Source organism: Passer domesticus, chromosome 2, assembly GCF_036417665.1.
Source record: "Passer domesticus isolate bPasDom1 chromosome 2, bPasDom1.hap1, whole genome shotgun sequence".
In the NCBI taxonomy this organism is placed as follows: Eukaryota; Metazoa; Chordata; class Aves; order Passeriformes; family Passeridae; genus Passer; species Passer domesticus.
The window spans coordinates 21,943,612-22,231,969 of record NC_087475.1 but is presented as its reverse complement, the minus strand read 5'-3'; the positions used below and the strand labels follow the sequence as shown (position 1 = coordinate 22,231,969).

General features: G+C 35.8%; 1 protein-coding gene and 7 long non-coding RNA genes across 13 annotated transcripts; 1 reads left to right on the top strand and 7 right to left on the bottom strand.

The window, feature by feature from the left end:
* Nucleotides 1–20,168: 20,168 nt before the first annotated feature.
* On the bottom strand, nucleotides 20,169–21,302 carry LOC135295245 (uncharacterized). Its single transcript, XR_010357279.1, has 3 exons — nucleotides 21,202–21,302; nucleotides 20,726–20,920; nucleotides 20,169–20,597 (listed from the first exon to the last, which is right to left on the bottom strand). It is a non-coding gene; the product is annotated as an uncharacterized LOC135295245 (long non-coding RNA).
* A 50,648-nt stretch (nucleotides 21,303–71,950) lies between these two features.
* On the bottom strand, nucleotides 71,951–91,400 carry PNPLA4 (patatin like phospholipase domain containing 4). Of its 5 annotated transcripts, none has more exons than XM_064407748.1 (9): nucleotides 91,156–91,400; nucleotides 90,009–90,295; nucleotides 89,199–89,325; nucleotides 83,532–83,716; nucleotides 79,549–79,643; nucleotides 79,257–79,392; nucleotides 75,996–76,061; nucleotides 74,652–74,804; nucleotides 71,951–72,806 (listed from the first exon to the last, which is right to left on the bottom strand). In XM_064407748.1, exons 2-9 carry the CDS (start codon nucleotides 90,237–90,239, stop codon nucleotides 72,657–72,659), a joined length of 1,143 nt encoding a protein of 380 aa, XP_064263818.1. In that variant the 5' UTR covers nucleotides 90,240–90,295; nucleotides 91,156–91,400; the 3' UTR covers nucleotides 71,951–72,656. The 5 variants fall into 5 exon arrangements, with proteins under 5 accessions (XP_064263818.1, XP_064263817.1, XP_064263820.1 ...); XM_064407747.1 differs by having other exon boundaries at nucleotides 91,169–91,400; XM_064407750.1 differs by having other exon boundaries at nucleotides 71,951–72,788; nucleotides 91,169–91,387.
* Nucleotides 91,401–103,765: 12,365 nt separating this feature from the next.
* On the top strand, nucleotides 103,766–161,913 carry LOC135295243 (uncharacterized). The gene is made up of 4 exons (XR_010357277.1): nucleotides 103,766–103,959; nucleotides 106,430–106,536; nucleotides 108,371–108,434; nucleotides 161,713–161,913. It is a non-coding gene; the product is annotated as an uncharacterized LOC135295243 (long non-coding RNA).
* LOC135295242 (uncharacterized) lies at nucleotides 110,060–133,573 on the bottom strand. The gene is made up of 3 exons (XR_010357276.1): nucleotides 133,461–133,573; nucleotides 113,356–113,423; nucleotides 110,060–110,339 (listed from the first exon to the last, which is right to left on the bottom strand). It is a non-coding gene; the product is annotated as an uncharacterized LOC135295242 (long non-coding RNA).
* LOC135295241 (uncharacterized) lies at nucleotides 123,546–124,677 on the bottom strand. Its single transcript, XR_010357275.1, has 3 exons — nucleotides 124,495–124,677; nucleotides 123,808–123,944; nucleotides 123,546–123,727 (listed from the first exon to the last, which is right to left on the bottom strand). It is a non-coding gene; the product is annotated as an uncharacterized LOC135295241 (long non-coding RNA).
* On the bottom strand, nucleotides 152,360–204,280 carry LOC135295244 (uncharacterized). The gene is made up of 3 exons (XR_010357278.1): nucleotides 204,038–204,280; nucleotides 167,595–167,645; nucleotides 152,360–154,829 (listed from the first exon to the last, which is right to left on the bottom strand). It is a non-coding gene; the product is annotated as an uncharacterized LOC135295244 (long non-coding RNA).
* LOC135295240 (uncharacterized) lies at nucleotides 184,317–186,225 on the bottom strand. Its single transcript, XR_010357274.1, has 3 exons — nucleotides 186,171–186,225; nucleotides 185,835–185,896; nucleotides 184,317–185,014 (listed from the first exon to the last, which is right to left on the bottom strand). It is a non-coding gene; the product is annotated as an uncharacterized LOC135295240 (long non-coding RNA).
* A 62,950-nt stretch (nucleotides 204,281–267,230) lies between the features above and the next one.
* LOC135295238 (uncharacterized) lies at nucleotides 267,231–271,009 on the bottom strand. Of its 2 annotated transcripts, none has more exons than XR_010357273.1 (3): nucleotides 270,959–271,009; nucleotides 269,735–269,838; nucleotides 267,231–268,630 (listed from the first exon to the last, which is right to left on the bottom strand). It is a non-coding gene; the product is annotated as an uncharacterized LOC135295238 (long non-coding RNA). The 2 variants fall into 2 exon arrangements; XR_010357272.1 differs by lacking the exon at nucleotides 270,959–271,009 and adding an exon at nucleotides 270,361–270,887.
* Between the last annotated feature and the right edge of the window lie 17,349 nt (nucleotides 271,010–288,358).

The following is a 288,358-nucleotide window of genomic DNA, read 5'->3' as shown; positions in this document are numbered from 1 at the left end:
GTCACACGACTACTGAGCTGCTGCATTTGGAATTGTTACATGATTTTTTAAATGTGCATTGCAGCAATATACAGTCTTAGTACACATTATTTTTCTTGCATTAGGCAGAAGAAAGGATACTGTAGTCTTAAAATAGATCTCTTTTGATGTTGTTCCCTACAAACAGCAACCATAAAAACAGAGAGAAAGTCTTACATGTAAGTCATCATTAAGAAAACGTAGGGCACCTTAGTGTGAATTCCACCCCCACTGATTTGCTTCCTATGAGGAATATTGTGCATGTCCACACGTTTTATACAGTTTTTTAAATGCTTTTGCTCAGTAATTCTGGTTTTATATGACTACGTGAAGCAGAGTTGTTTACTTACTGCTTAATTAATTATTTAATTCTTATACTTGCAGGTTAGTTTCAGAGGTATGATTATCACAGTATGATAGGCAGGTCCCTAACAGTCTCAGAGAGGATGGCAAAGAAGATCCAGCTACCCAGGTTACCTAGTAAAGAAACCTTCCTGCATTCAGTTATTTTCCCCTGACACACCCAGTTTCTTCCACCACAAAACATGACCACAGGCATACCACTGTACTTTCTGTAACATTTCCGAAACTGTGGCCAGTAAGAACCAAAATACCTCCTAAATGTCACCGCTTTTATATCACCAAAGTCAAGCAGAGGTCATGCCCTAAATAACGTTTCTCTCTCCAAGTGGTTTGACTTCTACTTCTGTCATCCTTTGATTTCCTGCTCATCCTTGCATGTTGTTTTATCCTTCTGTACATTTCCTGCATTCAAATTTTAACAGTCTTGAAGAGATTTGTGGCACTGTATGTCCACCTCACTCAATAGTCTCCAGACATTACAGCTTTACAGGTGAAACTCAGCTGTTTTGTGGGGTTTTTTGTGGGTTTTTTTGGTGGTTTTTTTTTTTTTGGTTTGTTTTTGTTTTTTATTTTTTGGGTTTTTTTTTTTCCCATGGACAAATACAAACCACAAAATGCTTTTGGTGGTGATCACTCATTTATAAAAAAATATGTTACTCTTAAAGTCAAAGGATTAATATGCTTCAATAAATCTGTTCAGGAGAAGTCAAATCACATGGGCAAAAAGGAAAAATAATTTATTTTTTTCTTAGAAAGACCAGGAGGACTGAGTTTGCATAGCATGCTTGTAGAGTGTAGAATTTTCCTGAAATCACAAATGGTTACTCCAGCCTGGGCACCCCCACAGTGCCACTGATCTACAAAATCACAAATACTTCTCACGGTGTGGAGCTTCTTTACATTCCAAGATGAGCTCCTGTGTAACATCCACTGAAAGGCTGCTACTTGTATCTAAGTCAGATTTGGCAAATATGAAATTTTATTGGCTCAGGACCTCTAAGTTAAAAAGCTGAAGTGTAGTAACAGCAAGGTTTAAAAATGAAGCAGCACTCTTTATCCACAGAAAATTAATAAAACAGAAAATAATTATGCAGAAAGAAAAGTGGTAATAATATTTTAGAGATGGAAGAAAAGTTGGAGTGGGCAACCCATAAAACTGATATAAATGAAGAGACACTTAATTTGTCAGTGCTCTTCATATATCCTAATCTACAAAGTGCAACACAGCAGCCACAAACTCTGATAAAGAGTTAACCCATTGTAAATTTGATCTGAAGTAAAACTGGCTGAGGTCTACAACTTTGGAAGAGTATAGCAATGCTTCATCTGAGCTGAGCAAAGATATTTTTGTATTTCCACAGCAAGTGTCATGTACAAACATAGACATGAAGGTACAAAGTGCACTCAGCACTTCAGGATGAAATATGTCACCATGCAAGATCATAAGTGGGTATTGTACTTCCTTGTTTTCATGCTGGGCTTTAGAAAGTCATTTAAAATAGGCTTTTGGATCTTCACTTGGATCCTTCCAAGATGGCTTATAGATGCATAGATAATGATTATTAAAGTTATTATTCTTCTGTCTTAACCGTATGTACATATGTGGTACACCACTATTTACCCCACCAAAAAAACCCCAAAAACTCTAAGTGCAAGATTCAGCAGTTATATGTAGTGACCTTGTGTTTTGATGTCACTTGAGCTCTGGTATCATCAACTGAAGGAGTGATTACAACCTGTAGGGCTTCTGAACTCAGGAGTGCTGCTACGTGTAGTTTGGTGCTGGATTTTTTTATGAAAGGGAGCAGGCTTTTGTTCATGGGGAAACACTCCTGTCACGTACACTGTGACTGTCGCAGTGGTAGCAATCTTCCTGTGGGCAGGCAGATTGCTCAGGTCAGCAGGGTGTACTTGCAAACTGCATCTTTTGACTGCAATGCAGAGGAGAGAGCAGGTACTGTTAGAATGCTTATTTCTGTTTCTAAGTAAGGGGCCTTAAGCATTATTTATGATTTTCATCTAGTTGCTGTTCAAAATAAAATGCATCTTCTATTTTTCCTCATATCTGTGTTCTCCAACTTCAGACTAAATAATATGACCAATCGGCTACAGAAGCATTCTCAACTCTCTGTGAGCTTAATACTCCCAGCAGCATAAGAGCTCAGCTGTAACAGCAGCTGTGGAGAGCATTTATCCCTCCTTACATCTGTAAATCTTATGTCAAGGATACTCCACTGAGGCAGGAAAACTGTGGTTGAATTCTCTCACATAGAACTGGGGACAGGACAAAGGATTGATTCTGGTCAGTGGGTTTGAAAGGCACATAATATTACATTTACAGTCATATTCTTAAAGAAAACAATAAATTAGTCTTATTAATGACATTCAGAGCAAATTTGCAGAAGATGACCTTCAAGAAAGTTTCTGAACTATAATTCCAAGTGCTGTGAAGGGCAGTTCCCCTGCAGTCCTGAGTCAGTCACCAAAGACAAGGAGATACCAATACAGCCTGGACTAACTCTGTGCAGCTCCTATTACTTAGTATGCAAGGCTAGGTAAATTATTCATCTGAGAAACAGAATTTTCATGACATGACATGTACCATGTCCTTGTTTGAGACCGGGTGCTGAATTCCAGCCCAGGCCCTTCTGACTTCTGTTTTAAAGGTAAGTCATACATGATCTCACAGTGAGAATCCATATCATGTCTTCTTTCCAATCCCCAAGTGCCTACAAAGCATTTCCTTGCTTTGTAATACACTGTTCTTCTAATTTACATTTCATGTCAGAATATCCAATTTTTTTAATTGAGAAACTTTTGGCACTCAGTTTCTTTTCCTGAGAAAATTAATATAGAAGACTCATCCCCTAAGGAAAAAAAAAAAAAAGCAACAATGAAAAAATCATAGCACAATGTCTTGGAGGCAATTCCATTTGTGACAATCACCAGAACTCCAAAAAACTTCATCTATCGCTATACTCTCCAGGTATTGTAAGTGTGTTGACATCTTCTTAGCACATTACATCATCAGCTTAATTTAAGGCTTCTGGTTATCTTATAAAAAGCAATGATATATATCTAAATTTTTGTTCTGCTTAAACTGAAATTCTTTATGTATATCTTTCTGCATATTTCATAATGAAGTATAGAGGTCTGTTAGGGAGGTTTATTGTCCTAAAACACACATTTGTTGATGAGTAATTACATGAGCTGGAATCCACAGCTCCCTGTTTCCAGTCAAGAACATTTTACAGTGGGTGCTTATTGCTCTGTTTCATTATCTATGCTCTCTCTGGTTCTCAGACAGAGCTTCACCACCACAAAGAGTAAGGAGTGGGCCTCCTTCACTGCATCTCATTCTTTACCTTGCTACTTGACATACAAGGTCTCCTTACTTTGTCAAACAAAAAGCAAGCTTGTGATTATTTCGTATTTCCCCCAAATACACAAAAAATGCTATTTTATAGTATTTTGTATTTGTAGGTATTGAATACAGCTTGAGGCTGAATAGTTAGTCGATCTTACTGCTGTGCATACAAATTAACACATCCCTTATATTTCCCCACAGAAAAAAAAAAAATAGAGGGTTAATTATGGAACCAACTAGACTGAATTTTGAACTATCTATATTCTTGTTTGCAGTCAATCACCAGCAGCTTGCCCTTGTTACTGATATTACAGCTGTGCTCCCAGAAAGATCAAAGATCATTACAGGACCTGTGCCCCTCTCACTCAGGCAGGCAGGATTCTGATCACCAGAAAACACACCCAGCACAGTGTGCCCAAACCTGCCCATCTTCAGCAGCTTCCACTGATTCACAATGACTCTAAGGAAACTGTATTCAGAACATTTACTATCCTTTTTCCTTGTTATTTTCATTCAATGACAATTTGCTTATTATTGGACAAATGCTACGTGAAAGGAAATCTTACACAGTAGATGAGCTGGGGTTATTGTTTGCATAGTAAGAGCTTGTGATTGATATTCACACTGTGCAATTAATCTCCTAAATCACATGTTCCTTTTCCCCATCAGACAATTACTAAACCTATACAGAGATTTCAAAATAGCTTTGCAGCACCTCCCTGTGTGAATGCATGTCTGAGTGAATATTTGTATGTAGGTTATTCAGATCACAAATATTCACATCTGTTTTCTTACACAGAAGGATCATCTCAGAGATTTTGAATTAATATTTTGGAATAATTTTTATCAGTGTTTTCCCACCTTCTATTCAGATGGACACTGGGACTGATGAGATGACTGATACGGGACAATTGTTTCTATATTTTCCTCCTGCAAAGATTTTCATGGACTAACACACATACTAACATGTACATAACTACTCAGAGTAATTGATTGCAAAATCTTCCTTGACATTCCCTTCCTCCTCTTCCTTATCTTCTTACAAGCCTTCTATATGATGTCTGTTGTTTTATTAAAGCAATTTTAATATTGATTGAAAGAAAAATTTACCAGTAAACAGGAAACTATAGACATATTGCTGTAAAATAAGAATTGTTCATTGATAAATTAAAGCATTATGCATCTGACCATGTGCAAAGAGAACCACTGAAGCAAGATGTCTCAGCTAATTCAGTGAACTAGTGGTGTTTACTGGTTTGAAAAAAACATTAAAAACCAGAAACCTCAGCATTTCTTTTTCTCTCTCTTTTTTTTGTTTTGTTTTTGTTTTTGTTTTTGTTTTTGTTTTTGTTTTTGTTGTTTGGTTTGGTTTGGTTTGGTTTTTGTTTTTTGGTTGTTTATAGCTTTTTGTTTGTTTGTGCAGTTTGTTTTTTGGGAGCTTCCTTTGTGTGTTTTTTCAGTATTTTGTTTTGGTTTGTTTATCTTTCCCTGGTTCACCATATTTTAAATTGAACACAGAGATAATTCCTTTTCATATTTCATATTCCATTCCTCTCTTTTGTTTCTTTATTTGCACGACTAGAGATATAATCTATACATTACTAGAGATTCTATCTGGACTCCCTTTTAGGATCAAATGCATTCTGCCTCATTTTCCGAATTCCCAAGTTTAGATGTTCAGTCTCAGGGGAGACTGAACTGAAATGTAACCTCTGAGAAGCTGAAATGCAGCCTCTGAGACACCAATATTTACTTTAATTAGGTACCTTTCAAGACCAATAGAGAGCGATACAGCTCTCTTTATTAAGTCCTATTTCAGTGGTTTCCTGTAACATTTATTTCTCCCCATTCCTCTCAAGGATACATTTTAGTGCCTCTGAGCTTCAAATGGAGTAAAAAGTCCAGTATTGCTCACTTGGCTCTTGCCCAGTTGGCTCTGAATTTTATGTGGGCAGAATAAGACACTCTCCCACACCTAGAAGAGGACCTTGACTTACAGCCAGCAGCTGAAGCCATAAATTTAACACCGTCATGGTTGCTGCTTCCTCTGAGGACATTCCTTTTTGCCTCCTAGCATGAGTACTGAGTATTGACAGAAGAAAGGTGGTCAGGGTGATGTGAGAATAAAGGGGAAGGACTTTAACAAAGTCAGGATCCTATAAGGTTAGAGATCCAAAGTAACTATTCTGGGATCTACATTCCATTGCTGAGCCCGTTTGATCTTGGCTCATTAAGCAGGCAGAAAAAATACCAGCAAAACAACCTTTTAATATTAATGCCTATTATTGTGTGATTAAATACTTCAATCCCACACCGGATGCTACTACCATAAGGTCTCCTATGGAAATATTGTGAGATGTAAAAAAATAAAATGTGTGCCTATGGAAGAGTAACTAAAATAACTAAACATATGAGAATTAACTTGGTACCTGGGCATGCTACTCTCAGTACTCCTGTCCTGCAGGGGATGTAAAAAAAAATGTTGGTTGCTCAGCACTCCTGTCTTTCCGTACCTCTTCTGCTGGTAGTGGAAATAAGGTTCATCACTCATATAAGGGCTTTATCATTGTTACTACCTGTTCTGAAAGTTGAAAACATTTCTTACTTTGTTTGCACAGAGTTTGTTGGGTTTTGTGCTTGTCAGTGTATTTCTGCTGCTATTAGCTTTGTTTAAACTGGGCTGAGAGTACGGCTCAGTAAAGAGGAACGAGAGACTATAATTTCATCATAAACACTTACATACTCTTTAGATGGGATGAGAGCCTTTAGCTGGGGTCCAAGGAAGGGAACAAAGCCTCAAAGTTGGTTGGGTAGTTCCTGAAGCAGCACATGTGGTCCTCTAAGCAGCATGGTTGAAAGATTGAGTGACACCTATAGCTATAGGTCCTGACACTCAGCTATGGAGCAGGCTGAAGGCTGCCAAAGAGCCAGCCTAATTTCTCTATGAAACTTTTCCCTCTCCTTCCGTCTCTCTCTTCTCTTGCTCTCCTTAAGAGCTATTATCTTGTTTGAAGTACTTAGCTCACTGCATTGGCTACAAGCTTTGTCACACACTCAGCACTTCAAAATGCTTCTGCAATAGCAATGAAAATGCTCAATTAAGTTCAGATGGGAAGAAGAGGAAAAGAGGAAAGAGGAGTTTATAAAGAATTGATTGTATTTAACATTATATAGGCATCTAATGCTGGACAGAGGAAGGGTTTTTCTTTATGAAGGCAGTACAAAGAAAATAAACAGACCAATTTTAGTTCAGAATTACTTGATCAGGACTAGCTCTCAGACGTGATCAAGATTCTTATTTCTTCCCTTTCTCTCATGGACAGTTAGCTTCCAAAATGAGAATAAAAGGCCCATTATTGCCCACTGGTGGTGGTATTCAGACATGCCAGCAAACAGCAGAAAAGCTATTTTCTAGGTTGCTGTTACTGAAATATCTGGATGAAATGAAGAAAGAATGCTGCTATTAAGTCACTTGTGCTCAGGCTAATGTCACAGAATTTATGGCTATAATTTTTTAATAATGAATCAGTTGCCTTAATGTGTTTGCAGAGCCATGAATGGAAGGAATACTATCTTCAGAGACCACAAGGCTTATTAATCTAATAGGAACAAGCAGAAAAGAATACAGGTATTAAATCTAGATATAACATCTGAGAAAAAAAAAAAACAAAAAAAACCCAACTGCATTTGACTATTCTTCAGCTCCTGAAACAGCACTTATTAATATAATCTTAGGAAAAAAATACACCTATATGCAGATTTTCCTTCTGCAAATTCTGGAGAGGTTACAGGGATCTATCTTCTTCACAAATTCCTGGAAGTTATCTATATTTTTAAAGCTTCACAATCTTTATTTGCAGAGTTACAGCTTACAATCAAGTACAGATTACACCTTTGCAGAACTCCATTTATTACAGCTACGTTCAGAAACTAGTTCCTTTTCTGTAAGCACAGTCGTACCAAAAATAAATTAAGATATTAAGAGATTAGAAGATTAAATGGTCAAAAAAACGAAACTGTCTTAAATTTATCGTTATAGGATTTATATATTTTAATATAAAATCAATTTCATTGTTTTGTTGTGCGCATTTTAGTACAATCACTTACCAGAGGATTTTACAAGTCTTATTTCAGTAAGATTCAACCTACTATGTGATTTAAGAGATTTTAAAAACATTAAATCATGATAACACCTGAAACCTTGGGTTTCTACATTGGTACTGAAACGCTTGAAATCTGGACTTTCAGCTTGACAGTTGTTTGCTGAAGAGCTGCCGCAGAAACGGACCGGGGGGTCCTGGTCAGTGGCAAACTGACCATGAGTCAGCAGTGCCCTGGCAGCCAGGAGGGCCAACCCTGTCCTGGGAGCATCAGGGACAGCATGGCCAGCTGGGCAAGGGAGGGGATTGTCCTGCTCTGCTCTGAGCTGGGGTCACCTCGAGTGCTGGGGGCAGTTTTGGGTGCCACAATATGAGAAAGCTATTGAACTGTTAAAGATGTCTGAAGAAGGGTAACAAAGATGCTGAAGGGCCTTGAGGAGAAGCTGTATGAGGAGCAGCTGAGGGCACTTGGTCTGTTCAGCCTGGAGAACAGTGAGGGGAGACTTCACTGCAGTTACAGCTTCCTTGTGAGGGTAAGAGGAAGAGCAGATACTGATCTCTTCTCTCTGGTGATCAGTGACAGAACCTGACAGAACCTGCCAGAATACCTGAACTTGTATCAGGGGATGTTTAGTTTGGACATTAGAAAAAGGTTCTTCACCCAGGGGGTGGGTGGGCACTGGAACAGGCTCCCCATGGAAGTGGTCACAGCGCCAAGCCTGGCAAAGTTCAAGAAGCGTTTGGACAATACTCTTGGGCAAATGGTGGGAGTGGTCCTGTGCAGGGCCAGAAGTTGGACTCAATGATCCTTTTGGGCTCTTTTTTTTTTGGCTGTTTCCAAGTCAGCTGATTGTGTTATTCTATGATTCCATGATAGACGAACAAAAATGCACATATACAAGATGAAGTTCTAGGTAATTACTAAGTCTAAATTAATTAATTAATTCATATATTAATCTTCTTTTTCATTATTTTTTTGTTTTAAAAATCTGTAGTTAGCAAGTAGAAATCATCCTCTTTAGTAATCACCTTATTGAATTCTGATCAGGTTTTAGTATTAGTTTTTCCCTGAGCATTTAATGTTTTCAGTTTCTGAGAGAAAATAATGAACTGTGGTTTATCATCCCTTCACATTCCAGGGAAGGGTTCTGTGTCACTGCAGTAGGGGCACCATTTCACTTTTAACATATTTTTACAAGCAAGCACTTTAATCTGAAAATGTAACCTTCCCATTTAATACATTGGATCTGTCCAAATTTTAATTAATACAAATACATTCTCTGAAAAATTATGAAACACAATTTTCATAGACTGGAATTACAAGGTTTATGAGCAAAGTTCTGCTCAGGAAGGACTTTCAGAAACAGTCCTCAAGGAGAGGCATTTCAGTACCGAGTTGCACTACTGAGAAAAGCCCTTTGCGACCAACTAAAATTGCAATTCTTTTCTTGTAAGACTTAACAACGGTGTTATGTTCCAAGAGACAATCATTCAAGTACAGACAATTTAAACAGAGAGCTTTAAAGTGAAAAGGCTATGGAAGAATATGGCCTGTAAAATGAAGGTGAAAGAGCTAAGTAGGGAACTTGATATTTCCAGGACCAGCAATAAAGTATTTTATTTTCCTTTTGGCCCTTGTCCACTTCATGATATTTGTGGCCAAGCAGAGTTGCCATCACACGGCCCTTTGCTTTTATTCTCTTGGAGTGAGCCAGAGAGGCATACCTGATGAAAGTGTATCCATGTCAGAAAAAAACCCCAAAACATGACTCTTTTTTGGTCTCAACAGAAGAAAGCAAAATATAACAACGCAAACAAAGACTAAAGCCGGGCAGAACATTTTGCATGAGTTTGTCTATCAAATCCAGACAAAGAGCTGAGTTCAAGAAATTGCAACATTGGGGCACCCAGGATTAACTATTTTTTTATTTTGTATAAAGGGGCTTGGGGAGTCAGGCAAAACAAATGGCAGTTCAGAAAAACCTAAATTAGCAAGTGCTTTTTGAATTACCTTCCCCAAGATACCAGTCAGCGTCCAATGGTCTTCCCAACACTATCATAAGCTAGCTCCTTAATTACCCCTCTTGCTCCACTGTCAATATCATGGTGTCTCCATTCAAGTCCTTGTCATTACAATGATCCTGCTATAAGGAAGATCCCTCCCCTAAACCTTTATAGTAATAGGAAACCACTGCTGGTCAGTGTGCCTCTCCGCTTCCTCTTCCTATGTCCTCTGCAACATCCTCACCTTCAGCTGCTGCTGGGTCAGCCTGGCCAAGGAGAATGACAGAGCACATCAACAGAGCCCACCAAGCGTGAGCAGGAACACTGTTTTACATTTAGGAAGACCAAAACAGTGTATGAAATAAGTGACCTGGACTGTCACAAATGTGATCTATAAACTGAACCCTGCAAACTGATTACCACTATCCTGTACAACTTTTCAGCAAAGGGATTTTATCCAGACTTCCACTAAAGCTTTGCACACCTGGAGTTTTCTATAAGTCTACGCTTTTCTTTACTCGGCAAGAATTGTAAGTAGTGAACCCCCAGATATAAAATTACTTTAGGAGTTCTCTAATTATCAGCTTTCTTTGAATTCTATATGATTAAAAAGAATGTTGCACCATCCCATTATCATTTACCTTAGTGACACTCCATGAGTGTACAACAATTAGAAATTTTCTCTGATAATGAAAGAAATTTTCAGCGTTTGATGCTAAAATTCAGCATACATTATCTCCCATAGTGCTTTAAACTCACCTGCCTTAGAGTCTGTACTACAGGTTGCTCTGTCTGTGTGTGTGATTTATAATACAAATACTATCCATAATTAGAACTGATAAACAAGAAGTGGCAATTAGAGGAACCCTAAAAAATTTTTCACCCCATCTGAACAGAATGACTAAACTGCATGTGACAAGCTTGTAAATTAAAAATCTGAAAATAAAAAAAAATATGACAAGTATGTCATATGTGAGTCGAGTGGCATGTAATTAGATATGCAGTCATTTTATTATGGTTTGTTGCTATCTCATACAGCCTTTTTATCTTGAAAAAATTTCTGACTTTGACATTTTCTGTAGAGCAGCCATGAAAGGAAGTGTTGAAAGTTTGGCACTAAAGACTTGTAAAACTACTTGACAGAAATTACATAAACAAACTACCCTAGAAGATGCTTACAGGAGTTACATTTGGAAGTGGTAAAACCAATTAATTTCTGAAAAAAACCCCAAAAAACAAAAACAAAACAAAAAACCCAAACAAAAACCAAAAAAAACCCCAAAAACCCAAATAAACAAACAAACATAAAAAAACCCCCAAAAAACAACAAAAAAACCCCCCCAAAACAGCAAAAACAAAACAAAACAAAAAAAAAAAAAAAAAAACAAAAAAAAACAAACCAACAAACCAGAAACTTTTCTTTCATTGGACAGGAAGTCTTGCTTTAATTCTTTTTGTTTCAGTTTATTACACAAGTCATTTGCCTTTTCCTTGGAAATGAAAAGAACTCAGCTTAGGCAGTGAACTAATCATAAATATTATTGGGTTTACATGGCAAGGTTTTGTTAGTAGGGGAGCTGCAGGGGTGGCTCCTGGAAGAAGAGACAAGGAGATTCCCCTGTATTGGATGTAATCATTCCTGAATGGAGTCATTCTTGGTCAAAGCTGAGCCCACCAGTAATGTTGGTGACAACTCTGTGATAACACGTTCAGAAAGAGTAAAACCACCACATTGCAACTGTGAGGAAGAAGAAGGCAAAAAAGCGAAAAAGTGAACCCAGGTCTGTGAAGGAGTGGGAGTAGGTGCTTCAGGTGCTGGAGCAGAGATTCCCCTGCAGGCCAGGATAGGATTGTGAAAAAAATCATTCACCTGCAGTTCATGGAGGACCATGATGGAACAGACATCCACACTGTAGCCCACAGAAAACCACATGCCTGAGCAGCTGGATGAGCCATGAAGGAAGATGCAGCCCGTGGAGAGGAGCCCACACGGGAACAGCATCCTGGCAGGAGCTGCTGCCCAAGGCGAAGCTCATATGCTGTAGCAGTATATTCCCAAAGAACTGTACCCCATGGGAGGAACCACATGCTAGAGCAGGGGAAAGAGATGCAGTGGCAACATGTTATGAGCTGACCACAATCTTTATTCCCCATTCCTTAAGTGCTGCTTTCAGGGTAAGAGGTAGAAAAGCTGGGAATTAAGGAATTAGAGCCCATGAAGTTGGGAGGGGACTGTTTTTGTTCCTTACTACCCTACTCTATTTTTGATTGTCAGTACAATAAATTAGTCTTCCCCAAGTCTAGTGTTTTTCCTGTGATGATAAGTGGTGAGTAATCTCCCTCTCGTTATCTTGTTTCACAAGCTTTTTCATTGTATTTTTTCTCCCCACCCTGCTGGGGAGGAGTGAGCAAACAGCTTGGTGGTCACCTGCCAGACAGCCAAGGTCAGGCCATTACAGCAATAGAAAGTTGAGGCTTATTAATCTCTAGTTTGAGACTGGGGAGTGATCTCACCTATCTCTTCTGTTCTTTTCTCAGTTCAGTATGCTTAAATATACAGAATGAAATTGTCACTACCTAAGACAAAGAACATTTCTCTTAAGCAGACAGAAGAAATCCAGGCAGAAGAGTAGGTGTAGAAAATATGCAGATCCGAATTTTAGCAGTTCTTTCCATCTTTCCTCCTTTCCTCTTCATCTGTCCTCTCTGACACATTTCTCTACAATTCCTGTTTTCCAGCCCCTCTCTAGAATAGAAGCTCTCCTTTTCCCATGTCTGTCCCTGCCACCTTGTTTGTCCCTCCACGTGCAGAAGGAGCTCTTGGTCATACAGGCACAAGAAGAAAGAATAGGCAGCAGGACAAAACTCCTGAGGGCCAAGCTCAAAAATAAGCCTTGGTAAATGACTCTTCTTGAGCTTCCTTCCAGATCTGTTTGTGACAGACAAAAGCAGAAGCCTTGAAGAAATCTCAGTAAGTCCCCATACTGTGTAGATATACTGAACTACAACCTCAAGATATAATATTATTGCTAAAGCCATTAATATAAAACAGCATAATATCATCTCAGGTTAGATCAGCAGTACCTCACAGACACACCTGCACCCAGTCTGTCTCAAAATTTTCTTGACCAAAAGATATGCCTTTTAACGCCTCAGTGCAAAATGTTATGCCCAAGTTTTTGTTTCTATCTAACCAGTGCAATTGACTCACTCTGAATACTCAAGAAATAAATTTGAATTGCATTTATAACTCTTCTCAAATAAACTATGCATTTAAATATGTACGAATTTTCTATGTAAACCAGTCCCAGATTTTATTGTTTCACAGGAAAATGTTTACCAACTTCTGGTTCTCTTAATCCCCTTTCCAGTCTTCTTGCAGCTCTGGAACCACAGTATGATCCCACCAAGCTCTGTTTCCAGCATTGGCCACTGACACTGTTCTAAAGAATTGTACATTACAGCCATCACTCTACAGAATTGCACAGCCATTAGTGTGCCCTTAGTTAAACCAGTTTTCACACTGAATAGAATATAATGTTGTGCATGATCATCTTTGATCACTGCAGCCTGTTCCAACTCCTCTGTGCTCATGATTGTATAGCAAAATCCTACTTTAGTCACCATTCCCATCCAATAAATCCATACCACAGCTCCACTCTCCACCTGAGTGTATGTGTATTTCATAGAAGCCCTGATGAACCCTAACATTTAAATTTTGCCACTTAGTAGAAGAAACTGCTGGAAAGCATTAATGAGTGATGGTGCAAGTTGTCAATATCTGCAATGCCACCAATCTGAGCAGTAAAACTGGGAATGTTTTCCACAGTCTTGTCATAACTGTGATTAGGTGACAAAAGCTCTCAGATGTATAAAATGAAAGCAAAATACACTTTAATATAAAACATACATGATATGAGAAACAGTGAAGAACTGTATCACCTACTGACAGAATTATATGTATACAGAAACATTTTACTTCTTTTTCTTTTATCAAAAATGCAGTTGCCATGCTAATGGGTATGTGAGTCATGCTATGAACTCAAGGAAATGATGGGGCAAAAAAATGACACATACACTGGTTCCTACCACTGAAGAAATAATAAGTTTAGGTTATCAAAATTCTTATGATGCCTCTACCAGAAACTTCAGCCTTGACTGATCAAAATCATTAGGGCTATTCTTTCACAAATCACACACATAGAAAAAGCAAACCTTTCTAACTAATTTCACTATCTTCATGTCTCTCCTGGTGTCTACATTTTTCTTGCATTATTTCAACGACATATTACAGTTGTAGCAATTTGCTTTTTCATAGATAATATGCTTTCAATCTTCTCCAAGAGTTTTTTGGGATGGTTTGGCTTTCGAGTTTGTTTTAATTATTTTTATTTTCCGGGATGTAGGGTTGGGGTTTTTTTTTAAATAATCCTGTGCTTTGGAACAGAAGAATGGCATGTATGTGTTTTTTCAAAGTACACAGCAGCATTAGCCTCTATCACTGTCTGGGTTTTTATAAACTTTATGTAACTGCAGTGTTCTATCACCATTTATGATTTGAAATTAGCAACAGTTATTATATTAAAGTATAAGTTTGGTTCCATTTATGTGTCCAGAATGAAAATAAAATTGGATTGAAATGTGATCCTAGATTCTTTATATTGCCTTCAACCTGAATAATTTTTGTGTGTGTTTTTTGGTGATATTCTTAATCTAATTTTAGTATCACTGAAAAACTTAGTTAATTTTCAAAGTGAGATATTAAATATAGTATATTACCACTGCCACTGAAGTCTTACAGTGCTGAAAATAAATGGAAGGTTAATAACAGTTTTAAAAATTAAAAAAAAAGCAGTAAGAAGCAGAGAGTACTGAATTGGAAATGGATGTGATTGATCCTCATCCCAGAATCCTGTCTATGGGACTTGAATTAGCCCTTTCAGAAATGAAAAACAGGTCACTTTTCCCTTTCCTTTTAGTATTATCATGGTAGTTTGGTGTATGCTAATGTATAAAAATACAGAGAAGTTACTTTAAAAGAGTGACATTTGTAATCTTTCACCCCTCACATTTGTGGGTTTGGAACTTACTTCTTCCAACTCCCAGAAGAGATTTTATCCAATGAACCGTGTGTGCATATGACCCTCTTGTTCTGCAAGGAAAGAGGGGAAGTGCTAGTTTAAGCTCAATGCTTATCGTAAATCCTACATTCTGCTCCCAGAAACCTTTGTGCATTTTATTCAGGTGATTTCAGGTAGCACACAAGAGAAGGACCCTTTAAAAAGTATGTAAAAAAAAGAAAAAAAGAAAAAAAAAAGAAAAGAAAAATCTACAGAAAGCACGTCAGTTATGATGATTGTGCAAGCTAGACCCAGCTACTAAGACTGATTATTTCTGAGAGCAAAAGCTCTAACCTCTTCTATCCTCCAACTAGTGGTCCAGACAAAGAGGATTGTAGACACTGTGGTCTGCTAAAAAGTCAGTGTTAAGTATGTTTATAAAAAGAGGAGAAAATGGAGGGTGCCACAGTCCTTCCAGCCAAAGGTACTTCTGGCCTTGTGGTCCTATGATTTTCAGGCACTTAAAACTTGACCATGCAGTCTTGGCATGTGCATACAGCTGAGGATTTGCACAGGGGATTAGGAGGAAAGAGTCTGAGGTGTGAAACCTGTTTCCACTGTAATACTTAGAAAGTTTTTAAGGAACTTTATAGAACTAAGTCTTGTTCAGAAACCTCAGGAGCCAAAAGTCATGGTGAACATTGTCTTAGAAAGATTAAAAAAAAAAAAAAAAAGAAAAATTCTGAATCTTTGGGAGTGTTTTTTAAATTTAAAATTATTATTTTTTAGTATTATATTAAATAGAGCTGCCATGAGGAAGAAAAATTGTTTTCCCATAATCAAAGATTAGCACAAAGATTTATTTTCTTCTGTTCTCTAGAGCCTTCAAGAATCAGATAAGTTTAAGTCTTCTAGCTAGTTAGCTCTATTTCCTCTAGGTTTCTTCCTCCGGTGTTGTGAAACTTGCTGTACAAGCACTTTCTCATAAAGTTCAACTTTGCTGCAGTACCTTAAGATTCTAGGTTCGAACCGTGTCTTTACCAGTAATGAAATTGTTGGATGAATCACAGATTCAGAGATAGCTAAAAGCTGAGAGATCTCTCAACATCACTGCCAGGTGATGCCCTGATGTGCATCTTAAGCAAGGCATTTTCCCTTCCAATAAGAGCCTCTGTTCTACATTAAAATCCACTTATAGTCCAATGTTCAGAGAGAAAAGTAGTCTTTAATCCACATTTTCTAACCTCTATATATATATATATATACACTGGAAAGATGTTCAGCACTGGGATAATTAGGAAAAGAAAATAGTCTGTGTTTTATTCTCTGACATGTAATAAGGACAAAAGAATGGTGCAAAGCACCCCTCCTCCCCTAATGTAAAAGATCTTCATAGAGATTCTCCGTGTGCAAATGGAAGTCTTCAAAACCTGTGTTACCTTCTTTCCAAAGAAAGAGTAATTGCAGAGAGCAGCTTGCTCAGTCATAGAGTGATACAATCTCAGTGCATAAGCATTCATGCATTGTTTCATCCACATTGCTTTTATTACTTTTTTCTGTCCTTTTTGTTTCACCTATACCTTCTCTGCTAAAAATGCAAGACACGAATAATGTCTATGGTAAACATTGTACATGTCTTTCACATGCTCCTCTCCCTCTCTTTCTAACATATATTTATTTGTCATTTCTTTCAAGAGGACCTGCATTATTCAACTTAAGGCTGTTTCAGAATGGCATCATGAGAGAGTATATGCACTTCTTGCTTGAATTATTATAAACAAACAAAGAAGCAAACCTGGGCTATATTCTGCCAACAGTTTTAGTCGTTAAGCCACGCTCAAGTAATAAAGAAGAAGATATTAAAAGAAAAAAAAAAAGATGTTGCATTATGGATATTTTTTGCTGTACTCTACTCCTCATCATTCATAGCAGGAAGACATTTTATATATACAAAGATAATATTTGATTGTTTGGTGTAGATGTTCTAATATCTATAAAGATTAATTTGTATTTAAGTAAAATATCCATAGCTATGTCACACAGCTAAGTTTACAGTAATTTTGATTCATTTTTTTTCCTTTGAGAGTGTAGGTGTATCATCTAGGAACAACAGACATAAAGAAACTTTACAAGCACCATTAGCTTTTGGGTTTTTTTTAAAGTTATTGCTCTAAGTGTCTATCATTGAGATAGACATAAACCAGAACATAAGTCAAGCATTTCTTTCATCTCAAGCTTCTAACCCTTTGTCATAAATTAGTGGTTTAGGGCACTAAAAGAATCACTGTCAAATGTATTAACAAAACCAGTTTTCATATAAATTTATGAAGGTATTACTTAATAAAGTTCAATGTCAAAGTTCATTCTATTGCTCACTACATAAATGAAACATACAAAGGAAAATTGAGTTGGAATCAAGCTAGAATGGTTTACAGAGAGACAAGAGATGCAAAAGAGTGAGGGAGAGCCTCACATTGGAGTAATGAGTTTTAGAGTAGAAACCCTTGTTTTCTAAACTTGTGATGGAGCTTAGGTATGGACAAATCCAATCTTAGTCTCAGACTTTTTCAATAGTTTATAACCAAAGGATTTAGCAGCTCTTAATAATTGACTAATTTAACAGAGTGAGTCAATGTGTATCACTACAATTATAGATCCAAGATGGCAATATTTATACTAAACTAGATATAGGGTATTTCAATCAATTTACACATACAGGCACATAAACACAAAGAGATATATATCTGTATATGAATAATACAAAGGTACCTGTCAAACAATTGCTCTTGAGTACTGTGAAATACTCATTTCAAATTTCTTGACATTTCTCAACAAGTGGGTATTGATTTTTGAGGAGCAGGGGTATCAGCCAGTCCCAATTTTTGGTTTTTGGTGGTGGTCCTGTGAGTATTGTGAACCTGCCAGTTCCAGAGGTCTGAAAATTGTCCCACTCTGAGGGAGACACTGGCACAACCTGCTGTGGTTCAGGAGAACTCAAAGGGCCTCGCTTGAGGCCATTGTTTATGGGGTTGCAAAGTGATTTGTTTTAGTCACAGAATTAGCTGAGTGGGAAGGGACCCACAAGGATCATTGAGTTCGACTCCAGACTTGCACAGCACCATCCACCTGTCAGTTTCTGTCCTGGCTGCAACCTAGGTTGGTGAGTGGTAGAAGTTTTAAGAAATCCAGTAATAATGTCACTATTCCACTTGGAATACAACAAGGTAAGTAATGTTCAAAGGTGGATGGGGATTACAGATCTACCTGTTCCCCACCTTTGTCAGGCAACAAAAGCCCCTGCAGCCCCTGCAGTACTGCCCCCAGCCCTGTGGCCATGAAAGAGTTCCTGGTATGGTCAAGGAACACTTTACTGCCCAAATCACTATGCAAAGGCCAAGGCCTGATGGCAATTCCTGAGATCATAGAAGGTCCCAAGGAAGCAGGGGGAGAATACACCGCCACACCATTCTAAGCTTACAAAAAATGCTTTGCACTTCAGATGAAAATCTCTATGGACTTCTCTTTCACCAAGTATCACTTACTCTTCAACCAATTACTAATTGAGAGAAACAGCTTCCAGATTCCTAGGCAAAAGTCTTGTGTCAGATTTTTGACAAAAAAAGAAGAAATTGAAGAGATAAGGGGTCTGGAATCAAGACATGACTCAATACGAGGTATGCATCTTGTTCAGTTTATTGGAAATTGATAGGCTATTATGTAGTATTGTTATCTGTCCATGCAGCTTAAGTGTACATGTTATTGGTTACAAGTAACTGTCCACGCCCCCTAACTAATGCTATGATTTGTGCCAGCAAACTCTTCATGCTTTTCTTGGTTCTACACTATTTTTGCCCTGCAGTCTGCTGATATCTTGTGTAATTACTGCCTTGCGGTTTTACTGGTATCTTGTGGTGTCTGGCTGGCTTAGCCTGCTGCCATTGTGTAACTGTCCAGCTTCCTCTTAGCTCTCATCCAAGGACACTTCAAGGACTGTCTGTTGGCTTTAGGCCTGGGTTATGCTCTCCTTGTAAAAGTCCGTGCCCTCTCTTTACTAACCAAGCAATAGAAATACTTTCTGTACTGATACTTTCTGCAAGAAATTACTATATTATTAAAGTTATGGGAAGCAATTATTTATTGAAAGTAGTTGAATGTAACAATATAAATTTCTGTACACGTTATGTTTACAATTATGATTTCCCTTTGAATAGATAATAATTAAAAAGACACAAACTGTGGGTAAGACTTGATGACCTTTAGAGGTCCCTTACAATCCAAACTATTCTATGAAATCTGTTATCTGATGTTCACAATGGATCAGTCCCTACACAGTGGAATGGCTGTACCAGGAGGTTTCATTAATCATTTTAATCTTCATTTTGTAAAGAAAAATACTTAGCTTTATGCCTATTAAAAGATAAATCACTTCCAACAAATGACAGAAGCTAAGTGATGGTATCCAAAGCACTTGCATGTAAAGGCAAATTTCAAAGCTATAATGATTTTCATATTTTGTGATCTCCACATATAGTTACACTGTGATGCACACAGTCACACTTGGTTTCTCCTCTTCATCAGATTCTGTCTTCATTTTCTTTAACAAGAACAGCAATCAACTGACAGGGTAATTTTTTTTTCATTAAAACTAAGCAGCTTTTTTAACCCCTTTATTCAGATGAATTAGCAATCTCTTTGTCATTTTTAATCTATATTACAAGTAGATTGACTATCCAAATTATGTTGCTTAGTTCAAATGTTGCATAACATATTATTTGTCCTAGTCTAGAAAAAAGCCTGGTAAATAACTTTAAAATTGTATGAGTTTAAATCAGTTTGATGCTTCAGGCTACCATACATTTTATTATATTTCACTATTATATACTGTCCACTTATGCATAATATGCCTTGTAATTCTGTTAAGGAAAGTAGTGCTTAACACTAAACTGTATTTTGCTAAACATATTGTAGTTGATTTTTGCTAGTTTCACAGACTGTAATGCAGTACAGCATATGGAAATAAATATTGCCTGTTATATTTTTGATCTGAACTATCAATATAGTCTTTCATTCCTGCTGAAACTTATGGGTCAGTAATAACAGTACAATATTTTTCTTCCATACTTGATAAATATTTATTAATTGCTAATAAAATTAATAAATGATTGCTACAGAGAAAAAATAAGAGTGTTTTGGCTGTTTTATTGTTATCTCAGAGGCAAATTAAATATTTTTGATGATTTTCTGTGATCTATTTTGTAATCTTTCCAGTAAAATAAACTGGAGAAAAACTTCAAGCATTGCATGGTATCCGGTTTTTCATTTCAGAAGAACACATGCCTCAAGTAGGTTTCATGTCATGTCAGCCTCCTAAAATAGCCTAGATTCCTTCACAGAATCAGAGAATGTTTGAGGTTGGAAAGGTCTTCCATAGCTCATTTTGTCTAAACAGCCTGCAAGGCCACCCAGAACCTATTGCCTGTCTCGGCACCACTAAGAGCCTGGCTCTGTGTTCTTTCAAACCCCTCTTCAGGTACATGTACACACATCCCTGTGAGCCTTCTTTTCTCCAGGTTAAGCAGTCACACATCTCTTCTCATAGGAGAGGTGCCCTCGCCCCTTCATCCCTTTACTTGACCCTTTGCAGGAGTTCCTCCAGTAGCTCCATGTGCCTCTTGTGCTGTGGAGCTGAGAGATCAACACAAGTACTTAGTACCAGCCTCACCACTGCTGGGTAGAAGGGAATAACCTTGTTCTGATGGTAACATATCTCCTAATGCAGCCCAGAATACCACTGGCCTTTGTTATTGCCTCACATTCAAGTGGTGTCCATGAGGACCCTTTGATCAGATCCTTTTCTGCAAAGGTGCTTTCCCTCTGGTTGCCTTTCCTGTTCTTGTGCCTGGAGATTTGCTGTTCCAAATGTAGGACACTGCATTCCTTGTTGAGTACAAGTTGAATGAAATCCCTGTCAGCCCCTTTCCCTAGCTTGTTGAGGTTCTTCTGGACAGCTGTACAACAATGTGGCATATCAGACACCCCTCTTATTTTAGTCATTTGCAGAATTGCTGAGGGCACAAGTCTGCCCCATCATTTAGATAATTTGACCCAGTATTGACCCCTGGTGTATAATGCCAGTTCATGTACCAACAACATTTTGCACTACCAATCACCCCTCTTTGTGCCCATCCAGTCAGTCAGGTTTCAGTCCACCCCACTGTCTGCTCATTCAGTCCATATCTCATCAGATTCTTCATAAAGAACAAATGGACCACAGTACTGAAAGCCTTACTGAATTCTGGGTAGACATATCTTGTGCTTTCCCCTCATCCAGCAAGACAGACATTTCTTCATAGATAACCTGCCTGCTCACTCATGGTTTCCCCTTTGTTGACCCATGCTAACTATTCCTTACTGCCTTCATGCCTTCCATTAGCTTAGAAATGGTTTCCAAGGCTAGTCATTCCATCATTTTTATGCAGGGAATGTAAACAGGAGCATTACGAGCACTAGCTTAAGAACAGCATAACTGTAACGCAGTAATTTGCATTTCTGAGAAAATGTGACACTGACTTAATTGGATCTAAGTAATTTTTACCAGTTTGAAGGTTTCAATTCTGAGATTACTATTGAGTGAACCCATTAGTTCCTCTTCTGCCCATATATTAAAATAGATAAATATTTCATATTCTCATGAAGATAAAAATGTATCAGATGTTCTGATAATGAAGCCTCTATCAGATACTTATAAAAGTATAGTGAAAGGTAGTACCAAACACCATAAAAATCAATTACTTATATTCCATTTCTATAAGACTGTTATTTTCTTGATATACAGAGAAATACCTGATAAGACATTTATGTTCCTGCATTACCAATCTTGTTTCACAAAGTATTCTAGAACATTCTAATTAAAAACTGCTTAAAATTTTAATGAAATATTTCTATACTTATAAAGTTACAGGATTTCACTAAATTCTAATTTATTTTTTTTTCTCTTGGTACTTTTGTAATATTTAATAACATTTAGTAATACTTAGGAGTATTTTGTCTATCAAAATGAATGATAGTAAGAAAACCTGCATGTCAGGATCACATGATGTTGAACAAAACACAAAAAACCCCATTTCACATATATAAAAATATTAAAATTTATTTATACATTTGTTTATAAAAATTACATATATATTTCCACAATTTTTTAGAATTTATACTTTTTTTTTTTACCTTGGAATATTTTCCAGTTCAAACTGGAGTGATACACAAAGTAAAAGCATAATTTTTGTCTAAATTGGTTGCACAAAGATTAATGATAACCTTATACACATCAGAGGCTTATTAATACATTTCTTACCACTCTAGTATTTCTACACTAGAAATTAATGAAACTGCCTCCTGCACAAATTCCACTTAAGCACTGACAAGATTCTACTAAAGAATTGAACCAGAAAAAAGCAAAGCCTATATCTGGCACAATATAACATTCTTCTAATCTTGAGGCTGGTAGAATTCAAGAATTAGGTACCTGCACATGCTTTGTTTTAAAACTCAATGCCCATTATTTAGGGAATTCCTAAGTATTTCTTATAAACCAGCAATTTTTAAAATTAATGATAAATAGCCATAAAACTGTGAAATAAATCCTTCCTGGTCCAATTTATCAGTTCAGAAAATATTCAGATCTTAAGGAAGTTATATTACATTGATCCAGCCTCAGCTTCTGATAAAGAACTACCTTCCGGATGATTGCATTTTTTCTCTACAGTATTTTTTCATTCAATGGCAGTTTCACCTGCAAAATGCTATACATTTTTTTTCTTCTAAAAGTTAGAAGACATCAGTTTACAGAGAGAGAGAAAAAAAAAACCAAAAAACAAATAAAACAAACAAAAAAAAAAAACCCCAACCAAAAACAAAACAAAAAAATCCCACCAAGGTAAAAAGGAATCTTTTCCTGGAAAAAGGCACTTCAGTGTTCAAGAACAAGTTTTGCAAGTTGGATGGGTGTCTTAGGGGTGCATTACAGCTTGGCCTCGTCTACCTCCCTGGCTTTCTTAGTATTAAAAAAATTAATCTTAAATCATGATTACCCAGTAGAGATTCAGACCTCAAGGCATAAAACAAAGGAATATCATTCAGCAAAAGCTCTACTGAACATCAATGGAAAAGGCATTGCTTTAGGTGTTACTGCCAGAGAGGTCCACGGCATTAACTGCAGTATCAGCAAATAGAATGTTAGAGCCAGCTTATATCAGGCCATTATCATTTGGTTTCATGTCAATCCAGCTACACTATAATCCCATATTTTGGAAAAACAACTGAATTCTTCTTTCTTAAGTAATGTACAATAAATTGTTTCCACATTCACACCACTGAGTATTTTTTTCGTCTTCTCTAAGAGAAGATGAAAACTTCATCTTACTAACTACAGTTGGACCATGGTATTCAGCCCATTTGCAGCAGCTAATATTTTGGTACTAAATTTGTTTCTTACTTTTATATTCACCACTATGGAAAAATATTTCAGATATACTTGTAACAATTCCACAAATATTGCAGCCATTTCATCTCCTTTGGGGTTGTGTGCTGTATCTACCAGAAAAGCTGATACTGTAATTTACCCTCTGAAGTACACATTTCTAGTGCTCAGTATCCATGGCAGTGTAACTATCAGACCAGGAGATTTAACACAACTTATTTCAAGCAGCTCACCAATAAATGTGCAACCACTAATGATATTCCTATCCCAACCACCTGTTTAGAAGACGGTGGAAACCTTAGGTGGTTCTTATTTCATTTGTAACCACTCTCTGGGGTGAGTAAGAGACATTAGCAACAGTCACACTATTGAGAATGCAAAATCAAGCTTCAAGCTTTAGATAACTTTTCAAGCTTTCACAGGGAAAGAGAAAATATTAGTAAAAAAAATCTGCAACAGAGTGCTACCCTTATCATTTGCTTTGGGAAAAGTTTATTTGGACAAACAGAAATAAGTATTCAAAAAGATGATGTTCCATAATTTTGGATCAAGGATAAGGAATGTATATTTATTAATCTATTTTAGAATAATTAGACACAATATTGTCTGATCTTTGGCAGACTGGCAGGGGATTATAAAAACTATTTTTTTATCAACATATTCTGATAATTTGGACAATTTCTTATCCAGTTCTTTGACATGTTCTTTATGAGGTTTCCTTTACCACTTTCTGCATTACCTGGCCTATTTCCTGTAAGTTTCTAAGAAAGCACAATTAACAATGAAGCCAGGCAAATTCTTAGAATCCCCTTTCTTTATCAGAGTTTGTTTTCCCTACTCTTGTGAAGGCTGCAGTGAGATTTTCCATCAGGAAGCATGTTCATGTAAGCTTATTGTGCAAATCCAAGAGAAAATTGACTGTTAGCTTTGAGGGGTGCAAAAATAATTGAAACAGAATAGAAAAATTTCAAGAAATAAATCATACCTCACTGAGTTAATCTTGGGTAGTTGTATTTTTTGATGTCTAGAAGACTCTAAAGCTTTATGAATTTTTATATGAACCACATGACCTTTTTCTGACTACTTCTACTACTATTTTTCAGAGTAATTAATTGTTTATTAAGATTTTTTTAATATTTATTCCTGTTTTAAATTTATGTTTCCCAAGTTCAAGGTTTGTAGGCTGTACCTATTTAGCTTATGTTGCTTTATTGGGCCCTGCATATTGCACTTTGCAGCAGTAGGACTCAAGAAATGAAATAAAATTTTGCAACGTGTTCTCATTTCGTATATTTACCTGGTTGATATCTGGATATTTTAGGTATTGGAATCCTTTGGATTCAGGTATAATCTGAGTCAAATTCTTCAAAGACCATCTTCAAAGACCAGTACTTTTGAATTTTCAGTTTTACTCTTGACAAGTCTGGCGGAAATGTGGAGAATATACAATTAATTCTGTATCTAGATAAGGCATTATGTCTTTTTGATTGACTGCACAATTTGAAAATTATTATATTCCACAACTGTGAATCAGGTTCTTTACTTTTCCTATACATTTAGAATATTGACTTAAACCAGTTAAATGCATTCAAATTATCTGTGTAGGCTAAATTATATAGGGATTCTGCGATAGCTCAAAATTACAGTAATCAATTCTGAATATATGTACTTAAGACTGAAGTGAAAAATGTTCTGTGGTTCAAAAAGGCATCCATACATCCCTAACTCTGACCTGAATCAACATTTTGAAAGAACATAACCATTGTTATTCATGAATTACTGCTCTCAATAAAAATTATATCTGAATATGTAATTAATTACTAACTGCCTTTTGAATATACCAAAGACTATTAATTTTCCTATTTTTTCCCATCCCTTATTGTCCATAATTTACAGGAAAAAAAAATATATGCAATTTCCTTTTTGGTTTTGTTTTAGTAAATACATGTTCCTGGAAATAGAGCAATTATTCTATTTAATACTTAACTAAATACAAATGCATTTCCAAAACAATTATTTTATCTTCAGTATGGTTCAGTAAGAAACTAATTCTCTGTCATTTAAATATTCAGCTACCACAACAACTATATCTACTGTAATGACTAATTCATTACAAAGTATATTATTATTATTATAGCTTATTCTAAGAGCATTTAAGTTTCCTGCTTTTCTAAGCTGTTTGCCTGGCAATGGAATAGTTTGAAGCACTCTCTGCCTGCCAAGGCTCCTTCTCATCTGCACATTGGGATTCATCTGAGTATGCCCTCCCTCACTCCACACAGGCTTTGTAGCCATGGGAGGAAAGATGTCTCATGCTGGGGGAAAAAAAATGCACAAGTGTAAGAAACCTTCAAAGCAACACAGTCTAAAAAGTATCTAAGAAAATCTTAATGATTACTACAAGTAATAAAGTATTGTAATCCTTACAGAAATACAACAATTTTTATGGGGAATGCAGATCATAAAGAGATGGTCAGATAAAGACAGATGACTTTATCAATACTTCACCCTAAAAGTTATCATGAGCATTAAATTACATATTCATTTTAAGCACAGTAAGATTTTAGAAATCATTTGTCAGTCTCTGATGTGGTGCATAACTAATATTAGACTATGTCAGCAGAACAATCACTTCTACTATGAAAGCTTTATGCGAAGATACAGGTTGTACAATTAAAGTAAACTTACACTTATTGACACTATATTTTTTGGGAAGTTTCAAGGAAAGAAGTTTAGTACACAGGTTCTGGTGATAATGAGACTATTCCACCACTAAAAAGCCTGCTGTCCTTTGTGTGTGAAATATTTCCCTTTAAATATTTTTTTACAATAAAAGTAATAGCTAAAATTTGTTACTTACGCATTTCTAAACTTGGATATTTATACAGTTAAATATTCAAGGCCAGGTGGATGGGGCTATGAGCAACCTGGTTTAGTGGAAGGTGTCCCTGCCCATGGCAGGCAGGTTATAACTAGATGATCTTTAAGATCCCTTCCAACCCAAGTTCCATGGTTCTATAGTATCTGCTGTAATTATTCTGTTGTACTATAATATCCCTCTTACATAAAATTTATGAAAATTTAGATACTTCACTATCCAATTTTTTCACATATTTAGAAGGCCAAATTAAAAATTCCAAGTACATATGTTAAAATAAAGCTAAATTTTCATTAATGGTGGCAAATTATTTCCTTTTGAAATGAAAAAAGTTGTTTGGCTTTTTTTAAGAGTGGGCATGTAAATATAAAAATTATCTTTAACCAAAAGTAATTCTTCTAATTCAGGTAACAACTTTATTCCATTGTTGTCAATGACAAAAAGCAATCATTAACTTTGAAAATGAAGCAGCTCCATTCTATTGTATACAGTTATTTTATTAAATTTATATGTGACAGTAGTGGTTGAGAAACTTTGCTTCACTTCACTTCTGGTGTCTCCCTTTTCATTTTTTTTTCAAATTTAAAAGTGTCTTTATTTGCTTATAAAGCAAATATTCACTACATAGTAGCAAGGCAAATGAAGCATTGAACATAATGCAATTTGGTATTACCCAGAAAATATACGGTAATTGATAGATATGTACTTTTTTCTGTACACAGAAACATTAACAGATGCAGTCATTATGTCTAATGTTCTTGGCATCTGCATGTGTCTGTTAGGGAAGCTAAACACGGCTTAAAAATGTACAGTATCTTTGCAGCTGTGGCATACTGAGAGAAGAAACAAAAAAGCACGAATGTAAGACAAACAAGGGCTAAGAATGAGTTGGGAAAAATGCAGCACTGATCATTTATCAAACTATTTATACTACGAAAAAAAGGATACTAGGCTCCAATTTCCTACCAAATTCTAACCCCCTCAATGTGTAAAATGTGCAATTTCATTGTATTGAATGAAACATGGACAAAACAACTATTTAATGACCACAAGTGATGTAAGAACCAAAGCAAATCAAATTGAAATCAAGGTTATTTGTCCATCACTTTTGACAGATAACATTTACAACTAGAAACTTTAAAAAGCCATTTAATTAATATGTTAAAAACTCTTCTTTGTTTTTAAATGACATGTCAATGAGTTAGTTTTGACTCAAATACTCTTGCATTTCCAAAATCACTCAGATTTTTTCCCTCAGTCAGTGAATGCCACTGGCATTCACCAAGCAGAAAAGAGAGAAAACAAATCTTTTGTTCATGATCATTCAGTTTGCGTGTTTAAATGGAGACGAATGACCTTGAGATACAAGCCTGTGTGCAAGTACCTTGTATCATTCAGAGCTCAGAAGTGATCTCCTCTCCCTGCAGTAATTTTGAAACAAGTGTGCTTCAGCTTAAATGCTTATGCCCTCCAGCCAGCCTTGAGCAGAAACCTTCAATGAAGGTTTCATTTGAACCAAGAGGAAGAAATCTGAGTGCTAGAATACATAAATGTGGCTCTTATCATTTTTCCTTGGCTACTTTGTAAGAAATACACTGGGGTGGCAATTTTCCCTTTGCCTCTTCTAGAAAAAAAAAAAGAGAGTAAAATACTGTCCTGATCATTTTCTCTACGATACTTTGACAGATTTCTTTCATCATCACTTTGTGGCAGGTTGTATGTGTCTGCTTTCAGAGATACTGAATTAGTTTGCACATGAAGATGAGTCTACTTCTGGTGGACTTTTTTTAGCCATCGTTATGTGTGCAGAGGTACCAGCTTCATGATGCTATCTATTCTGACTAGAATAATTAAATTTTTCATTAATCCTTTTCTTCCACAAACCCCATGAGATACCTGCCCCATGAAAGGGAAGTCTGCAGAGATTGTTTTGGTGCACAGAAGTGCTGAGGAAGTGAAATTATGCAACACATAAGGGAGTGTAACTTTGATAGGACCTGGTTACAGACATTATTTCACTGAGGCAGAGGACATGGTCATCTTCAGAGTTTAATTCTGTTCTCATTTATAGTTGTATAAATCCAAAGAAATTAGTGAAAATTGAATTAAAATATAGTTATTTTACAGAGGGTCCTGTCTACAATTAATATATGTATCACTCAAGAATATATGTGGTTATCTTCATTCTGAAAACATTCAGTTAAAAAATATTCTGAGGTCTGAAAATTTTATCATTGTGATAAATGGTAAATCTTGGCCACGGAGTTACAGGAATAAATCTATGTATTAAAGACAAACCATTAATAATATCTGAAGTATAATTGATGGTCTTGGAGCTGAATTGTTCTTTCAGTACCTGATCACCAAAGCAAACACCAAGGTAATCTGAAGATGTACAGTCAGATACTGCACTCATGATATTGCATTTAAATGTTGATGCTTTTTTACCTGCAGTGAGTTGGTTTTAACACAAACACTGCAGATAGGTTATATGCATCACATGCCATTTTGCACTCAATTTTCTTCCACTGACTAAAACTCAGGTCTGGGGTTTGTTCTCTTATTTGTATTGCTGTGAAGAAGTTATAACTTTGGTAAAGTCCAAAGTCACACTTCTCAAAGGAAAGAAAATTAAACGTGACCTTTGTTGAAGCTGTAAAGCAGTAACACAAGGAAAAGAAACTAATACAAAGTTTTGTTTTGCTCTTCCTTGTAGTAACCTATAGTTATCTTTTTTTTCAAAGCAATTTCTGTATGCCGGAGTTCAAACCCAAGATCAGTTTCAAGCTGTACATTCTATTGCAATTCCCATACTGCTGGCACTTCTGGGAAGCAGGTGGGTTTAAGCACAGTATACTGTAAAAAAAGTAATTTTCCTGGCACACCATAAAAGATCAGGTATTGCTGGCCTTTAAAAAATTATAATAGAATTTATTTATATTTCCAATTTTTATTATGTAGAGATACATAAGTACAAATCCTTCATGAAGACAGAACTTACCTTCTGATGCACAGATGAAAGAATACGTTTGTAGACACTTAAATTAAATTATTCTCTTTCCACTGTAAGAGATGAAGTTCCTCTCCATTTGAATGAATTTATTCTGTTATATACTGTATTGCTTTGAAACACAGTTTTTTTACAAGCATACTCATTTGTGCCCAGTGGTTCAAGGAATCATGCTGTTCCCCAGTTTCTGTGAGAAACAATGCTTTCCATTTCAACAACTACAAACCCAAGACAAGCTATTACTGTCTGTCTACATTAGCATGTCTTTTGTGCTTTGCAGCATATTTAACATATGCTGCATAACATATGGTTTAAAAAGAGAAAATATTATATTCTAACACTTCAGATACTCTATCTTAATGAGATAATCAGATTATCATCTGATGATGGTATAGCATCCTTAAGTGTCACTAGCAATCTGTGTGCATTTTGCAATGACAGTATGTGAATATGTACTTCAGTGCATTTCCAACCCAAAGCATTTCTGCATATCAAGAAAGTATGACTTTTTTTCCTAGAGAAAAGCTCTCAATAGAAGGGGTAAATTTACCAGATTTTCTTTGTTCTTTGGTCCATCTCAATAACTGAATCTGTACCTTTCAGTCAAAGCAATAGTCTACAAAGCCAAAGTGTGTGAAACATGAATATTTTTCACTTTCTTTCTACTTCCACAGTTTGAAAGCTATCTCAAAACTGGTTTAGTTGATGAAAATTGATAACTATTCCTTAGGAAAACCAATTCTGAGTAGGCTGCAGTCTGCAGGAAAAAATGCATTGTAAGGATACGGGGTCTTTAAACACAATTGTGAAAATATCCTACTTGCTGTTCCTAGTATTCAGAATCAACACCCCAGGAAAAAAAGCAAACCAAACCTGAGGTGGAGGCAGGAAGATGGAAAGAGATTGTGCAGATTGGTTGACATGTTTGAATTACCTGCTGGCATACTTATGAATGGATAAGTGTTAGTAGAAGTAGTTCTGGAGAAACAAGAATGACCTACTAATTCCTTCTTTTAGGGTAAGTAAGGGAAAGATACAACTGACAGATAAACAGGAGACAGAGGCCACAGTTCAGTTCCCTAAGAATAGGGAATGTGTGCCAAGTAATTTTTCCCAAAAGTCTCCTTATTTTAGAATTCCATACACTTGACTGTCAAGAAGCATTGGATTGTAAACTTGTATGAAACAGAAGAAAAATTACTGTAATTTTTTCTGTGTAATTATTTTATGTTCCAGCAGCCCCTCCCAGATCCTGAAACTTCTGCTTGTCTTTATTTCTTGCCAATGTAAAGATACTGCCATTACTCCCAGGGAAGTTTTTATGATCTTATGATAAAAACAACCATTGTGCATAAAGCATAAATACGGAAAGAACTGCAAACTGTGCACAGATGAAAACTGATTCAGAAAGGGTTGTTTTGTACATGATTTTGCATGAAATATTGATTCACTTCATTTTTTTCATTTGTTATTGTCGCAGTGCAAAGTGTGTGTAAGAAAATCTCCAATGTGATTAAAACTGACAAATCTGTTACAGATACTGTAACTGTATGAGAGGACTGACAATACACACAATGAAACAGAAACATATGCTCATTTCTGTCTGACAGAAAGTAGAGTAAAATTTAAGATAACATGATAGCAGGCAATACAACAGAAGACAAAAAGCCAATACACTACAATTTAAAGGATTTTGTGAGAAATCAAATATTGCTCCATCTTAATTAGGATAAACCTTTCTATGTACTTTTTTTTTTACTTTACTTTCATCTTTGTAGATCTCTCAGTGTATTCAGAAACAAATTTTAAGAGGACCAATATTAAAATGCATGCATAGGAGACTTCTTGACAAAAATAAAAAATAATTTCATGAATAAATTAGATTCTTTATGAACTGAAAACAAACCCTCTACAACCAGTGCAGGAGAAGTGTGCTTTTGATACAACTTTTTAGAAAATTATTCATTTCTAAAAGTGTGTTACAAGTTGACTTATCTGTACTATACACTTTGGATTGCAATACATTTTTTATTATATTCTGCTTAATGTTCTAGTGTGCTTAGCTTAGGATTGAAAGCTCATTAGTGACAATGAGGAAGAAAAAAACAATCAGATGAGCTCAGCTGAGATTGCCATAAACACATCAGTCAGTGTTTATCAGGTAATTCAGCCTCAGCAGTTGCAGTCTCTGAGCTGTTCTGCTGGGATTGCTCACGGTTCTTGTGCTCTTTCTATTCACTCTGTTTAGGGAATATAATCTGAAATATGCTTTTTCTATTTAAAGAGGCTGTATGAAAAGATCCACATCATGATTTCCCATTACTACGGAAAATGAGGCATGTGTGTATAAAAAGTGGATTGCAAGCCAACAAAATATTTTAGCTCTCTGCAGTTGACCTTGTAAGTTGTTATAGTGCTCTCCCTACATGGCAGTCCAGGAACTCCACCGCTGAGCACAGTCACAACCATGTGGACAGTTTTGACTAAGGGACTAAAAAACATTGCATGTCGCATTGACTTTGGCACTTGAGTTGCTGGCAATGGAACAAGACAAAGCAATCGTAGATGTTCAGCAATAGCCAAGTCCAGCAGAGTGATGACTGCTGCAAGAGTGACATCGGAGAGATTGCTCTGTAATGCTGGTCAGGCTATGAGCGTTTGTGCCCTTAAACCACCACGGCTTGTCAGGAAGGATCAGCTTACAATTTTCAGCATTATACTTCCAAATATCTTTAAAAGAAAGAATGGCAACAGCAAGAATATTGCAACCTTGAAGAATATGACATAAAGAGTCTGGTTTGCAATTTTGGTTTTGTCTTTTTTTTTTTTTCAATTGCATCCACTGTCCCATGTTGCAAATCAGCATGTTTCATTTAATTAAATAAACACTGTAAATAGCAGATTTGACAGAGTAATGTCTGAAGAATATGAAGAATACATCTATGTCTGCTAGAAGAATATGAACACAGCACAAAGCACATCCTCAGCAAAAATTGATTAATTGCATAATATTGGAACAAAGAGGGGAGATTCTGCCTTTAGTGAGAAACTTGATGATACAAGGGAGAGAACCACCAATTAATGAGTATGTTTATAGCATGTTAATTGCCAGTTCTGGGACCAACACACTTTAAGAACATTTAGAAGGCTTCTGATAACCCTCTGTGCCTAAAGCTCTTTTTAGCACATGCCATGCTTACAATTCATCTGCTTCTCATAAAACCAGTGTTGCCAAGTAAGGTGAAAAATATATCAAGTGGTAATAAAAGCTAATACCCTCTTAGGTATGACTTATTCTGCACATTTATAGATGCTATAAACCCTCACTGAAGATAAACTCACAAAGACTATGTTTTCCACAGTTCAAAGGTCTTCAAATGTGGGTGGGCTGAGACCTCCTTACCCCAAAAGACATCATCTGTGAATTGTGTATGAAATTTTTAGTAAGAATAACACAATGTAACCATCACAACTGTCATAAATTCCACAGTTTCTGCACAATCAAAAGTCACAAACACCTTTGGCTGGGCCCGGAGCTTTCACAGCATCAAAATAAACTGCTCATCCAGTTGGTTGAGTACTTGGAGACTCCAAGGGGTAGCATAACTAGCATTTTGCATAATCTGTGTACAAATAAATGTTATTAATTTCACCTGGTTTGGAGTCAGAATCATGCCTTCCTGTATTGTTTTGATCCATTGGACAATGAAAACAACACAGCCTGGTTCAAGGTGCATACAGAACTCCAGCTTACAGCCATTCCATCAGCTGCAGTATCAACTCTGCCTCATAAACAAGGTTTATTTCTCCATGCCTAGAAAATTGGTTATTCCAGCCATTAGCTATCCAAGACAGATTTCACAGACAGCAGTACATAAGCTTGCTACTCACACAGCACAAAAAGACATTATTTCTGTTTCTTGCAATGTTCTCTGTCATTCCCCTTGGAAATGTTATTTTCTTATAATATATACAGGAGAGGAGGCTGGAATTGAGGTAATATTTTTCAAATTTTTTTTATCAGTCCTTTTCCTAACAAAGAACTGAGGGTGGGATGGGATGGAAAGATATTTTTCTCTTCTCCAAACCCCAAAATCTTCAAAAAAAAAAAAAAGACATTGGTTGTCATACACTTTTTTCATCATCTGTTCCCTTCCATTTTAACTCAGTACATTTGCTCCCACTCTCAGAAAGCTATCTGCAGAGAACAAGGGGTAGATGCAGGCCAAAAGAAGGTTCTGTTAAACCTAACAGACAAACTTCTGTAAGGATAAGGCAGTAGTTTTCTTCATATACTTTGCACTCTGGCATAAATTATTCTTATTTTTCTATGCCACTCTTCTTCCAAGGGACAGCCCATCTGCCCCCAAAACTGTAGCTTATGTGGGAATAAGACTTTGAATAACCCTCTTTGTCCACATCAAGGGAAAAACCATGCAAGAGCTGACAGAGCAAGGCAAGAGGTATCCACCACAAAATCACACACAGGTAAAAGAAAGTGAACAAACCAACCATATAACTGTAAATAAACTCATATGACTGTGACAAACCAAACATAGAAAAAACCAAACTGGATTTCGCACTACTCCTTCAAAAGATGAACTAATACTCAGCTAAAAATGTGTAAATTCAAGAATAACACATGACAAATCAGTTCAGAAACAGAGACAAATGTGACAGGTGAGGGCAAAAGAAAACCAAGGAAAATACATGAGGTCTCTACATAAGAAATCATTTGGCTGTGGTTATGTGGAGACCTGCAAAAGCTCTGCTCATCCTCTTTCTCTTTCCTGCATTGTCACACCATCTGTTCTTACACATCCTCTCTGCTGTACTGGTACAATTCCTCCAGGAATCAAGGGTATGTATCTTAATTTTGTGGTGTGTTTAAGAGAGGCTTTAAGAGAGGAATCTCTCACCTCAAAACCATGGTCACCCCAAAGTGGTTAATGTCATTAACATTTGGCCTTAGTCAATACTCAATATTCAGCAACATGCATTTCAGAAGCTTGTTCAAGGTACACATTTAATGATCAGATGGATGTAGTCCTTAAAAGCAATATTTGCACGTTCCTTGCATTGTGATTATGGAGCACCTGTTTTAAGACCCTCAGGTTTTACAATGCTGGTCTTAAAGGTACATTTTGTGATAAGAGATTTACAAATCCCATGACAGAAAAGTTAAGAAAAAATAAAGGGCACATTAAAATGAGCACCAAAATAAATATATAGACCACAAACCTCGTTAAATGAAGTTTTGTTTTATCTACATTTTTTTCTTCACTGCTAAAAATCAAAAAACCTCTGAATTAACAGGATGTACTGGGGCCCCCATACAAAAAAAAAAATAGACAAGGGGGAATAGTCTTAAGCTGGGGAGGACAGGTTTTGATTAGCTATTAAGAATAAATTCTTTACTGTGAGGGTGGTGAGGCACTGGAACAGCTTGTCAACAGAGAGTGTGGACTCTCCACCCCTGCACATATCCAAGACAAGGCTGGATGGGGCTCTGAGTAACCTGTTCTGGTGGAATCTAGTGGATGCTCAAGACTTCTCAGGTTTTCTGATAAAATATTTCTGCAAATAATTAAAGTCAAAGAGCTTTATTTATATATCACCAGTGTATCACCAATTTTATTTATATATCACTATTTTTATATATAAATTTTAAATTCAAAGTTTTTATTTATATATCACCAGTGTATTTTTTATGTATGTATAAAATGGGATTGAATCCTATGTTTGAACATGTGCTCATGATTAAGCTACATTTCAATAGGCCAGCACAGAGTAGTCATAATCATTTAGGACTATATGTTTACAAACACAAACATAATTTATGCAGACAAGAAGCAGAACAGTGAATGTAAAAGAGCCCCAGCAAACCAAAACATTATAAAGATGACAATGTGAGAAATTATGAATTATGGTAATTTGAAAATTGCACAAAGAAACTGTATTCTTTTTACTAAATTGATACCCATCGTTTTGCATGCAGCTGTATATGTCAAATGAGAGGACTATTGAACATGCTTTTGTGTAAAAGTCTCAATATGAAGATGGATTCTGTAAAAATAATATATGGCACTGGGAAGGACTGATGGGTTGTAGGCAGTAAATTATAAAACAATGATAAAATAGATACAGTTATGTGTTTGAAAACCTTCAGTGAGTATAATCCAAAACATAAATGTCATAGACACTCTACAAATGGTAAATATATGTGATAAGATGGCAAAATAACCCCCTGAGCATGGCCAGTAACTTTTCAGAGTGATTTTTAAGTTCTTATTCTAGCAGGTAGGCCGTGTCAATGACTGTGTGAACACATTCTGTAAGTATCTATGCATATCAGACTAGCAGAGCACTCTGTTGGCAAATGATTTGCAGCTGGAAACTGTTACACATACCACTTTTATTCTAGTTTCTATCTTATAATTTAGGAGGCTTATTTCAGGTTTGGGACATTTTTAATTACTCTGTATTCTTATTTCTAGGTGGGGGGGAAAGGCATGGTTTTATACAAGATTTGAACTGCAGATATTGCAGCATACATGTACTAAAACCTGAAATTTGTTATTGGCAAAAAACCCCCATCTTTTATTAGATCCTAACCAAACTAGGAAATCCAAGTCATCTAGAACCTTTGGGTGAAGCCAAGACAGGCCAGAACATGGAAATATGCAGACTAACTTTAGTGAGGCACACTTCCTGGTTTAGCCCAAGAATGGCTTTTTATTGTCTATTTTCTGCTCTGCAGAGGATAAAGAGGACAAAGGCTTTCTGGTCCTTTCTGAATGACAACCTGTTTCCTTGCTTTTATCTTCTACTGTGCATAAAGCCAGATTTTTTTTATTTGATTTTTATTAAATACTAAATGTTATTTTTTAATAAGCTACAAAAAAATTAAAGTAATGCTTCAGTAAGTTTCAGTAGTAACTTAGTGTACAGTAGCAAATTATTAAATAGAGGTACAAGAACTTGGATTAATTTGTAATGTAAGATTATAGCACTATTAATAACATCTATATTTCTCATAATATTGTAAGCATGTTTTATCTTTTGAACAGAAGGAAACTTTAAATCTGAAAACAATTGCAGTATTGACATAAGTATTCAGGTTCATTAAGACGATAAGAGAAACAAAAACTATCGCTGTATTAAGAAACGAATTACCTCAGGACTACTAGATAAGATGAACCATAAAGTTCTTGTCTTTGGTGTTTTCTACTAATTAACTAACTATATATTCATTATTATCAGAATGCTATTCATCTTTTCTTTAGAAAGAAATATCTCCTCCCTTGTTTTCACAGGAGGTATGCAATGAGCTTTTCCTACTTTTTTTTTTTTCGTCAAATTACCCATACAAAGGCAGATATCTATCACAGTGTATCTTCACTCCCATAGTTCCTCTTTCTCTGGAACTCTTTCCTAACTGACTCTATCTAATCTTGGGTTTGTGTTTCACAGTAATGCTTTCTAGCTTTTAAATCTCTGATGGAAAGGGAAGTGAAATTGAAAGAGATTGATCTGCTGGAAGACTACACCCGTTTATCAGATTCCTGCCTCACATTACCTCAGATTTACTCATTTTGCAGGCTACAGGTAATTCAGCGGGAAAACAAAAATCAACCTCACTTCCCCCTGTCATTACCTCAACACCTTCTTTGTTTTTTCTTTTTCTGTGTTTGTTCTGTGCCTTGAGCACAAATATTTGTAAATCCATCCCTGACGGGGCTGGACAAATGGAAAAGCAATGCTCTGGCAGTGGTCCGTCAAGGACCTTCCTGCTACCCTTCCAGCACAAAGATGGAAATTTTTAACCACCACAGCTCCTGTTGGAAATAGTTTTTCAAAAATGACGCTCAAAGTAACAGTTGTGATATATTTCATATATTGACCAAAGAGAATAGATTATTTGATAGATTTTCTGCCTGGAACATAATTACCCAATGCTAAAATGAGTCTCCAAAGCAGAATAATTAGTGAATCATCTGGCAGAATCTTACCACCGTGACCTACAGATATGAAGAATTCAGTGAAATAGAAAGAAGCATTTTAATTCCCTTTGAAATTATACAAAAGGGACTGGAATTGGTCACTGAGATGCTGTATACATCTAGACAATACTTGCCTCTCTGTAGATGCTGGTATGATGAAAACCAACTTGAAAGTGTCCTTAGACTTCTCCCTGTTCAATGAGTCTTCAAAAAATATGGTCTGTCTTAGAGTATAAAGTGATAAAAAACTTATCAGGAGAAATTCAATTTAAAAAATGCTTTAAGATTTTGTTGGGCACCTTGGGTCTGCCCATGGTGGGAGATGGCATATCCTGACAGCCAGGGCCCATCCTCTCCCAGCCAAAAACAGGGCAGGCATGGGGCACTGGGGTAGCCCTAGCCCCGGCCATTGGGGAAAGGGATGGGATGTGTGCCAGGGGTGTGCCTGGCATGGCAGGACTGTGGGGAGCTGTGCCCGGCTCAGTGGGGCCGTGTCCAGGCAGGGCTGTGGGGAGCTGGAGACCGGCCCTGCTGCGGCACGTCCAGGCTGGAGCTGACTGGGGGTCAAGGGACCTGGGCAGGGCAGGGAGAGCCTTGGAGGACTGCTGGTGCCATCAGGAACTCAGGTGTTTTAAAATTTCTGGGTACTATAGGAAGTTTCAGAATAAAAATAAAATAACAGCAACTTCAGCTACCTTATTTCTTGGGTATGATGTAATTTTCCAGAAGTAATTTTGCATAAGTCGGTCTGTAAAACACAGACATAAAAAATAATAGTAATAGTAATAGTAATAGTAATAGTAATAGTAATAGTAATAGTAATAGTAATAGTAATATTTACTTCTGTACTACTTTCAGGCACCTGGCATGGTTCTTGGGCTTGTCTTGTGCAGTGCCAGAGATGGAATTCAATGATCTTTTTGGATCCCTTCCAACTCAGGATATTCGATGATGACTAAAAAGGCCAAGTAGAAGTAAATTAGATGCTGCTGTGTTTCTGTTTCATCAGCAGTACCATCAATAAAATCTGAACTTCAAAATCTGCTTATTTTATTTTTTTTCATCTTTGACTTACAGATATTTCTCCCATCCATGGTTGTTTGTCATTGAAGTAATACATGAAGGAAAGAAATGGTGAGCAGTCCCTCACATACAAGTATTTAATGCTTAGTGCTTCTGTACTCCAACACTCCAAAAAGAGATGTCATGTTCAAGGCAACTTTCAAGAGACAGAGAAGAGCAGGAAATTGTGGTTGTGGTTGGACAGCTGGCTAAACAAAATGGCTGTCTATGCACTTGCTGTCTCCATGCTGAACGTATTCCAACATGTCTCAGACCTGTTTGTTCAAAAAATTGTTTTTCCCAATAGGAAAACATATTGGCACAGCTTTCTTTGCATGCCCCACTTGCTATCTAATTATTTCCAGAGTAGGAAAGACAGGTTAATGGTAGCTTCTGAATTTTCAGTGCAGTCTGCATCCTAAAAGACCAGAAAGAGAGCATATACTGAGACTAGAAAGTTTTCTGAGACACCCGTGAGTTTTGCTGAGAAAATGAAGTCCAGTTCTAACCCATTTTCCAGAAATGCTTCTGGGTAATTTTCCTCAGGAAACAATTCTGTCTGTGGATGGAGGAGCAATTCTGAGAAAGGTAATCACAAAGAGCTATGGCTTCCAGTGCAGAATCATAAGTTTCCATATTGACCAGATGATTCTAAACCCATCATTTTCAGTGTGCTGCTTTCTAGGACAATTAGTTCCCCCCTTACTGTGTAGAGAGAAATTAACTATTAATTTCATGTAATGTACTCCACTGGTTGAATGCCAAATCAATATTTAAATATGGTATCATACAAGCAACAACACAGCATAAATATCCTCTTATTTTCTTTTTCAAGTTCTAATTCCTCTTAAGGAACTTTTATTTAAATGGAAATTGCATTCTCTATTTGATACAAGAGTGTTGACTGTGCGCATAATGTGCATTTAAATTTTAGGAGCAGAGATAAGTATTTTACTCTTTATTTGAACACGAAAGGAATGTAAATCTTAATATTATATCCATAATGAGCACATGCTAGCAACTGGGACAAAAAGAACTCGATAAAATGTACCAATGGAGAAAACACCCAAGTGAAATGAGATGGAGTAAGAATCAGTTCTTGCATGTAGTTAATGGATAGTAATGTGCAAAATCTGTGATCCCACCGCCAGAAGCAATGTTTATCAGCTAGCAAAACCAGACAAACACAAAGCTGTTTACTTAAAAATGAAATAAAATAAAATAAAATAAAATAAAATAAAATAAAATAAAATAAAATAAAATTAAATTAAATTAAATTAAATTAAATTAAATTAAATGAAGTTAAATTAAATTACATTTCTTAGCAAAGTATACAGATATTCTGTAAGAAAGTACAGATATTCTGGAACATTTCTGTATTATGCCTTTAGAGGACTGTTAAATAAGTCACAGACATATTATTTGACAAATAACTTGTTCATTATATTTTCAAGTAAAATTTTCTCGAAAGATTTTGTTTTCACCAATGCTTAACACCATTTATGAATTTTCTGACAAAAACAAAAGCACTTCTGAATTCAAAACTAGTATTTATCACATAGTATTTATCAGCTATTGGCATGAATGTTCCAGAGTATTATGTGGAAAAAAGGTAACAAACAAACCACCTGTTTGGCGCTCAACTCACATAGTCAAGGGTGCAGTCAAGGATATCCTCATCCCACTAATGGCAACGTGGATGTCTCCAGGGAGTGTACATGGATAGTGCAGCCTTGGATGACTGCTGCACCAAGAGCAAGTAAATCTTCGAGACAATATTGGGAACACAAAACCAGATTCCTTAATCTTTGTCTTCAACTATGGCTAAAGTTATTGCATTAAAAAACCATCAAAAAATTGGTTTTTTTCATTGCCAGTATTGCCCAGCACACTACACAACAGCTGGGAATCACTGAGATTCAGTATGCTCCTTATCCCTCACCTGTTTCCTGGACTCCTTTCCCAAAACATGACATAAGAAAGGCTCTTTATCAAAATATTTCCTGTCATGTAATGCTGAAGATACTTCAGATCTTTGTGGTTGGGAAAGGGGGGATCAAAAAATCCACAACAGTGCAAAGTTAGGAGTTTCCAGTTTGACCTAAATAAGTGGGAAAGTTCTTTAAATATTAAGAGCCACAGATGTTTTCCAAACTAATTTCCTTCTGGTCACATTTCTTCTGTCAAAAAAAAATGTTTCCTGCAGACTCTCAGGAATTCAGAGTACTTAGATGCTGTGTGTGAGCTGAATTGCCTGTTCCTGGGAGACATTTTTTTCTTTGCAAGCAAGGGGAAATATAATCAAACCCTTTTAAAGTCAAAGGGCTACTGCAGTGAAATGAAAAACAGAGGGATTAATTAATTGTAGCTTTGCCAATTTATCTTTTTGTTTTGTTTTGTTTCCTAAACCATTTATTACATAACATTTAAAAGAATAAGCCTGTTCAGAGCATACAGAATATCACTTTCTTGTAATTTATAGGATTAATGTTTTGTATTTGCACAGACCTACACTGAATTACCTATCTCCCCTGTAAAATATAAAGGTATATTGTCTTCATTCTCTGAGATTTCTTATTTTCATCTGTTGTTTCTGTATATAAATTCCAGAATGTAGTTCAGAATGGAAGATTATTAAAATAATTTGTATATATTTGAGACATTCATTCCTGCATGTAAAAATGCAAGAGAAAATCTATCTTCCAGTTATATTGCAGAAAAACTATATATATAAGAGTGCAATAGTGAAACCAAGGGTAAGAATATGTTTGAAAAAGACAAAAAAAAGAGAAAGAATGACACAATATTCAGGGAAGAGAAGTGGCTAAGTAGAAAAAGTCTTTTGACAGGTGTTACATAATTAGCAGAATATCTCTTTAATGGTGATACTGGAAATATATCTAATAACTGCAGTCTGTTCTACCTTTTCCTATGAAGCCTTCATTAAGTGGGTTCCTGGAAGATAAGGCTGAGATAAAAGAGTTCCTGAAAATATAAAATTAGACATTTCAAAACTAGCAGCCTAAAGTACTTTGGATATTTGTACCAAAGCAAAGGTTCGATCTTTTCACATAGCAGGTACACTGGGATGGATTTTGTGACCTCCACAGGAACAAGGAAAGTTTTGAAAACCTACTTCATTTCATCACCTGCTTCTCTCTTGATTAAGAAAGAATGTGTAAAGGAACATTTTTTCTTTACCTGTTAATTTCCTTTGTCTTTTCCAGTTTTAGGCCCAAACTGGCATAATTCTTCCAGTATTTTTTCATTTTCTGCACAAAAGCAGTCTCGATTTTAAAATTAACATAGGGAGACTTATTTATTACAATTGTTCATATTTCTCTGACTTTTATAATCAGAAATAATAAAGTTGCTTCTTATATTCTGATATCTACCAATCCAGGCAAGCCTATGGCATAACTATCCTTATTGTATTGTAAATCAAAAGGGACTCAGACGTTGGAGAGAGAAAATGATGCATCTGATTCCATCATCAGAAGGCTAAACACTTATTATTCTATACTATATGCATTGCATCTAAACTGAATCTGCCTCGCACTCTTGCTCACAACTGCACAGAACTGCAACTCATCTTTGATTCTCTCTTGACTGTCTCATGATAGTTCCAACACACACAGTCTCCTGGCCCTGATAGGCCAAGGGAACAAAACGTCCTCACTCTGGGTAAACAACCTCCATATTGCATTCCACTTTAGCACAACACAGGCACAGCAAGAGAGATAAGAAATGTTTCCTTCTTCTCTGCTTGTCTCACAGCTCCTCTCTGTTCAGAGGGCATGTGAATACCACATTGGAGACCACATCTGATGGGGTTCTAATCTAACTCACATCTTTCTGCATCATATTAAAAGCTTTGATCTCAGCTCACTGCAAAATTTAAACAATGAAACCCAAACAGACTGCTACTGTAATAGTAACTGCAATGTATTTTCCACAGTACTACTTAAATGCTTTTTGCTAAATTAAAAAGATTTTGCACCAGCTGAAGTAAACAAGGATTTAAAGATATTTTTTCTGGTCCATGTCTTACCCAACTTTTCACATTGATAATAAAATACTGGTATCCTTCTTCCCTCTAGAACATGGAAATGTAGGTACCACTATAAATGAATCCTGTCAAGGGGGAAAGATAAGCAAACACCTTGAAATTCACAAGTCCATGAGTTCATGGGTCATCAAATCTTAATTTAAACAAATTTAAAACCAAATGCCCAAAATTTAGAAAACTTTCTGCAATGTATGTTTTTTTTAACCCTGCAGCTCCTGTTTTTATACTGAACAAAATATACTCCAAGGGGGACAATTCACTTTAAAAAAAATTTATCCCATACCTGTGCTATAAGGGAATCAACACTTCTAGACTCATTTCCTTATTAATGTCATTGAGAACTGTCTCCTTGATGAATCAACATTTGTGTCACAAACTGATATTCTGGATGGGTAGAAAATAATTGTTATTTACTGGTTTCCCTAGATGCAAGAATGTGAACAGGAAGACCTGTGGGTGTGGCAGTAAAAGATAACATAGCTGGTATGAAGCTTATGTTTTGATGTGGCATTTCGGAGCACCTTTTCCTGCAAACCCCCTGCAAACACACATGGTGTCTTTACCATCCTTGGGCCCAAGGTGTGTTCACTACAACTGGTGAAGAAAAAAATTGATTAACACATTTTTTTTAAAAGGTGATAATTCCTAGTGGTATTTACAGTTAAGACAGACTTGAGTTCAGTGTGTAAGTCACAGCACTACCCAGAGCTTTCCTTAGGAGGCAGATCTCCTTTTAAGTCACTATTAGTTCTCTCCTCCGCTTTTCAGCATCATGATCTCATCAGATAAACACAAACACACACACAGAATAAAGTTTCAATGAACACACAGGAAATATGAATAGAAAAACTAAATGAAGGATTATATTATTATTTTAAATTAAAATAATTATTTTTAAAAAATTTTCTAAACAAATGAGAGTATACAATGTAATACAGAGAAATTCTTGACTGTATCATTTCAGTCGCAAGGCATACTATCATACTCAAAACTGAGGTAATGGACAGAGAAGAGAAAATTAGATATCCAAGTTTCCCTTAATAGGTAAAAATTAATGTAGACCTTTAGTAACTTTGAGAAAAGACAAAGAACTATTTCATGTTATATCTGTAAATTGTGTCTGACTCAGGAGTAAAGTTTGTTTCCTAAAATATTTCTGTGTGTCAAATAGTTTTCTTTTGTTTTGTTCTATTTGTATTTTTTGTTGTTGTTTCTTTTAATCTTGTGTTACTTTTCTTTTTTACTCCTTATATTTTGCATTTCAGCTGTCAAATTCAGAACACAGCTGTTAACTCCAATGTATTTGAAAATAACAAAAGAAAGTTTAAATGCATGATGATCGAAAAGTGCAGAAAGACCTCACATTTGCTGAACTTAATTCAGTTTGTGAACTGTAGAGGCCTGTAAGATATAACTGCTCATTTGCAGCATTTACTCATCCAGCGTGTAGAGAAACTGAAGTGCTAATGTTTTAAAATTAAAAAAAAACCCAAAACAAAACCAAAAACACCCAACAAAACAATACACAAAAAGAGAGAGAATACAAAGCTTCAGAAGTTTTCAGTGTCACTAAGTTAAGGACTTTGCTTGATTGATTTCAAAAAGGTCTTTACCATTTCGTAAATACTACAAATTTATACACACAAAACCTGACTGGAAATTAAGGCTTAAATCCTATTCTTGTTGAATGCAGAGGAAATATTTCTACTGACTAAGTCAGGGAGAAACCTGTCAGTTTTCTTAAACTTTTCTGACAAAAGTGTTCTTCCATACCATGCAAAGTTCTTTGTAAGTGAACTTAAAAAATTTACATTCAGTACATACGTAATACCAGAAAATAAAATATCCTGTGCCTCTGAGTAGGAAGGTGTTTCAGTTCAGGTTTTGTATATGTCTAAGAAATAAGAATAATAACTGTATTTTTCTTTGTGTCACTTGAAAAACAGAAGTCTGTTCAACAAACATGCTGCATGGTTGTATTTCTTTTATGAAACAGATAAGGAGGAAACTGTAATTGTAGGAGATCTGTATTTGAATTTAAGACATTGTGTGACTGAGAATGACTGAGACAAAACAATGAAGTGATAAATATTCTATATTCACTTACCTACTGAATTGAAGTCTTAAAATTTAGATGACTTTTGTAAGGCAAACTTAAAAACAAGGGAAAGACATCTTTCAGGGACTAAAATGGGACTGCCAGGGGATTTAAGAATTGTGTCAATTTGGGTATAGTTTTTCAATAAAAAAACTTAAAATATTTAATTGTTCTTGTTTTTCAGTGGTGTCAGAGTTTGGTTAGTGAAGGATTTAGCTTTTCTAACTGGCACTAGATAAGGACCACTTCAAACTAAAAACTGAAAAGAGGATGGATTTTACAAAATTATTTCTGAGATCTCTGTTGGTACACTAAGACAGCAAGAACTGATGTTATCAGGTAAATTTCCTGTTCTTCCACTCAGTAGAAGAAAGCAAAGACCTATTCCAGTAATTGAAAAACATTACTGAATAGTCTCATTTAGGAGGATAACAAGCCCAAGAGAAAAAAGTATGGAGGGAGTTCTCGCTGAAGTTACTCCAAAGCCCACTGCTGGCTTTCCACTCTTTCCATTCATAGATTTTCCTCACAGCCTGGAGTCCTGGGCAGGGGTTTCAGTGCCAAGCAAAAATCTCAGTATTTGCAACCAGACAGAGCAGAAGCAGTGAGTGCAAGCTGAGCAGGTTTTAATCAGAACTGGTGACTGTGAAATAATTTTCTGTACAAAACCTCTCCATACCCTTCCCATTGGAAAATTACTCTTTTTTTTCTTTTCTCTTTCTCCTCCTCTTTTCCCTATCTCTTTCTCCCTCTGCAGCCTCTGATCTTTATTCATACACTCTCTAGCAAATACACAGTTCTATTGCTATGTTTGATATGACAGAGTTTTAGCCAGTTGAGAATTTTCTTCTTTCAAGATTAGAGTAAAATAGTTTCTAAAACACACAAATACACATGTTAATGTTAATGTTAATTAATTCCTAGTTATTTAAGTTGAAACTCTATGGACAGACTATAAGTTGTTATATGTCATAAAACTCCATGCACCTACTTTTGGGTCAGCTTCAGAAGAAGTGGATTGCATAAAAAGCAAAGCTTGTGCAAGTAAAAATAATTATTTATGATGTTCTCAGAAATTAATGCCAAGAAAATGGTATACATTTTAGAGCATCAAAATGAAGTTAAATAGTCAGAGAACAATTTAGGCTTCCTGCTTCCTCTACTTAAAAAGATTTTATGACTTCATGCATCATTGTCCTTTGTTGCTACAAAAAGTTGCATATAATTTAATTGCCTTCTCACACAACAAAGAACAGGGAATACCAGCACTGGTGGGAGGGGAATACAGAGATATGTGGGGGATGTGAAACTATCATTGTTGCAGACACATGAAAAACATCCACGTTGCTCTTAGAGATTGTTATTATTGTAATCAAAATGGGGGATTTGGAAAGTGATTATTAAAGCTCCTTTCACATTTATATATGAAGAGGAGTAAGTGCTCTAGGAATATTGAATACTAATGTAATATTAATCTTATTGAATATTAATATTAAATGGGGGGTTTAGAAGCTTGAAAATGATCATTCTTCAGTTATACTGTTGTAGCCATGGCACGGAACATTAGTAAAGATAGAAAACAAATTTTTTGTTATAGTTCTTCTAGGTGAAAAACAAAACAACAATAAGCAAACCTACAACACCATTATATCTAGTAATTAAATGATGACAGTATTCCCAAGGGTACACAATTCTTCAAGATACAGGATTTCTGCCAAGAATGCCTTTAGAGGATTATATAGCTTGATTGGTGTTGTTTGCCAAGCTGATGTGGTCTTTCACTGAACTTGTTTTATTAATTTGGTGTGTGAGAAATAAATATTTGCTGTGCAATTAGCTGGAGATTATTACAGGCTAATGAAACTTCCCCATAGAAACAGATGCTCAGACATATATGTACATAAAAAGGACATCACACTTGGTCGACAGAACGATGCTGAGGGAAAAATATTGTTAAAGACGTTTAATTGGGGAACAAAATTGATGCACATGTAATAGTTTTGGATTTGCTTAACTGAAGCAGCTGAGACAAAAACAACAGATACATTGTGTGCAGGTATGATATATGTGAGAGCCATACTGGCACAGACAGCAAAATTAACAAGCTTTTTTATAGAAACCACATGTCTGAAGTCTCATATTTATCTTATATATACAGTATTTTATAAAACTAATTATGTCACTATATATTATGATAATTGGAAAGAAAGAATTGAAAAATATGGGCTGAAAATCATAGTACTTAATAGCCAAGACATTTTTCTGAATGACATAGCAAAATAAATAGATCTATTCTCTGTATTACCTGGACTGCAAACCATGGGAGAAAGGAGCAAAAAGGACTGCAAACCACTGCACCAGTACTTTTAGCCACTTGTCAACTAGGGGACTTGGTACTTTTTGTGATAGTACAATACCAATCCCATAATTTAAAGGCTATGAACTTTTAAACTAAAATAATTAACTAAGTAAATAGATTAAAAAGTTAGCTAGTTAGTAAGTAATTAAGGGGGAGCCCTGGATGATAGCTTATACTAGCAGTGCATTTCAGAACCAGAGCAGTTATAAGAAGACTAATGCAACTTACTCAAAGTGAAAGTGCAGGAGTAAAACTAACTGAGAAAATGTCAAGCAGATAAATTGTAATTAATTCTAGCTCTAAAATACATAGAAATATTCAGTCTACATCAAGGTATTTTAGACATCCAGTTAGAACTTATGGTTCACCTTTTAAATTCTCCACACACCATTCTGTATTTTTCATTCATTTCCGTATTTATGCTCAGGGTGGATAAAGAAGGAGAAGCTGTACATCCAATTCAAGCAAAATAAAGTCAGAACAAAGGCAGCATTGAATCTTCATAAATATTTTCCTTCAATAGTATGAAACACAAACATTTAAACCATAAATCTAAATATATGCATACAAATGTAAGTCTATATATATAAACAGACATAGATAATATATGTGTCAAAATAAAAATGCTTTGGAATATCTCATTTCTGAAGCTTTTCCAAATGTCTCCTTCTTTTTTCAGGCCAGGCATCGTCAGAGGAACTTCCTTGAAAGGCTCTAGATCCAACAACATATCATCATTACCATAGAAAGGAAGCTTAAATATCATAGTAAAATGTAGCCAGAAAAGAGATACAACAGTACCTATCCCATCATTTTTGAGAATTGTTTTTGTCTGAAGACTCCCTTGTTAGTGCAGTAGGGAAAGTTAAAATGCCAAGCTATGTTAAAATATCAAACATAAGGTCTAGATATGAACATCAGAGGTGACATAATTCATAGGCAATTAGAGGCGTCAGTTTTCCTCCCTCTATTTAAAACTTCTGGTAATCTTGCAGCAAGAGTTAGTTTCCAGTTCTTAGTTCTTAGTTCAATTCTTTATTCCTGTGTTTTTTTTTTTCATTGAGGCCCTGCTGCTTACCTGCTCTGGCAGAGTCCATGAGTACATGTCCAGAGCTTCCTGGGGAGCATCTCCTTTCCTGGCATTAGCCTATTTTATTCTTAGTCCTGAACTGAGGTCATCTGCAGGACTGAGGCTGCCTTTCAGCTACACAGAAAGTGAGTGGTGAAAAAAGAGTGAAATTATCCCTCTAAACTAAATATTGAGGCAAGACATCCTCCAGACCTAGAGGTGGGTAACAATAACCCAGCCAGGGTTTTATTGTCCCTTGGAGTGCCCATTCCCTTTTGTTGATGTTTTTGAAACAAGTAAGGATGACCACACTGAGCGCAGGGTAAGGTCCAGCACTGAGCAGTAAAGTTGTTGATTCCTGGGTTAGATCTCTGTGGAGACACAAAAAGCCACACATACTTATTCACCCTGACATTAAAATAAAGCAATAATATCTCTCTGTAGTTTCTTTAGTTCCTCCACAATCAGAATCTTACCCTGAAGTGCCTTGCAGAGCAAACAGCAACCTCAGAGGAAAGCTCCATTATGCAAATTATGCAGCAAAGGTACAAGGATATGCAAATCTTAGAGGGCACCTGTGTTTGAAACTATTCTGGCTAAAAAGGAGAAACAGAAGATTAATTTCCTATGGTATTTTCCACAGAATATTACAGTTTATAAGTGATAACTGAACATCTTCACTGATAAAAGACCTAATAAATAAAGTAGAGCAGATATGATATAGGTGTTGAGAAAGATAACGATTCCCCTTATAATAGTGTTCTGCCACATGACACAATGAAAGCCTTTTTGATGTTACTCATTATAATGAAGTAGCCACAAAACCAATGCTGCCACTTAGGAAAAGAGCCATTCTTCTCCCTGGCTTTTTAAAAGAGCCTGTCCTGCCTACCATAAGAACAATTAGCTTAGTGAAAAGATCAAAGGAAAGCTGCCTCATTTAAGGCCCCATGAATGTGGTTTCTTTGGTTAGCTGTGTGTTATTTTTGAGGTTTCCCAGACAGGTCTATTTGCTTTCTATTTACATTTGTTGCCACTGGGAACCATGTACCTCTCATATCACAACTGCTATCAGTAGTAAAACAACAAAGCTGGGGGCAGGCTGCCAACTAAATAAGGCAGTAACAGGACTCATTAGAAAATTCTAGGGCACTTGTGGTGATGATCAAGAAGAAGAGGACTATTATTATAAAATTAACAAATAATCCTTGACGTTATTTATAACTAATGACAATAACATTACACCAAAAAAAGGTGATGGACAGAGGGTAAAGGTGTGAACTTAAATTATGGGAAATGCACATTTCTTCAAAAGGCAGCTTTCTGGAAATTTTTTGCCACCTTATGAGTAGCTCTAGCAAGTCATCCTTATAAAACTCCTTGCACTGAAAAGGAGAGGCTGGTCTTAATACATGCCAAATTCTGCCCAATTGACCTTGCCTTTGAGAGCCAAATTCTAAAAGCCACATAGATCTCTAATGAAAAATAAGACTGCATACCTAACTGTACTTGAAAAATTTGTTAACGCTTTTCCAGTTTTATTACTGCAGAGAAAGATGGAAAACATAAAAAGACACTTTAAAACATTAAGCTTACCCTTATTACACTGCACAGACACATGACACAGACATTTAAAACTCAATTTGCTTCTTCAGCAGTGGGCTCTGGTAGTTTCAAAACTTCCCATCACCCTCCATCATGCATAAAACACTTTACAATCCCCTCACTTTACTTTCCTTCTAATTCTCCCTAACTTTCTTCTTCCCTCTTCTCTCTACCTCTGCTTCCTCTCCCTCTCTCTCCATCTCTCTCTCCTTCATCTTCTCCTACTTCCTTTACCTCCACAGACAAATACACTTTCTAAAGACAAGATCAGAAATTAAAACAGAAATTTATGACATAGATAATTTTTTTGCACTTTAATTAAGCTTCTACTTTGCAGCACACATGCATCTGTAGTGAAGTCTAAAATTAAAGAATCTTGGGCAACAAACACCTTTTAACGCTATGGAATACAATGACGTGGCAGGAAATATGTTCAAGATTTTGTCACTCAGAAGTCACTAAATCCATCTGTATTCACTATGCCACTGAACCATTTTTTTTTTAATATGAAAATCATAATGCCTCCTTGACACTTTAACATACCTCCCATCAAATGATGGTGGGGCTTATAATATTTGACTAGAAATCAATAGTCTTGTCCTGAGACTACCTCTAGTGGTTATCATTCTGCTGATAAAGATTTTTAGTCATATTCTTCAAGAAAACTATTATGAACAGCATCTGCAAGTTGACTTCTAAATGCATAAACCAAACAGAAAGAAAGTTTGGTGAATCACTTGCTATTTATCATCTTATATTTACATTAAAAGACCCTTCCACACTGAACAAACAACAGAACTAAATGAGCTTTGTTTTGTCAACAAGCTTGTACAAATGCTGACAGATGCAGATCTGACCTCTGGTCATTAGGATCTGACAGCTGGGTTAGATACCATCTGCCATCATTTAGGGATGTCACCTGAGAGTGACATTACTCATGCGTCACAAGGGCCAATCACTGCTGTTTAAACAATGCTTACAGTTCAGCAAATGGAGGCAGAACAGGAATGAACAAATCCTTCAGCTCTGCCCCTGCTGCAGAAAACTTAGCTCCTAACATGGCTGGCTATATAAAAAAGTTCCTAAAATCCCTCACATTTCTTATGTGGGAGGAATATTTAATTCAAGTTTCAAGCACAAAAATTTAACTGTTTCATTTATCACTACAGCATCAAATTACTGTGACTATAAAATAATGACTTCTAAGGATTTATTTTAGTTTCTGTAACTTCCTGAAAGTACCAACCTTTTCCCTTACGTTCAGTGCTCTGTCTTACAACATGGAAATCAACTTTTTTACTATTTCCTCTTTACTGCTATAAGTAAATGGATATTTATGAAATAGAGTTCCTGCAGCACTCAGCAATGTTCTTTTAGGAGATTAAACATTACAATTTAACTGTAATGTTAACAGATTTAAACTTCCCACATATAATATGTTATAATTGCTAATTTAACAGTCTCCTCCCAGCATAAATAAGAAATAAAATTAAAAAAAAAAAAAAAAAAACAAACACAAAAAAACCAAGAAAAACCTACATAAACAACAAACAAAAAAACCCTGAGAAATTGTACATAGCTAAAGACTCAGTGACAGTATTTGGGCTGCTGGAGAATTGGCTTTTGTGAAAAGTCAGACATAGCCTGCTTCTACCTGAGCACCTTTACAACTTCATTCAAGCAGAGGCTACCCATAATCTTCAGATATCTTTTTAACAATAAAATGACAACACACCAAGAACATGATAATGTTTCTCTCTGATACTGCATAAGTAAATGACAGGATGCAGTTGCTGATCTGACACCACTTGGAAATCTACAGAATGAAAATAGAAAAATAAAATCACCCCTCCTACTTTGCAAAAGGTAAAATGAGACTCAAAAGTTTAAATGGTTCAGTAAAAATTATGTACTATTTTGTGTCTTAGTTATTTGCTTATGAAATGTTTCTATATACCCTCAACAGCTAATTATTCACATTTCTACAATACTAAACTGATTAAATGAACAAGAAAAAAAATAGATATTTCAGTAAATATAAGCCTCTGGATCTAATTCAATATACATGGTGAATAAAAGAAATTAAACAATGTGCTTATCATAATCCAAGTATGGTATAAGTGACAGAATGGTCTGAAAATGTGAATTGAAGTTGCATGTCGTTAATACTAGGTTTTTTTATGTTTTCAAAAACCAGTATAATTTAAAAGCTAACGATGTAAGAGACCAGAATAAGAGAACTATTTGTGATTCCATTATTTTTCTCACATTTGATTGCTCAAACTGGACATAATAATCATATAAAAAGTACAAAATGCAATTGAAACAAAGGGGAAAGATAAGGGAAACAGAAATTATAGGTTGTCTACATTCATCTTTTCCAATCTCCTCAATCATCCTTCACATGATTACCTTACTTTCTATTGAATAGATAACTCTATTATTAAATGCTATTGAAGAGAATTTCAATAATGCTTGAACTTCCTTTTCAAAAGCAGGATTTGAAAACATCGGAAGAATCTTTGCTTTATCTTCTGAAGCATAAAGAAAAAAAAAATGCTGACAGTGATTTTCTATTTGTGGAAAATGTATGTGTGCTCCTTATAGAAAAGAGAGGTATTATAACAGACAAGTAAAATTTCATCATTACTTCTTCTTTCCAGATTCACCCAGTGTGACTGCCCTCAAAGGTTCAAAAATTGTATCAACTGATTCTGAAACTATCTGCCTACTCTAAAACTAGCCAATATTACATAACAGAGTTTTGGATATTCAGATTTCTGGTGGATGGAAAACCCACTAGACTAGCAGTAGAAAACATCCATTTTCTTGTGGATTTTTGCTAGCCTTAAAACAAACAAAGAAACAAACAAAACAATCAAAAAGAAAAAAATCCACACAATTAAAATCCCCTACATTAAGAGAGCAAATGAAAAAGACCAAGTTTTATCTCTCCAGTCACTATCAGTGGTTTAACACGCAGCATTTTCACTGTTTCAATTTGACAGTGTAACACATAAAACATGCTGTGTAATGTAACAACCAACTACTCTGCAGTTCAATCTCATGTGTGTATAAGAATTTGAATTACCACTCTTGCTATCCCAACTGTTTCTCAGATTGCTGCTGGCTTCTCCACAGGGATAGAAAACAGTCATTTAGCTGCCTCACTGTTAACACCTGTGATTGTTGCTGGCTGAAAACAAATATGCTGGGATGCTGAAAAAGCCATACTAGCTTTAAAGTCCTTACTCTTAGATGATCATTAATTGCTGGAGGAAGGTAAAAGGTGGCCAGCGCTGTAACCTAGATAAAGTTATTAAAGTAAAAGACAAAAGTAGTCTGGGGATTGGAACTAGTTGATCTAAGGTCCCTTCCAACACTAACCATTCTATGATTCTATAATATAAGCCTTGGTATATTACCCTGCCAATATAAAAAATATTGTTAGGAATCAGAGCCTTTATTCTTATACAGTAAAGCAATCCTTATCAGGTGATTTAATTTGTGCATCTATAAAGAACATTCATGACTTTTTCAGGAAAAAGCCTTTTTTCTGTCTGGGAGCTGTAGACTGGGGATCACTGATCTAAATATATGTAAATGCATCTTGGTTTTCGCATTTTTCTTTAGGATGATCTCTTCTTCTTTTTTTAAAATTTAACATTTTCTTCCTCTGTCTGTCCTCTTTGAGTTTTTATTTCCATGCATGAAATATACTTTTTGTAGAGATAGAAGCCTATGGCTTGATACAAGGTAGACTATCAAAGTATTGGTAAAATGTGAGTGGACTTTGAAGGGCACAAACACAGGGCTTTCTAAGAGAGGTTGTCTTGTTATATATTCTTTCATCAACACTGACATAAGCACTAGAAAATCTATCAATACTTCAAGGAACAGAGTTATATTTCAGTATTCTGCACCTCAAGTATTTTTTAAAGTTAATGGCAATTTAAAAAAAAAATAAACTTTTAAGGAATGTTAGGTAATGAAATTGCTTTCAATTGAAAGGGGAAAATTATCATATTCTGTCAAAGGAATTGCTCCAAAGAGAGTGAATATGTCTCAAGGTGAAACCGATAAACAGAAAGATCTTGTAGTATTTTTATTCTTCCTGCCAACAGATGAAGAACACATACATTAGGCTTGATAAGTGTGTTGCTTACTTTTGCTATGAGAAAGCACCTGTTGACTTGGCAGCGAACAGAGCTACTTCTGAAAACGTTTTTCAAAGGACAGTTCTGATATAAATTTCTTATCTATCTCATGTAAGGATTGGCTTATACCTTACTTAGTCTTTTCTCTGACCAGCGGGATTGTGAAGCATAAGAGTATCTGCTCCAGAGTTTTCGTTGTGATGGCAGCATTCATGAGACTAAGAGACTGCTGAAAGGACTGTCACAGTAAAATTTCTGCAATTTAAAAGGGAAAATTACACTTCCAGACCCAGGGATGTCCATTTTAAATGCAGACGAGAACCAAGGGAAAAAAGATGGAGAAAAAACAACAAAGGAAGGGTGTTTTGACTCTATAATAGCTTGATTTTTAGTGCGTTCTGAAATGTGAAATGCAAAATTTCACCTTGGTAAGCTGAGGTGAGACTGTAGCTTTCATTTATTAAGAAAGTGCTGTAAAACATCAGGAAAAAACATGTTCATCACAGATTTTTTGAGGCAGTTCAGATCTGACCATGCACATTGAAAATACTCTGAATGCATACCATGGACTGGGTCTCTACATGCAATCTTAGAAAATCATATATGATTAGAAGATCATATATGGTCTGTGAAGCTATGGAATTATGAGTTTCAGGTTCAGAAACCTGGATCATTCCAGGATCAGAATGTTGAACCATTATGCCAGTTTCAGTAGAAATATTTTGATTCATGAAGCCTGGTAGAATTTAGAACTAGGCAGGTTGAGTGGTTTTCTAGATTTAACAACTGTTTTGGATCTCTCTGTACTGGATTCAGGAAAAGAACCCCCAGGAAGACTAAGTCATCTTGATATATTGTGGACTCCTATGAGCTGGTCAGCTGAAGTGTCTCATAGATTCTCTTACATGCAGTGGCAGCATCTCCACTGACTGTGGTGGCTACTCAAATACCCTGTACACACACAGACAAATGAAAGTGGTTTAGTCTAAGCTTGTTCCATGCCTACTCAGAGAATATGGAAGAAGCCTCCAGAATGTGGAAGCATGTTTCACCTAGAGGGAAAAACATGCAGATGTGTCCACAGAGAGAAATGAATTGGTGACAGGTTCTACATGGGTCTGTGGGGAAACTATCATATTCCTTATGACCAACTATTCTGATTAAACCAGCAACTAAGATTCCACCCTGTAATGTTCATTAACAGTCAGTTGTCTTACTTGCATACCATTTATTTTTAAAATTCAATCAAAGTATTTTCTTCTGATGATTTTTGTATAAACAGTAACTAGTTTTTAATTTATCAGTAACACATAACACTCCTGAGGTAGCTGACTTCAGAAGCAACTTACTCTAATTTCCAAGCTGCAGATTCACCACTCACATGCATTACTGTCATCTCTATCCTTATCTGCTCCTCACAGAATGGTCTTGCCTGGAAGGAACCTTAAAGTTCATCTAGTTCCAACCCCCCCGCCATAGACAGTGACACCTTTCACTAGACCAGGCTGCTCAGAGCTTCATCCAATTCAGCCATAAACACTTCCAGGAATGGAGCAACTTACTGAAGTGAACACTGCATAAATTTGATTTGCAGGATTCAAATGAATAAGGGCATTTTTAATTCACAGAGGTTTGTAAAGAGATGTATACACATGGTAAATAGTCTGGTGTTGATGGCATACCATCTTTTGGCTATAAAAATTAGAAACTGCTAAATAATTAAAATAAGCTTGTAAATTTGGTCAAATAAGACTACATGCTCTTCCATATTTCATCTGTGTTTTCATTAATTTCCTCTCCCAGTTTGAATGTAAGGTATCATTAGAGAATTTGCTTTTCCCTTCTGAATTTCATTTATACTTCTGTATTTTCCTGTTTTTCATTGAAAAGGATCGTGTAGTGACTTCAAATTCTTACTAGGACAGAAAATGTGTTGTTATGGAGACACTCAGCAGGAGCTTACATCCTTGTCTTTAACTGGAGAACCTGCAGGTTTGCTCTGAAGTTTTCAAGAACAGTCCCCGGTCATAAAGCAGCTTTGAAGTTACGTTCTCTCAGTTTGTGCTATTGCTGCAACTCTCTCTCACCTTGTACACCTGAGTAGAAAACACAGAGAAATCCTGAGACCACACACAGCAGCAACAATCACATGCTCAATCATCAGACAGTGCTGGATCCACAACATCTGTGTCATTTTTGCCTCATCCTTCTCAAAAGTCTCCAGCTTCACCAGAGCAGCTAATCCAGAGGTCAGCTGTTTTTCACCATTAGGAAGATTTTATTGTGTTTGCCTGCTTTGTTTGACTCTATAATTAATAAACAATAAACTGAATGCAAGTTTTGCTATTTGTTTAACATATGCTAAGAAGATGCCTATTTTAAGTTCTATATTGTAAAGTAGCTGTTTTGGGATAGTTGTCAAACTATAAGGCAATTTTATTTCATAAAGCCACATTCACCTCCACTTTTAAAGATTTCATAAAATGCTTGACTACTTCTCACAGACAAATACCTCCAAATGAGGATTGGTAAAGGATATTACTGTCTGAGACAGACTCATTCCTCATGTCTTGTTATCCTTTTTCACTGCATCAGTTGGAAATTAGCACAGCATTTATTTTCTCATCTCTTGGTGATACTGTTATCAAAACAAATGATGTATGTGTTTTTCATTTAGCTACTACATAACTGTGCCACTCCTCCAGACTGCAACCACAAAGCAGTGAGGCAGTCACTCAGTTACATTCTCAACTATCACATAAGTCTTAGCATAGTGGAAAACAATGCTGATAATGGAGGGGCTACAGTCTACTTATTACATACATCCATGTTTTTCTCCAGTCCTGTGAAAGGACAATAAACAGGTGGAATTAAAGGTTTTTATTATGTATTGACATTTTTTATGAGTCTGTATCTAATCCTTCTTTCAGCAGAAAATTAAAACAATATTTTTCAGGTAATCAGACGCAAATTTCTAATTTTCCTAGAATTACAGTTGAAGCCGGAATAAATAACCACACAAGGACTGACATGACAGAAAATCTAAATGTGATTGTATTTATATGTTAGCATGTCTTTAATATCACCATAGACCCAGTTCTTATTTTCATCATCATGAGATGGTCCTGAAATAGATCTACACACGGATTCCCTGATACTTAGGTATCTCAAAGTTATGCATTTATTTTTGATTTATAATGTCATTGCCCATTTCCTAACATGTTGGAAGTTTCAAATCTTAAAATCTTGTCTGTCAGCTGTTTAATGCACAGGGAAAATATAAAATATTTAAAGATTAATATCACTTCTGTGCTAGAGAGTAAAAGTACTTTTTATTCAAGGGCATTTTAATAGTTCCTCTTCTATGCCATAAAAGAGCTTTTTTACATTTAATCTTATTTAAACTCTTCTTTATTTCAAATCTGTCATCATGTTTTCTCAGCCACAAGTTTCACTTGCATAGCAAAGTACAAAAGTAATCTGATTTCTGTTCCTGAAAGTGCTTATGCCACATGCTTATCACTCCTATGGGACACAGCTTCTTCTCAAACACCTTTAATGAATAAAAAAAGAGCTAAGCACAAGCTTGTCTGTAAGTATGAACACAGATCCTGGTGAGCCAAACCTCAAGGCTATGGCAGAATTTCAGCTCATTAATAATTTTCTCTAGTATTTTAGAAAGATAATACCTACTTTCTGCCTTGTATACCAGTAACATAGAAACTTCAAGCAATTAAAATAGAAATTTTTAATTGTTTAGGTAGTCACAACTGTAGGTAAGCCTTTCTGTTTTCTGAATATTCAGCCAATAAACCAATATTTATTTATAGTCTGCAATTCAACTCAGTAGTATAGTTCAACATTATTGCAATTATGTATTATTAAGACCATGTTAAACTTCATCATGACCAAATGAATTGAATCGAGATACTAAGATGAACAATGAAGCAACTTCATTGCTATATCATTAATTAAATTAATTTTCAGGAAAATAAAACACAGAAGCCCCCACCCTGCTTGTTCTGATACTGAATAGTAGCTGAAATACACACTGAATACAGTGTGAATCCCAGACTAGCTTCATTAATTTATTTATGCTTGTCTTTGATCAGTTTTCTCTTCTTTCCTATTCAAGTCAGTATCTTAAAGGGCTTTCATCACTGTTTTTCAAAACATTACATATAAAAGTAAAGTGTTATCTGAGGAGTTACAGTCTAATAACAGGAAATTTGCTGGGTTGCACTTCCTTTTTTTTCTCTGTTTAACCTGGTTAGTTTCAGATATGATGAATTAAAAGCATATCCAATTATATATTCTTATATTCAAATGTTGGTAAAAATAATTAAATACATGTGTTTATCTGCTGATAACAATTAGTTTGGGTTTTTTTCCCCTAGGATGTACCTTTGAATTAATGCAAATTGAAAAAATGTAATTCTTTAAGACATAAATGCAAATTATTATTAGAGTATACAATCAGTGATAGAAGATCAGTTTAACAAAACACTTCTGAAGGTTACCACTGAGGAGACATCCTTACACAGCATCTACTGAAAAGCTGGAGGGTTTGATTGTAGTCTTAATTTTGTTTTAGGAATGTGTGATATTCTTGTACCGCATAAGAAAGCAGTGACTCTAAAAAGATACATTCCAAATAGAAAATCAGTTGACAGGGAATTCCCAGTAGGACTCTGTGGAGGAATATTCTTGTATCTATAAACAAGACCGAGGGACAAAAAAAAAATAGAAAGTCGATTTCTAACCTTGAATAAAGGGGTTTTAAAGGAGTCCAGCTTTAAATCACAACAGTTGCAAGAAAATTTGGAATTTTTTTTTAAAGAATATCAGAAAATTATTCTGTATAATGTATAAGTATCACCTTAAAAACAAGGGGGTGTGGGTAGTAAAGGGCTATAGAGGAGATGCAAAGCTATTTCAGCGATGAGAAGCTGAGGACAGAGCTCAGAATACAAATGAAGGCACATCCAGTCAGGGTGACAGTGATGAGTCATTACAGCAGCTGACCATTCAGTGTGTTGACTCTCTATCTCTCAAAGCCTTCAGATCAAAACTGGATATTCCCATGGAAGTTATCTCTTAGCCAAACCCAAACATTTAAATCTGTAGGCAGTGAGGCTGGGTAACAAGTTTTAATTAACTGAGGAGTAACGTTTTTGGATGAAATGTAATAGTCTGTATATAGAAGATGCTACAAGGATATTAACCTAGTGGGCTCCTGTAGATCCAGAAGGTATATATTAGGAGGCTAAATACATTGCCCTCTTTGCCACTGTATAGTTTTGGCAGCTAATGTGCACATGTCCTGGACTGCAGGATGATAATTACACATTCATCATCACTTCAGCAAAGAGAAATAATGTTTCCTCTGAATCATTCCTGTAGTACATTTGACTTCTCTAATTTGGATCAATACTAGACAAAGCAAAGTCATCATGTAGTGTTTAAGGTGTAAATGGAACTTTGAGGAAAATCATCAGAAATTAGGTGTCTATTGCAAACTTTGCTGTGTTACATCATAGGCACTGCTCCCAACCTTAGGGGGTTTTAGCATTTTATTTCTTTTGAGATGGACAGCTTCAAGAAAATCTGCTATACAAAACCAATCCTATTCTTAGTCATCTGAAGAAAATTCTCAGAATTGAAAAATTATCCCAGTGGAGTTAAATCTGAAACTATATTAGAAGCTAATATGTTGCAATGTCCAAGATGTCTGATAGTACATAGGGAAATAGCTACAGTGAATGAAACCACAAGAACCTCCCCTTAAAAACAAGAATAAAAACATGTTTTTAGCAGAGCTTGAATTTACTTTTCAGGTACTTTCCGAAAGCTGTGTTACCAGTAGTTTCGGCCAAGGTTTTAAAATCTCTGCATTAGCAATCCCAAGAAAATGATGCAACTTGGTATAGTAATTATGACAACTTACTTCACTTACTTTGCTGGTAAGTAGGGATTTTTTTATTTTTGTTTATTTATTTTAGGCCAGAATTCACCAAACCCTAACTGATCAAGGAAGGGAATGCTAACTTAATAATCAAGGATGAAAATGTCATTTGCTTAGTTTTACTTTTTAAATTCTCCAAACTGCTGTTTTATGGAGGAAAGTAAAAGTAAGGGGGGAAAAAAGGTATTAAAATACTTAAGAGAGTAGATAGAAATTAATAGTGCATCTGAAACAAAATTAAAATTATATCTGAATGAAAAAGTAGAAAATGTGGATTCATATCAATGTTGGTATTTTTATAATTAATTGAACTAAACAATACATTATTTCAGAATTCTTATAAAACTGTATCTTGGCGAACTTTTAAAAGTGTATGTAGTCACTTAAACCAAATAACTTTAAAGAAAAAAAATGGGAGTTTTTTATGGACTGATAAAAATGCAAAAGATATTTCAGATATGAGCCATCTTTTTCCCTTCACAAAGTTATCTACTTCTCCCTCATTCAACTGAGACTGGTTTTCTACAGACAATGAAATATTGCTATTGATGTGCTATACTGACATTTTAAGTATTTATTTTTTGCCCATATTAAAAGTGAGACCCAGAAACTTTTCTGGATTATTATTATTATTATTATTTTAAAAGGTGTTTCATATTAGTTTTCAGGAATCTCTTTCAACAAAGACCTGTAATTTCTGAAAACTCATTTCTCAGTAATTATGTTCAAATTACACGCCTTTTAAAGGGCATGGAGTGATGGGACAAGGGGTGACAGCTCTAAATAGACAGAGATAAAGTTTAGAGTGGATATTGAAAACAAGTATTTTACTATTATGGTGGTGGAGCACTGCAACAGGTTGTCCAGAGAAGCTGTGGTTGCCCCATCCCTGAAAGCACAGGGATGCATTCAAGGCCATGCTGGATGGGGCTTAGAGCAACGTGATCTAGTGGAAGGTGGCCCTGCCCATGCCCTAGGTTTGAACTAGATTAATTTTTAAGTCACTTCAAACCCAAATCATTCTATGATACTATGAAATGAAAACAAGTCTAAAAAGAATGACTATATAAATAGTAACCAGAGTAACCAGACATTTTAAAAATCTTATTATTTTGTTCTTATACATTTAAACAAAGTTTTATCTGCTCTTAGTAATGACTTTCCAATTTCTTATACTCCATACAAAAATTCATATGCAACCCTTAACAGACAAACCTTTTTCATTGGAAAGTAATTTTACAAATATAAGGATGTTTACAATAGAAGCAGGGTTTTGTGGATTCTTTTAAGGCTGTAGCAAAACCTGTTTGCTTCACTGGAGTGTACCTTTCACTGTAGATGCCTGTAGCTGTGGCTCTCTGTACATCCATGTGTTGGCCACACCCATGTGCCCTGCTGGCCAAGACCACCCTGCTGGGGAGAGATTCCTGTTTACTTGCATGTGCTTTATTTACATCCCCCAGCCTGCAGCGGGCCACAGCTCTTGGTCATGCAATACCCTGAAGATGCCAGCGTGCTCCTCAACTCCACGGTGTGGATGCTGTGTGTGTTTGAGTACCCCAGCGAGGAGAACGAGGAGCCAGTGGTGTACTGGAGGAAAGGTCCTGACTGCCACAACCAGCAGAGTCTCCAGTCGAGCCCCAGCACAGGCGGGCCACAGGTGCAGATTACAAAAAACATCATCAGGGGATTCTCCATCTTAAAACTGAGCAACGTTGACCACAACGCCAGTAATTCCTATTTCTGTGATGTGATGCTAACAGAGAAAATACAGGGCAAATGTGGAAATGGCACCAAACTGACTGTGCATGGTAAGGAGCATTTGGGAGTACAAAAAAAGGAGTGATAGAAAACAGAATTGATGTGTGCAAGGTGAAATAAATTTTCCTTCAGCCTTACTGCCTTCTCTCCCACTGCTTGTGTCTGTCAAAAGACAGGTGTAAAGCAGAGGTGTACCATCATACAAGTAGGGGAGGGTAGGTACAACTTTTGTTTGGTGCTATTTGTACAACTGGACAGACTTCTCAGACACAGTGACTTTCTGCAGATCTACACCAGTTCAGTTCACTGTGCTGCACAACATTGACTATATATTTTATTAAATTCTAAATATGTATATCTCCAAATATATGGCATCTGTATTTATGTATTTATTTTAATATTTTTTCTTAATCTCCTCTGCCAACATTTGCTGAGTCTTTATGCCAAATGTTTATAAATTTATAAACATTCAAACCAAGCCCCTGATAACTGCTTTTATAATTTTCTTCAGTCTTTATAAACAAATTGTCTCTTGAAAAATGCAGCTTGGGCGTTCTATTCTGGTTTGTCAGAAGATGTATAGTAAATTCATACAGCAGTGTGTGTTTTTAGACAAGGCACACAGAAGTAGGCATATGGGGAAGCTGAGTTTTCTTTCCATTTGACGGTAAAACAATTTTCAATAATTTATAACTTTCCCCCATCTTCTAACTATGAGTTAATTTCCAGAATTATGCTGAGCATAGGGCCTCAGTGACTGATATACAGAATTTCACGAGCCAAATTTTCTTTATGTGAACTTTTCAGAAAATCAGGTTAGCAAGTGCTAACATGCCACAAAGCAATTTTCTCATTATAGATTTCATATTGTATTTAAAACAATTGTCCAACAATTTTTCAGGGTTCCTAAAAAAAACAGCAATCAAGGAAATTCTATTGACAGTTACACCATACGCATATGTTAATTTTAGCCTCAAAAAAAAAAAAAAAAGAAGAAAATGTTGTCTGAGACTTGGTAAGATAACTGTCACTTACACTGCCTTTTCTACATAACAGATGTTTTTAGATATCCCACTGCTACTAAACAGAGAATCTTATTTATTTTCCATTGCATAAGGAATTTGTAACAGGTTCAGAAGTCTCATGTCTGGAGTAAAAAGAGAGATGTGTTACTCCTGAAAAAGCAGTAAAAGAAAATGCAATGAAAACAAAGACAATCACCCTTTGGTCAATTCTCACTAATTGTTAAAATCAAATCTTATCAAAAAACCCCTTTTTTTCCTCCATTTCAAATACTTAACTTTCCTTCTCTTTGTTCCAGATTTGAAATGCAAAGATTGTACAAGATCAGATAAGATCTGGTGGGGTTGGTTCCTTCTTCTTGGATATACCATCTTTGTCACCACAGTTATCATAGCTTTTGGTGTAAGTAATAACTTCAAAAACAAATATTAGTGTTTTCTGATGGAAAGAAACCATAAGCAAATTAGCCTAAATATTCACCTGTGAAAAAGTAAATAGTCCCTCCATTTTCAGTTAACTAAAGAGTTAGAAGTTTAGCCCCTACCCTGTTTTGAGGGCATGGCATGCAAAAAAACCAGGGAAGCCATGACATACAAACAAATTACAAGGGGTTTTTTTCTGAGCTTGCTGAAAACAGGGAAGCTATTTTCTCTATTTCTGGCTGATCTTTTTGCTTTTACCTGGAAACAAAAGTGAAAACAAATGCTTAAAGTAATTAGTAGTTTGAAACACATCCTGCTTGTTTCATGCTTCTGAACACCAGCTCCTAATTTTATGATGTCCTCTGGACACGTATCACCGTCTGCTCATCTTTTATCTTACTCATGTTCTGTCCAACCAGTCATGCCAGGGCTTTTTGCCCAACTCCATCCACTAGCTGTTTTGGGTCACTGCTGGGCATTTACCTGGCCAACAGTGCAGCACCCTGACAGCTGGAGTACTTGGAAAGACTTTTGCAAGAAAACAAGAAAACATTTCTTTGTATATACAATAACGTCTAAACCTGGGGTGAGTTCGTATGCTTCCCACTGTATTTTAAAAATCCTTCACTCTTTTTCAGTTGTGGTTCTGTTCCCCACTTCAGGAAAAGCTTCACAGTTATTTTAATCAAGTACTTTTTACAGAAGCAAATCCTAAAAAGACAGCTAATGATAGATCTACTTTGATCCTACTTGGTAATAATCTTCACGTACATGAAACCCTTTGGAAACAAACAAACCTGTGTGGAAGCCAGCTGAGCTGTGCCATAACTTGAGGTAAATGAGCATCACAAGTCCTTGAAAGCATGGATGACACTACATTCCTGACTAACCCTCAACAGTACAACATGCTCTACTTAAGTTTACAAGGTCTTTACCCGGAAGGTCTTCATCTTTTATTGATATGAGACCTCAAAAACTCCTTCTGCTTCACCAGTATATCTCCTCAAAGTTACTGCAGCAGAGTCCCTTCAAAGTTGAAAAACGTGCTAAATTGGAACAAGAGGGAATAGGTACCAAACTTACACAGGCTTAGGGGAACAAAATTCAGCTCTGGAGGAATCAACATGGTTTAAAGCAGTAGCTCTTCTAACTGTAGAGAAGTGTATCTTTCAGGGAGCCAAATTCTCACTCAAAGGCAGGATTTCCTTCACTGTTCTGTCTTTCTCAGCTTGTGCTCTTAAAGGTACTGCTACTTCAGTTTACTGAATCTGGTATTATGGCAACATCTCTGCCGATGCTGTCAGACAGCCAAAAATTTCATTATCTCATAAGACTCAGCACCAATGACATAACTTAAAAGAATTGCAAAGATATTTATGGTATCTGATTGCCCTTCTAGATCAAGGTTTGGGTTTTGTTTTCCTTAACAACTGGTTGTTAAGTACTGTTACCTCAAAGCCACAACAAAATGAGAAACGTTCACAGAACTCATGGAGTAGGTGACCAGACATGAGTATTGAGTGGCACAGTGAGCTCATGAGAGAAATGTGGTAAAAAGTCAAACCTTGCTGAAATACAACAGCAGCACAAACCTGACAAAGAATGTATTGCATCTGAACATACAAAGTGAGCTAATCAAGTCTCTCCTAAAATTAATCACTGTGAGCACAATTAGCAAGCAGCAGCAGAAGTAATCTGGGATGGAGCTTGCTTTCTTCATAGCAGTCTAAATGGTGCTGTTTTGGATTTGTGGTTAAAACAGTGTTTTAACCACAAATATCATGGCAGTGTCTTGACTGAGCAGTGCTTGAATGGCATCAAAGCTTTCTCTGTTTCTTACTCTGCCGCTCCAAAGAGGACGCTGGGAGTGGGCAAGAAGTGCTCAGCAATAAAAACTGGGCTAGGAGAGTTGCTTTTGGGTCACCCCTTGCTCAGAGACTGGCTAGGCATTGCTTTGCTGGATGGAGGCATCACTTGTGGGGGTTTTTAGATATTTTGTTTGTTAGGTTTCTGGCTTTCTTCTTTTTTTCTTTTTTCCTCTCTCCTTCACCTGCTAGATTGTCTTTATATTGACACATGAGTTTTTTTGGTTTTGTTCTTCATATTCTCTCCCCAGTCCCAATCTGGGGATGGCGAAGAGAGCAAGCAAGTCACTCTGCAGGCGCTTGCCTGCTGGCTGGGCTAAACCTACAGCATAGAACAATACTGAAATTTATAAAGTTAGGAGCTTCTAAAGGTCATTTTTTTTACTAAATGACAAATGTTTCCTGTCATGAAAATGTACATTGTGTCAAAACCAGAATGTAAACTAATGAAAGTGGGACTGGGTGACTCAAAGGTCCTTTTGCCCTAACAGTCCACTGCCTAAATCCAGTGTTTCAAGGCTGGTTAGAGGCAGCTTCCATACACACCTCAAAAACAAGTCTGACCTGCATCTTTTGAGTCTAAATCCCACTCAGCTGTTCCCTTGCTTCTTACTTCTGCTAAACTCTCTCAGGGCTTCCAAGTCTAGACTAGGACACTAGGATAGCAAGGCACTATTCCAACACCACCTGTGCCTGACAACTGCATCATTACAAGTGTTTGCCTGGGGATGCCCCCAAAAGAAGATATCTATCACCAAAAATCCCTATACTACCTAAGAATCAAGAATGAATGAAAGTATCTCTCCCATGCCCTATTTTTTTTCAAAAGTAACAGCACACAAACATCTTGAACGGTAGTATTGGAAAATGGAGAAGCATTACATGAAACCATTGGTACACAGTCAAACACACTTTCAGCCCATTTCTTGCATACAATATGAATGGCCCTTATTCTGCTACCTGTAAAGGCCTAGAATTCATCATATAAAATGCTAATTTACTGAAATTAATTAATCTAACACTATAAGATATTCTAAATAACTTTAAACCAAAATGTACCACCATTTTTTCTGCTGTATCATAATGGCCCACATCTGGCTATATTCCACTTCTTTATTAAGTTAGAACCAAATAAGCTATAAAACAATAACTACATAGGTATTAGTAACTTAGCTTACATATTACTAACATTTTTACTACTAAAAAGAATAGCTATTAATAGTCTATGAAAAATCATGAAGCTGTAGTTAAAATTAATTCTCACATTTCATTTTGACAGCAATATGCATAACAACTTTTAAACCCATTCAGAATAAACACTGGACTGATAGCCTAGAGAAGTTAGCCATCGATTCTCTAAACAGATGAGGTATCTGATAGAAACATTTTTACTGCCTAACAACGTATGATGTGCCTATTGCAACAGATTCACCAGTGCCATCCAAAGTGCAAGAATAAGTTGAGAAACAAAGATATCAGCACTGCCATGCAAAGTGAATGGATCTATGACCAGCCATCAAGACCAGTTAATAATGGATTTTGTCAAGAATATGAAGATATGTCAGTAATAAGAACTCTGTGTCACAGTGGAAGGGAGACGATATGAAAAATAAAGTGTGTGCAGTTGTAACCAAGATATGAGCATGTGTGATGCTACTTCTATCAAGGTAGAAAAGAAACATACATAAACATCTCTCCATTACTTGGAATGCTTTTTGTTCATTTATTTATTTCAAGTTAAAGAACTTTTTACTCCACACAGCTACAAATGAAATGAGCAATAATGTATGCAACCATCATCAAAATACTGTGAAAGCTAAAGGTATTCAAACCTCTTTTCAATGCAAACATATCTGACCATGTATATTGGGTTTTTTCTACTTCAAACTAAAGCACAGTTACAATTTTGTTTTTACCCAGCTTAAGGCAGCTTCTTTGCATTAAAAATGTAATTCTGTAAAACAGTATCTGCCCACTGTAATGACAGATTGTCAGAGAGGAATTTCTCACACGCTCCCAGAGCACTGTCTGGCATTATTTCTAACTCCTTTCAGATCCCTTGCATTAACAAATCCCTACAATTCATTCTACTCTTAGCTATTTAGCCAGCTATGCCATCTTGTAATGCATATTTTCATTCCAAATTAAAATACTTAATTTGTTTTAAAAGTCATAGCTTATATGTTTTTTAAAGAAATATTAATCACCAAAACAATCTTGACAGGTAGGCTACATGGTTTACTGCTGTAGGGCTTACTGCCATATCTGGGACTGTTACAGAAATTATCTGGATTAAAAATGTGTATTTTAAACTTATCTTAAAGTGCCTAGAATACTTGTGGAATCTAAGGAAATAATACAACTAAGATGCATAGAAAGAGATTACCATAATTTGCATAGCACTTGAGGAAATGCAGTCTTGACATAAAGTATGTGTGACTTGAAGGAAATGAATTTTTTTTCACAGTCAAATACTGCAAGCTGAATACTGTATTTCAAAATTGCTTGCAATTGTAAATATGTGAAAGGAAACTGTTCATAGAATAAAATGAGAGGTTACAACCTTATACTTTAATTGTGCTGTAAGAACTGATACATCCTGCTCACTGGACTCAGCTTCATCACTAGCCTTATTTTCTGAAATTCTTCCTTTCTGTAACAGTAAAAATGCCACATAATTTTAAGAAATTTATCTGTGCATTTGTTTCCTTTTGGTAAAAGTACTGGCTACCACGCTTAGACAAAGTGTGATGTGACTTTCAACGGGATTGACAGCAAGTATTCAGATAGGGAAGAACAGTCATGTTCTTTTTAAAAATTATTATTTTTAAAATAATATTTTTAAAAATTATTATTGCTATTCTTTCAACATTGGGAAGTAAACAATGGTTTTCCCTCCTTCTCTATCTATACTGGTAACTGACTCCATTTGCAGTCATACATATTCAGGCTTCCAGAGTCAGTAAACTGAATTTTAATTGTGGATGTAAAGATGTAGTTCATTTCTTTTCCAGCAAAACTTATTTCTTCAGAAGCACTTCAGATTTCCCATTTTGAAACTTTTAAAAATGAAATCCTTATTGCATATAATACATGCCTAACTTTTAATTTTAAAGGCAAAATTATATATTGGGTTAAACATTAAGGGGTTCAATACACTGAATGTTTATATATTTAACATAGAGCTTTAACAGCACATATAGCCATTCCATCATTTTAGATGGGAGGTGTGAAGTCTGTCTGAGCCACAGATGCAATTCTTTGAAGAAAAGAACTGAAGGCAGCAGTCACTGAACCAAAGTCACCTCCAAATACAACAAGCACCAAGAGGTCAATGCAAAGCCTTTCAGTTCTGACATGTTGTCAAAAACCAACAAGAATTCATATGTAATCCAGCACACATCTAGAAGGTACATTTAAAAAGCCTCTAATTCAGATAACTCATACACCTAAATTGGGGTCTTTTGTTTATATTTGATAATACTGCCACCATTTCTGATCAAATGAAGGCCCTTCAAATGAAGGTCAGAGTGATTGCTGCAGTTTTTCACATGCTTCTCAGAAACAGCTGAAAGTTTCTTCGAAAGAAGTTGGACATAAACTTCCACTCTGAAAGGTTAAAAATTCAGCAAATTCTGGGGAACTGAACAAAACGTAATATGTTCTATCATCTAACACCAACACCAAAGACGTTACTTGTTATGTCCCAATCAGCAACACCACGGATTTTTATGGAAGGCTACCATAGAGTCAAACATCAAGACTGAATTCAGAGTGAGTTTAGAACATAAATTCTTAATATCAGATGTATTAAATATCCTTTTTTATGAGTTATGCTTTTTTTAGATGTATATTGTAGTGTTAAGAACATTAATATTTATATGAAATAAAAATGGGACTACAGGAAGTCAAAGAATCACAGAACCACTGGTTAGAGGGGACTCTGAAGATCATATATTGCAACACCCCATCTCAAGATAGAAAAAGTTGGCCAAGACCTTGTACAGATGGCTTCTGAGTATCTTCAAGGAAGGAGACTTTCCTGATATTCTGATGGACCCTCTTCTGTTTCATATTGTGCCTGTTGCCTCTGCTACTGCTCCTGAGCACCACTCAGCAGAGCCTGGCTCTGTCATCCACAGGTATTTATACAAATTGCTAAGATTCCCCTGATCCTTCTCCAGGATGCACACACAGCTCTCCCAGGCTCTCTAGTCCTTAATCATCTTCATGGGCTTGCAGATGACTCACTCCAGAAACTCGGTAATATTCCTGTCCTGGGGAACCCTGACCTGGAGAATGCATTCCAGATCTGGTCCAGCATCTTCCAAGTCCACAGGAAGGATCCTTGGTCTGCTGGCAGTGTTCTGCCTGATGCAGGGCAGGATGCTGTTGGATCCTTTGCCATGGAAGCATACTGCTGGCTCATGGTCTTTTTGTTGTCCCTCAGTCCCCCCTTAGGGCACAAAGCAGATGCAGAAACTTGGCCCTTTCTTTGACAAACCTGAGAGATACTCTTCAGTCCAATTCTACAGGCTGCCCAGACCTCTCTGGACCATGAGTATATCTTCAGTTAAAGATGACTTAAAACAAGAACATCAAGTTCATGACCCAGTATCTGAACCATGGAGTGAGTCTCAGCCCTCTGGGGACTGGAGGAGACAGAATTCCTGATACTTTTAGTAGGACTCAAGCTTACCTTCAAATCACTTAAATATATTCTCTGATAGGAAACATGCAGATAAGTAAAGGAAAAGAATAATTGACGCAGTAACTTCCAATGACTTTGTCTGGTATTAAGGATTATTTAACACACCCTCAGCTAGACTTTCAGTAATTACAGATTTCAAGATGCATTCTGTGGAAAACTGGACAGAAAACACTTCATTGGACTCCAGGAAAATATATATAATTATAGCATACATGCCATATAGTTTCCCTAGAGAAATGAAAGAAAATGGAAAAAAGGATTTAAATTAATGTTCTTAAGAAGAGTGAGATAGGAGAAACAACAAGTATTGATATGCATATGAAAAACTGCTCTTGAAGAAATAAAATACCTGTCCAGACATCAGATATCCATGGATGTACCTACATCTGGATGATGAGCATTATTTCTTTGCCTAGTACTCCCAGCCAATTACTATTTTTATTAACTAACAAAGTAGCTTGTATATTTATAGTGATGTTAATTTCCAATCTCTACACATCAACAAAGGTGACCAAAGTTTTCAGAGCAGAGCTCAGAATCCAGTCTTTTAGGAAAACCGAGGTCTGAGAAACTATAGAAGCATTGCATTTCTGAAATATGGACAATTATGAAATCCAAGAATAAACCAGTTTCTTAGGAATTTTATGTCCTACATGTTTAAACACACTTCAGAGTATATACACACACAAAAATGTACCTTAGCATATCCCTAGCATAATCTGAAGAAATATCAGCACAGATATGATCATGTGCTTTGTAATAAAAAGTATTTTCATTCTGGTGAGAAAATATTACGTTAGCCTGCCTCATCTTCTAGATTTGACTGTGCTTGTACTAACGATTTTCAAAAGAATTCACAAAATCTGAATCAAAAAACCAAACAAACCAAAACAATGGTTTCCCAGACAACACAGAACTACTAAGGTTTCAGCAAAAATGGAATCTTGTATTTAAAGTATTGTTTGCAATCATCTTCATTGCAACACTTATCAACAACATCATAGTAAAAAGTCGGTGCAGATTTTTGCACATTTTATCTCCTTCAGCTTTTTAAGGTATTAGTAACATTTTTTAAAAACAGTTATGCAGCCTATTTGCATAGCAAGTCCATCAGAAGACAAAATTCTATTGAGCGTAGGTTTCACCTTCAGCCACACAGACTACACCTAAAACACACCTCAAAGAAGAGAAGCAACAGAATCTATCTAGGAAGTATTATTGAAATTTAAAAGCCAGTTATTTCATTGGGATTTATTTTGACAAAGAGGTCAGAAACTGATTTTCAACTCCACTTACTGAGGACCTGGTAAAGAGGACTCTCTAATAATAGGCATTTGTGAGAAAAATAAGGTGGCAAGGATCCTTTTTCAGCATATCTGATTTATGATATTCTAACAGAAAATTCCAGCTATTATTCAGGATAGCTAGCTAAGAAAGACCTGTATCAACTGAAGAACTTGTAAAGTGGTAAAAATCCCCTGAGCTTCCTCCATTCAAAGATCTTATTCACTACCTGAAGAATACAACTATTGTAAATAGATTTTGTATTGTAAAAAATATTGTAAATATTTTTTCTATTGTAAATAGAAAAAAAATACCTAGGAGGCTTTGATCTTGTTAGATTTCTCAGCTTCTCTGAGTGAAAATGAGCTGTTTCAAGATTTCACCAGCATTCCATGACAGTTATTACCATTGAATCAGAGACTTTGACCACAGCAGATCAGCATGAAAGACGAGAATTTTCCTACAGCACTACAATTCATGTTGGAAGCTATCCTCTGTACAAGTGAGAATGCAAATGAGTGACACACAGGTTACTAAGGTAACTTCTTTCAGTTTTACATGCAAAAAATGCTGTCCTAAGGTCTGGAAGTCATGCAATCTATTCTGTGTATCACTATCACTGCATACAGAACCTCACACATGATGTTCCATAATGAATGTAAGGTGTTTCACATCAGTATTTTTTATTTCTTTCATTATCAAAAACAGTAATAAAACAATTCTATCCCTGTACTTGCTTCATAATATGATGCAATCTACATATTAATATAAATATTGTGGTTACTTGCTGAAGAGGCTTTCGAACAGCTATATTGTTTTTTCCCTAGCCACAGGTTTTTCAGTTTTTAGAAATTCTAAAATTTCATACATGTTTTTAGAAATACATATTTTTAGAAATTCTAAAATTTCATACATGCTTGATTCAACCTCCAATTTTAACTTTTTTTTTAAACTTATTAATAAATCAACTTAAGCCCCACAATAATAAACCAAACACTCTTTGCTTTTACATAAACAGTTGCAGATTTTAGCACTGGGACATTAAGACTGGAAATCCTGACCTTAAGGTAGTCAATGCAACATGAATGTTAAAATAATAAGGTATGTGAATATGAGTTCATTACCCACTGACTCTCATCAACTACTCTCCAGCAGACTGACAGTAGATAATCAGATCATTACAGCATTCCAAGACACTTGTAAATAAACTCTTGACAGAAGTTTCAAGAAAATATATTTATTCAGTTTTGGCAGAGGAAGAAAACATAATAAATATAACAATTTTTACACCCTTCTTTACAAGTTTTTTTTATATCACATTTCTGCTAAAAATTTCAGGCAGTATTTAAAATTTTAAAAGAACACATTCACTGAAGAAAACTTTTAACGTGAAAAAAATACATAAGAGTGCAAATGTTTTAATCTTCTTGTATCTAGTACTTATTTTCAAGACCTTTGGAACAGTGCAAGTTACGTTTTAGTTCAATAACAATGTGAGCATCTAATTAATATGCAGAACTAATACAAAATTCTGTTATGTGAATAATACAGATGGTAGTTTTTCATTATATAACATCAATTCTCCTCTCAAATAACACTGAAAAAGACCTTTCCAAATTTCTGTAATTATGACACTTTTTACAAGCTTTTTACAAATCTCACACTCAAGTCCCCAGCTGAAGCAAAATGAATCTAAGTGGAACCTCCTCAAAACAAGACATCCACCAGGCACATCCAGCTCCCATTCTGACATGTTTATACAGCTCCATGGAGTGCAACTGACACTTTCGCAGCAGAAGCAGATGCAAGTCCATTGGGATGTTTATTTTAATGAACAGGAACTGGGGCAGCAATCCCTGAGATTCTCTAGGATGCCTGTAGGTGTGTTTTGACATCCCTCATGTTTTGCTAATTTTCTATGAGCTGCCTACTCAAACCAGTTTTCTTTCAATAAAAAGCGTACAGCATCATCAAAGCCATTTTGGTACAACAATTCCATCTTCTCCTGGTCTGGTGGGAACAAAGCTTGATTAAGCCTTACCAGGTTGGCCAGAGACAGCTGCAACAGAGCAAGAAGCTGTAAATTAGTTTATTAATGCAACTTATCTAGATGCGACTGTTCTGTCATCTGTTTCGTGGAGCATACTTAACACAAAATGACTGGCATGGCTGTGTCTCCACCAGGAATTAACCGTGTCCAGGGTCACTGCTGAGCGCCAGGACAAACTGGCACCAACAGTCCACACTCACAGCATCCAAGAAAGACTGTCTGCCTGTAAAACTGTCCAAAGTTTCTGAAACACTTTAGCTTTGGAAACACTCCCAAAAACTGCCTCACAGAGTGGTATCTGGCACATGTTAAACTTGTGCAAGGAAATATTTTGACAACTCACTAGTGCAAACAACCACATTCCTGGGAACATTCCCAGGCAATGTTTAACATATGAGTATAAACGTAGCTTCTACTACCAACAAATTAAGAACTACTCAGAATCTTAAGTGGTCACTCTGAGCATGTTAAAAGGATTTTGGAGCTTTATTCTTGAATAGAGATTTTATTAAATTGTTTACAACTGAAAACATAATTATATTTAATGTTCTGAACAATTTCTTTATGTAATTAATATTTAGCCACATTATTATAAACAATTTTGCAAAACAGTATCAGAATCATCTTCATTATTTGAAGTAAGCAATTATTCAAATTCTGGCACTAGGAGATGGAGAGACAGAAAATTATTCGCATTCGCATATAGATAAATGAAGATGTACAACTCTTCAGTTTATGCAGATTACAATGTTGCTGAAATGAAATTATTCTTAGTTATCATTTTTACAGCCAAAGAAACAGAGGTGCTTCAATTTGAATATAGTTTTAAATGTTGCCTGGGATTCTGCACAAGTCTGCATATGACCCTAGGAGCAATGTAACTTTAATTAATTTTCTGTCTCTAAACTGAACTAATCACCAGCTCATTTTTCATCCTCTAGATACAAAACACAACCAAGAAATACACAATGATTGCATATATTTCCAAGATACATGAAATCAATAATTTCATACTTTATGATCTTTACCAAGTACTACCATGTTTAATATCTCTGTGAAATATTATAAACATTCAAAAACTGGTCCAATTGAGAAAGTCATTACATAACATTAATTTTAGTAAAATTAAGAAAATATTAAAAACTGCCTAGAAAGAAAGTTCTAAACTAATTATTATTGTTAATCTTACTTTCTAATGGAATATTGTTGACCACTAGGTCTATCATTATTCACTATTTTCTTTCAGCATGTTGAAGAAAGCAAAACTGTGGTTAAAGTTTGTGAGACAAAGGTTGCAAAGACAGAAATGAAAATTATGAAAAGGAGTCAATAAAGATAATATTTCAATATACAGAAATGTTTCTGCAACTTATAACAAAGCTTCTGGAAATGCACATTAGTCACAAATATTCACAAGTTCTCTTGTGCAATGCAGTTACAAGTCACTGTATATACCATTTTAAATGTACAACTTAAACTTGTATTTTAAATTCAGTTAGAGCAATTGCTTTCAGTGACTATGAGGAAATGTTCTGCAGCTGTCCTCTCCTGAGGTATTCCACTGTATTTTTTCTATAAACATCTTGCATAGTCAAAGACGTCTGATATTTAAAGCAAACCTAGTATTATTTACACTGGACAGCCTGATATAATTTGCTCAATTTTGTACTAGATCAATGCTTCTCAGACTTTCTTCTTTCTTCTACAATCTCCTTTCCTTGTGTTTAAGAAGAAGTTTAACCTCCATTTGTAAAACAGAAAATGCCAAAACTTTACATAAGCTGATGGATGAGCACAAAATAGGCACTTAAATATGAACATAACTGCAGAAGTACTTTTTACTATTTTTAAGTTAATAAACAAGCAACTTACCATCATATCTTGTTTTGCTAATTTAACATAGAGGTCCACACGCCCTTTATCTTGTGGACAGATATCTAATCGACCACTGAAAGGGGAGATTGTCACTGTTCTTCCAACAGGCAAGATAGGAAGGCCATTGGTAAGGCCACCATCAACCCACTTCTATTAGAAAACAGAAATATTTTCAAAGTAATACCAGTACAGTATGATCACAATGCAATACTTCACCCTTATTGACCCTTCCTCCTTCACTCTCAAGAAAACTCGTAAGTTTCCCTCTAAGAATACAACAAAAAAGCTTCAATATGTGTCAAATATCAAGGAACTGATAATATACACACAGAGAATTGAATCAAGGAGCATTTAACATAATGTACAAATCTGCATGCAAGGTATTTATCAAGCTACTTATAAGACTTTTTAGTTAATTAAAAAATAAAATGCCCCAAATGGATTTTTTCGCAATGCATATATGTAAAGACAAGACTGCTAATACCACACATAACATATACTCCTCTAAAACATTATTCTGATTGACAACAGGAGCTGTACAATCTGTATGTGCAGGTACTCTGACTGCAGAAGCTAAACCACAAATGACCCCGCTCCTCTCTGTGATTTTTCTTCCAGAGCCTCATTTCTTCTTACATACACTACACAAGACAGCAGTAGCTGGAAAGTGGAAGGTAAAGCTGGGAAGGAGCTGAACAACTATGACGTAAGAGGGAGCAGACCTAATCCTGCCGCAGGAGTTCAGCATAGTGAAGAATGAGATCTGGGGGGCAAATTCTATTCCAATATAAACAGGACAGTTGTGACATCTCTTGTTAATGTATTTATAACCTCCTATTTCTTTCTGTGTTACAGGCATAGCCCAAAATTCAACATGGGTCTGCTGACTAAATGGATTCACTGACATCACACCTGAGGTCTGTTGAGCAGATGCATCATACTGATCAGCTGATATGTGTTGCTGTGTCTGTAATTCTAAAGCTGACAAGCTTTCTGATATAATGACTACCTAGCTAGCAGCAAATACATATAATTTTGTGGGGATTTTTGGCAGGGGGGTCTGTCAAAGTTATAAAGGTTCTGAAGGCATCATTTGTATAAATGGGGAACTGAAGTATCATCTCTTTCTCATGCTTTAAAAATTATTCTGAAAGTGTTAATATATTTATTTAAGAAAAACAAAAAAGTTGTAGGAGCTAGATTGAGTAAAGACAACTGTAAAAAGGTTTTCTTACAAGAAATACAAAATATAGTATTGAAGTTGCTTTCCCTTAAGATGAAATAATTGCACCATAAATGAAAAACACATAAAAAGAAAGCTCATAGCTAATGAAAAATTACCTGTCCTTTAAATTCCACTGGCTTAATTCCTGCATACACTGGTATAAAACTACTTGCTAGCAGGACCTAGAGAGAAGAAAGCAGAAAGAATAGAGGGAAAAAAATTGCTTAGAACTAATACATATTTCCATGCATATTTACCAGTCAATATATTACTTTTACATAAATTCACTGTCATCTCAAAATGTCTTCTTGTTGTAGTATGTCAAAATGTGATTAAAATTATTCAATAGGGTTTGGTTTTTTACGACTTCACAGTGACAACTGTCAAAACAAAATATCAAAAATTAACTCTATTATTGTGATTCAAGAGTAAATTCAACTTAGTTTTGCATGATGTGAAGTAAATATATGATTTTCAAGAAATTAAATATGCATATGATGATAAAAAAGCAGTTTATTGTCTAAGAAGAAGCTGACCAAGTCATTCTGTTAGCATATTAATACAGTGTTTACTTTTCTAATAATCAGATTTTCAAAGTTTCAAAATTACCATGAATATCCTGGAAATTTACATATGTATGCCTTTACCAATGTTTGTACTGATACATTAAAATATTAACAAACTACTGTTTCCCCTACTGTAAGGCCTTATTGCTGTCTATAGCCATTCTCGATTTTTATTCTAGTTTTTTTTAGACCAGGACACCTTTTCTGTCATGTACAAGTGTTCACACACATATACCTTTCTACCCATTCATAGCAATACCTATAAGACAGTGTGGATATCTCTATACCTGTGTATCCACCCATATATATATAAGCAATCAGCATACAGGATTTCCAGGACAAAAGGTAAATGCATGGACAAAGTGCAGTATCTCAGAATTTTTCATACAGGGTGGATATGCCCACGCTTGTGTGGTGCAACTGATGACCAGTCTGGGGAACAGAAGCAGGTCACAAACTGGTGCATACACTGTGTGAAAGCTTAACAGGTGCAGAAAAAAAATCATAATCCATGGAGATTATGAAAGAAAATGCGTGAACTTTTTTGGCTGGAATTACACTTTTACAAAATTTAAACTATTTTAGTATTAAGCCCTTCTGTTCCCCTAACAAGTTTTAATAAAGACTGTATATGTATATGAAGTCTTCGACTTCCATTCTGAGAACAGTTTCCCTGCCTATTTCACTTTCTAGTGATGTAGAGCTTTATCTGAGCTCAGATAAAAAGGCTCTCAGTTTTCTAAAGTGAAACTGCAGCTATTTCGCTACCAAACAGGCCTTTCACTCATGAAAGTCTAGAACAACATTCCCAAGTTCCCAACATCAGCTTCTTCCCAAGCCCTGCACCTTTTCTCCTCTCTTCCTCAACTCCTTCTAAACTAAGAGAAATGCAGAAAAAAGACTTAGTGAATGAGGTCAAAACCAGGTGACTCCTGCAAAGTTTGAGTTCTTTTCAAGAGGAGTGAAGAAGAAAGCAATTGTTCTTCTTATAAAGTCACTGAGATCTCCTGAGTGAGGAGAAGGACAAGTTTGAAGAACAAACTCTTTCAATATTTCCTGCCACTGACAGACCAGCGTAGACTTCTAGGCACTCACTACCTTACTTTTACAAACTAGATATACCAGTGTTCTGAGCCTTGCTCCCCTACAAACACACAGATCATGCCTCTCTTCACCCTCACCTCCAGTTTAAGAACTGCAAGTCTACAAATGCTGATACAAGATGATTGTCTTCACATGTGGGAAGACTAATTCAAAAATGGGAGATTATTACCTGCTTTTCCAAGTCACAGGGAATAGTAAAAGAGATAAAAGCTTAACATTGTAGCAACACACATTCAGTTTAGCCATTATGAAAACTTTGGAACCATAAGGCTTGATTGTTAAGCATTGAAGTTGAAAGATTTCTGGCAGGGAGTACAGACATTTTGCTGTTTATAAAATAATCTGCCCAGCAGTATCTTTATGCATGCCTTGGCTGTAGGTCATGCCTAGGCATGATACAATACAATAACCTAACAAGCTCTACCCTCCCTGCTCCTGTGGCAGCCACCAGCACTCAGAGAACTGTACTCATGACACAGGCAGAGCTGAAGGCATGCACAGGTAAAAACAGGTATTAGGAGCTGGACTGAAAGATCAGACAACATGAATATATTCCAATGAGCAGTTATGTGTAATTTTATTACTAATACTCCAACCCACCCTACTGCTACCATTGAGAACAAAAGAACAGAACAGCAATGGCTAAACCAATGAAAAAACTATTGAAATACTAGTAAAATGTACATATTTCCAAGGTCATCCTGATGTTTCTCACTGTGTCCAGATCAGAAGATTTCACTGCAAAAATACATAAAGAATAAAAATCTCCATGCTTGCTACCATTGCACACTATAACTAGAAATAACAGTGCATAACTTGAGAGAAACTCTTCATATAATTATATTTGAATGACAAAGTCCTGTAAATTTTGAGGACTGTCCATGTGGAACATTATAAGTCAAAATTTTTAAAAATATACTTTAAAGGCAAACTCCCAACACACACTTGGAGGTTTTGTTAATAAGTGTCAAATTTAAAAGTGATAACTATAAAGAATTTGCTCTAAGCATCCACAAGGATAGAGAAAGAATGAATTCCTTCTTATACTATTTCGTCCTTTATTCTGACACATCTTATTATGTCTTCCACTAAGATACAATCAATTACTAGAAAGAACATCCGATTCACAGGCATCTGAATTGCTTGTACCATTTCTTATCAGCTTATGCATATAATCCTGATCCAAATTTAAAATGTGGCATTCAGATGAAGAGAAGGGCAGTGGAAGATGTACTTTCCAGCTTATATACAGTACCTAGCATTACATTATAACTAGTATCCACAAGCACCTGTAGGAATTGTTCCATTTTTTTAAAACTTCCTTTACTTTCTTTTGTGATGAAAAAAATTACATCAGTGAAGTAAGAGATACAAACATTTTTACATTTTAAGATTCTCTACTGTGTTCTCATATTCGGCAACAATTAGTTACCTGTTACTTTTAGAAACACTTTTCCTGCAAGGTAGAACTTGAATAACCAGTGAACGAAATACACACAAACACCTAATAAATTTTAGCAGAATTGGTGAAGCTATAGGATCAAATTCTGCTTTAAACATTGTTTATATTATGGCTGTAGCACCACTGGGAGTAGACATGGATACCTGAATAAACCAGTGATTTTATTGTACAATTAATAATATACTCTTAAATCTTGAAGAAACCCCAGAGTTTTTATTTACAACTGACATATTCAACATGATTACCTTAATGAGGTCCTCCCTGGAGGCAAAATTTGAAACCAAGTGATTTTCCCCACTCTTGGAGTTAGTGACTGACACATAGAGCCGGTTCTCAGCGACCTCATGAACATCAGAAGGCAGAATAGACTCTATGCCCTCCCTGGAGGAAAAAAAAATGCTCAGCATTATCTAAAAGCCTTGCAAATGCATTAGGGGTGAGCACCCCACAGCACAGAAGAAATATGCACCCTCTCAATTTGCATTTGGAGAGCTTTCTAACACAAAAATGATCTTACAGAAGCATTAAGATAGGTACCTAAGTGTTTTCATAAAATCATAACCAGGCGTTACAGCACCAAAGTTCAATCTTCTAACTTCCTCTGCAAATCCATAGGCAAAGTGCTTACATTTCTGGAAATGAAAAGCATTAAACATTAAGGATGTTTAAGTCATGGAAAGCATGTTCAACTGCAGTATCTAAAATATACTAGAGGCTAAAGCTTTAATAAAGGAGTTATTAGGTCAAACTGAAGGATTTTCCTGTATGTGCTTGGTTTGCAAGAAGACACGCATAACAAAATCTTGATCCTTTCCTAAAGATTAATTTATAAGAAAAAAAAATCCCTAATTAAGAAAAAAAAACCCAAAAAAACCCCAAAAACCCAACAACAAAAAACCTCTGAGTACACCAACCACTCCAACAACCAAGGAAAGTTAAATTCTATTTTTCTATATACTAACACTGCTAAATAATCAGTTCCCTAGATCATAGGAGAATAATAATTTAGTTCAAAGTCTAAAGCCACCTTTTATTTTAAGGTCTACTTCAGAACTTAAACCAGACACAAGTACCTTAAAGATGCTTATAAGCAATAAGGAAAAAAAATTACAGTAATTTCTTCTCACTAAAGCAAAAAACAAGCTACTAACAAAACCACATACTAGGTATGGTACAAAACAAAATACTATGGAAGTATTTAATGAATGGAAAACTATGATGGGTGACATAGGAAGAAAATACACATCAGAAAACCAGATAACAGTTTCCTGCACAGAGAATCTTTTACACAAGTTGAAATGCCCAGCATTAATGACTGCAAAAAAAAAAAGCTTGAAGTGTGAGTCACAAGAACTCCAAAGGGACAATAAAAGAACTGGTATAATTTATTTTTCAGCCATAACATTCTGAAACAATGAATTATGATTCAAAATGCTTAAGACTCACTATTCAATATTTGTAATCCTTTCTTTATCCTTTCATGCAGGCTTTTCTAATGATTTTATGGACTTTGAATTTAGGGGTTTTTTTTCCAATCTTATGCAACCTTCTGAAATTAGTACTTTATAAATTTACTCACATTCACCCATATAACCACATGAATAAAAGACAGTTTGGGTTTCCTGAATTATTAGGTCTGTGCATAAAGAACAAATATGTTGCTAGTAATAAAATCAATGACTGAGTGACTAAGGAAAGGAAAGGAAAAAAAAAAGAGAGAGATATGAATGTATCCCACTTAGGAGAATACAGAATCCATTGAAAGAAAATCAAGGAAGGAGATTTCATGTTAATAGAGATTCTCAATAGGACAATCTCTATTAACATGAGATCAGAGACAGCTAACTGAAGGAGTTAAACTTCCTCACATCACTTGTATGACAAAGCACTCATCTTAGAAATGTAGTTCTTGCATTCACTTTCTTCAGAGCCTTTGAATAAATGTATCAAAAAATTCACTAAGAGGGTCATACCTCTTAAAGAAACAATTATTTGTGCTACTTAGCTTCACATTGGTTAGATTTGCATGTTTACCCCATGAGATACTTGCCATTGCCAGATTGAAGCAAATTAGAATACGTAAGGCACATTCAGACACTTCTCTCTATAAATGCAGAAGAAATCCACAAAACCCGCATAGAAGCGCCTCAGAACTACCATCTCTGTATCTAAAATGCTTAAATAAAGTTATGGGGAGCTAAGAGTACCAAACTAGGGAAATGACAGAAAACCACTTTCCACATTACATGATTGGTAATTACATATTGCTAAGAATGGACTGTGCCTAGACTCGCAATTTCTGCTCTCAAAAGGGACAACGTCTTACAGCTATAAATTGTTTTAGAGTCTAAGTGTAGAAGCTTTAAACGATACATCCACATTTTAAATAATGATTGAGGCCACATTTAGAAAGTGTAACTGCTTGTATTGAATTAAGCAAACCTGATATCAAACACGACCAAGGTAATTAAAAATAAATAGTTATTTACCTATAACTAAATAAGCCTACTTAGAATTCTCAAGTCCCACACCTTTCCAAACAGTGACAAAAATCCAATATATGACAGAAAAACATTTGGAAACTGTCTTAGAACAGCAACAGTCAAAACAATAAATCTTCAGTGCTACATTCTCTCCAAAGTAAGGACGGGTTGCATTACAGCTTTGAGACCAGGAGGTGCAGAAAATCCTAATTATGGCTTACCTAACAATGCCATCTCGGGGGATGGGGCGGGGGGTGGGGCGGAAATTAACTGATTAGGAGCTACACTTGTGGATATAAAATATTTCAAGCTAGAAACATAGTAAAGATAATAATATAATTATCCTGATATGAAAAGTTAATTCTATTCAGTACAGAAAACTGCCTTTACTTAAATTCCATGAGAATTAGAATTACGTCCCCTGACAAAAGAACTCACAACTTTCCATTTAAACACTAACTAAAAAGTACACAAAAAATGAAAGGACTAGAAAGTTCATGAAGCTTTCTTTAGCTTGCAATAATATGACAAATTTTCAAGGAAAAATAGACTCAATGTAATTCAGATTTAGCTTCCACAAACAAAAACTATGAACTGTTCTATTATTTTTACTTAGAAAGATCTTTGTAAGTTGGACCAGGCTGAGAACAAGGGCTCATACCCAGGGTCTGCAATAAGCAGAAAAATTTCCTTGGGCTAACAAAGGGCTGCCATGCTCACCACAGAGGAAATTAAAGTCAGAGGTACACATTATACCAGGCAAACTTGAAACTGAACTACCAGTCAGAGGTGAGAGAAGGGGAGAAATGCCTGCACAGAATACAATGAGGTTCTCTACAACACATAGGAACTTGCCTAACACCAAGTCATACAAAGAATGCTTGCAGGGGAGTAGGATGGGGGAAAGAAGCCAGGGAAAAACCAACTGCTGAAAAAATACCGTTAATGCTGCAAACTGAGTTCATATCCCAGCAGAAAACAACCAACAAACAGAAAGATCAGCAGCAAAGTGGGGCTTTGCTGGGACTATTATTTGAATCAAATGAAATGAAATAAGCAAGGCCTAGAGGAATTATCAAATGCTCACTTGGAACAAAATGTAAGTGCAACTTATATGAAAAATCTAGCAGTTTGTTTTTCCCACAATAATTAAAAATAGTAAAGAAATACTAATATTTTGGCAATCCTGGTCCTCTACATTTATTAAAGTGAAGTCACTACAGACAGTTCACGAGGGCAAACCAGCCTTAACCTGTGGGGAAAACCAAGCAAACAGACACTAAAAAAGCCCCTAATGCTCTCCAAGCAAACAGACACCAAAAAACTCCCTAATGCTCTCCATGGAATCTGTAACACTGTGATCACTGACTTGAACCTTGGTGTCTCTGCATGACACCACATGCACTGTGAGAAAGGAGTGGCATCTCTGGAGATTAAACAACCCAGATACATGTCAGAACAGAATGCTGGGAAGGCTAATCCTACTGGCTGCTCTTAAAGCATGGGCTGCACTGAGTCTAAAGGGGATGCAAAAGCCTTTAATGCTGTTCAGTGGAGGACAAACACCAAGAAAAAGATCTGACCTGGTGGCAGCCATTTATGAAGACACGCTCCATCTATAATTTTCACCTCCTTTCAGAAAAGGTTAGAAAGGTAGTGCTATGAGCTTGCTTAGCAAAGCCCATCTCTAACTAACACAAAATTATTCACTTTGTAATGTACCATGATTAAGTATACATTTTGGTATATTAAAGTATATCTGCTGCCTACAAATTAAGATTCACACACGTGAGATTTGTATTTACACAGCTTAAAATATAAGGTTCATATGAAGTATTTTTATCATTAACATTTTTGCTCATGAGTCACATATGTGGTTAATGAAAACATGATACAAGAGTCCTGTTCCCAGCAAGTAACAAGAAGAACAAAAACAAGAAGAACAAAACATTTTAATAAACTTAATGGAAGATGACTATATACAAAAATGTCCTTTGAAAATTATCATGGCCTATACCTACGAGTTTATTAATTTACCTCTATATTTTCTGGCACTGCTAACAAGACAACGGCAGCCAGAGATCCCGCAGAAGCTCCCGCAAAAGCTTTCACATCTCTCAGTAACTTCTTACCATGCCTGTGAAAAGCAGCTGCTGCCCCCAAGTGGTAAATGCCCAGAAAGCCACAAGCTGCGAAGGACAGGTTGATGTGTTTCATATGGGCTGTGGAAATAGCACGTCACGGTCAGTCTTCTGCAACTTGTCTTGCAATATACATTTATGCTTTTTGCATAACATACTCTAACTATATAAAAACTGCAAGTTATTCGGGAACTCTAAAAGCTTTTGATTACTAAATTCATCAAACAATCAGCAATTAGTTTAGTATCCCCAAAACTGAAAACAACTCTAAAATAACCCTTAGTACAAATCTCTTTTTAAATTGATCAAAATATATAATTTATATATTACATAACTATGTATTTTCATCTGATTTAAAAGTAGTACATAAAAGTGATTAAAGAATACCGTGGAAGAACAACGATTGTTAGCCACCTCTATAAAAAAAATCAAATTCATTATAAAACTGCTGGTTACTGTCTCATCATGTAGTGACAGGACTGGGAAAATGAATTCAAACTGAGAGAAATTAAGATTGGATATTAGGAAGGAATTCTTTACTGTGAGGGTGGTGAGGCACTGGAACAGGCTGCCCAGAGATGCTGTGGATACCCCATCTCTGGCAATGTTCAGGGCCAGGCTGGATGGAGCTCTGAGCAACCCAGCCTAGTGGGAGGTCCCTGCCCATGGCAGGGGAGCTGGAATGAGATGATCTTAAGGTACCTCACAGCCCAGGGCATTTTATGATTCTATGATCATACTCGCCCTTACACAAGCAGAGCCTTGAGTCCTTTATAATTCTCTAAGAGTGGAATTATTTTCTGTCATGTTTTAAATTCATTTGCTTACTAGAATGATTAACAGACAAATTTTTAAACTAATTACTAGTTTAAAAAAGAAAAAAAACCCCATATTTTTGCTACTATTAAAATAAGAAGGAATAAAAAACCCAAAATAAAATACAAAGCACTAATGTTGGAAAACACACACGCTCTCCAAAGATGTTTAGGGTAGAAATTTAAAATTAACAAAAAAGCCCCACAAATAGGAAGCATAACTTCACATTATTAGAACTTCACATTATTAGGGATAGATAATTAAATAAACAGAATGCTGTACAATTCATTAGCTCTTCTGTTTCTGCAAATAACTACATCATGAAAGCAAGGGATTCCATAGATTGTATTTTACAGATGGTAAGAGATATTGTACACATTATCTTAGTATTGAAGTAAAAACAACCCCCTACTGTACTTGGGTTAATCTCAATATGAATGGGAATAACAGACAGAAACCGTTATATCAGGCCTGATGAAGAGAGGAAAACATATACGGCACCACATTTTTGTAAAAGATATCTCTTAATCTCTGAAATGGGAAGGCCAGGAAAGAGGAGGATAAGAAACAGCTTTCAAAACCATTAGATAAGAAGACATGCTAAACACAACTGCTTTAACCAGAGCATGATTAAAATGAGACCTTATGATCTGACCAGGTTTGCTGTTTTACTGAGAGAGCATCTCATAGTGCCAGGGAATATTTGGTGGACCAGTCAGTCTGCTAAAACACAGTTTATCAACTGTGCTGGAAATGCTTCCATACCCACTTGTAAGCAGGAATACCTGTAAGAAATCTAACTCATTTGTACTCATAGAAAGTACTAGAGGTTGGCTCTTCCTGTGCCAATAGGAGAGAAAGACATTTAGAATGAAGAAAGTGGTAAATTGATTTACTATTTTTGCAAAAAGGGATCTTTAAATTAAAACAAAAGTCAGTGTACTGAATAGAAGGCAAAAAAAACTTTACTCAAGATGCTACTGGAAAACAAACACAAGTCTACTTTATTTTTTTTTAATAGAGTAGAAGAAAACAAAAACAGTCTTTGAAGTATGATGCCACAATGTGCTTCCTTTCATAGTTAAACTCTTGGGAGTTTAACCAGCTGCTGCAGTTGTCTCAATACCTTCTACAAATTAGGAGCAAAGATGCATTTTTATCACAGGCCATTTTGACAAAAAGGTGAAGCTGGTTAAAGCAACTGCATTCTTATGTAGGAATGAAAGAATCAACTCCCACTTCTGTGCAAAATAGATTTCAAGATCAAGACACTACTAATATGAAGCACTATATGAGATAAAGATTACGTTTACATAGCTAATTGGTCAAAAAGTATGCAAAGTATGAATTCACAAATCCAAAGAATTACATCTAAGGGACCTATGAAATGCAACTAAGAAATGCAAGTGTAAGATAATAAGGTTATGTAAATCAAAATAAGTATACAGATGCTTGTGTACATGTACACATTTAAACCTTCTACAAGGCTCATGCTCCAAAAAGTACTTCTCTCTGCAGGAGAATAATTAAATGTTCATAAATTAAAAAAAAAATAAAAATATGAGAACCACAAAGAGTATCTAAAGCATGGTTATAGTAAAAAACTTCAGATGAAAAGGTTTCTTTGAAAAGAAAAATTCCCTATAAATGAAATTACACTTCACTGTATAAAGAAGTGCCTGGTACATCTTCTCTAAAACAAGAACAGAAAAGGACGTTATGTGAACTGATGAAACTATTTGAATCTCAGATCAAAAACTACAGAACATAATCTTACTAAAGTCAGATATCCCTACCTCCTCTTACACACCTTCATGAAAAATTGTAATTTCTTAGACAAGCTTTAGTCCTACCTAATTATCAGCTACTGGGAATAACCTCTATTCTCTTTTCAGTGCCTGGATACATGGCATTCACTCTTTCATACAAGTTAATTTCTTAACACTTAGATCACACACTTTTTGAATCCTTCATTTCCCTGCCCAAGAGAGAGAAAGAGAGATTCTTGAATGACTATTCACATCAGTTACTTGACAAAAGGATTCATTGAGAGAACAGATAAGAAGAAAAAACAGCACTAAGATATCAAGTCAAGGAATACTGTTCAAGAATGCTGCTAGTCTCATACTCTGTGAAGAATACACTACTTTCAAGTCCAAAAAGATTAAATTAATACATTGTAAAACTAAGTTAATTTTTTTTTACTTTTAGTGAACACAAGTACTTGACCCACTGGATTTGTATGGCATGAAATACAATACACTGTGTTTTACAGATTCCCCAAGAAAACCTCAAATTAAGAGTAGCAATAGCACAGTTGTGTTACCCAGGCACTACGCTTTTATTAATTAGGATCAATTCCCAGGTATACATTAAGTATTTGTCATATACACAGAAAGATTTAAAATTCCTCATTACAAATGTTAATTGGCAGATGAATTCATGGTCAAATGACAGATCCACTGGTTACATCTAGTTTCATGACTGAGAAATGGGGCATGCATATATATCCACCAAACCCTTTAATTGGGTAAATAATGAGTAGGAAAAATCACTGAATCATTCAAGTGACTTCTTGCCCAACATTCTTATGCTTAAAATATGGTCAGCTATCAGATCAAATTTGGTTGCTCAGGGTTTTACCTGCTTGTTAACTTGAAAATCTTGCAATGTTTAGCTCCTAAGTGATACCTAGCATTTGTCTGTTCCTGGGTGAAACAATCAGGTCTTGTTTCATTTGTTCAGAATATTAAAATCAGTAGAGTATTGCAAATACCCAGCATAACAGAGAAGAAACAGGACATTAATATCTTCAATCCTGCATCCACCTGCAGGAAAGTGGGTGGAAGTGAGGCCTCTTCAACAAATCTGTAAAAAAGCACTTAACCTACAAAGGATGCAGATGACAAAGATGAAACAGATAAATAAGAATCATGATTCTATAAGGAACTACTGCTCCACAGATACAGCTAAACAATGTTGTTTCACCTTGCAAACAAATCTCCAAATAAGAGGAAAAGACAAGAAAGCATTTTTTAGAAGAATGTCTTGCAAAATCAGAAAGGAAAGTACTAGGAAACTGTCCACTTTTAAAACAATTCTCGAGAATATGTCACAGCATCACTCAATTTGCAAGTTATAATGGTATATTTCAGATAAAGTTTGATTCAAAAATGTCTTTTGCTTTGATGATTTGGTAGATGGTTGCCTTTTTGATCAAAAAAGTATAGTATGATTATAAAAACTCCAAAGAGGAAACAGAGAGGAATTTAATTAAGTATAAATTATGACTATTCCCTGACACTTTCTTATAGAGTAACAGAAATAGGGTATAGTCACATGTGGACACAAACCACTTCCTTCAGTGGCTGGAGCAGAGAGTAGAAATCTTGCTCTCTTAGAAACAGTATGAAACACCTGTTTCACAAGACTTCAAATATTCTTAGAGAGTTTAACATAAATTGTGACTATTAAGGATATTAACACCTACGAACACAAAGTTGTCATGTTGGCATGTCTTAAGAAAACGTTTTGATGAACCTTGAAGATGCACAAGTACATTCCAGCTGGACACTGCACACAATGTATGACATAAACAGGACAGAACAAACACATCTGCCACTGCTTTTCAAAAATGCTGTCATCTTAAATGATTGGCAAAATTCAAAACAAAGATTTCAACTGGCCAAGGGGATAGAAATGCTTCTGTTGTCTACAAGAGAAAAAACAGACGTGTAAGAAAAGATATGTACAAGAACAACACTGGGGCTGTTCAGTTTCATTATTTTACAGATAATGCAGGAGCATTCAGGAATAAACATAAACCTAAGAGTTCCTTTTAAAAGATTACCACATCTGCAGGAAAAAACTAACCCACTGGTGATTGAAAATCTAAGGGGTCGGGGCATTTCTGTTTACTCAGAAGTATCTCATCCATTTTGTAATGCAAACCTTCAAGAGAATGTATGTAAGAAGACAAGGCTCTATAGAAAAATTGTGATACAGTACCACACAGCTTTCTGAGGACAGCTACTGTTTTCCTGATTGTCATGCACATGAAATAGCACAACAGTTTCTCATAGGGCTGTTTCCTGAGCAATGTAATTATATAAACATTGTACCATTCCAGTGTCTTAACCTGTCATAACTACCTCCCTGTCATCCCACCTGTAAACAAAAGCTGAAAATGCCCAAAGCAACTGAGTACAAACACCTTTACAGACAAAATCGAAATATACATAGAATGCCAATGACCAAGCACCCTGAAGCACAAGAGCTAAAATGTATGGTGCATAACAGCACATCTGAGGATAAGTTATCAGCAAAGAGTGACAAAACAAGCAAAGTCAGAAAAAACTGTTTAGCTCAGCAGCACTGCAAAAATAAAGGTCATAAAAGTAACTACTAATTTACCTGAAACACAGAAATGCTTGTTTTTTCACATTTCTAATGGGGAAAAAAAAGTGCACTAGCATAAAAATTCACAGCCTTCAGTGAATATAAGAGTTTGATGAAGTCGAAGAAGAAAAATAAGTACATAATCTAACCAGCCATTAAGAACCTTAAGAAAATCGTGAGTCTTTGCAAACTATAACATTTGCATATAATCCCCTTAAAATTAAAAAGAGAAACACATCACATGATACAAAGCATTCAAATTTAGATTCTAGACCTTGATCCTTAAGAGGTCAAGAGAGGGGCAGGGAAGGCTGACTTCTCCAGAAGAGGGTGACAAAAGGTCCAATACCTTGTAATGAATGCTGTCTTCCATCACATATTCCACTGGGACTTTTTCCAACAGCTATTTTGGTTCCCTCTGCACTAGTAGCCATTTTTCTATCAACTACAGATTGTTTATCATTTACCTTGGAAACCTACAATCAGAGAGTGAGACATATTGAGAATAAAAAGAAAAACAACAGCAATATGACATTATTTGACAGTAACTGTTAAGTCATCCAGATGAATTTTGCAATTGCTTAGCTGACACGAAACAAGTTCAAACCTCAATGTTCCACAACTTATGCCTGCAGCACTTTGTATTTTAAAGATTAATTTAACTAGATATTGAAAAACACTGTCATTTGGATATGCCAGTGTCAAAAATGAGCTTTACTTTGTGTCCTTTACCATTATTTTTATTTACATCTACAGATTTTTTTATAATCAAACTCTTCTGTTTTTATCCTCCCTTACCCTCTGTTGTGCAACACTGCATCTGTAATTTTTCAGAGAATTCTGAAAATTCTGGTCCACTTAACAACTGTCACTCTAACTAATCAGCCAGTTATCCTGCACCACTCTCTAGAGTGCAGTTGGAAGAAAATTAGTGTTTCTCCCCATCTCAGAACTATCAGACTCAAAAATTCGCTCTGAAACACTGGTACTCCAGCACTTCTTGCTGCCAGAACCTTTACCCTGATAAACTGAAGGCATCTTAAATTCATAATTAATGCTGCAAAATCAAAATCTTAGCACTATAGAGTCTAAAATAAATATTTTATCACTGTATTTATTTACACCACTTATATCTTTAGAGAAGCACAAAAATACTTACCTGGAATTTAACTTTGTTATGTGGTACTCTCAAAGTGCAAAAGCTTGGAATTCCAATCCAGAACTGCCAAGTTTTGGGAAACATGCAACTACACAATTGGCCTTCTTTCATCTGGAGCAACAGTATTTGAGCACTGCAAAGCTTTCTGGCAGTCCACATTTTAGTAAAAGTGATCTCTGGATCCAGATGATATGGTAATCGAATAGATACTCGCAGTAGCTGTTTCACCATGAAGTTACAAAGGAAGCCATAAAAGCACTCAGCGGAAACTTTCTTTTAAGCATAACCTGTTTAAAAGACATTATGAAAAAAAAGAAAAAGTAGTTGAAAGGTTCACATCAAGGCCCAGATATTGTAACAAGGCACTTCTCACACCCACCAACCCGAAAACAGAGGCATTAACAGCTGATTCACTTGACAGAGAAACAGTTTTGTTCAGTAGCTCCTCTCACCAGCCCCCATCTGGTACCGTGTTGTTCACCACCGACTATAAAGTCAATTGTTCATTTCACAGACAAGAAGAACTAACATTGTTAATAACGGAGAACCCTAAACAAACAAATTCTCCCTTAAGATTAACAACATGAATACACTGCTCTTCTACCTCAGCTGAAAACCGTGGACGCAGTGATCCAGCAACTTCAGCTTGTTCACTAAAACAGAGTGCCGATGTCAAGATCCCCGTAAGAGACACTCCAGCATGCTGGGGGGTACAAAGCAAGCCTCGTCATATTCTCTAAGATAGCTCAGGGGTTACTCACACACCCGGTGCAAGCCTGGTTTACACCTTGACCATAAAGAAAAATGTATGGAATTGTGCTCGTTCAGAGGAAAAGCAGCTTCCTACCTCACCACCACTGCAAACAACCCCACTGTCACCCTGTGCCGCCGAGGTCCCAGCGGAACACCGCCAACTTCCAACTTAATCCTGAACAAGTAAGTGACTTCAAGGCGTTCTGTTTCATCTCGTGCGCCATGAGGTCTTGCCTGTGGTGTACCTGGATTTCTCCTACCTCCACTTTTGTTCAGCAAACAAACAAAACAGCCGAAACGGCGAGACAAGTTTTTTTAAAGCCAACAAACACAGAACGTGAAGTGACAACCGCGGGGCACACAACGCCACAGCGCAGCCACTGCGCCTTCTAACCTTGGACACTTACAGCAAGCGGGCGGTTCCTACGCGGGACACGGCCCTTTAGAGGCCAGTCACCTCAACCCGTCCCGATGGCCCGCTGCCTCCCCGCAGGCCTGCCGGGGGCTAACGCGGCCTCGGCCCCACCTCCCGGCAGCGACCCCGCGGCAGCGCCGGATCGCGGTCGGCACCGAGAGGTCACGGCGGGCCCGGCCCGGCGCCCACCCCAGCGCGCCTGCGCAGCGCGGGCCCGGCAGCGCTGGGAGGAGCGGCGGGACCGGGGCCGCCGGCGCTGAGGCGGCACGGCCCGCCTTTGCCACCCGGCCGGCGGCGCTGCGTGTGCGGGCGGGCGCGGCCCGGCCCGGCCCGGCCCCTCCCCTCCGGGTGTTGTCGCTGCTGTCGTGTGGGTGGGTGTCCGCACCCTCAGCACCGCCCTTGTGGCGAGCGGTGCACCGTGTAACAGCGTCCTTTTGCTGACAAGGTGGCCTTAGGGCAATAAAGAGTATAAAGATTACATTTTTTTCCCCTCGCTTTTTCTTTTTTTTTTTTTTTAATTTTATTTCTTTTTTTTCTTTTTTTTTTTTTTTTGGTGGGTTTTTTTTTCGGTTTGGTTTGGTTTGGTTTGGTTTTTTTTGAGTCAGTGTTTCCGTTTTACCAAGGTGAGTCCACTCACCCTTTTGTCAGGCCTGGGCCAGAGCAAACAAGCGCCCAGATTGAAGATGCAGATGGATCCTGCAGCCAGCGGTGGAGGAAGAAAACATGCTGAGGGAGGGCAAAGTGCCTGCGGAACAGAAGTGTGGATGTGTGAACTCCCCCTGGAGTCTGGCTGACTGGGGTTCAAACTAAACTTGTGAATAAACACTATTAGATTTCCCACAGATTTGTCTCCTTCTCCTGCGGCATCCATTATCTGTGCTTTTTCTAGTATCTGGGTGATGCTGGGATGGATTTGGCATAGAAGGCGGTGCAGCTTTGTTGGTGGAACCTTGGCACCTTTACAGGGTCTCTTCAGAGTTTAGCCAACCTTTCAACTACTAAAGAACAATAGTTACAAAACAGAGCCCTCTGAGTGTCTTGCAGCAAAGACACCCTCTTGGAGTTACTGCCTGCTGATTTCATCATCCCGCACTCTTTCCACATGTTTACAGGATGAGATTTTAGATGAGACTGCCAGATGAGACCCAGTGGTTGAAAAAAAACCCACTTGCCTTAATTATAGCTGGACTTCTAATTTTTAGAGGTCAGTACTATGATTAAGACCACATTTGCATCTAAATTAATACTTGGTTGACAGCTGTGGCAAGTCGCAAACATGTCAGGAGGACCCTTCTTATTCTTTTAGATGTGGACTCAGGTACATTATTTAGCCTCTTGTTCCTTTGTGCTGTGTCTGATCTATTAATAAATTGGAAATGTGTGCTGTGGATGAAGCTTTCTGGGTTGTTAACAAACCTTAAATCAAGGTAAGTTACAAGTATAAACACAGCAAGTCATTGTGAAGGACAACAAATGAGATGGTGTCTCACATATAGCAGCTGGCACTCAAAGTCACAGAGTTGACTGTGCTGGGGCTGAAAGGAACCTGTGGAGGTCATCTAGTCCAATCCCCTTGCCAAGGCAGATTCACCTGAAACAGGTGACCCAGGAACAAATCCAGGTGGGTTTTTCAGAGAAGGAGACTCCAGAACCATCCCGGGCACTGTTCCACTGCTCTGTCACCCTCAGCATAAAGAAGTTTTCTCAAGTTGAGGTGGAATTTCTTGTATTTTAGTTTATGGTCATAAAAGAGAAACATTAATGTCTCCTTTGGCCTTAAGACTTCTTAAGAGCATTGAGGTGCTGGAGCATGTCCAGAGAAGGGCAATAAAGCTGGTGAAGGATCTGGAGTGCATGTCCTATGAGGAGTGCCTGAGAGAGATGAGGTTGTTTAGGCTGGAGCAGAGGAGGCTCAGGGGAGACCTCATCACTCTCCACAACAGCCTGAAAGGAGGCTGTAGCCAGGCGGGAGTCAGCCCCTTCTCTCTGACAGCCAGTGACAGGATGAGTGGAAATGGCCTTAAGCTGTGCCAGGGAAGATTTAGGTTGGACATCAGGAAGAATTTCTTCATGGAAGGGGTTGTTCAGCATTGGAATAGGTGGCCCAGGGAAGTGGTGGAGTCAGTGTTCCTGAGGATGTTTAAGGAAATTCTGGGTGTGGCACTCAGTGCCATGGTCTGGTTGTCTCACTGTGGTGTTTGGTCAGTGGTTGGACTCGATGATCTCAGAGGTCTTTTCCAGCCTTATTGATTGTGTCATTCTTTGGCTCCCTAACTCAAACTCAGTCCATTCTCTTTCTCATAGCTAGGCATGATCAGACCCTTATTCTTCAAGTGTCAAAGCTTATTTCATCTGCTGCATTTAAGTAAATTTTTCCATATTCAACATTTTTATAGCATGACATGCATCTTTCATTCTTTGCTTCTTTAGTAATTGTTCTTTGGAGTTCTCTGACATTTTCTTAAGAATAAAGTGCACCAAAGAAATCTTAGATGAGCTACATAAATGTTTAAATGGCTTTACAACATGGTGTTTGTCAGAACAGGTATTTTGGAGCACCCATATGTTTAAGGAACAAGGCATTTAAAATAATTTCCCAAAACAGACTAAGCTAAAGAAGCAAAAGGAGCTTTCAGTAACAGCACTTTAACTTAGTTATATATTTGGTCAGCACAATTAAGCTGGTTAGTGCTGTGACTACTGTACTGTGTCTCTGCCTGTAAGACTGAATTCTTACTTCACAAATTTGAGGCCCCCATAAAAATGAGGAGACATATAAAGAAAATTATTGAGAATCAAACTTAACTTAAAGGTTTTCTTTTATTACTTAAAAAGATGTGTGTATAATTCAGAACTAGACATGCAAAAATATATCTCTTCAATAAGCTCTGCAGAATAATTTTTATTGGAGAGGATGCAAGATTCTAGTTATGGCTAGGTTTCATTAGGGATTTAATGCAGTTTTTTACAACATTAATTCAAATCGGCCTTTATCCAAATGCTGATTGAGGGATTGAAATGTTTGAGGAAATATTATGATTTATGGAATAATATAAGATTTATGACATAAATGTATAGTGGTGCATCACAAAGATGAGATTTTTTGTAGGATAAGCATAAGAATAGTGTTCAGCAACTGATACTCTAAGCTATCGGTTTGACTGGTGACCACTGAAAACTAATTCCTTTCCTGGTCACCCTTGTCGCCTTCATCTCAGTGCCAAAATAGGGTGAGTCCCTCTGTCTAGGAGTCCATGCAAGTGCCTGTGCCTGAGGATACCAGGTCTATTGCTGAGGTGCGCAACCATGGCTCAGAATTCTGAGGAAAATGCCAAGTTGCAAGAGAAAAAAAAATTAGCTGTCAGAAGGTCTGAAGAGGAGATTCATGTGAGATGAGAAAGCTGAAAATTCAGACAGGGTAAGACAAGGGAAAGCACTGACATGGGCAAGTATAAAATTATCAAGAAAATGCAGAGTATCAGAGGGAGGCATGACTGAGGCTGTGCTCCAGGGAGCTGCACTTTCTCCTTCCTGACTTTTGCCTGTCTGCCTAGCAGAGACTCTGCTTGTGTCTTATAAAAGGTGATGAGCACATTAATGCCTAACCTGGTAGTGATCATTTGGGTATGATAACCGATAAATAATTTTTAAACTTCTGAGTCTGCTCTGCTCGCAGAATGTCTTTGTGCTTGGCTAAGATGTCCAAGCAGGAATACAAAGAGGAATGATTACAGAACACAAAATTTGACAGTTAAAGCATTTGTGGGAATTTTACCCCCAAAAATTCAGTTCAAAAGAAAATATGTGCTCCCACATTAAAAAAAAAAAATGCTGGTTATGGAGGGAGACTGGTGACACTTGATCCAGCCAAGAATTCAAGAAACATTTTCAAAAAACAACCAACCAAACAAAACCACAAAACAAAACAGAGGTTCAGTATTTCCAAGGGATTAATTGGAGAAAAAACAATCAATTAAAAACTTCAAGGAATCATTATAAATCTGCAAATATGAAGCAGATTTTTGTAACATGTTGAAAATTTTCTTTAGAATTTTCCTAGTAATCTCATGACCTATTGAATGCAACATGTGAATATTTAATAAAATTGGGAACAATCACAGCAGGGGTAGTGTGTTTGCACTTTTGTTCTTTTTTTTTTTTTTTGCTTCTGCTTGCTTTTATCATAGCTGAAGCTACATATCCAATTGAGAATGAATATTTTTTTCAGGCAATCTAGAAATGCTCTTGATTCTTTAATATCCCCCAAATAAAGGGGGGGGGGGTTGCATCCCAAAGGTATGTATGTTATTTGATACTGAGTTATTTTCATATAGCTCATTAAAGGGCCCAGCATTTTTTTTTACTTGTTTCTTCTCATATAACCAGACAGTTTGATATTTTCCCTCTCATTTTTTGACATCTTGGGTGGGATTTGTGAAAGGAATGCAGGCGTGGGATACAGTCTAGACATGAGTATTTGAGCTAGTCATTCTAAGCTGCTTCAATGGTCAGCGAAGAGAAAAATACACTTTTGGAAAGGAATTAATGTCAGCACAGAGTACACTTTTGAAACATGTTAGATGCATCATTCTCTAAAACTGCTTATTTTTCTTTATTGACATCGAGGAAGGTCTGAGAAGACCACCTCAGAGGTAAATGATTGAAGTTTTGCAAAAGGAGCCTCTGTCCTGGCAACGGTGTAGACTCTTGGCTGCCAAATGCTGAGTCTGCCATTACTAGAAATTCTGAGGTGAGATGAATTACTGTCTGGAAGCCAGAGAGCAAAACCTGAAACCGTCCATTAAATAGAAAACTCAGTCAGAAAATGGACACTATAGAAGGGGAATGGCTCAGTGCTTTTAAATCACTCCATCTGCTCACAATTTGTCTCCTTTCATTTCCTAACACTTCATTTAAAATGTCTACTTTTGCATTTCATCTTTTTCCTCTTGTCACAGCCTTTGGGATGCCTGTATTCAGGTTCACAGCTGCCATGCCCATGAAGAAGTTGCCCAAAAAATGCGGATGCTCCACACTGGAAGTGTTCAGGGCCAGTTTGGATGAGGCCCTGAGCAATCTGGTCTAGTGGAAGCTGTTCCTGCCTAGGGCAGGGGGGTTGGAACTAGATAGTTTTTAAGGTTTGTTGCAACCCAAACCAGTCTATGATTCTATGATTTTTGTTGCTCTGAAAATCCTTTTGGAGATGTTAGTTTGTTGTTTCTTCTGTTAAATACAAGCTACTTGGGGTCAGCACAGGAATGAGAAGTGTGCTTGTAAACAGTGAGAGGACATAATCATCAGTATTGATGTGTAGGCTACCATTAGTTTCCAAGTTCCAGTTTGATATGCAGGCAGTTAAGGGTTTTTTTGCATCTTTCACAGTCTGAAATACTTCAGCTTTAGGAGATTGATAAGTTGCCATATTTTTGCCTGATTCCATATGAAAATATCTTGGGTTGTTTTTTTTTTTTCCCACAGTCCTGTACTAACTTTGCAAAAATAATTTTCATATGGCTTGGTAAAGATTTCAAAATCTTTATACTAATAATAACTTCCCTGTATTGCATAATCTGTTTTACATTCAGTTAGAAGAAGTTAGTATTTTTCATGTCTTTTTTTTTATCTTTTTGCCATCTCTCCTCTTTTGAGCTGTTATTTCACCTTTCCATTGTTTTATCTTGCCTTCTTTATATTTTAGATGTTAAAACTATTGAAAGTATGTATAGTAGCAATGATAAAAACTGTGCTTACGTCATATTTGTACATAAGGATTTCCCATGCATCCACTATATTTAGCATGAGAGGATTTTAGTGCTTTTTGTAACAACATTTGTCTTTTGGTAACTCATTAAGCAAATCATCACTCAGTTGATTTTTTGTAATATGCCTTCTATCAATTTATTAGTCATTGTTAAGCTTATGAGAACATGAGAACAGTAAAGAAAATTAATCTAAATAAATTAATGGTGTGAGTATAGAGTGAATTAGTTAGGCCCCATTAATTCTTTGTACCTAGTGATCCAAAATCAAAAGGTCATAGCTGAGTTTGTAGATACAAAAATGTTTTGATATTAAAATAGAATTCTCAAGACATAATAAAGCATTTTCATCTCTGTTTTCTATTTCTATGCGTGAAAAGGTAAAAATAACAGATTCCTGTACTTAGACAGGAATTTGAACTTTGACAAAAAAAATTGAAAAAGTAATTGAGGTAAAAGATAGACTCCTGAGTGAGGACATAAATGATTGCTTCAGCTTTTTGTGGGGAGATTTTTAATCTTCCTATGACCTATTATCTCCTTTCCATGTAGGGAAGCTCCCCTTCACCTTGTATTTCCATTTGGCTGTGTGTGATGAGTCCACACAGCCTCAAAGGGCTCACAAATGGTATTTAGCAACTGATGGGACATGTCCTCTCTTTCACAACCTCAAGTGCACATAATCTCTTTTTACTATCTGCAGATACTATTAATTACACTGTCATTGACATTTACCTGAAACATCATCTTTTCTGCCTGAGACAGCATGAGACTGCGAGAAGAAAGGTATTTCCTCATTTACTATGACAAAATATTCTTTTTTATCTAAAAATAACCTGTTCACAAAAAATTGTGGCAAGTTCAGTGCAACACGAGAAAAATTACTAAGCAGGGTAACAGAGAAGGGCTCTGAAAACTGAATAAGAATTTCTGTAGGCAGGAGGCAAGAGAAGACAAAATCATCTCATTACCAATTCATATTTTGATCTGTTTTGACATGTATGGTGTTGATTAATTTTTTAAAATATCAGTTTGTCTCTTCTGTGGCTCCACTGCTGCTTCAGCTCTATATTTCACTTCATATTATAAGATTTTATACTTTAACCTTACTAGTTAATATAATCTCCATCACTGTAAAATGTGTAAAGGACATTATTGTGTTGATAATTGGCAGCATCATTAAAAGCTATTGAACAACTTTTGCATAAGGCATAAACTTATTAATTGAAACTTTTTTACATTACTGTAGGACATAAAGGTCAGATTTTATTTGTACTCTATGATACAGTGAAGCCATAAATATGATGAGTTTGCATGACCTTTCCTTTCTTAAGAATCTACCACCAGTCTCATAGAATGACTGCAGATTTATAATAATTATCTGGTTAAATTACTTGAAGTTCTAGTAACAGACATGTACACAAATACAACATAGTCATACAAAAAAAGAATTTAAAAAGGGAGCAAAGTAGATGTGATATTTCTGTCCTTCAAAGCAACCTGCCTGAAGTTCACATGCTGAATGATTTGTGTATGTCCTCCACTTCCCAACCATGACTCCAAGATAACAATGATTACCAGACTCAAAGAAATTTAGTGACACAAAAAAATTGTGAAATATCACCAGTTTAGTAATGTTTTCTTTAAACTACCTAATGGCTCCGAAAATGGCAAATTGAATTTGAATCTGCCACTCTGAAATATCTTTTCTAATCAAGACTGCTGTAGTAATATTTTCTGACAGATTTCACTGAATTTTTCTGAAAGGTAAAGGTGAACTGAGTGATTATTTTGATAATTCTTTCTACCAGGGGATTTTGAGAAAATATTATCCAGTTTTCTGCCTGACTTAGTATATCCTGAAACAAGTGGTAAGCTTCCTGCTGGGGAATATAGGCATGATGAAGGTATGACAGTTTAAATCAGAATTGTATGAAAAGGATAAAAGAACATTCTGCATCCATGAATTTACTTGTTTTGATATGGTTTTATTAATATTTCTAGGATGTGAATTTTAGACATAAAAATTCTTGTTTAGTCATATTAGTTTTCATCTCACTTATGTGAGTTTGAAATGTGAATTCAATTCAGTAGACATTTAAACAGCTTAGCACCAACAGCAACTGTGGAAATATACCTATTGTGAAATAGCAAAGTGATGGAAAGCTCATCTGAGTTGAAATCTGTTCCAGATGGGGAAGAGTGAGTTTAGAATTAAGACCATTATCTAAATATGAGGTCACTTGGTGGGAGGCCACTCTATACTACCAGAAATGCCATCCTGAGAGTTTTTTCTAAGGAATTGTTCATTTGAATGGTTTATCTCCTGTAGGTAAAAAATAATTGTTTGAGAAATTCTGGTGTCTTTGCATGTCAATGCTGTCTGACTATAATTTCTTGCTGTGTATCCTCTGCTGCCTTTGCACCAGCTTCATAGCTAATGCATAAGGGATATCACAATTTTCCACTATGGTGTGGGAAAAGGGCAAGACTTCCTGAATCCAGGTTACATGTGGCAGCAAGCATCTAGAGCTGCCATCAAATGGTAAGTCTATGATGCTACTTGTTTGGAATCCTAAGAAGGAGCAATGAGGTCTGTCCATGAGCTGCGAGTTCTCACTTCTCAGCCCGGACCCTTCTCATACCGGGGCAGGGCTTGTCCCTTCCGTAAAGCCTGGGGGAGACCAGAGAACTTCAGAAACTATGGAATAACTTCAGAGTGCAGGAATTCTTACAGGTGAAATCAAACTAAAAATATTTCTTTCCTTAAAAACACACTTTAAAATATCATAGTACTTTCAGTACAATTTACTCTTTTATAACAGTTTTAAATGCTATAGATAGCTCCTGATGGCTTTTGGCATCAATGTGTTCTAAGTGCATGATTTCTGAATATGGCTTAATATTGGTATATTTTGCTGTAACTGGCAGTCATCCTTTTAAATATTTTTTAACTTTTGATAGTGATCCAGTTTCCAACTTTTTGATTGTAGTGTTCAACCTGGATGAGACCTTCATGGACAGAGGTGATACTTCTGTTTAAATTAGTGTATACTCTGACTAGTGTTTTCATAGGAGTTAGACCATCTAAAAGGGAGATGGTCTTTTCCAGATGGTATTTATTTACAATCTCATAATTGCCTTCATCTGTATGTCTGACACACATACTGGTTTGTGTAGCTTTGATTACGACAGTCCCATGCTCAGATTATACATATGCTTCTGGAAGTTTCTGAAGTGCAAATTGTCAGATACTGTAAATTCATCATGTCATCGTACAGGCTTTGTACTACAAAATGGTTAAGCTTGTTCAGCAAAAAATCTATGACATTCTTGCAACTACCTGGGGCAAAAGTCTTATTTTTTTATATTACCTTTTTACTTGAAGAAATTACCTTTTTTACTTAAAGTAATCTTATTTCTTTTCTCTTTGGGCTTTTTTTTTGCTACAAAAGGATTTTGCTTATCATCATTTAGAGTCTGATTTATTGCATTTTAAATTAAGATTAACAGATTGTATTTTGACAGTTTCAGGATATTTATGCTTTGCAATCTGGTGAATCCAGGAGGAAATCACTCTTATCTTCTAATATTAAGTTGTACAAATTGAAGAAATTTGCATATTTTTCACTCAAACTATGAGTCAAAAATCCTCAAATGGGATATCCCGCAATCATTTTATTATGCTTCTGGAATAGCTCAAACTGTGTGCTAGCGTTCTTGGGATAAATTTGATTACAGTTTTGAATAGCTCCATTGTATTTTCCTTTTCTGTAAAATTAATTCCAACCTGCTTAATTTCTAATGTGTAGAATGGAAGAACTTTTATAACACTATAAATTTTAAAGACAAAAGAGAACTAAATTTTGAAGAAAAACAGAACTGAGATTTAGTTGTAACATTTAATAAGTGTCCGTCAAAAAAAATTCCCCCTCAATAAGAAGGTCAACTAAGAGCAAAAATAACAGCAGTTATTTAATTTTTGATGTCAGAAGTTGATCTGGGTATAATACTGTGCAAGACTGCACTAAAAGGGAGAAAAGCCGGTTTACTTGAACATATGATCTCAGGGCTACACCACTGGGTGTTCTGAAAGGGTATAACTGAGTATAACCTTTACTGAAGTCTCAGTTTTCTCTGCCTTTCTATTTTGAATAAAAAATGTGCATAATTATAAATTAAGCCAAGGAAAAGTTAACATGGTACTAGATTTCTATTTTTTAAGAAATTAACAAACTCCAAAAGGCCAATGCTCTTTTATCATACTAGAGCAAGCCTTGTTCTTATTCCAATTGTTATGTTGTAGCTGCTCAGTCTTGATAGTCTGTACTTATAAAGCTGGAGTAAAACATTTTCTGAAGTGTTTGATTAATTTTTAACATTTGCAGTCAGAAAGAATCGATAAATGCCTTTAGCTAATTTCACTCAGACATGCTGCATTTTTTGCTGCTTTTTTTTAAAGAAACATAGTTAAGCATCTTTCCTCTTTCAGCTTATGAAATGAAACAGCTCTTAAGCTGTTTGTAAACAGCAAATCAGCACATATGACTTACCAGAATGAAATTTTGTCAACTGTGCCCTATTTGTTGTCAGTATGTTGTAATTACTTCATGGACCTTCTATTTAACATACTTGCAGAATTTAACAGGTAGGAAACATGACACTTAACTGATACAATCAAATATTACCTGCCAACAACTGTGAAATCTCCCCACTTTCTCTTTTTATTATATGCCTCCTTAGTCGAGCTCCTAGTCTGTGAACAATTACCACAAATCCTTCAAATCACCTAGTTTTAACAGTGCACTTGGGACAGAGCAGCAGTCACTCTGATCATACCACCACAGCTGCTGCTGAGAGGCACCAGGCCCCCACTGGGTGTCAGAGATTCATGTGTCCTCAGTCTTTCCAACTGTCTGAAACCTGTCAAAGAGGGATGAGCATCCGCTATTTGTCAAAGTATCTTCTGCAGGATAATGGCAATCAGTGGGTTTTTCTTTTACCTTTGTTCTCCTGTTTTCTACATTATGAGTCAGTTTTGTTGTTTTGGGTTTGTTTTGGTTTGGGGATTGTTTTTTGGTTTGTTGTTTTGGGTTTTTTTCCTGTGATTCAAACAATATTTTCCAATTAGCAAAGATTTTGGAAATCATGGGTTTGTCAGATGAGATGCTCCTTCAAAGGGCTAAAGAACATGCTGTGGAGAAACAGATCTGTTATACCTGCAGGGGGCATTGCAATACAAAGAAAGGAGCAATGAAATCTTCCAATTGAATTGTACGATAACATTTTATGACATTCAACTGTCAGATTTGGACTTTTTTTCTCTTTTCTTTCAAAAACTGTCAAGTTTTTTTGAAGATATTAATGATTTTTTTTTCCTAGTGGTTTTGAAAGAAGTGTTAAATTACATTTGGAAGGATATTTTTCAGTGTTTTTTTCACTTACTGATAGTGATGAAGAATATTGGTGTAATGGTATTAAAATGGGACATAAAATGTCAGTATTTTTTTCTGTGGTATAGAAAAAGAGTTTGCAAATGATCCATTAATAACCTTTAAACTTCTTCACTATTTTAATGAGTCTAATTAGTCTCTAAACATCATGGATCTCTCTCTAATTTTTTATGGGTACTTTTATTTATTAAAGGAAATGAGGCATGGCATCTAAGCTGTCCAGCAATTCTAATATGAAATCTTATATATTGTGTTATGCACATATATGAGAGTGATGTTGTCTATCTTGTAATTCCTTATAGAATTCATTAATTATCTTTGATGAAGTCTTGTCTGTAGTAGTTTTTTTTATAGTTTTATAATCTATGATGAGTGAATGCAAGCTGATATGTAACTTCTGCTTCACACATGGTAGATGAACACTTATTGGGAATTATGGAATCACTCCTAAGATAAAATATGTACATATAGTTCTGTATACAGCAGAATATGATTTCAATCCTTTGTCAACAATACATCAACCTGTCTCTTCTTCTTGAAAGATTGAAAAATCTTTCTCCTTAGAAGCAGGAAAAGATGCTGTATCTGTTGGCAAAAAAGGAAGGTGACCAGACTTGAAAGCTGTCACTGGGAGGAAAATCATTATTACATGGAGTTACTAACCGCTCATAAGGAAAAGACTATCCAAACTCAAGTACAGTAGAATGGCTGGTTTTGTAACTGCATGATTGACAGTAGTTCTATGCAATTTCTGCTTATTTTACTCCCTTTCATTCCTAAAATTACTTTTTTTTTGTATTTCTTCCCTTCTCCCACTAGCAATCACGTGGTAATAAATTACAAGGTTTAGTTACAATGATTTATGACAGCAAACTGTTATTTTTTCAAAATGGAGTCAGTCATCTTTGCAAATTTTTTTGAATTCTGTTATACCCAGGGAAAATTTTACCTTTTTTTTGGTAAAATATTAATAGATTAGAGGCTTAACTGAGAGGACTTCATTTTATTTCCAGGATTTATCAGCAAAGTGCTTATGAATGCTACTGATCTGTTGGCTGCTTCTTTGTAGTCTTGAAGATTTGACACCATCTTCCTGATATTCTGCATTTTTGATAAATTCCCTGCATTGCACTAAGCATTGTGTTCTTGCAGCACATCCTTATCTTTAGCTTTGTCAAAATTGAGTTCAAGGCCACTAGCAATCACTTACTGTATTTTATTCTTGCATAAGTTTTCAGTACTTTTGTTGCATTTTCTGTCACACTGTAAAAAAAGAAAACAGTGATCTGCTTTTTTATCCATTTTCTTATCTCTTTGACATTGTTCTAGGAAAAAGAAAAAACAGCTTTGGAGTTAAATTGCTTTTAGGCATGGCAAACCACTTTAGTTTCATCTAATCATTTCAAAAAGCAAAATACTTTATCCACACTGATAATGTGACATCTATTTCAGATGTACATTTACTTTATACAAATTTCTTAACTAACCTAACTTCCACATTTTTTAGCCAGTTGTGGAATTTTCTTACAGATTTCTTCACCAGTTTGTTCAGGAAGGACTGTATTGTATGTGTAAGTACTTTACTTAGTCATCTGTATTACATTAATAGCAGTCTGGAATGAAAGCAGATGTATTTTCTTTATTAGTAACAGAGCAACTAGTAATTCTCATTGTTGTAATTCTCATAGTTGTAAATGCTATGATGATCAAAAATAGGTTTCTATGATTATTTTTAAGGTATTAGTTCCAAAATGAGAAAAATTATGAAGGATCTCAATAGCATTCACCAAATAAAAGTTAATAAAATAGTGAACAATATGAAACAGATTAATTCTTAATTAGTTAAAGATTTGCTTGCTTCATCTGGACATCACTTGTTATTGATGCAATAATTGCTTGTGCTTGGGAGGGCACGAATACTCCTGAGTTACTTAAGATGACAGAGAGAAGAGTCATCACCTTTTGACACATATTTGTTATAGTTTCCCTTTTGGTCTAGGAAGTGTTAAAGGTCAGGACCCTGGCATTCAGACCAAATCCCAAGAATCCATACTTGAAATTTTGACTTAAAATACATTTTCCATATTTACTGTGATGTGAAAACCTTTGCAAGGGTTATGTGAATAAGATATGTATTTCCTTCTTCATAGAGGATCTGGAAGATCGAAAACCATAGAATTTTATGGACTTGAGGACTGAACGTATACATCTGTTTATTTCCATTTCAAAGAATTTTGAAGGGTTTCAGCTACTACTTTCTCCTCCCATAACAAAAGGCTGACAAATTTTCTGTCTTCACTTTTATTTTCCACTTTTTGATATGTATCTTGTTATCAACAGTTTTTACTTGTAAGGTACCTAACAAATTCTTCAATATTCAAATTTATTTTGCTAGAGTAACTTGTATTTCAAAGGTACACAGATCAGGAAAGTCGATTGGCTTGGGATGGTAAAAATGTCATTTCTTTATTATTGAATACAAAAGGAATCTGAAAGCTCATGTTATAAAATCATCATGTTCTTGGTTAGCTATAAATATTTGAACACTTGATGTGGAGTCAGATATGTGCATTCCTTGCACTAGTCACAGGGGGTAAACACACAAAGGCAGCTGTGGATTTAATTTTCTAGTGACAAGTGGTTTTTTACTCCTAGATATTGCCCTAGTATGATGTATATGTTCAATAACAGTGTCAGATGGAAACTTAGGGAAAAGTTGGCTAAATTAATAAACCTGGAGTTAACCAGATTAAAGTGGTTTAGTTTAAATAACTAAAATTCCCCCATCTTAATACTGCCAGGACTCTGAGACAGATTCTTTAGTACATCAAACAGAAAGATCTCTTGCATTCAAAAATTGTTCTGTCTCAGATGAGACTGAAATATGAATCTTACTGCCATTTTTTAAACACCTTATTTAGCAGTTTCCATACCATTGCTATTGCTAAGGGCACAAGAATTTGCCACAGTGGTGAAAACTGATTTTCTGTCATGTTTTTTACTGACAGCACATTCAAATAACTATTCTGTCTTGGTGGTAATCACAACCTGGTCAGATCCTTACTTCTGCTAGTTTTCTGCACACTATGAAAGGCATCTTTCATTTCCAAAGTAGGGACTGAGCAACTTTTTTCTTCATCTTTTGTGAGAATTCAAGACAGACTTGGTACTGGAAAAGGGATCCTTTGTGCCTTCAGCCAGACTCAGTACACTAAGTTTATTGCTTCCTTGTAACACTGCATTGCACTAGGTGGTGGTGGAAGCTAAAACAATATCTCTATCTCCATTTGGCATCATAAAATAGCCTAGTAACTTGGCTGAAGGGAAAGGACATAAGTAAAAAGATAATTTTATACCCACAAACTTTCTGCTGAAAGATTTCATATTGTTTTTGTAAACCGTGAATAGAAGAGGTGTGCAGGATGTGATAAAGTTCTGAGGACTGAGCACTGAAACAGGCTGCCCAAAGAGGCTGTGGTGTCTCCCTCACTGAAGATATCAGAGAATTGTCTGGATTAAATTCTGTTCAATGTTCAGGGATGACTCTGCTTGAGCAGGGAGATTGGACCAGATAATCCACTGTGATCCCTTCCAATCTTAACAATTCTCTGAATCTGTGACCTGGCATGAGGAAAGGTGAGAGCTACCAAAGGCTAGACAGGCTTAGGACATGTCAGATCATGAGAGAGACATTCTTTCTTCATCCTAGTCTCTAAGCTAGGCGTGGAATCAAGGAAATGAATCATTCAAAAGATTCTCAGGCACATAGTTGTTACCACTCTCTTGGTGAAAGATATTACTTTGTAGTTTGGTGCTGATGAGAGAGACAAGTATAGACACTCCTGGCAATCCAGCCCCTGGTATCTTAGACCAGCATGGAAGGTAACACCAGACTACACAGCTCTGACTATTCATCTCTAGGCAACTAAGCCCTGCAGTCATCAAATTCTCTCTCATTCAAAGAGAGAATAAATAGAGTATCTGGTTTTTATTATATTCTTTTTAAAGCATCTTCATTAATTTCTCTGTTCTTCTTTCCAGTTTTCATTTAATCCGTTCCATAAATCAGGATCCTTTCTCCCAGATGGAGTGTTCCCTGCTGAAAGCACCCACTACCATGATGCAGAGTGGTGGAATTGCTTCGGAAGGTCAGATACAGGTCCAAGCACCTACAAAGCTCTTCCAGGAAATGTGAGAGGTTATGTTTGGTGAATCACTTTTCAAAGTAGTAGTGATTCCTCCATTCCACCAGGAAAAGAAATAGTAATTTGTAATCAGAAAGTTAAAGTGCATATTGCAAGGAGATTTTGTACTTTGATATGAGACATGTAGTCTTCCCTCTTAAAAATATAGCTGGGTATTTCATAAGATAAAAAAGATTTCTCTTGTTCCTGGAATATGTAGTCCCTTATTGGCCTTAAGAGCCTACTCTAGAATGAGAACTACATTATGATCACATTTCTAAAACACATTCTTAAAACTTACAAAACTGTAACAGCTTTGTAGTATTTGTCTTCCATGCTAAGAATTTATGTACTATCAGCTGGTGACAATTTTCATAAAGAGCTGACTTATGACAGGCATATTATGAATAAGTTTGCCTCTCTATGATTTGATCTTATATTTTAAAACTGCAGCTGTTGTCTCAGTTTGTGAGGGACAGACACAGAAGAGTACAATCTTTTTGTGACTGTTGAGTTTGTGACTATTGAGTTTGTGACTATTGAGTAGGAATGGGGTACTCAGAAAAACAGGATGATCAGCATTCACACATTTACATGAATGGTGTCACCTTTACAGTCTAATTTTCAGGAAGGCTTTCTCTTCAGAAAGGAGTTAAGACTTATTAATTACTAGAGACAGACATTTTGGCAGTCCCAATTAATAAAAAGCATTTCTTAAGCATAAAATTATAGAAATAGCAAAATTACTTGCATTACTTTTGGTTGAAATGAAGAAAAAAAATCCTTATTTTTGAATCTTACAATTGTTATAAAAATGTTGTAAAAATATTTCATGCACCACAACTAATTTAGAGAAGTGTTAGTTCCTTTGCATTGTCTAACTTTTTAAGAGACTTCTCAGGATAATGGTCTTTTTTAATGTTGAACACATATCATACATACATGAAAGAGGAGAAAGGAACTTCCAGTTAGGTTAAATTTGGAAGGTGTATAAACTGTAGCAGCATTTCTTCTCTGAGATTGTTTTCAAAAAATAAAAGATACCATACAGTTCCAGAGATCTTAAGTTCTTATGTATATTTAGGCCTTTATAGGCTTTGTTGTTGAACAAAGTGAAATTGTAAAATATTTGAAATATATTAAGGATTTCAAGTAACACTGACCTTTCAACTGGCTGCCACATGACAATAATTTTTTGTCATTTTAAATTTGTGGTCAAATCCTTACCACTATTTCAGCTCAACATGAACAATGTTGATAACTAAAAGCTGCATCTGGCAGCTGATATTTAACATGAATGATGTTGAGAGAACCTGCATCCACCTCAAGTCTTTTTCCAAAGTGCTGTCTTAGATTCTCAAGGCAATATTATGTGCAATAACTTTTGTCCTTGAGAAAGAAGGAAGTCAACTGACAGCCATCAGAGAATCCCACTGAGATTGAGGTGACTGTTCACTCTCATCCATGTTTAGTTACCTGAAACAGCCCTGAAATAGTCAATTCCAATTTCCAAAGGCAAGCTCCCCCAGTTTCTTTTCCTAGCAGGTTTTATGGTTAGGGTGCAGCTAAGTAAGCTGAGATTGGAAACAGGGAGTCTGGGCCCTCCATTATGAAAGCCCCATCTCACAGTACCCAGTGAGGAAGCAGTCCGGGAAGTAGTATGGTTACCATGACCAGCCCAGAGCTCTGTGTCTATCCAGAAAAGTCATGGTGGCAAGGATGGCTGACTTCATGTCTCTAAATCAACTTCTTCTCTGAATTTGGCAAATTAGTCTTTAACTCCTGGTAATATTTTTAGGTGCTTCAGATATACTTGCTATATGAACAAGTGATGAAGCAAATGATTATGGGGAGACTCAAAGGTATGTGCTTTATGAGAAAATTTTGGTTTTGGATGTTTATGTTTTCTTGCAAAGATAGCACTTGAGTTACTTAGTGATTTCGTCAGCGCTTATGGCTCCTTATACTACATGCATTTGCTCTGAAAAATGTTTCAAATGGAAATTCTGTTGTCTGTTTAAGAGAAGGACATTTCTATGATAAGCACATAGTAGATAGCTTACTTTCCAAGATGTGGCATTTCTAGGCCATGGTGGTTGGTTGAGACTTTTTTGACATCCTGATGCTGCTGAAGAGGTAATCCAGTTGTAATACATGAGCATGTAATACGTGAGTCCTAGTTAGAGTGGAGTTGGTGGGCTCTAAGGGTAGGGTGGGGTAGGGTTCACTGTGCAGGAACCCCCCAAATTCTCATGCCCTCATGACCTCCAGCCACTCATGCACCACGGCTGCTCTTGGGAACCTTTCACAGATTTAGCAGCCATACTCTTCAGGTTGGTAACTCTTTTTTCTCATGACCCAATGACCTTTGGGTCTTCATGCGTTGTGAGTATCCATGGGAACTTGATAGGCTGTTATCCTTGCACAACACTTTGCCTAGAAGGTTTCTCTGAGTGCTGTTGAGCAGTACAATGTGTTCAGCACTGAAGATTGACTTACCTTTCAAAACAGAATTATGTGACTGTGATAGGATTAATTTTATCATGTCTAATAAATTGATAAGATGAACTTAAGACAATCCATATCCTAGAAATCTCGTGTTCTCTTAAGCGACATTAAATATCCCCATTAATCTCCCAAGAAAGGAAAAAAAATAGTTTTCACTTTGGAAGAAAGAAGACTCATCAGCATATTATCAAAAGATGAAAAGAAGAAAATAATTTGCTCCCTCTCCAGTTTTGCAGCCATCTTAGTGAATATTATGATATAGGGAATGAGCCATACTACACTTTCAATTAACTTTTGTGAAGAGATATTACTGTCTTGGGGATGTTTAAGAGTTTTAAAGAAATAACAAAACATTTTTTACACAAATTCTGAGAGAAATGCCATTTCTACTGTCTTATGTGAAGCCTTTTAAGAGCTGCTTTTCATTAAGCATTTATACTCTCTGCAAATTTTTATAGATTTTGTTAATCATCTCCATTTCATTGCTTATTTTCACTTCTGCAGCATTAATTATAGACTAAATATCCATATAATGAAACTATGGTAAGGCAAAAATTACTTGTTTGGGGTTATTGACCATGATATGTAGACCTGAGCTTTACCGTTTCTTCACTTCCATTTGTGGAAAAGGTTTTGCATGTTAACAATTCTGTTTCTTTACCCTGGTTATTATGGAATGTATAAATTTAAGCTGCCTTTATGGCCCATGTGCAGTTGCATGCAATCCAATGCTGTTACCAGCAAATAGATTTTCCCATATTCTCTTGCTTCAGCAGACAATGTTAGATTTATGTTTACAAGATAAAAGTTCTGCATGTTTAATTAGGCAAGAGAATTAAAGATTGTATTCTTTGCTGCTATATCCTGCAATGTTGCAACATCTGTTGCCACTGGCTTATCAGTGTAGGAAAATATATGTGGTTTTGTGAAACTCACTATTTTTCAGAGAGAAAGTCCAAAAATGAAAAACACTGTCTATTTGAGAACATGGGTAGTTTTATAGTGTTTTAATTGCCATTAGCAAAAAGAACTCACAATATCTGAATCTGAAAAAACTTATTGTGTGAAATATTAATTGTAGAAAAAAGCATCTTGTACTTTTTTTTTTATTATGAAGGTGCTTTTTGGTATCCAAGGACTGCAATGTTGCATATGGAATCTTTCATCCAGCTTCTGATCTTGAATCTTCATTGTGTTAAAGATAGACAGTAGGTGTCCTTTAGGGTTGCCAGTGTCCACAGAAAAATGAGGTCCAGTCTCTTCAGAAAAATAATGGGAATAGAAAACACAAATACTTGTAAATATTTTTCTAGATTATTCTGTCCTGATCCTGTATTCAGTTTCTCTGAGCAGCATAAATTATTTAGGAGCTAGTGTCTGCAGAATCTGGTCCATCATGTACAGTGAAAGTTTTCTACCAATTTTCATTGTAAGCAGGCATGTGGAAGAGGAAGATTTGGGAGGATTGGTGTGAGCATGAAGACAAATGAAACAAGAGCTGTAGAGTAGAGATCCAAAACCTAAAGCCAGTGGGTGTAAATCCCCCAGCTTCAGTGCAATGATGATGAATGACACCAATGCAGATTTTCTATTTTTACTTTTAGGCTGTACAAGGTGAAAGTGGTTGAAAAATTTCAGGTCCTGCATATTTTTCTGATTATCATTTAATTTTCTTTTCTTCTTATATTTTCTTTTATATTGAATGTATTTTCCTCATATAAATGACAGTTTTTTTAATGTTCAGGACAGTAAAGTTGCCTAAGAAACTTTAAAAGATGGTTTTAATGAATACTTGATGTCTCTGTCAGCTACCCTAGTATATTGCTGATAGGAGGCCATTACGTGGCTGAGATATTCCATTGAAAATACTTGTTTGTTACTCTCTGATATACCCAAATCAACATTCAATTAATTTTTCTTGCTTGTCATTTAAATACTTTAAAAAAATTAGATGTTCTTGCTCTAACTTATACTGATGAATAATTCATTGAATGGAGAAAAAATATTCAGCAAAAAATAATTGAGCTCCTTTAATCTATAATCATACTATAACTCCTGGTGTGTTGAAAACTGTTTAAATGATAAAATACAAGTTTCTTAAGTAACTGTTTCAATTATGTGTTAACAGTCAATGGTTGCCAAGTAGGAAAACTGTGAAAGTAATCACACTGTCTCAGGCCTAATAAAGCTTCAAAGGCTAACCACATTATTGAAGTGATGAGGTGTTTAGACTTTAAAGCCTCACTCACAGCCTTCATCGTCAGTCTCTGTATTAGATTTCTAATGGACCTTTCTGTGAAAAAGGACTGAGGAAGCTAGGTCTAAAAAAAGATTAGCAAGAGTGGATTAGGTAAGGGAGAGATCAAAATATAAGTGATTTAATCAAAATTATGTGAATTACAGATTAATTTTGATATGAAATATGATTATTTATACCAAAAAAAAAGAAGAAGAAAATTATAGGAACATTTGAAAATAAAGCATTGTTTTGTAAGTTCTAAGGAAATCAATCATTTTATTAATGGTTGCTACTCTGGCAGTTCTTAACATAAAACAAGCTCACTAGAAGCTTTGCCAGATAACCTCTGGCTCTTCTCAGAGATTTTTTAAAAACATGTATAAATTATACTTCATGTGCAACTCTGACAGTCAAACACAAAGATTACAAATCTATAGCTACTGCTTCTTAAATTGGTAGACTTTTTCACTAACAATTTGGTAAATTGGTAATTATGAAAATTTGTATGTTGAAGTTGTTAAAAATTTCCTTTAACTGCTTCTCACAGAAGACTTTGAACAAAAGGAAAGTTCAAGCAAGATTTAAAGAAATCAAGAGGCTGTTTCTGTGTTAGTTCAGAAATATTATGTTTCCAGCTCTCAATTTTTTTCTCAGTTATCATTCCACACATAATTTGGTTTAAAAGTAATTTAAGTAATTTACTGAGTAATCACTACTCTGTTAAAAGGGTGGGGATCACATACCTGAGATAATTTTAGATTGTACCTCCTTTATTATTAATCATAACGAAGGAAACAAATAATTCAGGATGGGCTAAAAACTCATCAGATTCAATTAATTTCACTCAGTGTTCCAACCATTTTAATTGTTGAAAAAGCAGAGTGAAATAGCTAATACTGGTCTGCAGGATCAGTTCACATCTTAAGGTGCAATACTGCTTGCCATTTGGTGGGAGTCAATAAAGCTCTTTGCTGTCAGGATTGTTAAGAGACAGAGAGCCTGGAATAAAAATAAAAGGAGTTACTAGGTCTCTTGGAAAAGTCATATGAGTGGTTTGATTGACTACCATATCTAAAAGGCTCTAAGTAGAGGTTCTGGCTCAGAGAATGTGGTGGAGAAGGGCCTGACCCTGAGAAGTGGTTCTGATAAAGAGGGACATGATGTGGACCATCATCTGCTTGCAGGTTCTGGACTTAGAAAATGGACGAGGAATAGGCAAGAGACAGAAAAAAGCTGCAAACTCTAGAATATGCTATAGGCATGATAATGCAAGAAAATCTGTCTATTCAAAGTTGTTATCACACGTATTCTTTGACAAATTTAACCCACTTTCTTGCCAGGTGGCCTCAGCAATTTTGCTGTAAATCTTATTTCACTGTGACATTTCACCACATCCTCCATTTCAGTTCTTCACAATAACTGTCTCTTACATTGATTATCTTACAATCAGGCTAGCCACACACATTTCTTGGCTGATCACACCTAAGAGAGTAAGGTGTTAATATATATAGTATTAAAATACAGATCAAGAGCCATAAGCAGCAATAAGTCTATTTGGCACTTCACTCATTTTCTACACTTTTCCCCTCAGAGCTCAAGCTCAAACCATCTCCTAAACTGTACAAATTGTAGTTACAAATTGTAACTGTGTCCTCAATATTCAAAGATGGGTCTGGATGCTAGAATCTGGGCTTAATTACAGTGGAGCCAGGAACATTAAAGACTTCAAATACATTGTGCTGTGTAACTCTCCACCTTATATAGACACTCCCCCTCCTGCCCCCCAAATGTTCCCCAAACACTTACTATAAATAAAACTTGATATGCTTAAGACATAACACAAGGATATGTTATAGAAAGATGTCTTGCTCTACTTCACTGGTTTCTTCATTGTCACTCTCCTGAAACTTGGATGTCGCTGCACCAAACTACTGAAAACTTCACAGGAGTTCTGCACTAAGTATGTTTTCTTTGTCATTTATGTTAAGTGTCATAGATGTATATGTATACATATGAAGGAAAATATTTAATCCCACCTTAATAAACTCTTCTGAGCTGTGTTCTTGCTCTCTAAGAAACTTGTTAAGTTACAGTTTTTCTCAGTCTGAAAGAAATAAAACACAACAAAGGCTGTTTAACACAGGTAGATCACTCAGTCAGGTTTAAAATGTTAAGTATCAATCATTAATCAGCCAGTTTAAGCATGACATATTATTCTTTTCAATGTTAAATGTTGTGAGAAAGTTAACCAAGACTTATTAAATTATTTATTTTTACTTGCTCACTCTAGGCCTTGCACGTGTTATTTCAAAATCCCTTGGGTGTGAGAGGAATTTAAACCTAACTATGGCTTATTTAGTTTGTTTATAGAGCTAATAATTTTCACTTCTGTGTCTTTACATTACCTGTGTAAGAAATTACCCTTTCATGAAAGTGAAATTATAAAAATAACCAAGTTTAAAACAAATAGCAAAATTATTACTTGCAGTATGTTACAACCTAAATGCTGAGTGAAAACTATACTCATGTACATTTTTGTGGAAATAAATTACTTTATTTTCCAAAGCCACATTTTACTGTCATCCACACAACCCGCAAGCTTCATATGGCTAACATATATATATAGTAAGCATCAGGATAACTTTATTTGGAATTTTTCTCTTAACTGTGTATACAAGGAGGGACAAAGAAGTAAGCTTACAAGTGTGTAGTTAGACTATGTTGTGTAAGAGATGAAGGTGCTGGTAATTTTTTATTATTATTTTTTTACAAATAATATACAATCCCTACTTTTTATTAGCTGTCTCTTTATTAATCACTCTCTACAAATACCTGAAAGGAGATTGTAGACAGGTAGGGGCTGGTCTCCTCTCCCAGGCAACCAGCAATAGAAGAGTACAGAGTCTTAAGCTGCACCAGGGGAGGTTTTGGTTGGACATTAGGAAGAAATTCATCACAGAGAAGGTGATTAGACACTCCCCACCCAGGGAGGTGGTGGAGTGACCATCCCCAAGGGTGCTTAAGGAAATTGTGGATGTGGCACTTGGTGCCATGGTCTAGCTGACACATGGTGGTGTTTGGTCACAGTTTGGACTCCATGATCTCAAAGGTATTTTCCAGCCTGATGGATTCTCTGATTCTGCCTTATAACTTCAAAATAAGGTTGCATGACCCACCATGTTAAGTAAGCTCCACCACACTCTGCAACCAGGACAGACTGTAAAGAGCAGAAGTGAGGGAAAAATTTTACTTCTGGAAGACTTCTATTAATTCACCCATTTAGGTTAAAAATTAAGAGTTTGTTAAAACTGTACAGCTTTGAACTGTACAGAAATCTCTTTTTCTATAGCTTTTGAAATTTTCTTGCTTATTTAAAATGCTTTTTTCTCTTAAGGCAAACAGTACAGATACCTTAATTTCAGCAAGATTGTTTGTAAGGGTTTGAGAAGACTCAGTCTGTCACCAACCCACTGAAAAGAAAGTGGGTTTTGAATAAAAGCATTCTTATGTGTCCTTTTTTATCTTCAGCCAGGAAAGTTTTAACTCAGATGGCAGTATTAATCTTTTCACCAATGTAGCCTCACCAGTGTGCTAGTCTAACCAATAAATTAAACAGGCTGAAACCTAGTCTCTGGCAGCAAGGCCAGCTGGCGTGCAATGGTCTGTACCCATACAATTAAACTTTGTTAGCCTCCAAAAGAGAGTGGTGGCAGGCTAAATAACTTTTTGGAACCATCCCTTGCATGTGTTTATCCCTGAACCTGGCACGTAAGTTCTTTGGGGGTGTAATATTTGTTTAATTTAAAAGTCTGGCAAGTCTCTTCTATCAATAGAGGGTCAAGTCAGAGGACTCAAATCTGAGCTCTTGCTTTAATTACTTTGCTAGCACAGACATAACTGCAAAGACAGAATATAATATTTCCTTTAAAGCTGTCTTACAAAATAATGAGTTCTGCAAAGCAATCATTTCAGTCAGAAAAAATCAGGGGTTGATGATGGAATAGGAAGGAGGCAAACTGCTGTGTTGGTTTTACCTGGGGGGAAGTTGTGTATAGGTGTGTTTCAACACTTTGAAAAACAAACTTTAAATTTTTCCTCTGAACCAGTGGGCTGTCGGTATGTATCAGGTAGTTTAGCCAAGCACTATGAAAGCTTGGAAATGATACTCATAATTATTTTTAAATAATCCATATTTAGATCCCATTTTGCAGTGTCTTGATTCACTAATAATCTTCCATTCCATTTTGGTAAACAATCTATTTGAAAGATGTTATAAAATCAGCACTACATAATAAAATTAACCTAACAAATTATTTTGTAATCCATGTAAAGCCCTTTTAAATAATTTTCCCCAAAGGAGAGCTGGGGGGAGCTGGGCAGAATCTAACCTCTTTGAATCAACTGCATAATTGCTTGGAACATACGAAATTGTTCCCAAAGAATGACTTTCAGAGAAAATGTCATTCCTTAAAGAACAGACTACATTTTTAATTAGTTTTTTTGTTTTTTTAAAAATATATTTAGAATATTAATATTATCTGAAACCTGAATTCCTGACTGAACTGTTTCAATCCCTGACTGAACTGTTTGAAAGAAGGCCTCTTGCTGGTCTTTATAAGGAGCCATTTTTGTATAAGAGGTCAGTTTATATTTCTCAAGTGCTGGTAATGAAGCAGAAGTGCTAATGATTACACTTTGTTTTTTCTTTCAACTTCAAGAATGAGCACATAATACAGATGAGTCAAAATCACGGTGTGCAGATGCAATAAGCCTGCAGTGGTAAGGAAAGTTTGTCTTTGCTTTTCATAGATGTGACCCAAATCACCTTAATACTTTTGATTTGTAGAGGAGAGGAGAGGGGAGAATTTTCTGGGTAGCATTTCCCTGAGGAAGATTCACACTTAGACTGATAGAAGGTCCCACCGGCTCTGAGTACCCCTTCCATTCAAAATCTTTCCATCCCAATGGAGTGCCCAAGTTTTTTTAGGGGTAAATATTCATTAAAAAGAGACGTTTTCTTATTTTTGCTTTCCAGTGATAGCTTAGGTTTTGGATTTTTGAGGCAAAAAACCTTTACTAAAACCATGGACCTAAATTCCAGCAATCTCTCCAGACAAGCTAAATGTTGAAGCCAACATTATTCTGCAGTTGGTGCCCATTGGTCTGGATTTGTGTGGGATCCTCATCTAGCTGATTCCTATTTAGTGACAAGCTTTCTCAGTCTGGAGATATCTTTTCCTACATTTTCCTATGCACAAAGATGACTATCAAGTTTGATTGCTAAGTTTAGGTGTAGATTATAGGCCATAAGATGTATTCATCACTGTAAAGATTAGAGTTATTTTGACAGATTTTTAAAAATATATATATCTTCAGAGCTATAGTAGTTTTAATACTTTTCAATTTTTTTTACCAGTTTAAACTTTGATTTTTGGATATAAATTTAATTTTCTTTGGTTTGGAAACCAGCAGAGTACTTTTTTTTTTTTCCAAATATGAAATTATAATTTTTTTTTTTGTTTCTCTTCTGGGAGAGAGAATTTGTAGCTTTATTCTTTTTAATATCCTTTAAAAATGTCATAGAAATTTTGTCTCACAGCAGCAACAATAAAAAAGGATGGCTACAGTTTTCATGAAAATTTTCTGAACTAAAAATTCAGAAAAAAAAATTAAAAAAAATTTCTGAAACTAAAATTTTCTGAACAAAAAATAAATATTAATTTTATCGCTTACATAAAAATATTTATAGAAATACAAATTTTAATTAAAAAAAAAAAATTGGAAGAAAGAACTTATCAATACCTGAATGATTTCTTTTTGAAATCCCATACCAAGTACTTGGCAAGGGCCTGTATAATAGCCTGGAATCTAGATTCCTGCAAGTTTTAATGCCTATTTCTGTAACTTCGTGCAAAAGCCTAAAGTGATGGAAACCATAATTTGTATGGCCTATAAGATAAATTGTGATATTTGATATTGTGTTGCATGACAATCTATAATGAGTTATTGTGTGTTTGTACTTTACTCCATGTTTTGTTTTCCCTGTCACCCTGTTACCACTTGCCTCGGGATTCCAGACCTCTTGTCTTACAGCTCTGCTGTAAATATTTGACCTCTCATTTGTCTGTTTTCTCCTGCTGAGCCTTTTCCTCTTCTCATAAAAGTCAGCTGGGGAGACAACAGGCCATTGAGCTATGGCCTGCCACGGGCAGCTGCCAGAGTTGTGCTGCACAGCCCTGCCTCTCTGCAGGTCACATCCTGACAGAGGATGTCACCAGTGCAGCAGGCTCCGGACAGAGGGAGATTTCTCCAGCATTACTAGAAAGGACAAGGGTTGTTTTGCAGCCAGCTTGTTTCAGGGAAGGACTAGTGAAATGAGGCAGAGGGTGTAGCACATTGTGTGCCTGGCCTTAAAGGCACAATGTAAAATCTGCTCCTGACACTAGCTTTCAAAATTTGTTCTCCCCAAATGAAAAATGTATAATACTTCTAGCATTTTAGGTATTTTAAAAATCTTTCATTTTGCCCACATTCAGCTGTGTTACACTGCAGGATGTTTTGACCTTTAAAAAAAAGATTATGAAAACAGTAGGCTAATAGCCTAGAGGACTTCTGCAATCCATATGTGTATTTATTCTGCCTTGGTTAATGAAACAGTTGGAAAAAGAATGAAAGTGAAGGTTCAGATAGTTTCCTACCAGCTTGATACAGTACATCAATTTCTGGAAGGATATAAACTGAAGCAAGTGACTCACAAAAAAATAAACTACTTTACAGATAGAGGCATTTTCATTATTACAGTATATAAGTTAGATCACAGATCTGATAGCTCCAACACAATAACAAATTTTGAAGTATTACACATGAGGGAAAAGCACCAGGAAAAAAAACCAACAAAACAACAAACAACAAAAGAATCCCCTCCAGGAAAAAAAAAACCAAAAACAAAAAAAAACCACCAACAACAACAAAAAAAAACCACAAAAAAAAAACCAAAACCACAAAAAAAAAATTAAAAATTTGTTTCAATATATCATTTAACAACATATATTTCTCTAAACTAGTTTTAAAGTGGCCAGGATTGATTTAGCCCTACAATGACCTTCGCACTGTCTGGGTAGAGCAAGACACATTTGATAGGTGCTAGCAAGAACTCTGCTCTTATAAACCCTTAGAGAACATCCTGCCAAAGATGGTCCCCTAGAGTCAGAACCCAGGACATCTCCCTGGATGCCCTGGATGTCTCAAAGCCCTGGCAGGGGCTCGGAGACCCTGGCAGGAAACCAAAGACACCTGGGAATTCGATCTTAACTCATGGAGCAAATTACCAACGTTATATGAAGAATTACAGGTCACAAAATTTTAAGTACCATAGTAGTAGCAATCACAGGATGAAGGGGAAAAAATTGGAGTACTGTACAGGGGGCTTTTGAATCTTGTACAGGGAGGTTTGGAATTCTGTACATGGGAGTCAGGGGTTCCAAATGGAGGGATTTGGGAATGCCCTGTCTTTCTTCTTTCTTCTCCCTGGCACCCATGTTCAGGATGATGTTGGCATTCACAGATTGGTTTAGAGTAGAAAGTCACCATCTAACATAGGTGATAGGTATTGGAAAATAACTGTAAACATAGTATACATAGTTTTTAGTATAAAAGATAGCACCAGCCTGAGAGGCAGGGAGAGTGTGCCTCAGACCGACCTGCAGAACATACCTTGGCAGGCCAGACAGAAAATGTTTTCGATAAAGAAATAATAAACAACCTTGAGAACATGAACCAAAGACTTCTTGCCTCCTTCTTCGGCTGCTGGGTTGGGAAAAAGAGACTTTTAACAGAGACAGACCTCGGGATCTTCCCAACCAGACCAGACCAGAGGAGATCCTGAGACCCTAGTTTCACTAAACTGTTTGTATGACCAAGGTATTACGGGTCTGTCCCAGAGCCAGCTGTTGGCACAATTTTTTTATATAATGTTCTCATTTACGCCTTCCAGACTGTCTTTAACTCCCAAAACCAGAGAAAGGCTTCTTTTCTTTCCCATTACAATGACTTCTCATCAATGTTCTTACCATGCTTTCTTTGCACACGTCAGTAATTAATGAGGATCTATATTTTCTTTTGTTACTCTGGCTCCTTCTCTTCAGAAAGATTTGTTTTCTCCAGTCAACACATAGGCTTGGAGAACATGACAAAATTATTGTCCTCACTTGTCATTGGATGGCTGTCCTGTTTTCATAAATTCTTATTACTTGCCTGGAGCAGCCACTGGTTACTTCTGGAAGAAGCCTTTTGGGCTTTTTGCTCTTAGTTTTCACCAGACAGTTATGCTTTACCATGGCCATGAAGGATCCACTTCTGGTGTGCCTGGGTGAGATGGAGAGTATCACCAGCCAAACCATTCAGCTGAGTGAACCTCACTTCACTTACCTGGAGAGAGGAAGGTAAGTGTTGATGTATCAGACACAGCATGATTTTTTGCAACTCCACCAAAGTGAGCTGCCAGGCACTCTAACACAGGTACATAGTAATAATGGTTTTATGATCTCCAAAGGAAACATTTATAAAAATATTTCTACATAGATTTTGTGGAATATTTAGTTGATAATTGGCTGCAAGCCGGCATATAATTTCTTGCCCAAATAAAAGAGAGACATTAAAAACTGTAAATAGAAAGTTATCTTGAAGACAAATTCTCTATTACAACATTTGGCAGAAACCTTCTTACAGCTCATCCTAAGATGACCATGCAAGTAAGGCTTCAGAAGAATTGGTTAAATAAAGTTATTGTGTTATGATCATTTAACAAAAAATATTAAATATTTCTGCTAAATGCAAAGATTCTTTCCAGGTTTTTTTGGTTTTTTTTTTATGTTGCTAGGGGAAATAATTAATATTAGAACTATGGAAGATTAGAAATCCATGACAAATCCTAAAACTAAATCAAATGCATTTTAGTATATGGCTCTTATATGGCTCATAGTATATGTGCTTTATGACTGTGGTAACAGAAATTTGGATTGTCAAGTGGGCTATAAGCAAATCATATGTGTCTATATTTATCTTTATTCATACTCAAATTTCACTTGATTATTGAAGCAGAAATCTAGAATAAAAATCACAGGCCTTAATTAATCCACTTCCCTGTTGTTATCTGTCAAAATGCTTTAGATAACAAGTAAAATAATTTTTTTCAGTTGCATTTCATTGCAAGATATTTGATTGTAAGAATTGTTCTTAAATAGAATGTGTTTTCTGGTGTTTTGAACTCAGAAGCCATTGGCTTCAGACACTAGATAGAAGTTGCTGAGTAGGATTTGAAAGATGAGATAATCATCATCTATCTCAGCTTCACTCTGCTAATAGATTGTAGTTAGCATGAAAAATAAAAAACATAAGGAAAATGCACTTGACCATGAGACCTGAATGTTCATTCTTTTTAATACCACCTATGGAAATTCTGGGTGTCAGTAACCTGGAGCCACTTCTGGAATTGCATTTGATAGCATTTCCTCCATCAGCATCAATTTTTAAATAGGTTTTTTCTAACTTCATGGTTGCTTGCAGTTCAATTAGAAAAGATGATTAAATGGATATACATCTAGAAATATACACATATATATATATTTATATTTTTTTTTTTTTTTTTTTTTTAATCTGGAAGCCTTACTCCAGGACTGAACTGGAACCAGGGATCAGGAAAGAGAGAAAAATTAGGTTTTTTGGCTTTGCAGAAAATAAGCATTTCAGTCATTCTTCAAAGTTCACAGAAAAGAGAGAAGAAAAATCCATATGTGGGAGGATAATTTTGCTGAAAGCACTGTTCAGTACTAAAATGTCAAAAGGACTTTAAAGGCACAATCGCTGTTCTACCATGGAAGAAAAAAACAACTAAAATCTTCACAGAGCATCTGTGGCCAGAGTGGAAAACATTAATGGGGGACTGAATTTATGAACAGATAGATTACTGCTTGGAGATAATCACAAGTTGTAAGTATTCGTACTCATAATTTCAGGAGTTTCCATTAAAGTTTTAACATTTCCCCCAAGAGAATGCTCCTAGACATCCTGAAAGGGTAAAGCTAAAATTAAAAAAAAATTTTTAAAGTCTCTAAATGTTCAGAGAGGTCTTCAGAAAAACTGCCTGCAAGTGCCCTCTGCCCTAGTGTTAGGACAAAAGTAGAGTTTAGCCACCCAGGAATGCTGCCACAGGGCTGAACACAGTGAAACAGGGACACAGTGAAACCTTTGGCTGCACTCACTGCCCAACTGGCCGTGTTGGATGGACAGGAGGAGCAGGGCTGTGACTGAGCACCAGCCCTCAGTCTGAGTGGGAACAGCCTGGTGGTATATGCTTAAGAAGCCTAAGGCTTGTTATTTAGATGGTGTACCAATTGCCTTAAAGACTCAAAATCACCTTGGGAACATCTGAGTTCATAACCCAGGCTTCCTCAGCACATGTTACAGCTGGGAAAAGAAACTGCAATTTTTTCCCAGCAGATTTTCCCAGATCTGTTACATAAGTCTGATACTGCCATTGCCAAGTGTGTGAAGTAACATTTTGCTTTAAACTATCAGAGCTGCAGAAAATTTGCTGGAACACAGCTAAAAACTGCAACAAACTGATTTTTCACTTCGGCTTTTGAGGTGCCAACCGCAGCAGATGGAAAAAGGGGTAGCTAATGAGTTTCATGTCTAAAACACAGCTTGCTCAGCCCACTGGGTGGTGGCCAACCTACTAAAATTGCTTCTGGTCAGTAGAAACTAAAAAAAAATAAAGTGATGCAGAACATAGTGGGTGATAGAAGTTATAGAAGTGATGTTCTGCATAGTGATGCAGAACATTTGCTGCAGTGGGTCTCTTACTGTGCAAAGTTGCCCTCCCAGGGTAGGTGGTCCCAGTTCCAGGATGGAGCACCTGTTAACATAATCTCTCAATACAAAATGTGCACAGACTTCCTGCAGAATAAGCAGCCTATTCAGGCTGCAGGCTTACTGCACTGTGTGTGATTCATTATTATTATTCATGTTTTAATTGTTATTATTTTACAGTGCCCAAGAGGAATATAGGGGTTTTGTCATCTGTTAAAAACACAATTAGAAGAGCTAAGCTCAAAGGAGCAGCAGAGACAGATGGTATATTGGCAGTTAAATTTATAAAACTCTTCTCTTAAGTCTTGCCAGCGAGAGAAATAGCTTTTCTGCTTTTTCTGCTTTTTTTCTGGGGTTTTCTTCTTTTTTTTTTTTTCTTTTTTTTTCTTTTTCTTTAAGGCAAACAGTTTGTTTCAGGACAAATATGCTGTAGTTGAGGGGGTAGAGAATGACATGATTTGGTGTCTCAAGAGTTTTGGCATTCAGAAAAAAAAGAAACTAAAATTATTTTGGCTGAGTTAAAAATCATTTATTCATATGTTCTTGCCACAGAGAAAGCTCTGCTAGTTTCTAAGCCAAATAATCTGTGCCATGTGTCCAGCTTCTCTCTTCTGTCTGTCACGTTTTTAGTTAACCTTGTTAACGGGCTTAGTGGAAAAACACTGGTGTAATATAACAGGGGCAGTGACCTGCCAGATGACCTGTGCAGATCAGATGAAGAATATCAATTTCAGGGTTGATTGAGGGTGTGAATAGGACCACTACTGCTAATAATAACTAGAGTTATTTTACAATCACACCCTCACAGCAAAGCAGTAGCCTTCTGAGGAACTGGGAGCTGAACTGAACTTCAGATGAGAACGCAATTTCTCACATACCAGAGGGGGAAAAAAGTTTACTGAAAGGGCAAATAGTAAGGCTGTCAGAGAGCTAGGATTACTTGTTTAAATGGCATTCTGGGTTAGGAAGCAGCTGGTTTTAAATAAGCAAATAATATTTAGAAATTAGTATTGTGCTCTGTAAATATGGTGATATACAAGAGTTAAAGGATTTAACAACCAAAAAGATATTGCAGAGTTCCCTAGTTTTCTGCTGGTAAAACATGCAACCTGTGAACATATAAATAACATTACATTACAGTTCACAAGTATTATGTGAATTAGAACTGTCTCCAGAAATATCTTTTTGGTGTAGTATAGTTTGAATACACTTTTGTTCCTGGCAGTGGACCAAATTCTGCCAGTTTAAGTGTTAGAAGGTTTTGGAACAGCCCCGTTTTCTAGACGGAGTATTTGAAGGCTCTGCTAAACTGCATACTGAGGTACCTTTTCTTAAGGACACATGATTTAGCTACACTAGTTTGGCCACCTCTTTTCTCTAGTGTCTCAACAGGACAGTTTATTCTGCACGCTTTTACTCAAGCACTGCATGGATGGGTGACAACAGAGCCTCTCTCCTCATTGCATCTGTGCTCTGTGGAGAAGGGCCAGACATACTTGTAAAATCTTTTCTTTCTAACCTCCAATGAGTTCTGTAGACCTGGTGGAAATGCATGTGGTTTAGATATTTTGGAAGCAGGGAAAAAAGGAAAAAAGTAAAGATTACTTTTTCTTCCATACCTTTCAGCCACTTTATAGAACAACTGGAAGTATGCATTTATTCCACAATTTAAAGGGACATAGCTCATTTCAGAGAAGTAATTCTGTTTTGTCTTTGCCAGCCAACTAGTTGCTCCAGGCAATGGGAAGTATATGTGCTATACCACACAGGAAGAACAGGTACCAGTGAAATTATTAGCTGGTAAATCCCTACAAAAGTATCCCCGATTTTATCACTACATTACTCTGCTTTCTTTCTTCAAAGGGGTCAAAAGCACAATTAACTATGCAGAAGTACAACTAAACAGTTCCCAGTTGGCTTATATAGAAACATTACTAGGAACCCAGGTCATTGCAGGGCCATAGCTCCTATTGTCCCTTCAACATCTTCATCATCTGAAATACATCTTTGCCATACATTTTCTCCCTACCTATCTGTGCAAATGTCCCCACCAAGATGCCTCTCAGTTAATTGCATCCTTGTTACAGTTTAGTTTAAATAGCTTGTGTCCTCCTCTGCTGTTTATATCTCTTCCAAGTTACTCTCAGTCCTCTCTTTGCTGGAAGACCATTTCTTATTTTCAATGACTTAAATACAATAAAAATAATTATTTAGGCATTGTGTTAATAATGCATGATAGAATGAAAAAAAAAAGAAAACAAAACCAACTGCAGAAAAAAAAAAAAAAACACAAAAAAAATCCCCACCCACAAATTCTGTTGACATTAGTATGCACAGTTTGATTCTGGCTTGTGCCAGGCAGAGATCTTCATAAGAGCTGCCTCCCTGACTGGATGCTCTCCAGACAGTTCTTTTAGCATTATATTTTATGGGACCCCATATGCTGTAAATCTCTGGAGCCTGAGCACAGTGCTTCTAGCTGTGCACTCTGGAACGTGTTCTCCCTAAAAGCTTAGCTCACATATGACACCCTTCTGTGAAGTCAGGACCCTACAGCTCAGTGCCAAGGCACAAAAATCCATGTGGGCCGCCCTGATGCGGAATGGAAAAGCATCTACCCCAGCATCAAAAGTCACATCCAAACACTGGAATTTCTTAATATGTCAATTTAATAGCATGATATCAGCTGGAGACCACAAATGGTGCATGGAAAGATTTCCCAAATTACTACAGCTTGTAGAAAAACATTTGACAGCTTGATTACAATAAATGATTATCAGCTAGCTCAAGCATCAAGCTTTAGAATCCTGCCCTATATATTAAAAAAAATAAAGAAACAAAGCCCCAAATCCCCAAACAATCCCATAACGCTTTAGAATTTTAAAAAGCTTAATTTAAAGTGTGTGCGATCTGTTGCACAGATATGAATTTTCCCAGTGAATAGAATCAGAGCACTAATGGAATTGCATTTACCCTAGTTTGGTACAAGTTACATTCCCTCTGCTGCCAGTAAATAAAACACTGAAGAGCTAAATATGTTTGCTCCCTGAAAAGGATCATTGGAGATCTACAATCCTCCACGGGCCTGAAGCTTCTGCTCAGAGGCACTGTAGAAAACAGCTTCCCTTATTGTACAGAAAATAGAAGAAAACAGAAGTTTTCTTCTTCCCAGAAGTAGAAATCTCTTTTCTTTGTAACACAAGGAAACACAAAGGCCCAGCTGGGAATAATCTGGGTACATAATGTAAGATCAGTGAGGAAAGGTGAGTGTGCCTCCCCCCAGGTTTGAACCATCCTGCTGGAAGGAAACTTAAAGCAGGAATTGCTGTGGGAGTGTTTAGAAGCCATTGGAGTGGAAGGAGGGAGCCTGAGAAGACGTCCAGGCTTGGCCCTGATACATGGCTTCCCTACACAACTTTGCTTCCTGTGTACTGGGGGGTAGTTTGTAGATATTTTCATCCTTACCAGTGTTATCAGGCACATTTTCAACGCCCACATTTATGCTGAGAAACAAATTAGCACCAGGAATATACCCCCAGCTCGGAAGCTGAGAGGTGCAGACAAGCTTGTGTATGCTTTGCTGACAGCTAGCCTCCTCTATACTAAGTTGTCTTGCAACTAATTTTTAATTTCCTTCTGGGGTTTCCCCCTGGTCAGACTATTTTTTGCAGCTGTGTTGTTTTGTTTTCCCTAAGTTCAAAGTTGCTGGTGTAGCATAAAACTATATAGCAGCAATACACCTAAACCATGAAACTGAGGGGTGGTACTGCATGAGATTCTGTGCAACGTGGGTGCATCTGGGGGAAATCCTTGCTGCTCCACACAGAGTCAAACTGTTGCTTTATTTTGCTTCTTCCCTGGTGGCTTTTGGAGCCAGTCTCCATGATGAAGGATTTCCAGAACAATAAATACAAATTGTCTTTGAGAAGGCTAAGCATAGTACCCCATAGGAGGAAGAGTCTAAGGACCAGCAGGGAGGATCATCAGAGCTCCCATGTCCTGGGTGAATGCCTGGTTTGGCAGAGTAGATCTGTCCATTGGAACTGCTGGCTTGCATAACAAACACAGAGAGACATTAAATGAGGCAAAGGTTTTCAGAGTTCATTTTCAGTTTCACAGTTGGAATATCAAAATGATTATATGACTTGGGACTAAAATAAGAACTGCTTCAGAGATTACCTTTTTGTTAAACATTTTACTAAAAAAGATTGTTTTTAGGATGCTGAGACTTCTCTCATCCAATTTTAGATGTATATATTTAACCTGCTCTATAATTATGTATAATAAATGAGGAAAATACAGTCTTGTCTTTCCTGAACTCTATGAGGGAAAAGGCTTTTGTGGTATAACACCAATAAAAATGTTTAAATGAGTGTTAATTTTAAACTAAAAAGTGGTTAAATTCCTTTCATAATTTACAGTATTCCTCCAGAGATATTTCTGATAAGGTTGTTGATGTCTACATAATATTAAATGCAAACCACACACTAATTATTTACAAAAAGTACTACACACGCAAAGATAAAATAAAAAGAAAAAAGATCTGAAAAGTACCCTGCCTGGATTAAAGAGGAATGTTTGCGGGTTGTTTTTTTTTCAATAAAATATAATTAATTACAGAGGCTTATATTATCCTTGCAGCTAGTTCAAAGAATCATGTCCTTTTTTTAGCACTTTCATGTAGACAACTTAAATTCTTACTCTTGTATTTTTGTGGTGATGCATCAGGAATTTCATAAGACAATGAAACATCATTACTCTTTGGGTTTTATATATATAATATATATAAAAGTGTCCACACCTAGAACATCCCAAAGCTTTTTGATCAAATCAGCAAGAGGATGTGATCATCTTCAACATGTCAGAGATATGAATATTGGAAAAGGATCCTGGAGGAGGAAAGGAAGGCCTTACTGGTACCACATGTGGAGGAGAGTGTCTAATCTGACAGCTGAGGGCCCATGTGTGAGGAAGGGGTTGGAAATACCTTGATTGGCACTTGAAACATAGGAGGCACTAGAGAATCCAGATGAGAGCTACAAAGTCACATGATGCCAGACTTCCTTAATTCTCATGAGGTTTGTAAAGGTCACAGATTTACAGTGAGGAGGAAAATTTCATTATGGTTAATTGCAAATAAACACTGAACTGCTGCAAGTGTCAGCTCTGTGCCAGAGTGCTCCAATAAATGTTTGACCTCTGTAAGACTAGAGAGATGAGTTCCCAGCTCAGCTGTGAGGTACATTACCAATATTACTTTCGTACAGACTTAAGTCTTTATTCTGTCTAATTTGCAACTAAAATGGGTTTATAACACTGAATGATCACTTAACTGTGCTGGCTTGCACCCCTTTCTGGTCAAAAAGTTCTGAGTTACCCAGGATTTACTTTTTAAACCATCTAAATTAATCCAGCTTGTTTTCCCTAACCTTGGGGATCCCTAATGTATTTCACTCAAAATAGGATTAGACGTTTTAAATAGTTTATCCCAAAAATCCAAGTTGGTTCGTCTGAACTGTGAAAAGGAGGATTATCAGCAAATTGGTGACTGAGTGTGTCCAACAGCTGGGGAACAGCTGGAAACTGGTGGCCCTTGCAGTGGGAATTTGCAGAACACACCTGGTGACACCCTTGTTTCATTCACCCTTCCATCCCTCAGAGAGTGGTGTGGAAACTCCTCATGTCCTTTGGGCACCTTGAGAAGCAAAGCTTCTAGGAGGTAATGGTAATAGGAGGTGGTGGTATGAATTAGTAAATTGGGTGTAGGCCTGTCTTTTGGGTGCTATACCCTAACCAGTCAATTTAGATAAGGTAGCTAACTTTTGGAATACTAAATTAGGGGAGATAAATATCACTCTTCAGAGATATTAGTTCTGTTATTTTTACCTGTATATATGTGAAAATACCCATAAATATGTAATTATGGAAGATGTTGTCCCTGGTCAACTTTGACTTTCAAAAAGTCCCAAGGATTTCAGAAAGAAAGGCTGCATTTACATCATCTCTCAGCTAATCCTGCAAGAATGAAGGAGGTAGTGGATTTAAAGGTAATTTCTTGCTATTGGACAGATAGTGGAATTGTATCATCTTGTAGTCTTTGAAATGGAAGTATTTGTTCCAGAGAGAATCTTCATAATGATAAGAACACATTCTATTTCTTTAATCTCTATATCCTAAAATGACATTTTAAAATATACATGTGGAAATGTACAGTATGGCATTGCTGTCTATATTTCCATGCATGTACATATATTTCCTATAGTTGGATCATATATTGTAATTTTTAGATAAAAGCTACAAAAATTCAATATGTAGAAGGTGTTAAAAGGGCTATTAATGGCTGAAAATTCATTGTATCGATTTCCTTTATAGGGAAATAACTAACAAAAAAGAGGTCTTTTTACACAATAACAACAAATGACATTTTAAAGGGATTAATTTTGTAGTATTTTCTGAATTTTAAAAAGTAATTATGAAACAATAATTTTTCTTTAACAGAGACAAATATATTTTAGAAGCAAAATGACGGATTTTGAGAAAATATTTTTATAATATTGACAACAAGAATATTTATTCAAACTTGAGATTAAATTAAGTGTAAATTTGAATGTGAGGAGGGTAATGATCTTGCCTTTCTATGCAACATTATGTCCTGGTCTATTTCTCAGTATGGAAGAATATTAAAATACAATGAGTATTCAAAGGATGCTCACAACATTATGTAAATTCAGATTAGCATAGGTTTTACGTTCATAAGAAAGGAGGATAAAAGATGACCTGCTTGCTGTTGGAGGATCTTTTCAAGACTGATGATAAAGATATGACAAAATACTGTTGCTGGAAGTCAAAGTTAGAAAACTTTAAACTTGGAAATGAGATGACATGTCTTAGCAGCACAGCAGCTAAACACCAAACACCTAATGGCACTTGCCATTAGGGACTTTAGAATCAGATTTCATGTCATTTGAAAGGAATTTATTTAAAAGCAATATTTAATGTTTTATGTGGTTGTGTTTGAATGAGTATTTCTATGGCAGAAAGGGGAGGAAGGAAAGGGAGGGTTGTTGGGACAGTTCTGTTGCTTTTAAAATCTATGGGTTTCATCCCCTTCCTTTGTGGTCACTCATATAGGACTCAACATGTCAGGACTTTGATTTATCTTTAATTGCCAGCTTTAAATATTCTCTAAAGCTTAACAATTATTTGTTTCTCCACCTTTAGCTCCAGAGAAGTCTGCATATGTCTGTTGAAATTTTGAAGGGTTTTTTCCCCTCCTGCAAAATGAAATGTTAGCTGTTGCCAAAGATGAGACAATTAACCCATGTGTTGACAGGTTACACAGAATTTTAATTTTCAGACAGCTGACTAGTGTTACATGATTACTGATCACTGGATTTAGGGTTATGGAGGCTTTGTTTATATCATAAGTCTTGGTGAAGACGTCTGGGTGCATTTCACTATACCTCACATCTTTACTGCCTGCCTCTCAGGACTTTGGTCCAACACTGATCTCATCTCTGCTAGTGATGTGAAGCTGAATCCATCAAGTAATAAAATTACTTTGAATTCCTTTGGATGTAATACAAGTTTTCTGAATGAAACTGAATGATTTGTGATGTTCATTAGGTCTGACTATAACAATTAAATCCCAGGCAAATTAAAAACAGGCATAAGAAATTATATAACAACAGCTGGCTGCCCTAAACTCTTGTTCAAAAAGAAAACTTTAAATCTTCTCTCATAATTTTAAGTAATATTTCCTTACCACCTGCTGCACCTTGTTATTACTGTATGAGGCTTGTACAGGTCTCCTGGAAAAGAGTGTTTGTAATTTCACTTCTGTCACATCTCTTTGGGAAGATTCTTTTTCTGGAAGAAATTAATTTCAAAAGAAGAAAGTTCTTATGAACATTCCAGTTAAAAATTACCAGCATAATGGGAGTTTTGCCTTTGAATATCGGGGAAGTACAGTAGATGGGTCATTAACTGGATCTGGGAGGGCAATATGTACAGCCCTCTCTAATCCCTTTGCTTGATTCTCTAAAGCAAGTGATAGTAACTCTGACTCTTCAGAAGAGGTTAATCTCTTCCCTGAAGAGATTTGACAAGAACTTAATGGGCTGACTGAATGGATTCATCTAGGTCTGTAGCATTCCTTTTCTTCAGTGTTTTTTTCTTTTCTTCTCTTAAAACTCTCTGTCTTGATGTGCTGTCTGACACAAGGGAGTAGACAGGTCTATTTTCAGGTAGTTGTTAGATCATATGATAAAAGATTTTGGAAAGGACAGTGATGGACGGTATAAAAGAGGCAAGCCACCCTCTTGAAAAACAATATTTATCCTTTCCTAATACCAGAGATCAGTATTAGAGGAAGAGGAGGAGCTGCAATTTGGCAGTACAATCTGCTGTATGCAATTACATGCAAAGGAAAAATATCTCTTGAGACAAGGAAACCAGAATCAGCTCCTGTACTGAACTCAGTGCCTATTATTGGTTTATTTTTGAAAGCATTCCTTCTGCACTCACTGCAGTTAAGATTTCACCATAACACTCAAGGCCAAGCTGGCTGACCTGGTGCTGTTCTAGGAAGTATTATATTCTTACTGCATTTCTCTCCTGAGACGGATAATAAGTTCACATCCTGAAGGTGCACCTAAATCTTTGTGCTTCTAGCTTTCTGTCAAGCTGCCTATGGCATGGGTGAGAATGTGAGGGGTTTAGCCTACTGAAGCACCCTCCAAGGGCTCCCAGAATTGTGGGTCTGTTTAATCCATCATGGTGAGACAAAGGCATCAGCCATTTAGCACAGACAGACTCTTCAAGGCTGGAAAAATGAGAGACTTAGCCACACCATGGCTGTTCCTGTGTGGCCTCAGATGGCTACTTAAGCACAAAAAGGGGAGGTTTCTGTGCATTTTAGAGAAATCAGTGCTGCAGCAATTCTATATTTATATGCTGAATTGCCTCTATGGTCAGTAAATTAATGTATGAATAAGACAGGGTTTACCAACGACCTAGTCCCTCTTGCCTAGTAAATCTATATGAATGTCAGTCACAAAATACATCAGCCACAACATAAAACCATATATGTCTCAATAGAAAAAAGCTGAGGCAGGAAAAAGTGATTTTTTTTTTTTTTGACGGGGGGCTGAGGTATATAGCAGAACCTTCTGTCTGGTGAAAACTATACATTGAAAGGAGTACAAAAAATTTTCAGCTTAAACTTTTGTTTGAATGCCAGACCATTGAGAAGAAAAATAAATGCCCACACTCACTGATGAAGAAATGTGAAGAAATACAAGTTCTTGCTGTCAGTGACTTTAGTTCAGTTTTGCACACAGCAGTGTCCTTTGATACGGAGAATATCTGATGATAAATTATTTCTCAGTGCGGGTGAAATTTAACTAAGACTTGGCAACTCAATCGAGAATTTATTTATTTAGATATTTATTTCATTACTAATCACATTCAGTGATATTCTTTAATCTTAACCATACCTAAGTCAAGATGAGGTATGCTATCAATTTACAGGTATGAAGTTTCATTCTGTGCAGTTAATTAGCAATGTATTCTACTAGCAATACTTTAACTAATATTATTAGCTAGCAATAGGTATTTTTGCTTCTAGAAAAAATTGTATTTGCTCACTTTGATTTGCCTAGTAACTCTCAGTTCACTGCATGAAGCTTCCAGTCTTTGTTATTAATTTTCCCTGAACATTCATATGAACATTTTTTTTCATTTGATTGTGCTTAAAAACTGTAAAAGTCACATAAAATTCCATTTAGCAATATATCTCATATATTCTCATGTTCTTTATCTATGGGGCATACTATTGCTACAGCTCCTACTGAGATGAATTTGTCCTTAGTTAGAATTATATCGGCTCACTCTACCAGCTCTGGAAATGCCCAGATTAAGGCCAAAGGATGATCAGTGTGATGTCTTTATAAAATCAAAATTTATATCCACATATGAAGCAACCAAAGAGATTTACAGCTGTGTATGTATATGACAGACTGCACCTGTGACTTGTCCCTAGCCTACTTCAAGCCTTTTTACCCCCTCCTTTTGCATACAAATGAATGATGCTGGCACCATTTTGGTAAAAAAAAAAAAAAAAAAAAAAAAAAAAAAAAAAAAAAAAAAAAACAAACCTAGTTATTTCCCAAGCATGTGGCCCATAACCATGATTAGCAACATGCAAAGCTTAAAAATTTAATGATTTCATTGTTCCCTGTTCATTTCAGAACTGATTCTGTGTGTTCTAAAAAGCAATTCCATGTCACCAGGAATTCATCTCAGAAAGGCTGCCTGCCAATGCTGAAATAGACTAAAGATTTTTGAACACAGATGAATCTCAGTCTGTCCCATACTGAAAAATGAGAATTAATAGCAGGCTTCCTCTCAAAAATCATAACACAATAATAGAACATAGAGAAGTATAACTATCTTTCACACAGATACTTTTCTTGAAGATGTTATTTCTCTATCAATCTAATTAACCATTGCAAAGTAAATAAAACATGACAAACACTGCCATCTTAATTTAATTAAACCAAGAACTTGTCATAAAAACCCAGTAAGACATATAGACATTTTCCAAAATTGTAATGGCCAATTAATTGAAACATGTATAGACATGAAAAAGGCCAGTCATAAAAACTGGACAGGTGATGCGGTTATAGTCTTATAACAAGAGGTCAGAAGGCAGCATTTGCTTTGTAATGGTAACTGATTATCATTGCTCCCCCCCAGTTCCTGACTAACTTAGAAATGTCTTGTAATCAGAATCTTACTAGATTTTAGCACTCAAGGACAGAAAGACTATTCATTGCTAATGCACTGTATTGATCCAAAGTAGTTCCATATCAGAGATAAGAAAGGCAAACTACAGGGGGGAGAAAACCCAAGAAACAAATATCATAAAACCAAACTCCAAAAAGAAGCAATCCAGTACAGTTTTTCAAAGACATCACTGGGACAGAAAGTTAAACACATATATCTGTAAATGCATACATTATAAACAGTGAAATCACTTATATTGTCAAATTAAACGACAAAAAATAGTTAGTTGGATTCCCTTCAACTCTTCAGAAGCTTTAAGGAGCTGTTAACTTTAAGGAGACTCAGGCAGGAGAGGGAGCAAAAAAAAATAGAGACTGGGCAATTCCTATTAATTCTTAAAGCAGGAGATGATGTGAGAGTGTTCATTGTACAGAACTATACATTTCACCCATCTTTCTCCCCCTTTATGCCTTTGTTTCCTTACCTGCCTTATGAAGCAGAACCGTGCCTCATATGTGGAAGAGCTCTCATCTGTGTCAAGAGCAGTGGAACTCTGGTCTCTAACTGCTCTTGTAGGAGAAGTAACAGGTGAGAGTGATGGCCCTTGGCTCTCTGTGCTGCAGACCCACTGATTTACACCTGCTGCATCTTTCCTTTCACTGAGTTAAAAGGTGTGAGGTGCAGGATCTGGAGACAGCAAGGATGGGCTGCTTCTCACTGCAGTAAGAAGGTCCTAATGACCCTCACTGGTTCCAGCAGGGACCTCCTCATTACCCTGCCTATGGCCCAGGAGTCCTGTTTCACCTCAGAAGCACATGTCCATTATCTCACAGGTAAACCTAAAGAGCAGCATGACATCCCACCCAAGTAAGCAGTGATCACATAGAGAAAGACCAGAAATACAATGGATTTCCTTCATTACTACAGGACGGTGGGAATTCTATCTCCTTCTTGGTGTTAGTACAGATACTTCTGCATAAAAACTACATAAGATTAAAAGATAGATACTATAAAGGATCCTAAATATATTTTTGATCCTGGCCATAATGTTAAACTCTTAAAATTCCAACTCAGTGTCTTTTTTCCACTTTAATATAACCTTTAAATTTACAAAAATCTATTCATTTTCATATTTATTATTTTATGCAGTCTTTTAAGGATAACCAAGAGTATTGTAAATTTTATCAGCATATTTTCTTTACCTTATATTAAAACATAATTTCAAATAATATAATTTAGGTGTGTTTGGAAGAAATAAATTGAAAACTGTCCATTCTCAGTCACTTTAAACTGAATGATGTTTTATTTTAGCCAGCAGGAGTTACATGTAATTTTGAGCAATACTCTTGGTTCCCTAAGTCAGAATAAAAACATCAGAGGGCTACTCTCAGGAGTCCAATTGTCAGGAAGGCAATTCCTCCACGTAGTCAGAACAGAGGAAACTTGTATATTCCCAACTAACATTAAGATTCCACTGTCACTATTCTTAAATTTTAGTCTATGTCAAATAAAATCCACATTTTGAATGTACTTTGGAAGATCTGGGGTTTATTTATTTATTTATTTGTTTGTTTGTTTCACACACTGCTGAAATAATAGAAAAACAGTCAGTCAGAGAGGGATATGGCAGGAATCCAAACCTAAGTTCTTGCTGTGAGAAGTCATTGTGGCCTCATCTTCCAGCTGTAGCTCTGTTTCATTTTCACTCTAAACTTTGAACAACCCTCATTTAAGGATTAGTTGAATCTGATTTAGAATGCTGCTTCTTTTGCTCAAATGGAATTTGAAATCATGGCATTTACGGAAAACAATTTTCTCCCAAACATCTTCAGAAATCTATCTTTAAATCTCCATAAAATAAACTGTTTTTACACTTGCTTATCTAGAAAACAAAATGCTTCTATGTTATGTGATCATACAGTTTGCACAATCTTTGTAAAATTAGTCATTACATCTACCAGATATGCGTGCACGTATTTTACAAAGCATTGCCCAATATGGCTTTGAAAATGCCTGGCTAACAAAGAACTTAAAATGAAAACTATCAAAGGCAGTTGCACAAGAGAAGCACAAAGTTTTGTGTTTGTTTTTTGGTTTTGCTTTGGTTTGGTTTTCTCCATGAGCACTGAATATCAGTATCATGTGACTTCTCCATCCATTCCTAGATGACAACACCGCAAAACTGTATCTCACAGACTACCAGTGGCAGTGGGATTTTGATGCTGTTACTATAGGTATCTTAGCCACATTATATGCTGCAGGTCTCTTACCTGGCTCCCACCTGTAGAAGAGTAAGGATGTCTCTTGGTCCTATCACATCTGCTGGTCCTATGTGAATGTCTGACACACCAAAGATTTGAAATATCACTGTAAGTTTACATGTTTAGACAACTTAACTGCTCCTGTGTGATGAGTAGAGCAGGAGACCCCACTGATTTTACTGTCTGGGTCAAGAGCCTTAGTTAATTAAAAACCTTTCTCATTCTTTAATGAAGCATTCATTAAAAATTAGAAGACCCCTGAGGGACATAATTTATACCCAAACATAAGACTGTTGATGTAGCCTGGTCCTTCAGGCCTCTGTCTTGGGACCAGTGCTCTTGAATACCTTAATCAATGACAGACAGTAAGATCAAGTGCACCCTCAGCAAATTGCAGATGGTACAACACAGAGGGGTGCAACTGACAAACCAGAGAAACCAAATACCATCCAGGGGAGGCTGTACAAACTTGAGAAGTGGGCCCATGAGGACCTCATGAAAATCAACAAGTCCAAGTACAAGGTGCTGCATCAGGGTTAGAACAACCCCCAGTATCAGTATGGGCCGGGGGATGAACTGATCTCTTGCATCAGTCTAAAAGACGGGATTGTTTTTGTAAAATGGTTCCTAATGCTATTTAAATTTGTCCTGGAAAAGCTGTAGGTCTAATTTTTTTTTGTTTTCACATTGTCTTCTTTTTCTTCCACCAACCGACTTGTCAGCTTTTTTGTTTCTTCGTTTTTAATTTCTGGAGGAACCACCCTGTCAGAGGGTTAAAAAGTGAGAAAAGACAAAGCAGCTCCTTTATAACTGAAGATATGCAAGATTTTTTTAAAGTTCTTACTAGCAGTACAAGGTAATATGTTGCATATTTCATTCAAATAGAATAGTGTGAAATTTAATATCATAAGGAATTTCTTACTAATGCAAAAAAAACTCTACCCTACAACACTGTAAATTGCATCCTTTCCTCTTCCACCAGTATTAATGAAATATGAATCTTTGTATTTATATGAATATTGGTGTGAAAATTAATAACTTAGTAATTTAATTTTTTAAGGATAATTTAATTTGTATTCACAATGGAACATCAGCACAGAACCTATACCATTATAGAGAAGTACTGAAAATGTAATGTAGTTTCAAGGGTTTTCATGGAGGGATTAGCCTAGATTTACTGTAGCTGACAACCCAGTTTGCCACATAGTTTGCAGAATTATTTTTTTTTTCAGCTATAAAGAATTCTGCTGATCAAGACTGTGCGGTTTATAGCTAACAACTTATAAAAATGCTTCCATCTTTCGGTAAATAATATGTAATAAAGGCCCAAGTTCCTGTAGCAGTACCCATCATTTTCATCTTTTAATCCCATTCACCTTTTGCTAATTTCTCTTGAGCAAGAGAGATATTTTGTCAGTCAAACCTTCTGACTTGTATTTTACTGAGAATTGAATTCATACTTTTTCAAACAGAAATAACAAACAGTAAGTTCTTTTAAATTATTGGTTTAAACTTCTCTGGCTCCATAAAATCTGATGTCATAGAAGTAGTGCCCCTTTAGAAACAATACTTAAATTAGATTTCCCTCCTCAGTAGATAATCACGCTGATTCCAAATTATAGGAACACAGTGCAGGGAACATCTCCTTTTTCAAGATGAGGTTGGTTAGTGTTTGCTTTGCTGGAACAAAGGAAAGTCCATATCTGCAGAAATACAAGGTTGCATCCTGAACATGAGACAGCATCTGAGCACCTCTGGCAATTTATATCAGATATGATCTTCTATTCAAATATTATATTCATGCATAAATGGTCATTCCACGGCAGATATGAAACTATTCATATTTAAGCACTGTTTTCCAAATGTTCTTATTTCTCCTATGCTAGCAACAATTGTTAAACACAAAAAATGAAGCAGGATAAGCCTCATTACTCAGTATTCATGCCACCAAGTATTTTTTCTTTCCCTATGCCAGACATTCTCAGCAAGCATTACTTGGTATAGTCTTAAAAGAGCAGTTTAATTTTTTTCACTCTTTCGTACAGCTTAAGAGGTTGGTTCAGGCAAGCCTGAGAACCTGAATCCTGATTTACTTAAACACAGTGCATTATCTGTGGAATTCCTGGGCTCCTCTTGACTCCCTGTATATTGATTTTTGCTTCCCAACCTTCTCTCCATGACCAGCTATAATTTTGTATGTCATCTCTAGGCAAGCCTCCCACTCATCTGAAAACACACACATATCCACATCCGTCATTGTTTGGCATTTTTATCTGAGGAGATGCAGATGTTTCTCCATAAAGAATTTCTGAAGAGGGTTCCACAGTCCTGAAATACTCTTGTAGAAAACATACTCTTCTAATCTTCCTGTTTAAAGTTTATTTGCACTTTAATTTGTCTCAGGATCACTGATCTTTCCACCCTGGAGAATAATCGGTCTTGCTGTGAGTGTGGAAAGCAGAGCTTCACAGGGTTTCCCCAAACTTTCCTTAACTTGTGACTGTCTGTAAGCAAGTGTCTACACATTACTTAGTGTGAGGTTTTTCACTGAACCTGCCCTGAGTTTCGTCATAAAATTAAACCATATGCTGATGCAGACTTCCAGAGAACTCCTTTGTCTTGAATGAAGATTTTATGTAGGAATTAATATTTTTCTTTTTTGGTATCATATTTATTGGGGCACTGTAGTTACTAAGAAATAAACAGTTTATGATTCCAGCTTATGTATACAGATGCCTTGTTTCAGCACTGTTACATTCTTCTTGTATGTGTTATTACTATAAAAGCATCCTTCATATCAAGCGAGGCTTTTATAGGTGGCAAAATGATTACAAAATCCCATGTTTTTTGTCTTGATGAGAATGTTCTTAATAAAATAAGAAATAGAGAAAGAGATAATAAGGAAATTTTTTTGGGAAAGCATAATGCAAAGAACATTTTTTTTTCAGATTTGTGGGATAAAATTTTACCTAAAGAGTTTTATTTCCTACACTTGCCAGATTTCAGCACTAATGTATGTTGACCTATAGTCACAATGAAATACTTATCTGTTAGTAGCTGAAATAAAGCTTTTATAAAATATGACAGATGCTTAAGAAGAATTTCCTTGGAATCATAGCTATGGAGAGTATCAAGACTTCAGTCCACTGGATAATTCAAGATATGTGGAAAGCTTAACCTTTGTCAAGTAAAGTCTAAGCTTACTGTTAATGATTAAGCTCACATTGATTAGTGAATGCAGAGTATTTGATTCATAGGTAGGCAGATGAATGTTCTTTCTAAATGAAAAAGAATGGCTGCTCTGAAAGATACAGCTTACCATAATGTTCCTTTCTGTTGCATTTCACTGCTTAGCAAAAGTACAAACTGGGACCCCTCACTTTTAATAAGGACACGTCTGAGAAGATGAATTAAGTCTCAGACAGAAGAGGTAGGTGAATTTGTCCTAACTGTGGGTGGTGAAGTAATTAAAACTCAGGGAAAGTGCACTTTCTGACAGTTCATTAGACAAAACAGTATGTGGAAAATGTTTTGTCATGTCTAATTGGTACGGCTGCTTGGATTTCTCTGTTATACTGAGACATCAGCTATTCATAAACCAGCAGGAGGAATTAATCTGCAAAAAATGTTCTTTTTATGTTACAGCTGTCCTTCTATGGAATCAATGCCCCCAGTCTTTAACAAAAAGCTTAACTATGAGACAGAGAAAAAAAAGCAGTAGAAAATCTATATCTAGCAATAGTTTATTGAGTTTATCCAGTAACATTACATTAGGAGCATAATGATGTCTGAGTGGGATTATATTGTGTTGTCTCTCAAAATTATTTTTGCATATATGTTACTAAGCAGTACCAGATGTGGAATTTGAGCTAGAGCTACTGGCTCTGGATCCTTCTTGTTTCATCTTACAGTATGTACAGCAGCTATCTTCAATACATAGGTGAATGATCTCACAGCAGAAATAATATCAAGCTTATTTTCAGTATTTTCATTAATATTTTCCATTTCATAGAATGTTAAGGTGTGATTTAGGTTTTACATAATAAAATAAGTGTCAATTTGCACTAGAGAAGCTTTTGGGCTTAAGTTGATTATAGTTCAGTCATTTTCATCACGTCATATTTTTTCCTAGCTGAAGACTTCATGTGTATTTTCAGATAGCTTTGGGATTTCAACAGAAGTAGCTGCATTGACATGAGACCAACTGAAATCACAGCCTAATTTATGTCTGCAAATTCTGCTTTCCAACAGAGGCTGCATGGTTTGATATATCACTGACCTGCGAATGTTTTTCATGTATTTATCATTATCAGGATTAGTTGATTCATATATTTTGGTGGAACTTCAGATATGTCAGGTAATTATTAAATTTCTAATGAACATTGAATTATCTTTATTGATCAATAGTTAAGATCTACTGGGAGATCCATACAGTGTCTTATCTACCTCAGTCTTTTGATTTCCTCTCATTCTAAGCTTTTACTTCATGGACTACTGAAGTGCATTCACATACTGCTTCATGCTCTGAGTCATCTTCTTCAGCAGGATTGAGTTTGTTTGACAATGACACTATCCAGGAGAAATCATTTTCATAAGGGACTTGTAAACATGGTTCTGGAAATTTATGGAATATGGTGGAAGATTCTTACATGTTGCATTTTACTATGGCGTTGTGAAAAGTCAAAAATAATGATGATTTTATTAACAATAAAGAACTATAAATCTGATTCACAAAACTTCACTAACACTCTTGAAAATTATTCTTGTGTATAAAAGTTAAAATGGGATAGTTAGCATGGTTGATGGCTTCAACAGCCAGCAGCTTGCAAGTACTTTTATGTAAACTTGTAAATCTTTTACACTCAGAGTCATCACTGCCTCATGGAAAAAGGGTTGGACTGATCTGTAGGAGATACTTGCACTTTCACATGGTGGATTAGTTGTGGTCTGTTCCATTACACACACCTATTGAAAGTGGAATGGAGTGACCAGGGAAGTGGTGGAGTCACCATCCCTGGAAGTGTTCAAGAAACATGTGTATGTGGCACTTAGGGCTGTGGTTGAGGTGATGGTGGTGGTCAGTCAAAAGCTGGACTTGGAGGTCTTTCTGACCTTAATGGTTCTATGCTTCTGTGGATTAAAATCTTACAGTGTATAGCTGCAAAAGGAGATATTAGGAAAGTGAAGAGGCTATGATGTTATTTCAAGAGATCCTGTGAATGCATGCAAAAGCAATAGCTTTGATACAAAAAGTATGATTTCCAGAAGTATTCAGCTTTGTTGAAAAAATTCTATTGGTTTTAATAGCAGTAGTACTAGGGTGGTGCATTTGGAAAGACTGTTTTGAAAGAGAAGAAATGTAATCTATTGCCAGTGGCAAATAAAAACCTCCACAAAGGAATGGTTAAGAGTAGAAGGCCAGCCTTGGGAACTCTGATTTATTCTCTTGAGAAGTTTTCTCTCTCCTTCAAATTTAGAAGATAAAGGTATTCATAGAGTAATATTTAAAAAAATAGAAGGTTAGTGGTGTAAATAAGTTGTGTTTTTTAAAACAAAGCTTAGAAGGCTTTATTCAATATTGTATTCATCATTATTTATGTCAAAATAACACCACTGACTTCAGTTAAACTCTACCTCCATATGACAGGGATATATTTATGAACCAAATTAAAATTATTAAAAATTTCTAAATTCTGCTTTGTTTCTACTCAAGTATACAAAACAAGGATGAAAGAACCCAACTGACTGTTTTCTCAGCTATGTGGCAGAGAGAAAAAAACGTAAGTAGAAAGGAATAGATGTGAATTATTGCACTAATTACGAATATGCTGAGTTTAGCATTTTGGACCCAGTGAGTTCATATGCTGTGTAAATTCTGTCTCACACTGAAGATGATCCCATAGAGGTCAGCTCCATCTACTCTAGCTATGCAAGATGAACCTTGTGGCAGAAGAGATAGCTTGCTGTTTATTTGCTTATAAACAAATCACAAACCACATTCCTTATTTTAGGAACTAATTACATATACTTGGCACTTTCCAGCAATGATTAGGAACCTTTCCTGCCCTTTTATTACTTGGTATTTCAGGCAGGTATTGCAGGTATTTCAACTTCTATGTTGCTATTCTACCTTGTCTTTGTCTATAGTACTTCCATTTTGACTATTGCACCCTAACACAAAGAAATCCTCCATCTCCTTGGATGTCAGAGAATACTGCACAGGGGTGCAAGTAATTAATTTCAGTGATTCTTCATCTACTTCATCTTCATCGTCATCTTTAGTTTAAAGTTTTCTCTGTGTCCTATCACCCTTCAGAAGTGAAGTCACATTTCTTTAGTATTATTGATTCTTCATAAAACCCAATAGATTGTGTCAGTCCCTTTCACAAAGCTTAGATGGAGAGTTGTAACTTGTGAATTTTAGATACAAATTTAAAATCCTCATCAAGGTGGCATTTTAACCTTTTTTTTTTGTTCCTAATTTTACTGCAAGCCGCCCCCTCCCTACCCAATGATTATTTACATTCAAAACAAGTACAGGTTTTGAACATAACAGCAGGAGAAATTAAACAATCCCAGTTTTGAAAGGTTTTCAGGTTTAGGGTGAGAGCCAGACTACTGTGTCCAACCTGTCTCTCAAATGCTTATCACTGTCCCAAGGTCAATTACTGTGGCCAGGATAATGTGGTGCACAACTGCATTTCACTTTTAAAACTGCTGGAGGTGGGCATCTTAAATCTTTTCAATTTCTCCTTAAAAGTGCCAGTGCTTTCAATGTACCTCTTAGTGGTGAAATTTACATAGATTTATACTGTCATTCATTTTTTCCTTTTTAAGGACTGGGAACAATGCATGACTGATGGGCTGAAGGATTTAAATACTTAGATAATATAAGTTCTAGTCATCACCAGTCAATATCTACTGTAGATTTCAAGGATACTGATACTTTTAGAATCAAAAAAAGAAGAAAAAAGCATTGTTAACAGCAAAAGCAATTGCTGATACAAAATTAGTATGTTGATAAAAACCCCACAAGAAATGGAAATGTACTGATACTTTGAAACTGGATCTGCACAGACTTATTCGGACAACAGATGACAAATACATGGAAGCTGTGACTATAGAAGCACAACTGGAGTGGAAAAATAGAGAATGCAAGTGCAAATGCATGAAACCCATTTATATCAGCTTCTGTTACTTTCAGCTGTGGGTGTTCTGGACAGAAACTGTGCTATGTTTTGTAGATGTGAAATATGCAGCCTTTACAGACATTCTCAGTTATTACACTGCTATAATAATAAATACACAAGAATTACAGAATATAACGCTGAAAATAATATATGCACATGATATAATGTCTTCCTCGCCTTCTTATGTTTCTTTTATAGAATCATAGATTTGTTTGGGTTGGAAGGAACCTTAGGGATCATATAGTTCCAGCACCCCTCTTATGAGCAGGGACAAGATCAGGTTGCTCAGGGCTGCAGACAAGTTGGCCTTGAGCACTTACAGGAATGAAGCATCCATGACTTCTCCATGAAGGGCAACCCCTTCTCTCAGTGCCTTACCACCCTCACAGTAAAGAGTTTCTTCAAATTAGGGAGATTTTTTTCCTAATACCTAATCTAAACCTCTCCTATTTTGGTTTAAAGCTATACTCCCATATTCTATCCCTACATGACCTTGTAAAAACTCCCTCTCTGACACTCTTGTAGGTGTACCCCCTTCGGGTACTGAAAGGCCTCAGTAAGATGTCCCCAGAGCCGTCTCCATGCAGAGCATTACCAGCTCTCAGCCTTTGTTCATAGGAGAAGTGTTCCATCCCTTATATCATCTTCATAGCCTTCTGGTCTGGCTCAACTAACTCCATTTTTTTTCTTGTTCTGAGGACTTCAGAGCTGGACACAATTAATTAAATTGGGAAATAAGTCAGTTATTTGTTATTACTAAATTATTAAAATGTTCTTTTTATTAAAAATCTACCATGACTGTCAATTTTTATTTAGAAAGAATAAAAATGGAATAAAACTGAAGTACCTGGAATATTTAGTCTGAGCAGGGGAAACCAGTGAAACAGTGTGGCATAACCCTGTGAAAATCTGATCTAGTGGATGTCCTTACACTATACAAGTAATAAATTATCTTATATCTGTTTAGATAAAAAGAAACTGCTATAGAAATGTACATTTTGTGTTAGGCTGTAGATAAATGTGTTAAATATAAATAGACAAGATTTAAACAGACCAAAAGGCTCAGCAGATACCCTGAAGTAGTTTGTTTCCTCTTTATATTTACAGACAAGTGTGTTCTCAATTTTATCTTCCTGATGAAAAGAATGAGAATGTTTTTTAATCTGGTCATGTAATTTTAAAATCTGTAGAAAAAATACAGCCAATTTACTGTACAAAATAAATAATCTTAATGGAAAACCACTGAGAAAATTAGTTCTCTGCAATTTTTATAGTAGTTTAATTTCCTCTTCTGTATCCTGTATTTTCCCCAGTGTTCTCTGCATATTTCACAGCACAGAACTTCTAAAATAAGTCTTATTATTTCAAACTTCCTTTTTCATTTGTTTTGGAAAACATCCTTGGCTGCTCTTGATTTTCTTCCTTCTCCCTTTTTTCTTGGATGTTTGAATTGTGTTTTTCTAGCAAATAGATATTTAAAGACTTTTAAGCATTTTTAAGCCTATCTCAAGAACATTCAATTTCCTCAGTGGGCGATCAGTAATATTTCAAAGAGTAAATAACTAGAAGAGTATCTGGAATTACAGGTCATTTGTGAGACTAGAATCCTATGCATAAAATCTTTTGTGAATTGACTATTCTGACTGGCATCTTTTATGTATGGGAGCTGTGAATTAAACAAAGTGATGTCTTCTCACAGGGTTCAAAATCAAGACAGAAGCAATTCCTCTGCCAAATGAGTTGAACCAAAAGTTTTTCTTCACAGGGGGTTGTGTCCAGGTCTGAATATAACTGTTTGGAATTCTCTCTCTGTTCCTTTTTTAAATATCACGTTTGCTTAACCCAATGACTCCCAAAGCAATAGTTTTTGGTAGTTTGTTTATTGGGGTTTATTTTTGGTATGTTTTGATTGTGGCTTTTTTTTTTCCTGCCTTTTTTTTTACCTCTAAATTTTTGAAACTGATTGTCTGGAACCCATATCTAGTACAGCATGTTGACTGTTCAGACGAAGGCAAATCCTACCCCATTACAACACACATACAGATTGATTTAACAAGCACAGATTAGAAAATAAACATATTCATAATGACACAGAATTTATCTTTTCTGCACAAATCTATTGGCAATTGCTACAGGCTTGCTAGAAGAGAAGAAATTCTACCTAGCATTCATCCAAGAGATTACAATTCACTGCAATTGCATTATAGGGTTAGAGCTCTAACAGCCAAAAAATGTGTGTCCCATGTTTTTCATTCCATTCATTTCCATTGCTGCTATTGAACAGCAATCAATATCAGATTGTTGACATATTTAGCCAGCTCAAATTCTGACTGAAAAAGCATTACAGAAATGTCACTTGAAAGATTTTCATTTAAAATTAATTCCAAAGTTTTTAGTTCATCTTTTCTGTTGGAGGAATCTTTCTGCATACAATTGAAGATGAACTGTGCATATTCCAGATATATCTCCCTCTCACTCCTATTGGCTTCATTGTGGTTCAATTGCTCCCCATAAAAAAAAAAAAAGTGGGGAAAAAAGTGCCTGTTTGTGCTTCAAGTACAAATGAAAACAGAATAAAATAAGCATTTATTTTGAACATAAATGTATTTGATTTTTTTTTGATGTGTTATATCCTACTTTAATATATACTTGCATTTTTGGCCTGATGAGGTCTGCCCATTCCCAAATCACTGCTTATTATGCTATCTCATATAATTTTCCAATCAGTCAAGTACTTTGCTTCTTGAGTGAGCTATATTCTAATTGCTAAAATGTCAAACTCATTAAAACAAAAAATTTCAAACCGAGGAAGTAGATCATTGTTACTGAACAGTATATCACAAAAATAAAATTGCTTTAGGCAAAAATTTTTTAAAGTTTCCTAAAATTTTGTCTCAAGTTCAAATGCTGTTACCAAAGTAAAGAAATAGAAAGCCTAAAGCAATACTGGCTCTCATTATCTAGTCTACTTTTGTGCTAGATTGTAACTATTTTTCCATTCTGTTGTTGACTCGTGTTCCAGGCTCAAATGTCAGATAGGCTTCAGATTCTATTAATCATTATCCCTTCAAAAATGTATTAAATTTTTAAAGTGGTTTTGCAGAATTGACTATTTTCCTTTTGCTTCCTGGGTGGCATCAAATGGAATGTGACTTGCATGGAAGTGGAGAGCACTTTTAATTGAAGGAAGGATGGACAAGAGTGTTAAACAAAATGGTGGGGAAGTATGTTTTTATTCTTATTGACTGAGCTGGTTGACAATGTTGGGGAAATGCAACTTCGTCAGTAAGTCAATAAATTTTTAGAAGAAAGGAGTTGGATATTGGTATACACAGATATGCAAGTGGAATTGCACTGTCTGTTGGGAGGTATTTATTTTATCCTTTACTTCATGCAGAGCAGAATTAGAAGGTGAAATGGCATCAAAAATTGCCAACACTAGAGACAGAGCTTTGCATGATATTTGACTCATTAGAGAAAATTAGTAAGGTAATGAGACAGGCACTACTAAAGAAACACTTTGTGTGACTGTATTTGTCTGATGGTAGACAATTTTATGTAATTTTTCAAGCCTTTAATCAGAATTGTGTTATGAATACATAAAATTGTTAAAGCAACTCCAAAGCTAGAAAGAAAATACAACATATGAACCAGAAAAAGTATGTAACTATTACATGGTGAAGAATTGGAAGAATTATCTTAATTAAGCACAACCAAAACCAGCAGTAAAATATAAATGATTATAGAAAAAAATTCAAATTCTTCAAATACAACAATATTTTTGATCCATCTTTTAAAAAATCTTGGTTTTCTAAAAGCATTATTTTGACCTCTATCAAATAGAATCTACTCTTTAGAGAAATATCAGTCTACTGTTTGCTGTTGATGTATTAGTAGTAATAATCATCATCATCATCATCATCATCATCATCAACTCAGGAAATAGTGACCTGCTTAATTTTATTCCTGAAATAATATAGCATACTTCTTACATTGGTATCAGTATATAGTAATATTAATAGTAACATAATAGCAATCTAGCAATATCCTTCAAGTAATCCCCTAGTTAGTCTTTTTCTTATGCATGAGAAAGCAATGCCCTTGTAAACCACGTTTATTTGGATTTGGAAAAATGATTTGAGATACTTTTGCAGATGCTCATTTTCCCAAAATTTAGGATTTATTACTTCCCAGTTATCTTGGATTAGTAATTTTTCTGCATATTCCATGTCTCCTGCTAAGCATGAAGACATTATAGAATCTGTGCAGCATTATAATTCACCACATTTATGAATGTTTTTTTTTCTAAACTATCCTTAAATGTAAACCAAATGTGGAAATGAGATTTATGTACAAATTATAAATTTTAATAGAATATGCTTTTTCTAACTCTAAGCTTCTGAATATTCCACATGGACTTAATCAGTGTTCAATTATTTCTGTATATATGTCTAGTATTTAGTCTCTAGATACTCTTAAACAGTTTAACATTGTTGGGAAAATATTTTATTTTCCTTTCTTAACTTGGCTTTACTTTCATAATCAAATTCTTAGCCAAGAGTGATACAAAGAACCTCCAACTATTTCTGTCTAATTTATCATTATTTATTTCATTACATTTTAAGAACACCAATTAGCAGTCCTTTGATTTTCATCAGCCACCAACCTAGATGGTTCAAACACAAGAATATTGATGCAAAACAATGACACATCCCTGCAGTGGGAGAGTGGAAAACCAATTTCCTACCCCAACCCAGCAGGGGTGCTTCAGCAGTGTTGTAATGATATCCTTCTATAAACAACTCCTGTTTTCAGAGCTCACCCACATACTTGGCTCTTCAGCTGCCTGGATGATTCAAAATCTTTCTTCTCTCTGTCTTTGGTCAAACCAATACATGTTCTAACTCTTATATGATGGAGCAGGATGTAAAAGCATGAATAGTTTATCTTTCCACCAGCAATGATCTGGACCCCTCTTCTCCTTCACCTGTTTTGCTGATAAAAGATGCAGCATGTTAAATCAGATTAAAGGTCCATCTACTTTAGTCCCTGATGATATCTCACATCAAATGCCTGAGGAAGAGTGAATGCATTCAAGTAGAAAAGAGGGATAATTTCTCAGGTCTAATAATTTCAGTCTACAGCAATTTGGCAGTCATAATTTCTTTCTGAGAGAAATTGTGTCTTTCCATTTAAATGCCTTGTTAGAAATTTCTTATTTTCTTACAATCATTTTTTGAAGTGATACTTAATATCCACAAAATGATGTCATAAATTTTATGACATCAACTTTATGACTTTGTGATGTTTTGCTATTAATACTGCTGCGGGTATAGTGATTTTAGTAAATAGTTATTCCAATTTATAAACTCTCCTTATTGTTCCTCCATTTTCAGAAGAGGCAGGGTGAAAAGGAGGAGCTATTTGGAGTTTGGTTCACAGTGGTTATTAAAACCAGCACAGTACCCCAAGTTATTTCAGGGTTATGAAATACTGAAGTCATGTTTTTATAATGCAGTTTTTAAAACTGTGTGTATATGTATGACATGAAAAACTGTGTTTCATAAGAGTCTAGAACTTCTCTTACATGGCTCAAATAAGAAGTTTTTCTAGTGGTTAGAGGTGAACAAAACAATTTTCTTACAGATGTGTATGAACTGAGCTAAGATGAAGTAATGTATACCTTACCACTTACAGCACATGAATTCACCTATTTTTTCACATAAATTTCTGTTTAGGCAATATTTTAGAGTTTTAGAATATGCACTGTAGGTGAGTAATAATATTGTATGTAAGCATATTTCATCAAAACCATGAAAGTTTGCTTCATCTTTGTTTGTTGGATTGTCAATACTTATTTCTAGCTAAATTATATCTCTTATACAAAACTGGTTTTTCCTTGGTCTTTGCTTAGGAATTATTTGAATTTCTGTAATTTTCTCAAATATCTTCAACAATGATTTTAGTAAATAAATCAACAGATTTAATTTTTTTTTGTTTCTTCTGATGCAGTTCAATCTCATCATAAGAGCAGGTGCAATTTTGTAAAAATTATCAAGTGTTGACATAAATGGGAATGAACACCCATAAAGTCAGACTATTCTGTGGAGTACCATCCAGTATGCATGTACTTTTACGCTGTATTCATCCCCTTTTCAGTGCTGACTCCTATGCACTCAGTGTTACTTTTCAAAAGGAAGAAGTCTGTCAGCCAGGGGTTTTTTCTCATGATAACCAGACTACTGTTCCTAGACTCTAAGGAAGCCAGGAGAACTTCTTGCCAGGGTCTTTCTTTTAAAGTTTGCACTTTTGTTTTATCCAATCTATATTCTAATTTTGTAACATTTTGGAACTGAATTCACCTGGGTAAATAGAGTCCAAGTTTACCATAAGATGGTAACTTAGGAGAGTAGAATGCTGCAAACACCCTTGCTCTTCCCAGTGGTTTTATAGACACTGTTAATTCAAGTCACTTTCCTGTGACTTCTGTCAGGATGTTTAAAAGTCTATCTTTGAAAGGCTATGAGAATTGGGATTATTCATCCTGAAAAGAAGCTTCAGGGTGATCTAATAGCAGCCCTTCAGTACCTGAAGGGACTCTTCTACAGAAAAGATGGAAAGATATTTGTAAATGCACATAGTGACAGGACAAGGGGGAATGACTTCAAACTTAGCTATTAGAAAGAAATGCTTTATTGTGAGGGTGGTGAGACACTGGAACAGGTTGCCTGTGAGTGCCCCATTCCTGGAAATGTTTAAGGCCAGGTTGGAAGGGGCTCTGAGCAACCTGGTCTAGTGAAAGGTGTCCCTGCTCCTGACAGGGGATTGGAAATAAATGATCTTTAAGGTCTTTTCGAACCCAAACAATGTTATGATTTTGTGATTCTGAGAAAACAAAAATATTCACTCTGTGCAGAGCAGGAGAGATAAGGAGAGCACAAACAAAACTATATGACAGATGTCAGAAATTTTCCCCCATTTTCCAAAGTTAGAAGCTTAGATTTGGTGGCTATGAGGAGGTGGTAATTACTTTGCCTAAGATTAGTTATTATTTGGTGCATAATGCCACAAAACTTCATCAACAAGTTCTTGACATTTCCGTACTTTAGCACACATTTGAAACATCTAATTGCAAATTGTTAAATAAATTTAAACCAAATGCACCATATAAGCCGAATTCGTCTTCTTTCACTGACAGAATGTAGACATCTTAGAATATTAGTAACTTATTATTGTAACTTTGAGTATTAATTTTTTTACTTGCTAAAAAAATATTTTTATATATATTTATAATTCTATTAACAAATTGCTACATATCCTCATTGATATTTTAAAATTTATTTTATTGCAGGTTCTGAGTTTACTCAAAAAAGTCTGAATTTCTAGGAGCACAATTGTACTTCACTCCTAGTCCATTTTAGTGCACTCCATCTTATTAGAACTAGCAGTGAATTCTCAGTATTCAATGACGAGTCACAGCAGTGACTTCAGAATATAAAATATAATGTGGAGTCCCAGGCCTATTAAAGAGTATATGTTTTATTTAAAAACTTTTAGAGAACAGTTGCAAAGCCATAGATTTTCAGGAAACGTTGATAGCACCTGAGACAATTTAGTACTCGCTGACATTTGTGCTAACATGTAAGACATTGTTAGTGTAAGACAGGTGTTTATAATCTTAGGTCAGGTAGTCTGATAATAAATTCATTTTTGGTCTGGCTCTGGTGATACGTCTCAGAATTCATTAAAACTAGCAAAATTCACTTTGTGGAGCAAAGAGTTTTTCCTAGACTTTAGGTTTGAGACAAACCAGAAGAACATTACATTTCCTAGAGGGTCAAAAGCTTTTCAAGAATACTGGCAGGTTAAAAGAGAAGATGATTTGTTCAAAACCAGACTGTGCTATTGTTCTTAGGAAATAAATATAAAAATATTCTTGGTAAATTCTAATGTTTCATGGAAAAAAATAGACCCTTCAAAAAAATCCAACAGAGATATAAAGATATTTAGGAAAGTCAAGTGCCGCATTTTCATTCTCTCTCTGCTAAGAAAACACATTGTCTACAAGATAACTTCTGTGTGTTAATTATATATTAAAAAAAGTTTTCTGGGGAAATATACTGTGACTTGACATACTTATTTGTGACCTAAATCTGTGGATATTTTTTGATTAATAAATAATAACTTAAAATCTGGCAAGTGAAGGTTGTAAATTAAGATAAACAAAATTTTCTATTTTTTTCCTCACGGATGAGTCACATTTCCTTCTTTCCACTTGGGAATAAGACCTGATATTTTGAAATGCAGAACACATACCATAATTTTTACAAAGGATTTCACTTTATAAATAATTGTCTGCTTCTTTTCTACTATAGTATGCTACAAATATCAATTTCCTTTTCTTAAGTAAATCCTGGAGATCTTTTTTTTTTATAATTTGCATATTTTATGGATAATATTTTTGCCTGAGACTGATTAAACAGTTTGAGATAGAGAGTAGTTCTGGGCTAACAGTAATTTTATATCTGCCAGTACAAATCTTTATTTTTGTTGAAACCTAATCTTCTTGAAACCTGTCTTCAGTGAGATAATTCTTATTATTTTGTGTTCTTGCTCCACTTGTGACCCTTCAGACCCACATAGGGATCCAAGAGAAGAGGAGCAGACAATACATTAATTTTGGCTGTCCATGTGACAGCAAGGAAACAAGAGGAAAAGACAGTCAGCCTGGGGCCACCAAGCATCCAAACCCCATTTTATTAAAGATAGCTGGGAGAAATATGTCAATCACATCAATCCAGCAGGAGAATTCTATAGCCAGGAAGAAGGGAAATAGAACACTGAGGAACTTTCTGAAATATTCAGCCAGATACTGATTTTATTGACTTTATGCCAGCTAAAAGAGAATAAATAACTGTGTTGGTCATACACCCACTAAGGAACAGTAGGAGTTAACTAGAACTCTTAAATAAGCATATTAATAGAATCTTTTTAATATTGGTTAAAAACAAATAATGGTTCTTATCCAAAGTTTATGGTGTTGATTTTTTCTCCCATTGCCTTCAAGAAGTTTTCTGACTTCTATTTTAGTACTAATAATGGCCTAAAACACAATTTCAAAACTGAAATCTTTCTCTTAGTCTACCTTGAATTCCTTGCTTACACATTCAGTTCTGAAGAGGACCCTGAAATTTGCAGTTTTTAATCTCCTTCTCAAGAAACGTTTCCAAGAAGATAAAAACTTTCAAGAGCTGCTACTGAAATACACTATACTGGAAGCAAAAATGAGAGTGGCAAGCAATGTGTCTGGGCCCTGAAATGGAAAATGGAAGAAGCATTATAATAAAATCACCAATTTGAATTGTGAATTATGCTGTCAGTAGTGCTCCCAATATATGAGTACTAAATACATTCTTCATGGCTCTCTGTTTCACTGTTTCTTAGCTTAAAAAAGCCTATCAAACCTTACAGACACCTAAAAGATCCAGGTTAATTCTGGCACTTGATCATAAGAAGGAAAAACCTTACACTGAAGTTAGCAGAAATCTGTATATTTTCATCTGACAAAGTAAGAAAAGAGAGAAGAAACTTCAGAGCAGGAGATCTTGAGGCACTTATGTAATTTTTTACTCTGAGAGAGGATAATGTGAATCACAAGTGTCACCTAAATTCCTTGACTAGTCAACATTCACAGTATAGATCAGGCAAATCACAGTCTTGGCTGGCTGTTTATTTTCATTCATGTGATAAACATTTAGGCACTTGGGCCTGGCTGATTTAACAAGACACCCTGTAAGAAATCCTTTCTTTAGAACAGGATTAGAATATCAAAAATCTATTCTTGTCATGGTAGTTAAACAGAGAGATGTGAGAACTAGAATCTCTATTTTGCGCAAGATATCTAGGCCAATGACAAAAAGAAGTAAACATGGTCAAACCTAATTATTTTTTATTGAAAAAACCTGCTGGTCACTGAAATGCATCTTGTTGACATCAGTTTAAAAAGAAACTAACTTGCATCAAAATTCACATCTGTGCAATTAAAAGTCTAAATCTAAAGAAAAAGTCATGGGGGTTTCTTTGACATAAACCAGCCATGCTGCTGAAAACATCCTTTAGGCTTTTATTTCAAAAAAACCAAAACTCTTAGAAGCTCACAGCTATCAAATTCCTTACACACAAAATACAAATCTGTATCAAACTGTCATTTACAATGTATTTTGTTGCTTATTTTATATACCTATGTTCCAGAAATTAAAAATATAACGTCAGGTTCACATTGAAATAAAACTCACATTCCTTGGTAACCAATATATTTCACTGCCATCCAGAACAAACATGATGAATGTTTAAAAACATCCTTTCATTTTAAATGAAAAAGTGGTTTACGGCTAATTGGAGTCTTATCAACCAAATGTTATCTACACATGAGGGACTGACTCTCTGTCTTCTTTCAACAGTTCTTCCTTTAAGTTAGATAATCTCTAAAACTGGTCTTCCTTTCACCACTTCTCAAATCCCTCTGCCCTACTTTTTCAGCTATTTCCCAAGAATTTAGCCCCACTTATTTAAGCCCAAACTTGAAAGTTAAAGAACAAGCAAGGTAAATGTAATATGTGGCACTACACAGTTTTATCAAAGCCATTTGATAAATACATATAAAATGTGTATTTCCACTACTAAATTGAATTGCTGTTAATTAAAGCATTTGTATCTCATAAATCAAATATAATTTTTCAGAAAAAAAGTCTTATATAATAAATAGATAAACTTCTGTAGATAAAAAATTTAAAATCTTCATTGATTAATTGTTTTTAATGTAGTTCTCTTATATTTTTAAATTAAATGTTTTTACATATTGGGAGGTGCCTTCCTGTATTCTTCATTCTGAACATTTTCTGACAGCTTTTAATTTATTTTTATTTCATATTTGTCTTATTTACATTATGAAATAGTATTAGTCTAAGCCTTTCAAGCAACTCTTTCAGGATTATTGATTAACCATTTTCCAAGTAGAAATGTTTTGTCAAAAGATCTTATTCAGGTGCGTTAATGACAATGAACAAATCTTTACCCTCACCTTGCAGTGAGCTTTAAAAATGATTTACATTCCAGTAAAACTTTGAAAATGCTTTTTTAAATTAGCTCCTAATATTTTTTGTAATAGGAGGTGTTATTTTCCTTCTTTTTCACTTCTCCCATATTTCTTTTCATTTTAAATTGTATTTGAAGTGAATATTACGAGAAATAGGTAAAACTGAATGTTTTATCTCATGAATTTCACTAAAGTGTAGTCTCAAATTACAGCATTTTTTCAAATCTCACAGAACTCTGCAGATGTTATAGATACAGATGAAATAATGCATTAATCTTTCTAATAATTTTTCAGTGTTTTAGACTCATTCCAAGTCTTTGGGTTCATCAGATTTTTAACACTCTGAAGTGTCCTGCAAAAATAACTTCTGTTGTTAGTGCTCTGTACTTCAGCCACCAGGGTAACCCCATCTCCAAACTGTTGCTTCAGCTACAGAGAAATGATTGAGCAAATATATTCTGCCTGGACAAAAATGCTGCTTAATGTTCCCTGGGAAGCTGACATTATACAGAAAACTTTAATGCAGTCAGAAATATAGTGACTCTTACCACTTTTCTTTCTCATTTCAACCCCTGCTACAGAACCCCCTCAACCCCAACTGAGGAAATGTATACAAGTGAAGAAGAATACCATGTTTGCTATAAAACCCCCATTTGCTCATTTCTTTCAAATTCAAGTTGTCACCCTTCCAAGGTGATTCTTTGCTCAGGAAGTACCACAGTTAAAGGTTCTGAAGTACACAATCATTGTCAAAAATCATTGCTTCTTGAGAAGGAGATTAAAAACTGCAAATTTCAGAGTCCTCTTCAGAACTGAATGTGTAAGCAAGGAATTCAAATTACATTGTCATGTAAATTTTTCAAAATGGAAATAATCTGTGGAAAATTCTTCTTTTCTTGCTTAAGTTTCTAGGCTTTGTCTTCTCGTCTCAAGAGTGCCTGTAAGAGATCTTCAAGGACTGTCAAAACTGTTGTTTTAAATACTTTTGCTCTTCTCATCATCCACTTAGGATTTAGGTCAAAAAGGGATACAAGGAATGGAATAATTTTACTCTTCTCTAGCTACCTCCAGATGACATAATAGAAGAAAGAAAAATATGGGAACATTAAAGTTGGAAGTGATGAAAGACTGGGAGTCTTTGAGGCTGGTCCAGGGAGAAGTGCAGTGGCCAGAAAGCCACTTCCCTTGGCTGAGCAGATCTGAAGACAGAACTTTCTGTGCAATTTCTTTACTTCTGTGTTTTGAAGACTGCCTTTTGGAACACATTGTAAATCACTCATGAACAATCCTAAAGCCAAGACAGTTTCCTGTTGAGGAAAAAAACGTAGTCAACCTTAGTCATCACTCATCTAAAAAGTTATCTCCATTTAAATTATAAATCCTCCACTGAAAATGATCACTGTTTGAACTCTGTTAGTGTTTTACATTGAGAAATCCATAACCTAGCAGAAGAGCTTATAGGGTTTATTTTTACCCCAATTCACAGTTTCTGGGTTTTGCATTCCTGTTCTAAGATCTGGTTTCTTGAGGAAAAAAGACTAATTTCAAGAAGTTCATTGGGGAAAATACAGAGGACTTATCTAGTTTATTCCTTGCTCATTTTTTCTATGCTGAATGTGGATTTGCAGGTTTTAAGAGTATAGAAATATCAGTGCAGTCTTCACTGATCCAGCCATGAAGCCATTCTGGCCATAAAGCTGTCTTTGTGGAATAGCTTTCTGTACCAAACATTGCTTTTACTGTTTTAAATCCAGAAAGTAAAAAAAAATGTATTCTTGGAACATATTTTAGATGACTAATATATACTAGAATTCCCTACCAGAAAGAAATTAGATGCCATGTATAATTAATTCAATAGTTTTTTCTAAAAAACTTCAGTTCTCTCATGGCTAAACGGCATTTTCACAAATTGAGTTAGGCACCAGCTTGTACTAAATTTGGCACAAAGGGATTTAGGCAAAAGTTGCAAATTCAGTTGTTTTTTGCCTTTTGAGCTCATCTAGAAGTTGACAAAGATTTAGTTAATATTTTTGTATAAATAAGGATAGATAAATAAGATGTGAAATGATAGTATCCCAACATACAAGGCATACAACATCCTAATAATAAGATGCAAAACTAGGGAGACTGGAGTAAGAAATATCTTTTTCCTATGGATGAGATCTGATCCTAAATAAGCAAATGTCAGAATTTCACCTGGCTTCAGTGGTACTTAAATTTTATTCTGGAGGTATATAATGGAAATTGCTACTTTCTAGGTGTCTCTGTAAAATCTCCTGAACTGTCCATGGCATTTTTCCAAAATTCAAATGTGATCATCTAGTCTTAAATTGTTTAAAATTTAAACTCTTTTTTTTAAAGAAAATTGTACATGGAGGTAAGACATTATTTTTCATGACAAGCCTGAGTGGCAGTCGTAGAGCTACCTTCATCTAACCTTTATAAGTTAGTAACATATTGTTCTTAAATCTCGCTGCTCTGTTTCTCCCTCTCCACCAATGCCCCAAAGACAACAAAGCAAACAACTCAACTGAGTGAAGAGCTTCTCCGTGTTTTTTCTCACACTGTTACCCACTTTAAGTTAGGAATGGTGTAGGCTTGGCTGTTTGCAATTCCTGTATCATACCTTGAAAAAAATGACTTGTGCTCTCCTCATTTCCTCATAGATATAGTTTATGAGCCAAATCCACCACCTTAAAAGCCAGTAATTGTCCCTCTAAATGAAATTGGCAATTTAATATAGAGAAGCCAATTAGTAAATTGACTAAACAATTTTCATTCTCATGTCATCTTTGCAGGTAGTCCTTCCAGGTGTTTCTTGAGAGATACTGGAAAGGCAGCCAGAACTGTTACTCTCTCCTTTTCATGTCCCTTTAGATAAATCAAGATTAAATGTCCTTATTTGGAGTTCTTGCCCTTTATCCACTAAACATAAAGCTAAATGCTGTACAGGCAAGGCTTGTGCAGGCATTACAAAATAAATTTTACACTTCAGCATTTTAATTTGCCTTGGCAAGTCTTTTTGTTTGACTGCTTCTCTCCCAAGGACAGCAAATTGAAACAATCTCACTCAGTAAAGAAAAGTTAATTAGAAATAATTAACAGAAAGTAGGACAAGGCACTAAAATAAGTATAAAACTAAAGTCTGAGCCTGAAACTTTTCTCAGTCTTAAACCTATATGGGAATTGAAAAAAAATTAAAAGGCTTGAAACTCTCACCATGTGACAGTGCAGAAATACTTGTAACCAAGAGTGGGGTTTTCGTTTCTTAACCTTCTAAGAGAGTATTTTCACTAAAACTCGCCAGAGATCTTTTCATATTGAAAAGAATTGTCTTATGTTGTAGAGTAATAAAAGAAACCTTTTGAAAACTTCCCAGAAATGTGTTGCAGAATGTCCATTCTGAAAGGCTGGGCATTTTACCTACCTTTTTTCTTCCTTCCTTAATGTTAATATTTTTTCACAAAAAAAAAATTGTATTTCATGTGAAAGATTTCAGATACAAAAAATGAATTTTGATGGTCAAGAAAATCCCATGCAAATTATTGAAAGTATTGTCACCAATTTTGCTGTGGAGTACACTGTAACAAATTACTGTCATTCAACGCTCCAGTCAAGAAAATATACTAGCTAATATATTCCAAATGAAATACTTTTGTTCCATGAAAATAATATTTCCAAAATTAAGAAGTTTCCATGGAAAATTGTCAGACACTACCCACTTCAGAGTTAGAAAAATGAAAGCATAGACAAAGGTTACATACTTTGACTCTTTCTTTCCCTATAATAGGAAAATCACATCTAGATAATGGCAGAATGAAACTAAAATAATTTTAAATAAATAAATCTTTAATAAAAATGGTATCACAGTAATTGTAAATGGTTATTGTCTGCATTACCTGCTTGTATTTCTTTTTAAGTGATGGAATACATGAAAGGAACATTGGATGTCTGAGAATGGAAGAAGCTAAGGCTATAATTTAAAATCAACAGAGATGCTATGAAGCAGCATTGCTTCACAGACTGATGTGTAGCCAAAAAAACAGATGTGGCCTGAGCTTCCCATTTAAGTACAGCAAAAATGTTGGGTTTTGCTGTTTTGATCTTTTAATTGAGCCAATGACTCTGTAACAGTATAATAACACTGACCTGCTAATGTTCCCATAACAAAGGGACTGACAAGGAAGTATAATATCATATTTTGATTATTTTTCTGTTACTAGGAGTAGCTAATTTAAAAAGAAAGAAATTTTATGAGCTTCTATAAGACTAACATTTAAAATACTTTTTTGTTTGTTTTATGCCTCAGTTCATTTTGTGCATAGTATTTTCTCATGTTCTGAAATGTTGGGCACCTTTTTTCTGTTTATTCTTTTTTTTTAATAAAGAGCTTTTGCACACCAGACTGCATTTTCCACCCTGCTGCAGCTGTAATTCATGTCCATTAAAAAAAAGAAAAGAAAAAAAAGTTTAGAAGAGAATGAGAGAAGTAGAGCTTAAACAAATGACATATTTACTTCTTTGGAGAATTTAATACTTTCTGATATCATTACCTCGGTTAATAAAGCATTTATTTAGAGAATGAAATCCAGGGCTTAATTTTCCTGGAAACAATTATAAATGGACATGTTATGCAGGAATCACACCAATTATGTTTGGACTACAGAAACAAACACACATGGCAGAATAAGCAATAACTAATAAATGTTTAGGAAATACAAAGGTGAAGTAAATCATGAATACCATTTTTCTGCTTCAGGCAAAAACAAATGGTATCTAATTTCTCTTAACATCTTATCTTAACACCCAAAGGTGCTAATTGGATTAATTTGCTTATACTAAACACAGCAAAAAAAGAAAAAAAATTGTTTGTGTTTTATATTTCTTTTGTTTTAAATACATTTTATGTGCATGAGAGTATAAAATTCTAGAACCTATTTGCTTTTTAACACTCTCTTAGCCATAGAAACATTTGCTCTTGTTTAAAAACAAGTTATATGATAGTGACAACTATATATTGATTAGGATTAGGAAAATGTTTACAGTCCCAGTTAGTAAGTCATCTAATGATAAGGGCCTGCATACAGCAATTCTTATAAAATTTTAATCCTAAATGGGAAAAAATTGAGCATAATCAGTTCCTCTGATGGAAATTTTACAAAATTAACTTTTCTATTTAGAATGGCATTGGTGTGAACTGCATGGAAAATGATCTCTTTCGGCTTTGCATTTTGCTCAGAATAAACTTAGTCTGGAACACAGGCTTCCTGATGAACCATTTCTGAAATGCAGAAGGGATGAGGTATGAGGCTTCAGACAGCAACTATAGCTCATTTCTTTGAGTTGGTTCCCTCAACCAATGTCTAGACACATAAAAGGAGACAGCTATTGAAATGCAGAGCACTGCACTGATTAACTTTTAAATGACTTGCTGCCTAGCTTGAGATGGATAAACAGACTACAATGAATGGAGAGAATAATGACCAAAACTGGAATCCATGGGAGCCAGATTGTTGTGCAGGGAGTAGTTCAAAAATACCTAGAAGCAAATGGTGAGGATCAGTGATTGACTAAAGTCCCATTCAGGCAGTGACATTGGGATCTGCAATTAAGAGTTATGCTTCAAGGGTTTCGGCATCACTACATGCAAGAAGGCAACAGTTGCCTGATAGAGCAGGGTCCTCAGAGCTGCAGGGGCTGTGATTGAACTCTTGTAGGGAAGGTGTTTTTACGGGCTAGGGTGACTAGGGACAGCAGAGTACCTTGAGAGCTATGTGGGACATTTGACCATTGCCTGGTGGAAATTGGGTACCTGCAGGTTACACAAGTTCTTTTTGTCTTTTACACCTGTCGTTGGGGAAGGTAGACATGTCTTTGTCCAATTAAGTAATCACAGCGCCAGGTTTGATCCTGGACTTAAAATGGCTGCATAAGACTTCAAATTAAGCCCCAGTTTTTACTCATGTGGTTGAAGTAGAGGAGACCTGTGGTATGTCACTGTTTGTGAGTTGGCAGATTTTACATATCAAAAAATATCAGCGTGGAAACTAATTATAATGGGTTTTCAAAAATAATCTCATTTTTCATCTTCTACGTTTACAGCTGATGGGGCAAATATACCTACTGATCTCACTGGGACTAATATTTTCTCGACATAACTTTTGGAAAAGTTTACTTTGGAATTTCAAATGCAGTTCCTTCTCACCTAGAGGGCAGGGCCTCTGCTGAAAAAAGTTCTATGAAGCTCTAGAGAGTTTCTTCTAAATTTATTATCTCAAAAACTTTGGTCTTCCATCTCAGAATAATGAATAAGAATATTACTGAAAAGATTTACAGGCAAAATAATGTCAATGCCTCATAATGCTTAACTGACAAAATCATTATCTTGTCCTTGTTAGCAGATTAATTTTCACGTCATCCTTGGAGCATGACAAGAATCATTATCTACATTTTACTGATTGAGAATGATTGCAGCCCACATTTTCCAATATGGTCCCTTATTTGCATGATTCATTTTATGAGGTAGCAGATCCTGCTCTCTTTTGAAGGGTTTATTTTCTACAACAGATTTAAAGTCTTAAGAAATTTTTTTGCTGATAATCAAAACTTTCTGAAAATTAAATTAGTTAACATATTTGATAAATTTATTTAACCTATATTTTGGAATCATTGTTAAAGAACTAGCAGTAAAAAGATGCTAGAATTCAATATTGTATGAATTTCAGGCCCAGCTTTTACGAACTGACCTCATCTTTTAGGTCTTTGTAAAGCAAAACATTAAGAAAGAAAGAAGTTTAAGTCATAGGGAAAAAAAGTCTTAGAATTTTCCCATTTAAAAGCAGAATAGGTGGTGAAGTATCATAAGTTTCTTGAAGTATTTCACAGAGGAAACTCTACAATCTTAAAGCTGCTTTTGTGCCCAGGTTATGGAACTGCAAATATCCCATCTGGTATACACTACTTGTAGCAGTGAAAATAGTGACCACCAGAGTAAAAATACAAACAAAAGAGGAAAAAATCAATGAATACTACAGATAGCTCTAGAATTCACACCCGAGTTATTCCTGCATGTTCTGAAATTTGATAACATAAAGATTTATGTTTTTAAGAAGGAATCTTTTAATATCAAAAGATGTGACATTCCCTTGCAAAGAGGAAAATTGCTGTTCCTTGGTTATCCCTTGTCTTCACAGACTCCAAATTTTGACTAATAAGAAAATAAATGCTATCATATGACTGACTAATGAAGCCAAAATGTGTACTTTCTAAATTTGCTTTAGCTGGAGAATCCAGCTGGGAGCAGTGATAAACACACAATTCTGTACATGGTGCTCTCATGCCTTGTCAGTGCTTTGAATAAACTCCCTGAGTACATACATGAGGCTTTGCACAGAAGCCTGTGTAACCTACTTGAAAGATTTTGACTTTTTTTGCTTTCCCTCACATTCTCTCATTTAAAAATTGATCTCTTTTTTCAACCTCACGTTTGTACCTTATGCTGACAAGAGCAGTGTCTATAAGAGATTTTGGAGGAGTTTTGGACAATAAGAAGTGGGAATCCTAAGAAAAAACATAAAGGAAATTTTAGTGATGACAATTGCATTTTTCTCCTTCTTCAGATGAATAAAATAAAATTATGAGAATGTGCATTAGGAGGAATAATAACTATTATTTACTAACATAAATTTATTTATATTTAAATTTAAAAAAGAATTTACAATATTTGTTAGAGCAATAATAATAATAAATATTCAATAATACATGCACATGGGTTCCTATGAAATCAATAAATTTTATTGTCATTTTAATACTTTATTATAATTGTAGGCTATTTTAAAAAGTAAATAATGTTAAAAGGGGCCATTTCTCTGAGAGATGAGGATTTCTCTTCCTCCCGGAGTAAAAGTCCTGCCCAATTGCAGAGCACGTTTGCAGGACACATCAACATGGTGCTATAATTAAATTAACATATGGCATGACTGGAAGGGTGATATAGAGAGACAAAGGTTTCAGCGGTGCTCTCTGAGAAAAGGTAAGTGTAGGTGACAACTGTAGCAGCAGTAGGTTTCAGTAGGTTTCACAAATCCCTTATGCAATTTGGAAGAGAAATAAGGGCTCTTTCACAGACTACTCATTTCTAGTGTTGGGACTGGGGGTGTAATCTTTTTTATCCTTTCTTCTTTCTTTCAGGCAAGCTGTGTACATTGTCTCACCAGTCCCCCACGAAGAGACAGCTGCTGTTGCTGTTACAATTACATTTTGTAGTTGTCATTGTTGGTGTTCTTCATTTGATTCTTATTGAACAGAAGTGACAGTTTGATTTCACTTGCTTTTTAAATGAAAAGCTCATCCAATGTATCCTGCAGGAGATAGTTTAATAAATCTGAAGAACTAAAATTCCCTGGTCTTTACTGTCATGATTACTTCACATCTAATCTGTAGGAGGTAGCTGTGAAGAAAGGAGAATAAACAAAGAGAATGGTGTATGAATCCAGAGGCTCATCTGATTCATTTTGACTCTGAGGCAGACTGAGGGCCATGGAGACCTGCTCTCAGTAAGGAACAGGCAATCACATTAATGAAAAGGGAAATACCATGTTCTAACTGGAACCAATCACAACATTTTAACTGGTTTGTGTTGCAGCATGATTTTCCTTGGGTATTTTTTCCAAGGATAATTTTTGGGGTCCAGGAATAAACTGATGAGATAGGATACAAACGGGATAGAAAGACAAGGTATTTCCCCATGAGGACAGTGAGGCAGCATGGCAGATCACCCTGAGAGTCTGTGCCACATCTGTACCTGAGGAGTTTCAAGCTCCGATTTGTCCAAGGCAGGAACGGTCTGGACTGACCCAGAACTGGCCCTGCTTTGGGCAGGAGGTTCAATTAGAGACCTCCTGAGGCCCCTTCACAGCTTTAATGGTTCTGTGATTTCTCAACAGAAATCACACCAAAGCTTTTTCAGCAGCTGTCATTAGTAATGATTTTTACAGATATTCATAAACACACAGAACAGTTTCTCAGCATGATTTGGAAACATTAGTATTTCTTCTCTTTCACCAATTTTAATTATTTTAGCTTGGAATCTAATAGACTTTTTAATAAATCATTCTTGTCTATCATAGGTCTTCAGATTGATAGTTTGACAAGGTACATGATGGAGAACATTCTAGATGCCCCGTTTGGCAGAAATTTGGCAGTAAAGAGAAATTGCATGAAATAGTTAAAAATTGACAAAGCAAAGAATGGTATGGGCATCACCTAGGTTAATTTGGTAAGACAAAGTCAGGTTGAAAACAGATTTTGAAATATAAGTCCAAATTAGTTGAGAAGAAAAATACTATAATAAAGTATTAAAAAGTTTTACTGTCTAATATTAGTTATAATATTAGACAGTAAAATAATATTAGTTATAATATTAGTTGTTATTATTATACTTCAACCATGCACAAGCTACAGTTGGTTCCTCCATACCTACTCACCTTTTCATTAAGTCATTTTTTATTTTGCTCTTGTATTTAGGATGACACCTACATTGTTCACTGGGGATTGGTGACACAGAACAGCGACAGGACAGAGCATCACTCTTTGCCATTGGTGCTGAGATTTAGCAAGATCTGTAATAGGCTCCGCCTGTCAACACCTCTTCATTCCCTCTTAGGAATTAGTAGGTCTGCTTTCTGTTTTGGGTCTCCTATACACCACCTGTTGAAGGACATCTTTACTTCCCATGTGTAGCAGCCACTGCAATCCTCTCTGTGCTCCTCAGGCATGAGGTTGTGCTCTTCCTTGAGAAATGCCTTGGTGCATTATTGTCCTGGCTAAACCTTGCACCAACAATTCTATATGACATTGTTTAGTTCTTACTGGTCTTCATATGGTCTGTTCAGTACCATATTAGCTTACATTTATCACTAGGAGCACTGCTTTTATGAACACTGAGGTAGAAAATAGGTAGAAAATTTTACTGTTTTGCTGTCTTGGAGAGCCCTACTTACAACTGTATCATTTAGAAAATAAGTATTCTATGAGACAAAATTTATTTTAAAAATTACTTAATTATTTCTAGATGAATGAGAAGGGCTGTAAGAAGATCAGACATTGGTTCAGCTCATTACAGAAATTGCATACTAGCTTTGTTTCAGGAGATCACACAGTGACTGATGCACCTCAGAAGTCAAAAATAATAAATATGTGGTTTCATGGTATGCAAGTTAGAACCAGATAATGCATTCCAGATCTGCATCTTCTAGCCAATTTTATTAGAGTCAGCTGCTCTTGGCTTTTGCTTTGCTCTCAGCAAAGCAAATATCTGGAGTCAGATATCCCATATATTCTGATAAACCATAATTCATTAAAATATTTTTTGTCCTTAGTATAGACTCCATTTTGATCTTGTATGGTCTGGATTGTTGGGTGCTTTTTTGAGGGGTGAGATGATTGAGGTTTTGGGGTTTTGTTGGGTTTTGGGTTGTTGAGGGGTTTTTTTTCCCCCTGCAGTTGCCATAATGACATACAACAACCCAAAACGTTTCATTTTCTGGAAAACAAAACCTATATCCACCATCAGTCATTGTCATACCAATCTAGCACATGTTGTTCTCCAAATTTTTTTGTAGACAGTTTCTTCTATAAACACAGTTTATATAGATTTACATTTATGACTCTTGCCATCGATGAAAATGTTATTACTTCTCTTTCTAGAGACCTTTGTGTGTCAAATCCATTATGTCATTCAGCTTCAAAAAACACATCTATGGTGTCATTAGTACTATGGGGAAAAAAAAGAAGAAAGCCAACCAAAACCCCATGTAAAACTAAGAAAAAATAGGAATGTGCTGAGGAAACCCAGAACACAGACAGGCCTTGTGTAAATATGGCCACTGGGTGTCATTGTTTACTCCACCATGCAACATTCATCCCTCTAAACATGAAATGCAGCTGGATGTAGACAAGTCAATCAGTCACTGTCTGAAACTGGTGATCTATTTATTAACTAGCAAAGGATAAATACTTTTTTCTTTAAATGGAATAACCATACATATATTAAAAAATCATCTATCTTATTTTGTTTTGTCCAATGCTTCTTAGACATTGAAATTTGTTTCTATAAACATGTCCATTAGTCCCTTTTCTTTTAAGCAAAGCAGCTCTTTTAATGAATACATTTAATTTGTTGTGGAAAAGAATGACGTTAAATCAATGATATTGCAAATTATAGTTCAGAGATCAGACAGACTAAGATGCTGACAGTGGAAACATTTACTTTCCTCATGACATTTATCCTTCATTTGGAAAAGCCAGCCTACAAATGCTTGTTTCTATTACACAATATTTCAGGTTATTTTGAAATAAGATCATTTGCTATTGAATAGTCCAACTACATTTCTAGGTCAGCACAATGGACTGAATTGTGTTTATTTTCACATCATTGAACCATGAATAAAATAAAACTGTTAGAGTTTCAGCTGGTAGCTTCTTTATGTAATGTCAAACATAATTTTACTAAGTCTGTGCTGAGCTAAAAGTCCTGGGGAGCGGCACGTCAATTAAATCAGTTCCTTTCCAGTGTGCTCAACAGCTTTAACAGCAGATGGATAGGAAGACCAGCTCATAAGTATAAAGGATAATTCAGTCCCTGCTCAGACAGCAGTAAACTCTTCTGTAGATCCAATGTAAGTAAACTGGAGTACCTAGACTCTTCTGGCTGCTGTGTGATATATTTGTAGCATGAATCATGCTCTGCATTAAATAGACAACATTTGCCAAAATTCAGTGCTTCCTGACATGTGAAATGCATCTTGTGCTTGCACAAATAAATAACTTCAGCACTTCAGTTCATTTACTCACTTCAAATGGCAACTGTTGATTTTTGTATAGCTGTGAGAATATTTCATAGCTGTTTTATGTTGATGTCAGAAGATAAATATTCAAAACACAAAGGAAAGAAAAAGGCTTGAAGTAGTTATGTTTAAAGAGAGCAAAGGAGAAATTGAAAACAGCAAGAAAAGTATAAATTAAATACAATGAATAACAAGAATATTCCTTCTATCTTTACTTGCTAAGCTTATCAGTGCTAAAGTATTTTCTCAGAATAAGTAAAAGCCAGTCCTTCACTGTACCTAAAGAAAAAGGGATCTGATAGACTGAATTGTCTTAAGAAATAAAGGACAAAATGCAACCCTCTTCTCCTGTCTCCACTTTCATGCTCCATCCCCAGGACAGTGGTGTCTCTGTTTGAAGGCCAGTGGCAAGTTGGCTCACATAATACAAACACTGTGAAAGACTCAATAGACAGAGAGATTAATGAAACTGGTAGAATGCTAAAGGAAAGACCAAGACAAGGAGGAATACAAGTCAAGAAGATCACACCAAGATATTCATTTAGCAAAGATTTTGTGTCTGAGGCATTACTTTTGTCTACTCATTTTCCCATGAAAATATAGGTCAATCTGCATACACAGAAAACCACATTTTAAATCTCTTTTGAATTATTTCCTCTGCAGATATTTTCTTTTAATTTGAAGACACTCCCACCATAAAATTTTCCAATTTTTTCTCTCACTTGAATCGAGAGGATATTTTTTAATCAAACATATGGTTTATCTATCTTTTCTGTTTTAATTCTTAAATTTATTTGCAATTCTAATAAAATATGAGGATTGCAAAGAGTTGTGGATTTTTTTAGTCATAAACTACAATAAAACATTTATGCTTTCACTCACTGTAGCTGGTTCATGATCATTTTCTTGAATCTTCGGCCATTCTTCTAGAAACAATCCTCAAGGATGGCAGTTCCATAAAGTTTAGAAGCATTTAGTGTGGAACATGTAACATTACTGTAATTTCATTGTCACTACATATTAGAAATCCTTTCATGTTTCTCTGTTTTTCTCAGTTTAATACCCTTGGGAATACACTTGGGAATAAGGCACACAGTAAAATCAGATTATATCTTTAATAGAGAAAAAAGGCTTCCACTTCTTCCTATATTGAATCAGACTCCCGATTATAAATGGGAGGATTGGAAAATATTTGTGGCATTATTAACACTATGTCAATTTTAGAATAAAGCTCTAAATATTTATGAGAGAAGCTTTAAAATGCAGCTCTCATCCCTTCAGCTCCACGTGGACCTTGTTTCTGATGCCCAGAAGGTGGTTCAGACACTCTTATCTCTCTCCTCTCTACCTTCGGTAGCCCAGACTTGTTATAGACACTCCCATCACTTGCTCTTAAAGAACCACTAACTGGAAGAAAGCAAACTGCTGTAAAAAGAGTATGAGAAGAAGAGTATGACACAAATTTAAGATTTGTAGTGAATATGTGCTTTGGATGTACTGCGTGTATGTACTTTGGTGAGCCAATCCAGAATTCAATAGCACACTCTTGGGTTTAATAAAAGAGTGAAATGAACAGCTATAAGGAAATCAGTACCGTGAATTAGTTCATCTTAAGGATGCCTTGAATAACTTTTTTTTTTTTTTAAAGGAACACATTTGGAAGGTCAAAGTCAGAAATTCACAGGCATACATATCTCATTAAAAAAAATAAAATAAATAAACCCAGATGAATTGTTGCTACTAGAATAAAGCTGAAAACCAAGTTCATGGACTACGATTAAATAATGATCACTATTTTCCAGATGACACTAGCAAAAGAGAAAATATTATTCAGTGTAGTTATTGTAATCTTCAGTCAGAAGGATTATCTCAGAGATAAGCAGAATATTTGACCTATCCTTGTCAGATAGACATGTTCAGTCATCTTTGAATTATTGTTTTATCAAATGAAAATACACCAAGTGATTTCAACAGCATCTGACCTGGAAACACTAGGCTGAAACACTAGGCTAGGTTTTCTAAGAGGAAACTTCTATTAGACTGAGCTTCCAAAGCGTTGGTTAGTGTCCATACGGATTAAGTATCCATACAAGCATCTCTCTCAATTCCTCAGTGGAATTTTTGTTTACTTCCAGACATTAAAACAACTGATGATGGTTAAAGAACAATAGCCACTCATGTTATGTGTCATCGACATACTGCCTAACAAATAAAGGTACAATATACCTGCAAAATCTTTTGTAGTCTCGTACCATCTTCATACTCTGCTGCTGCTCCCTGAACAAAGAACATGCAAATAATTAATTGTTGTTTTATTTCATTTTTCACTCATCAGTTAATTTAAAAGTACACAAGGAGGCTTATAATCTAGCAGCTCAGCAAATGACAATAGATTTATTTTCCATGCAAACTCAAAGCATTTATCATGGATAATGATTGAAGTTCCAGGGCCTTGGAAAGTCTTTTTTGATAAATGCACCCTTTAAAAACTGAGCATCTGCTTAACATATCTGAGGGTATGTGAGTACCCAAGCATATGTACACTTCTTAATGAAAATATAATTTCAAAAGGCTAGCTAACTATTATCCATATATGTGTATGTATAAAGATGCATTAGAGTAATTTCTTAGTTTTATTATCTCACCAAAATGCTGCTAGCTTGTATTTCCCTGACAAACAGGAAAAATTAAAGACCATAAAAGAATATGAGCAATTTTCTCTTTCCCTTCTTTCTTTCCTTTCTTACTTGTAATACACTTCTATTATTTTGTACAGTCTGTGCTATTGTCGCCAATGGCAGCAATATTAGGTATTGTATATTTGCTAGAATGGTAATTAAGAATTAAACTTCTATAGCTGTTGTAGACATAACCCTTATTTCCATGCAAAAAGGCAGCTCTGAGAAACCCCAATTAAAATGGATTAAATTCTACCTTCTAGAACAGAAATACAGGACATCAAAAATTAGGGATTTTAGGCAAGGTCATACTAGACTACTTCTTTAACTTTCTGTCCTGCAACAAGTTAAAGCTGCAGTAATTACATTACAGCTTTCTTCATGAAGTGCATGAGACCTGTAATAGATACCAGACCTGAGGAAATATAAGAAAAAATTATAGTGAATATTTATGGTGAGGAAATCTGGTTGTACCACTTGTACTGAAGTGATCCAGAGTAACATAATTACTGTAAGTGATTCTCCCACTCTAATCTTGGAAAAATATGCTTTGTGAATATTTTGGTTCTCTGAGTTCCTTAATGCAAATAAACACTCTCCAGCAATGAGAGTATCTGACAGATCTTCAAAACAATAATCAGTGAGCTATGAAATTAATTTGCTATTGCAAAACGAGATTAAAAATATTGTGAAGTTACAGACTGGTGGTGGCCTAACTTATCTGTAAATCCTTAAGCTTAATGGAAATCATAGGTCTTAACTTTAAAAAAAAATTCAATGATGACCACCAAAATGCTTGCATAACCTTCTCTATAAACCAAACATATTTGGGGTATATTCATGTTTATATCACAGATTTCCTGATCATATGCTGATTTCCTTCTAAGAGCCATAATGTTCTTATCAAATAAATCAGTAAAAGCCAACATTTATCATTCACATCATCTGCTAAAAACAGATGCAAATGGAAAGAAAACTCTATTAGACTACCATAAGTGCTTTTTAAACTGTAGAAGTGCTTAGAAATAGAACAGCAAAAGCATTTAGTGAGCATCAAGGGGTAGCTGGATTCCAAAATACTACTTGATCCCCATACAGAGTACAATTGTAACTTATGCTCTTAATTGCATTCTATTTTATTCAAATGCATGTGTTATGTTCATTTTATCTAAATTGATGCATCTGTCTGTACACTAAAAATGCTGCTTCAATCAAAGACACAAAATACAGAGCTTTATTTTATGGTGTAGTAGTTGAAGATTAGAAAGGATAAAAGGATGATCTTTCATATAAAGGTTTATGGCATCAAATCATATGGATTTAACCTATATTGTTACTTACATAGGAACTATAGTGAAAGAAGACAGTAAATCAAAACTAAAAAATGGTTGTCTTGTTTCATGTGAAAGGAAAGGGAATGCATCACTTTTGTTAACAAACATTTCACTCACTGGATAGCTTAATTTTAAAAAGATTTGTATGATTTTATGACCATGGATAACATTTATAATAACAAGCAATGAGAATTTAGTCTCATGCTTGTTCTACATGGCAGTCACTTTCTGTGGTGAAGAGATTTTTCTCTGTGCAAAGTAATGTTCTTGCCATCATTTGTCTAAAAGCTTGTCTTTTGTATCACCAGGAACATTTATGCTTTTCTAAAGCAGTTGTGAGGTAGTTGTGAGGAATTGCTATTGGTGAGTAAACTCAGACATGATATCATGAGATACATTGGACATGATGGAATAGTGAACAGCATATTACAAATTTTTTTTTAATTTCTTTTGGTCTGCTTTAGTTTCATATGATTTTACAGCTTTTAAAATATGACTGGTTTTCCCCTTAGTTATAGAGCATTAATTTTCCCAAATTCTAATATCACTCCCACTGGCCACTTTAAGTCCTTGGATAAAAAGAAATGAAAGGAGTATATCAGTGGCAGGATAAAGTGGAGTAAATAAGAAAAAGGGTTTCCAGCCTGCAGCACATGACTCAAGTTCTCATGGAGATTGACTCCACATTACAAGTGACTTGAGATAAAAAATTTAAAATTAGTCCTTTCAATATTCTAATATTTCCTATAGCAGAGCTTGGAGAAAGTATGGAACTGGAAACCTGAAGCAGAGTTATGTGGCTCAACTTTGAATTTTGAAACTCTTGCTTTTTTAAATGTTATAAAATGGCACTTGTCTTAGAATATGGTACACTGTTTAAAAGCAATTGCACTGTCAGAGAACAGTATGTTCTCTTTAAACTATTCATTGGAGAACATCTATTTTATTGAGCCTTGAATTGGAGTAACAAGTCATATAAAGTTTGACCTAGATAAAGTGTCTATGAGAAATCATTCAATATAAAAGGTTAAAATTAATTTATATCTAATTAAACACATGAAAAAAATCTATAGCATATTTCTAATATTGTGTCAATACCCTATTTATTTTTGGCTCTACTCAAAAGAAAAGCTGTTGTGCAGGGTTTCAATATCCTGGGGACATGATTTTTTGGGTGTCCTTAATTTACACCACAGCCCTGAAAATCCAGGACACAGAGCAACTGCTTTTAGTTCTTCTATCCTCTTGCTGGGAAACCCAGTGACAGACTGATTCTTTCCAGCAGTCTCAGGCCTCATCCTTCATCCTCAGTGCAGAAAAATGCAGAGTTGGAAGAGTGAACAAGCTTTGATTTAGATTTTCTTCCATGCCAATTATTTATATGCTGGAGAAAAATGATCTGCACAGGTGCCATGAATACATAGTGTACAGGCTGCAGTGTCAGGGAGATTCCTGTCTGTCCCTTGAAGGGAGCTTCAGAAAAAATCTGTCCTGTTGATAAAAGGAACCTGGACAATGGGCTGTATGTATCCCACTCTTACACCCAGGACTCAGGAGTCATCTAAACATCATCACCAATAAATATTTCTCATCACCTAGAGCCTCTGAGACACTGCCAAGGGGCTGACAGAGGTGACACGAGGGGTGGGGATGACCTGTGCAGTTCTGAAGTACCACCAGGAGACTATGGGAGATAGGCTGGATCTTGACAAACAACTCTCTCTGTGTTCCAACTGAATCTTAAACACAACGTACCCATTGATTTCCTTTCCAGTATGTCACTGTCACTTGCAGCATATCTAAATAGAATTTAAGCTGTCCGAGACAAATATTTTAACGCAGAATTCTCCAGGAAGCTGCAGCCCAATAATATAGTAATGTTTTAGTATTTCATCTCGCGGGAGGCAGTTTGCCTCACATTAAGACAATCACTCAGACAGTTTAAAAGAAAGTATTCTCACATTTTCCTTGTTGCCAGGATAATAGGCAAAAAGAGTGTCTGCTCTCCTTGTTTCATGTCAATCTTTGGCTGTGCCTTCATCTTTTCACAGAGAGTATAATTCAAAACAACTCTTACTGTGTTCTAACAGTGTCAAGGCCACTGTAAACTGATCAACCATAGGTAATAGAATTAGCAGAGTAAAACATGATCTTTAAACAATTTTATGAAGTATGATTTGAACCCAACTTGTTTATGCTTTCACATCAAATGCAGTGTCCTTTCTTGCTGCAATTAATATAAAATAAATTGTGCCAGTCATTTGCAATAATAAAAATATTCTGTCCTTTGCTGTTTAATTCTGAAAGGAAACTCAATCAGCCAGGATGTTGCACTAAAGCACAGGGCATGAGGAAAAGCAACAAGCCAAGGGCTGAACTGGATGCATCATTTCAACATCACCGAGTCCTACAGCACCCTCACTTTATGCTGTTGTACTTTGAAAGTGTACTTGCTTATCTTCAAATTTTATTTAGAAGGTGCTCAAGCATTTTAGAGAATCACAAATTTGCATGATTTTCTTTGCTCTGTTTTCTCCAGTCAAGGATGAAAGCAGCCAGCTTCCTAAAGTCAGTTGAGAGATTTATATTTACTTCAGTTCCAGACCTAACAGTTGATAAACTGATGTATAATTAAATCCAAATAATAAATCCCTTAGACAGAATAAACTGTAAGACCATGGTCCTGTCTTTTAACTGGTCTTGACTTTTAACTTGTCTTTTAAAGCAATTCCTGTAATGTCAAAGAGACTGCTGATATGAATAAAGAATACAGAAATGGAAAGAGTATCAGAATTGTTTCCAAATAATTAAGAAATTATTCTTATGTAGGATACTAGGTTTTATTGACATAAAAATAAGTTTATAAATCTACATATATGCAATTTTATATATTTATATATTTATAGTACTATATATATATACATGCAAGATACAGAGGGTTTTTTTGTTTTCTGTTTTTTCTATAAAAATTATACATGCACATTTTTCATCTCTAAGTGCAAATTCTATACCTCTGAAGCAGGTAGATTCCTATGTAATATTAGATTCTAATAGATTATTATTACTAATTTTTTTCTGTTTTTCTCTTCCTCCCTCTGGATATCTAGATACAATAGCTTTCTAGATACAATTTCTTTCAATTCAGCATTTAGCAGCTTTACTTTGCTAGCTAACTTGGGTCTTCTTTACCACAGTTTGTATCTGTATTTAGGTATCCCCAAAAAATGAGGAACTAATATTTCAGATATTGAAATGGTATGTAAGATTACTTTAGACTGAGGAGGTGAGATGATTTATTTTCATGCTTTTTTTATTAGCATTTGTGTTATGAAATTGTTATGTCTGGGGAGAAAGTAAAGGGCTACAGTCCATTATAGGCAAATCATTCCCTGCTCTTGGCAATTATATCCCAATTATATCCCAATTTCTGTTTCCGGCAGCACCTGTCTTAATTCCTCAAAGTCTTTATTTGCTATAAATTCACACATTCAGGTTAAAAAAAGTAATTTGAGTATCATGTTACAGTCTAGTGTATGTAACCTAAAAAGTCTTTATTTGCTATAAATTCACACATTCAGGTGAAAAAAAGTAATTTGAGTATCATGTTACAGTCTAGTGTATGTAACCTAAGTGCAGGTCTGTCTCCAGGAGATGGATGACTAAGAAAAGGATGAAATTAAACTGGTTCTGTAACAAACTATCTCACCCTACATATGATACAATATTTGTCTTGAACTGCACACCCTGTTTTTTCAAAAAAGTGCCAGAAATTATTTTTTACAGAAATGCAGTAACATTTGGCAGGGTATCCAAACTCTGGAATGCTGTGTCCAATGAAGTTTTGAAGTCTCTGATCATGGAGATATTCAAAACTCAACCAGACATAGCCCTGAGGCTGAATTTTGTTTGAGTAGAGGGCTTGGCCTGTGTGACATGCAGAGAGGACTTGCAGCTTCACCTAGTCTGTAATTCTGTGATTTGTTAGCCATGTCAGATCTTACAGTAGTTATTGATCTTATATGATTTCACAAAGTTTATTTCCTGAAGAATTCAAAAGTGTTTTTTTTCTCTGAGCTTGTGACCTGTCACACAGGTTGAATAGATGAAAACAAAGCTGAATAGTGCAGCTGAAAATCAATATAAAGCAACGAATATGCCTGATGGATGTAGCTATGAGTTAGTCATTCTTTCAGCTGTCTGGACTTGTAAAGTAAAAAATGCCCACAACCAACCAATCAAATTTACAGTCTGAAAAACATGAGTTGCTAGAAAGAAGTTCCAAAACACTACCAATAAATAAAAGGATAATTTTACTACAAATATTTCTTTTCTGCTAAAAGACAAAAGTGAGATTGAGTTTCCCAAGATGAGCTCTGAGACAATGGAAAGGATCCACTACAGGGTTTCCGTGATTGTGAGGAGCATGAGACACACAACCTAATAGAAATGTTGCAGGGAGCTGGACTAGTTAGGAATTCTAAAGCATAAGAAGGAGTATGACTGAGATTACTTGGGGTTATGAAGGCATAAAGAAAACTCATTTTGTTTGTGGGAAACAGTAAAAAAAAGTGTAATGGCCAGGTATGTTCCTCAGGCTAGGAATAAATAGATGTTCAGTAGGAGAGTAGTGAACACTGGATCAGATTTTAGAGCAGATCTGGACTCCCCATATTGGACATTTCCAAGACTTATCTTGACATAGCTATGGATGGCTTGATAAACCTGTACTTGACCACATGTATGCAGCTAACGATCCTTGTTTCTTCATATGACTTGAAAAAACTTGAAACTTTGTAAAGCAGACACTGCAGCAACTAAGTCTCATACAAAGCAGGCATTGTTTTTTCTTAATTACTGACCACCAATAAGTGTGTTTGAAAGAAAACATTATGTGACATAGTCCAGACTGGTTTACAGTGCCTAAAACAAAATAGATTTATCTAAAAGACCTATTTCTTTTCTTTAAATGCTGTTCTATCAAAGGGCCATTCTCTGTATAAGAAGGGAGACTGACAATTAGATATTCTGAAAAAGAAAAATTCCTTTTTTTGAGAGCTGTGAGGAGATTAGATTAGAAGAAAGACTCCAAATACTCTAGTAATGACAGGAAAAAAGCTATACTGAAAAAAGTAAACAAATGCAACTATCTTAAAATAAGGCATTTGAATAATTTTATTTATTGATTCAGATATTCAGTGGTGTTTGAGCGCTATTTTAATAATAACCTTTTAAAAGGCTGAAAGGCTAATGTGCAGGTACCAAAAAGGTATTTCTGACATGCACAGCCATTTAGGTTTTTCACAGAATCTAATTTTAAGCACCTGATTTCCACTCCTTAATAAAGAGCCAGTCTTTTTATTCCTCCCTTGTTCAATGCTAGAAGGAAATCCCTCTCAAAAACAATTCAGAACAGCTACAATGAAAGGATCTCCATCTCTGTAATGAAGACAGACTAAAAGTAGCCTCTTAATTTATGGCCCCATGCAAAGCAGGCATTTAAAGCTTACCCACTTTCAAATGACACTTGCATTTTCAAGTACTTATTTTATATCTGTACATACGTACATTAGTATTTTGTGTCACTAAGGGCTCTTAAATGTATCTCTCCATTGTGTTAGCAAATCTTGCAGTTTATTTGTACAAACTGTAGCATAAGGATATATGACATATTTAAATACATCCAGATTGGAAAACGTGACTGCTGGTGTACTTTAGTAGTCTTTCTACATGTCTACGTGCATCTGAAGCCAATACAAAAGTCTTTCCAGCTGTGACCAATACTTTACTTTCCATAATTTCCCATGAAATTCAACCAAAATAATATTTATTACACTGAAAACTCATATTAATTTGTTGTCATAAATGCTTATTGCATAGTCTTCTAAAAATTTGATCTTGGATTAGCCTTGAACAGTTCTGTAAGTGAAAACACACAAACAAAGAAAAGCAAGCCAGCAAAATTGCCTGGAACACCTAAAGGCTAACGAATCAACCAGAGTAAAAACTTTTAATTTCCTGAAATATTTTCAGTCTTTGCTTTTTGTTTTTTAAGGATTACATGTTTTTCACATGAAGTACAAAACCATATTTTACCCCATTAGAATAGCAGAATTATATACTGAGTCAGGTTATTCTTTTGAAATATACAAGGAAAATATTGGGTATATTAAGCTGGACAGGTGAATTTGTTTTTGAGTATCTTGATGGACAAGGGACCATCAAATATATTCTTACATAGAGAATAAGACTGAGTAATGTAAATTCTTCTTTCACTCTGCATCTGTCTCTCACCTTCTTTTTAATCTTTTCCTCCCTATGGTTTTTCTATAGTAACTGGGAGCTATCCCAGTATGTCTCTGTTAAGTCACTCTCAAAGTGTCTTCAGATAAGATTAATCCAATACAGAAGTTAATTTCTGAGTTACTGATCTAGAGTGCTTTTAGATTCAAAGTGAACATAATCACTTCCGGTTTGAAATCATAGAATGGAAGTCTAAAACAGGCTGAGTGGATACCAAAAGAAATTTTCTCATTAAATCTGTCAGGGAAGAACTCAGCTTTGCTACTGTTGCTGAAACTGAAGATAGTGGGGTAGCGGGAGAGAGTGAAGGAAAGGCTGGACTTATGGTATTCCTGCTGTTGTATGGCATGTAATGAAAGTGGGAAACTTTTGCTTATAAAAGCATGGACTGATCAAGCAGTGACATGGAGCATCACTGAAAGGTAGGCATGAATCGGTCAATACTGGAAGGAAGAAAACAATTTTATCGTGTGTGGTCAGCTGTTCCTCTTCCAAAGGACAGTATTCCTCTCATATAAGAAAAAGGAAGAAAAGGGATTGATAACCTCACAGGTTATCAATCTCGTATGTCCCAAATAAATTTTGAGACATTTTCCTAAAAAAAAACTGAAAAGACCAATTCCCACTCCTATTTATCTCTGTTGAATTGTGCAGTAGAGCTGATGAAGTGCTTTGTGAAAAATTGAAATCAGAAATGAAGGTAAAATGAAGAACTGAGTGCACTTTATGGAACTAGAAATTACCACCCTTTAACAAAAGTGATACTATACCCATCCACATTTTTTGAGACTGTTAGGTTTGCATGGAATTTTGCTGTTGTTACATAAGGTTTTCTTCTCAGCTGAGTAGGTGAATTGACAACAACTTCTGCAAATCTCAGAACTGGTCTGCTTTTGCCCTAGTGAATGTTTCAGAGAGGCAAAAAACAAAAGCAAGCTGAGACAATTCAGTACCAAAGTGATGCAAGGGCAATCACTCAATCAGTCTGGAAAAAAAAATGAACGGGTTAAAAACTGCGCAACTAAACCTATAACATCTTCATATTTCTCTCCATTTTCCTCTTTAGAATTAATAAGGCAAAGTAAGAATGATTTTGTCCTTGCTGGTAGGTTATTTAGGATACACTTTGAATCCTTGTTGTACATTCCTGAGTATGAAATCTGGACAGAATTTGAATTATATAACTTTTCTCCAAAATATATATATATTGGCTTGTGACAAAATAATTTCTTTCAGGTTGAAACAAAGGACAGTATAAAAGCTATCCATCACTCAGGAAGACAGCTGTTGCTACAGATTGCATAAGGGAACGAGAAGGAGAAGTTCAAGGTTTTGTGGAGGTTGGTGAATGACTGAATATCCTTTACTTCCATATTTTCTCTGCAATTTTTTCACTTAAATAGTGAAAAAATTCTAAACTGTGCAGCAGTTAATATGGCAAGTCACTTTTTGCAATACCTGACAGAACACTTCAAGGGGGTTTTCTGTGTGGATCAGGATTTATGTTTGATTTGAAAAAATTGCACTGTGTACAAAAGGACTATATGCACAGTATGCTGTGCAATATATACATGAAAATTGTACTGAATTTTTCTCTTAGAGGCAATGTTTTTCAATAATACATCCTTGATGTTCTTTATTATGTTGATATGTTTCATAATTAATATATACAAAAATATCAATGAAAGTGCTCTGTATCTAGCTACTTTAAAACATTTTACTAATTACCTAAGCCTGTGACAAATCCACACCTGCCCCTGGTTTATCTGAAATAGAGAAATTTAGAAAAGGAGAATGAAAATATGTCAAAAAACATAATATAGAGCAAATTTTAAAAAAAAATAAATATATGTAATTTAGTCTTCATAGTTTTGAAAATACAGTGCATAGTAGATGTTCATAAAGGAAAAGATAGGATGAATTACCTCAAATTTAGATTTCTCATGGTGTGAGTACCAAATGCAAAGATATTTACCTTGCATTTTGATCTGTAGATGTCATTACAGATTTATGCCAAAAATGGAAGTGAACTTTTTTAGAATCATCAAAAGGATTACTGAATAATTAAAAACCACTGCTATATACTCCTGCAAAAAAACCCCATAAAATGATTTGTCAAAGAGTTGTGATTGATATGCATCTGCAAATTAGTCAAATAGTAGCATTTTCATCTTGTTTGGTGCTTTAACCCTTGGATTTTTTTTTTTTTTTCATAGAAATTATGATCATTTTTCCCACTTCATACAGTGTTAAGATCCCTGATAGTATACTACAAAAAAAGCTTTTATGTACTTCACAGCATTATTCAAGGTCAGGAATATATTTGGTCTGCACTTCATTGTCTAGATCATTTCTACTGTAGCAGAGACAACAGAAATCAAACAGATGTGACAAGAAGCGAAAGGAAAAATACCTTAGACACATAGACATAACAATGAGGAAGAGCAATTAGTCAAAATAGTATCAAAAATATACTGGTGTGATAACTGTCAGAAATTAGGTTTTAAAAATATATATATATAGTCCCAGATACTAAGCTAAAGCTAGTTGGTATGTATGTCAATATAAATATATATATGACACTTTTAATTAATTAGATTGCAAAATTAATGATCTAAAATTTACAAAGTACTCCATGTTGAGAAAATGTAGTCCATTTTACATTATTAACACCAGCCTTCAGGAATTAAGAAAACTGGTTGAAGTTGTTTTTCTGTGACTTCCAGCTAAATTTAATCTCTTGCATAACTAACTTTTATTTGATTCTTTCAGGACCTTCGTTCAGCTGAGAAGTGGATCATGGTATTTTTGGCTAGTAAGCCAATGTATAGACAGTTGGAGTCTAGGGGTTTTTTTGTCAACAACAACAGTTTGTCAACTACATTTATATTAAAATAAATTTTAAAAATGCCTAAGGCAGTCATAAATCTGGTCCCGTAATATTAGAATCTCTTTGTTATAATATCTATGCAGGTTACACTGTAGTTGCAACTTAGTGGTGAGCATGTAAGTTATATATGTGTCATATCACAAACCTGCTGAAAAGGTATTCAATAAAATTTTAACACATTCAAAATCTCTTTTTTCCATAACATTACTGAGTCACCATAGAAAAAACAATGTACTTATTTTCCCATTTATATTATTAGAATTTAATTTGAGAAGACTATTTCAGAAACACACATTTCAGATTTCTTGTGCCAATTGAATTTTGAAGCAGTTCATATAACTGAGCAGCTGTTCTGCTGCTCTGGTTTTGAAATGGAGTAACAGAGTTGGCTTCAAAATCAAAATCAGGAAAACTGATGAGTTCTCATGAGTTTCCTTCAATTGCAGAAACCAGTGACTCGTTGCTTATTACTGATTAGAATTTTGAACTCAGTTATGACAGGTTCATATTGAACCTAGAAGTTGTTTTTACATTTCTGTGGCTCACAGATAAGATTTTAAAATTAAATCTTTCTTGAAATAATTTCTGTCTCATCAAAACAAGTATTAAAGTCTCCATGACTTAAATAGAAAGGAAATAAATAATAGAAAGGAAATTGATAATAAATGAGCATTTGATAATAATATTTCATTTAATTGATTCCCAGTTTGTATGGATTTAACTGTCAAGAGAAAGAGATACTGTACTTATCCTTGATCACTTCTAGAAAAAAAAATCTAAGAACTATGACTTGAAATCAATGTGGATTTTAAAACTGAATACAGAATAGGAGTCTGGACCCTAAAGCAGCAAAGGAAGCAATTTAAAGTTGAGGATTGAAAAACAGGTAGGAAAATTATGGGAGTTTTCCAACTTCTATATTCTGCCATTTTCATTCTCACTAGTACTCCAGATGTAACAATGAAAACTCACCTTGAAGTCTATTTTTTTGTGTCTTTTTTTTTCCTTTGTTTTCCATCTGCTATACTTTAGGACATGAACTAAAGGGCAAATTTCTTCACTCTCTATTTTGTTTTTCTTTTTAAATTTGGAGTAAAATTTTCAGAGAAGCTAAACTGCTTGAGTCCATGGAATTCTTACTATGTATCAAAGCACTAACATTATACTAATTTCTGGAACTGAAAAGGATCTCAACCTACTTGTGCAAGAAGGTTAATTTTTCAGATACTTGCATTGTATTTTTTTTTCTTTTTCTTTCCATGTCCTGTCCTTTTCATGACCTGATAAGGAGCTAAACCTGCTCCATATGAAAACATTATGACAACCTCTTTGAGGCAGGAAGTTTATTCAAATAACTGGTTTTCAATTATTCATATCCATATTAATATGTTGTATGTACTAACTTTTGACCCAGACTTCCTTATATCTTAAGTTGTTTTAATCTGTTTTTTTTTCCCTTCTCTAATCCTTCAGTCATTAGGAAATTACAAACATTACTCACATTCCCTTCTGGCTTTTGTATTTGTAGGCTGAAGAAACAATATACTTTTAATTCCATGTTCTAAATTAGTTTTCACCCCCTTGTTATTCAAGTAATCCTTCCTTTTGTATTCTCACATTCCCAACCATTTGTTTTCTTAATTATGAATTGAATTGTATGTATGGTGTTTCTCATGTCTTGTCAGTAATGTGTATGCTTCCCTTTTGTTACTGGATGTCTCATCAGCTCTTCAGCACTGCCTTTTTTGACTTGTATTGTCATGGGAATACATAGTCCTCTATTGATCAACTACTGCAACAGTTTAGTTTTTCTTTCAATCAACCCCAACAAGAAAGAAAATTCTGCTTGCCATTTTTCATTTTGTGTTGCTGATTTTCAGCTTGTATGTTTGTCTGCTCATAAATGGTTTGTATTGGAAGGAACTGTAAAGGTCATCGTTTTCCAAACCCCCTGCCATGGACTGGGACACATTCTACTAGACCAGGTTGCTCAAAACCCCATCCAAGTTGGCTTTGAACATTCCCAGGAATAGGGTATCCACAACTTCTCTGGACAACCTGATCCTGAGGGTCTCATCACCCTCAGGAAGTAATTTCTTCTTAATGTGCAATCAAAACTTGCTCTATTTCAGTTTAAAGCCATATGCTATGTCCTATCAGTACATGCCATTGTAAAAAGTCCCACTTCAGATCTCTTTCAGACTTCTTTTAAGTACTGGAATCTTATTTTCTCCCTAGAATCTTATTTTCTCCAGGTTAAACAATTCCAACTTTCTTGGCCTGTCCTAATAGGAGAGGTTATCCAGCCATGTAATCATCAAAATCATTCAGTTTTTCCTTTTATTGTACTCTTTTTTCAATAGAAGTCATCCTTTCTGAGTTGCTGCAGTCAAAATACATTACTATATTCCAGTTTTGGAGAGGGTTTCTTGTTTGTGGTTTGTTGTTTGGTGAGTATTTAATGTAAACATTGTAAAGTAGAACTATTAGTGTGCTTTCTGATGGCTTCCAAGAAATCATATTACCAGTCCAATGGTCCTGTATTAATTTATACATCTAATTAACTATAATGAATGCAAGACACTTGCACATCTAAAAACTTCAGTTCTTTATGGTTTGTTTGTTTGGCAGTGCAAAAGCTTCTTGATGCCAAAAGCCTCTTAATTAATGACTGTAGTGTAGATACTCATAATAATTTACTATAACTGACTTGGGGAGTTGTAAGATTTTCTGCATTTGATTTTCAGTCATGCAATGTATTTATTGAGGCTGTGTAGTGAAAGACAGAAATTTTAGGGCAACAGCCCATAAAAGTACAAATCTCTTCAACGACAAAAAAAAAAATTAACATTGATCTGCAGAGCAGAACTATGGTTTAGCTGTACCCATTAATTCTTGAAGTTCTTGGAAATGCACTTCAAGGACTTTGTCATTTTAGCATTCTTACCTAGCAGTTAATATTGCAGTGAATGGTTTGTTAGGACATATGTTTTCTCTTCTCAGTAGCTTTTTAGTCTCTGTTCCAGTTTTGCTTTCATTGCTGATATATTCTCTGCTATAGCACAGTGAGGCATAATAAACCTAAATTCTTAGCACTTTCTAGGGTGAATATTATAGTCAGGATATTGTTATACATTTTCCTTTTAGCTAGGGGCCTAATTCCAATTCTCACTAAACTCAAGAGATCTCATTTGGATCTAATTTGGACTTAGGCTGGCTATATTTTCAACAAAGCCCAATGAATATATTTGTAATGAAATCACACACTGTGCTGGGTAGGAAATTACATAATGCAAACAAATCTGTTGTCTTCAAAATAGCTGTAATATCTACAAATCAGCCTGAAAGTCACTCTGTTTTAGATTTTCTTGCAGGTGATGTTAAGGAAGTTTTATTTGTTGAAGCTTAGTGAATATAATAAATGCTGCCAGAAAGCATTTCAACAAATGTTTTTTATTACAAAAGTTTGAATGACTAGTAAGTAAGTATAGTGAATAGCAATAGTAATGCAAAAAAGACTATGCCCTCTGGGAGCCAAAATATTTATTTCTGGTCTTTTTTCACTGAAGGAAAATTACTTGCCCTATACTATGAAATTTTACAAAGGTGTACATCCAATATGAGGTATATAAATCTGCAAGCTGAGTAAAATGTAGCCCCTTTTCTTGTATATATTGCTGTAGTTAGACATGTATCACAAGATAATTCAGGCTGTGACGGACATCAGGAGGTGTCCAGTCCAATCCCCTGCCACACGTCTCAGGACATGTCTTCCAGCACTCTCATCAGTTTTGTTGCTCTCCTCTGGATGCATTCAAGGACTTGCATATCCTTATTAAATTGTGAGGACATAATCTTTTTAAGAAACAAGTTTGATAACAGCTAGCCCTAATAATCACCTCAATGTAGGCAATTAATTCCATCTCTAGAAAGCAATATACAATTTTAAGCCCATATAAACTTTTTATAAGGACAGGTTTTTGAAAAGATCATCATGATTTTGATGATGTCTCAAAGGTAGTTCTAAGGTTTCATCAAAAGAACAAGTTTTCACCAGCAGTTTATAAAACTTCTGAACTGACTTAGAAAGAATATCGGGAAAACTTTCTTCTAGCTGTAGAACACAAAGAAAACCTACATTTGATCTTCTTGGCTTCCATGTCATTACATTCAATCGACCAATGAGTAGGAAAACAAGACAGAAAACAGACAGAGAAAGATGAGATTAGCTCAGTTGGTTAGAACATGGTGCTACTAATGCCAAGGTTGTAGATTTGATTTCCATATGGGCCGTTCTCCTCTAAGAGTTGGACTAAGCTGTATTTGATGATCCATGTGGATCATCAAAGCAGTATATTCTCTGATAATGGGAGAATTAGACTGCAAGTTTCATTTAGGTGGAAACATACAGCCTTAATATAAATATTTTGGAGAAAAATTTAAAAAAAGAAAAAAAAGAAAATTGGGAAATATAGAGACTACAAGAAAATGGACCAGAATGAAAAGAGGTGCAGTGCAAATGGGCCAAAAAATGCCAAAAGTAATCTCACAGATGCAGCAAAACCAGGAGAAAAAAATCAAGGAAGAAGACAGAACACTGAGCGGAAGATATAACTGAAATGCCACGGATACTGAAAAAAAACAAAAAACAACCTCTCCCAAAGACAGACAAAGCCATCAAAGCACAGAGGATCCCAACAAGTGCAGAGACATGGAACAAAGCTTGCTAAAACTGATCCCCATTGAAATGAGGGAAACAGAAAAAGAGGACATAGGAAACCTCCGGCATGGAGATAACAGAACAGAAAATTCAAAAGAAGAAAAAAAAAACAAAACAAAATTGGAAAATTCAATGATTATCAGAAAATGCAACAGGACGACATGAAGAGCAGTGCAAAGGACCAAAAAACACCAAATCTAAACTCACAGAGGCTGCAAAACCAGAAGAAAAAAATCAAAAAGGGAGACAGATAACTGTCGGGAGAAAAAGAGAGACATGGAACAGACACTGAAAAAAAACCCACAAAATTCTTTAAAAAATGCAAAGCCATCAAAGGCATGAGATGCTGTCAAGTGCTGGGACTTGGTCCAAAGATTGACCAATTGATCCCCATTGAAATCGCAAGAAACGAAATCTTGCGACCCTGAATAGAAAGGCTTACAACTGCTCTGGGAAGGAGATATGATCAAATGAAATGCGGCTGAAAAATTCCTCAACACGAAAAAATTGGGACATTTAGTGACTCCAAGAAAATGGCCCAGGAAGAAATGAGGTGCAGAGCAAAGGAGGAAAAGATGCCAAAACTAAGCTCACAGATGCTGCAAAGGCAGAGCAGAAAGTTGAGGAGGAAGACACAACTTGGAGGGGAAGATATGAGAGCCAGAGCAAAGTTGCTGAAGAAAAAAAAAAAAATTGCAAATTTAGTGACTACAAGAAAGTAGCCCAGGATTACAAGAGGTGCAGTGCAAAAGACCAAAAGATGCCAAAACTAAAGTCCCAGATGCTGGAAAAGCAGGGGAAAGTGTCGAGGAAGAAGACACATCACGGTGGGGAAGATATGAGAGCCATGGCACGCATTGTAGAAAAAAAAAAAAAATCTTCGCCAAACTCAAAGCCATCAAAAGGCATGAGGTGCTGTCAAGCGCTGGGACTTGGTCCAAAGATTGCCCAATTGATCCCCATTGAAATCGCAAGATTTCGGGAAGGGAAACGAAATCTTGCAACCCTGAAATGTTTTATTTGCGTTCTAGCTATCACTATCAATTAAAATAACTGTGGAATTCATTACTTTTATTGCAATATGCTCCAGATATTTTATTAAATTTTTTACTGCATTCCCTTAAGTTTTCTTATTTGAAATTTATATTAAAATTTATTTTATGTTTTTCTTTTTCAGAATAATAAATTCAAAACTAAAACCCTCCAGTTATGATAGACCCTTATTTAATACTATGATTTTTTTTTCCTCACAATATCTTTTTTTACCCCAGAAACTTGTATTATTTGAAGAAATTAATTTTAATTGACATTACATTGTCTATATCAAATTCAAGGTCTGTCTTTCCTCCCAGAATTGTCATTGGAATGTATTTCCATTTTCATCTTGTGAAAAATTTGGCCATTGGTTAATTTGGAAATTGGGCTGTGTATTGTATTTGCCATCTGTTATATGTGGGACAGCTATTTTCTGTTAATTGTGTAGTTTTCTTTATCTCTTCCACCACCAATCCTTCCTCCATGGAGATATCTTTTGTTAATGGGCCAATGAGTGTTACTGTACGACTGATAAAATTACATCATCTTATTGTGAGAAGCTCTGCCCAGAGGGATTATCAAAGTATTCCTACCTGGATATAATCAGGGATTTGGAACAACAGAGACAGCCTTTTCACACTGGATTCCCAAAGAGCAGGTGCCTTCTCCACTGGATTCCTAGAGGCAGACTAGACCCATCCACACCATCACTGGTCCTTCAGAGGAAAACTCCACCCTTCTACAGGATCACTGCTCAAACAGAACCTCACCTTGTCACTGCAGGAGGGTTGCAGGCACCATTTGAACAGACTGCTACCAACAGCGTGTCAGGTTGTATTCTGACTCTGTCATTGGGGATTTTTTGGGTTTTTTTTTTTGTACTACTGCATTTGTATTTTTAATTTTCTTAGTAAAGAACTGTATTCCTATTCCCATATCTTTGCCTCTTAGTTGAGAGCCTCTTAGTTTCAAAATCATAATAATTTGGAGGGAGGGGGTTTAAATTGTCAGTTTCAAGGGAGGCTCCTGCTTTCCTTAGCAGACACCCATCTTTTCAAGCCAAGACAGCCATAAATATAAATGTGATGAAGCATGGAAAGTTTTGATTGCATTTATACATAGACACACCTAAACAATTTTTTTTCATAAATGATAATAAGTCACATTGTTGTAACCGTTGTTAATCAACTGTTTCCACAAAATGATAGCTTTTAATAATATGTATTTTGTAGAGTGCTTGAATTCTGTTGTGAAGAACGATACAATATCTTTTAAACAATGAAATTTAAATAATTTACATTTTATAAGAAAACTTTCTAAAGGCTTCCTGTGGCATACTAATTTTGTCCCACTGCTAAGCTGGAGCAATGCTTTGATTGTTATGGTTGTTGCAGATGAGTGTTTGGCCACTTAAAGACACATTGTCAAAAGTATTGACAAAAGGAAGGTTTGATATGAATTTGTGAAAGTGAAGCTTTACAGAGTGGAAAAGTTCACTGTGTTACTTACTGCACAGGTTGAGGCACACAGGAAGATGAAAGATAAATTATTTGGCAAGATTTTCACTGAAGCTGAGAATGCAAAAGAGGAGAAGGGTGTAAAAGATTCGGATGTAAAGGCAAGAATGCAAAAAGTTTATAAGCAATTAATCACTGAGTACTTTAACATTTGGAAAATGATTCAATAGAGTTCACTAAAGTTATAACATTGACTTAACTATAGATTTGGGATAGTAACATTTGTATCACAACCAATTTACATGCCCACAAGAAAAATAATGTGTATCCCTATTTCACTGTCTATAAAGGTACATATTGTTGCCATCTTATTACAAAGGTTTCATACCTTCTTGGTCATTTCTCATGGGCAGCTCCTCACAGCACTAACTCCTTCTTTTTCTCAGCACAGCCTCTAACCTTATCGACCAGCCAACCTACTCTTTTACAATACCCATCCTAATTGGATGCAGCTGTGGCCTCTTAAGGGCAGGCCTGTTCCTAATTCTTGATAATTAGCACAGCTGTAACTCCTTAGGGGTGAGATTACCTTTACCACTATCTCTATTCTCCTACATTCTATCTATCCTCAAGTTTACTAAAATACATAGTATCTCGCTGCATTTCCCAACAGACAAGGGTTGCACGTTGAGGAGCGTGGAGATGTATGTGAGGGGGGATCCTTGGCTTCCAGAATGGTTCCTTGAATACTGCGAGCCCGAGGGTTTGTGAACTCTGAGATGTGCTGCTGCAGCCTGCTGTGGTCCAGAAGAGCACAGAGGGCCTCACTTAGGAATGTTCTCTATAGGGTCCCAAGATAACTGAGTTTGGTCATGGGTAAGTTTGCGCCCTGGCCGTAAGCCCACCCCATAACTACTGAGGTATTTTCATACAGAGCAGTAACAGCGGCACTGTTCCATCGAGGCTGTGGTGCACAAAGGTACTGCCCCACTCAGCCTTTGAGCCAGGTACATGATTTCCTAAGACAACAAGGGGAAATTGCTTATTTCCCATCTGGTTTGGGCACATATGATGTTTCTGGTAGTTGGTTGTTCCCACCTCTACCACCTAAGAGCTCCTGGTATGAACGGGGCTTAGCTCATATGGTCAAGGGAAACTTCCCCACCCAGCTAGTCCAGTCAGGGATGATCAGGAGCTTCTGAGATCACAGAGCAGGGATGGGGGCCAAGGGTGGACCACCTCACTGATATGAGCGTCTAAATTATACGTGTCATAGCTTCACTACTGTAGTTAACAATAAGAAACTTTCAGCAAAAGTGAATGGGATAGCTGGCAGTATTAGAGTAGTATTTCAGATAATTCATTCTTTGCCAAGAATGCCAAATAGCAGCCATTAAACACATTTTATTTCAACAACTGCAGATTTAACTAATATACAATGATCCTTGTTGAAGAAATACGACATATTTTTTCGATGTAGAGTACTGAAACTGGTTTTCTCGCCAATACTGTCAACACCAAAAAACCCCAATGAGATAGTGAATTTTTTTAAATTGTGAAAGAAAATAAGAAATTATTTTCTCTTTTTATTAATGTTTAGATCTGAAACATGTACTTCTGCTTGTTAATCAGTACTAATAGACTTAAGTGGTGCCACATGAAACCTTGGAAAATTAAATATGCATTTCTAAAAGCCTCAACAGACCTGAAAATCCAAATGTAATCTGGAGATCTTTTCAAACAGGTGTCAATGGTCCTATAAGTTGCTGAAATTGTCATTTGTGTGAAATAAAGTTCTGTTGAAAAGGAAAAAAATGACAAGAAAAGGAAGCAAAACCACCTAAGGGAAAAAAAAAAAGAAAAAAATGCAACAACGACAAAAAAAAAACCACAACCAACCAAACAAAACAAAACAACAACAACAAAAAAACCCCAACAAAATAAAAGAAAAAAGGAACTAGCACCCAACCCCAAGCAAAAATAACTCACAACCTTATTAGGCCAGCAATCCCTTGTTCACATTGTACTGGGCTAGGAACACATGTAGCCCTCAGCACACTGGAGACTGCTTTTTCCAAATCTACAAAACAGGCACATGGAGCCAGGCTTTCAGACGCCCCTTTTATCAATGAGTTACAAAGCCACACACAATTGCCAGTATAAGCTATGAGTTACAAAAAAAGTAAAAAACTGACTTGGAATATTTATTAACGGCTTTTTCAAGCATCTCCTCTAAAAAATTCCCTGATTTGTGACCGTAATTCCACAGAAGCACAGCTTTGCTAACTCTTTTACTTCCCTGGGACCAAGAGTAAAGCAGCCAGTCCTTTGAAACAGCAGGCTGAAATTATCTAAAGAGAGGAGCTGCATGATGCAGAAGGCGAAGCTGGAAGAAATGTCAAGGAGGCAAGGGGGAATCCAATTGCTGTCTTCAATTATGCAGTGGACTGCTGCAGGAAGGACAGAGCAGGATGCTTCCTGGAGGTACACAAGCAAAACTACAGGAGTCAATGAACACAAGCTACAATACAGTGAACTGTGATTCAATATAAGAAAAAAGTGCTTATAGTGAGGGTGGTCAAACTCTGCAACAGATTTCCATAGAGGTTGTGGGATCTCTGTCCTTAGAAACATTCAAAACTTGACCTGACAATGCTCTGAGCAACCTGGTTTGCTTGTTATCTCTTGAGTAGCATGTTGGCCCAGATAACATTCAAAGAAACCTGAATTATTTTATGATTCTATTATTACACGCACTGATAAAACACTATTTAAGTGCTGCCTATGAAACTAGAACAGCAGTTTATCTAAGCAATTTTTTATATATTTTACACTTCCATGGCCCTGTAACAATTCTGGTTAATGAATAAAATTTTAAATTAAATAATGGTTTTCAAAATTGCTAACTTTTAAGCTTGCATAGACCTAGATGATCTTTAAGGTCCCTTAAAACCTAAACCTTTCTATGATTCTATGAATATCTACTTTGGAGGTTTTTTTGTTCATTAGAAAAAGGGAAATTACATTTACTTCCCCTTGTGTAAAGCAACTTTTAAAAAGAGATATTTTTTGGTGTTTTTTCCAATTAAATATTTTAATGTAGGTAAAAAATCCTCAGTTTAAATTATTTGAAAGTTGTATTATAAATGTTATTAAAATAATCAATTACCTGAGGTAGTTTAATCAATAGCCTAGTGATGCCAGATTCCTAGTAGTGGCTGTCTGGGGGCCTGGAAGAAAAGGAAGTGCTGAACACATCAGATTTATTCTATCACAGTACAAGAAGCCTTGTGAAAGAGGAAAAGACTTTTTCAGAGGATAAGTTTTCATCAAAGGGCACACAAACCTGGTTTCTTCAAGATTTGTCCTGGTCCAGCTCTACCTAATAAATATATTCATATCTGGCTGATACAGAATGTAATTATTAAATCTGGAGATCATACCAAGGCGGGCAGGACTGCCAGGAACATGTACACAGAGTTTAACATCATCTTGGAAATCAGTGTGTAAAAGGTCTAATTCACTACAGAGAATATATTGCTTTGCAGTCAGACATGTTACACTGGGGAAAAAAATCAGGTCTAAAAATTGAACTATACTGATGTCAGTCCTTTAGAAAAAGACCTACAGGTTACAGTGGATCACAAGAACATGAGTCATCAATGTCACCCACCTGAAAAGTGCAGGTATTATATGGACAAATGATATTTCTCCTCTGCTCTGCTCTGCACTGACAAAATCTCAGCTGAGTGTTTCTCTGGTTTTTGGCAGCCCTTCAAGAACCTTCTGAAACTACTGGAGAGCCTCCAGAGAGGTTTACAAAAAATTACTACAGGAAAAATTGAACAAAATGGGAATGTTTAAATTAAAGATGAAAAGACCAACATGTTACGTGACAGCAGTGTTCAGGTACAAGATGTGCTGAACAATTTGGCAATTTTTGTCTATATCAGTGTGGATAAGACAAAAAGCAATGGATTACAAAACCACTCAAAAAAAAAAACCAATGAAATAGTAGAAGAGATTATCTGGGGCACATTGTGAAGTCTCATTTATGAGAGGTTTTTGAGAAAGGTTTAGGAACCATATGTCTTGCATGATAGGGTGAAAAGAGTTGGCAGAACAGGTTTTGGCCTGTTCTGTCTCAGGAAGGTGCAAATCAGTCAGTCTTTCACTCTGGGCAGTGGCTTCTGGGGAGAAAGTAACGAATATTCCAGAGGATGGAAGCCTTCAAAATAACAATAAAATCTGTTTTAGAATTCACAGTCTTTCTCATACTTAGGTCTTAAAGGAAAAGCAGATTTTTTACCTCTAATGTGAATAAAAGACCTATTTTTTCACTGTTTTTTTACATTAGCCTGCTTATATTATTTATGAGGGTTAAAATGCTATATTATCTAAAATTAGAGAAGCTGTTAGTGAAAAGAAAAAGCAGAAATGTCTCCTTCCCTTTCCGTCTTTTAATCACATGTGTAACAGGGAGTCTAAACCAGGAAATTTAATTTGGTTTGTCTATCAAACCCCAGTGTTCAGAATAAAACACTGAAGTGACAAAGGAGCTGATTTTTTCATTCTTTTGTATAGCCATGGGGAATGTCAGAAATGTAATGAATAATAAGCTGGTCCATGCCAGAGGGATGTCAACTGTTCCTGAAGAAGAGCAGTATTTTCTTGGGACAGGACAAAAAAGTTATGTGTGGTACTGCATGTTATTTCAAGTAATCCTCTCAGTTATCAATTTTACACAATTGCATTAAAACCCATTAAGAGATACATCTTCAATAAATACAGGATGCAGCAGGCATCATGGTACATTTTTTTATGAGAGATCACCACTGAATGAAGATTATTGTTTGATTAAATTGACTGCCTGATGGTGAGGCTTCCAACAGATAAACACAGCCAAGAATTTAATCAACAAACTGCATCATATTTGCATCTATTCCACATTCTGTCTACTTAGAGAAGGAACAGATGCAGACTCAGTAGGAGTCAGAAGGCAAGGAATCAATAGGGAAATACTCTATTAAGACAAAGTTTCTGAATTTATAATCCAACCTTGACCTAAATATGTTTAGATTCTCACTCCAATAGTTCTCTCAAACTGATGGTCTCCGAAATCCATATTCTCTGTATTTAACAATGTCCCTTTGCTGGCATCATTATTCTAAGTGAAATGCTCAAATAAATTCTCTTTTTAAGCCCTTCTGACATATGCTAGTGCAGATGTTACTCTAAACAGCTAACCTCTGCCTGTGGTTTATTTAAGTGGTTAGCCTACATCTGCTTTACAGGGATTCACTGCCCAAAGTAAATAAATAAACAGGTCTGTTTCCATCTAGGGCACAAAATTATAACTGTCAGACTCCTTTGTGAGGGAGTCACCAGGCTGCAGGATCTTTGGATGTGTGTCAGCATTATCCTTTACTTTGTCATTCAAAATTGTGCATGGGCTGGGGCTGGAGGAGGCTGATCCGATGTTCACAGAAGCAACTGTGCAAAGGACAGCTGAATCACAGACTGCCTGTGTCAAAATGCCTCCAGCAGCTTCTGCAGTGTTTTGCCACATCCTAGTTTCCTGGAAGCTGCGTCACAAGCACAAGGTATAGCACATGACTCCTCCTCTTTGCATCAATGTAGATGGGCTCCATCCTTGGCCTCCCACTTTCCCTCCCCTTTTACACGCCCCAGCCTGTCTGGTCTTAGTTTGGGATCTTACTCCTGAGAGTAAGAGTTATGGGGATAATCAAGGGTTGGTATTTACAGGATGGTACTTCTCCTCAGTTCTTTTCAGTGAAATGAGAGTCAACAAAAAAAATTCCCTCACTTTATGTATTGCTTTCTTCTTTAGCAATTTTTTAGCATTGTTGTTACATTGTTATTAAAAGCAAGGGCAATTCAGGAATAAGATCTTTACAGAAAACTGCAAGGAACAGGCAGCTATATTTTACTTAAAATTTAAACAGAATAAGGAAAATACTATCAACATATTCTTTCAAAGAAGAAAAATACTTTTAATATATTCTTTTAAACAAGGATCTGCACAAAGCATTTATTTACATGGGTAAGTTCAAAGCAAAGACATTTATGTACAAAAAGATATATAAAATATGCACCTGTAAATACACCACACTGAAAATATGCACGTGTGTATATATACACTGTGCAAGAGTATAAATATGTAAATATATATATGGCTATGTATGGATATGTGAATGACATACTTTAATTCAAAAAATATTTGATTTTATATGCATAATTTCATTTTGAGACTAGAACAGTAAAAGCGGTATTTGGAATACTTAAATATATGGTTACAGACTTCATAAATGAACTCTTAATGGATAATGAAGCATAGCAGCCTAAGTATATTTTATGTTACATGGTTTTGACCCTAACATAATATGACCTTGCTGACCATCTTGTATTACTCAAGAAAATTTTTTTCAGTGGATGTGGGATTTATACTTTCAGCAGTTGACCACATGGTATATAGATTTATTGATTTTTTTCCAACATCAGGACAGGAAAATTTAAACCTTTGCAATCTGAAAACTGTTTAAAGAGTCGAGGCTGTTGGTTAATTGGACTGGAATTCAGTTTGAGGGAGTGGCTTCCATAAGGAAGCTTCATCTTTCTCAAGAAAGATTCATCTTCTCTAGGGGTGCATTATTCACACGGAATTTGTAATGCTATAAGTAGGATCCCATAATAGTTAATAGGAAGATACCCAGCCATTTTCACAAATGGGGTCAACTGGAGTCAACCCATCTTGCAACAGGGGAGAAGAACCATCCTCAGAAAATTATTCTCTCCTTGCATGGCCTCTAGCAGGGCAAACCAGTAATGGATCTGGGTGTCAGAGACAGAAGATTTCTAGATTTTGAAAGCTGTCTGAAATGAATTCTTCCTTCTGTTGCCCAAACAGCTTTATCTCCCCAGTGCCTGAATTTTCAGGTAAGGGCAAGCCCACCAAGTTCTCATTCTTTTGTGAAGAGATATATATATATATATATATGAAGATGCATGTCTGCATTCCTTCAACAGATAAGAAATATAACCTAAATTGGGCAATTTTTTGTTCCTGAGTGAGATTTATAATCTGTACATTTAGTATATTACGTCCTGTTTTGTACTTTTTCCTTTATATTCAGCATAAAAAATAAGTAATTTTGCTACAAGTGAAAATTGTTTCTTATAAGGGTAATTTTATAATATTTTATACAAACGTGTAGGATTTTCTTCCCCTAATACACATTTTCGAGTTAAATTGGATTAATTATTGAACATTCATATTTCATAACTAGTAAAATAACTTATGGCTGTAGTAAGAAACAGTGTAATATGTACACATAACTTATCCAAATAACTCCTTGTATTTATCATTCTATTTAATAAAATCAAAAAGTAGAAGTTTTCATGCTTTCGATCATCACTTTTTTCTGCTGAGTGACTCCATCAAGTATGTAAAGATTCAGAAATGCTGATTTTCTTAACTTTCCTGAAGACTGTATTCCAGTTGTTTTTGGAAATCTGATAGAATACATTTAAAGGATTTTACTGTTTGTGGGGAAATAAAGGAAATGGGTTGGTTTTTGATTGATTCTAAGGAAATATATGGCATACAATTTTTAGGAGTCTGTTATCAATGCTAATAAAAAAATAGAAAGGTGTGGGTTGCAAGGAAGCTTAAAGGTCATCTAGTTCCAACTCCTCCATCATGGGCAGCATCATCTTCCAGTAGTACAGGAAGCTCAAATATGTAAAAGTATACAAAAGCATATTATATACAAAGAGTATACAAATGCATAATGCAAAAGTAAAGTAAAAATAAATCATGCACACTATAAGATTTTATTTAACCAAACAATACAAATATTGTTTGGTTAAATAAATAATACAATAAATAAATAATAAATAATACAATAAATAAATAATACAATAAATAATAAAAATACAAATGTATCAATAATATTATCAAGGAGAACAGAAAATCTAGTAGTATGATCATGATATGTGCGGTGAATTATACAACTTTTTCTAAAGTGAACACAGTAGGTACTTTATCCCAGTATTTAGAAATGAAACTGGCCACAGCAGTTTTTGTCCTTTCAGAAAAAAAAAATTTGCAGTATTATTCAGATAGCTCGTTTTTCGGGGATCCAAGACTAATTATTTTTTTTAAATTTAAGCTACTCTTGAGAGAAGTGATAGCTTTACAATTAGATAAATCTCATTTTAATTTGTTTTCTCTTGTTTTTGTTCTAACCTTTCCCACATCACTGCAGAGGAGAGATACTGTATCTGAACACAACTTCAGTCTGCTGTTCTGTACTTACACAAAACCTCCATTCTCTTTAAAAGGAATCCCAGGAAAAAAAATAAGCTGAAGTACTCAGGGATTATTAACTTGCTGACTCAAGATCTGAATATTATTGGGTTGCTCTCATAAGCTACTTGACCTATTGATGAACCAAAGTACATATTCAGATTAAAGTGAATGCCTGAATCCAATCAATAGTTTGAAATTTTCTGCTACATCAGGTTTGATGATGACTTTTCAAGCTGTACTATATCCTTTTGACAGATTAAATAAGTATATTCATAGATCTTGTGGCTTTGACAAACTAATCACTGGAAGGTGAGACATATATCTTATGCACCCAGGAACTTTGCCACATTGATTAGTTACCCCCAGACACTGCAGCGAGAAAGCTTCACATTTAATGCCTGACTACTTCTGTCATAGGTGCCAAAAACATTGTTATAAAATGGTTTAGTGGATAATGCTCAATCTTGTAATAAATAATTCTGATCACTGATGCCAAAAAGGAAATGGTTTGAGCATCTTGGTTATTTTTAATAGTATTTTTTTATTTGACTAGTATTAAAATCAGTTGATGTATTGTTTACAGAAGGATGTAAGTGTAAGAAAGAGTTGGGCCCATCATTATCAAAGTCTAGTCAATGTGAAACAGTTGTTGGAGGATTATTAGACTGTTCTACTCATGGAGGCTGTCACTGCTTCAGTAAAGATGTGGAAGAATATGTGAAGCTGATAAAAGACAGCAAACACTGATGATAAGACTAAGTGTGCCGACAAAATATTTGCTAGATGTTGCAAAGTCGGTTGCAATGCCACAAGTAAAAGATTGCGCTACCTCTTTTTCTTTCTCTCTCTTATTCAGAGCAAAAAGTATAATTTCACTAATCTAAAAAAAATTAAATCCAAATTCCTTATGATAGATTCCTTACTACAGTAGTAAATATCTGAATGGCAATTGTTTTCCTATTGGGATTAAAATATTTTTTAGGGTTCTCCTTGTCTGTTGATACAGCAAGAGATTCCTTAAGGCATAACAAGAGTTTAGACATTTCAGAATGTTCTCTGAGTCCAAAAGAATTATTGAGAGAGCTATCCAGCCTTCAGCAATACAATTAAATTTTCAAAACTGCAAGGGTATTGGGACTTGTTTCATTATAGGAAGAAATCTACTGGGTTTTTTAATAGATGAGGATTTGTGATAAACTCAAAACATTTTTTTCTCAGTCATTCCCTCTTTTGAACGTGATTCAAATACAGAGACATCTAAAGTAGTAATGCTGGTAGTGCATTAGAATTAGAAACACAACTCATATAGTTAAACTCTGAACATTTCTGTAAAGGAATGCTGTAATCTTTCTATATTGCACATCACCTCTAACATTTTCAGACCAGGTACAAAGGAACACTTGTGTGCCAGGGGCTGTGCACTGAGAGCAACCTCTTAGAAAGACTTTCAGCTCTAAGTAGATTTTCTGCTTCTGCAACAGTTTCTGGATTAATATAATCTCACGTAAAATTGAGAGAATGTGTCCACCAAACCCTGCAATGTGACAGATTTAATTTATGACAATTTCAGGGTTCCTTTTCCTTGGATATGCAATTTCCCCAAAACCAATAAAAAAGTAATTCCTAGCATTTCAAATAGCTTTACCAGGATTTTGAAGGTACACTAGAGCACGGATACTCAGGCTTTCCAGATATATCTATAGTTCTTGTGCTTGCTACTTTGCTATAAGAAGATAAGGACTGGTGCTGTAACAAATGTATAAATCCTGATCCTGCGAGAGGCAACATAAATCCTTGTTTGAATGAAGCAGCACATTGACATGAAGAATGAAGGTCTTTTGTAGTGCTTCTGACTGGAAATACAAAATTGTGCAACCTTGATCCTTTCTTTGAATCTTTTGATTTTACAGCATTTCCTTAAACCCATAATGGGAAGTTTCATAAACATCATTGACTGCAAGCCTTTCTAGACATATGAATATTTTTTCCACTGTTTGTGAGAAAAATACAAATGAACTGTCTCGTGTATATGCAACACATTTAGGAGCAAATCCTAATCAGTAGCACACATGTTCCATTATATTATCTCTGTAGCATTTTGAGATGCATAAGTCTAGTCACAGAGCAATCCTTCCATGAAGATCTAAGTCTGGAGGCAAGGTACATTAGGCAGCTGTCTGACACAAGGAAATAGCTATTCTCTATCTGTCTGCCACAACACAAAAAACACATCAGGTCCAGTTCTGGATTAAATCTTCACCTATGGAGTCAGTGCCTTGCTAATTCCAGAATGATTCTGCATACTCAGCTTGCATTTGAACCTCCACCTGAGGAACTCAAAGCAGAAACTGACCATGAACAATAATCTTAGAGTGGCTTAAATCCCTCCATGGCACAGAATAATTGTCTCTGAAGCAAAACTTGCACTTATTTATGTTTGCCTTAAAAGGAACATCTGCATGATCCCGTTGAGATATTTTATAGCAGTTCCTCTGCGGCTATGAATTTTCACAGGTGGAGACAATTATGTAGAGTACTACAAAATGTACTATCAGAGCATACATAATTTCCAGTTTATGCACTATATCACAGTAAGTAAGAATGTGGAGATGGCCTTCTAGTGAATATTAGCAGGGCTGGTCAGAGCTAATATGCTAAAGCAGAAACCTGTGCTATCCTACCCTTCCAAATATATTACATAGAGATAAGAAAGAAAAAAATTAAAAAGTTATTGCTTAAAAATTTTGTAGATGTGACAAGCACCGTACCAATATAAATTTTAAGTAAATATAAACAGGAAACAATAAGAGGAAATCAAGCCTTGATATAAAAAGATAAAAAGTCATACTTGCATCCTTCTTTTTCTCTGTGCAGTAGAAGTGTCTACTCCAGATTCAAACATTATCTAATTATAGTTATTATCTAATTAGTTCCTTTCAGTGCTTTTTAATGTGTTTTTACTTTCTTGTTTACCTTGAAAATTAGATCTTTCCAATTGATAATAGCTTTTTTTTTGAGAATTGCTACAAATTGTCTGTCATATTACTGTGTGTGGCTGCATGCAGAAGTAGGACATTTCACCCTAGTAAAGGTAGGTGTGGATGTCAAAAAAAAGCTAAGAGATGTGTTTAAGACTTAGTTCCAAAAGACAAGGTATACTTCAACCTTTATTTTTCTCTTTTTGTGCAGCAACAAAGAATCATATAATCTGTTGGGGTTACTTAAAATGCAAATCAGACCTGCATCTCATGACACCATGTCAAGATAAAACTGCAATTTGCCTTCTTCAAGGAAAAAAATCTCTGGTGTGATAAAAATATGAACTCTTTGGAATGTAACATTTTGACGAACCAGATTTTCAAGGAGAAGCCCTTGATTTTCCTCTTCTCTTCTTGGATAAGACTATGTCCAAAGTTACCACCATAAAGAAATTTGCTTATAGTAAATAAAGCTACTAGACTAGGCAAACCTATTCTTAGAGCCTTGAAGTTGTCCAGAAACTCAGATTAAATAATAAACTGGAAAATTAAAAGAAAGCCTGCCGGACTACATCACGAATGTACTGCTGAGATGTTAATTCCTAGCTAGTTAGTGTAGTGAAAAATTCTGTAATATGTATAGTTTTCTAGCTTTATTACCTTTACACTATTTGTTGAGTGGTAGGTTTGGTTTCAATTAAGTAGTGATTTGCTTTACATGCTCTTCCTAGGTGGTCTTGGAAGATCAGTTGTTTTATTAAATAGAAATGCTCTGAAAAAGACCTGGCTTGAAAATAATTTTAAAATTTCTATTTAAAAAGGCAGTGTATTATTTTACAAGTTACACACTTTTTATTGAGAAAATTACAGCCCTTTACAGGTGATTTAATTAAAATTGTCCATGAATGTAATGGTGCATTGACACTATATGTTGCCAGCATATAAGAATTCATTCCTGCTTCTTGCTTTGCCCATTCCTTGAGATGAAAAAGAACCTTGTAACACTGTAGGGTACTCCTGAAAATGGGATGATTAATCCAACTGGAATTCAGATTTATTAGTGGGAACACAATGCAAGCTCCATACACTATTAGGCTCAGAACACAGGCTGAAGTACCCTTGACTTACCACTAAATTTGAATGTAAATCTATTCCACTCATGCAAGAGGAAGATTCAGGAGGTGCCTACTGGACTGGGATTGGATACTACTGGGATAGTAGGTCACCCCTCCTGTGAGCGCAGCATGTCTCCTGGCTGAGAGGTGCTTATCATCTTGTGCACACAGAATGTGGCTGCTGACGCCCTAGCTGGGGTTCACCAGGTCAGGATACAGCTGGTTCATTGCAAATCTGGGGTGAAGGGCGATGACATTTCTCTCCTTTGAACAATTTGGAGAGTAGGGCTTATGGCAAAGGAAGCAAAATGAGTCATCAATAACAACATAAAAAGTTATTTTTTTCCATGATTTAGAATCCTTATCTTCAGCTACTGTCAGCTGAAAAGCCAACCAAGGCCCACTCATGACCATGCCATAGGCCAAAATTTTGCTGGCCACTTGAATCTTTAACTGCAGTTATAGCTATCATCAATATGCTTTCCTTCCATTGTCTACGGAAAAGAATATAAAAATTCAATGTTCATAATTCTTTCTGTACTAGGCAAAATATTTAGGGCATCAAAATAAACTGAATCTATTTCCTATAGTAAAATTGAAGAAAAGAAGAATGCCTGCTGCTCAAATATATTCTAGGTTTCTCTTTTAATTCTCTGCATGGCTTTAAAGAAGGCACTTGGTCTTTCTCTGCATAATTTTCTTTCCTGGAAAGTGAAGATAAGAAGTTTTCTTTTTTTTCTCTTATGCTCCAAAGTACTAAATTTTTAAAATATTAACATAGCATTAATAAAAGTAAATCTGTGACTCTGTAGTCAGACATACAGCAACTTAATATTTGTTTTGCAGAAAAAACCCTTGCATTTTTCAAAGGTCTTAATATGACTAATTTCAAGTGCTTTAGCTATTTTTTTAGCTGCAAAATTTTGCATAAAACAAAACCTTCATATTTTTTCACTGTCTAGATATTTTATTTAATTTACTTGCTCTTTCACAGATGACAGTAGTTACAGTCATAGATAAAAGAGTCTGTAAGTATATATAAGGGTGGTCCTAATCAGGAAGCCAAACATGTCGTTCATGCATTCAGAAGGATTGGAAAGAACATAAGATTTTTTTTTCCTTATGATAAATGTTTGTACTATTTCCTTTACTATATTAATCACACACTTCATAACTTTCATAAGTAATCTGCCTCATTCAGAAGTATTTTTTAATTTTAATGTCTGTTTTAGAAATATTTAATGTATATTTTTAACTCTCCTCTGAAAGACTGGAAGATATCTGCAGTTGGAGATATCCTTGTTCTTCTGAAGTGTTAGCTTTGGAGCCTGGAATTTTTTCTCCTTTTTTCTTTGAGGTGTAATTCACATCTTCACATCATCCAGAATTTTCACATAAATCCCCTGTTATGGTTGGAACATCTTATTTCTTGTCTTTCCTCTTTATCTTGCATATTACAATGAATTTTTTAGTTTGTGGTTCTGGCCTGTAGTTAGCAGTATGTGGGAGAGCAGCAGCACATAGACCAGAGGCTCTAAGGACATTTACATCTTAAATTATTCATCCTGTGATGACAGAAAAAAGAACTCAGTTGCTGAGGCATTTCTTTCAGTTTTGTGGTTTTGTATGGTATGATACTGTCAACATTAGGAGATGAGAAGTAATTTCATCTTTCAGCTTTTTCATGTATGTATTTTTTTCTGTTTTTATAATAAGAATGATAGCAATAAAAAATATTCAATAATAAAAAGGAAAAAACAGAAATAAATGCAGAATAAAAAATAATGTCAATAACTTTTCAACTCTTCAGCCTGTAGTCTGAAAATTAGAATTCCCTGTCTTGTCTATAATACTTTCTTTGTGACTGGAAAGATGACAATGAAAAATATTTTTTATTTCTGTTTTTAATATGAACTGGACTAAAAATGGCATTATTCCATTTAAGTTTCAGTATTGACAATGCAAAACAAATATATAACTTATTTAAATCCATAATATAAGTAATAATGCAAAATGCAACATGACTAATCCACTACTGGTTTAGGTTCACCACTTATTAAAACACTCTCTTCCATTGCCTTTCTTGTTGCCATTCTCCAACTTGCTTCACATTAAGTTGTTCAAACTAATGTGGCATTTAATTCTATATAAAGATGGGAGTGTAAAAAACCTAGGAGTGCCTGTGCCCCACGGGGAATGGCTGCTCCAAGAGAAGCAGCTGGGAGCTAAGAGCAGCCCCAGCACACAGATGCAGCAGGACCATGGCAATGCACAGCACAGGAGCAGGGCTGGGATGGGGACAGTGACCTTAGACAGTGACAGTGACAGTTTAGAAACCTGCAAAGCCTCAGAGAAACCTCAGCAGTAGTGTGGATAAAGATGTGCCAGGATCCAGCCCACAGGTTAAGGTGAGGATGAAGACTGGTGAAATGAGTGGCCAGGGACAAGCGATGCCCAGAATGGACCACAGGCAGGTAATCCCCCAGTGTGAGGGTACGCCCTGGAACTGAGCTATTATAAGATATTTTACCATAGCACTATCTGAAGTCCTCATTGCAGTACTGATTGTGGGAAATAGTAAAGGTAAAAACATTTCCAGAAAGCTGTAAAAGCAGGCCTTAGAAAAAGAAAGAACAGAAAACAGAACCAACTGCAGCTACAAAGTCCGAAATTAGAACAAGTTACAATACTACAGCAAACAAGGACATGAAACAATAGCTTGAGTTTTAGGCTTGGCTAGGATAGACCTTAAGGCTGCAGAAAAATATGCTTAGCAAGATAGTAGAAGGTTTTAAGCTTAATAATGGTATATTGTGTATTGTTAATAGAAGGCATACAAGTAAGTATTGTGCAAAGAAAGTGTACATGTGCTTTTAAAGATTGGCTGGAACAATTGTCTGTAAGCTTTAGCAATATGCTATTCGCCAGAAAGTTTTTTAAGTGCTCTGTAACAAAGAAATCTTTGCTGCTGGAAAGACGTGAACTGTTGCCATCTTCCTATTGTCTCAACCGTGTAATGAGGCTGATGCTGCAATAAAAGCTCAAGGAATGTATCCCAGCAGTTCTATTCTGTTAATGAAAAAACCTCCAAACACACTGATAACTGAACCTCCTGGCCACAAGTATCTTATAGACTGAAAAAAAAAACAGTGAGAAGAAAGGCTAAAGCCACGCCAAAGAACACAGCACCTTGATCAGCACCATACACCAATATAAAGGCAAATGCAAAGGCAGGATGAATTTAGACTTTGGACCCCTTAAACCTCTGCATCTATTCTGTATATTGCAAAAAGTCAAGGTGCTTTCCAGATCAAGCTTGGTTTTCTGTATATTGCAGAAAGTCAAGGTGCTTTCCCAAATCAAGTGAATAGATCACTGGTTTTCAACTTTCTGAGCAGTATTTAACCTCAATTCTGGTTTTGTTATTTTGCAAGGTCATCATGGGGAATGGCTACCTCTCTTTGGATGTATTAAATACTTAGGAAAATTTAAGATTTATTTGGAAGATTTATGAATGTCTAGTAATTCTCAAAATACATTTCCATGTAGCAAAAAACATGCTCTAGACAATTTGCTTTTGAAAAATCTAGACAAAAATAATTTCAATAGAATATACAATACTAACTATATAAAAGTAATATTTATTCCAAAATGGTCCAAAGGAAAGCAAATCTGATCATTAGGTAAGAAGATTGTGTTTTAAAAAATCCTAATATACTATTTTCTTTGGGTTTTTTACACAATGACCAGTATCCATTGTTACTGATATCTATAAAGTAGTGAGAATAATTTACAGGAGGTTAAAGATAGACAGAAAGAATATAGTCAGTACTACTATAAAATATTAGGTGATGATTTCAGAAATAATGGTGTATCACGATCTTCAAGTTTATAATGTGGAAAAAAGGAAAAAAATAAGCTTTAAAATTAAACATAAATGTCAGAGTTCTACAGAACACATTTAAAGGTAAACTGTTTTCTCATGTTCAATCCAAGATATATTGTTCACAGTAAAACAAAACAGTATTTTCTTCCATTTCTATATCTTCCTTCCAAAATTCCTTTTCATAGGGCTTTTAGATGGAAGAGCAAACGGGAATTCGTGAATCTTTAAAGCAATAATCTATCAACAACCTTTATGGGTCCTTTCCAACTTGGGATATTGTAGAAGTTTATGATTAAAAAATGACCCAAAAACTTATGTCTAATCGAAAACTTGCAAAATAAAGAAAGGCAGAAAAAAGGTGCTCAATTTTTCCAGATTCAGATGACAGTTGAATCTTAAACCACAAAAATTACTGCCACATGAAATCTCACTTTCAGCAAGTACCTTGAAAATACAGTCACTGAAAACAAAATGAAATAAATTTTAAAAAGACTTTTAATTCATGTCGTGTGAGCTGTGAGAATAGTAGTGAAAGTATTACTAAATATGATCAAGACATATATTTTCTATGAGATTAGGGCTGCACAAAAAATCTCCAAAACATAATTTATGCAACATTACATTGTTATCTTTCTTAATTGTTAATAAGAAATTACATAATAACCAAACCATTTTTATAAACAGGTAAAAACCTGTTAGTTTATAGCTAAAAATTATAGAAATGGATGATAACCTTATATGCCCAAATGCTCCTATTGGTGCAGCAATATGTCAGAAAAATGTGGCATGATGAAGAGTACCTCTAAAATATGAAATCCTTTGATGTTAGCTGTAATACCAGAGCCTAGTGAAGAACTGTTCTCTACAACTTTTTCTATTGCCACATGCTCACCAAAGGCATCAGGAGCAATGCCATGTACTGATCTAATGACTGGACTAAGAAGCTTGGAGTGACTGTATTAGCAATGTGTTCTTTCAATACACCCAGGGTCATGTTTTAGCACTCCCTGGTACAAATCTGTCTTGCATGCAGACTGATGTGGGGCCTGGGCAGCAGCACATATAGCAAACTCACTAGCTTTAATTTGGCTTCCTGGATCACAGTGAGACTTTAAACCTTGTATATCTGAGCAAATATACTCCTAACAGTAGTGAACAGGATTACACAGACAAGGCTTGTGTTTTGTTAATTGCAGAATTATGGTATAGGTGTGTGTACGCTACCACTGTTAGGCTGGAAACAACTTATGGAGCTCTATATCCACTGCCAGCTTCATTTGCCATGTAATTGCTAAGGCACTGACCTGCTTTAAAATCACATCTAGTTTAGCTATAAAAATATGGTAAGCTTCAGCTCCTAATTCAGCCAAATTATATTTGGGTATGAAAAACATTAATGTCTATTACATGAAGCAGCTGTTGAAGCTCAGCTGCCCTTCTCTGGTGTCACCCACTGCATCAGCTGCTTTCATACCTGGAGCAAGGAATGTTCACCTTATAACTGAGCATGTGCTGATTTTGTGCTGAACATGATTATTGCATTGACTATGTACTGAACTTAGGGTGACTGCACTTAGATGTGTCTGACAGATATTAATGGTAGCTAAAGCTCAATGTCTGTATGATAAATGATTAATTTTAGATTACACAAATAAAAATACTTAAATGAGACCCTACAGTAGGCAAAATGAGGATCTGGCTGCCTTTCTTTAAGTAAGAAACCGATTTATCAGATGACAGAATAACTTTCAGCTATTTCTATATCATAGATACTTTCTCTAATTCATATTTTCTTTGCTGTTAAGTAGATAGTTGTGTGTTTGCTTATAAAACAGCTAACAGGTTTCAGAGAGCTTCAGAAGCCAACTCAAATATATTTTTTACATTAAAAAAATATCAGGCACTTTCTAAAGCTATTAAAGAATTCTGCGACTCCATAGTTACCAAACATGCCCTGCATCAGGCTGAAGTCCATCTTCAAGACTGGTTGCTGAAGAGGGGGAGCAGTATCCTTGATTTTCTCACAGACAGGGAAGGTGGAGGTCAGTTGGCTGTTCTGCACAGCACGAAGAACCCGCAGCGTGAATGCTCCCTGGATCTGCAATGAGCTACTTGGAAATCTGCAGTAGCTCAGGGCAATGAGGAAAGGATCCTGTGCCTGAGTGCTCTGCAGCCCATCTAAGGTCTGACCTTACTTTTGCCAAGCGAGGGAGGCTTTTTGTCATCAGATTAAATGAAAGGAGGAGTGCTATAATGAGCTGAGCATTTGGCTCAGGATTAGCCTCAACTAAAATATGCAGTATATGCAAAGATCAAAAGTAAACATTTTTTAAAAAACCAAGCAGTTCATCCTCCCACAAAACATTCCATTTATATGAATTTAAGATACATGTTCTTTATGATAAATGCCTTCACCATAACAGGAACTATGCTCATGAACAAAGGCTCATCAGCTGGTGGCTTAACAGTGCAAAGCATGAAAAGTTCTGCCTCCTGCTTTTAAATACTGACATCCTTTACAGTATAATTACAACAGCAAAACTGAAGATTCAAGTAGTATTAATTTTGTCTTCTGAACAAAGAAGTAGACTTCCTCCTTCTAGTCCCATGAAAAACATGGATTTTTCAAAATTCATTAAATTGTGAGGGAACTGTTAAAGCATGCTTTCAGAGCACAACTCAATACTTAGTACTCAATAAATATATCTCATTTTGTTTTTAAATTATTGATACACATGTTCAGAAAAAAAGCAGGTTGTTATGCTTTTTCAGGATTAGGAATGACCTCTTTTTGTATCTCTGTTTATGTAACATCTGACATTGGGATTTTTAAACACTGTAAAAAAAATATACAAAGCATATAACTTATAAACACTTGTACACAAAAGATTTACAGCACAGAAGCATAAACTGCAAAACAAAGCTTCTGCAAGCAATGTTTACCTTTTTTATATTAATTATTATCAAGAAAATGTGATTTTTCATTGGTATCAGGGTATTAAATTGTCCCAAATTCATTCACACCATAAAGCAAGAGTGTTCTGGCAATGGCTCTATTTTGATGAATGCACAAGCTTCTTTTTATTTCTTTTTTTTATTTTTTTTCCTGAGAGCAAAATAAGAAGTAGAATATGAATCAAAAGTGAGGGGGGGTGGGGAGGAAATATTAAACTTTGTAAGTAAAGATTTATTGCTGCATTTTTATTTTAAGTCTTGCTGCAAACTTTATGATCTTTATAGGTTTTGATTTGTTTACAGACAGAGTCTCTAACATTGGCACCCTGACATTTTTGTTTAATATAAACACTGTTTCTTGACACCTTCTGGAAAAAACACTGAAAATAAATAAAGACAGAAGATGCACATTTTTGAAAAGCCACTATTGAATATGTGTAAATGGGTTTTCAAAATGGCTGTTTCAACAAAAGGCTAAATGTGTTTGTTTGAATCCATGAAGCATTTTTCCTTCTCTCCCCTTAAGACACAACCTATTTCATGTAGTTCAGCTGAATAAATTTTATAATAGTGTGGAACTGAGAAATGCCAGCATCAAAACTTTAATAAACACAGTTTTGAATCTTTGAAAATGAAACTGTCAACCATGGTTTAGCAAGCATATGGCACATTTTGGAAAGAAAAATATCGGAGTAACACAGAAATAGTTTAAAACATAATTTTTCTCATGAAGCAGGATATCATTTAATGCTTGGGGTTTTTTTTCCTATTTACTGCTAACTTTATTTCCCTCCTACCATAGATGATGGTCCTGAAGTGCATAGTTTTCTAAAGTGTGGTATGGGATTGATTAGAACTGAAGTCTGACCTGCTGTGAGCCATTTTGCAGCCTGACAAAGCCTTGCCACAATTGGTCCAGGCTTACTGTTATTTCTAAAAAGAAAGATTTTTGGGATGTTAGAAAGCCTCTCTCAGATTTTTAATTCTTATTTTGAGAGTAACTGTTATCTTTCATGATGTTTGGATAGGTTTCTTAATCTTTTTGGAATTAAGTTTCCCATGTCTGAGCAAAAGTTTCAATGAGTTTCCCTTTTAATTTGCAAAGTTAAGAGGTAATGGGGGAAAAACAAGCATTCTGGTTTTTTGAAATAATTTTTTCTTTTCCTGTAAATACCATGTGAGAAAAATTGCCCTTCATGATGGTTCTTTGTTCTTAATAAATAATAAGGTATTGCATACAGAAAATGTTGTAATATACATTATTAAATGCAAATCATTAGGACACTACCCTTCCATCTCTAATGAACAATTTGAAGGGTTTTATGCTGAAGTTCCAAGGGCACCAATGCACAAAAAGAAGTAGAAAATTTTATTTTGTCTTTAACCTGAAGAGAATTCATGGCACCTGAAAGAGGAAAAGAGAAAAGAAAATTATAGCCAACAATATGTTAAAGCACTAAGACAACAAAACCAAAAAATATTTTCTCTCTTCAGTTTTCCCTGTAGTCTCCTGAGTGTCTCATAAGCTGCTACTTCTCACCTGATTTCCTATCCTTGTGGTAAAGGCCACCACCACCGACTGCCCTTAAATCAAATTCTTCTGCTATTTTTGTTCTTCTATTTGGCTTCCCTTCCAAAAAACAGTCGATTGCATATGTCACTGCCAAAGTAGGGCTAAAGTTTCATAGATCTGAAAACAGTTTAACTCTTAAAGTTTATAAAGTTACAACCTTTGTAATTATAAAGCTTTACAATATAAAGTCTTTATATTGTAAGAAACAATAAAGTAAGCGGTTTTGGGTTTTTTAGTCAGATCTCCTCAATTCACTAACTACGCTAGGCTCTTAATGCCATAATTTTGGAAGTCATAAGTGATTTAAAGTGCTCTTAAATAGTAATGTCAGAAAGGTCTACTCCTACATGGGATAAGTAGACCTTCCTTTTGTGAATAAGAGCTTAGAAAATCACATTAATTATTCTAATGAAAACAATTAATGTAATCATAATTTAGAAATGGACACTTGTATAAACAAAAGGCAAATTGGTAAGATCTGGTGAGTAGTCATATTGTGAGAAGATTTGGGCAAATAGACTAAGTATTAAGCAGACTGGGTAGCTGCATATCAATGTAGCATCTTCTGGCACCAACAGCAGAAGAATGAAATATTCATCAGGAAAAACACATCAAATCTCCATACTGCTGTTCATACATACATATATCTCCCTCTTTAATTGTCTTAATCAGCCTAAAATGAGACACAGCTTGCATTACTTCCAGTGGCTTAAGACTATTTATGGCATTCTTTGAAAGATAGTTCCTACTACCTTTCATGTTCTGGTGCTGCTGATCTGCTCCTTGTGGCTATGAACTTGTCTGTTTCTGGCTCTACGTGGCTGTACTACTGCGAGGAGTCCTTGCCTAAACAGTCTATCAGACTGGTGTTAAGCTAAAACAATTGCAACAGCATGACAATGTAATGAAACAAGGTCTGAAAATTATCTTTTGGGAAACTTGAGTCAGGTAACATGAGTCATGGCTGTTTCTTTTTGAAAGGATCCCTAAATGTTTGCAGTTTCTATAAGATCTTCTCACAGTTCCTGCCATTGTGAAGGAATAATTCCAAATATCAGTCCCCAAAATTTCTTGTAAGTAATTCAAAGGGCAAGAGAGCATCTCAATTAGTATGATGGAGAATAAAAGAGTTAAGACAAAATCCTGTACCTTGGATTCCCATTTTATCTCCGCAACTCTAATTTTCATGTATTCACCTCAGTACTTCAATGTCATCTTAGATTTTAAGTGGAGTATAAGTTTGTTCTAAGTCCAAAGCAAAAAACTCAAGCAGACAAAAATCACAGCAGACAGGACATGCAATGTAATGATATCAGGCAAAGCTCTCTTGAGACTTAAAGTCTAAATTGCATTCAATTTTTCATTCCAGAGCTGAAGTAGTCCCTTAGAGAAGAGCATAAGGTTAGTGTTAGGTCCATGAGGTCATGTAGATATACTCTGAAATTATTTATTAACTCAAAGGGTGTATATTTGCAGATACACCCTTTCCATTCATTGGAAAAGGGTGTATCTGCATTTAATTTCCATTCATCCTTCCTTCATTGTAGATACATTTCCATTCACCCTTCCTTCATTGTAGACACAGAACTTCATAGAGGTTGTCTGGAAAAGAACCAAAAGTACAAACTGAAGAAACAGCAGCGTTTCTATTACTCCCTTTACTGCTGAAGGAATGATGGCGTTTTACATCATGATCTGAATGCCAGCAAACAGAGAACAGCATCTGAAAGGCAGCTGCCTTCAGAGTGCTGGGTGCTCATCTCAAGGAGCCCCCTTTGCCACTTCATTAACAAATGGTAGAGGTAGATGAGATTTCAAATGCATAGCAACAGGCACACAGAGTTTTGGTTCCTATTTTTTTTTTTCCTGAGGAAGAAGGAAAAAAACAATACCTAAGCCATCCTCATTTCAAAAATGCAATAGATAACAGGTAACATTCATGGGTAAGATGTAGCTCTGGTGCTAAAAAAGGTCTCATGAAATGATGCAACCTCTCCTGTAGAGAGTGACACGGCACACCAGGCACAGCAGGCAGGCAGTGGTCTGTAACCAGCTGCTTTTTCCTCTCCCCACTTCTGCAAATCCTGCCCTAGTTTCTTATCTAGCATGAGGCTTGTATAGCAGGCTGCTGCATTGTCACTTGTCAGCAGGATATGGAATTGTTTAATATGGGCTTTACTGGGGAGTGGTCTCTAGTAATTTGGATTTGAAATGGTAAATCTATAAGTGATGATGGTAAGCTCAGACAATAATGTTGTGGTTACTAGACACAGCAGAACTGAAATGATCTTTGCACAGCAATATTGCTACATTCAGAAATTGAAGTTAATGAAACAGCATTCTGGGACTGTGAACTCTATCAACAATTTACAGGCAAATGCTTGTAGTAAAAGGCTTAAAAATGGTTTTTATTACACTTTCAGGTTGTTTCCTTTCATCTGTTACAGCCACCTGCCTGCAATGCAGAAAGTATTCCCTCTCCTTTAAATTCTCCCTGAGAGATCAAAATGAACCTGGTGGAGAAGAGTAGCAACCATTTCCAACGAAGTCTTCACAACAGCAAATGACATTATCATACTGATTGCACTGAAGGTGCTGATTGCACTGTAAACCAGCACAGACATTTTGACCAAGAGCAAAAGTTTTTTACAGTTATCATATGCAAGTTACAACCAGTCTGAAAGGACAACTGAAATAGTAGTGTTCTCTCAAATATTTTTTGTAATCATAAACAAAAATAATAGATTAGGTGATGAATCATAGAACCATCTATATGTTAATTTTCCACATATTGCATTATATATCATCCCATGAACTAGAAGCTTCTAATGCTGTAATGGTGACCGATGACTCTTGATCATCCTTGAAGTCAACGCTCCCCAAAGACCTTTATTAGGTAGCAGAAATGAATGTCCAAATCATGTGCTGCAACCCAATATAGTCTGAAAATCTACTATCATTTCAGTTATCAAAGTTCATCTAAACTGCAACAGAAAAAACTTAAAGATTGTTTTCTGCGGATAGTGCAGCATTTTCATGCTACATCTGGACATCCAATTTACTCAGTGTCTTTCAGGACACCTCTAGAACAAACTAGAAAACATAGCTTTCCATTTCATTGCTCTTGCTTCCTTTTAATCACTTATTTCTCTTTTTTTCCTAAACTAGGTTTACTGTCCTAATTTCTTTAACTCTTCCCTTGGCTTCTATTAAGTTATCTGAAAGGTTTATGTGCTTTCTTGCTAGACAATTTCTTCCCAGCTCCCATGACTCTACTTTTAACAACACTGATACATTTCTCTGTGAATTTCTTGGTCTACATTTCGTCTGGATCTTTGATTTTTTCACAGCAAATGGTGACTTTTATGAAGTCTTGTTATCACTGCCACAAATTCACTGCAGAAGGCAGTCAGCCAAGGTGCTAAATATGATCTTAGAGTATTACAAGGTCTCCAGTGCCTTTATTATTAGTAGTATATTATATTATTTATTAGTATAAATAATTAAGTCCTTTTGTCCATTTTTACAACTCCTGCTGAAGGTGCAAAGGGCATTAAACATCAAATCTTTTTCCTAGTATCACATAATCTGGTTTTTGGTTTGGTGGTTTGGTTTTTTTTTTCTGTAGACTTAAAATAAGGTTTACCCTACTACTTTTGCCATTAATTTACTGTGTGGAGCTGTCTGATGTCTATTCCTTTCTTCATGTCTTGGTTAAACTGGTGGTAAAAAGGCATGGAAAATATGGGCTATGCTTAATTATAATGTTATGTTAGTATTTTCATGACATTATCTTCTAAAAAATATGCCATGTAACCAATCAATTTGGAATAGAAGGTTAAACTCAACAAGACAAGAAAGACTGATATGATGGATTGCATTGATCCAATAGTGCAGTGTACCACAGTTCTGATAGACTGGAAATGCTCATGTTGTCATTCCCATTAGATACCATAAACACTGCCAAATTCTGTCTAGAAAGGAAATCAAAGAAAACAATAACTAGATAACCCACATGACAAAATTACCAAATTATTCTGTCCTCATTTTGATACAGTGTATGACAATAGGCAACTTCTGCTGTAATACCAATTTATTTTTGAAATAACATCTGAATATCATGCTGAAGCAAGCAACATAAAGACAGTTATTGTCCAAAAGGGGATTCATCCTAGCACAAACAGTGTGAGGATTGTTAAAGGAAATAATTTTAAACACATTTTAGCAATCAGTCACTACAGGAACTCTGCACCCACCTGGTTCTCATCACTGAATGGTTTGTACTGATCATAATGTAGCTGTATTTTGAAAAGAGATTATAAGAAGATTAATAGTATGATGTTCTAATTTTCTTACAGAAAGTACTCTCTGTCATAAAGATTGTGCTGGAAGAAAGTATAATATTATTTATGAGAAAATTTGACACATGGGCAATCTAGGTGAACAGAGTTGGCAAGGTGGCACTTGATAAGACTTAAATCTGTTGTGCTAAGGAAGCATCTGCCATGGAATGGCTCCCTCACAATGAGCTCTATTAATAACTTAGATTTGCTAGTGGCATATGGTGTTACAAAAATATATTCGAATGTTCACTTAGTTGCATGCCAGACTGCCACAGAAATTAGACTTGATTAATGTTGCCAATGGGACTACTACAGATTTTCAAGTTGCCTCTAGTTACTCATCAGGTGCCCCGTGTAAGTCTGTGCCTTCTATGAAAGCAAGACACTTACAATATGCTCACAGCTTTAGCACTCATCTCAGAGGTTGCATAGCTTAATAATTTTTTGGTGGCATTTTATTTGGTATTGGTTTGGTATTTTTTTGGGGCTGGGAGTTTTGTTTTGTGAGATAGTATATCCCAAAAATCACAGAAAAGCCTCATCATCAGGAGTAAACCCAAAAGCTTCAAACATTGTTCTGCTCAGATTTGGACTGTCAGTTTATTAAGACAAGAGGCAATGGGCAGAAACTGCTGCACAGGAAGATCTACCCGAACATGAGGAAGAACTTCTTTACTGTGCAGGTCACTGAGCAATTTGCCCAGAGAGGATGTGGAGTCTCCCTCACTGAAGATATTCAAGTGCCATCTGGACACAGTCCTGTGCAATGCGCTCTGGGATGAACCTGCCTGAGCAGGAAGGTTGGACCAGATGATCTGTTGTAGCCACTTCCAATTTCACACATTCTCTGATTCTGCAATATCACTGTGAAAAAAAACCAAAAATATCACAATCGTTTATCAGGTGAATGAGGACACCAGATCACTACTGAGATGCTGTTGACCCGTTAGAGAACAGATCTCAGTGTTGATCAGCTCCACATAACAGATTTGGAAATGCAGTATGACTCAGGTGATGCATTTCAGGTTTCCTGTCTGTCACAGCAGAGCACTTTACAGAAAGCAGCTTGCAGAGGGCAGAGAGCTTAAGAGATGCTGAAGTACATGGGCTACACTTTATCAGACCACTTTTACTATCCTCTTAAATGATCTCAAATACAGAACTAGAAGGCTACTATACAAACCTAAATGAAAATTTCAGGGCTTGCCTAAAGCAAGAAGAAAAAAGTTTATGACTGCTTGATTCATCTCTTGTCAGTGAAATTCCTATACTGATCCTTCACAGATCATTGGTAATAATTACCCCATCTGGGGTTTGCTGGCATTGAGGCACAAGTTCATGAGAACTGACTTCACACAAGATATTTTATTTTTCTGGCAGTTAATCATCCTGGCTTTAAAATTTTCAACCACTGCCTTCAAACTGCTTTCTGGCATCATGTAAGTTTAAAGGTGAAAAACAGAAGAGCCATTTGACACTTAAAATAAAATTTAGTCTTCCCTCCCCCACCCCCCCCCCCCTTCAGTACAGGAGGTGTTAAAAGGAAAAATAACTTCCAGATCTGTTCTAACTTTTAATAATTTATTTAGAAAATAAAATATTCCCTTGCATGTCCTTTAAACAAATATTTCTTTTGTTATCTAAATTTTATGTAATTATTTACAATAAAGAAAAGTATACAGCAGTCACAGCACCACAGGACACTATGTGGGAAATCTCTCTGCCACAAACAGGTAGTTTGACTGTCTAGGACATGACTGACTGTAATTCAGGACCATTAGTCCTGTGAGTACTGGTGAGGTTTCTGTGAAAACAAGAGTAGTCTCCATATTCAGAAACTACACTGATATTTCATGGCATTGAGTCACAGGGAAAGACCAGACAGAACATACAAATATGCATAAATAGGTATTCTGTATTCAAGGTCATGATTCTTCATGGCAGTATGCAACATTTCTCTCAACTGCAATTCCTTGGATTCCAAGGACCAAGGAGGGAGGCTCAGAAAAGCAGCAGCTTTCAAAGACCATTTCTGTAATGGAATTAGCTCTCCAATTGCATTGGTACAGCTGAAGTATGCAAATTCATTTCATAGCTTTACTTGAAACTTGTAATGTCTAGCATTTAATGATTTGTTTTCTCTTGCCCCAGGAGCAAATGAGCTGGTGGTATGTAAGAAATGTGAACGTGTCTGTTGACATCCCGTTGATCTGGACACTGAGAGTATTACTTTGTTGTTTCTGTCCTGTCTGCAAGACAGTTGTTTTCTTTCAATTATGAAAAGGTTCCTGTAAAAGTTAACTTACATATTCACAATAAATATCCAAGGTTGTAGGCCTGTTCTGCCAAGCTCATTATTATTAGGCATTACTTATTTTATTTTATTATTTTATTTCCTGACACTATATTAGCATAATGCCTCCCCCTACCCCAGAGCTTTTTTGGGCAGGGGTTGGACTACATACCTCCTGAGATCCCTTCCTCCCTGAGTTATCATGTGGTTCAGTGACATGCTTTCTAACTCAGGACTGCTGTCAGTGTTCCAATGTCTGACATACCATCGTTTTCTGAGCAAAGCGTTGACTTTAAAACAGAGGGTATGTGTGATGGACATCTACAGAAAAAATTGTGCTAGTAGAATGTACTTTCCATTTGCTGCAGAATTCACCTGTGTCTTAGCCAAATAAAAATTTCAAAACAGAATGTTGAGTAAACTGTTCCTACTCGCTTGTTCACTCTGCTATTTTTTTTAATTTAGCCTATTACAAATAAAATTTCCTATGGCTTGAAGAATGGCACCGATAAGGATATCTAAAACTATGTTTCACCAGTTTCACACATTATGTCTTAATACTGTGGATTGATAATTCTGCATGAAACTTCCTAAAATATAGGATTTGTGTTGAATTCTTTCTGGCCTTGGGAACTTTCCATCCCCCCTTTGTTCCATCTCTCTAGAGAGCTATTCATTACACTGAGATGAACTGATGTAAATTATAATTTTTCACATCAGAAAATAGACTGTACAGTGCTTACTGTGCTTCTATAGGATTTACAAGTCTTCAACTCACTTCACTGCTACACCTGAAACTTAAGCAAGTGACTTGTCTCCACTTTTGCTTGCTTTCCCATCTGTAGTACTGATATAGTCTCAGTTTTGTATCTTCCAAGACTGATAGGAACAGGAAGATATGACAGTAAAGAAAACAATGTAAATATATAAGGAGGAAAAATGCAAAAAATTAATTTTTGTGCTGTCATCAGTGAGTGAAATCTGGTGTCAGCTGAAATGCCAACAGCAAATAATATAAGTGTTTTTATCATATTTGCAGCAGATGAATGCAGTTAATGAGTTTTCTACAACACTTACAATTTACTGGGCTAAGTGAGTAGGATGGTAAGTTATGAAAGTATTAATACCACCTCCTTCATGAGGTCACATAAAAAGATTACTGTAGGCAAATGCTGACGCTTTTCCAGACACATGGAAAAGATTCAATTAAAAAAAACCGCTGCTGTTCCAAAACCAAGTTATCAGCAAGGATTTTTTTTTTTCCCTAAACCTTGTTTGTGTTCTGTTATGAAGCATCGTTTCAGATATGCATGTCTCTAGTTTAAAATTGCCATTTGCCTGGTTTGAATGATATAAGGAGTAACCATAAGCATGAAATTCCTTTTGATTAAATGAAACGGCAGAAGAAGTGCAACTAAATCTTTTCAGCTGAGACTAGTGTAACATCTGCTTTGTCTGCAAATTGTTTCCTTTAACAGTTTATTTTAATGAGTTGAAGCTTCTTACTTCAATTACTGGGGGTTTATTGTTGTTTTAACAGGGGGGAGGGTTGGTCTCTCATACTTTATCACTCAATGGTATCTTTTTAAAAAATTAACCTATATATGTACAGGCAGTACTTATATAAGTATTTATCTTTGCATCTGCACAGTTATTAAACCAAACAGGTTTAAAACCAGCAGAAATACTTTTATATTATTAGTGAGAATTTTTTTATCCATAGGTATATGTAAATAGCAAACCCCCTTGAGCCTTAAATATGTCTATGGAACAGATAACAACCAAAGAGGGGTCAGAATGAGCTCTCATTTCAGTACTTTGCTGTCTTGATCTATTTTGTTTTCCCTCTAAGGGAAAAAAATACATAGAGAACAACAAAGGGTTTGTCTCACTCTAAACTGCTTGCGAGTAGTTGCAGTAATGTGACCAAAAAGCAGGGAAAGTACAAATTATGGATACTTTAAAGTTATGGACATCTGTGGGTCACCAGAAAAGTAAAACTCAAGTGAATGCCCACAGGAAAAAAAAAATAAATTAATCATAGCTGTCTTCAGTACAGCAAAGGGAAGCAATCACTGCAAAGGATGCACTCCCCAAAATCACAGAAAGGGATTTACTTCTGGAGTAGTTCTAAATCCATTCCCAGGTTCTCAATGACCAGCTGCTGTTGGATTGCCTTAAGAAGGAGCCTTCTGGTCTAGTTTCTGAGAGAAAACTTTTTCACATGCTCTGGAATGACTTGTGATATCAAGGAAAATGGTGGTAATCAAAGGCCAGCTGGGAGACTGCTTGAAAATTACACTTGTGATCCTGACCTGAAATGCTGAATAGACAGACACATTGTCTTTCTAATTTTTTTTAGTCCCAGAATTATGCTTAAAAGGATTATTTCTAATAAACTAGTCATCCATTCTAGAAGTTTCTCTCCTGAAACATTTTGATGTCAGTCTCCTTTTTAGATAGAAAAGTTTCCAAAAAACAAACTGTAATGTTTGGAGTTTTTAAAATTTTGAGAGTGTTCTCTTTGATACAAGATAACAGAATATACAACCTTTCAAATAAGGCCCGGGCAAACATTTTCAAAAAAAGAGTATGTAAGGGGTGAGCTTAAAGGTGTTCAAGTAAGTATCTTGTCTACTGAAGGCATTGGTTACTCCAGTTTCAGTTTAAAAAAAAGTGGGAGTTTTTTATTTACCTGTTAACTTGTCAAAAGTATTTGCATTGTGGCTCTGTGTCAATAAGGACAGTATGAACCTCTTTTCTTTTCCAGTGCAGCTTCCTGGGAATTTTTTTCTCAATAATGTTGTTTAAATTTAGAGAAGCAGTCAAGTCAGGAAAAATGTAGGGAATTTTGTTGTTGTTGTTTGTGATTGTTTTTATATGTTTGATTAGTTAGTTAGTTTTGGTGAGTGTTATTTTTCGTTTGATATACTAAGTCTTGGGAAAATATAAGATATATGAAAGAAATTATAAAATGGTTTGAGTTGAAAGGGACCATAAAGATGACCTAGTTGCAAACCCCTTGCCTTGGGAGTGCAGCCTTCTACTTGAACACTTTCAGGGAAGGGGCAACCAAAACTTCTCTATGAAACCTGTGCCAGTGCCTCAGCATTCTCAGAGTAAAGAATTTCTCTTAATATCTTACCTAAACCTACACTTTTACAGTTTTCATGTATGACCTCTCATTCTATCACTGTATGCTCTTGGAAGAAGTCCCTCTCCAGCTCTGTTGCAAACCCCCTCCAGGTACTTGAAGGTGATATAAAGATCTCCCTGGAGCTTTCTGTTCTCCAGACTGAACAGACCCAGCTCTCTCTGTCTTCATAGGAGAAGAGCTCCTTCCCTCTCATCATCTTGGTGACCATTCTTTGAACTCTCTCCAACAGGTCCATGTCCTTCTTATCTGGAGACTCCAGAGCAGGATGCAGCACTCCATGTGGGGTGTCACAAGAGCAGAGGGGCAGAATTACCTCCTTTTCCCTGCTGGCCACTCTGCTTTTGATGCAGCCCAGGATATATTTGCCTCTGTGGGTAAGTGCATATTGCTGGGACATACTGAACTTCTCATCCACCACCACCACCAAGTCCTGCTCCTTGGGGGTACTCAGCCCAGCCTACATTTGTCCTTGTATTTGTATGTTGTCTTTACGGGTATATTTTCCAGTCCTTGGCTAGGAAGGTGGTTGTCAATTATAACCACTGTAAACTTACAGCAAAACTACTTGGCTACAATAGATCATATAATAAGAAAAGGAAGACTAATTTGTTACTTGAAGGCTTCTCTCTAATGCACTATATTAATTGCACTTCTAGTCAAGGGTAGTTCTCTATTTCACTAGCAACACAATTACAATGCAACTGAAGATTGAACATGTCAATTGTTAGGTTATTTGAGTGGGTTAAATCACCTACTCAGAATCAGCTGGCAAATTTGGTTTCTTCTCAATTATTAATACACTCAAATCTGACTGGGATTGTGTATAAACTAACACAACAGGAATGGGGAGTTCAGGGAACAAAAAAAGTCTCATTCTGACTCAAGTGTTTGTGACATGGACTCACTTTTACTTGCACCCTTCTGAGGTAATGAAACTTAATGATTTCCAGAAAACTGCTGGACAGAAACTAAAAAACTATTTCCATCTCAAGTTTTTAAATGCATTTGTTTATTTTAAGATGAAGTGATCATTTTTCTTCCCTCTGGCTTCTTCTTTATGTGGTAAAGTTATTTCATTGCTGCTGGAAAATGCAGAATATATCATAGAGTTCACAGGAATAGTTCTGCCAGAGATGAAACTGGAATTAACTCCAGAACAGCTTATACCTAATGCAGTGGCATCATATTTAGAAATCAGGTATCAGTTTCAGTTTAGAGAAACAAATTGGACTGCAAATTTTCCCATGATGTTGTTCAGTCAAGTGTATAATTTGATTTTTTACATTCATTATACCATATGGTTAGAAGTGTCACATATGGTTGGAAGTGTCAGCCAAAAGTCAAATGGCCATTCTTCCCCTACCTAATATCCCAGTGGTCCTGATATTTTAATAATTTTCTAGTCTCCTGCTGTGATGTTGGAATATTTCTACTTGGATTTTCATATGCATATATACATATTTATGTGCAAAATATAATTTAATAAACTGTTAACACACAGATTCAGAATGTGTCTTTGAAGTAAGGAACAAACCTGCATTTTTCATATCTGTACCAGGAGTTGTCAGTGTTTATTTTAGTCTAATTTATTCAATAAACTATGGCTTACAACTATTTTTAACATTGAGCAGATGAAGCCTTAAAATTAATTGTATGGATTGTTCAATGATAATCCTTATGTACTGTCACTGTTCTGAATGATATTACAGACTCAGATCCTGCAAGTATTTTATTCAATATATATGTATTATCCTGTCTAAGGTATTATGCATCATCTGTGTGATATAGTCCTTAGTGTAAAGCAGATGATCACTGTTACTAGTTAGAGTAAATACTTTCAGTATTTTTTAGGGTGTTCTGTTGTCTAGTTATTATTAGAATGCTTAGAAATTGTGACAAACTCAATCCATGACATCTTTGAAAATTTAATCTACAACTCCCTTAAGTCAGGGTGTATTTTGTATATTGAAAAAAAGAGGAATTTGCCACAATATTTCCAGAATTCTTCATCAGTCTGCATCAACTTTTTGGCTGTATGCAAAGTAAGACTCTAAATGAGCTGTTACATTTGTCTGTTAAAATTGCTGTGAAAGTCTTCTTTTAAACTCAGTATATCATGTTCATAAACTATGTTGTTTATGAACACGGCAAGAAATGGAGTCTTTTATTAAAAACTTGCTTCTTGCATTCTGACAGGAAAGAATTTCAGATGAATAAAGAAAATAGACTGTATGTTTAGAGAAAGAAGGAGTGACAAAGGCTTGAAAAATGTGAAAACATAACTAAATATAGCATATAATATTTTCCCATCTTCTCTATGAAAAAAATGCCATCTTTCCATCTTTTACTTCTATGTGACAGCATGTTTACAAAAGTGTTAACTTAATTTTCAAGTTGTCCAAATCTATCTTGTGCACTAGTTCACATAAGGCAAAAACTGATTTATTTTAGTCCTGGGGTGTTTCACTTTCTTCTTTTTTTTTTTTTTCTTTTTTTTTTTTCTTTTTTTTTTTTTAACTGTATCTGTTGAAATGCCGTGGTATTTTCTTCATAGGGAGTTCATTATTACTCAACTAAGGACAAAAGCTATAGAAACTAAACTTGCATAATTACCATTGAATTCTTATAAGTGATTTACATTGGCTTTCTCTTCTGCATAATTTGCTATTAATTGGTGGTTTTTTTCTATATAAAGCTCTACCTAAGCTAATTTAGGCTATGAGAGACTTAGATGATCCTGGATTCAGACTTTTTGTGAAAAATGTTCACTATGAAATTTGGTACAACCTCAGTCTGTTACCGCTTGCTTTTTGAATGAGCCAAGAGCAGGTCAAGTGAAATATAAAATTCAGTGTAAAATGGTAAAGTATTTGTATATATATATATATACATATGTTTTGGGGTTTGTATTTTTTTATTTTTCTTTGTGCTCCTCCACATCATTAGATTTCTAACCTATAAGGCAGGAAGAGCCTATTTGTGGTGTAGTGTGGACTGACTGGTGATTCTGCTCTCTCCAGTTCTCCTTCCCTCTCTGGAGAAACATTATTCAGTGTGAAAAGTGATGTGGTTATATTTTTTCAGCTAAGTCTGAATATCAGCTCAGCCTCATCCTCTTACATAGCCCATCCACAATGTAGTTTCTTTAAAGTTCTCTTTCTACCCAGTGTATTGAGTCCCTGTGAAATTTCCAGCTACTGTTTCTTCATCAGCACAATGCCAACACATGAGCTGACTGAATACTGTGATCATCGCTTCCCTCACAAGGAGTGACAAGTCAGATCTCTCACTTGTCATGTTTTCCTTGATACAGCAGAGACCATCTGAAGAGTATTCTTTTCTTAGCAATACTCAGGTGACAAGTTGTATTTTTAGCTGTTGACCTTTTATCAACAGATCAAACAAAATGTCTCTGGGAAATCATCCAGGTACAGACAACTGTGGGTATACAAAAAAAAGATGGAGATGATTTCCAGGTGAAGAGAAATCTGATTTTTTTTTGCTTATGTCAGCTTTTGATTGTGTTTAATCCACTCTGAACTCTACATGCAGCTTTATAAACCCTTCAGATTATTATATAAAAGTAATTGATCTGGAATTTCTGGACAGATGTTAAGTTCATAAAAATGTTTTGATGTGTTTCCCTAGTGAGATACCAAATAGATAGTACCAAAAATTTGATTTTATCTTGGGAAATCCAGAACGATGTTTCTTTAACCTTGCTTCTAGGTACAGCTCTTGTATTTCCTGTAGTCTATGCAAGCATTTACATTGGTACAAAACTAATAGGGAAAGTGTGGTTTGGGGAGCTTTTTGGTTGCTTACAAATTCTTTGTTCTTGTTTGCAGACCTAGTGCAAAGGTCTGCAACAGAAAAATGGCAGACTGGGGGATATTTCTTTGGGAAGCCTGGAGGAGGTACTTAGAAGGAAGGGGATTTTTTTCTGTCAGCTTTATGGAAGGTATCCATATATTACAGGTAAAGGAAAGAGATTTTCTATTCTCACAGCAAAAAGGAAGCCACAAGGTGACATTAGCACAGCACTAAAGCTGATGGATTTGGCTGCTCCAGAGGCTTTGCTTGTCTTCTATTTTTCAGCACCTTTTCAACTAAAAGCCCAGGCAAAATGTCAGTTAGAAGTGCATGCAACGAATATACAAAACGTGAATGGCCTTCAATGTACCTAGCCCACTTGCTACAGATTCTTGTATTCATTCTAATGGACTTTTACACATAAGATAAAATAGGAAAAGAGGCCATTGCATCATTGCAATGAGGACTTGATTCATTACAACACGAAGTCTGACTTGAGGACAAGAAGTATGCTGCTTGTAGACAGAAAAATTGAAACAAAAACAAAAATATGTAAAACTTACAAGTCACAAATTTTATCAAGGATTCACTCCTAATTTTGCATAGAACTACAAACATCCTCGCTGCTGAGGGCAGTGCTTTCTGGAGGGACATGAAATAAATCCCTGTGGGCACTGCCAGTTGCCAGCTCTGTGCCTGGCTCCCCTGTCTGCCTCCACCCTGTTCCCACCCTGTGCCTCTTCGGCAGCTCGAGGAGGAACAGCAGCCTCCACCCAGCATCAGCAGGGGGAGGTCTAGTCCAAAAAAGACAATACAGAAAGCAATTACAAAGACTAAAATAAAGGCTTGTTGTGTGAAAAGGGTGTCCTAGAGAAGAGTGAGTTCAGAAATTTTTCTCATCAGCAGTTTTGTCTTTTCGTTTAAACACAGGCAAGACGACATAGACACCACCAGGATGAGTAAGATCACTGGTAAATGCTATGTGGCCTTACTGAATTTTGATAAGAATCATGTCAATATCAAGCTATCTGGCCTCTGTCCTGTGACAATTAGGCATTTTTCTTTTGCCAAGTCTCTTTTATATTGTAAATATACCAGGTCATAGTTTCAAATAACTCTGTGAAATTTTAGCATTTCTATCCTGCAACGTGCTTTGTTATTTGTTCTCCCATATTGCGAACAAAGCAAAAATCTTGGTGACAGCTTTGAAGCCTCCCATTTGGCTTTTTCAAGTAATTTTCATTCTCTTTTAAAAGGGCAATCTATATATAGTTACTTTTCCATAAAGTCTCAATTTTCATCTTTTTCATTATGTCTGTTTTATTTTTACAATGTCATTTTTGTTGTAACGAAGCAGACTATGTTTGGGGAAAAAAACCAAAACCACCACCACCAAAAACCCCAACCTTAGCCTTGCTTTTACCAGCCATAAATTTGCTTCACTGTACATGAGGGAATGCAGATACCAAAGTAATTAATAGATTAAATAATGTGCTTGTCCACTTCACCTTTATTAGGATGGAGAAACTCAAAATAAAATATATGGGGTTTCAGTTTTATTGCTCCCCATTTGATTTTGTCTCTAAGTTCTTCATAATTAATTACACTTCATTGCTTTAATGAAGGTAATTCTTCAGAAATTATGCAACTGAAATCTTGCATTGAAAATCTAAATAGCTCCCTTACATAAACAAGGATGTCAATAAAAGCTTACTAAAAATAAATTAGCAATTAAAAATCCAATTCAGCAAAACATCTAATTACACACTCACTTTAAGCAAGTGTTTAATCTATAAATACCAGTGGAATTTAAGCAGAAGTTTTGAAGTTAAGAAATTGTGGGCCTAAAAAAATAATTCCTTAATTGCTACAAAATCATAAAATAAGAATATACTTTCATAAAAGCTATAACAAAAACAAGGGAAGAAAAATAAATGCTTCCTCAATTCTTCTGCCTTGCTCAAGATACAAATAAAAAAGCCTAAACAGGTAGGTTTACATGGCTTTATATTGTGGGTGGGTTTTCTTTCACTGCAGTAGGTCTTAGGGATATGATAAAGGAGCTGAAAAAAAGGTAGAAAATTATTGGGATTTCACTTCAAGTTGATTTAACTTTAGGCAATACGATCTGCTGGAAAATTGAATTTGCAGTACAATCTCAGGTATATTTAAAGGCAGATTTTTGAATCAGACCAGGATAAATTTATTATTAAAATTCTTTTTTGCTAACCTGTAAAATGTGCTAATTTTGGACAGTAGTAATGTGTTTGTGGAACATCAGATGGTCAGAAATTAAACTTCAACCAAATTTTTTGATGAAGTGTTCCCATAGAGTCACAAGATACAGTCATAATACAAAACATTGTTTCTTTCCAGGGGAAGAACCCCACAAACTTTTGTAACTTTATATTTTTAATCTTTAATTGAACATCAGCTCTGAAACTCCACAGGAAAGTACAGAAAGTAGCAGTGTTTTTTAATTATCATGGTGCCTGCAAGGTCACAACATTATTACTAAGACTAACTAAGGCTGAAAACCTGTAATATGGCACTATAAGATTCAGCTCCTTTTTTGAACTTTTCTTGGGAATTAAAATAGTCACACCAGTCCTAGTGTGCATGAGTAATTTGATTTACCTATGTGTTGAGACGTCAAGTGACATAGCTGCATGTCGGAAGACTTGGCTGTCAGGCAGGAGATCAGATCAGGAGGACAGCTTCAAAGATAAGGACAAACTTACAGATTTCTTGTCTGGATAAATGTCAATTATTCAAGCAGAGCCCATAGGAACTCTCAAAGTCAGTATCACACGGTGACTGGGCACCCAGCTGATGTTCATTTCATATCAGATATTAGATGTCTCTCATTATATAATCCATACCTGCTGCAAGTTTGTCCATATATCCTATTTTATAACCCCTTTTACTTTTATTGCCTCCTGGGACTACTAAGATAGAAGAGGGAAAACTTTCTGGCTGGTACATGTGAAGTCTTCACACACTTCAGAAGTTCTTTCACAGCTCGTCTCACTTTACAGCAGCTATGGATGAAAACCAGCAACCCCTCTATAAACTCAACTGTAAATGATGACCTCCATGTGCTTAAATAGCTTAAGGAATATTAGCTCATTAGTGAAGATACCTAAATAGTGTGGTATGTGCATTATAAGTATTCGAGTGAGTTCTTACCTGAAAGTTATGCCATGTTTCAAGTAACACAATTATATTCTCTACCATTAATAGAACAAAGGGGATTGTAACTATGTTGTACATTCAAGCCTTTGCTTGATTAGTTAAGGGAAATATTTGTTCCTGGCCCATTGTCAGCTCTGTGATTGTGTACCAATGATGATAAGAAACTTGCACTGTAGTAAAGTTTTTGCCTGCCTAAAGATGACTTCATTTTGTGATACAATAAGTGCTGGTAGCTCCTGTTACAAACAGCATGAGTTCCTTTTTTTTCAGTAAACATTAATCAAAAATATGCCCCATCAGAAATCAAAAGCCAGAATTTATTAAAAAGTTAACACATAAAATACAAATTCTGAGTGCTCAGTGATTTTATGCAGATGTTCTTTGCTTAGTTTGTTCAGATGATCAAGGAAACAAGAAGGAATCACTCCTACACAGACCATAAGAATTGTAATATTCATCTTGAAAATATAAGAGCTTGAGCTAGTCCAGACTCTGCAGTTCAGCACAAATCCAAAAACTGAGTCTACTTCTGCAGGTATGATTATGGGTCAAGCTGAGAGGGGATTTCTGTTGCTTGGTTTGGTTTGGAGGCTTCACTTAACCAGAGTCACATTGAGGTAAGATGCAGATGATGCACTCTCAGATGATTTCGTCAGTGTGATGCAGGATGGGTCACATGAGAAAACCATTCAGTGATGCTGAATGTAAGCTTGAAGAATGATTTTAAAATGGTAACTTTTGCCTTTAAAATTGCCTTTATCTAATCTTGGAAAACATTTTTGAGCATCTTGATTTTTGAGCCTCTTGACTTTTACACCTAGACCTGCCCTTTGTGCCTGTCACACTGATTACCTGGATTATCACCTCAAAGCCAAGCAATTCATCAAAGGCTTGCATGCATTCACCAACCTCTAACATAAGCACTATGAATGTAATTTCAGTATGAAATATGGAATGCCTGGTTTAAAACCAGAATGACAGATTTATACAATATATGAAAATCCAGATAAATATCAAGTCTATAATTAGAATTACTATTTTTTAATTTCACTCCCCTCTCAATTTTCTCCCCTTCCTCTTTTAGTCAAAAACTTACATGATATCCCTGTAAGTTATCCATATGTAACTTACATTATTTGATCCTCAGCTTAGAATTTTCTGTTCCTTTATGTCTTCAAATAATCAGAGAAGTTCAGCTGAAGGCCATCGTTGGCCTTCAGTACAGTACAACTTAGCCATGTTCTTCCCCAGGCAAATGTGAATTATTTTACCCCTTGTATTTGAGCTTGATCTCCTTATTATCTCAATGTAATTGTTCATTAAATACACCTATAATAGGATGTATTTTTTTTAATTCTAAAAATGTCACTGGTATTATTCAAAAGTATTCAACAGTACCTTTCAGACTCTGCTTTCCAAAAAAAAAAAAGGTGCAAAATTGCTCAATATTAAAAAGCAAACAAAAAACCAAAAAAGCCTACACCTTGAACACCAGGTTCTATCATACACCCATCTCTCTGACTACTATAAGAGATTTTTATCCCAAATGGTCTCTAATAATAATTTCTTGTATTTTCCTCTCTAAAAATAATCTTTCCCATTCTTAGCATTTGAAAAAGATAAGTCTATACTTCTCTAATCAGTGTAAGGTAGGAACAGAAGAATAATTACATGGCAGAATGAAATAGTCGAATATTGGCAGTGGGTTTCTTCATGTAGTAGTAGTAGACTAATGAAAATTTTGGAATATAATATGATATATCACTGTGTGATGATTAGGCATAGCATAATAATCAGTTAGAAAGATAGAAAAGACATGTCTGTCCACTGAAAAAAAAACATCATTCAAATCAGGCTGTAATTTCTCTGGGGAAAGATCGACAAGGTTTCTCAAATTAATACATAGAAGAAGTAGGTCCAACAAGGTTCTCATTTGGTTATTTGCAAAACTTGGTCATGTGTTTCTCTAGACAAATAATCAATGAAGCCGGCATGTAGCCAGGAAACACTACAAATACCTTAAACATGGCACTAGACAGTTAGCTGAGAGATCTGAGCTCCTAAATGGCATTTCTCTCATTGCTTTCACATTAGATGTGTGGCAAGTTATCTTCTACATAAACCACCTACACTATATTTCTCATGCTGACAGAGCAGAATACAAGTAATGATTACAAATGGTTACATCAGCCTTACCTTCTCTTCATTACCCCAGAATGATTTTCACCAGTCAGGCCTGATGACTGAAAACTAAGTCAAATGTGCTTTCTAAAGAGCAGGTATCTAACTTAAAGGTGAATTCTAATGTGACTAGAATCCTTGCAAGACAGCAAAACTCCTGAGGGACAAAAAAGCAAGCTAATTGAAAACTTCACTACATATGAATAAGTAGTATTAGAGCTGCAGTTACTACCATTTAACAATAATTAAATATATTAGTCCATCACAGATTCCCAGTTTTCTCTCTGGAAGCTGGAATATCACAAATAAAATGCTGTGTTCTTGTTCTTGTGTAGGGCTTCTGTTTCAGGGGAGGCCATTTATATCATAGTGGATGTTCAGACCTTCAGTCTAAGAAAAAGAGACAGAATAGTGGACATTTAAATTAATAAAAAAATCCAAATTTCATTCTCAGAAAAAGAGAAAACACCATAACTTTAGATATTGGTGTACCCTTATAAAAATATATACAAATATAAGATAGAAAGCCTGGACAGGAATAATCAATATATGCTAATAAATTCAAAGTCATTATTTCTTGGGGTAGTCCTAGTAAAAAATGTTGAATAACAACATCTTCTCTCAGATGTCCTTTCCTTCCTTTAAAGCTGCATTGCAAAATTAATCAAGCATTTGAGAACTGTTGTATTGAACAGAACTGTAGTTTTTCACCAGAGCATGTGAGTTGGGTTTCAAGTTAAGTTAGGCTGATACCCTCTGTCTCCAGTCAGAGATGGTGTCCTGACAAAGAGACCATCTCCTCTTAGAGCACAGTCATTTGAAAACATAGAAAAGGATGCAAAGTTTTAGATAATTTTGGAACACTTACTTGATTTTAACCTCTGACATATTACTTTTGCACCTTGTACTGTTCTCAGTACTAAAATTAAAATATAAAGCTCTACATACACAGTCTTCACCCTTGGGAACTAATTTTCATTTTTAAAAATATATATGATAGCTCCTTATTTTTATCAAATTCTTCACTATTTACATGGACCTTTATTGCATTTTACTTTGATTAGGTCTTATATAGTATATTATATATATACTTTGATTAGGTTTTATATAGTATATTCAAACAGATATATAGTATATTCAAACAGAGAGTGGCAAGGAGTCAGATCAGAATCATTATCTTTCAACATCTTGTCTGGAATTCCATAATGTATAAACTGCTATTGACAATCTGTTCTTGCTGCACTGTTCCTTTACAATATCTTGTCTGTTGCACAGTTTACTTACTGTAACCTTCCATACAAGTTCAAATTCCATTCACACCTAACTGAAATAACATACATAGCACTTCTGGGAAATGATACATTTCAAGGTGTCTGATATGCCATTACTGGAAACAAACTGTTTTTTAACTAGAAAATCAGCTGTAGGTCTCTCTCATTCAAAACAATTTCAAAACTTCCTGAATCCAAACATAAAAGCTTTAGATAAAAATGCTTTAAATTACTGGAGACTGACACTGACAAAGATCTAAGCCACTGTCATTGAAAACTCTTTTATAAAGGCAAAAGTTATTAGTAAATACATATTTCAAGAGAGACAAAGTGTTTATGGTTTTAGGGTATGCCAGAAATCTGCATAAATTTTGAAAAATTAAAAGAAGTGTCTGCTAAAATATCAGAAGGACAAAATTAATAATACTGATACACTGGAAAGGCAGAAACATGCTTTGCACCTGTTAAGGAATTTCTGGTTTTAGACAAACATATCCATGTAAGAAGCCCTTTTTCACAAAGCTTCAGCCAGAAACTTCTGAATGGGTGCTTGAAGTTGTGAGGAGCTGGCAGCTGGGCAGACTGGATTAGAAATGCGAATTCATAGCTTTTTTTTTCCTATTACCTTTCAACATTTCTGTGCATCTTAGACCTCTCCTCGGGCTGAGCGTCTGATTGTTACTGATTTAATTTGCATAAAGTTAGTCTGAAAGTAGATAATTGAAACTCTGCAAAACCTTATTTCTCACTCTGTAATGCATTTTAGTTGTAAAAATGCATTTTCCAGGCCTATTCTAGAGAATAGATAACAAGCAAGTGAAAGACACTCTTCAATGTTCCTCTTTCTCTGATCATTCAAATATTAAATATTGCCTATTTCTACTTATAAAAAATGGCAGTTTTACATATTATTAGAGGGTTTAGAGGTAGTAGAGTTTATTCATTCCAGCATACAATTTCCTTTTTAATAAACAAACTACTACATAATTTAAAAGAGCCAGGAAAATATGACATTATTAGACAAACAATTTCAGAAAATACTATACATAACCATAGTGTGTAGATGCAAAAAGTGGAAAATATATGGTAATTTTCTGACAAAGACGATTTTAAGACTGGATCCTTCTTTTTTCCTGATCTAGAAATAACAGGGGCAATTTAGACCAAGCTTTGATGTTCAGAAGAGTCTATATCTTAGCTGTTAAGACAGCTGATAGCTTAATGCCTTTGGCTTATTATCTTTAATTTCAGAAATACTCATCTTCTCACTGTGTAATGAGATTTCCCCCTCCATTAAAAATAGTCCAAACTAGCCTGTCTGTTAATCTAAAGATAAATCCTTAGGTGAATAACACACGACACAGAAAGTTCTGTAGTGTAATGTGTATCAAAAATCACTTCAGGAAAAGTTTCAGACAGAAAATGAGAGCTCGTGAACTAGTCTATAGTATAAAACCTATTTCTTAAAATGTGTTGCCTTTGTGGCCCTCCCATCATAAACATAAATTTGCATAATATTGTGAAAAGCGTTATGGCAATCACTCAAAAAAGATTTAATACCACGTCAGATAATTACCAGCAAGTAGGGGATTGTAAGTGCTACCATCTGCAAGTTGTATGGAAAGAGTGGGGGAAGGAGGTAGATTTGTTTGGTTCCAGGCTACTACACTCCCTTTAAAAAAAAAAAAAAAAAAAACTAACCAGAAAAAATATGGTGTATTTAATTCTTAAGCACATTTTTTAAAATTAAAACTATATTTATTTAATATGGCTGTAAAACATATCATTTAAGCTTACTTACTGTAATTCTTTGTAGCTGTTGCACCCAGAACACTCGTTTTTATTTTGCATTGTGTTATTCAATATGTGGCATATCATCCCAATTAAATAGTAAAAATTTTGTCTTTTTAATTAAAAAGCTTCTAAAAAATAAAAGTAGCTGAAAATTGGTTTTTTTGAGATGTCTAGCTCCTTTTGAGAATGGAAGAGTTAATGTTGACAATTAATAAGATCTTTAACAAAATCAGAGCAGCCATTTGTATCCTTGTTTTCACTTGTGTTGGCTTTGCATGCTGTAAAACACATAAAACATTTCATGCAATACTAGAAAAACAGAACAACTTAGAATAAATAATGATAGAAAATGTTTACCCACAAAGCAACTATAGTTTTGAACACAAATAGGTTTCTATTAATTTAACTATTTTAACTATTTTATACTTTACGGTCTTAAACTCTTACCTTGAGAGTAACTTTTGTATGTAATTCAGTTATTGTCAATTTTTTATTTCTAAAATAGTTGAATATAACAACTTTGGCAATTTTCAAATAATTTAAAAAATCCCTAAGAACTTTATATTGATCATTTTCCTTTTGTATTCATGACTCTTTCGCAGCAGTCTTTACTATTTGGATTATTTCAATTCTAGTTTTTAAAATCTGGACAGCTTGCAAAATCTTCATATCTATTATAATTTTTAAAAGTTAACAAACAGCAATATAATTTCTCTAACTGTTGGCATAATTAAATATTATTATGTTCTTATGCATACAAATGTTTAAAAATTTTTCTTACATTCCTTAGTCACATCTAATTCCCATTTTAAAAGTACTACATGTTCTAATCATACGAGACACTTTAGCAACTTAATCCAGGTCTATAAAAAAAACCTACTCTAAGCCTAACCCAATCAAAAAGTAAACAGTTGCCTAGAAAAGAATATAAGTAATAAGGCTGAATCATTTCAAAAATAGCTAACAGCGATACTTTTAGGAGGGAGCCTGAGGGCTTTTCAACATTATTTTAAAATGAGATAAAAAAGCACATAGTTAGATGCCTAAATAAGTGTTCTGATTTTCAGGTTTTCTATCCATGAAATGCTGAATAGAGAACAGCTTCTACTAGAAGAAAATATTGGATTGAGTGGCTCTCATGTCTGGTGAGAAAGGAATAATTTCTGCAATTTCTTAATGCAGTAGTGATTTGGATTTCCTTTTTCTACACATGCCTCATTATAACAATTTTTTACATATTTATTACAGTGATTAAGGAGTGTACAAAATATGTGACCTCCATAACAGATGCCCTTATTTAAGAGGGTGGAAATGTGTCTATTCATCATATCTGCCAAAATATGTAAAAATGAAAAAGAAAGGGGTTTTTAAACAGTCAGGGCTTAGTTTTGTCCCTTTGCTTTTCTTCTTGAATCTTCAAGTTGTTTTCAAAAACTAAAATATGGCCTATTTTAAAGGGCAATGAATCATCCTGGAACTGGCAAAAGCCCTCTCATCTTTTGGAAGGCTCAGAGTCTACATATAAAGGAAGGAGGCATATTTCTACATGTTTTAGTATTTGAGGCAGGAAAAAATTGCATCTTGATCATGAAGGAAACTGAAGGAAATCAATATATACTTTAAGTGCAGTTCAAGTGTACTTCTGTGTTGTAGAGTCACTTTGCAAAAGAAGTTACCATGTTAATCAGATGACAAATGGGTTCTGAGTCTTCTAAGGGAGCTCTTACTTCTGAGGTTTAGTCCTTTAAACAAGCTTTTATAACTCTTCATATTTTTTCCCTAGCATGCAAGAAATATCTCCAGAATTCTTTTTCTATCCATGGTATTCAATATGGTCTATTCATGTATCTTTTGAAATAAATGCATAATAGTATCAGATTTAGTCTTCTTAGCAATGACTGTGCACTACTCTACATACAATCCAAAGAATATTGGTGTATGCCAATCCTGTGCAAGAATATTTTCACTTTTCTTTTTTTTTCTTTTTAATAATTTTGTATAGATGGACATGAAACTTTGATTCATATCTGACTTTACTGACTATTTAGCACACACCACACAGATGAACTACTTGGTGGAAGTGTTGTGTGTATGTTGTGTGTGTGTGTGTATTGAAGTGACTTTTATTGTTAGGAATGGATACAACACACCCTCCTCATGTTCTGCTGAAACAACTAGGTGAGAAATGACATGATTCTTTTACCACACGTTCCATGTAATAAACCTTAACTTCAAGCAAATGCAAGCTATAAAATTCTATTGATGGGCTTCCCAGATGTTGCCAGTTTTACTGTTTTAATAGATACCTTTCTTTTTTCAATACACTCTATTTTTACCCCCTGACATATATCTTAAACAGAAATGCCTGTCAAGTAACCAGCAGGGTGCAGATGATAAAGCCTGTTGTATCCTTTTACTGCACCTTAGATGCCATAAACTATACCCAGAGATCAACTGATGTATACGGCACTTACTATATATAACATTGCAACAGGGTACTGCTGATAGGTTCTTATAAATAAAGAACTTTAGATATTTTCCAAGTGCAAAGGTCAACAGATTAATATGCTGTAGGTTTGTATTGTGTAGGTGGCATGCGTTTGCAGCTTGGCCATTACTCTTCTTCAATGATGTCAAATCATACAGTGAGGTTCACAATAAAATACAAGAATATGAGAAATTGGGTCTTCTGGGAAATGGGTTTTCATTTTGACTAATTAATTCTTGTTTTAATAGAAAGAGAAAAAGTGTATTAAAAGGAGCTGAAAACAGAACAATTTATACCATATAGCAAATTTGGAAGTCTTGGATAACTTTCTTTCTTTATTTTGTTTAAACCACACACTAACTGCTAACAAAGGAAAAGGATACCTTACATATTGCTGTATTTATTTCAGAGTAAAACACAAATCTTTGGCCATGTTTGATGAAGCAAAACATTTAGAAAGTGTCATAAATAGAGAATTTCAATTCTTTGTGTGCATTCTTACTTAGAAGTGGGAGTTGCAGGTTAAAATGAACTTTTTTCATTTTCTTAACAAACCCATATAGAGGTGAATCTCCTACAAAAAGAGTACAATCAAATCTAGTCCTAAACACAATCAACATTTTCATACATTATTTTAAAAATCTTCAGAAACGTTCTGGTTGCTGGGATTGAAGACCCCTTATCAAGTTTGCTGATGACACAAAGCTGGGTCATGAGGATGTGTCAGAAGGGTGAATCATCTTACAGAACGGTCTAGACAAGGTGGAAGAGTGGACAAACCAAGAACTCTATGAGCTTAGGTATTTCTAGAACCGGTAACAGGACTTTATTAGGGGACCTGTGGTAACTGTGCTTGATTCACATCCATCACTACTGTAAATCCAAAATTCTAACATTCTAAAGTGCCAGTGACTTGTAGTTCCTGCAAAGCAATTGCAGCTACAACACTATTGTCATAGCCGTGTTATAGTTACACCACAAAACTGTTCTGCCCTCCCCACTTTGAACATTTCTTTTATGTTATTCTTGTTACTTAAATAAGGTGTTTGGGTTACCTATATTATTCCTAACTTTTTCCCCATGAAATTCATTATAAAATCTCCTGTTCCCATTTTGGGCTACTCTGTCCTCTCACAGTTATCTGTATTGAAACAATCATCTTCAGATCTCAAGGTCTTCAGGTCTCACAAACTGAATTTGTATGAGGAAGACTTGGAGAAACACAGTCATCATCATTCACCAGATGGCAATTACCTACAAATGGAGGGACAAAAAAAAGGTTAAGCTGATTTAAACATTACAAATAAACAAGACCAAAAAAACTTATATTCCAGAACAACTGTTTGGGAAAATGCCCACTTGAGGGCTGAACAAATGATCACAACTTTAAAGAAACATCTTTGCAGATCAAATAAAAATTCACCATATATGGCTGGTTGCCAATATGATTTTACAACAAAAATCAAAAATGAAATCCTTTTGTTGGAAAGCCATGCAAATTATCTGATTTTTTAAAACTATTTAAATTTTTCCTTTTTTACTAGCATTTTTTAGGGCAGTGAGTGTGATGCTACTGTAAGTAACAACTTTAAGTTAAATCAAAATGCTACAGTATGACCTCCATCTTTCCTATTTCGAGCTTTATCTATGAGCTCTATCTTTCCTGTCTTTTACTATTCTGTTTATGAAAAAAAAAAACATAAAAAGTAAGACAAATCACACCATATGTAGTGTTTTTCCTCTTATATTATCTGTATATATGTTATACATATTCCTGTATACAAGGGAATTCCAGACAAAGCTTAGTGTCTGAGCAATAGCATTTAAAGTTTGGAGTGGGGATGGGGGGGGTTTCAAATTACATTTAATTTCTTATAATAGTATTTAAAGTGTAATAACTTATGATTATGTGCATATTTTTATACAGGATTGCATGTTTCACATAATATAATGAAAATATATTTACTATAGTGTGACCAAAATTATTTGTAAATTTGTACCATCTACTAGAAGAGTATTAGCTAACTGGAAATCACTTTTAAGTAGACTGAGAATGACTTGCATGTTTCTCTAACTCATGGTTCTCACAAAGTTCTCATTGCTGTGCTGAAGAATCCTAAAATTTGTATTTAGGAAAAAATATGAGACTCATGCTCAACATTACTTTAAAAGAGATCTTTGATAACTCAAAGTAATTTGCTTCCTCGAAATCCCAAAGGAAGTATTTTACAAAGCAAAAACTAAATCTAGATTTCTTAAGCCCAAGTGTCTTGACTTAGCCCCAAGATCTGTTACATTCAAATCATTAACTTTCTATGAAATATTTCTTTTGGGGTTGTAGCAGTATATTACTTTTAAATTGGACATTTATACTCTTACCAAGCATCCCAGAGGTGTTGCTAATGCATCTGACGTTTGCCCTTGTTATTATCAATTCAACATTGGTGCTTTCTGACTTTAAAGATTTTGCTGTACCTTGCACCAGTGCCAACTTAATGTGCTTGTACAACACTCCATCACACTTATCTATGCCCATATATGTTATAGATTATCTTCAGCTGTACTGTACCATATGTGGCTTACACATAACATACTATAATCATTGTATTTGTTTAATTTTATTTTCTGCAGCAGTTTAAATTTTAGGGAAAGTATAGAGTTCCAAATATCTTACAAAAAAAAAAGAGTTAAATTAGAAAAGAAACACCACCTTGCAAGTATTTTACAGGTTTTATATCCGACTTTTAAGTCATTTATTCCATGCTGCTTAGATTCTCATTCCTTCCTTATAAATATTCATTTTACTCTGTGACGTTATAAAGATATTGAAATAAACATAGTTATAATAAAGTAAGGATATATATAGTAGAATATAATAGTATAGCATATATAGAGTAATGATATATACGGTAAGAAACTGGAATAATGTTTGAATGAATCAGACACAATTTGAGGGCAGCCACTTAAGGAAAAAATTCATACTTGATAGGCCAAAGAACCATAACCAATTCATATGTTGGGTAAAAAAGACAACTTTCTTGCCAGTTTCATAAGTAATTTGGTTTGAAGGCATGATAGTAGTCCTTTTACTCAGTTTGCTGCGATCCAGGGAAGAAAGCTCCTTCTACTCCTCCCTCTCCACCCTCCCAACTGCAGCTGTGGAAGATCATTGATACATCAGGCACAGACTTCATTGTAAAATTTGAGGTATAACTATCAAACTGTTATCATGAATTAAATTGAAGATTATTTATTCCATACATTACCACACTAAATAGCAGTGATTGGAAGTGATAAAATAAGATTTTAAGAGTATCTCGGCAATCAATCAAGGTGATCACTTGCACAGGTCTAGACTTGCCCAAATTAAAAGCAAATAACAAATATATCTCATGTTGTAGTCTATAGCTTTAATTAAGCACACAACTCAGGCTGGAATTTTATTATTGCTTCAAGTCCCTGAGCACTCTCATTCTTGGAGAAATCCGTCTGGAAGTTTTATTTACTGACATGATAGCTGACTAATAGCTTCTTCCATAGACTACAGCCAATGCAGGCTATCCCTGTGAAGCTGCTTTCGATTTCTCTTGACCTTCCACTGGAGGCTGGAAATTTCATCCTGTAATTATTCCTACCAGCATTTTCAAATGTGAGAGACCAAAAGATATCTAGGACATACTTCAATGAACATGTGGGTCATCTAAATTTACCATTGAGGATTTCAAAGTAGAATAGGTAAGAACTTTATGCACAGAGCACTTCAAGGAGAACTGAAATCAGTCAGTTTACAGGAAAAGAGAGGCCACTGGCAAGAAGCACAGTTAGATTTCCAGCTCCTTTGATTTCAGGGGATTTAGGATTGTATAAAGCTTTGTATATGTGAGTCAAAATTCTCCTGAGCCCATCTAATGGAGAATATAGAGCTTTTCAATTACATTGAATCAGATAAAGATTCTTTTGTCCTTTCAAAAAGTGTCACTGTATTTTCCCTGAAATGTAGAGTACACAGCATGGTGGTTGGTTTTATCTCTTTCTCTGATGCAGTGGACTTTATCACACACAAGGTAATGGTGTTGGCACAAGAAAGAATCAAACTCTTTAAGCAGGACAAATTGAATCAACAGGACACATATTAATTACACAGTCAGAAGTTATTGCTTCATTTACAATTCATGATCATGAATGTATTTTACTACTTGTACTTACTTGTGATCTAAACTACAACTGCGTGATACTGCTCTGTATTCACCAAACATTTCTAAACAAGCAAATATACGTAGAGAGCAGTATCTTTACCATTATCAGCATTATGGTTTAGTAGCCTGAGGGTTATTTACAACTCTTCCAACAACATTTTATTCTGCTCTTTTGACGTTTTCATCTCTTCACAGCACCTTCTAGTTTTAAGTTGTGCTTACTAAACCTAGAACTGGAAATTAAAATATGTAGCAAAGTCTTGGGAAGACAATCTGGTACCCACAATTGCAACATACACTTGTTTTCATATATACTTCACACAGATCTTATTGTCTGAACTGCTATTTCATATGTAGTTGTAAACAAATACAGAGTGACAGAAAACCCAGAAAACTTTCTCAATGTCAGGTTCAAAGTCTGTCCCCTTATGTACAGTTTTTCTAACCATAGGGACCTGACAGATAATAATCTCATACTTGAATTGTAAGAGTTTTTTTCATCCATTATTTTGCTTTTAGCAGGTGAGAGCATGAAGAAACTCTGCAATTCTGTGTGAAGCACATGGCTATAGAGGCATACAGGTTTTGGCTGGGATAGCTGGCATGGTACTACATCTTGGATAATTCAGGGATGTTATTGCTGAGTAGTTCTTACAGAGCTCAAGGCCCTTTCCCTTTCTCACATTGTCCCACCAAGCAGACTGGGATGCACAAGGACTTGGGAGGGAACAGAATCTGGACAGTTGACCCCAACTGACCCAGGGGATATTCCACACCATATGGTGTCATGCTCAGCATGTAACATAGGGGGAAGGAGGAGGAAGAGTGGACTTTGGAGTTACCGTGTTTGTCCTCACAACTAACCATTACAGCCTGCTAATTGGAATTAGCTAATAAATTCCTGATTTTGGTTTGATGATACCTGCAGCTTTTGCTTTATCTCAACCCATGAGATGGTTAAAGCCATCTTCTACCCTTCTTATTTTTTCCCTATGTCCCTGTGGGAAAGTGAGTGAGCAGCTGGGTGAGGCTGAGATGCCCACTGTGGTTACAACACAAGGGAGTACCTTGAAAGCCTTGTTTTTAACAAAAGGAAAAAAAAAGTAAATTTTAATCTGAGAGAAGAAAAAATATATAGTCCCAAAAAAGCATGACTTTAAAAATCCAGAATACTTCCACATGCTTAACTGGTTTTCATGCTTTTATTCTTGCAGCTTCATGAAAATTAGCTCTATGAAACTTGGTATTTGTTACGAACCATAGAATACAGCCTTTCAACTAAGTTTATTATTAAATTTCCAGAAATCCTATTTTTTCAAATGATTTTACAAGCAAAAATGCCTTCAAGTATTTGATTCTATCCTTACTATGCACATGGGCATTTGGGAACTCAACTTTTAAAGCTTCACATGGAAAAACATCAACACAGGCCAACATTTATTTTCCCATCCCAAGAGAGATGTAATGGCATTTTTTCCTCTAAGTAGATCTCATGAGCAACAATGTAATCAAAATATTTGACTTAAACAGCAAACACCATGTCTCTGATTAATAAGCACAGAATTGCACTGACAAGGTCAAAACAAAATAAAACCTACATAATTTGTTGAAACTATGACTGTTAGATACTACAGCCTGAAATTTCATGAGATGCCACATGAGAAGTTTCAGTTTCATTGGTTGAGTGGACCTGATCCAAGTCAGCAGGGGAGAAATTCATCTCACCTAACCACAGGCATCTTTCCTTTAGATGTTGAATATAACTGAGTTATTATCCTTAGGCTGCCATTCTGTTCCCCAGAAAGATACAGGCACCACAGCCTCTGATTCGCCTATTTTGGATGTCTTTTTCACAATGAGATTAAATCCTCATTCTTTTTCATAGTACATAGAGGGAACATAGACAGCTAGCAAAGGGATATGTTTAAGCAGCAGACAATTTTACTCACGTAATTCCTAAATATTTGCACTGCATACAGTTTAGCTTTGGTACTATTAAACTCCCTTTCAGTTAACTTTTAGACATGACCATAACAGATATGATTATGTGACATAACTAGCATATGGCAAAGCAGTTCTCTAAAGAATGGGCATAAGGAAAATGAAAACATTTTAGGAGATGCAGTTATAACCAATCCTTGTTGGCAAGGGACTCTGGGGCAGCAGGAGATGTGAATGTCAAGATTATGAACAGGGGAGAAAGTAGGGGAGAAAACTATTTAAAGGAAAGAGATAGAACCAAGAAAAGAGATGACTATGTTTTTACAAACTTTGTCCCACAGAAAGGGACAAGGCTTTCTTATTTCCTAGTTAATTTCTATTAGGATTGATATATAGCAAATTAATTTTATAAATAGGTAGAGTACAAACAAACTGTCTAGTTTAAGTCCAGAAATGTTCTCTCACTTTCTCTCCTTAGAGTGACAAAATTGCTGACGAAAAGGTGACAAAATATATGTGCACAATCTAGTTAGGGTGAAGACCTGTGTTAGAAATCCTTTTCTCCTGCCCAGTGAATTTCCTTCCTTTCTAAGAAAGATTCACTTAACTCAATTGTATAAATGCACAGGTTCGTGCCAGATGTGTTCTGTGTCACTGCAAAGCTCTTCCAGAGAGTCTAGAAAGACAATGTTCATGAGAGCCATTAAGCTACCTCCTCCACACAAAAGAGAGGGTGGCCTTATGAATACTGAATTGAAAATCTTTTATTTCTAATGTCAACTTAGTGAGTTAAACGTTTCATTTTACTGCAAGAAATACAATGCAGTGTAATTCTATGAGGTGCTATGAAGTAAAACCTAATCTTTTTTAAATATGTAAGCATTTTCATTGAGAACTGGGAACTTGAAGTGGGTTAAATATGAAAAAAGAACTGACATCAGCAAGTGTTTTTATTCATATGAAACTAGTGTTAAGCTTCACTTAATCATAATATTAAAAGAGTTCATGTCATAGTAGGACACTTCTACTTTTTGTGAACATAATGAAGTGTTCTTATCTTTGAAGTACATCAAAGTTTTCTGATTGAGAATATAACTTTTTTCAGTACTTTCCTCTACTATGGTGACATAGAAATTTGAGGCAGAATACAACATTATCCTGTGTGGATGTTCAGGCTGAATTGACAGATTGATAATTAGTGAAGATGGAACAAACCTTCATGTTCAAAATCCTGCATCAATAAGTAAAAATGTTTGATGTATCATCTGGTTACATTATGAGCTAAAGAATGGTTTCAATTTAAGTGGCTCCCCTGAATGCTCAGTCAGTTTGCACTTAAGATACATTTTCTCAGAACTGATGAATGTGAAATATTCATAGTGGGGCAAAAGAAAAACCATAATAACCTTTGCCCTCATTTGGATTGCTTTCTGCTTCTTTGCCCAGTGACATCTGCAATCATGAAATGAACCATTATTTCTCTCCCTGGATCCAGTCCCTGAAAGCAGAGTTCCAGCTCTCTACAATTTTCATTAAACTGTCACCTTTTGGACAGGCTGATTCTGATGACACCAACAGGTCTTTTGATCAACTTTTCCTAGGATTTTCACCCCAGTCCATGGGCCCAGAGCCCTCCCCAACCTGGCCCATCCCATCACTGTCACTTCTGGAGAAAGAGGGACACACTGGCTGTCAATGAGAAAGAGAAGAGCCAGGGGATATCACCCTGCAATTGCTCCTGTTGGGCCAACCCCAGAACTGAGGCATCCCTCCTCACACCCCGCTGCTCCTTTGCCCTCATCCTGGGCTGCCCTAGCTGAGGAGGTACACTTTCCTTCTTCACTGCCAAGTGGGATCCTCATGCTCCCTGTAGAAGGGGTTACCCAGAGACTGAGGATGACCTTAGGATCCTTTTGGGGTCATTTTCTGGCACAGTCCTCCAGTGTCAGTGCTGCCTTGTATGAACGGCGACGTGGCTGTGCCACCACCCCAGCCATGCCTGCTGCCCAGAAACCTCCTGAATGTGGCAGCTCTCCTCCACCTGAGGATTATAACCCAGGACTGTAATTACACAATGGCCACACCAAAGGTTATGATCCCTGGTTTTACTATGTCCTCACCCAGCCACTGCAGCCCTGGGATCTACAGCTGAGTGCAGCCCCATGAGATGCAGCCCTGACCTGCCCAGACCCCATAGCCATTCCTGTGCCCTTGACCCTGCCCCAACAAAATTAGCCTTGCCTTAATCAATGCACCTATAGGAGCACAGCAACATGACTGATGGATTTAGGAGAGGGGAAGAACCCTGCTGCCCACTACCTGCATAACTGCCCACTTCCCCAATCCCAGGAGATAAGGTTTTCTTCAGGCACATCTCTGTGCCTTGACACATCCTAAGCCTTGAGAAATACCTCAACCACAGTCCAGCACTGAGGCTGATCTGTCTCTGCCTCTCCTGCTAGACCCCATATATTTTATCAAAAAGAAGTATGGGGATCTTAGCCTGGGAGAAGATTACAGACTTGTCAGTGAGGAACCGGAATCCCTTGCCTGTGCCCCCAGAGCTCTCTGAATGTCTTCAGAGGCTTGGCTAAATTAACCAAGCTGAAGCTCTGATGACATACAATTTGCTTCAAATCGGGCAAGGGAATGAGCAAAAAACCTGCTTTCTGCCCCAAACATGGACACTGCAAGCAGCCTGGTGTGCTACTTGGTCTCCTCAAAGCTCCATCCACCTTCCAGCACTTACTGATTTCAGTGCAGAGCAGACAGCCTTGCAGGGAAATACAACGAACCGGTGACTGTGGACCTGTTTTCTTAGAAAGCTCATCCCTCTCAGGAAGCACTCATGGCTCCACAAATTCCTTACCTTGTCCTGCCCTATGATTCCTGCTGCTGGGACCTCACAGACAGCACCGCCTTGCTCACAGGCAGAAATTGGAAGGTGCTCACGGGGAGTTACATCTAAACCCAGCATCTGTGAGCTGGGAGGACACACCTTGCCTGTGAGGACACACCTTGCTGGCAGCAGAATTTGCTGGCAGGGCCTTGAGGGCAGCACCAACTGTCCCTGCCAAGTCTGCCAGGGCTCCCCTACCCTACCCACAGCCCCTGATCTCAGCTCAGGACAGAATTGTTCTAACAGTTCTAATTAGCTGATATTTTCAGTAGACAAAACAAACACAAAGGATAATCAGAAATGCCTGGAATTTTAATGTTAATTTCCAGGATTTTATTTAATACTTATTTTCTTCTAAGCTCCTTTTACCCTAGAAAATACTATTCACTACTATAATAATATCCTACAAACAATAATATTAAAGCCTTTGTAAAAAAGTGTTATTTGCAATATTCTCAGTGCTAGGTAATAGCTAATAAAAAAAAATTCGCAATACGCCATAACAGAAAATACTGGCAATAAAGTAGAAACCACAGAGAATGTCACTCTTTATTGAATTTCCCCTTTCAATACAAATTTTAAGCTGTTTTTGCAAGATTTAATATCTTAATGGCTTTCATCTATAGAGCTTCGAATTGTTTGCAGTTGAGGCTGTCTTAAAGCAGTTGGTAGTAAAGTGCCTACTTCATCACTACTAAACTCAGCACACAAGCTGCTCTCAACTTTATGAGATCCTTTTATTTCCTGCAATATTTGGGGTGGAGGAAGGAGAGAGAGGAAGCTAGAGGCATGTTCAACACAGGTCCTTGGTAGTTGGCAAAGAAATGTGTAATGATCTAGACTGTGCTTCTCAATATTTTCACCCTGGGCCTTTCAGAGCATCATTGCTTCCCTGTAGAGAAAGCTACAGGGAGAGATTGTAGAAATTGCCTGCAGGCACTTTAGGAGTCACAGTCTCTTTTACAGGACATAACTGTCTTATTTTTCTGAACTAGAAGTGGGGTGAATCCTGTCCTTATCCATTCAGGTGGATCCAGTTCTCAATAGTGCCCTCTCTACAGGAAATTGCCTGATTATAGTTCCTGAAGAGAAAACAGTGTTGTGCAAGTCACAGCACCAGAAATGAAAATAGGATTACAGAAATTGAAAAGGGGTCTAATACAGTTCAGGCAAGTGCAAAGCTTGAAACTCACTTTGTGCTCTGCAGAAACATTTTACTAACTTAGGGAAGGGCAAGAAAAAGTAAGAGGAAAAGTGGCTTGGTGGTTTCAGCAGATTGTACAAAATTCTCATAAAATTTTGATGATTTCATCTAATTCCAAGGCACCTCTGCTGTGCATTATCACAGGTTAAGCACATGCTTTCCTAACAGGGCTGAGCAATCCAGCAGGCAGATATGCTGCAGTGAACAGGACCACGAAGGAAGGGGAATGCTACCTGAGACACATATTTTTTGGTTGGTTTTTTTTTTTGTTTGTTTGGGTTTTTTTGTTTGGTTGGGTTTTTTTGGGTATTTTTTTGTGAGATGAAGAGGCCGTATTTCAAGAAAGGCCACTCTTCAGTTTTCCTGTTGCCTGACACAGTTGTTGTACCAGCTGGGCAGCCCTTTTAAGATAACTGCTGTTAGGTACTTGGTCTTATTGCTCAGGTTACCATAAATCACACCAATTTCCTTCCTTTTAAATTAGTCATTTCATGAACTACTATGATATTACTATAGAATCAAAATTTTTCTATTGTGGCCAAGCTTTCTATAAAAATTATCTAAACAACAAATATAATGCAACAAGTTTCATTGCCTGTCCTAAAAGGAAAAAGATGCAGTAACAAGCTGTATGCCAGCACTCAGGGCAAGTACAAGCTGAATTACAGCATATTCAGGTTTCTTTAACATTCAAAGCAGGGAAATATTCCACTTTATTTTTTATGCAGGAACTTATAGTTAAGTGAGCCACCACAAAGCTCTCCAGAACCAAATAATCCAGGGATTTACACTCTTCTCATCTGTTTTGGTTAAAATACATGTAGTGTTTTCCTGCCATGACAACAAACATGTCCATCCTGATTTCTTTCTTGAGAGCATGGAGAATGAAAAAGCATTACGTTACTATAGGTATAGGATGACAAGTGTCACAGAGAGGGTGAAAAATTTATCCATTGTTTAGAATTATAGATTTATTCTCAAGAAGAATGTACGTTTATTTCAGAAATTCTTCAGAAGCAGTTGCAGTTAGTGCCTTAAAAGTATATTAAATTCCAAGCAATATGAGGGGAAAAAATTAGCACTATCTTCTTAATAGCTTGTTTTGATATATTTTTATTCACCAGAGTGATTTGAGGGATTTTGATAGGAACAAATTGAAGACTGACAAAGTTTCTCTTCACTTTTCATATAAAAACTGAAATACAGCTGGAAAACATTAATACAAATTTGAAACAATAGTTTAAGGTGTTCCATTTGTAGATTAATTTACCTGTGCTTCACTGTTCATGTCAGCTGCTAATTCTGTAAATGGAAGTCAAAGTACAAGAGGGAATAAAAAATGGAGGTGAGAAAGGAATTTTCTTTAATTTGAAAGAAATAGTTTTTGTCTTTGTCTTGAAAGAAGATGTCTATACTGAAAGATTTTCTTATGACCTTTATTATTATTTGATATGTTTTCTTTCCAAAAGTCTAACTTCTGATAGTTAAAGCACTGAATATACAAGCAGTTTGTGGGAAGGGTTTCCTCTGTGGTGTGGAATTTCATTTATCCAATCAACTTCTCAAATTCTACTTTTTGCAGAACATGTAGAAATCCCACAATGGGATGTTGGCTCAGTTGTAACCTAGGGGAAAAGTACAGTCTACTGGATAATCACCTGAGGTTTTCAAAACACCTTGATGGCGCATCAAGTATTCCTGAGAATTCCTAGGAAGTCTAAGCCAGCTGAGCACTGTATTTGCCTAGATAAACACTACATAGCTTGAGAAAGCCACTGGGAACCAGACAATTAAATATAATAATAATTTAGTACTATTCATATATACACATAAAAGAAGTAAAATATTTCCCAAATGCAGCACAACTACCTACTAGAAAGACAGCCTGACTTCAGTCACTGAGAAGCAAGATAATGCTTCTCTTTGATAGGCAAACAGAGATTTAAAAAGATAACACTTTTTTCTTTTTTTCTGTTTTTTACTGCTGGCTGATCCTTTCTCAATGCTGTGTTTCTTGTAGACTTGGCAAAACAGAGATTCCTAGCTAAGATTTTATGTTTTGCAGTTTCACAGTGACAAATTATTTGACTTGTCCTTAAAAATAGCTCCCCTTCAGAGAAACTCTTGAAGAATATAGCTGTGATTCTCTGCAAAGAAAGCTGGGATTTCAGCAGAAAATTTGGCAGTGACTAACAGTCCATTGAAAGCCAGGAGCATCTGTAGTGGCAGATTCTGTCATTTTTCCCCTCTTGTGGCATTCATTCACATTGGCAGCCACTCCAGATCTCACTCTAGATTAGCCCAGTCCTCACCCAGCCACTCTCTCACCCCTGCATGCTATGGTGCACAGAATCTGAAGGGCTGCAGTGACAACAAGACACATTATGATCAAAATAAAGGCAACTTAACAGGAAAATCTAAAACGTCTTATCACGTGGAAAAAGTTGACTCCATCCCAAGCAGACAGTTAGTTTCAGTGTTCAGGAAAGCTACTTTGAGCTTTAGGGGTAAAGTCAGGACCGGGTGGATTCCCCAAGACTATAGATAATAGAAGAGTTTTCTTAGAAGCACAGAATATAGGTGGGAAGTGAGACTCGGAGGTCACCTGGCCCAAGGTGCTGTGCCAGCCAGGGATTCTCTGTTCTGAGTTTTGGTCCCCAGTGTCTGCTTCTGTTCAGATCCTCTTTAGCTATGAACTAGTAAATGCAAAAGATAAAAATGTCCATGTGTTTCCCAGAAGAGATAATTGACACCAGTATTGTGTAGATACAAAATAATTGTTATGTTTTGTTTTGGTTTTTGTTTTGTTTTGTTTTGTCTTCCCGGCATAAAGGTAAAATTATATATGAGCCAGAAGCCTCACAGTCAAAACTAGAATTTTCTTTCCAGATTTCACACTTCAGTATACACAGAGCCATAAATAACTTCAGAACATGACTGCTTGTCATTAAGAGATGCCAAGAAAGATTTGTGATGAAATGTCTTCTGTCCAAAAATATGGTATATGACTGCTTTGCTAATCCCTGGACTGTTCAAAAGAATTCATTTTGAGGGAAATGAACTGGTCATCCTAAAACAAGTTTATTACATAGTACAAGTTTAAGGTAGGGTTGAAGAAATTAGAAAATTATTACAAATTGCTTAAAAAATTTGAAAAAAATATGTGAACAGAAGAAAAAATATCAGAACAGCTCTGGTCTTCTTTGGTCTTAGAGAAATTAAAGATCTTTACAGAAAGATGAACGTGAATGGCATTTGACCTTGTGTTTGTAATGTATCGTGGATGACCTAAGTAAAACGTGTGATACCATTTTACTAGTTAAGCATTCTTAACTTAGTACAAAATTAATAATATTGTCAGTGGTACATTGTCTGGATCAGTATTTCAAATAGTATCCATTCGATTCTAATGTGTTCATCCCCAACAGTCCTGTTCCAAAATGCAACTACAGTGACTTCAGAAATATAAGAAATCATGTGTTTAAACAAATTATGATAAAGTTTTTCTGCTATGAAGAAATGAATTTAAATGCTAGGTCACATGTTGCTATCTTTATATCACATTGAGAAAATAATAAATAACAAAAAAACCACTCTCAAATGGAGACGTGATTTGTCCAACAGTGTGGAAAAACAGGGAGAGCTTCTTTTCAGGACCTTCTGTAGATATTCCTGTAGTTTTCTGAGAAGATAAAAAATTATGAAAATTATTTGTAATATCACAGATAGAGCAGTTTGTATGTCAGTGTAAGGAACCCAACCCCAGAAACTGCTTGTTTTTTCAACATTTATGCAATTACAGAACTACAATAAAGAAATTAGTATTGTATCTCAGAACTTCTTGATAAAGTTTTATTAAAATTCCCTTCTCCTTGATGCTTTAAAGGATTTGAATCCCTCTTCTCCTCATAAGTGACAGCTAATCCAAATTCTCCTGGTATTGGTCTGAGAATTAAATGAGTCAGAAGTACTTAGAATTTTCATTTCTAATTCTGATGCCCTAGTTTTCTTTCACAAATCCACTTTCTGTTTAGTACCGCATGACTTTAGTTTTCTCCTTGCTGTATAATTTCACAAGCCAAAATATACCATATGTCAACTTCTTTCTGAATTGAAGCTGGTAGAGAAAACGCTTAATTGTACTTTTCTACATCTTTAAATTCAACGCAAACTCTCCTAAGGTCATACTTCTTTGAGCAGCTACAAATCAGGAAAAAAAAAGTACTAATGATTAAAACTCATCTTTCTTTACTATCATGTATTTTGAACTCTCCAAAATGTTTCTTAGCCAATGAACCAATGGGTTACAACATTTCTAGAGTGATAAAAATACCTGCAAAATACCTACCAGAAGAAAAAGTAATCTACAGAATGAAGTTGTATTTTAATTTGTGTATGAATTAATGAAATCATAGATCATTCCTACTGGTGCTCAATGTGACACCTGCATAGCACCATATCTGGTTTAAATAATAATTTCCTATGATTTTATTGCCAACAAAATAACCATAAAATCATTTTCATTTCAGATCATATTGACAGGAATGTAATTATATTAGGGTTATTTAGGTTTACCTGGACTCTAAACAGCTGTCACTTACTGATAACTTTATGTTATAGTAGGAATTCAGAAATTTAAGTTGAGAAAATCTTGGACCATGTAATGCCGCCTGTAGTTGGAACATTTAAATATGAGGATACAGTGCACCATTTCTAGATCAACACTGCTGCTTAACATGTTTTTTGTTTCACCCATTCAGAAATACTTTAGTGAAGGCCCTGAGTTAAAAATACCAAACCAGCATGATTTGAGGAATTGTATGGGAGAATATTTTATCCATATAAACTTCCAATGCTAGGGACTATGCGTGCCTATAGTCTTGGTGTAGTAATATGTTTTTAGCTGCCTACAAAGAGATTGTTTTGTATGTTTAATAATAATAGGAATCTAGAGAGGAGTTGGAATTTCTAACTTTTGGTAATGCTGCAATTCAGATTATTTCTTAGGTTTTGTTCCCTAAAGGTTGGCAGATTTGTTTCAAAATGTTAAAACAAAGTCCATAAAATTTTGTCCTTTAAAATGTAGAGTCCAGAAGACATTTGCAATGGAGTCTGAATATGCTTTGATGGGCTCCCATAGCAGCTTCAGTACTTTTAAACCTCCACATTTCATATGCTTTACACAAATCAAAGTTCAGACTAAGACTTGAGATAATACGATTTACTTTGTGGAATTGTACTAACTGTGTAAGGATTTAGTTTTCTCCATGGCAAATAGAACAGTAGATCCCAACAATTTTTCCCGTTTTTTTACATTCTCACATTTCTAGAAAACAAAGGATGCTTTCAATCTTGGCAAAATATGAATTTATCTTTCAAAAAAAAGTAGGCACATATTAACCTAGGAACAAGAGAAAGGCAGTAGCATTCCTCTCAAAGCCACCATACAACATACACCTATCTGTCCAGAAGGAATGAAATAAAATAATAAAAAGCATTTATTAACATTGAAAGAAGTAATTTTTCAGGTGATAGGGAAAGCAAGCCTGATCTAATGAATCCATTTGTAAATGTGCAGTTCAAAGTAAGACAGAAATAAAACTAAATGTTAGAGACCCATTACCTTTACACTAGACATGGGCGTAGAAAAGATGGAAAAGAACTCAGCTGGAGATAATAAAATACTCAACCCACGTGTGGTTAAAACTCCTTTGAGCTTTCAAAGAACTCAGCAATAAAGGCTCCCCACTGGGATCCCTGATGCAATACATGGAATTGATATTTTCAAGAGAAAGGAGCACTAAATACTTAGTACAGATCCTAAGTGTCTGTGCCTGTGTTGACTATGTATAGTTGTCTAGACTAAGCCGGCTTCATCACTTACTGGAAAAAGTTTAAATTCTGAATTTGACTGCAAAATCAAAATTATATTGTCTATGACATGGTATTTCACATCTCTTTCACTTTTTTACCCTTTCTGCATGTTCTTCCAGTTTCTTTTGAATCCTCCATAATTCTGTGGTGAAAGGCATTAGATTAGTTATACATTAGTTTTGGATGGATGTATCTAAAATCCTCTAATGAAACTTCTTCATTTGCTATAGTTTTAAATAAAAACCATAATTCAGTTTCAACCCAGGTGACACATTTAACACACCATCTCTGCTTCACCATTTCACAGCCTTACAAAGCACTTTTCATGCACAGTTACTATGCTTGTCCTCCTTAGATTACCATGACACTGACTGTGCAAAGGAGGGAAGTGTAAGGAGTGCATTTATATAGAAGGATGACTTTTTTTTCTATTTAAAGCATAAAGAAGCAAAGACAAGGAATTGGAAAAAAAAGAGTTATGGACTAGATACAACAGAAAGAAGCAGAAGAAAAGAAGAGGAAAAATGACAAAGAGAAAAAAAGAAGGAAGGGCCTTTCTGTCTTTTCATCACACATGAGGGATAATAAGTTACAGATGAGAGGAGTGGAAATAATTGTTTTAAGAAAACATTTAAAATCACTGTGGAAAAATAAAACTTGAAAAATTTTAGCTTTCTCTATTAGGATATCTCAGACTTATGACCCTGTGACAAGCTGAAGTTGGCTTGATCTGGCTATAAATGAAACCAAGGTCCAGTGGGGCTTTTTTGTATTCAGAGAGGATATAATGCATTTTGCTTTATATTAGTTTGCACTGCTATGCTGGTTGTGCATTTTAAAATTAGATTTGCTGAAAGAAAACATTATAGCATTTCAAGAATGCAATCTGAAGTGAAAAGACAACAGAACAATAGCTAAATTTAGTTTTATATTGTTTACTTGAAAAGTCTTTGAGTCTTTTAGGTGTCATCCTGTACATAGTATGGAAACTTTTTATTATATTCTCCATCATATGGTTTCCTCTAATATTTTCTGTTGACTCTAGAGAGATGTAGGTAAACCCCAGGTCTGACTCAATGGCACCAAATCATGGATAGAGATCTAGCAGATGCCAAAGGCAGGTAAAAAATATCAACGTGATAAAAATAATGCAGGGCAGTGCCTCTTTCAGTGCAGAAGGGAATAGCTGAGGCTGGAAGACACCTCAGAATATCCTCAGTCCAACCCCTTGCCTAAAGGAAGGGTAGTTGTGGGGTCAGACCAGGCTGCTCAGAGCTTTGTCTATTTCAGTCTTTCTGCTCAACCCCAGCGGATCTTCAGCTTTCCTGACACCACTTCTATATGCCTGGGAAATATTTATAGATTCCTTCTGTGCAGTCTGTTCCTGCTTCCAGCCCATGTGCTGCCTTTCTGCATCAAGGCTCCAGCTATCCCAGCCAAGATAGTCTCCTGATATGGGTTGAGAAAATATGATTAAAATTAATTTCATTATTGTATTTATAAAAAAACAGGCTTTTCACAGCAGAGAAAAAGGGAAAAATACAAGAAGATACAAAACCAAAAGAAAAAATCAGCAAAAAACAACCCAGGAGAATAAATGTTCTTACTGACTGAAATTATCTTTTTTCCTTTTTAATGCCAATACAAAGTACATGTTGGTCTCTGAATTCCCTGCTTTCATGGGATTCAAACCTGATAAAATAGTCTATTCCTCTGCATGGTTTAATTTTAGATCTTCAGTGAGATCCTTGGTCATCTCAGTAAAACATTACCCAAGTCCACACTACTATAAATAAAATTAGGTCCATGTTGTCCCAAATTAATCCATCTGAAGCACAAATGAGGATGTTCTGTCAATAAAGAGCATTAAGTAGGACAGTTAACTAGGTCAAGCTATAAATATCACACTTTTCTTTCCAAGCACAAAGACAGATCATCCTTGCAGTAGGACAATGCTGTCCTGAAAGGCCTTCTTCACAAGCTCCTTAGCCTTTGAGAAATGATACCTATCCAAATGTCACCAGTCATTTTTGTAAAAAAGCCAAAATCTGTTTTCCTGAAATGCAGAGTCTGCACCCTGTTACTCTTCTTCCTCACACACCTCAGGACCATCAACTTTGTTTAATATCACTGCAACCAAGACTACTTGATTGGACAAAGTACTCCAGATGTGGCCTCATTAGGGCTGAGTAGAGGGGCAGGATCACCTCAAGTTTATTAAAATTAATTATTTGTATTAATATATTAAAATTAGTTTGCTTTATTTTTCAGCCAGTAAGAGTTACCATTGTGCAGTTTCAAATGAGTTATTTATCAACCCTCTCTGCAATAAAATATTCTGCAGTTCAGAAACACAGTAACAAAGGGAAATCTTGAATTTTAGACAGCTGGTTGTCCCTATATGTCCTTCAGGCTGCTCAAAAATCATCAAAACAAACAAAAATTGTATCTTAGATTTTAATTCTAAATAATTTAGATGACCACTACAGGCTATCTACTCAGATCTAGTCAGATAAAGGAAGGGACAGGATTCTCACAGAGCCTTCTCTTGCCCAGCCTGAGCAATCCCAAATGCTTTCAATCTCTCCTCATATTAAAAAAAAAAATAGAAGCTACAAGCTAAGGTACACTTTGTATTTAATTGCCTTAACTGCATATTGTGGCATGGATGGATGGACTTGTTGCCATTCTGGAGTTATAACTGTAGTTATAATTAACTCAACTTTGATCTTGGAAGCACCTGTTGAGAAGTTGAATATTTTTTGTTAGGTATCTTAATTCTATGTTTTTTATAGACTCACCTTTCACCAACCATATGAAACTAAACAAGAGAAAGTCCCAATTCTGCACCTGGGATGGGACAGCCTTGGATGTATGGATGGACTGGGGAATGAGATTCTGGAAAACAATGCTACAGAAAGGGACCCGGGGGTCCTGGTCAATGGCAAGTTGAACATGAGTCAGCCCTGGCAGCCAGGAGAGCCAACCCTGTCCTGGAGGGCATCAGGCCCAGCATGGCCAGCTGGGCAAGGGAGGGGATTGTCCTGCTCTGCTCTGAGCTGGGGTGGCCTCACCTCGAGTACTGGGGACAGTTTTGGGTGCCACAGTTTTGGGAGCTGCAGAGTGTCCAAAGGAGGATCATGAATCTGTGAAGGGTCTTGAGAGGAAACTTTGTGAGGAGCAGCTGAGGTCGCTTGGTGTGTTCAGCCTGGAGAAGAGGAAACTAAAGGGAAACCTCACTGCAGTTACAAATTCCTTGTGAGAGGAAGAGGAGGAGCAGGCACTGATCTCCTCTGTGTGGTGATCAGTGACAGGACCTGATGAAATGACCAGAAGTTCTCCCAGGGGAGGTTTAGGTATTAGGGGGAGGCTGGACATTAGAAAACTTTCTTCACCCAGAGTGTGGTTGGGCACTGGAGCAGGCTGCCCAGAGAGGTGGTCACAGCACCAAGCCTGACAGAGTTTGAGTGTTTGGACAATGCTCTTGGGCATCTGGTGGGACTCTTGGGGATGGCCCTGTGCATGGCTGAGAGCTGGAACCTGATGATCCTTTTGGCTTCTTTCCAGCTCTGTAATTGTGCGATTCTTTGCTTTATGGTAGAAATTAATTTTGTGTTACAGTGAATAGAGAATACCCAATATTTTTCAATGTAATTTCTGAAGTTTAAGATATTGTAATAGTGTCTTTAATTTCAAGTAATGAAAATTAGCATGTAAATCATAATATATATTTATTTTGTCCTACAAAAATAATTCTTAAATTTTCTGTCACATACACTTCTAATTATCTTCTGTTACGTTAAATTAATTCCCATTTTTTTACAAAATATTATTCTTGGAGATATCTGCAGAGGTGTTGACATGACCAAGGTTCTTCTGCCTCTGGAAGACTCTGACCTGTTTGTACCTAAAATACTCAGGAAAAGTATTCATGTCTGACATGAATGGGGGTTGTGTGTGATAAACAAATGTATCTATATTTGACAAAATAAGTTAATTATAAAAAAAAATAAAAAGCTACGTTTTCTTGGTTGGTACTGTATTTTCCTTATACTGTTTTGTTTCCAGTCTACTTGCACTTATGATGAGATATTAATCTTACCACCCAGATACAGACAGCTTCTGTATAAGAAGAATGATTGTCCAGAAAAATAGCTAGCAAAGTATCCTGAAATATATTGCTTGTTCCTGGAAACAGAGAGTAAAAGTTTTCAACAAAATGGAGAAATATAACTACCAAGAGTAAACTAAAAAGGGAAAATGAAACCCTTTATATTATCTTTGTTTTAGAGGAAAAAAAATAAAAAAGAAAAATATTATTTGTTCAGCTGGAAATAAGCTACTGCTATATAGAAAAATAATATACTTATTCTGCTTCTTTTTCTTCTATTTTTAATTTTTTCTGTTTCCACTATAATGTTCAGATCCAGCAGGTCAGCATGTTCATAAGGATTCAATCTAGTTCTCTGTGCACCAGGGAATTTACTTGCATGTTCTTTGAACTGAGATTAATAGCTTAGCTAACCCTTTCTGGTCCTGCCATTTTGAAAGGCTTTTAGGAATATGCAGTTGTGCACATTTCCCTATAGAGGCCTCCTCCACCTTCTACTTCTTGATGACTTTCACTGTTATTTTTTTATGACTGAAAGGGTATGGATCCTACTCAGTTCAGATTTTGCTGTAGTTGACCTCCATAATAGAAGCAGAAAGTGTGTGATTCTTTATTTCCAAATAAGACTGAAATGCTTCCTGGGTGAAAGAATTTTTAATGGGGAAAAAATTTCAGAAGTCTAAAGAAATAAAGATATATTTATAGGAATATGATATGCATTTAAACTGTCTTGTGCTAACATTAGGTTTCTTGCAAAGGACAACTCCTCTAGAAGGAAATATTGCCTTGTAGAGATCACCACTTTAACAGAAGGCTGCTGTAATGCCATTCCAAGCACCTGAGTGCTGAGTGAGCCTTGGGTGTACATGCACAGTTCATGGGTAGGATAGGAGAAGCCAGTTACTTGAGGAAATGCAGCAATTCACTGCTTTATGTAAGAAATCTTCACACCAACATTGGGATGGAGGCTTTTTGCTTCTAGATGAACAAATGTGTAATTATGATGTCTTGTGGGGCTGCTTGGAAGAAATATCTTCTGAAATATGTTTTAAATTGGGAGATAAATTCATGGGTTCTCTTTGGCACATGAGCATATAAAGAAAATCTTCAGAAAATCATAGGTTTCACTTAACTCTGTGTCAGTTAAAGACAAAGGCAGTTTTACAGTTGATCTCAGTAGGAAGAGAGAGAAGGAAACATCAAACACAGTTTTGAAGCACCACTCCCTCCTTTAATATGGGTCAATCAAAATAAGAACAGAAATTTGCACAATTCCAAACATAGACACATTATACAGGAAGCCCATTTCATTCTGCTGCAAACCCAATTGCAAGGTATCAGTTCCCCAAGCAGCAGGTGTTTCTCAAAGTAACAAGTCTGGTGCATCTCTAGGTGTGATCCACAGGCTCCAAATGTCAACTGCTGTGCTTGCCATCTTACAATGTACTATTGAACATTTACAAAGCTTGGACTTTAGGGTGCATAATGCTGGAAGAAAGAGCTACATTTTGATAGCTCATCTGCAATCAGATGTCATTAAGGAGAAATAAAGCAGCATCCTGGGGGAGCAGTGAGGCCCAGCACAGAACAGCCGTGGAAATGCCAGTGCCTTACTCACTATATTTCCACATAATAATTCATGCAGGGACAAATTCCAAGGCTTAGTGCTTAGAGATGAAAATAAAATAAAATTAGGAAGACTTCTTATGCTTGCTGCCAGATATGAAGGGGGGAGATGAGATTTCTCTCACTGCCAGTGTGGGTCACTGAAGTGAGCAGTAATATTCACTACCAAGGCAGATGAGTGGCAGTTTTGATGGACAGTTATGATTTTTTTTAATGAGGTAATGTTATTTAGCATTTCACCTTTTGCCGTAGGCATATTTTTTAGATTTTATGGGAACAGATAAATGTTCTTTTTAAAAGTGCTGGTTACACTTGGGTTTTTTCTCAGGCCGGGAAAATATCAGAGTCCTGCTGCACTACCATGACCTGTTATAGTTTTCAATCTGTACTTCAAAATTTGTACTTTATAATAGCATCTGCCAATCTGAAGGCTGCTTCTTCAACTGAAAGAAACTGGTATGGCCTTTTCATTACAACAGAGAAAAGAGAAAATACTCAAAAGAAAGATCTCTTCACATTCACTCTTGAACATGTAGCAAATATACAGTTTATCAAGTACTTTCAGTTTTACTCCCCAAACTGCTAAGAAACGCTCCTAGACCTGGGAATGCAGAGAAGTAAATCAAGAATGATCACAATTATGGAGTAAAACTCATGTGAGGTAATGTAAGGGGAGGCACTCCAGGGTAATCAAATCAGTGGGATTGGTGCAAAACAGCACCTTGAAGCAGTTAGTGTGCAATGGATATTGCAGTTACCTTTGTTGTTTGCACTCAGTATATTTGGAGCAGCTTTTTCTCTTCTGCTGGGATAAAAATGTCTTTTGGCCAAAAGGTTTCACAGATTGAAATCAAGCAATACCATATTTTAATGCTCCGAAAATGACTTGGGTGTAAGAGGATTGGAGATTCTCAGAGTGCCCTGAGCAGCTCTGCTGAAATCTCAACATATTCACCAAACTAATGAAGGAGCCCATATCCAAGTGTGGAGAACAGGACAGACATAAGTGACTAAATAGCACAAAGAAAGTATGGACTTTCTAGAAAAATAACAAAATCCCAATAGAGTCAGGGTATTTTTATAGACCTGGGGAGACAAACTAAATGCAGAATGGAATTGTATTACTCAGACTATACACAGGACACTTGGCAATTGCCAGAAAAATATGACCATCCCTTCCCCAGTCCACCCACTTTCAAACTCCCCCAGAAAAAAACATACCTGATTCCTGGGTCAATTTTGTTAGATATGTTCAGAGACCACTAACTGCAAAGCTCAAGGGAAAAAAAAAAGTAATCTCTCACTTTCCAGATATCTGGAAAGTCATGTAATAGAGGGAGAAGTTCTATGCAACATAACACATTTATTATGTGTTTCAAGGATACAATGTGCCTGGCTACAACATCCTGAGATACTAAAGGGAGCATAGGTCAGTCATTCAGCAGGATAGTGTTTGAGACTAATTCTTGCCAAAGACAATACAGCTAGCTAATGTCCAGATCACTACTGCCAGTGGAATAACATATTGCTGCAGTTGAACAGGAATGTTCTGCAACAGACCTTGAGGAGTTACGTGCAAAAAGTCCATCTGGTACACTTGAGGGAGAGAAAGAAATCTTTCAAACACAATGTGACCATAGGCCACAAGAGAGAGGTTTCTGAGAGCTGCTGCTTCTTGCCCCCAAATGGCTTCAGCATATGCTTTGCTACTCCATTGCTAGCAATTCGTTGTGTGTCAGAAAAATTAGTCTAGAATTCACAACACTGACTTTTTACTCAGAGTTGCCTTAGAGCATGGAAATACAACATCTGAATGAGAGCTGGATAGACAGAGAGCAAAGACACAAGAAGTGTAAACCAGAGCCATTATATGTGGCTGCAGGCTTGCATCTGGACTTTCAAAACTGTGCTGCTGCATCATCAAAATTCAGCAAACAAATCAAATTCCACAGAATCATGTTTATTAGTTGCATTTCTGTTCTGCTTGGAAAACATTGATAATTATGTTTTACAAGAATGGGAGGCTTTTCTACCACATCTGAATGATAATACAGGACAATAGAACGCTTCAGCACACCAAGAAAAATGTTAAAAATGCTATTCTGTCTCTTCACATGGTCTGCTACTGCCAAGTCAATAATAGTTTTTCTGACTGTGATAAGGAATTTCAATATGGGACAAGAATATGGGACACTTAAGGCAATGGTAAAGACACTGTGATGAAAACATAAAATGGAATGAAGCAATTTATCCTATTTCATGTAATAGGGTGGTTACTTGCTGGCTTGTTTCCCTTTACTTTCTCTTTATGGATATTTATTCCTACTTACATTTTAACCTAGCTTTTTGGAACATATAAACAGGATAGGGATTATACTGAAATAATGGTGTTTGTTCTATCCTCTCCTCCCTCCTCTACAAATTGGACTGACAGAGTCTGCACTTGCAAGTTAATTTTATGCTGGAACAAAGAATTCTTGAAACCTTAACTAAAGAAGAGAATTCTTTGTTTCTGGCTGAGACATGATGATTCAGGAAATTTTTATGTGTTGTGCCTGTTGAATGTTGCCCTTGAAAGTAGATACAATCCTAAGCTTAGAACACTTCTCCCCTCAGGAAGTTAATATCAACACTAGAGAATATTTGATCCCAAAAATGCATGTCTAGTGCATGACATGAAAGAATACAAAAACTTGCTCAGTAGATGTTCTGGCAGTGAATCAAGCATCTACCTACTGAGAACATTGTGAACATCTATCAAATGGACAAATGCATGTAGTCTGACTGAAAGTCACTTCTGCACTATCAGTATGAGTGATTTAGATTCAGTATTCCTTACAGCTGAGGATCGAGCTGATATTGCATGCAAGTTTCTTCACAACACTTTCAGCAGGATGAAATTATGTCAAGACTTGCCACAGGGCACTTCATACTACATGAAACATAAATGTGCTCTAGAATATCACCAGGATTTTCAGAGGGCACTGCATCTGTGTAGCCTCCAGAGAACAGGGCTCTGTGTAACAGGTAAAGCAGCTGGATTGATGAGGCCAGCAGGTAACCCCAGAGCTCAGCCATTCTTGGCCTTGAGCCCCAGCAGGCTGTGGAATCTCCTTGCTGTGAGGTATTCAAAGATAAGTTACACAGACAAAATGCCATCTGCCCTAGTAGTTGTCCCAGTTTCCAAAAGAGGCTGAAGCAGAACAGCCCTTCCCCATTTCTACAATTAATTTTGCAATACAGGTTGCTATTCCTCTCTCTATGGTGAGGAAGAGAGAAGGCACCAGAACATCTGTATATACTAAAGGACAACACTATCCCAGAAGAAAAATCTTCTGGCTTACTTCAAATACATGTAGGCTGAAAGTTAGAACAATGTTTTTAAGCATGAAAATGGTGGGATTCTATATAGTTTTTCAGTGAAACTAAATGAAGTCAAAACAGTAACTACTGTTAAGATGGGGCTTAAGAAGTTTGTGAAGCTTATGTCATATGGGGTCTTTTATGTAAATTTCAGTAATTCATGTCTCTGTTGTTGAGTGTATGTGTGCTGTGGGGATTAGTTACAGGAGAGTGGTTAGAAATTTTAAATTGTTTAGTAATCTTTGGTAAGACCCCAGTTTCATGATTTATCTGTTCAATTCCTGATATTGATCCTGAATATATTGTTTTGTATTTGCTGGTTAATTATGTGACACAAAAAATTCATAAAAATCTTTGATACTTATTTGATCTAAATTGTCTGAGTTGAACAGTTTTCTCTTGCAACAGTGGTCACCTGTCAATTTTCTTTACATAAAATTATATCTTCAATATCTGATTTCAGTCAAAATACTCTTATTGCTTCTGACACTTTAGATCAGATTCAAAATCATGACAAGTGAAGAAAAATATATTAACAGTGAACATATGGCAAAGGAAGTAAATCTTATTTAAAAGAAAGACTAGACAGATTGAAAGCCCTGGGATTCAGCATCAAAATAACAAATACGATGATGCGCATCCATGCTGACTCATGTTTGTTTACAACATAAAATACAGCTACCTATTAGGTGGTTTCTCAATATCACTTGCATTTTGCCTTCAGATTTTTATAAAAAAATCTTGGAAACTGATGAATGAAAACAAAGATATAATTTAAAAAATTGAAAACATTATATCATGTATTTTCATTTTCTTTTTAAAATGTGCATTGTTTAGATATCTATTTTTGACTTTACTTTTTTTTGAAGAAGTTAAACCTCTGACATACAACATTCAAATTAGAAAGAAACTGCTATTTTAGATAATGATTTTACAACACAGTGATGCTTTTTTTGGCACAACTAACAGTTCTGAAGTTTCCACATGCTTTGTACACATCAACTGAAGTGAAAGGAGTAGGTCATTGTCAGTTTTCTGGTTTTTACATGTTTACTGAACTATGAATTTGCCTGGTTTTGATGTAGTCAGTCACTCACTTTCTAGAATTTGTCCAATACCACTTCTTAGGAATTTTGTCTTTCTTTTATGTGGTGCGGGAAGAGTATTCAGACACATTCACTGCACTCTGCCAAAAGTCTGAGAAGAAACAATGGTGCTTTTCATTCTCAGAGACTACGCCTATCCTAGCAGGGATAGAGGCACTTCTGAATTCCTGGCTCTGAGCTGGAATATCCCCCTATTACCTCCTGTTTCCATATGGGGCACAACCTGGGCATGCACCAACCTTCCCTCTTCATGTCCGGTTTTATGCTGAACAGAAATGTGGCTGCTGCAGCCAAAGGGAAGCCAAACAAGTCATCGTCTGTGGGATCAGGTTCCCAGACTACTTAGAGAAGGATGCAGGCAAAAGGACGCGACTCACCGCTTTTTTTCCTCTTTAGAAATCTGAGTGCCTAAACCCACATATTTCCTGTGAATTCAATACTAAATGCCAGTTCTTTCATATCTAAGGCTAAAATGAACACTTTGAAGTAAAACACACAAATGCTTTTACCTGCGAGGTATTAATTACTGCTCTAAGGACACGGTCATGTGGTCTGAACAAACCAAGTCACTGAAATGTGGCAAGGGACTGCTTCTCAACTGAGCCATTGTATCAGACAACATGTGTGCATTTAGCATTTCTTCTCAACTGTGAACTGAGACACATTCATCAAAGCTACAAAATCCAATGAGATATAGCACTTACAGCTACTGAGAAAATATGTGTGCACTGCAAATCACCCCTTCTTCATTGAAATGTTGAGATTTAGGAATATTACAAGAGTTGGACCAGCCAGAGGTCTTCTCCAGGGTGGCCTTCTGCAGTTCTTTCTCTCTTTTGTCTAACAGAGAGCTGGAAACCAACAATTTCAAATGTAAGCCCTTAAAAACCATATCCCAATCCTTTGATTTGCTCTTGGATGACTGCCATAATTACATTGTTCCTACTCAGCAAGCATGGATCCCCCATATTTATTAACAGAGTACTTAGCCGTACGGTGACACACAGCTCTCTCAGAACATTTCAATCTACTACTTATACTGCCTTTGCACATAACATTAGAGCAAATAATCACACTGTTTCCAAAGCAGCATAATAAAATTTAAAGTTCTAGCACTATAAATTGCTTACAAACTATTCTTGCTTGTGAGATTAACCCTTTGGTGACCTTCTTCTCTTTTCTGCTTATGACCTTTTTTGCTTCTCTCATTATCTTACCATGTTCACTCTTTGGAAGATGCCTTGTTAATCAGGAGTCCTGTGGGACTTGACCTGCATCTCCTGATGGCCACTGAATTCATCTCTCCTCTCTAGGTAACCTAACTCAAAGTTTAATTCCAATGCCTGAAGAGTTTTGTTTTGGCTTTGGGTTTTTTTGGTTTTGTTTTTTTTTTTTGGGGGGGTGGGGTTTTTTGTTTGTTTGTTTGTTTGTTTGTTTTGTTGTTGTTGTTGTTTTTGTTGTTGTTTTGTTTATGGTTTTTTTCTTTTTTTCAAATTTGAATTTGACAAGAAACGCAAAGTTTTTACAGAAGGCCTCAGAGGTGCTGATACTAGCTTGATTCAGCATCTTCCAGCAATTTCTTTTCTTGATGTGGGGTAGATCTTAAAGAAAGATTGTTCTTTATTCTCACAGGTTACATGTTTACTGATAATGACTTCCTATAAAGTGTCCTTTAAATATTTGTATGCTTTTCAGTCAAAAATGAATGATCCTTTTTTTTCTGATGATTACCTTTAATATTATTTAACTACCTCTTGCAAGGGTCCTGGAAAGTATGGTTTATTCACATATTCTGCACTTTAGTGATATCAAGTTTAAGAAGCATTATCTTTCTGATTTTGATGAACTGTAAAGAGGTCTGATGTCTGAGGCCACTCCCCATGATAGCCTCTGTAATGCTGGTGTCACTCTCTTGAAGATATTCACCTATTCACTTTGTTAACAAAGCACTGGAGTTGTACATGAGGGCAAAAAGAGTAACCATAAACAATTGCAATATAAGAGGTACTGGGATTCTGATTAAGCACATTTTGAATCAACTGCTTTAAAGAAATTTTGACACTGCCATTTTTATGTTTTGAAAATCAGCACTTATGTTTTTAAGTGCTGGGGACAATTCCAGAATCTGTGATAAACTTTAGCATTAGGAAAAACTCTTTGCTTGCAGTCCATTATTTAATCTGTTTTCCCTTGTGTCTTCCACAAATCACCACACTTTACAGCTTAGGTTTGGCCTGGGATGTGAGTTTAATAAATGGTATGGCGGAACAGAAAACCCCTGTGGTGAGGGAGGTGTGAAACAAGATTTCAAGCTTGTGAAGGGATTTTTTTCCTCTTTGCAGGTCCTGAGTGGTCATTTTTCTCACTTCTTACAATACAGCACAGCTGGACAGTCATATCCTTATAGCAGATGGCTGTGGAAATGGCACATTCTGTGATTTGTCTGCATAGGACTCTTTATTTCCTTTTCCAAAACTTTTCATAATAGAAAGCCAATGTGTAATTCAGTCATCCATTTGTTATCCAAGGTTTTGACATGTTCTTTTTTTTTTTTTTTCCTGATTTAATTTTCTGGTCTTTATTTCCTGAGGAGCTGTTGATGTCACTTGGTCTGTTCAGCTGGGAGAAGAGGAGACTGAAGGGAGACCTCACGGAGGTCTTCAACATCTTCACCAGTGGAAATGAGGGAGCGGGTACCAACCTCATCACTCTGGTGACCAGCAGCAGGAGTTAAGGAAATGGCCTGAAGCTGAGTCAGGGGAGGTTTAGGTTGGATATCAAGAAAAAGTTTTCACACAGCATGTGGTTGAGCACTGGAAAAGGATGACCAGGGAAATGGTCACAGAACCAAGCCTGGCAAAGTTCAAGAAGTGTTTATACAATGCACTCAGGTACACAGTGTGAATCTTGCCATGTTCTTGTCGTGTGCAGGGACAAGAGTTGGACTTAGCCGTCCTGATGGGTGCATTTCAATTTTCTTAATGAACTTTATTACCCCAAAAAGCCAAATAGTATTTTAAATATTTCTAACATTTACTCATGTACATTTTACATCCTATTTAAAAAATTTAGCTTAGCAGACTTTTACATCTACACCTATTGCTTTATATATTTGTTCATTTCAGGCAAAACAGACTGTGGAAAAATGGTTAATTGTGCTATGTTTTAATTAACTTTGTCTGTAAAACTCTCTCTAACCATTGGCTGAGAGCTTCCAGAAAGAATACTTATGTCCTAGTGTGCTCACCTATGAGCTACTTCTCCACTATCAACTTCATTTAAGTTCATTTTTCTAGGTGCTCACATTGTAGATTTTTAAAGTTGAAATGAGAAAGACTTCCTCCATCACTCCTGCTAGTATCCCTAAAAGAAAAACCTAACTGTAATTAAAGGTCAATGTCAAAACTGACTTTTGAATATATCACCCTGACCCTTCATTGCAGTTGTTTTGTTAAAGCAGATTCCCTAAACCCTCAGACTTCTGGAGCATCCTTCAGACATCCTCAGGCGTGGACTGGAGATATTTTAATGCAGATTCTGTTGCAAGAAAAGGAGATGGATGACAAAGCAAAGCTATAGGACAAAACATTAAAAGAGAGTTCAAGTACTGTGTTTGTAACTCTTCTAAGGAGTTACTGATTTTTCTGTTCTTCACCTTAGTGACCTCACCTTTCAAAGATAGAAAAGGAAGCCTTGGAGGAACACGTTTAGTTCCTATCCTCTTTCCTCAAACAATAAATTTAGAAGGCCGAAGTATCACCTGGATGTATCACCACTTTAGCAGAAGTGAATCAGTAATGCAGAACAAAGTATCATGACTGAGAGCAGGAGGAGGGGTTTGTATTTTAATTCCATCTTACTTCTGGATAAGTAATAATGTGTTTCTATATTTGTATTAATTTTGCAAGCTGTTGATGTTTTGAAACAGTTATACATGAGAGAAATGGATTGGAATGGATTTGAACCTTTTAATGTTTCTTTTTGAAAGAAACTACTTATTCACTTCAAGGAGTCAACCCACACCTGAAATCACATCCTTATCCTTTTCCCCATGTTTCCAACACCTGAGTCTAGACTGCCAAAGGGACCCTAATGGTTCAATAAGGCTCAATTCAACAATGCAATTTCCTTCAGATTCTGCCCATTCCAGTTGTTTGTCACAATCAACGTTTGAACTATTTTGATCAGCCACAAACTGCACACTGGAAATTTTTGGTTCTCTTCACATAGTCTTGCTATGTATTGATTTCTTTCTGGTTGTTCAGTCTCCTGTATCATTAGAAATACTGCAGATGTATCACGTATCACAGATTCACTGCCTTGACTTCTCAGACCTTTGAAAGACTGTAAGTCTAGCAAATAATTTCAGTTATAAAACAGAAGGGAGTTTATGTTTGGGGGTTTTTTATTTAGGTTGGAGTTTGGGGTGATTTTGCTTTTTTCAGAATGGCAGGTGCATTTTTAATAAAACAATAGTTAGCGACAAGTATCTCAAAGTAATTCCTTTTTTTTGTCCTATTGTGCTCCTGAATTACACAGATTAATAGATGTCTGCCAAGACCAATTTAAATGCATGCTTGTGAAAAGTTTAAAAACTTTATATATATGAAATGCATTTAAAAGTGTCATGATCAAATCCACAGTCTTTTATCTTATTGTCACTCAAAATTACAGTTCACAGCTATATCCTTGTGGGACTAATTTCTTTTCAATTAATTTTTAAACTGAGCGTGACCTGAAATATAATTTCAAATAACTGATGGGCTGGAGGCTATGTAGAATATGGGCATTTCATTAAGATGCAAATCAGACTTTGTATTCTAATATCCATAACAAACAAACATTAAAAGAGTGAATACCAGTTTTCTCAAGAATTATTCTGTAACAGCTATTCAGAAGGAAAATATGTAATAAACTTGCACAGAAATAAAGACATAATCTCTCTTGCTATGTGAAGACGAGGTAAGGCACATTAATGTGCAAATAGAGCTTTTCCCTTTAATTTATACAGGAAGAATCAAGTGCCAAACAAATTGCCAACTCTAAACACGGTACACATGAAATTTTCATTAAAAGACTTCACATTTATCATTAATTTAGTAACACAGGAAAACTAGGGCTGTAGGACTGATTTATCTGCTGGATTCCTACTTCTGACAGACAAATGAAGCCTCAGGCTTGTGACGGTTCTGGATGTCATCACTGCCAGCAGCCTGCAGAGAGAGGGTGTTCTCCGTGGCTGTGGAGGAGATGAGTCGTAGCAAGGAAACTCATTTCCAAACAGGAGTCATATGTGAAAGACTCTTTTCCTCTGAGAAAGAAAATTGGTCAGCTAAGTTGAAGCATCTAAGGGTTCAAGTTTTTAGTTTGAACCACCAGAGTTGCTTCTTTCTCTTTTTCAACTGTGCTGTTGTTCCCCACTACCACCCCCCCCCCCCCGGACAGTAATATACAACTCACCTTTGTGATTTGAAGGAGCAGAAGTTAATTGTAGCAACTGAATGTAAATTATTATGTGAATCTGTTATATTAATATATTGATTGTTTTTATGCTCATCTGCCTTTCTTTTTTTACAGCTCAGAAAAACACTTTCATGTTTTTCAGCTTCACTGTTTCATCCATTTTTCTACAGTTTTCAGAGGGAAAAGAACATTTTAAAGAACACAAAAAACAACTCCCCAAAAAACTAGACTGTCTGGGGATAACAAGAATTATACACTGCAACATTAAAAGTAAAAAAAAAAAAAGAAAATTAAAGAAAAGTAAAAAAAAAAACCACATTCTTTTTTAATTTACTAGGAAAATGTTCTTTAAGATCTCTTCCTTAATTACATTGGATACATCAAGGCCAGGTTCAGCGTCTGTCTTCATTTATTGGATCACTCAGTGTGCCAAAGCAGTAGGATATGACTTTGGAGCTACTCCTTCACAAATAACAGTTATTTGGCAAATAGCATACCCAGACATTTTCCCACTGCACTGGTGCCATAGACACTTAACAGCATGTTCTGCTCTCCAGAACATTAAGTTTTGCTATCTCTCCTGAATATCAGTTTTCAGTTGGGGAATGCAGGTCCTTAGTGTGTGCCTTTTCATCCAAAGTAGAATTATTTCCCTGTTATGTTCCTTTTAGTTGAGAATACAGACATTGATGGCTATTCTTTGTCCCACTACATATAATTCCTATACTGAAACAATATAAAAATCCAGGAAGGAACAGCCCATGCTTTATTTCTGTATATTTCTCCTGAAAAATGTCCTAGTTTTGTAGCTATTGATAGAAATCCATGTTTGTAAAGAAATAACTTGAAGATGCTTCCTACTCATAAGCCAAAAATCATTCCAAAGAGTAATAAAGTAACATGCTAAATTACTATTTTTATGAGTCCAATAAGGGGTTTTTCTTCATAATAGACAATTCTGTTATTATCGTAGGATGTGATTTTTTACAGAGAAATAAACTAAAAATAATATCCACTTTTGTAAAGTGCTAGTTAAGGTTGAATATCCGGAAATAAATAATAAATTAAAACAGCAGAGCCATGATGGTAGTTTAGAAAAAAAATCTTATTTCTCTCTAAAATCCAGAGAGGTCTGTCTGTCTCACAGTGCCATGCTATTTCTAGCAGTGGGATAAAGAGTTTGCCAAAGTCCTAGCTCCCAGATACTCATCCTGGCAGCAGGTAACTTCACTTCAAGCCCAGGCCTGAGTCCTGCCTATCAATATAGGTGCTCTTTCAGGTGAAGACCTGAAGATGCATAGAGGAACTAACAGCTTCCTGGATGGGATGTATCTGGGGAGTAAGAGCCTGAGGCTCTCTCATCCAGCAGTTCAGACAGCCTGAGCATCCAAAATGTGAAATACACTGGAGCCGAAGTCTGAGATGGTCCCTGCACAGCACTCCCATGAGCACCTTCATAAAATTACAGCATAAGGACCAAAAGATTGTTCTTTCTCAAAAACAAAGCCAAGTATACCAATTTTATTTTTATTTTCTTGCGGTTTTCTTCTTATTTTTTGTTGACCTTGCTAAGAGTGAAGTTACTGCAAATGATAATCCTGTTTTAACCTCTGGCATTTAACTTACAGATCACAAATAGATCAATATTTCATCTGTGACAGAAAAAAATCGTGGATGGTATGGTGGTAAGAGCAGTTTCAATTAATGTTACAATAATCAATAAAAATTAAGAAGAACCAGTATATGACTAGGGTCATGGATGTGAGAAAGTAAAGACCTACAGTGTGGCCTCAACAGTGATAATTGTTGCAAATTAATTTATTTAGGGGGAGGCAGGTCTATATTCTTCATGCTTCATTATCCTGGCAAGCACATAACCTACCACTGTAATTTGCAAGTGAGCATGATGTCATTTTAATGAAACATCAAACAGGGCAATTCAGAAGGAAATGCCTACTATAAAAGAGCTATTAAATAATACTTAGCAATTATGGAGTGATTTTCTACTTCAAAGCCCTTCACAAACAGCCAGTAATGAATTTGCATAACCTCTCTGTGAAGAGGAGGAGGAGTAGGAGGAGTAGGAGGAGAAGGAGGAAGAAGAAGAGGAGGAAGAAGAAGAGGAGGAATATCATTGTTCCTTTCTGCAAGCACAGAGCACAGAAACAGCTTGCCCAAGACTGCAGAGGCCATGAGCATCAAAGCCCAGGTCAGAACATGGAATCTAATGACTGTCAGACTCTATGACTACTGGCTGTATGGCTACTTCATCACATCCCAGCCTAGTAGGAGTCTTTAAAAAGTTTTTAATTCCTTTAAATAAAGGTTAGTATTGATAACTCAGCCTCAACTACATGAAGTTAGCTCCTAGTCATGGTTATTTTGTTGTCTTTGCACAAGGGTGTTCAGACTAGAATCTATCACAGTGCCACCCCACAACCCACAAGCTTTCATCCTCAGGTCTTCTTACAAGAATACCAAGGGCAGTGGGACACACCATGGCCTGATCATGGTAGACAGTCAAAATGCATTTATATGTCCACTGAGACCCAGAACTCTAGAAATACTCCTATTTACCCCAGTTTAGAAATCCTCCTTATAACATCCCCCACCCCGGCCCAACAGGTGTCTGCAGGTGAGTAAAGAATGAATGTTGTAGCTGCTTGAATCTCAGGTCTCACAGAATCACAGAACGGGTCATGTTGGAAGGGACCGCAGTGGGTCATCTGGTCCAAACTCTCTGATCTGAGCACACGGCAAAGGATTGCACCCAGGTGGTTCTTCAATATCTCCAGTGAGGGAGAATCCACACCCTCTCTGGGCAACCTGTTCCAGTGCTCGGCTGCCCACACAAGAAAGAAGTTCCTTGAGTTCAGGTGCATCAGTTTCTGCCCATTGCCTCTTGTCCTACTGCTTGAATAAGACTGGCACCACCAATATTGGTACCACCAAGCAGAGCCTGGCTCCATCCTCTTGACACTCTTCCTTCAGATACTGATAGACGTTGATGAGGTTCCATCTCAGTCATGTGTTCTCAAGGCTGTAGAAGCACAAGTCCCTCAGGTTTTCCTCATAAGAGAGATGCTCCAGCCCCCCAGTCATTTTTGTTGCCCTCCACTGAACCAGCTCATGGAGCTCCATGTCTCCCTTTCCTCAGGAGCCCAGAACTGGACACAGCACTCCAGAGGTGGCCTCACCAGGACTGAGCAGAGGGGCATGATCACCTCCCCGCTGGCAATGCCCCTAATGCCCCCCAGGATCCCATTGACCTTCTTGGCCACCAGGGTACACTGCTGGCTCACAGACAGCTTGTTGTCCACCAGTACCCCCAGGTCCTTCTCCACAGAGCTGCTTTCCAGCAGGTCAGCCCCCAGCTTGTACTGGCACAGAGGGTCCTCTGCAGGATTCTGCATTTACCTTTGCTGAATTTCAGGCAGTTCTCCTCTGCCCATCTCTCCAACCTGTTGAAGTTCTTCTGGAGGGCTGCACAGCACTCTGGGGTATGGGCCACTCATCCCAGATTTGTTTCCACTGAACTTGCAGAAGAGGCATCTCCCCTTCACACAAATCATCAATGAAAAAGTCAATCAATACTGGAGCCAGTATTGAACCCTGGGGGGCACCACAAGTGACAGGCCCTAACGAGACCCTGTGCCCCTGATTACATCCCCCAGGGATCTGCTGATCAGTCAGTTCTCAATCCACCTCATTATCCATTCATCCATTCCATACTTCCTGAGTTTGCTTACGAGGATGTTGTGAGAGACAGCGTCAAAAGCCTTGCTGAAATCTCAGATGTCTTTTAAGTTACTAGTTAGCAACAATGGAGTCCATCATCTCTTCACAGTTTTCCCTCTTTAGTTTAATACCAAAACATTGGAGTTTAGCAAACCTCACTGCTGCATAAGACCAGTGCCATTTGACATGCATATGGTGATTGGCTGACATTTCCTACCATAATGCTAGTGGCTGCTCTTAAAATCTCAAACCATCACTACTTGCAATGATTGTGTTAAGTTTTCTTTGCACACAACAGAAGGAAACATATCTATTTTGAAAAAGAACAAGTTTTCCCACTGCATTAAATATCAGGAATTGCACTTTTTTTCTTCCAAACTTAGAGTAGCAATACCTATGTATATGGACAGACATTCTGATTCAGGTTATCCTATCTATGCATCTCAGTCTTGAGAATACAAGACAATATGTCATCCTTGACAATGCTTTTAATAATTCATAACCCTATACTTGGCAATATATTTAAAAAAACATCTGAATGCAGGCATTGCATTAAACAAATAGCAAAGGCTTTCTGATGAAGCTTCTGAAGTTCTGTGGATTAGCCAAATAACAAGATACTCAGTCTTTTTTAGCTTATCTTTCAATCTCTTTCTAAAAACCTTGAGATCTGCTTCTATATGAAAAAAGCTCTCTTTATTTGGACAGTTTGTTGTGGGAAAAAAACAACCCCAAATTTGTTAACTGAAATTCAGTCCAATTATTTTTGAGGACCCATAAGTCTGAATCTCACTGAAAACTTGCAGATATTCTACACATTAGTCATTACTTTGCTTTTGTGCATATTCTTGCACTGTGGTGAAAGGAAGCATGCTCAGGAAATAATTTCCAGTAACAGCAACCAGTGTTCCACATGGCCACCCAAAACAGCAACTGGGATAGATGTTATAGAAATACTTAATACAGACTATTTCTGAGATATATATATAAACAAACATATAAACATATCAATTAAAAACAATATATTAAATTTGAGATCCTTTCCTTTCTCCTCCTTACTAAGAGTAAAACATTGAAAGCATTGTTTTACTACAAGTTTGTGAACTGAATAGAATTTTAGAATGTATTTGCGCTGGAAAGATTTTAATCTTACTTAAATACGATCATCGCAAAGGAATTGCAGGAGGACTGTCTGAAATAAGATGTGCTTATTTATTTGAAGGATATGCTGCACTGGTTTAATGACTAGTCCTCATTTGGAAAGATCTGCCACTCTTTGGATCAGGTACAGATGAGTGATAAAGGTACAGATGGAATGTATTTTAAACTCATTTTTGTGTTACTGTGTGGGGTATTTGGACCATATATGTACCAGAGAAATAAGTATTTAATAACTCACCCATTGGTTGTCTCCTTACAAGAATAATATAATTTAAATGGATAGGAGTAATATATTTTAAATACTTTTGGGAATATGTTCACTGTGAATGTATCCTTAAGTCTTATTAATTTCCCCTAAAACTTGCATTTGTTTCAGTGAAATCTAAACTGGAAAGTCCTGGAGCAGCTCAGTGCCTCATCAGCCTCTTCAATTGTACCCTTCCAGGCTGCTGGAATTCATCTTTCCTCCTGGAGCCTCAAATAAACAAGCCAGAGAACACTCACAGCATGACTCCACAATGAAATATTTAACTAAGGTTAGGACATCTGGGAAGAGTTTGGGGACAGCTTCAGGTCTGGAACTATGCATTTGAAACAAAATAATTTTGTTTGGTGCTTTTGGTCTTGATTTGAACTTTTGCTTTCTGCCAGCTGGGTAAATTCGTTCATGGCTGGGTTGTGCTGTGGCGTCTGTGGTTTGCAGATGTATGTTCTTGTCCATCACTTCATTGACACACCCGGTATTGTCTTCTTCTCTTGGAAGATGTCTTTAGAGCTAAGGGTTTTTCTAGGCTTGAAAGCATTTTGAAATACATCCTTTATTTTCATAATACAACATTTACATGCAGTAGTCAGTATTAATTGTTGCTTATTTTAAACTATTTCAGATTCTGAACCATCCATGCAACTGCCAATTTTTACCAGTTTCCTAATATTGCTATACTTTCTAAAATATCTTAAAACCAAGATACAAGTTTTCTGATTCTCTTTGGACTGTTTCCATTTTCTCAAAATCTTATTTCCTAAAAGTGAATTATAAATAGAGCAGGTTTGGGTTATACTCCATTTTAACTATATTTTTAATGTGGTTGTAACAATCACACCAGAGGCAATAATATGAGAGGAATGTAGAAAAGGAAACAACCTGATTCTAATTTTCTTTTTCCTTAACTGGGTTTTGCAATACTAGAATGTATTTCCCTTTGTTTTTTGAAGCTGCATATCTATATAAACAAAATAGGGACATGGTGACTTATCTATTGATTGACTAGTGAATTTGATGGTAGAAGGAAATTATGGTCAAAATTAAATATATCAATCAAACTCTAGACCCTCAAAGGCATTGAGAATAGGAATTAGACTCTCAATCCTCTGAAGACCTAACAAAAAATGGTACAAATAATGTAACTTTAAATGAAACTAATACATGCTTAATAAATTTCAAAATTCCCACATATAGTAAATGTTTACAGTTGTAGTAATAGTTTGCCAAAAGAAGACTATTTCAGAAATCATAGACTTTTGGCACTAAAGAATTAATATCAGCTGTTTCCCTCTATTGACCTTTGCAAGATTACTTCCACTATACACTAGTAAAGAAAAAAAAAAGAAATATAATTTGTCGCTACAAGAAGGTTATCATTCTGATGAGACCATTCCATTTTGTTTGGTCATAGCTTATAGGACACCCACATCAAACGAGCTTGTATTGCACATGATATTTTCCATTGTTTTGCAGAAAAAAACATGAGGACATTTGTAGCAGACATTTGTCCTTAATGAAAATATACTGAACTCAGTAGCAATGAAAAATAAACATTCATCACTGATCCAATTTATATTACACAGCCTTTATAGTCAACAGAATGAAAGAGGCATTTGCAGGGTTGGATTTACCTCATCCCAATGACTCACATGGATCTCATTGCAGGCATCTGGAATTTGACAGATGTATCCCGACCTCAAGTCACAGCCTATGGTCTTCTTTGGATCAGGACCATCTGCAGAAGTAGGAAACACTCTCTTATGACTGTAAAACTGTGTCAGACTTCACAACTATCAACATTTAAGAACAGCTATAGGGAATGAGAGCAGAGTGTTGCAGATAACTCTTGTATACCACTGGCAATTTTTTTTATTCAACATCTGTATCAGTCATGAGTGCCCAGTGCAGCCTTGCTCATTGAAACACCTCAAGTGCTAAGCTAACTAAACAGTAACCATGACCAACTCATGATGTAAAGCTATAACTTGAACAAATCTCACTGAAAGCAATTTTCTTGCTCTCATAATTCCAAGTTATAGGAATACTTCCAATATTTATCAACTATATATTTTTGCACACTGTTCAGGTGAACTATCTACTCAAAATATTAGACAAAACTTTCTGCTTCCCAGAACTCAGTTCTGGAAAATTTTGGATCCAAATAGTTTCAGACATATAAAATATTATTGTGGTAGGAATTGTTGTGTCTTAGGTGTAGAGAATATGGGAAATGGCAGCCAGCACACCAAGAGCCTACCTGAGAGAGGATTTAGAACCTGAAAAGCATCCTGAAATTTAGACAGTGGTCCATCTCCTCTATTTTCCCACACTAACCATATAAATAAACCTTCATACATTTTTTAAAGTCTGATAAACATTGTCTTGTGACTGCTCAGGCAAGGCATAATAGTAAGATATGGCGCCAACGGTTTTCCAGTAGGAGTCCAGTGGCCAAAACAGTCCTTCAGGAGGTGGGAGAGGCATAGTTCTAGATGCTGTCCCATTCAGGAGAGCTATGTTTCTGTCTCTTCCAAGGACCAACATAACTGCAAAACTGCATGGTCTCCCAACCAAAACTTTTTTTTTTTATCTTTTCCCTCCAATGGAGAGGAACCAATGCCAGCAGGGGTGCCAGACTGTAGTGTTGCATTATTTTTTCAAAAAATTTATTGTATTAGTTCGTATGTTGAATCTCCGATTATGTTTGATAAGTTTCATGGTTCTGCTCAGGTTTCCTCTCTCTCCCCCTCCAGCAGCCCTTGATCACCCCATCTATCACCCTGTTCCCCTCCCTAATCTCCTCCCAGTTGTCAAATGTATCCCAGTTTGCCCCTCCCTGGTCCCTTGTCCGTCACCGGCGGCCACCCCTTTCCTTCCAGAAGCTTCCAAGTTAGCCGTCGTGTGATTGGTGCAAGGGCCAGGGATCCTCCCCTGTTAACTCCCGATTGGCCTTCCGCAACTGTCCATCATGTTTCCCCACCTAGTTGCTGTTTCCCTATTGGTTATTTGTTCTAATATTTAAACCCATGTCAGGCTCCGGGTTGTTGGAGTCTGGGCAGACGTTACCCCTACCCAATTAACCTCTCCCAGTTGCCTGACGCTGTTTGGACTCTGCTTCTTTTCCTCTGGCGGGTTGCAGCTCTTCTACAATACCATCACCCTGCGGATCCTCTGCCCTAAAGCGAAGGCCTTAAGCGTTCTCCCTGGGAGTTCAGCTGGTCCCAAGGGGGAGTGCTCCTTGTGCTGCCGGCGGTGCTGGCTGAGCAAGCCTGGGCATCCATCTTTTAGAGGAAGCCAGCCGCCGCCGCTGCACCAGACAGAAAGCAAACTGCACTAAACTTGTTTGGGTGGAGTGGACTGGATTAGGAACTCAAGTAGGAGCTCCAGAAACATAATTCCCTGTAACAAGTGCCTCACCAATGCAATATCCTTATTTTCCTTCATTCTGCTTAGTGATTTTGTTTAACTTCCCATGCATACATCCATTCCAGATGACAGAAACAGCCCATAACAAAAGGTGTATAAATACTAAAAGCTTTTCCAGCATTTATTTATTATTATTATTGATTAAAAAATAATAATTTCAAATATGTTGAGATAATTTCAGTTTAGTACATGGGACTTACTGCTAATGAAGCAGTGATACCATAAGTAAGTTGAAAATTTGGGGTTTTTCTTCTAAGGGAACAGAAGTGTCAGGAACTAAAGAACCTGTGTTTTAAATTCAGCTCCTTTTATCAAAGGCTGCATGGTCCTTTTCAAATAAAAATTAAAAAAAAAAAACGTTTTCCTTCTACTTTAAAAAAAAAAATATATGAATACTATAATATTAATGAAAAATACAATTAAATATTTCTTTTTATCCATTTTATAGTTTTATCCTTAGATATTTCTCTACAGATCAGTATATCCCCATGTTAGAAACCAGTCACTCAAATGTGCATGTTTTTCCCAGATTAATTATATTGGCATTTGATACATACATGGATCTTTCTCTCTTTAAGGATTCTAAGTAATTTCTAAGGATACTGCCAAGTATATCTGCAAGGAACTCCAAGCCTGACTACTCGGAACATTTCTGATCCTCAGAAATTGGAAAAAAAAAATTTTCAGGTTTACAACCTATGTCCTAATCATCCCTGATTAGCAATGGACTTAATGCGAACAAACTCAGTCTAAAATTCCTGACTGACAGAGACAGGAAAGTAGAGAATTCTGTTCAGAAATTTCTGATATAGTCAGAAAAATTAGTGTTTGGATTAAGTTTATGTAATTATATTAGATGTCTCTTTGGCAATTTTAATTTTCTTTCCTTTTTGAGAGAGATTAGATAGAGCCTGGTGATTTCTTAATTCTCTATTCACATGGCAGTCTGGATTTATAGCTGCAGAACTGGGCACTCTTGAGTGAAATGCTTCTCATAACTTTCAAAGAAGCTTGTTGCAAAATAATTTGCTGACCACCATGGATTCTTGCAAGATTTGAAAATCAGCCCATTATTTTGATTGCTTATGCAGCTTAGAAAATGTAGTTTAAGGGAAGTAGTTAAAGTAATATCTCCACAAGTTTACAAAACATAAATGTACTTCTACTTTCAGTAAGTGCCATCTCCATATTCATGTATGCAGGGATTCATGATAACGCACAGAGGCATCGGATGTAAAGCCTCACAATACAATTAATGAAAAGAAACTTCGCTGAATATTTGATTATTACATAAACTTTAATCTTCTCCTGGCATACACTAACCTGCTGTGGTGATCAACATATTTTATTTCATCAGTTGATCCCATTTCTCAAGATTGAACTCCTGAAAAAAAATTGTTTTCAAGTGAGCATATACAAGAGCTAGGTAGCTAAACTACAATACCATGTTAAATCAAAAGACAGCTATCGGTTAATGATTCCTTCACCTTTAATGAGGAATAACTATATCCCAGGTTCAAGTTCACTTTTCAAAATGTATAATGATCTTCTGTGAATTTCCAGTGAGTTCAGCACAAAAACTGAAAGAAAATGAAGCATAAAGTGGTGGAAAGAAATGGTGTCATAGTGTAATATATAAGAAGAAATAATTTACTTACGCATAAAACTTCTACTTTCTAACAAACTATCAAGTATAACTTGATGCTCCCATTGCCTTTTTTTAAGGACAAAATCTATTTTAAAACACATTAAAACTTATTAAACCTATTAAATATTATATTAATATCTCTTTGCATTAAGAAACCGTTATTGTTTTACAGACCAGCTTAGTATTTAGTCTACAAGCTAAGAGCAAATGGGTGAATTCATTATGCTATTTTTAAAACTCGTTTTATTTTCCTAGAAATATATTATTTCCATATGGGCAAGATGACAGTTATAATAGTTACCAACATTTTTTTACTTTTTTTTTTACCTTTCCTGGAATATTTTTTTAAACTTCATTACATCAGTAGGAAAATCTAATTTTTTTTTTGTGTACTTAAGCATAATATATATTTTTAATTTATAGAATATCCTTATCAGAAGAACATCCTCAGTGCAGACAGAAGGTATGTGTTGTAAATGATGCTTGGAATTGTCAAGGGAACAAGTTTTTATTTTAAGAATATATGATACTACTGAAACTTTTCTCCTTTTTTTTTTTTTTCCACCAGCAGACAAGGAGCAGGGGAGCATATTTTTCATTGTAAGCTTCAACCAGACTTCTAAGAATTGCTGTCTTTGAAGCACTCCCCCCCCCATCCTCCCCCATACTGGTCTCCAATCCAGAATGAAAAACGTTCATGCTGTTGGACCACTTTCTTCTAGGACTTTCATAGTGTTCTTGTCAACAAATTACATAAAGTATCAGACAAATCCCTTATAGATGGTTTCCATGAATCCATGACACTAATTTTCACTGCATCTTAAAATGTATCTACAAAGCTCTGATCACAGCTACTACTTCAGAAAACAGCAATGAGCAACAGGAGACTCTAAAGAGGGGGAGAAAATCTGTTTTCTAGCTACTTTTTAAGACTGATGATATATTTTTCCAGTTTATTGACACTAAATGAGTTAAACTTGATTAAGATTCCTCTGCCTCAAAACATTTGTTCCCAGTTTTCTGATTGATTTAGTCAACTATTTTTGGTTCTAAAATTTTGGTAAGTAGCCATGAATCTGGTTTCAATTGAGTGTCCCAAACCAACAGCAGTTGGGAAGTCAGTCATTTTTGTGATGTCTCTGAGCCCCATGAGAGAATCATGACCTTACTGTGTCTGTTTGCTGGGCCTCTTTCATACTTTATGGTAGTTCGGATCACTCAGATGTCCTGAGTTGTATGCCCAACCCCCAAGCACAAAGTAGGAAGGGGAAAAGATTGCACAGTAGTTTCAGTTTGGTTTTTCAGCAGAGACGATTTGTGACAAAAGAGACCGTCTTCTACACCAAACAAAATGGTTTTGATTTTGTGATTTATCCTTCTGTCTAACATATTCTAAGTTATGTCTCTTTTTAACTGCTGCAACAAACTCTTTCATTTAAGGACACCATGATTTCCTTCTAGAAAACCAAGATTTCCATCAGTTTTTATATAATCAAATAATTTTTCTATAATTTTTAAAAATTTATTATGAATAAAAATGTGCCAACTTTTGAAATTTTTTTTAGGAGCAACAAAGAACAGATTTTTCCTGAGAGCATTTGCTTACCTTCTTCCCATTCACCTCCAAAGCACTTTAAAAATATAACAAACCTATTTTGAAATCTGTACAAAATCAACGAATAACTTTATTGAAGGTGTTGCCACTGTGTATGCTGATGAAATTTCTTATATTCACTGATATTTCAAATACTGTGAAGAACAAACCAGTTTCGGGGAAAAAATATTTCCATGTCTAATCTCAGAGATCTTAGCTTTTAGAAGGCACTATTTATCCAGAGAGCATTAATGTGATCTATTGATGAGATAGTATCACATAAGGAAGTTCCTCCAATCATTTGGAATTACAGAATGACAGAATGACAAAATTACTGTTACAATATTGGAGAAGCCATATGCGCTGACATTTTGTATTTTGAACAATTAAATAATTTCTAGTGATGCTCAGCATAGTGGTAGGAAGCCTCATCATCAGCCAGAAGGAAAATAACTTCTAGCGAAAGGCTGCCACAGTTTTTACAATTTCTAAATGAGCAACAGTCACATCAACCAAAAAATATCTTGAGTTGATAGCAGTAGAAAATAAGGAATGAGATTTCATAGAAAACTGATTTGGAAAAATGCTGTCTCAGACTGACAGAACACAGTCATAATATTTAACAGATACATTGTCATATTTGTTTAAATTTGAACAGTAAGTTTTATTATCCTTACTACACACACAAGTATTTATTTTCATTTTTGTTATGAATTTTCACAATTTAAGGCAACGTGTTAGAAGGATCTTGATTCATTAAAGCAAATTGATTTTCAGGGCTTGTTTCAGAACTATTTTATCACACTAGATATTTATTTATATCTAGGGTTTTGTTCACGAAATAGCTGTGGAGGTGGAACTGCACCACTAAATCTGGCTTTGCAGTTTATCTCAGCAACCTCCCCATGATCTCAGAAGACACTTAAAGTCTTAATCTTCTATTTTCCCAGGTTTAGATGTGCAAAATCCCGAGGTGTCTGAATGGTTTACTTTATACCTGCACACCACCTCCCTTAACAACTTCAGACAGAAAACTTTGTAAACCCTGCCCAAATCCTATTGACATTTTAGTCTGCCATCATTTTAGCTTTGCCTAAATATCTTTAACATTTGTCCAAGCCTTGCAGGAAAAGGACAGCGCAAACAGACAAGAGATATAGATATAAGTCCAGTCTGGAGTTTTTTAATTAAAATTTAGTAAATTAAATCAAAGCATTTATTAAACTAGAAAGGGAGAGAAAGGCTAATCAAGGAACTAAGACTGGTTGCTAAGAATGAGGTGGACATCATGATTCAGTAAGGCCAGGATGTTAGCAAAGGGGAACTGAAGGGCTGAGGGAGTGTGTGGGGAAAGTCAGGAGAGAGGTTTAGCTATTAAGATTTCATATATAGACCAACAAGTTCTTGGAAAGCATGAATAAGGTATCAAATATTTCACCTCATGAGTCAGTTTTCTTGGACTTACCATGGAGATTTGCAATCTTTGGAAGAACTTGAGCCCAAAAAATATTCCCAGTGCAAATAGCTTCCCTGGGGCATCTGTGAATGTCCTCATCAAAATGGCCGGAAACTTCATTAGATTCCTCTGCTTTCATTCCTCATTACATTTAGCTATTTAATAAGCTTTGAATTCCAAAGAAATGCAAAAACTCTTTTGGAGAATATGGAAAATTGTTTATAAGCTTCCTTGTGAACTGGAAAATATCTGTGATTTTCCCTTTGCAAGCAGGACCTCAAGCTACATGTGGTTGATAGTACCTAAAGGTAAACGTACATCTGGCACTCACCACAGGCTACTAGGAATTTCTAATTGCTATCTGTCCTCAGTGTTTCCCAGAACAATGTCTTGTGGGCATCTTGCTACACAGAAGTTGTTGGAAGCAGAGAGCAGCTGTACACTCAGAGCACTTCTGCAAGACTGAGTTTTGAGAATTTCAATACCGACACAATATTTTGTTCAGGAGCAACAGAAAAAGGTGTTCATGGGTGAACACGGGGGAGACCTGCAGCAAACAAGCATTAATGAGCATCTTGCATGCCTAAGGCTGCCCAGCTGTCCATGGCAAGCCAAACAGATATTGTGCATGACTTCTGCCCTGGGAATATTATTCTCTAGATATAAGGAACGGGATGAAAACAGAATTGATTAAATTAACTTTTGCTGTCTAATCTGTAAAACTCACTCCAAAGACATTTTTGAGTCCCCATATATTCAATTTTTAGCTTTTCTCACATACTTTAATATACAATATACAGTACAAATTTTAGGTGTGTTATTTTCTCTGCTTTTTTTTTTTTTCTATGAAGAAATATATAGACCCTTTTAATTCCCCTAATCCTCCAAGTAAGGAATATCTTTTATTTATCACTAGGTCCTCTTCTCTTCTAGGGTTTGATTGTATTAATCTATAGCCTGCAGAAGAATTAAATATAGCCAGGGCACCAAAAGTGCCAAAGCAAGGCACTGTACTGGTTTCCACCATCAGTACAAGAGCTTGAGAACTTTCTTTCCCTTCTTTAGCTTCTCATTTAACTTAATAGGCCCTGCTGACATACATTAAGAGAAACAGAGCTTGACAGTAAGAATATGCATCCCATCCACACTTCCATGACAATCAGAAATAAGCCACCATGTAGAAAGCAACTGATAAGCCACCCCCACTTTGTCATAAGTGGCATGAGCCACGACAATCAAATCAACCTTGACTGGCCTTAATGCAGAGTTCTGTGACAGCTCAAGCTCTTTTTCTGCTGCTCTACAGGATGTGCACCTTAGTATGTCCTGTTTCTTGCCTTATGTGTATTTACATATCACACTAGGTGCATTAGAAAGTCGCCAGAGTTGCATAATATTCAAATGTCAGGAATAAGAAAATATTTTAGTCACTGCCCTTAAGCCTACTTACCTAAAGGGTGGGGATTTGTCACTGCTTCTAAAGAGCCAACACACGCTTTACATCCAGAAACCAGTTGTATTCTTTTTCCTGGGAATTCTTTTCAGCTGACATGAAATACTATTTTAAATTATTCTGCTGTTTTACTTATTGTATTTCAAGACTTCTTTTAACATATTCAGTAGAAAAACTCTGTACAACAGACTAGAGGCTGAAAAGATATAGAGCTGAATATGACAAATTGGATTTAATCAACTTCCAGATTTTTCTTCAAAATAATTAATAAAATTTTGTCATCAGACAACTAGTGAATATTTTCATTGAAAAAACGTACACTAAACAAAATGTTCATCCTGAAATTTGGAAACAAAATTTCTTCTCCTTTCATTACAAGATGACTGGGATAATGAATCTACCTAAAATTAAACTGACTATACAATCATCTCTTTTTAGTCCATCTTTATTGCCTTTTGTAGCCATGGGCAGATTTCACACACATTTAACATTAAGTTGATACCTCAAGTAAAACAAAATTCCTAAAGATTTAGGAAATGAACAGCTTGATAGGGGTGTGAAAGATAATGTGATTGATTGTGGTGAGACTGAAAGAGAAGTGAGGGAGAATTGGGCTGAGTTCAGCCACCTTCAGATGAGCAATCAGTGCTGATTAACCTGCCCATTAACTCTGCATACACTGATCAGATGCACCACCACAACTGATTCTTGCTTACTGAAAGTGTTATGGAGACCTGGGGAGGCACAAGGTGTATTGCAAAGCAGAGGAGACCTTTGAGCCCAACCCCAATGCAAACTCAGTTTTCTTAGTATATTGCTTATAAGACTGGTCTCAAATAGCAAAGCTAAGAGAATGAAATGAAAACAACAGTAGAAAAGAAGAATTAAAAAAAAATAATTGGATGCTAATTTGATAGAAACTAAAATATTTGCACTGTTTTGATTCAAAAGAAATAAGGAGGCTCATTTGTTTTAGTATAACCCAAGCCAAATATTTCTTTTTATTTTTCCCTTTGTCTACAGAATCAGTTATTCAAACAGAGATAAGTGCATTATGTAGCTGTCTACTATGCATAAGTTTATGTGTCAAACACTCTGCCATAAAGTCCCAGGCTGCAGTTACAAACAGAATGTTTGCAAGGGGCATTGCACACAGCAATGGGACAGCAGCCGAGCCACACAGAACCTGTTCCTGTGCCATTGTACCAGACACTGCTGAAATATAATTTTATGTCAAAGAGATATGGTATTAATAGCAACAGAACATACAAAGCAATTTAGGAATCTTGGTATTATCTTTATAGAACTAGATATATAGTTATATAGATATATATCTATAGATATATATAACTAGATATAACTAGAACTAGTTATATAGATATATATCTATATAGAACTAGATATTATCTTTATAGAACTAGAAAGTTTTAGTTTTCTTCTTGGGTTTTTCTCTTTCTTCCTATTTGCAGGTTTGGGAAACAGCTCACAGAATGACAAGTTTACAGAAAATTCAGTGATAATAAGGATGTCAAGATGATATAAATATAAATAAGAATAATTATTTTTCTCCACTCAAATTAGCTTATATTGACATTTTTATTTACTGTGGATATAAAATCATCTCTACATTCATGCTACTTAGGGTACAATGCTGGATGTAGTCCAGAAATAAATTAATTTAATTATTAAGTTATTCTGTCTTCAAAGAGATTTTGAACTGCATAGATAATTTCATAATCACACCTAAAAAGTATGGCAATTGGACATAAAATTGTACAGGCCACCTGGAATAGAGATGGAAATGACAATTAGGTTATGTTAGATATTTTTATCAATATGGATGCATGATAATCACATTTTTAACTTTAGGTTGAGTATTATGAAGCTAGGAATGGAAATGCTAGTTGGTTTTTGGACTTTTGATACAACACATGTGCCAAGTAATTCTTAAAATGAAAATTTTTGCATTTTTTTTACCCAATAAGCACTACATAGCTTTCTAAGAAGGAATGCATTCATTCAGTTCTATTCTAAACACCTTGCAGCAGGGAAAATTTCATTTTACATAGAATGAAATAAAATTTCCTGTTACATATTTGTTATTTGTACTGTATAACTTTATATTGGAACACTGTCGGTTTCCTTTGCAGCAATGTTAATAACCTTCAGTATAATTCTATTTCAACTTTTTTCTTGTAGCCACTGAAGCCTTTGCCCCAGATTGTATCCTATATCAAGGTGTTAGTTTCAGAGCTATTATCATTAATGTTAGTTTAAAAAGCAATAACTTAGCCTTTCAAGTTTTGTTCCATTTTATGATGTTCTCTTTGGCTATGTACAATAAATGACTCTAAAGACTGAGATGTTAAAACAATGCCAGAATTAGCTAAGTTGATTTCTTCAGAAATCTGCATGTTTCTCCATTTGCCTAGCTACTGAGCTTTGGAATTTTATGCATATGTTGAGACAACTCAAAAGGATTTTTTAAAAGTCTTTAAAGATTGAAGGACTATTTTTGAACATCTGTAATCTCCAAGCAATTCTCTCTAAATAGAAGTGTTTTGCACAAGAAATGGCTGCTGTAAAGTCCTCTGAAATAGCAGAAGCAGATTAACTAGCTGTTTAAATTCCAGACTCTACTTAATGAAAAACATGGGTGTCACAATATTCATCTAAGCCAAAAGCCTAAAACCAGAAATATACATTCTCTTTTGAAGTATAAGTTTTGAGTATGCAGTCAATGTGATCTTGGCTAACAATACTCACTCAGACACAGTAATTTCAACTTTACCCTATAGAGGATCATTAAAGTAATTCTGAATAAGAGTTCTAGGTGACAACTATTGGGATGAAAGTATCAAAAGCTACATGCCAGTGAAAGTATCATGTTCCTACCTAAAGCCATGTAAAATAACATTTTTTAGAAAAAAACCGCACTGCTATTTCCTTTAATGTAATTTTAATAGTAAAATTTAATTAAAATAGTCTTCCCTTACCAATCAGCAATTGATGATACATTGAAATTATTAACCTTAATTTATAATTTTATAGTGTTCCCACACATCTGACAACAATACATTATGATTTTATGGTAAAAAAACCACACAAAATGTCAAGATAGTCCTGTCTCATTAAAATAAATATCATTAAATAGGAACAAAATACATGTTGGAATGTCGAACTGCTGTTATTTGTATATTTATCCTTAGTTCTAGTTGCCCAAGTGTTTTCTCTAGATCAATGGGCTGTATTAATATAGTGAAAATTACTAAGAATTTAGCTAAAACACCTTTAGTTTTGCATTGCTCTTCTTCACACTTATTCTAAGAAAAAAGACGTGTAATACTTTATATCGATTTTTGCATTATCACACTTCTCAGAACTGGACAGGGTTATGCTGTTTGGCACCAGTTCAAACATAGGAACATCCTTCTTTCTATGTAAATAGGGGTAACCTTGGAAGGCTTTATTGATGACAACATATCACCTTTCTATGTTTTTCCTATAGGAACAAATTACGATCATGGCAGTGCCAAAGGAACTGTAAAAGTTCCCATATGGTTTTAACTATACAGAGTTCTTAAAATACAATGATATATTTTCTTGACTATAAGCCATTTAAATGGATTCTATCTAGAATGTCTTATTAATTTTTCATTCTGGTTACAGTCTCATTGGTCTTGTTTTAAGAACTTTTCTCCAAAGTAATAAAAATCCCAGCCTGCTCTTAATTTGCTGCTTGGGTTTTTTTTCTCTTTTACCTCACACAGGACAAAGCCTCAAGCTTCCATTAAATGTTGATTTGACAGGAAAATGAATAATGTTCTTTATCTCCATCTCTAGAAATACAGTGATAAATTTATGGTAAATGTCAGTCTGTTCTGAAACACAGCCATGGTGCATCAAGACAAAAAATCTGCTTGCTCGAGAAAAATCATTAACAGACCATTAGAGAACAGTACATAACAAAAAAAAAAAAAAAAAAAAAAAAAAGGTCAGGATCTCATTTCTCATCTTCTCATCACAATTCCATTTCAAACATGTTATATAAGTTCTGGTATATGAGTGAAACCCCCCAGATTTTCTAATTTTTAAGCCTTAACAGACAGTAATTGGGGCAAAATCTTCATGTCCTGTCTGCCACATGTAATGGATGCGTATAACAAAGATAAAGCTGCATCGTGTATGTGTAGGCATGCATAATTTTTTTCTTTACATATGTGTGTATAATTAAATAATTTCATTTAGTATTTAACATTAAAATCACACTCTTTACATATATATAACAAATTTGCTTATGTCTCATAACAATTCAACAGCAAGAGCGCAACACTTAGAACAAATACCCAGGAGTTCATGACTCTGTTTTGAAATAAAATTCTCTAAAAATTTAGGTAGTTTTTTAACAGTATCAAATTTTGATTGATCAGAAAGTACTTATTAAAATAAGACACATTAAAAACAGTTTTTTCTAGAATTGTTTCATTGAAATTTGGAAAGTACAATGAAATGAAACATGGTATATTCATAGAAACATAGAATCATAGAATACCAGGTTGAAAGACACTTCAAGGATCATCCAGTCCAATCTTTTCTGTCAAAAATATGGTCTAGACAAGATGGTTTAGCATCCTGAGCAGCCTTATCTTAGAAGAGTGCAATGTTGGATAATCCACCATTTCTGCAGGGAAGGTTATTCCAATTGCTGATTATGGAAAATCCTCCTCTTTGTTCAATCAGGATCTCCCCAGGAGTAATTGATAATTAATCAAAGGCAGGGGTTAAGGGATTTTGTTACAACCCTGCTCTTCAAAAGGTTACCTTTGGCTTTAGACATTCTGTCAATTCTAGTCTTGTTAAGCAGACCTGCATGGAGGAGAGGTAGATGAAAACAGTGCTATAGTTTCCATGACCTTGACAGAAGGGTCTTTCTCTCAAAAGTGTCAGTGTCCAGAGAAAATGGTGAAATTTTCTGAATCTTGTGCAGAAATTAGAGAACTTTGCAGGCCCGGATTGAACTGTCATAAGCATGTGTTGAAAAGAAATAAAATCTTTCCCACTTTCTGCATCTATACCAGCAGCTTCTGCAACCTCTGCCAGAGGAAGCAAAAACCTCTTTTAACACTAGCTAAGAAATAATATTAAGACAGTTGTAGCCTCAAGGATGGCATGAAGCTCTCAGCTTGGAGCCCTGTCCTAAGGACATACTCCATGACTTATAGGACATATTGTTACTCCTCTGTTGTGATTCACAAAAGATGCTTTTATCCTTTAAGAGCATTTGTTCATATTATGTATAAGTAATAAAGTGCAAGAAATTACTTGTTCTGTTATTTCTAAAGTCAAGGGTTGTTGGATGGCTTTAATCCATGTTATAAGTGACCCAATTGCAGTCAGTGGAGAGGAGCAGGTTCATCTCTGTTGAGCCTCCTCATTTTACCTATTTCAGATGTTCGTTCCAGAGTAAGAAAAGCAGTTTCACAGGTTCTGTAGTAAGGACTTCTGTGAAAGTCTAGGGAAGAAGACATGACAAAAGTCAGAGTCCTCTTGGTCTATTGTTGAAGTGACAGGGTGAATCACATATTTTACAGGGCAAATAATTCAGGATTCACCCTGTCCTATTCAGGATGAAAATGCAAGTCAACAACTTATGTTGCCTGTGCCTGAGCCACTGACATACTACCTGTAGTTTTTCTTTTCTGCTATTAAGTTAAATATGTAATGCATATGTTCATGGCTGTCAACAGGAAGAGAAAAATTGTGAAACTCATTTTAACTTACTACTTTATGAGCAAAATAAATAGAGGAAATAATTGCATGCAAATTTATTTATTTATTTATTTATTTGCTACTGTGTTTGCCAGGTAATCACCTCATTGTTACCCATGTCTGGGTGGTTCAACAGCAGAATATTTCCCTAAATTAAATAAAACTACTCTGCAGTTATTTATTCTCCTTCCTGTCCCTTTGAACATGTCTGCCCACCAGAGTACCTTTCTTACTTTAATGATTGTCTCCTCGTCAAACTGATTAGGCAATGTGAATGCTAATCTTTGAAGGCACCAGATGTCAATAATTCTTTCAACAGTGTAGTGGTAAGTATCGCAATTGGAAATTTGCTATTCCTAATGCATACAACTCTCTCAGAATGATAAATTTATATTAAATTGATAAAATCCCATCTTCACCCATTTTGTAGTTCAGCTGTGGAGTGAAAATACTCAGCCAAATATTTCAGGCTTGTCTCCGAAGCCTTAAATCCACAAGTTAGAAAAAATCTGCTGAATACACAAAGCTCATAATGACTTCAATAATATTCTGGATTCCTGGTACTTCTTAAGATTTATTTGAAATGCAAAACTTAATTTCAGGAGGCAACTATATTTTTTTAAAAAGTCTGTTTTCATAGAGCAGAGTCTGCCAGACTGGCTTGTGACTAAGGTATTTCCCAAAAGGCTGCTTAGCATTTGTGCACTAGAAAAAGTTACAAAGCACTTAGGAAAACATGAATCACTATATTTTCACTCTCAGTTTTATTAAATCCCATTTCAAAGTTACTGTAAGTCAAACATTTTCTCCCTCATTCTTGATATCTTCTCCTTTCCACCCAATAAAATATTTCTCCTTATGCATATTTTTCCCTCTGTCAATATGTACTTCTGATTTTTGAGATTCTACGTCTTATTCAGTTTTCAGTTCTCCATGCTTAAATTTCTATGGCAAACAAAAAACGGTGTTTAATATTTTTTTAATTATTCAGGTGGTCAACAGACTTTTGTTCAGTTGCTTGCAGTTGTTACAATCTCTATTACTTTATTACTATTTTATACAAGATTCTCCAAAGTACTTTAGCTCTGTTTAAAATAGTTCCTACTTAAAGTGTTTCTGGCTTGATAAATCATCAGCCCTATTTTTATAAAATTGTTTAGGCCACTAGATCATGCGTTATTGCTCATATTGATAATATGTATGGTTGAAAATTTGTCCCAGAGTCATTGGGAAACTCTAGACATCTAGTCATTTATATCATAAAAAAATTAATGCAGACTTGATATATTTTCATATCATAAGAAAGAAAGAAATGTCATTGTGTCTTCATCTTATACACCTAAAAGTGTCTATAAAGAGAAAATCAGCACAGATTAGATAAATACCTAGTAAATATCTAGTTTACTACTACTACTACTACTACTATTACTGCTAAAAATAATAATAATAATAATCAAATAGATAATCATCTCCAGAATCTCCATCCAAATTCAACTGAACAAGTTGTGTTCTTATTTAAAGTTGTCTCGTTATCTTATTTAGTTGTTATCCTACAGTTTGGTTTACATGGTTATAAATGAAATTAAAGTAAAACTTATATTTCATACAAACATTTAAACAGAAATTTCAAATTAAAAAGATGAAAGGTACGTTCATCAGCACAACAGTAATGATGACATTTGCTTTTAGCACATAATATATTGCACATGGATAATAAATTATATTACTAGTGAAAAAAAACTATTTTATACAATTCTTCTACTATTGTAGATATGTGTATGGCTGCAGTGGAGAAATAGGATGTCTAAGAATAACCATACAAGTGAACCATTTGGGATGGTTAATCTTAAAAAAATCTGTTTTCACGTGGAGTTCTGTAGAAAGCATTAGAAATGTAAAATAACCAAAACTTCAATTTCTAAGTTTTTAATTCAAATTTCTTTTGCTCAATCATGAGAAATAGAAATCTTAGGAAAACAGCACCTACAGACAGTCTTTCAGTGTCTGTAATATTTTTAAAAATAATTTATTTATTTTTTCTTTTTTGACCACCATAAAATTTTTAGCCAGTATCAAGTACTTTCTGACATTTTAGATTAATTACCTCACTAATCTGACTGATATGTCTCAGGATAATAAAAGCTTCTTAGAATCAAGTTGTGGTTTATCCTGAGATTCCATTTTAAATCTCCAGTGTACTTTTTCTGTAAGACCTCTGACTCCAGAGATAAAAGCACAGAAGGATTAAAGATGACAGTTAATCTGATAAGTATTTTGGGTTTAATATGATTGCATATTTAATACTCATGCATTTAATTCCAAGTTATATTAATACATTACTTTCCATAGTGAGGCTATATACTAAAAAAAATAGTTACTAAACAACATTATCTAGGAAATGTTTTTTCTTCTTCATATCCTCTGGGCTTTATGTAAAAAATCTAGCAGTAGAGGATTATTTATCTCATACTTTCTGATTTAAAATTGATATTTCACTAAATGGTGAATTTATAGATATCTCAATTGTATCATTTTTAGCCTCAGATTGCCTATTTTGATTACCTCCCAGATTCCCAAATGAAGCCATGCTGAACCTGATATAAAGCCTATTGAAATCAATGTGAAATATGTAAATTTTGATTAATTTATTAATTAATCAAAATAAATTACATATTTCACTAAGTAACACTTAGAAATAAAAATACACTTAGAGAAAATTTTCAACTAAACAAACCCTTCTATGATTCTATGATTCTATGTTTAAGTTTGTGTTTTGGGTTTTTACTTAAAGAAAGAATTAAAATTTTCCAGTTTTTCTAATTATTTGAGAATCACTAATCTGAATAACTTTAAGGTTATTTAATGTTATGACTGTAAAGCAAAATCTTTGAAGTAGGGATACAGTGAAAATCTATCCTCCTAGTGAATTTTAAAAAATTTTCTAAACCCTATTTTGCATACATAAGTTTTTTTCTACACTGCGTATGAGTATTAAAATTTCTATTAGGGAATCATGTTAACATAGCAGTCCAACAACTGTATACCACAATACCAAATAAAAGCCCACTTTGTCAACAAACATATTATCTGTAATGCACTCATGTGATATGTATTTATGTTTTCAAGATCAAATAAAGTCAGTTTAATACATTTTGCTTTCTATTTCTTCCTGCAGTTTGAACTTGCCAGATGGTTTACACTGGAATAACATCTACCTCAGAATTCCAAATCAAACTTTTACTTATGATTCCATCTTTTCAAATATGAGATACAATAGGAAATCTAATAATTTTCTTGTTTATATCTGCTAGACTGAAGTTGTTTCTTTGTCTTTCAGATCTTTATATTAACACATTAAATTTAGATCTTGTAACTACATGGGCAATGATAGAAAAATGTCATGCACTAGAAAACTTAATTAAAAAAATTCTAGTGCATGAATGGAATAAATAGTAAGTTATTTCAGTAAGTCACAGAAATGGAGGAGTGATATTTCAGATGAGGTGTATAAGAATAGCTTATACATGTTTGCATAAAATACAGGATAAGCTCTAATTTTTATAGTTATATCAAATCAATTAGATTCTATCAAACATTTTACATATTGACTAATAATGAGTAACTTCTGTGTCTTAGCCATGTCTCCTCCCACCTACTGCAAAATTTAACCCTGCTCTGGCTGGAAGCAGAACACCTGCATGTTGTCTTTTTAGTAGTTTTCTTGATGTAAGTAAGAGAAAGGTTTGGAGTTAGCAGGGCTAAGAACCAATCTACCAGAATATTCTACCACAAATAAGAAAGAACAATTTACCTTTGCCACAAAGAATATTTAGTTTTTCATTAATGTAGGAGTACTATAATTATAGATTAGTTGAGTGTAGATTGGAATATGTTAATTTAGAAACTTGAAGATACTTAATGGAAGATATATGTCTAGATATATATAAACTCTTAATCAATGGAATATGGTGCCTCGGTTTACTCTGGGGTCATGCATAACATGTATAGTTAATGCATTAAATAGTAGATTTTCTAATTCAAGGATGAAATTTTATTGAAGAGTACTTTTTCAGACCTCTCTTCCAAGATGACAGTGAAATACTCATTTCACCTTGTAGGACACTATTTCTTATCTGTTGAATTAACTGATTAATCAGCTTGTGTTTCATCAATTCAGCACTGTTTAAGCCTAACTCACTGCTAGAACTTTGTGTGTGTTTTTAAAGGGAAAGTTCCATTTCTGACATGTTTGCAATTTGACAGGTAAATTAGAAGCTTAGCAAGTCATAACTCAAGGCTAAGTTGTCATGGGCTGGATGTTGAATATATCAAACAGCTATGTCAGTAACAGGATAAACAAACCACATTTTCAGTAAATTGGGAAGTTCCTACTCTTTGAAAAAGATCTTTCAGTATGATCCCAGTGGTCACTGATAACAATTTTGCTGCATAGTGTAGATATTTTCAGACAACCTGGAGATTTAAATTCTCTTCTTATATGCTCATTTTACTGGAGATCTGTCTCTACATTACCTAATGTTACATTTTAATTAATGTTGACTATTTACTTTTTCATTGTCTTCTAAGGCTGGAGCTACTTTAGCTGCAGCTGGGACTGCAGTGTTTCTGCTGCTGCTGGAAGTGGCTTTGGGTTCTCTTCCAAGCTTCAAAGTCACAGGCACAGCAAAGATTTCAGAATTAGTTCTCCTCATTGCAATTACACAGCACTTCAGTAAACACTGAATTTTTTTTTATTCTATATTCCATATTAAATAATAAGAAATTCATATGCATTATTCCCTTGAACAAGAATACATTTCATACACTAGCAAGGTTTTTTAATTTTCATTTTGTTTTTTTTTTATCTTCCTTTGTACTGGTACTTTTTTCACTCGATTTCAACCATAGT

What these genes read in the sequence shown, in the direction of transcription:
- PNPLA4 (XM_064407748.1), bottom strand. Translation starts at nt 90,239, where the DNA reads ATGGTGAAACAGCTACTGCGAGTATCTATTCGATTACCATATCATCTG. An exon ending in ATAACAAAGTTAAATTCCAG is followed by an intron (nt 89,326 to 90,008) that starts GTAAGTATTTTT and finishes CTCTGATTGTAG; the next exon opens with GTTTCCAAGGTAAATGATAA. An exon ending in TAGCAAAACAAGATATGATG is followed by an intron (nt 72,807 to 74,651) that starts GTAAGTTGCTTG and finishes ACTAATTTACAG; the next exon opens with CTTCTTGCTCTGTTGCAGCT.